Source organism: Balaenoptera physalus, assembly GCF_965194825.1.
Source record: "Balaenoptera physalus genome assembly, chromosome: 1".
Taxonomy (NCBI): Eukaryota; Metazoa; Chordata; class Mammalia; order Artiodactyla; family Balaenopteridae; genus Balaenoptera; species Balaenoptera physalus.
Genome location: NC_138882.1, coordinates 151,201,802 through 151,490,159, shown reverse-complemented (window position 1 = coordinate 151,490,159; position 288,358 = coordinate 151,201,802). Strand labels below are relative to the sequence as shown.

Genomic DNA, 288,358 nt, shown 5'->3' with positions numbered 1-288,358 from the left:
CACGCTGCAGCCTTAAACATGCTGTTCTTTCTGGGACACACCTCTCCTGCTCCTGTACCTGGCTAATTCCTACTCATCCTTTAGGCCTGAGCTCAGGAATCAGCCCCTCAAGGAAGTCTTCCTTGACTTCTTGATCCAGATTAGGACCCTCATATGGGCTCCCATAGCATCCTGGGTCTCCCCACTACTCCTCAGCTTTCATCTGGAATTGTTTGTTTACTGCCTGGTTTGCCAGCTAGGAAGTATACATAAAGGTAAGGATCCTATCTTTTTATTTACTTCTGTGTCCTTTATGCTTAGCACATAGTTGGCACTCAATGAATATTGGCTATGGGTAAAGAAAAGCAAGTAAGCAGGGCATCCTAGGAATTTTCACCAAGTTGCTACACCTTCATCCTCCTTTGCCCCAACTGTAATGGGGTATGTAACAAGACAAACATTTCTATTAATCACCAATGCTTTCTTGGGGAGAGCACTCTGTTGCTTAGAAGAAATATTGAGCTAGCAGATATATGGTTAAGAACATGGAGTTTGAGGATAAATTTCCTGGTTCTGAATCATGGCTCTGTCACTTAATGGCTGAAAACCTTGGGCAAGATACTTAACTTCTGTAGGCTTCAGTTTCATCATGTGTAAAGTGGGGCTGAAAATAATAGTACCTACCTTAGAGAGTTGTTTTGAGTATTATATGAATTAATACACATAAAGGACTTAATAATTACTGGCACATACAAACACTTAGTAAGCGCTAGTAGGTATTATTACTGTTATTAAACCATCAGGGATAAGGGGTAAGCTCAAGGAACCAAAGTTGATCCTCAGATTCTGCTTGTCGGGAGAGTAGTCCTGTTCACTCTGGGTTTTCTGTTTTGTATGATGTTTGGGAAAAGTTGGTGGATTCAAGTTGATTTACTGTGCCGGTGAGAAAGGAGATGACTTTGACATTGGCAGGAGAGGGAGGTAAGATTCATTTATACATTCAACAAATATTTACTGAATGTCTACATTGAACTAGACATAAAGAAAAGTAAGATAGTCACATCCATTACAGAACTCTAAAAAATCAAGGAGAGAAAAACTAGAGAGGCTGGGTACTGGGGTGGGGGTGGGAGGTGGTGGAGATTGGGGGGGGGACCAGACCAGTTCCTCTCCAGTGGGCGTGGCACAGCAGAGGAGGATCTTGAGAGAACAGAAATGCTAAGGCAGGATTTTAAAGCATCTGCTGTAGGATGTGTCATGTAAATCCTCCCCTCTATCCCCTACAAAATCTTCAATAAAGTTTTCATTGCTCACTAGAGAGAACCTGAAGAAGAAGATAGAAGATATCTAGGTTATAGCCGCTGAGGGAAAGATGCTGTAGGCAAAAAAGCCCTTCCTTACTCTTGTGTGCTACCAGTGAGGAAACATTATAGTGCATGCAATATTTAATGATTAAGTGATACCCCTGTGTACTGCATAATACAGGGCTCTTTAAAATGAATATGAATTAAACAGTACGAATAGCAATCGTATTAACCGAAGAGAAGAGGCATCATTCAAAGCAGGAAATTTGGGACTCCGAGGAAAAAGTAGCCGTATCTAAACCTGGAACTCAGATATGACCATCAACCAGCCCCTTTGTGGTTAACTAGTCAAACTGGTGATTCCCCAGCAACTATAACTTGTCATTTTATAAACTACTGCTTACGATGATGCAGACTTTCTTAAACATAACAGCCAAAGGTTTAGGTGTGGGGAAGGAAGGGGTCTACTATGTACTTACTTCTGTCATCCTTCTTTGACTTCCAGTTTTTCACTTTTACATCTTACCATCTTTTTAAATAATAATTTAAAGAAGTATGTCTGTATCTATTTCTATATAGCAGCAGCAGCCTAAGAAGTAATCAGTCATCAACCTAAATAAAACAAAACTATCAATTTGCCTGAATTTCCAAGAGTGAAATAAATAAAGCTCTGTTGGAATTTACCTACACAGATTGAGACTTTGCGGGGAAGAGAGAAATAAACTAGTATTTCTTTTTTTCTTATTTGTTTACTGTATAAACCCTGAGGTTTCTGCATCTTATAATGTGACTACTGATTAAAAAGATATATGGTTGTTTATTAATTCAAAGCACTATGCAAATTCACATCACCTTGGGTAAATTTTGCCCCTAAAGTTATGAAATAAATATGGAAGCATTTTGTCCTTAACAAGGCTAAAATAAGTTAATTCAAATAGTTGTCTTTGAATAGGATTTTCCTTTAAATCATTAATAGGAAAATGAAGAGAGCTTGGGTGGTCAAGCATGAAATGTAAATGAGAGTAGTTTTCTTGTTTAGGCCTTATCAGCTGATGTCACCTGATGTTAAAATTTAAATTTGAGGGGCTTCCCTGGTGGCGCAGTGGTTGAGAGTCTGCCTGCCAATGCAAGGGACACGGGTTCGAGCCCTGGTCTGGGAGGATCCCACATGCCGCGGAGCAACTGGGCCCGTGAGCCACAATTACTGAGCCTGCGTGTCTGGAGCCTGTGCTCCGCAACAAGAGAGGCCGCGATAGTGAGAGGCCCGCGCACCGCGATGAAGAGTGGCCCCCGCTCGCCGCAACTAGGGAAACCCCTCGCGCAGAGACGAAGACCCAACACAGCCAAAAAATAAATAAATTTATATAAAAAAAATTTAAATTTGATAATGCAGAAAATGACCTTATAATTTGCAGCATAATGAAACAATGCAGCTTATGCCCCAGATTTTTTGACAGTAGTATTGAAAATATGATTTTTAAGTAACATTTTCAATTGACAAGGTCGGTGAAAAAGGTAGACATACTGAATTGAGTAGAGTCAGAAAAAGAGCTTGCCTGTCCTTGTATCTATGGGACCATATTTTATTTTTTAAATCAAAAATTAAGATACAGGGTGTTAGAACAAAGCAGAGACAAACCTAGATCTCTTTAAATGGATTTAAATTACCAGTGAAATTCCTAAAGGGCCAAATAATACAGGAAGAATATACTTTTTGCCCTCTTATTAAGATGAGGAATATATTTCTTTAAAGCAGAAAAAGATTTTAGAAACCTCTTTCCAGCTTTCCAGTACATAATCAGCCTCAGATTGGCAACCACTTCCTACTGTCAGGCAGCTGGTGAGAAATGCAAAATACAGCTGCAACCAGAGGCTCAGGAAGATCAAGGTGGACACCAGGCCTTGGCTCTCAGCTTCTACCATTCTGCTACCCGAAAGAGAGAACTTCAGAGAAAGGGCAGTTAAAATTACACACGTTTTCGCCAGGTATTAACCATAACTACCTCCTTAAAGAAAATGATTGATCCTATGATCATAAGCTTTTTTCTTTCTTTTTTGGACCTAAGGGGGGAGGGGGAAGACCTCAGGGAGTCACAAATTTCTATAAAACAAAAAAATGAATTAGTTTAGTAGTCTTGGGAAACTATGAAGTTTGTGGCAGCTTTTTAGGTGTCCCGAGATTTGGGTTGTTTTACAGAGGTAACTAAATTCATGGCACAGTTAGGCAATGGTTCAAGCTCATGCTAAAATATCCTAAGTCTATTTTACTTTAAAGCATTCTAATTATGCTTGACTTTGGAAGGCATCAACAACAGCAATATGCCATCTTCCAAGAATGCATTCCTATACCAATAAGACTCTTAAAAAATGGGAATTACTATAGGGCACACCCTTGAGCAGCTATCACACTGCACTGAGCTCTTGAGAATATTCTGGAAGCATCACTGTGAACGGCTGCTTCCCTGCAGGGGAGATAAATTAAATTCAGCAGAAGCAGCAGCTTTTGGAAGGAGAAACACGGTTTGCCTCTTGGAATGCTTTTCTACCGGAATGGGTTTATATGTTCCTCTGGAGCTTTAAATCTGTGCACCGTTGAATATCACTCCGCCTTTTTTTGAAACTACGAAATAGCTTCTGTCTGTGGGATGGCGGGAATAAAGAGTTTGGAAATTAAATGCCTAAAACGTCAGATAATCCAGATGACATATATGCAATAGCATTCCATGAAGAACTTATTCAACCCAATCCCTTGCATCTTATTAACCAAGGGATAGAAACTCCAAATTTTGCACCCAAAAAAGGAAGGGAAAATGCAAGGGTCTTGCTGCAGTTCCTGGGACGCACTGAGAGCCGCTTTGTTACAAGTGTATCCAAAGTCCCCAGCACGAGCGACTCGTGGGGCGCTGCTCATCGCTGCTCCACTCGCTGTGCAGCTCCCAGAGGTAGCGGTTGTGCTATGCAGGCAGACCTTGCCAAGCTGGCCGACAAGATGCTGCGCGCCCCCAGGTGCTGCCGGTGCCGGAACCATGGCTTCCTGGTGCCCCTCAAGGGCCACGCGGGCAAGTGCCGCTGGAAGCAGTGCACCTGCGAGAAGTGCTACCTGATCACCCAGCGCCAGAAGATCATGGCCGCGCAGCAGGTGCTCACGAACCAGGCCTCCGAGGAGGAGCAGGAGGTGGCCCTGTGCGTGCAGGGGCCCCAGCTGGCCTCCGGGGCCGCGGCCGCGGCCGCTGTCCTGGGCTCAAGCTTCCGCACGCTGCCTCTGCCTGCCGCTTCGGGAGTCGCGCACCCGGGCCCCGAGGGCCGCGCGGCCGCCTTCTTCCCCGAGAGACGCCCGCGGGGCCCGAGCCCTGGCCCGGGTGCCTTCCAGCCAGTTCTGGGCGGCCGCGGCCACGTGGAGCCGAGAGAACGAGCCGCCGCGGCCATGCCCAGTTCTCTGAGGCCCCAGCTCGGGGCGAAGGCCGCAGGCCGGGGTTGCCCCGGACGCCTGGAGCTGCGCAGGTCGCTTCGGCCGGCGCTCAGCCCGCCGTTCGCCGACTTTGGTAAGATTCCCGGGCCCCGCGCGGCCTTGCCCTGCTGTTGGTTCCTCTCCGGGCTGCCGCCTCCCCGCTCCCCACGCCGGCGTCCCAGGCCTGCTCGGATCCCGCGGGGAAGGGGTGGGGGTGGGGAAGATGCTTTCTAGAGGTAACCTTGCTTTGGGATACCATTTTCAGAGTAGGCATTTGGGTTCGGTGCCTTTTTTGCAAGAAGGTAAAAGAGAGAAAGGAATGGATGGTTCTGAGGGCTTTTAACTTTTAGCTACAGCTTTTTGCCTTTCCATCCTGAAAGGAAAAAAATGGCCTCCAGTCGACCTAGCTGCCCCTCCCCCTCCACGGAGAGGCCCGAGGGAGCCTGACCATACTGCGCTTGCGCGCCTCTTCCCGCCCTTTTCTTGGGCTGGAGGCTCCTCCCCCAGGACGTCCCTGTGGGTGGGCTAGCGCAACAAGACTGCGCCTGCGCACCGTCCCCTCCGTTTCCGTGCCCTAGAGGCCCCGCCCCTCAGCCATGCCCTGCCCCAATGGGTCTATCTGTGCAGCCCTTCCAGCCCTTTCTCAGGCGTGGGTGGGAATGCCATCTCTGCTCCCTACAGGACAGTCTATTGAGATGATTGTTGTTGCCTATTTTTTCTCCCCTCCCTCCATATGCATAAATTACATTGTTCCCTAGGTCTTGTGGCTTTCACTATTACAATTTCAAGTCACATGTAGATTTGAAGCTTTTTTAAAGGGGCTCTTTTTGGGTGCAGACACGTATTTTCTTGGTTTTCTCTATGGCAGTGTGGTAGAAAGAGCACAAGTCTGAGTCAGGACGCTGGGGGCCTGCTCACTCTGTAACCCTAGGCAAGCTCCTTCCTTCTGTGGCAGTCTCTCCCCTCTGCATGCTAAAGGGATTGGCCTGATGCTCTCTGAAGCCCGTTTCTGCCTTCTGGGACATTCTAGGAAAATATAGGTCCCTAGAGAACTAGATGGGGCAGACAGATCTGAAACAGCAATTCTAGGAAAAGGATACCTTTCCATGGACACAGTGCCTTCCTTCCTTCCTTCCATTTATTTATTTTTGGCTGCATTGGGTCTTCGTTGCTGTGCCTGGGCTTTCTCTAGTTGCAGCGAGCGGGGGCTGCTCTTCGTTGCGGTGCGTGGGCTTATCATTGCGGTGGCTTCTCGTTGTGGAGCACGGGCTCAGTAGTTATGGCATGCGGGTTCTAGAGCACAGGCTCAGTAGTTGTGGCACACGGGCTTAGTTGCTCCGCACCATGTGAGATCTTCCCGGACCAGGGCTTGAACCCGTGTCCCCTGCGTTGGCAGGTGGATTCTTAACCACTGTTCCCCCGGGGAAGCCCCACAGTGCCTTTCTTTGTTTCATCCCTCAAAGAACAGGGACTGAGCCCTGAGCACTATGTGCCAGACACTAGTGATGAAAAGGATGAGTCAGATTCCTTGCCCTCAAGGATCTTGTCCTTGGGAGAGGGACACCACTGATCAAAGAGTCGCACAGATTGGTGTATAGAGCTCTAATAATCAATCGATGGTTTAGCTGTGGTCAGAAGGAAGATTAGGAGCTGAGTACTGAGGACTTCAAGAGGCAAAGTGGGGTCAGGAGAAAAAGCCTTCCAAGCTTAGGGAACAGCATCTGCAGAGGCCCTGAGGTGGAGGAGAAAGAAGGAGCTGCTAGATTTTCGGGAACGAGGAGGCTGGAGTGGAGGCAGGAACCAGCCCACATGGGGCTTCGTGGCTGTGCCAAAGGACTTTTCCTAAGAACAGTGAGTGGAACATGGGTGAAGGGTTTAAAAAGCAGGGAGGGTCAAAAGCATAATGGATGTGGGAGTTCTCCGTAAATGGATATGAGCGTTTATTGTACTGCTACCTTCAGACAGTAATGTGATGCCCTGTTTCCTAGCTCCGTGTGTTCTTAACACTTCCCTCTTTGTGTCCCTTTTCAGGGCCCCCTCTGAGTGTCAACTCAGATCATGTGGTGGGGTCTGAGTACCTGGAAAGAGAGCCTTCCAAGCTGTACCGCAGCTCCTCCAGCATGCAGCCCTACCACCCGTTCCTGCTGGGCTACCAGGATGCATCCCTTACCCCAGGGGTCCCCCTGCAGCAGGACTTCCGGCACGTGTCCTGCAGCCACTACCATGGAGCAGGCTTGGTGAGTCCCATCCCTGACTTTTCGAGGTTCCGCCTTATCCCAGTTACCCTGGCTGCTTTTACGGACCCTCAGTCCCAGGAAGCCAGCCGTTGTGCCCACTCTGTACCAGGTCCTGGGCACTGGTCGGAAGGATACAGCACTGACCTTGTACCGTGTGTGCCTCTGGGAATGCACGTGTGTAGCCAAGTCTGTACACATGTAGACAAGTCAGACTGGGCTGTGGAATGTGTTAAAAGGCTCCGGGAGCTCAGGCAAGAAGGAATACAGACACATTTCAGATGAGCCCAAGGAACCGCCACACAGTAACACTGAGTGACCACCAGCCTTGACCCATGGAATGCCAGTGCTAGAAGGGCCCTTCATTTTGCTGGGTACCAGAAAGGAAATATCACTTTCCTGGAGCCACACATTTGAGGGCAGAGCCAGGAGCAGACGTAGGTCCCCTGCCCCAAAGGTACATCCCACTGGAGACGGCAGAGGGCCTTCAGAAAGAAATGGCATTTAAGCTTAGTCATGAAAAATATGGAAACCTTCCCCAAACACCAGTCACCTTAGGAGATATTTGTTGAAAGAATGGATGAAATTTAATCCTTTTATAAGATCAGTGGTTGGCTACTAACTGGTGTGCTTTTGAGCCTGGAGTTTTGAGTGCTGGATGTGTAAAAGTCAGAGCTGTTGTGTGAGATACGGGTGGGGTGACCAGGTTTTGTGACCTTGGTTACCAGCTCCTTCCACCCTTCTCCCTTTTGGCAACCACTGAGGGCCATCAGGACTGCAGGACAGTGAGAGGCCTGGGTGACCAGTCCTGACTTTGACCCCATAAGGCTGGACCTGTGGGGGAGGTTGGCTCAGACGCAGTTCAAGTTCATGGAAATGTAGACCACTGTTACCTTTACTCTCTCCCTGAGAGCTACAAGCCTAACCCTGGGTGTTACAGAGATGTTTCCCTTGGGTGGAGGGTGGAGAAGAGTGAGTAGAGAGTAGGCTTCTTTGGTTTAATGTGGGAAGTAAGAGAAAGGATAAAAGCTTGGCATTTAATAATGAGGTCATTAGCCACAGGTCATTCGCCAGTTCAGTGGGGTTGCAGCTGTGACCAGGCAGGTCAGGCGCGCAGGGGCTGGATCCCCACTCTTGCTTCACCTCAGCAGCTTCTCCTCTGTCTGTTCCAGATCTTTTAAAGTTTTATTTAGAAATCATTTTCCATTCATTCAAGGGGGAAAAGTTTGAACACCCCTGGTCTTGATAATTTCCAGAGTGCCTACTGGCCCTTATGTCAGCCCTCGAGGTGAATGTTATTTCATTGTAGGGCAGAGGAAGAAGGCTCCATGAAGTTATGTATTTGTCCAGGGTCACAGGACTGGGGAGTGAGGGACTAGGATTCAGATTACACAGCTGGTCAGTGACAGAGCCAGGACAGAGGCAGGGCAAACATGGCCCTTGACTCTCACCACCACCCCTGCCCTGCCGGAAATTTGGGGGTGCCGGCCACCCCATTGCAGCCCAGGGAGAGCACGGCGTCTCTAGCCTCCACACAAAGAGAGGGACCTTGGCCAAATGGAGCACACACCCACCGTCTGCTCACACAGAAGCCGGGGGCCTGGCGTCCAGGGCAGGGCTCTGATTGACAGGCCTGCCAGACGGCCTTTGTTAGGAGTGTGATCTCAGTTGGCTTATCTGGGCCTGAGCTGCCACCACACGCCGCAGGCAGGAGCTGGGATCCAGGGAGAGACTCCGCTGAGCAGCTTGGAATTAAAGCACTAATAATCCCCCTTCGCACCCCCTTCACGTGTGGAGAGAGGATCAGGCGTTTATTTGTGAAGCTGCTTCGAACCCAAGAGCCTATGAATTGCCTTCATCCTTGTCCTGCTGCCCCCTGCCCAGCCTCCTAGATACGCCCCGAGCCACCTTCCACCTTCTCTTCCTGTCCTGCCCCACCTGCTACTTCTTTCTTCCTCTTTTCTCTTCCCACAAAAGAGCACAGGCCTGGAATCGCACAGACCTAAAGACCAATCCTACCTCTGCTGTTTACTGGCCACATGGCCTGGGGATGTCACGTAACCTCTGAGGACCTCGCTTGGGTTCTTAATCTGTAGGACGGGGGTAAGAGTCCTATCTCGTAGGGCCATTGATAGATTCCAGCAATAAGGTGTGAATGCGTACAAAGTGTCTGGCACAGGGTCTGGGACATGGCAGGTACTCAAAAGTGGGCTTATCTTCCCTTCCTTGTGGTCAAATTAAGTTAGGAAGTGCTGGGTTAACCTAAGGAGATTTTTGCAGACTGCCTTGAGGCCTTTAATATGCTTGTGTGCGACTCACCAGTGTGGAGGTGGTATGCAGGGTTTCTCAAACTCCCTGGACAAAGAACACTGTTGAGAGCACTTTTGGAAATACCTTGTAGGACACCAGAGTTCTCTGGAACACAGCTTAAGAAGGGCTGCTCTGAAGTATCTGGATGGAGAAGTAAATAATAGGACCCACACCTGAAATTCATACTTTTCTATTCCATTCATGTCTTTCCAGTTAAGTTTCTCTGAGTTTTTCTGTGTAGTCATCACCCCTCCACGTCCCCTCATTCCAGCCTTGGGGTCCTGTGGTGTGGGGTGAGCTTCCGTCTTCCAGAGAAGGAACAGAAATACAGAAGGGCTGATTGCTGAAGCCACTTTCCTGAGGTCACCCAGCTGCCCTTGCCTCAGTAACGGCTGCACTACACTGTGCGGTTAGAAGGGGGACACCCCCCAGGCCCAGCGACCCTGGAGTCTGAGTCATCACACGTGCGGAAGGTGGGACCACAAGTAGTCGGGATGCATGCAGATCCTTCTCCGTTGCAAAGCGGTGGGGTCAGGCCGACTTGGGATTCAGTGCTGCCTCTGCCACTCACCAGCTCTGTGGCCCTGGGCCTGTACCTTCATCTCACTGATGCAGTTTTTGGTCACCACAGTGAGGACAGTAGTAGAACCTCCCTCCTAGGGTCGTAAGGATGGAAGGAGGTTGTGGACCTGTGCAAGTGCGCCTGCTCCCGGGCTTATCTGAGGTGTGCCTGTGTTCCTTCTTGCCTCAGTCATCTATGGCAGGTGCTTGCTGAGCGCCCTGTGCCCCGGTGTCTGGGCCACGGAGGTGAATCTGTCCCATGGGGAGCCCCCCGTTCAGGAGAATGAACGTTGGGTCGGCCCTTCTGGCCAACCCTCTCCCCTCTGGCTCTCTGCTGTGTGTGCCCCACAGGTGGTGGAGCCAGTGGAAGACCTCCAGCCCGGCTACTACCTGCCGCCGCCGCCGCCCCAGTTCCCCCCGCGGTACCTCTCCGTGCTCCACTGCCTGCCCCCGCCGCCGTCCTTCTCGCTGTCCATCGTGTCTGACGTGGACACTGGTGAGTGAGCCCCCATCTTCCAGCTGCCGGGGTGCCAGGGAGACTTTCTGGAGGAAGGGGGCCCTATTGTGAAGTGGACATGCAGAGAAGGGAAATGGAGAACAGAATTTTAAATGTGCTGGGCCCTGGGTAAGCTCTTCCTTGCACCCCTCCCTAAATTCCATCCGTGAGCATCTAGGGGAGGTGGGTCCCCATTCCCAGGTGAGGAAACCGACAGAACCCTGAGAGCTTCTCCTATATGTCCATGGCGGAGCTCAGATTTCAACAGAATTCTCTGTCTGGCTCCAGGTCCAATGCTAATTTCCTCACCTTAGTAGTGCCCGTGGACAGAGACTTGGAGGATGGCACGCATGTGGTGTGTTCAGAAGACCAGAGGTGCCAGGCCTCTCTGGCTGGGGAAACAGCACGTGCTGAGCCTGGAGCAGCAGCTGGAGCCAGTTTGGGGGCTGGTGGGGATGATTCCTCTCCCCCAGGCCACTCTGGAGAGAACCTGCCCTTCACAGCTCTGCCACTGGTGTACTGGGTGATCTTGGGCACTCACACCCTCCTCTAGATCTCAGTCTTCTCACCTGTAAAACGGGCCCTGTCACAGGGTTACTGTGAGGGTCAACTGCAACTCTGGATGTGAAAATGCTTTGGGTTTTCTTTTGAGGGCCCTTGCAGCTTTAAAGGTTCTAGGATTTTTTTTTTTTTTTTCCCTTTCCATCCTCCCCTGAGGCTCCACAGGAAAAGAAACTGAGGCCTATTGTACACTTGCTGTGTGTGCAACACCTAGATCTGTTAGCTGGGGAGATGGTGCAGTGTGGCTTGAAGTACGCTGGCCCTGGTGCCGCACAGCCTGGGTATAAGTCCTGACTCCAGCACTTGCCAACGGTGTGACCTCGGGCCTGTTAATTCACTCCTTGGTGCCTCAGTTTCAATATCTGCACAAGCAGACTAATAAGGGTCCCTTACTTCATGAGGCCATCCTGAAGATGGCTGAAACGATGAAGGCAGTAGTAAAAGTTAGTTCTCATTTACTGTTTCACCTAATCCCCTGATGCTGCAAAGTATGGCCTCATCTCCTTTGACAGAAGGAGAAGCTGAGGAGAAGGAGAAACTGAGGTTCACAGCTGGGAGTAGCTTGCTTCCTCCCACCCAGCTTGTGACAAGCAGAGCTGGAGTTTGAACTTGAATCTGTATCATGTGGCCAGGGCTAGAATTCCAGTGTCCTGACTCCTAGCAAATTAAAGGTGGCAGTGGGAATAACTAATTCTCCGTAGGGACTGGGAATGATGAGAATGCCTTAGAGAAAACTTACATCTGAAAACAGGTAATTTTCCCTCTTGCTAAATCCAGCCCCTCTTCTCTGTCCTTCACAGATGACCAGTATGCGGAGGGGCCGTGTGAGCCCAGCCAGCCTTCGTCCCAGGAGCAGTCCGACTAGGCCCAGGCCCTCAGGCCAGCAGAGTGGGGCCTTGGGGGCGTTACAGCAATAATTTTCTTGTCTCTGTTCAGTGATGTGTAGGGAGGAAGGATAGTGATAGGCGTAAGATGGCAGTTAATTCCCGTTTCAAGATTGGAGGAAGGAAGGTGATTGCTTAAGTTCTGTCAATCCTGAGATAACAGGGGGTTGAAAAGGAGCTTGGAGGATGAAATCACCAGGGCAGAGCCAGGGCTGTAAGGAGTGGGGGACTGGCGGAAGCTCACGTTAAGGAATGAATTTAACCATCTCTGAGTTGTGCTGCTGTTATCAGACTCACCCCCAGAGGCAGCCTTTCATTCCTTAGGTCCCGCTCCAGGACAGGAGGCATCGTCTACTTCAGCCTTCTGGTTTTGCTGCCTCCACCTGGTCCCCAGCTGGGGGCCACACAGACATCAGGTGTCCAGCACATCCAGGTGGATGGCACAAGCAGCCAGGACTAGGGTGCTGACAGCAGGTTCTGCAGCATCCTTCCTTGCTGCTCTGTCCCCCAGGGTCAGCCTGGCCACTCCCCCTCGCCCCTTCTCCAGGGGCCTTTACTATAAGCATTCCGGCCGCTAGGGCTGCTTTACTTGTCCTCCATGAAGTTTAAGCCATTATAGGCATCATTTCTGGTTTTAAAAAATCTATTAAAGTTTGACTGTTTGGTGTTTTTATAGTGATTGCCAGCTTTAAAAAGTAGTCTGTTTATAAGCATTGATGCAGTTCTCAGAGAATAGGATGATTCTTCCACATCACCTGTGGCACCAGCAGTTTCTTCTCTGGGAACAGTTGACTATTGAAATAAAATTGGCAGTAGAAATCCTTGTGGAATGTTTATCCTCTCTTTAAATCTTTGTAGAAGGCAGCATTGGGTAGGGGAGTCGGGAGCTGGGGTTTGTGGCCTGTTGGCCTGCTCTTTCTATGTAGTTAGGCAAGGCCCTTCCTTTACTTCGGTTACCAAGTGAGAGCCTTGGACCAGGCTAGTAGGTTTTTTACTATCAGTATTGTTGTTATTATTTTAAGCAGTAGAGACCTTTTAAGGAAATTTGATGCAGACACATAAAATGTAAAGATTTCTTGTAGTTTCTCTTCCCTAGCTCCTTTCATGGTCCCTGCTGAGTGACATGGTTTTAAAAAACAGAACTTGATCCCATTTTTGTGTTTTAGGGTCCTGGTTCTGTTCCCTCGTTTTCGCTTCCTCTGTCATTTAAAAAGCATCCTGCATCTCTGCTGGATTCAGAACCTGGCAATCAGCTCTGCCCATGAGGAGCATGGAATCTAGTGGGACAAATAGACAGTCCAGTGGGATTGCTATGGGACAGAGAGAGGTAAAGGGGCTGTTGGCGGGGGCGGGGGGGGGGTGGTCAGAGAAAGCCTTCTGGAAAAATTGGGGCTTTGACTGCATCTTAAAGTGCAAGAATGAGTTAGGTGAGGGTAGGCACTCTCAGTAGGGAGATAGAAAGGGTAGGAGACCTGGAGTGACAGATTTGAGGGTGAGGGACAGTGTCCTGTTCTCTGTCTGGGAAGGATTGGCACCCAGGAAACTAGGCCGACCTGCCTCCTGTCTTGCCTGTGGGCCAGGCGTCTTAGGACAGGTGGCAGGAAGAACACTGAGAAGTGATATTCTAACTGTTCTCTCAACATCAGTGTGGTGGCTGGAGGTCAAGGGCCTGGGCCTGTTCTGTTGGAAGGTACTGGAGCAAGTACAGTCATAGGAATTTTTCAGTTACTGCTTTACAGACAGTGCTTTCAGCAGAGCAGAACCAGGCATACTGAGGCGTGCAGGTCACACTGGCTTCAGTCTGGACCTGATGATGCAGCGATTTTGGACTAGCCTGGCTTTGAGGCTAAAGCTATCAGCCACCCCAATGCTGGTGCTGCCCCTGGGTCCATAGGGCTGTAGGAACCCCAGGAGGGTGGGGGAAGACCCGGCGTCTGGTTCCACTTGGCGTAACTCTGCCCTCACTGGACCTGTGACCTTCTGACAGTATGGCCAGGTGGGGCTGGATAAGTGACCCTAATTTTTCATCACTTTGCTTTATCTTAGACCCCATGCTTTGAAAGATTTTTCAACCAAACTGCATTAATCCGTAAAGCTGTTTTTGCATTTCTGATCAACACACGCAAGTAAGAGGCAGTCTGTGACCACATGGACTCCACACCATTCCAGACCAATGTTTAATTAGCCTGCAGGGTTGAGATGGGAAGCTCTGTCCTATGGAGAAGAGCAATGTCCCCTTGTCCTCTAGGGACCCATGTCCATAGGACTCCTGGAAGGGGAGGATCGCTCAGTTGTCCTGCAGACCTGTGAACCGATGAGTCTCAGAGACTGGTCAGCATCTTTCCTGCAGCCTTGAGGGTGCCTGCTGGGGCTGAAAAGACCAGCTGTGGGGCAGGGTGGAACCCTGCCTAGCTCCCTTCCCCTTGATGTGAACCCCAAGTTCTGAGAGCCCCAGCCTGCCCTTTCCTGTGTGCCATCACCATGGTTACTTCCTGGTGGGCTCAGTTGACCCCTGCCGCCTGTAGCCTTTGCAGTCAATTTAATCTGTGCTCCCTGAATGCCCTGCTCCACAAGGCTGTCCTCCAGCAGCTTCAGCATGAGCATTGCAACACCAGATCCGCTCATGTTGCTGTCCAGCTCACACACCTTTCATGGCTCCCTACTGCTCTGAGACCAATGTTCTCAGCACAACCTGCCTGCCCCCCTCTCTGGCTGCTTCCCTCACTGGCTGGCCCAGCCCAGGTCCTGCAGGGGTGGAGTCAGCCAGGTCCAGGCAGAAAAAGATTGGAAGCAGAGAGACCGTCGGCGGGGGCAGCATTGCTCAACCCAAATAACCAAGGCTTGGCTATGAGTTGGGAGAACGTTCTGGAAGGCAGCAGGCGGCATTCCCTGACGCCGGATGCAGTGGCAAGGGGCCGCCAGGAGAGGGCGCGTGGAGGCGAGACAACTGCAGGGGCGGGGCCTGTTGCTCAGCGACTGGCCTCCGCAGAAGCGCACGGGTCCATTGCTGCGCCTCCGCAAGCACAGCTGGAGGAATAGGCGTGCAGCGCCCCCAGGAGACCTGGGATCTCCCTGGGAAATCAAAATGATGAGCCTCTAGCCCGGGCTGTATGATCACCAACCTCTCAGCAATCACCTTTGCTCTGCCCTGCTCTTGAAATAGATGCTCTACTATCTTTGTGTTCAGACACCAGCCACAATCCCCGTGTCCCATGACGTATCCCCCCACCCCTTTCTCTCCTTTCTGCACTTTGGCTCCCGCTAAGCCTTCTTCCTAGACTTTCCAACTTCAACTAACTCATCTTTTACTTATCCCTTTCCGACTTGGTCCAGGTGACCTCTCCTCCAGGGCTCCTCAGCCTGGGTTAGGAGGATCTCTGGGGCCTGCCCAGGCCCTCTATCACACTGATCCCACCGAGTAGATGTCCCTCCCACAAGCCCGTGAGCTTCCTGGGGGCAATGACAAGGTCTCATTTGTCTCTGTGTCCCCACTCCCTGGTGGGCTCAGCATTCGTTAGGACTACAGTTATCCAGCACCAGTTGCAGAATTTCAGGGTCATTTTGTGCATTATTGGGTGGAGGGTTGAGTTACCCTGCCTCTGGCCACTCACTCGGCGTTTCTGCCTTACACTTGTGCTCTGTCTGCTCGGGCGTCACACGGGGGCAGAGGAACAGGGAGTCAGCCTTTACCGAAACTCTACTGTGTGCCAAGCACTGCACCACTCCCTCATTTAATACTCACAGCAACCCAGGGAAGAGGTATGTTATCATCCCTGTTTTATGAAGGAAAGTGAGGCATAGAGAGGGATAGTGATTCGCCTAAAGTCACACAGCTTATAAGTGGCTAAGGGCATACAGAGGATGACATACATCCCTGGGCACCAGTTACAGAGTTGTTAATATCCATTTTGCCCTGACTTACCATCTTGAGATATTTTTGAACACAGACTACCTGAATGTACCCTCGTTTCTCGGCAGATTCTAGCATAGCACAGAGAGAGCAGCCTGAGGACTTTTGCCTCCTAAAACCACTGCTCACTCTATTCACTGACCCCAGCATGCAAAGCCTCCTGAGAGAATGCTAAAATAGGCATTGTTGTGACCAGTGTGGAAAGGGCCCTTGGGGTCTTTGGGCCAGAAGGCAGTCAACACCTCCTGTTGCTCGAGCCCCTGCTGTGGCCTCGGCTTCACCTCAAGCCCCATGGTGTGAGCTGGGACTGACAGAATGCTTGTTCTTGTGGCCAGAGTGGAGGACAGAGGTGTGTCTTCTAAGGCTGCACCTGTAGGTTTTGGCCCCCCAAACCCTACTGGAGAGAAGCCCTCCCTCCTTGACCTTCCCAATTTTCCTGGAGAGTGGGGTGGGGATCCTCTGCAGCCTAAACATGCCCTTCTGGGTCTAGGGCAGGAGACGAGGTCCTCTCCCTCGTCTCCTGCCGTCCTGGGGATTCTCACAGCTCCTTCCACTCCTGTACGCCGTGGTCTTGGTGGGCTTGGACCTAGCCCCTCTTACTAGAGAGCTGCTCAGAGGCCCTAGAATGAGCCATGGCTGCTTCTCCTTGGCCAAGACCCAAGGTCTTAGGGCCCCACTCTTCCTCCTTACCTCTTCCTAGCTGTGTGCACTTGGGCACATCACATAACCTCTCTGAGCCTCCTTTGCCCTCTTAGCACTGGCTCAGGGGTGTGCTGAGGATGCAGGGAGCTCTCATGAGAAATACGCCTTCGATGCCACCTCTCAGTATACGGTATATGGTACTCGTGGGGTCAGATGATTGAAGGCAGCATCCTCTTTGAGTCTGTGTTGGGAGGCTAAGAAACACAAAGGCTAACAGCTGTGGCTCTTTACTTCTTGATGCTCCCCATGTGCTAGGCACTGTATGAGTGCTTCCACAAATTCTCTCTGTGAATTGTCACGGCGACTCCTCCAGGCAGGCACTGTAATTCCTCCATCTTACAGATGGCAAAACTGAGGCCCACAGAGGTTAAGTTCCTGCTCTTGGTCATACAGTCTATAAGTGGCAGAGCCAGGATCAAATCTGAGTTCCATCTGAGTCCAGAGCTAAGTTCCCAACCACACTGGCCTCTCCTGCTTCTCAGCAAGGGAGAGTTGTGAGTCTTGGGGAAGTCATGGGCCCCCTGAGACTTGCTGCCCAATGGTAGTCCACCCAGCCTAGCTGCTTTTAAGGCATGTGGACAGGCTGAACACAAAGAACAACCTAGCTCAGGTCTTATACAAGGAATAAAATTATTTTAAAAATTAAAACCTTTTATTTTCATTTTGAAAATGAACAAAGAAGCATGAAGTTGATTTTTAAAAAATGAGGTATATTAAAATTTAAATATATACCCTTCCGCAAGGTAGATAGGAAAATTATCAGTAATGGTACTTTTAGTTCAAATGTAACCTAGGAAACAGTTTTGATTTTCATCGGGATGATTTCTCGTCATGCTCATTTCTTCATTTTTCTCCAAACTTTTTGTTTGTTTTTGTTTTAAAATAATTAATTAATTGTGAACATAAGAAAACGGTAAAAGTATAAGCCAGAAGCAGATATTTTTTTCACCACCTCTGTTACCCATTCTCGTTTCTTTCCTCAGAGACATCTCCTCTTTTTTCTGTCTCCTTCCAGAGATGATTTGTACAAGCTTTTTTGTTTGTTTGTTTAACTAAACTTTGATTTTGAGATAAGTATAGATTCACATGCAGTTCTAAGAAATAACACAGAGAAATCTCACATGCCCTTTACCCAGTTTCCCTCAATGATGCAGTATCATAACCAGAATATTGATATTGATACAGCCTACTCAGGTTTTTTTCAGATTCAGTGTTACATTTTACATCTGAGTTAATTTTTGTCTGAGGTGTGAGGTTGAGTTTCATTTTTTTTCCTGTGGATGTCCTATTGCTCCAGCACCAATTGCTCCAGCACCATGTGTTGAAAAGTCTGTCTTTCCTCCATCGAATTGTTTTTGCACCTTTGTCAAAGATCAATTGAGCATGTTTGTGTGGATCTATTTCTTAGTTCTCTAATCTGTTCCACTGATATGTTTTTTTAAAACACACGAATGGTAGTGTGTGATCCACACTGTTCTGCACATTTCTCTTTCCGTTAACACCAGATCAGATTTTCTGAGCTTTTTTTGAGCCATGGACCCCTTTGTCAGTCTGGAAAAGCCTATGACCCCTTCTCAGAGCAGTGCTTTAAATGGATAAAATAAAACACATAAGGTTACAGAGGAAACCAATTATGTTTAATATACTTGTCAAAATAGAGAAATACATTTGTGGTTTAGTAATACGTGTACTTCTTTACTAACACATTAAATAACAAAATCTATCGGTGGGTCTAATCACTATTAACCATTTTTAAGTAGTGATATAATTGATATTTTGAGTTATTTGCAACCACTGTAAAGTGATATGAGGAAATCTGTGATTTCTATTGGTGACCAAGTCACTGCTAATTCTACTGGGATTGGTGGCCTGAACTCATAATTGACAGAAACACTGAATTATAGTTAGAGGTTAGTGAAAATCAAGATGTAATTTTCCCCCAGCCAAGTTCACAGAGCCCCTAATTCTCTTCCGGACCCTGGTTATGAACTTCCGCATCAGAGCCTGGAGATCCTCCTGGCCTCATTCTTGATAGCAGCTGAGTAGTCCTTCACTGCATGGATGCACCTTACTTTATGTAACCAGTGCCCCGCTACGAAACTTTTAGGTTGTTTCCAATATTTTGCTCTTACTGCTAACTTAAAATTTTAAAGGTTTCTCCGGCTAAGATTTTCTTCTCAAGCAGGGCCACCAAACTGACCCCTCCGCCTTCAGAGAAACCCTTGGCTGGGCACACACACACAGCCGATCTGCAGAGGGCATCTGGGTGAGCAAGTTCAAGCCCACCTCTCACTCCTTCTGGGGCCGTCCAACCTCCAACCATAGAGTCCTTCACCCCCGCCCTCAAGCCCAGGCTGGGGAGTCCACGCCAGCCCCGGTGAGTGAGCGGGTAGGCGGGCCAGGAAGCGTTCCCCGAGCCACGCGGCATCCTGTGAGCAGATGTACGGCTCCTCTGCGCCTTTGTGCTACGTTTAATTAACAGCAGATCGTGAGATGCTAACATTCTATCATGTCAGCTCTTACATTCGAGCTAACACAGGCATTGGTCTGTCAGTAATTAGGTGCTGGGTGGTGTCTTCATCTTTTTTCTTCTTTTAATTGGAATCAGGACTTTCTTTCTTTCTTTTCTTTCTTTCTTTCTTTCTTTCTTTCTTTCTTTCTTTCTTTCTTTCTTCCTTCCTTCCTTCCTTCCTTCCTTCCTTCCTTCCTTCCTTCCTTCCTCCCTTCCTTCCCTCTTTCCTTCCTCCCTCCCTCCCTTCCTTCCTTTCTTCCTGGGAGCAGATGCTGTCCATGGAACTCTGTGTGGACTTGGCTGCGTTTCCGCATTCATGGACAATTAATTCCCAGCTATACTCCAGGTACCCAGCAAACACTGAGTTGCCTCCCAGTGTTGTCAGCCATTTGCTGGTAGAGTTTCTCCCCCCACCCCCCGACTTGGGGAAACAAGAGATAATAACACCTCGTTCCGAAATATGTGAAACACACCTGGTTTGGAAACCCTGGCCATTTCACTGTCGGTCTTTGTCAGTGTTTTTGAACATCTGGATTTTGGATTTTTTTTTTTCCGATTTGGAATGAATGTTTTGCTAACACAGTGTACCAACCTAGTCACAGGGTGATGCCAGCCACCATCTTTAACACCAGCAGCGGCCCGTATTCTGTCCGCAGTGCCAATGAGCATCTATTGCGTGCCTGCAATGGGCCAGGCCTTGTGCTGGGCTCCTAGGATAAGGTGGCTGTTTCCCTCCCACATCCTGGCCTGGGCACTCCCCAGCATGAAACCCTCCTCTTGCTCCCCACTGCTGCAAGGCCCAGTTCTTCAGGCTGACCTACAGGGCTTTCACAACCCACAGTCCAGCTGAGCATTTCAGAGTCTTCTATGCCTCCTTGCCCCCATTGCACGAGAATTTCCCAAAATGCCTTGCTCACACAGCATCCTCTGCCTGTGCCACCCTTCCCCTGGGCCTCATCAGCACCTCCATGGAGCCTGCTCTGAGCCTCCCAAGGAAGTCCAGGCTTGCTCTCCTTTGATGCCAGGTGTGTCCTGTACCTCTCCCTCCAAGACATTACTGCACTCACTTGCCTCTCCAGTGGGATCGTCACAGGTAAGGATGACATCTGACTCATCCATCCAGGTCACCAGTGATAGCCTCATGGCCAAATCCAGTGGTCAATCCTCTGTCCTCTGCTCCCTCAACCTCCTGATGCATTTTACACACATTTCTCTAGATTCTGGGACGCTATTCTCTCCTGATTCCTGCCTCACCGCTGCTCCTTCATGCATGGCTGCTCTGCCCCCTGCTCTGCCTGCTTTCTGGATGTTGGCACTCCTCAGGCAGGCCCTGGACCCTCCTTTTTTCCTGACAATGCTCTTTCTCTGCAGTTACTCGTCCAGATCCACGTCCTTACACTCAGTCTAGTGCGCTGTAAGGGCTGGCCCGGGCTCCACACTTGTGTCAGCTTTGTCTACGCACCTCTCTCCCTGCATGTCTAAAAGGTGTCCTGGCAGGAAACAGAAGTCAACTCGGAAGGTTCAGGATTAGACTAGAAAATAGTGTTCCCACAGTGAGCTGGAGCCTGTGGATGCGGGTCTGCCTGCAAGGGCTGCAGTCATGGAGGGATATAACTTTGGCCCCACAAAATAGCTTAGACCATGGAGGGAACTGGGTAGAAACAGCCCTACCTCACTCTCCTCCCACCCTCCTCTGATCTCCTGCTGGTGCTTTCCATTGGCCAAACCCAACTGGAAGCCACAGGGCAAAGGACCTGTGGGCAGCGGTGGGGTTGGTGGTGAGGGTGGGATGCAGTCCACAGTGCTCTGGCTTAGCCCCTTGGGCACAGAATAGGGCAAGAGGGCAGAGAATAGTTGGGGGGAGGCAAACAGAGAGTCACTGCCACAGTCCGCCCCGTGCCACTCAGTGTCCTTACCCTTCTCTCAGAGCAAGAAACTCTTATCTTCAAAATCAGAGGAGGGACACAAGCCATCAGCCTCTGCATCGTCCTGGTGTGATGTCACTTCAGTCACACTCCAGCCTGGAACCTAAACCAGAGCATCAGCTAGATGGCAGGAAAGGGGAAAGAAACTGACCAGTCAGCATAAGACGCGGATCGTGGCGGCAGTCGCCACGTCTGTAGCTGGTTGAGAGGCAGAGGCGAATCATCATTAGTGCTTCTTTCTAGCACCCGTTCTATGTTCCCCTCATGCTCTGCCAGCCCCTCGGCTGGTGGGAGCTCTGTGCCTGGGAGGGTGACCCAGCTCTTCCTCCTCATGTGGCCCGAGTCCTTGGTCAGCCCGTCATTGTCATTTGCTGCAGCTTTCTGCCTACTGTTTTAGAGGATATGGAAGCATCTGTCCCCGACCTCAGTAGCTCTGCAGGTTCCAGGCCCAGTTTTCTTTTCCCTGTGTGCAGCAGAGCCCGGTGGCCCCTTGGTAGTTGCGGTCACCCACTCAGGACAGCACGGCAACGCTTTGCCTGTCAGTTCAATAGCACAAGGAGCCCAAAGTGGCCAAGAGGCAGCCTCGCTTCTAATTTAGCGGAACCATGTCAGTGTTTTCTGGTGGAAGCCTTGAGAACTAGCACCCCCCAGCCTGCTGAGCCCAAGGCCGCTGTTGTAGTTTGGATTCCTCAAAGCAGACCCCAAGGTGAGGTTAGTGTAGAAGTGATTTATGAAGGAGGTGCTCTTGGGAGAGACCAGTTAGGGAGAGGGGAGAGCAGGACAGGGAAGGGGGAGAAGCCAGGAAGGATGCCATTTCAGGCAAGCTCTCAGCCTCAGCCCGGGAGCTGAGGCCAGAGAACTGGGCTGTCACACTCCTTCACCCTCAGTCACTGGTTAAGGACTGCCCTGGGGGTGATGTAAATGCCCAGGCACCTCCAGCTGTCTGAGCTTGTGGGCCAAGCAGGCTCTGGAAGCCCAAGGGATGTTCTCTGAAAAGGTCTCAGATGTGCCTGTTGGAAGCAAAAACACGCCGAACCCAGGAAGGGCCCAAACATGGACAGCAGGAATCGGAGGGAATTTGGGCAGAGCTCCAACATGGTCTGTTATGTTGCAGAGACGGGAAGCCAAAACTTCGCAAGTGGGTTATGAAGGGATAACCGTGAGTGGGCTGTGGTAATGGCTGCACTACTATGAATATACCAAAGCCCATTGAATTGTACACTTTAAATAAGTGAATAATATGGCATGTGCATTATATACAATAAAGCTGTTATTGTTTTTAAAAGTGAGTGGGGACGCTCCTGGTGGGAGACAGCACTGTACATCGGTCACTGATTAAGGCACACGCCCCATCCTAAGCGGTGGATCCCCTACGTCGTCACAGGGTGCTGACTCCCAGCTGGTGCTGTAACTGAGCCCTCAGCAGCCATTCCTCCATCCCCTCAGGCTAGCTGCTGGGTGCAAGCCCCCTGTGACACTTTTCTCCCTATTAATTGCGCTTCTGGGTTGAAGGCAACAGTGCGGCACACCATAGTGATGGAGAAAGCATTCTGTATGACCACAGATGGTGGTGCTGGCAGAAGTATCCAGCAGAGAAGGCAAATCTATACCCAGATTCCATGAGGATGAATTGATGCAGTCCTCATGGTGGAAGACATCCAAGGTAATCAACTTGCCATCATCGTGGTTTCCTGGACAGTGGTGCCATTTGGGCACCATTGGCCAGCACTGGCCTGTTCTTGGCAGACTTGGCACTCAACAACGGCCGCAGCCAGATCAGCTGTGGTAAGGGGGAGTTCATGTTGTTGAGCCTATGAAAAGCCTTCCTCCCCGCTGTTATGGGTTGAGTGTGTCTTCCCCAAATTCATATGTTGAAGCCCTAATTCCCAGTGTGGCTGTATTTGGAGATGGGACTTCTAAGGAGGTAATTAAGGTTAAATGAAGTCATAAGTCTGGGGCCCTGATCCCATAAGAATAGTCTTCATAAGAAGAGACGCCAGCGAGCTCCCTCTCTCTTTCTCTCCATGCATGCAAAGAAGAGGTCAGGTGAACACACAGCAAGATGGCACTGCCTACAAGCCAAGAGAAGAGCCCTCAGAATGAAACCTACCTTGACGGCACCTTGATCTTGGACTTCCCACCCTCCAGAACTGTGTGTAGTAGATTCTGTTGTTTAAGCCACCCAATCTGTTACGGCAACCCAAGCAGACGAATACACCTGCTGTCACACTCACTTTGTTCATGAGCCCACTGAGCTGGGGAGAGAGATTAACTGACACCTGCAAGATGGGTCCTCTTGTCCCTCTAGCTATTGAGAGCCTCACCTGCAGTGGTTACCCTCTGGTGCACATTTCCTGGGAGTGAATATCTTCACTCACTGCCTCTTTTGAGAGGTCCAGCCACATACCCACCAGTTTTCCAATCTTGTTCTTTCCAAAACCCTGAGCAGCCAGCTAACCCATACGCCTCTGCCCATGAATCAGTGTAGATCCACACCTCAGGCCGTCCCTCCTTCCTCTGACGTGGGCATCAGGTACAAGTTAAGCCCTGCGCATAGGAGGATCTCCTTTCACCACTCGCAGGGAAGCCCCTGAATGGGGTTGTAATGCAGCCTCCATCCACTCTGGCTGGTGGTGACACACCATGCACACCCATTTGTAAATCAGGCTCCTAGTGGCTTCTCTTCTGCTAACTGGTCACAGGGAATTCCCCAAAGGAGATGGCAGAGTCCAGCAGAAGTTTCCATGGGCGTGTAAGCCAAGTGTTCGCGTGATTTACTTCTGCCTTTGGACCTGCTGCAGCCCAGTGTTGTGCACATATTTGCTGCTCACGCTCAACCCTATGGTTTGGAGGAGCGGATAAAATCCAGCATGTTTGTTTTCTATGACTGCATAATAAATCACTACAAACTTAGTGGCTTAAAACAACACCCATTTATTGTCTCGTAGTTCCTGTACGTCAGAAGCTGGGTAACTGCATAACTGGATTCTCTGCTCAGAGTCTCATCAGGCTGAAATCAAGGTGTCGGCCAGGGTGGCAATGTCGTCTGAGGCTCAGGGTCCTCTTCCAAGCTCATTCAGGCAGAATTCGCTTCCTTGCAGGTGTTGGACTGGGGTCTTCTTGCAGGCTGTTGGTGGTGAATCACCCTCAGTTCCTAAAGGCCACCTTCAGCCCCAGGCATGTGGGCGTCTCACAACATGGCAGCCTACTTCTTCAAAGCCAGCGGGAGAATCTCTCTCTAGTCTGCTATGATAGGGTCTTATATAATGTAGTCACAGGAGTGACTATCCCATCATATTTAGACTCATGGGGAGGGGTTTCTACAGGACATGTACACCAGGGGGCGGACTCCTGGGGTCATTTTAGAATTCTGCCTACACACCTATCATACGGGGTCCCCGTAAGAAACAGCATGTTCAAATTAAGATAATTTAAGGGGGCCCAATAAAGGAATTAATAAAAAAGCTTGGTGAGGAGTGAGAAACCACAAGGATAGTGCAGTACCTAGAGAGCTTGGGTAGCATCCCTGGGGTGGCTGAGGGGCGAGGGGACAGAGCAGCTAGTGGGACATGGAAGGAGTCGTGTAGAGAAGTCTGCTATGACAGAGCAAGGACCTCTCCCAGGGACACTCCACTCTGACCCCTCTCCCCTCCCCCCTCCAATCTCCTGCTGGGGCTCCTCAATGCTGAGCTCAGCCAGAAGCCAGAGGACAAAGGAGCCCCTTGATACAGTCCACACAGGTCAGGCTCCGGGGCACAGAGCAGGGGAGAAGGCAGGGGCAGTGGAGGGTAGGCAGCAGGAGGACATCCAGCCGGCAGCTCAGGTCACCCAGCCCTTCAGTGTCCCGGCATGGGGTCCAGTCTCTCCTAGAGCCTGAAGAGCTGTCAGTGGAGGAGAGCAAGCTGGGCTCCCAAACCTCAGCGGTCTGCGCTGCGATTCTGTGGGGGCCATGCCAGGGACACCAGCCCACGCCATTCGGCCCCCATCACCCCAAGTCCCGTTGGATCTATTGGGTCATAAGGCCCGCGTGGCAGGACAGCTTGCACTACAGTCTGGACCAAATGCAGAGCCCGCTCTTACTATGGGCCCATCCAAAACTGGCAGGCGTACCAGTTCCCCAGTCAGTAGGTCAGAGCTGCACCCCCAGGTGTGGTGTATGCAACCTCCAAAACCCAGAGGCCCCTTTAGCACCGTGCCTCTTATTTAGTGGTCGTTGGTACCACACGGAGCCACATACCTTTCATTGTAGAGGACATATCCGAAGTTCTATCTCCTCCCATCCTCTGGTCTCCTACTGGAAGCCAGAGAGCAAAGGAGCCCAGGACATGCTGTCCACAGGGGTCGGCCCCTCTGGACACAGGGTGGAGAAGGGATCTGTGTGCGAGATGCAAAGGGAGAGTAACCAGCTCCACATCTCAAACTGGACATGGCAAAACAGAGCTCTCAGCTTTATCAGCCACCACTGACCCCTGCCCCCAGCATTACCTCCTGCCTGGTGGATGGCAGTGGCCTTCTAACTGGACGCCCTGCCTCCCCTCCCCACTCCATTCTCTGTAAGCAACTAGAGTGATCCTTATAAAATATGAATCAAATCAGGTCACTCCTGGCCCCAAACCCTGCAGTGGCTCCCATTGCTCTTCCAGTAAAACCCCAACTCCTTGGCCTGGTTTCTGAGGTTCTGAATCAAATGGTCACCACCCAGGCTGGTACATGAGATAAATTCATCATTGGTCCATGCACGGCCTACTTCCATTTGCTTGTTTGTTTTTAATAATGTGATAAGCACCCATCAGTCCATTGCTCCAGACAAAAGCCAGGCCCTTGACAGTATCCATCCAGCCATCTGGTCCCCAATTCTACCCTCACTTCCCCCACTCACTGTATCCAGCACCCTGAATCCCGGTGTCTCATTCACTAGCTTTCCTTTTTTTATTTCATCACATCCATATGTTTTCCTAAATGTTTTTTAAAAGTTATTTTAGGCTGTAGTCTTCGGGGTGAACTTTTTTCACCGAATATTACAATATATCGTTCACACTCATCCACATCATTGTGGGCTGCTGTGGCCCTTTTGTTTTACCTGCTATGTGATATTCCTGTGTGGTGTCCCAGGTTTCTCACATTGTCCCTCTTGCTGGCACTCGGTGTGCAGGTTTGGCTGTGGGGGGCAGTGCTGCTATGAACCTCACTGCCCAGGCCCCTGCCGGCCCACCTTCTAGCACTCTTTCCCTCACCCACCTCGTGCCAGCCACTCTGGCCCCTTAGTTCATACTCCCAGCTCATCCCTGCCCCAGGGCCTTTGCACCTGCTGTTTCCTCATCTCAGAATGCTTTTGCTGGTCTGGCTCTTCTTCATCATTCTGTTTTTGTTGCAATGTCACTGTCTCACATATCTGCCCTAGCCCACCTGGGTCTGCAGCCCTCCCCTCCCAGGAACTATCCCCATAAGACCAAAGTCTTCCTAGGGGGTTCAGGGAGGGGCTGCTGTGGGTGTGGCTGGAGCACGGAGTCAGTGGTGCCCTGAAAGAGGCCTAGTGCAGCCAGGGTGCTCCCCCAGGCCTCTGGGGAGGGGCAGCTACCGTACACGATCAAATATGAGGCAAGTGGGTGTTCCCCCAAATTTATCCCTCCGAAAAGAGAGGTTGCCTCATATTTGAATCTTTACGTAGTGTCACATTTTATGGGGCACTTGTTCAATCACTTTATTTTGAAAAACCAAGCTCTGTTTGGAGAATGCTTGTGAGACTAAAACAACCTCCGTTGTTTTGGACACTTCTGAAGGGTTACCTGTAAAATTGATAAAAAAGAGATAGGGAGAGTCTTTTCACTGACAGAGTCAGCATTCAGAGGGGTGGACCTGATGATTGTGAGGGCTGCCTGAGGTCACACGGCCAAGCTGTTTCCTTGGAAGTGTGGGGGTCTGCAGAGCTCTGTGGGCCCATCCCCCTTGTTCTTCAGAAGGAGAAACTGAGGCCTGAGGAGGTGAGTGACTTCCCAAGGTGCAGAGCCAGGCCTAGACTGCAGCGCCCCTGCTTCCTAGAGCTTCAGGCTTTTCCAGGACATCATGCGTGGAGTACAATGTGCCAGGTACAAGGGACACAAAACCTTTCGGCTAACCAGCTGTGTGACCTTGGGTAAGGCACCTCCCCTCTCTGTACCTCGGTTTCCTTCCCTGCTGAGTGGAGATGACAGCAGTGTTGTGAGGTTCCGGCTGCTGCAGAGTGGGGTTGGGGGGCATTCCTTGGAGTGTGGGAGCCATGGATGTGAAGGAGATGCTGGCGGGGGGTGGAGTCAGGGAGCTGCGGAGATGAAGCTGCGCCTCTCTCTCCAGTGGTCCAAGGGCCTGTAGGTGCTTGAGGGTGTCCACAGCTCTCGGAAGAGTAGGGACAGGAAGAGCAGGGCTGGGTGGCTGGGCCGTCTGCACTCACAGCCCTCTGCCCAGCAGGTCCAATGACTCTCACCACGGGAACATGTGTTTGCCACCACAGGCCTTGAATGTCTTATAAAACTCACAATTTGTTCAAAAGAATAAACAGCATGAAAGGGGATGCAGACCCTTCATCCAGGGCTGGTTTGGGGGTGGTGGTGGGGAGCTGCTCAGAGGCTGGTTTCCATTTAAACCAGATTTGGAGGCGTCGGTTCTCAGCTCTAGATCTGGGAAGCTCTGCCTGGTGCAGACTGTGTGCTTGGCTCTGGCCTTAATGAAGGACACAGGGCCTCACTTTCTCCACCTGTGAAACAGGGATAGCGATAGGATTATTCTATACAGTATAGGATTAATATATACAAAGTGCTTCGAACGGTGCCCAGGAATGACGAGCCATTAAGCTTACAGGAGGCAGACATATGCATTCCGTGACCCCAGAGGGGTCAATGCTGTGACAGAGGAAGCCTGGGACCTCAGGAACCCAGGGAGGCCTCTGAAGAGGCAGAGAGGGTTTCCTGGAAGAGGAGACACCAGTTTTCCAGATATAAGTGGGGGACAGGGTGGGCAGATATGGGTCCTGGCAGAAAAGTAGCACAGGTAAAGGTTCTGAGGTAGGAAAAAGGTTTTCATATTTGAGAAACTGAAAGAAATTCCCTGGGGCTGAGAGGACCAGGGGCCAGGTCACATGAATCATGGGCTGCCTTTAGAGGGTGTGCCAGACCAGGCTGGGGCATCAGAGAAGGCTTCCCAAAGGAAGTGACACTCAGGCTTGGTGCTGAAGAATAAGAAGGTATTAGTATTGTGAGGAAGGGAGGGAAGGGTGTTCCAGGCAGAGGGAACAGCATATGCAAAGGCCTGGAGACCCGAGAGGACAGACATAGTGGGTGAACCTGGGTCAGCTGGTTGAGCTGAATGGGTCAAGAGTGGACTAAAGAGTGTCAAATGGATTTCAGAACAAGAGGGCTTTGGAGTGATTGTGAAGTGGGAAGGGGGAGATAATGAGTGTAACTGCTCTTTTGAAGACTGGGCTCTGAAGAAATAGGAAGTAGCTGGTGAGGGAAGGGAGTCTGTGAGTGTGTGTGTTAAGATTAGCTGAGAACTTCTTTAAGTGCTGACGAGGAAAGAGCAAAGAGGCTACAGATGGAGGAGGCAGAGGATGGGGGGTAGTTTGTGGGGTTTTGGGCCAGCTGTCACAAGAGGGCCCTCTGATGGTCACAGAAGGCCATCAGCACTCCCGACTCTGGGGGAGGAGGAGGGGGGCCTGTGGGTGGGGTTCTGGGAGGGAGGAAGGAAGGGAGGTTTGCCTCTCCAGGAGAGTCTGCCGCTAGCACCTGGACAGGACTGGCCCGTGGGGTCCTCAGTGTGAGCACTGCATGGGTGGAGGGGCGTGGAGCTGGGAGGGGGCCCCAGGGGCAAGGCTGGGGTGGCACTGAGGCTGGACGTGAATTCCAGCTTGCCCCCAGCCTGCCCAGTGACCGTCCTGGCAGTGTTGAGGGTCTGGGGCAGGAGGAGCAGCCAGGAGTCAGGCTGTGGGGAGGGAGGACAGTGGAGACAGTGAGGGGGGAGGGGAGTGGCTGACCCAAAGACCCTGGGCCCTGGGCTGGGGGTGAGAGTGGGGAGGGCGCATTCTCCTGGTTCTGGAAGCCCCCCTCTCCAGAGCCAGCCAGTGCATGATGGTGCACCTTCCCCAGCACCCCTGTGTCCACTCCCGCATCACACCTGCCTGGCATCTCTAGGCCCGCTTGCTCCCCTGTAAGATGAGTCGGGGGAGGTTAGTAGTCTCCAGGGTGCCTTCTGCTCTAATCTCCCCTGACAATTTGGTTTGGCTGCGTTCAGGAGCTTGTCCAAGGTTGCACAGTGAATCCAAGAGGCATCCAGGCCTCTGACCCCTTCCTCCACCTGGGATAGCCCCCTGCAGCTGGTGGGGACCCCCGGGTCTCCTCCCATCAGCAATTCAGGCAGCTGGACTGCAAAGTGCCTTTGGGGAAAGCTGAAGGAACGGCCACGAGGGGGCGCCAGGACCCAAGCCAACCGGCTGTTCCAGCAGAGAGGGCTCCATAGTCTCTACTTAACTATATCTCGAAGGGGCTATTAGCTGCAATGAGAATTTGAAAGTTTGTCTTGGGGTAGGGCTTCTCCCGTCCTGGAGAGGAGGCAGGAGGCCCAGCTCGGTTCCCAGCTCTGCCAAAGACCTTGGGTAAAGTCCCCGCAAGCGCTGTCAGGCCTGTTTCCCGTTGGTCAATGGTGGTGCCTTCTTCACTTGGGTGGGTGTGGGAAGTGCAGGGAGGTGGGCCCAGAAGCGCCTGTGCCTCCCTAGCCCCCCACCCTGCAGTGATTTGTGCCTGGACCCACCTACCCACTGCCCACTGCGGCCTCCGCTAGTGTTCTCGGCCGGGAGGCTGCCTCCCGGCTCTGAAGGGCTTTGAAGTTTGCTGAGGATGTTTCCACACTGGCCCAATCCCCACACCCCTCTGGGAAGTCGGGGCCCTGACTCGGCTGGTGTGGAAACTGAGGCACAAGGAACTGAATGCTTTCGAGGCCACCTGCCCCCAAATGCCCCCACCAGGGGAGGGTCTTGGGCCTTCGGCTCTGTTCTCACCCTGCTCTGTGAGTAGCCAGGAGGCACAAATCCCTGGGACCAGGGTTGGGGGCTGCAAGTAGACCTCTCAGCCCAGTAGAAGGCTGCCACAGCTGGAGGAAGGGCGCTGAGCCCTGGGGCGCAGGCTGCAAAGCTCAGAGCGCCTGAGAGGGAGCCGGGAATCTGCATTTGTACCAGTGGCCCCCAGTGGCTCTGAACCAGGGGCCCCGCAGACAACCCTATGAGACACCACTTTGCAGGCGAAGGCAGCTTGTCCGGGGCACCAGGCTGGATGCACCTCCGAGCCCGGCACTCACATGTTCATTCCTTTCCTCCCTCCGTCAACATTAACTGGCTTCCAGTCCGGGCGAGGCCCGCTGTGCCCAGGGCGCTCACAGAGCAACCACACCCGGTCCAGCCCTGGCACCCCCAAACCCCACACCCTATATTTGAGCTGCCCCCATTTGGAGTGTAGGTTGAGAGGGGGCTGCTGGGAGCTGAGGCTGCAAAAGTAGGCAGTGGGGTGGGGTGGAGGGGGTGGGCATTGGGGAGGGGTAGGCGGGAAACAGCTGATTTGTTTTAGAGCAAGAGGCTCTCGGCTGCTTTCTAAACTCAGCTTCAAAGGCTGCTTGGAAGCGTACACAGAATAAGGTGGAATATTATGGAAATTGTCTCCTCTGCTTTGTGACCTGGGAATTCACGGTCACTGAGAAGAATTTCCCCTGGTCCCATATTTCCCCCTCTTTGAAAGTCAAGCTTTTGGATCAAATAAATACAAATTCTGGTCATACGTTTCTCCTGAACTCAACTGGCTTCACCAACCATAACATACATGGATTGAACTTTTTTCAAACTGTCCTTCCAGCGTTGGAAGGTTGAGGTTCAACATGGTAACGTTCCCGTTTTCATCTTTCCTGTGACCATGGCTTACAGTCATTGGTACCCGAGAGCCACCTGGCAGTGGGGGACCCAGCTCCTGTCCTAACTTGGCCATGCTGGGGTCTTGGGCACGCCCCTTAGACTTAGTGAGCATCAGTATCTTCACCTACCAAGAGGATTAATTATTCCTACTGCTCCTTCATTTTAATTTTTCTCAAAGTAATATAAACACATTGGTTTTTTTTAAAAAATCAAGTAGTGTACTATGGGCTGAGAACAAAAATCAACAGTCCCCAAATTATCCCAGTCTCAAGAAGCCTCAATTCCAGTTCCACTTCCCAGGGGCAGCTACAGTCAAATACTGAAGCTTTTTCCTCTGTATTCACTTTCACACTTCAATACAATATGTTAAGTGCTATTTCTTGCCTCTTTACTTTGAGATATTTTCTGCTGGTTTCCTGGGGGACAGTGATGGCCTGGTTTTCTTCTGATGTTCCCACCACTTCCCTCTTCCCCAAACTCCCAGTAGTTATAGCACATAAATTTTCATTAAATAGATATTCTGGAGTTTTGTTATCGTGACTGTGTAACTATTTACTAATCCAAGTACTGTACTCTGATTAGTTTCTTTTTCTCATACTTCTACTGTTTTCTGAAATTAATAATTGCCTTGTTTTCTCATTTGTCTAGTTTTCTATGTTCCTATTGCTCATCCCTCGCAAACCCTCTGATGGCCACGTATATCACCTCTCCATAGCACTGTCCACACTGCCGGATGCGTCAGAGGCTCCAGTTCAGCCCTCTGCTCCTCTAGCCCTGCTGCGCGGCTGTCCACTTAGCCTTGGCTTTGACCTCTCCTGCACTGGCTTCCTTGTTTGCAAGATCCAATTCCTTCCTCGTTCTTGCTTTATTTCCTTAGTTTAGTGGAGCTTGTCCTCTGGTAGCTTTTTGAAAAATGGTGCATAGAAAATACTTTTTTCTGTAGCTCACGTCTGAAAATATCTTTATTCCACACTCACCTTTGATTACTAGTTTAGCTGGGCATAGAATTTTATGGTGAAAATTGTTTCCATTCAGAAGTTTTAAGACTTGTCTCTACAGTTGTCTGTCTTCCAGTGTTACTCTGAGAAATTCGCTGACGTTCTGACCCTGTATCTTTGTATGGGGCTCTCTCGCTCCTTTTAGCCTCCACTTCCTCCTCCTCTTTTTAGGACCCCTCCTTCATCCCTGGTCTTCCGACGTTTTCAAATGACTTGTCTCGGTGAGGCTCTTTTGTTCATCCATTGTCCTGGCCTCCCAAGTTGGAGGCTCATATCCTTCCATTATGAAAATTTTTTCTTTTAATGCTTCTTTTGTAGCTTCCCTTCCTTCATTTTCTCTTTTCTCTCTGGAACTTTTATTAGTCAGATATTACTCCCAGGATTGATCTTCAAGCCTTCTTATTTATCTTTTCCTATTCTCTATTTCTATACTTTTTGCCTACTCTCTGAAGGGTTTCCATAATGTTACCTTTCAAACCTTCTGTCCAGGGTTTCATTTCAGTTCTCCTTTGTTTGTTGTTTCAGTTTTGCTCTGCTGCCTGCATTGTCTGTTTCCTCCAGGGTTTATTTTGTCCCTGTTTGTTCCTGGTGATTGTTACAGGCACTAAAAAAAAAAAAAAAAGAAGCTGTGTGCCTGATTTCAGGATGGCGGGGGGCACAACTTGTTGACTGTGGGCTCCATTGGGGTGCTCTGGTAGCAAGTCAGCTTTTCGAGGAGAGGGTTCTAGAGACCAATTACTGCGGAGAGGACTCTCCATCCTCCTGTCCTTCAGGATGTTTCTGGGTCAGGATCTGCCCTGGTTCTTTGTCTCTGGAGAATGAACCTTCATCTCCTGGTCTCCTGGGAGTGGGAGGTGAGTGGTAGGGAGAGGACTAGTTGCCTGGCTTTAGGGTTGGGAAAGGGGGTACCAGGAAGTCTAACATCTCCCACACTGACTTTCCACCACCCCCCTTCTTTTTAATCCACCCCTAGCCCCCACCTTCTTCAATATCTGGTGCCTCTGAGTCCTGGGCGTTTCTGGGGCTCCGTGGGAGACCCTGTTCATGTCCAGCAGTGCCCCCTCCGCAGACGTGGAGCTGCTTCTGCCCGGCTAGTGCAGTCTCCACGGCCCCATCAGCCCCGTCTTCCACTGGCTCTGCTCCTGTTCCCACGGTCTTTCTTATTTCTGTCCCATCACCTTAATGGGGTTTTAGGAGGAGATGAGATCAACGCTTATCAAGGCTCCCTCTCTTATTTCACTTAGACTTTCCCTGTGTCAGGCAATCTGGGGAAGCCAGAGAAACATCATCGTCCTTGTAACAGCTAATATTTACTCAGTGCTTGCTCCTTCCAAGAACCTTCTTAATCCTGTTACAATGTATTATCTCATGGGATTCTTACTACCACCCTCCGAGGACACTTATAGATGTGCAACTGGGCTCAGAGATGTCGATGACTTGCCCAAGGTCACCCAGCTAGACCATCCAAACTCATGAGCTGGAGTCAGAGCCCTGGGTGGTCCTGGTGCACTGACCTCTCCAGCCTCCCACCCTCCCCACCCCGCCCACTGCATCGGCCTGAACGACCTCAGTGCTCAGCTCACCCCACTGTCTCTCTCCCACTTCTACACCTTTGCACAGGCAGTTCCCCTGGAGAAAGAACAAAAGAAGTTGTGGGAAAACTTGCTTGTAAGAACAAAGACTACCCAGGCTCCCGGCACAGCTGTAAAAGCACCCAACTCACCTCCTATCAGCCCTTGTGCCTGTAAGAGCATGTTTTTCCATGGTGTTTCTTTGAGGTTTCTTTAGAGATCAACCCTTGACTTTAATTCTTTTAGTTTGTATAAAAGGTTTGCTGCAGAGACTTCCCTGGTGGTCTAGTGGTTAAGAATCTGCCTTCCAATGCAGGGGACGTGAGTTCGATCCCTGGTTGGGAAACTAAGATCCCACATGCCTCAGGACAACTAATCCCACAGGCTGCAACTACTGAGCCTGCAACGAAGAGTCCGTGAGCTACAGTGAAGGCCCAGCGCAGCCAGAAATTAAAAATAAAAATAAATAAATAATTAAAATTAAGTTCAAAAATAAAATATAAAAATATTTTTAAAAATAAAGTAATTTTTTGTTGTTGTTGTTGTTGTGGCTGTGTTGGGTCTTCGTTTCTGTGCGAGGGCTTTCTCTAGTTGCGGCAAGTGGGGGCCACTCTTTTTTTTTTTTAAACATGGGGCCACTCTTCATCGCGGTGCGCGGGCCTCTCACTATCGCGGCCTCTCTTGTGGCGGAGCGCAGGCTCCAGACATGCAGGCTCAGTAGTTGTGGCTCACGTGCCTAGTTGCTCCACAACATGTGAGATCTTCCCAGACCAGGGCTCGAACCCGTGTCCCCTGCATTAGCAGGCAGATTCTCAACCACTGCGCCACAAGGGAAACCCTAAAGTAATTTTTTAAAAATTAAAAAAAAAAATAAAAGGTTTGCTGCAGTATGTACCTGGGATGCACATGTTTCCCTGTTGTTCCTTTCTTCTGCTCAAGGAGAGTTTTTTTTATAATTAGTACCTGACCTGTTAGTTTTCTGTCTCTGAGGTGAGACAGCTGACCAAGCAAGGGACAGGGCTGCATACTGATGAGAAATGCAGTGCCAGTGGGAAAAATAACAGATTAGTCATTTGGTGCTGCTGCCAAGACGTCACTTAATTAGACTGCATGGGTTCTGCCATCATTTCTCTAGGTTTATAAGAACAAATTCCACACACAGACTCTCTTTTTCAAAAATAATGGGTTTATTGAGACATAATTTACATACCATACAATTCACCCATTTAAAGTGTACAATTCAATGGTTTTTAGAATTGTGCAACCATCATTATAATCAATTTTAGAACATTTTTACCACCCCCGCTAAGAAACCTTATAACCATTAACAGTTACTTCCCATTCCCCCCAAGCTCTCATTCCTGGACGAACACTCATCTATTTTCTGTCTGTATGAATTTGCCTATTCTACACACTTAATATAAATGGAATCATACAATATATGGTCTTTTGTGACTGGCTTTATTCACTTAGCATAATGTTTTCAAGGTTCGCCCATGTTGTGGCAGTATTAATATTTTATTCCTTTTTAGGGCTGAATAATATTCCATTGTATGTATATACCACATTTTGTTTATCCATTCATCAGTCGGTGGACATTTGGATTGTTTCCATTTTTTTGGCTATTATGAATAATGCTGCTGTAAACATTCATGTACAAGATTTTGTGTGAACATGTTTTTAATTTCTCTTGGGTATTTATTCTATGGAAGAGTAGAGTGGCTAGGTCATATGGTAACACTATGTTTAACTGTTCAAGGACTTGCCAAACTGTTTTCCACAGCAGCTGCCCTATTACATTCCTACCAGCACTGTATGAGGGTTCTGATTTGTTCATATCCTCACCAACACATGTTATTATCTGACTTTTGATGACAGCCATCCTAGTTGGTGTGAAGTGGTATTCCACTGTGGTTTTGATTTGCATTTCTCTGGGGCAAGTGATGTTGAGCATCTTTTCAGCCATTTGTAAATCTTCTTTGGAGCAATGTTGATTCAGATCTTTAGCCCATTTTAAAATTAGGTTGTCTTTTTATTATTGAGTTGTAGAAGTTCTTTATGTATTCTAGATATAAGTGTCTTATCAGATATATGATTTGCAAATATTTTCTCCCATTCTGTGGATTGTCCTTTCCCTTTCTTTTTTTTTTTTCACATCTTTATTGGAGTATAATTGCTTTACAATGTTGTGTTAGTTTCTGCTGTATAACAAAGTGGATCAGCTATATGTATACATATACTTCCATGTCCCCTCCCTCTTGAGCCTCCCTCCTACCCTCCCTATCCCATCCCTCTAGGTCATCACAAAGCATTGAGTTGATCTCCTTGTGCTATGCAGCAGCTTCCCACTAGCTATCTATTTTACATTTGGTAGTGTATATATATCAATGCTACTTTCTCACTTCATCCCAGCTTCCCCTTCCCCACTGTGCCCTCAAGTCCATTCTCTATGTCTGTGTATTTATTCCTGCCCTGACACTAAGTTCATCAGTACTGCTTTTTAAAATTCCATACGTATGTGTTAGCATATAGCATTTGTTTTTCTCTTTCTGACTTACTTCACTCTGTATGACAGATTCTAGGTCCATCCACCTCACTACAAATAATTCAATTTCATTCCTTTTTATGGCTGAGTAATATTCCATTGTATATATGTGCCACCTCTTCTTTATCCATTCATCTTTTGTTGGACATTTAGGTTGCTTCCATGTCCTGACTATTGTAAATAGTGCTGCAATGAACATTGTGGTACATGACTGTTTTTGAATTATGGTTTTCTCAGGGTATATGCCCAGTGGTGGAATTGCTGGGTCACATGGTAGTTCTATTTTTAGTTTTTTAAGGGACTTCCATACTGTTCTCCATAGTGGCTATATCAGTTTACATTCCCACCAACAGTGCAGGAGGGTTCCCTTTTCTCCACACCCTTCCCAGCATTTATTTTTTCTAGATTTTTTGATGATGGCCATTCTGACTGGTGTGAGGTGATACCTCATTGTGGTTTTGATTTGCACTTCTCTAATGATTAGTGATGTTGAGCATCTTTTCATGTATTTGCTGGCAATCTGTATGTCTTCTTTGGAGAAATGTCTATTTAGGTCTTCTGCCCACTTTTTGGATTGGATTGTTTGTTTTTGTGATATTGAGCTGCATGAGTTGCTTGTATATTTTGGAGATTAATCCTTTGTTAGTTGCTTCATTTGCAAATACTTTCTCCCATTCTGAGGGTTGTCTTTTCATCTTGTTTATGGTTTCCTTTACTATTCAAAAACTTTTAAGTTTCATTAGGTCCCATTTGTTTATTTTTGTTTTTATTCCCTTACTCTAGGAGGTGGGTCAAAAAAGATCTTGCTGTGATTTATGTCAGAGTGTTCTGCCCATGTTTTCCTCTAAGAGTTTTATAGTGTCTGGCCTTACATTTAGGTCATTAATCCATTTGGAGTTTATTTTTGTGTATGGTGTTAGGATGTGTTCTAATTTCATTCTTTTACATGTAGCTGTCCAGTTTTCCCAGCACCACTTATTGAAGAGGCTGTCTTTTCTCCATTGCATGTTCTTGACACCTTTGTCATAAATTAGGTGCCCATATGTGTGTGGGTTTATCTCTGGGCATTCTATCCTTGATCTATACCATTGATATATATTTCTGTTTTTGTGCCAGTACCATACTATCTTGATTACTGTAGCTTTGTGGTATAGTTTGAAGTCAGGAAACCTGATTCCTCCAACTCCATTTTTCTTTCTCAAGATTGCTTTGGCTATTCCGGGTCTTTTGTGTTTCCATATGAATTGTAAAATTTTTTGTTCTAGTTCTGTGAAGAATGCCATTGGTAGCTTGATCAGGATTGCATTGAATCTGTAGATTGCTTTGCGTAGTATAGTCATTTTCACAATATTGATTCTTCTAATCCATGAGCATGGTATATCTCTCCATCTGTTTACATTATCTTTGATTTCTTTCTTCAGTGTTTTATAGTTTTCTGAGTACAGGTCTTTTGCCTCCTTAGGTTTATTCCTAGGTATTTTATTCTTTTTGTTGCAATGGTAAATGGGATTGTTTCCTTAATTTCTCTTTCTGATCTTTCATTGTTAGTGTATAGAAATGCAAGAGATTTCTGTGCATTAATTTTGTATCCTGCAACTTTACCAAATTCACTGATTAGTTCTAGTAGTTTTCTGGTGACATCTTTAGGATTTTCTATGTATAGTATCATGTCATCGGCAAACAGTGACAGTTTTACTTCTTTTCCAATTTGTATTCCTTTTATTTATTTTTTCTTCTCTGGTTGCCATAGCTAGGACTTCAAATATTATGTTGAATAATAGTGATGAGAGTGGGCATCCTTGTCTTGTTCCTGATCTTAGAGGAAATGCTTTCAGTTTTTCACCATTGAGAATGATGTTTGCTATGTGTTTGTTTTATACGGCTTTTATTATGTTGAGGTAGTTTCCCTCTATGCCCACTTTCTGGAGAGTTTTTATCATAAATCGGTGTTGAATTTTGTCAAAAGGTTTTTCGGCATCTATTGAGATGATCATATGGTTTTTATTCTTTAATTTGTTAATATGGTGTATCACATTGATTGTTTTGCTTATAGTGAAGAATCTTTGCATCCCTAGGATAAATCCCTCTTGATCATGGTGTATGATCCTTTTAATGTGCTGTTGGATTCTGTTTGCTAGTATTTTGTTGAGGATTTTTCGTCTATGTTCATCAGTGATATTGGTCTATAATTTTTTTTTTGATATTTTTATCTGGTTTTTGTATCAGGGTGATGGTGGCCTTGTAGAATTAGTTTGGGAGTGTTCCTCCCTCTGCAATTTTTTGGAAGAGTTTGAGAAGGATAGGAATTAAGTCTTCTCTAAATGTCTGATAGAATTCACCTGTGAAGCCAGCTGGTCCTGGACTTTTGTTTGTTGGAAGATTTTAAATTCCTGTTTCAATTTAATTACCTGTGATTGGTCTGTTTATATTTTATAATTCTTCCTGGGTCAACCTTGGAAGGTTGTACTTTTCCAAGAATTTGTCTGTTTCTTCCAGGTTGTCCATTTTATTGGCATATAGTTGCTTGTAGTAGTCTCTTATGATCTTTTGTATTTCTGCAGTGTTATTTGTAATCTCTCCTTTTTCATTTCTAATTTTATTGATTTGAGTCCTCTCCTGTTTTTTCTTGATGAGTCTGGCTAAGGGTTTATCAATTTTGTTTATCTTCTCAAAGAACCAGCTTTTAGTTTTATTGATCTTTGCTATTGTTTCTTTCATTTCTTTTTCATTTATTTCTGCTCTGATCTTTATGATTTCTTTCCTTCTACTAACTTTGGGTTTTGTTTGTTCTTCTTTTTCTAGTTGCTTTAGGTGTAAGGTTAGATTGTTTATTTGAGATTTTTCTTGTTTCTTGAGGTGAGCATGAATTACTATGTATTTCCCTCTTAGAACGGCTTTTACTGCATCCCATAGGTTTTGGATCATCGTTTTCATTGTCATTTGTTTCTAGGTATTTTAAAAAAATTCTTCTTTGATTTCTTCAGTTATCTCTTGGTTATTTAGTAGTGCACTGTTTAGCCTTCATGTGTTTGTGTTTTTTACTGTTTTTTTTTTCCTGCAATTGATTTCTAATCTCATAGTGTTGTGGTTGGAAAAGATGCTTGATACGATTTCAATTTTCTTACATTTTCCAAGGCTTGATTTGTGACCCAAGATGCGATTTATTCTGGAGGACGTTCTGTGTGCACTTGAGAAGAAAGTGTATTCTTCCACTTTCAGGCGGAATGTCCTAAAAATATCAATTAAGTCTATCTGGTCTATTGTGTCATTTAAAGCGTGTGTTTCCTTATTTATCTGCTGTCTGGATGATCTGTCCATTGGTGTAAGTGAGGTGTTAAAGTCCCCCACTATTATTGTGCTACTGTCGATTTCTCCTTTTATGGCTATTAGCATTTGCCTTATGTATTGAGGTGCTCCTATGTTGGGTGCATAAATATTTATAATTGTTATGTTTTCTTCTTGGATTGATCCCTTGATCATTATGTAGTGCCGTTACTTATCTCTTGTAACAGTCTTTATTTTAAAGTCTATTTTATCTGATATGAGTATTGCTACTCCAGCTTTCTTGTGATTTCCGTTTGCATGGAATATCTTTTTCCATCCCCTCACTTTCAGTCTGTATGTGTCCCTACGTCTGAAGTGGGTTTCTTGTAGACAGCATATATAAGTGTCTTGTTTTTGTATTCATTCAGCCAGTCTGTGTCTTTTGGTTGGAGCATTTAATCCATTTACATTCAAGGTGATTATTGATATGTATGTTCCTATTACCATTTTCTTAATTGAATTGGGTTTGTTTTGTGGGTCTTTTTCTTCTCTTGTGTTTCCCACTTAGAGAAGTTCCTTTAGCATTTGTTGTAAAGCTGGTATGGTGGTGCTGAATTCTCGTAGCTGTTGCTTGTCTGTAAAGCTATTGATTTCTCTCAAATCTGACTGAGATCCTTGCCAGGTAGAGTAATCTTGGTTGTAGGTTTTTCTCTTTCATCATTTTAAATATGTCCTGCCATTCCCTTACAGCATGCAGAGTTTCTGCTGAAAGATCAGCTGTTAACCTTATGGGGATTCCCTTGTATGTTATTTGTTTCTTTTCCCTTGCTGCTTTTAATATTTTTTCTTTGTATTTAATTTTTGATAGTTTGATTAATATGTGTCTCTGTGTGTTTCTCTTTGGGTTTATCCTGTATGGGACTCTCTGTGCTTCCTGGACTTGGGTGACTATTTCCTTTCCCATGTTAGGGAAGTCTTCGACTATAATCTCTTCAAATATTTTCTCAGACCCTTTCTTTTTCTCTTCTTCTTCTGGGACCCTTATAATTCGAATGTTCGTGCATTTAATGTTGTCCCAGAGGTCTCTGAGACTGTCCTCAATTCTTTTCATTCTTTATTCTTTATTCTGCTCCCCAGCAGTTATTTCCACCATTTTATCTTCCAGCTCACTTATCCATTCTTCTGTCTCAGTTATTCTCTTATTGATTCCTTCTAGAGTATTTTTAATTTCAGTTATTGTGTTATTCATCACTGTTCATTTGCTCTTTAGTTCTTCTAGATCCTTGTTAAACGTTTCTTGTATTTTCTCCATTCTGTTTCTGAAATTTTGGATCATCTTCACTATCATTACTCTGAATTCTTTTTCAGGTACGTTGCCTATTTCATCTTCATTTACTTGATCTTGTAGGTTTTTACCTTGCTCCTTTGTCTGCAACATATTATTTTGTCATTTCTTTTTTTTTTTTTTTGATGGGTGCGGCTGTATTCCTGTCTTACTAATTGTTTGGCCTGAGGCATCCAATGCTGGAGTTTGCAGGCAGTTGGGTAGAGCCAGGTCTTGGTGCTGAGATGCGGCCCTCTGGGAGGCCTCACTCCGATTAATATTCCTTGGGTTCTGAGATTCTCCATTAGTACAGCGGTTTGGACTCTGTGCTTGCACCACAGGAGCTTGGGCCCAACCTCTGGTTTGGGAACCAAGATCCTGCAAGCTGCATGGCATGGCAAAAAAAACCACAAAAAAAACCAAAACCAAAAACCAAAAACAAACAAACAAAAAAACAGAAAGAAGAAAAGGAGTGTACAACAACAAAGAATAAAAAATAAAATAAAATTTGAATGATAAAAAATATATTAGGAAAAATAAAAATATAATTGAATCAACTGCAACAAGGTAAAACAAAACCACAACAGAAAAAGAAAAAAAAAAGGGGAACAAGCCAAAATGAGCAGAACAATAACAAAGTGTAAAGAATAAAATAAAATTAGAAAAATAAAAGATTTATTAGAAAAAATAACAATATAATTGAATCAACAACAACAAGGTAAAATAGAACTCCAACCTAAAAGAAGAAAGACGAAAAAGAAAAAAAAAAAAGGCCTTGTCTATGGGGGTGGAGTTTAGGCGGGTGGTAGAACTAAACTACCTTTAGGCAGGGGTGGGTTTAGGGTGGGGCGGGGCCTAGGCTCAAGACCCACGCAGCCGAAAAGGCCTTGGGGGTGGGGCCTAGACAGGGCAACACTGAAGCGTGGAGCGGAGCCTCTGCTTAGGACCTGTATGGAAGGGGAGAGGCAGCACATCCGAAGGGGGGGCCTCTGGAGTATGGAGTTCTGGAGTTTGGAGGTAAGGCCCTGGGTGAGGGTGTGTGGGTGGAGTTTAGGCCCAGCCTGGTTGGAGAGGGTCTCAGAGGGCTTTTCTCTTTCTTAATGGTATCCTTTGAAGCACAAAAAATTTCCATTTTAGTGGAGTTCAGTTTATCTTTGTTGTTTTTGCTGCTTGTGCTTTTAATGTCATATTTAAGAAAATATTGCCTAATTCAAGGTTTTGAAGATTTACTCCTATTTTTTTCTAGGTTTTATAGTTTTAACTCTTTCCTTTAGGTCTTTGATTCATTTTAAGTTAATTTTTGTATATGATGTGAGGTAGGGGTCTAACTTCATTCTTTTGCATGTTGTCCCAGCACCATTTGTTGAAGAGACTATTCTTTCCACATTTAATAAATGATGCCTATTGTAAATACTAGTTACAGAATGCTAGAACCCAAAAAGGGCTAAAGAAAACCTTAGCAACTATAAATCCCAATCCTCTCATTTTACAGGTAGGGAAACAGAATCTTGGAACTGTTGTCTGGGGGAGAAAGGAAAAAGGAGAGTGACAAGCTGACAAAGCCTGAGATGTGGCTCCTGTTTTCCTTCCCTGGGTTCTACACTCAGTGGCAAGTCCCTGCCCTTCCCTATCTGTAAAATAGGGGTTCAACTGATTTCCCTTCAAGCCCTTCTGAGAAGGCCTGGTGAAACTCTGGGTCTTTTTGACAGACCTGGAGGCCTTGGGATTCGAGAGTTGGGGCCATCTCCCTGAGTGGAGCCTGACAGCCACATGGGGGTCTCCAGCCAAACTGTGGGCATCCATGCTGTGTGACATACTGAACGTTTGTTGTGTGAAAGGAAGACTTGAATGACCTGGCCTCAAGGAACTCCCATCATTAGGAGATGAGATGCCCTGAGAAAAAGTTCATGGAAAGACTGACCAGCTTGGAGGGGCTGTGTGTATCCCAGAGCCCTGGCTGGGGGTTAGCAAGCTTGTGCATCCAGCCTCTGCCACTCTCCCACTTGCAGAGTGACCTGTGCAGGCCCCACTTCCCTTTGTCTCTCCTGGCTCTGAGCCCATGACCCTGTGAGCTCATCTAGAGCCTTTGCACGCTGTCATGTGGGCTGTTGAGCATTCACTCTGCTCTGGTGCTGGGAGCTGCATTGTGAACAAAACACAAAAGCCAACTTGAAGGAAGTGGGACTCAGAGGAAGAGGAGCGATCTTAGGGTCCAGCAGCCCTGGTCTGGTGCTCTGAGCTTGGATTGTTTCTCTCTAGGTTGTTTGAAGAGTGAATGAGTTAACGTATGTCATGTGCTTGACACACAGAGGGGGCTCAAAAAACTCCTGTTGTCATACACAAGGTCTGAAAGTTGGGGAGACGAAGGCAGGCTCTTTTTTGGCCAGTGGGAGGGAGTAAGCAGTCTGGATTGTAGAAGATGTCTTGACCTTGGAGTGATGGCCTTGCCTTTGGACAGCCCAGGCCCATCAGCTGGCAAGGTTGCATTCTATCTCTGTGTCTGGCAACAGCAAGATTTTCCCTCCTTAATTATCAACCTACTCAGGGAGATGCTAAAAGCAGTGCCTGTTCCTGTGCATATGTCCAGTGGCCATCAAGAGGGCTCCATGGAGGAAAGTCTATTTCAAGAGCACATTAAATGCACAGAGAGAAATTGAGAGGAGAGACTTATAAGCGATGGGAAGGTAGGTCACGTTGCGGGTGCTTCTGGGTGTGGGTCCCTGAAACACCTTTACAGAAGCCTACCTTGCTGGATGAGTGGAAGAATACTTGGAGCATCTTCAAATTCTTTTTAGAACAAATTGATGTATAGTGAATTACTCAGCTGCTGAATTGATAGATGGAGGCTGACGCCTCCTCACCCCTCACCACCACTGTGGCTTTCCACGGTCACCAAATACTGCCGCCTCTGATTTCTTATGTCTTCCTCAGCACAACCTTACGTGTAATCATGGTTTTCATTTTTCAGTTGAGGACACTAAGGCTCAGGGAGAGCATGTGACTTGTCTAAGGCTGCACACCCAGAATTTGAATAGAGGTCCCAAGCCCTGGGTAGAGAGACTGGCGTGTTCTGGCCAGTGAGGCTTCTGCCCAAGACAACATGGGGTGATGAGAGCGCTGCCCTGGAACCCTGAAAGCAGATCCACCACCAAGTTACCATGTGTCCCCAGCCAAGTCAGACCAATTCCTGGGCCTCAGTTTCCCACTTGTACCATGACCCTGAGTTTAGAGTTATGAGGAGAATGCTCAGGGCATTTATCTAAATGGGCAGCCCTCAAATGGAAGAAAATAGTTACATTTCTTAAGATCCTACTATGTGACAATATCACCCCATTTAATCTGCCTACTAGGGGAGGGCCATCGTCCCATTTTACAGAATAGAAGCCCAGACTCAGTGAGGAGACCTGCCCAGGGCCCCAGTCTGAGCAGATCTGAGGACACTAGAACCCCTGCTGTCAGTGCTCCGGGCCTCACCATCTTTTGGGAGCCACAGACTTCCTAAGCCTCAGTTTCTCCATCAATAAAAGTAGAGCTGCGGTGCCAGTCGCATTCCAGGCCTCTCTGGGGCACGCAGGCACCTTGTAAAGCCAGGCTCCATGGAGACGGCTGCACAACACGCAGCGCCTGCTGGGGAGGGGCCACGAGCCTGTGCTCCTGGCAGTCCGCCCCGCGCAGAACTTATGACTTCAACTTGGGGCGGCCCCCCACCTCCCCCTTTGCTTTCTAGCAGGAGACACCCACCACCTCCCCACCCCTCCCCTGGGCCCTGTCTCAGGTTGCTCACCGTCCGGGGTGGAGGCATGACTGAGCCGGAGGAAAGCTTGGGTGAGTGCAAAGTGCCAAACTTCTGTGAAAGCTCCAGCTCGCCCTGGCACAGGCCTTCCCAGTTTGCCAAGCAGATCTCCTGTTCCATTAGAGCCCTTGATTCTCCAGGAGCCAGGAGGGCTGCGAGTATCATTCCCATTCTACCGATGAGGAAACCGACGCCCCAAGTGTGAAACAAGTCAGTGGAAGAGGCAGGTGATAAACTGGTGTTGACTCCCGACCTTGGGATTTCATCTCAACTTGGCACGTGCCATTCACCCCAGGAGTTTGGGGGGAGCAAAGTCCTGGGGCTCGGAGGTTGACCAAGGGTGAGGGCTTTGCAGTCAGAGGACATGAGTCCAAAATCTGGCTTGGCCGTGTGTGATCCTGGGCAACTGACTTCATCTCTCTGGCTTTTAGATTTCTTATCTATAAAACAGGGATGAGAATAGACCTTCGCTGCAGGGCTGCGTGGAGATTAAACAGATTACACACGTAAAGCACTGACGGTGCGGCCCCTGCTAAGTGACGGCCGTTAGTGTAATCTCAGGACCAGCATCCCCAGCCCTCCCTCCCTGGGCACTGAAGCTGTCGGAGGCTCTCGGATGGTCCGGCCGTGCAGTCGGCGGAGGAGGCTGCGCGGCCTCAGGCATCAGGTAGGTGGGTCAGCTGGTCTCTGAGCAGCGTGGTGACCCACAGGTCGTCTGGGCTCCTGTTCCTGCTGCTCCCAGACTCGGCTGCCCTCAGATGGCTCGTTCCTGAGGGAGCTGCTGGGTGCCCAGGCGGGGAGGCTCTGGCCTCACTGCCAGGGACTTGCTGAGCTGCTTCAGGCAAAGCCTTTCCTTCTCCGGGACTTAATTTTCCTCTTTTCAATAATACCTCTCCCTCACCTCCCCACCTCAGGGCCAGTCTGACCTCTCGGAGCCTCGGTTTCCCCATCTGGCAAGTTAGGGCGTTGGTGAGATGCCGCCCCGACTGCGGCCTGCCTGCCCCCAAGGCTCCAAAGGCCGACAGACGCTCGTGTGCTCAGTGTGCAGCCCCTGGGTCAACACTGCTCTTCCCTGCAGCCTCCAGACCAGGTGTAGTCTCCTGATGTGGGGGAACGAGAGGCGGCTGAGAGCAGAGCCCCCGTCCTGGTCTCCCCTTGCTGCTGTCCTGGGCTTGAGGCCTGACAGCCCTGAACCTCTGAGAAATACTGAGGCAGTAACCCAAGCCTCGGCCACCTGCTTTCCCTGCAGGTGTGCAGTTAATCACCTGGACGCGCACTTCCCTCCGTCCAGCCTCAGGGACAGTGACGCTGGGTGGCTGGCCCTGCTGCGGCCTGTGTGGGTGTGAGACAGCGGCTGCCTCAGAGTCCTGAGTGAGCCTGAGAGGCCTTTCGAGATTGTGCAGTCCAGCCTTTGACCGAGTGACAGGACTGCTTCATGGCTTCCTGCACACTCTTGCTTGTACATCCCCAGGGATGGGGAGTTCACTTCATCCCAGAGTAGTCCGTTCTGCTTTCGAGGGCTTTGCCTTTTAGAAATCTGAGATCTGCCCCCAGCCCCACTGCCTGGCATCCCAGTCTTGCTTGCTTGAGCGTCTCCAGCAAGTCAGCTCCCTCTCTCCAGGGGTCCCTGCAGAGCTTTGGGGTTGGGGCCAAGGTCTCCTGAGCATGCCTCCAGCACGTGCGGCCACAGTCGGGTAGGAGGTGAGCAGACCTTTCCCTGTCCTGGCCCAAGTTCTGCACACACATGTATGTCACTGGCAAATTAACCCAAACAAAGAAGCGTTTATTAAATCCCAACTGTGGGCCAGGTCCTGCACTGGGCACTGGGAACACAGGGCCCCAACACGGTCCCTGCAGTGACAAGACAGTCATACAGTGAAGGTGAACTGAGGCTCCAGCCCCTCCCCCAGCAGGGGCCTAGCCTGGACTTGCCTCCTGGACCCATCCAGGCTGCCAAGCCAGCAAGAAAAATCCCAGCCTGGCCACACCAGGACCACATCAGTTCTTTTCTGGAAAATTTCAAGCATACCCAAAAGTACAGAGAAGTAAAACGAACCCCCAGAGAATAGTGGAGTGGACCCTCCTCCAGCTTCAGTGCTTTCAACTCAAGGTGAAGCCTGTTTCTATCCCCTCTGCACCTCCCCCCTCCCCAAATTACGTTGAAACCTGGCTGCTCCAGTTCTTCCTAGGCCCTAAAATCACCCACCAGACCCCAGTCCAAGCCCTGGCCCCGTGGGAGCTCAGGCAGCCCCCAGGCTCCTGCACAGATAGGACACATGTCCTTGGTGGAAGCCTGGCACAGGGGCTGTTTCGTTGGCCTCTTGGTGGCCCTTCTGCAGGGTCCGGCTGCACCACAGCCCCCGGGACCCCTGGGAATAAATCAAAGAAGAGCTCTGGCTCCACAGCCCTGGGGCTGATGAGGGCTGGCAACTCCTGCCCGGTTCACTTTCCATTTGCATTTTCCCCCAGAGGCACGATCACTTAGAAACTTATAAATCCCTGGCAGGGTTGATGACCCAGGAGAGTATATAAACTGGCACTTGTAAAAGCATAATGGTCCCCTCTGGATGGCGCAGAGGGGCATGTGCCAGAACTCCTCTGGTTGCCCCCCAGGACCCGCACTGGGATTCCAGCTCTGTCTGCCCTGACTCTCTTGGCAGCCTCAGGCAAGCCACCTCTCTGAGCCTCAGTTCTTTCCTCTGTAAAATGGGGCCATTGCACTTACCTAGCAGCATGTCACAGCAACGTCATGCAAGTGCCGTAGGAGCCGTAAAACGTGGGCTGCAGCAGCTTTTTTGGTGGGCCGGCAGGGTATGTGGACAGAGCACAGGCTGGGTCCAGGAGGCCAGGGTTCTCCCCTGATGGTCACTGACCTGCTCTGTCACTTTGGACACATCACATCTCCTCTGGGCCTGTCTCCTCATTTTGAAAATGAGGGGTTGGTCAGGCAGTGAATTAACAAGTATTTGCTGTGGCCATACTGTGCACAAGGTTCTGTGCAGACGGGCCCTTGTTTCCTTGCTCCCATCTCTCTGCTCCATCAATGTATGTAACAAACAGGTGTTGAGCACCTCTGTGTGCCTGGTGCTGTCCTAGAAGCTGGGCAGTCAGCAGTGAGGAGGACAGGTCAGGACCTGCCCTCACGGGGCAAACATTCTAGTGGGAGCTTCCCCAATCCTTTCCTCCATGGGCGCGGGCGGGAGGTGGCATCTCAGATATAAACCTGGCGCATCCTTCCTGACTGCTTCCTTGCCTGGAGCCCCATTCTCCACGCCCTTTAGGCTGGATTAGGGAGTGTGGGTGGAGGCTGGAAGCGGTTGCAGAAATGGAGTCTCTCTGGGTCTTTCCCCATCTGTGAAGTGAGGAGGGTGGGGCAGGTGGCCTCAGCAGGCCCTCTCAGCCCTGATGGTCTGGGTCACAGGGGACCAAAAGGACCACCAGGAACAGAGGATGGGAAGGCAGGGGAGTCCCTGGAGGGCAGATCCAGGTATGTGCCCAGCATCAAGGGGAACCCTGGGCCTGGCTATGAAGGCAAAAGGGGAGGTCCTAAAACCCATTCACCCCAGAGACCCCTGGCAGGTGGAATTCAGGCTGAGGAGGGCATCAATGTCATGGGTTCCGGTCCCGGCGGCAGAAATAGGGCAGCTGGGGCAGCAGTGGCACAGCAGGGGTCAGTGGTGGCTCAGGGAGCGAGAGGTGAAACAGCCTAGAAGCGCCGGGGGCCCGGGAACAGCCAGAGGGACCGGCCAAGGGATGCGGGCCGGGTTGCCGCCACCACCAGGGGGCGGTCCTTCCTGCCCACCCGAGTCCTGCTGCCTCCTGCTCAACCAAATGGGCTGCAACTCGCACTGCTCTGTGCCTGCTGCCGGCGGCGCCGGGATGGATGGACCAGGAATCATGGGCAGAGGCCTGAATGTGGGTGTGGGGGACTTGCAGGCAGAGGAATCCAGAAGCTTTGAAGTCACAAGAGAAGCCCTCACCATCACTGCCACTGTGGGGCATCTGCGTGGGTAGCGCGGCCGGGGACACGCGACTTGACAGGAGACTGAAACAACAACTGGCTGGGGGCTGGTTTTTAACCACAGAAGAAAACAAGTATCGAAGCACAAGGCTGGGAGATTCCACTTCCGACAGAGGATGATCTGAGTTGACACCATGCTCCTCTACCATCCCCACTCCAAACACATATAAATGCTGCATAAAATATTACTGGGGAAAAAACCCAACTGGCCACTGCCCCCAAAACCTCTCCCACCAACCTCCTCTAGGCTTGCCTCTCAGCCCTCCTCTGCCCCTTGGCCATCAAGGCTCAATGGGGCCTTGAGCAAGACCCCCTCGGCCCCTGGACCACAGAGACTCAGACGGGAGTGAGGAAGAAGGAAGCACACACGGGAGGGTCGGGAGAGAGAGAGAAGGAAGCCTCCTTATCTGGGATCAGACCTCGCAATTTAAAGAGAAAGGGAAAGAGAAAATGGAGGAAAAAGAGAAACAAAAGGAATAAACTGGGAGGAGCTGAGAAAGGGAGGAAGGAGAGAATTGGAGGAGGAGGGAGGGTAAAAGGGCACTGCAGAGAAATGGTGAGACAGGGAGAGGGAAACGGGAGGGAGGAGAGCCAGAGACAGACAGAGAACAGAGGGCCAGGGAGACAGAAGACAGACAGGGAGACGGAGGACAGAGGGACAGGGAGATGGAGACAGAGGACAGACAGGGAGATGGAGGACAGATGGACAGGGAGACAGAGGACAGACAGGGAGATGGAGGACAGAGGGCCCCGATGGAGACAGAGACCTGGCCTAGGGGAGGCAGGCCAGTCTCAGCCTGGCCTGGACAACAGCTAGGGCTGCGGTGCTGTCTGGAGCGGCTGCGCTGGAAGGGGAGCGTGGTCAGTCTCTGCAGGCCTGTGTGTCTGCACTCTGGGTCCTCCTTGAGGTTCCCCAGGCTGACTCAGCTCCACTGCCCTACAGATCCCGCAGGGCCCCCAGCCTTGGCCACCCTGGATGGGCTCCCCAAGTGAGAAACACCACGCCCTCCACCTGACCCGGGTCCTCCCTTGGGAGGGTGGGCAGCGGGCACGCCTCCTCATTAGGGGCGGTAACCCCCAAGCCCCCTGTGATGGCGTGACTCCTGCGGCGGAGTCCCTGGCACAGGGTCAGAGCTCAGGAGGGGCCACAGTTCTCCGTGTTTTCTAAATAAGGGATACAAACAGCACTGGCTGGGAAGGCGCTCAGGTCCGGTCTCCCAGAGGGCCCTGCCTGCTGCTGTGCTCCCCTAGACTTGGAGGCACCCTGCGGGCTTGGGGCATCAGGGCAGAGGATCCCCGAGGATGCCAAGAGGAGGAGCGGAGGCTCTGAGGAGACCCCAGCAGGGAGGGGAGCAATCACATTTCTAGCTCATGGTCGCTCACGAAAGCTATGACCTACCGAGCCCTACTGCGTGCCGGCTCTCAGCACCCGCCTGCTCCCCAGCTCACTTGTCTGTCTTTTCTCTTTCTTTGTCCTTTGCTTCTCCTGCCTTTGTCTCCTTTCCTCCCTTTCTCTGGCTCTCTGAAATTAAATAGAATCCAACTGCCAGCTCCCTGTGTGTTCTCCTGCTCACGACTCAGCCCTTTTCATTATTAATAGAAATATGTCCTCATTGTACAGCTTAATTCTGCTTATCTGGAGTGGATTAAGTGCTCACAATGACATGCAGTATTGATTCCTGAGCATCCCTGTTAAAGGAATTCTACCACGACCTAATTAGTTCCATAAAACCAGTGGGGGATGGGACCAGGGGACGAGGGGAGCCTGGGTGGGAGTCAAGAGCCCTGGATCCCCATCCCATAATGTCAATGTGCTGAGTGACATCGTGCCCGTTCCTCCCGATGTCACTGGGGAGGAACTGGCCTGCTCCGGGAGGCTGGAGCTGGGAGAGGAGGTGGGAGCCAGGTCACCCCGAGTCTTCAAGGGGTCAGAGGTGCACTGGGTGAGAGCATGCGTTGTGGAGCCCAAGGCCTAGGTTTGGATCCCAGCTCACCATCTGCTGGCTGTGCCGTGAGGGCAAGTGACTTAACTTCACCGTCCCTCAGTTTCTGCATCTGTAAAATGGGAGGAACTGTCAGTCCGGCTCTGGCAGGAAGCAAATGGCCCTCTCAGTCTTGGGCAGTTGAGGAAGTTTCAATGAAGGGACTACACACAAGGCTGTGAGCCGGGTGTCAGGCAAGCAAGAGACAGTGCACTGTACTGACTTCTCTAAGAGTGGGAGCAATTCCAGTGCCAGCCCCTGCCTGAACAGGTAGGCTGGCGGCCATATGAGAGGGCCCCTGACCTTCAGTGGAAGATATAGCCTGCCGGGGACCCTCCTTCTTGCCCTCACTTCCATGCTGGGATCCTCATTGGCTGCAGCCAGCTGGGAGCCAGCACGAAGGGAGCCCCAGAGATAGGTTGGCCCTGGACACAGGGCAGGCAGAGCGTCTACCTGGGGTGAACGGGCGTCGGCGAGCTGACCCAGGAAGCACACGCAGGCCAGCACAGAGCGGCACTCACAGACCCCCGTAGATTATGGTGGGGGCGGGGGAAGCCAGGCACGCGTCACAGGTTCTGTTGCCACTTGACTGGGTGGCCTCTCTGAATCCTAGTTTCCTCTCTTCTGTATAAAGAAGGGGTTGCTGGATCTTTCCATCTTGCTTTGCCTAACGCAGCCACGCAGTACGAAGAGGTCTCCCTTTGACCTGGCTTTGAATCCTGGTTGCTCGTCTCACCTAAATGGGGATAGAAGGACCCTCCACAGGGCTGTTTCCCAGAGCGGGGGTGGGGTGGGGTGGGAGGAGAGCCCTGCACAGAGTAGGTGCTCAGTAAACATGACCTCCATTGCTTCATTTCACTTCAGCAGTAATGAGGCAGGAATTTTCCCTGAGGATTTGTTTTTACAAGCTGACCTTCAGGATGACATGGTGAGACACAGGACACTGTTCAGGGCACCTGCATAGGCCTGGGCTGTGGGGAGGGCGGCCGCCTTGTGGGAGCCTTGGTGCCCTCCGAACTGGCCTCCTCTTCCCTCCCTCCTGGGCCACTCAGGGTGGGTGGGGCTGTATGTGAAAAGGATGTTCTCTGCACCCCCGCCCGCCTGTAGGGGCCCTGCCTCTGCCCCTTTGTCCGCTGGAGGCTGTTCGGGCTCTGTCCCTGGAAGGCCTGCTCTGCCCTCCCCTGGCTTCCCCTGTTTACCCAAAGCCAGTGCCAGAATTGAAGCACGTTTTCCCACCAGCTGAGGAGTCAGTGCAGAGAGCAAAGGTCTGGTTCATATAGGGATTCCAATTTCAGTCCCAGCCTTGGTCTGCTTGACTGCCAGTGGGGGTGAGCCTGCCTTTCATTGATGTCCGGGGACCAGTGCCGGTGTCTGTAAGGCCCACAGCACGTGGTGGCGGCCCTGTGATGCGGGCCCCCGTCCCTGCCGAGGGAACCCAGGGACTGAGCTGGGCTCCGCACCTCGGCTCTCTTACATACGCCTCCACTGCTCTCCTGGTCTCGGCCTCTAGGCTGAATCGCAAAGCAGAACCGGGCCCCCAAGTCTCATTTCCAGTTTTTAATGTTTTTCTTGTAAAACCAAAAATATAAAACTGGCAGGGGAATGGAAAACAAGTTCTGTACATTTTATATACACGAGGTCTGTGATTTCGAAACCATGGGGGAAACAAAAGGAAGACACAGTCAAGGGATGCCACAGGTCACGGATGCTGACGGGCACCTCTGAGCACCTGGCTCAGGCTCGGAGGCTCAGTCCCGGCCAGTGCTGTGCAGCTGCCGCAGACCAGGCACCCCGCGCTCTGCGGAGCGGTGGCCCGGCTGCTCGGGCTGCGTGCCCCGAAGGTGGGAACAGACGGCGGGGCGGGCAAGGGAGCGTCTGCGGTGGAGGTCAGGCAGGTGTGGGCGGCGTTCCTTCAGGTGTCTGTGTAGATGGAGGGGATGTGACTCAGGCAGTGGTCAAAGGCCCCGTTGGGGAAGAAGCCGCAGTCCTCGGGGCCGCTGGACACGACGTCTTCTGATGGCTGCGGTGGCAGCACTGTGGGGCATGGGGCCTCGGCCAGGGCCTCGTAGCCTGTGGGTGTAGGGGGACAGGGTCCAGACTGGAGAACTCAAGGGCCATGCCTTGTCATCTTTTCCCAGCTCCCAGACCCCACCCTCCTGCCCAGGCTCCCTCGTCACGGTGTCCCCTCAGCAAGGTGCTCTGAGCCCTCTGCTGTTCCAGATGGGGGAGCTGGTGGGCGGGGAGGGGGCTTGGGAGGAGGCTCCTTAGGCCTTGTACCTCCAAGGGGCCCAGGGCAGTTGGGGAGAGAGGCAAGGGCTGGCGTGGGGCAGTCCATCACCCAGTGCTGGACTGTGGGGCGGAATGTGGGGAGGAAGGGGAGGTCGAGGTGGGAACATCACAGCTCTAGCCCTCAAGGGCTGGTTTTCTCCTGGCAGAAGGACCCCAGCCCACCGCCACCCTTTCAGGTTCCTCTGACCCAGCAGACACAAGAAACCCAAAGAAGGGGGCCAGCACTCATTGGGCGTTTACCAAAAGCTCATTTAAATCTTGTCTCACTTAAGCTTCACAACAATCCTATGAGGTGGGATTCATTATCCCATTTTACAGGTGAGAAGACAGGCTCAGAGAAGGCAAGCTCCTTGCCCCAGGTCATAGTAAGCAGGGGAGCTGGGATTTGAACCCAGGTCCATCTGGCTCTGAGACACCTGGCTCTTCCATTGGACACACTGTCTCTGGGGTGGGGGCCTGAAACCTAGAAGGAGCCTAGAGAGGTTGTCTTATCCAGTCCCTGACTTAAGGACTCTGTCCCTGAGCTGCTGTCATGAATTTGTATAACCTGAGACAGATGGGTCTCAGTCTTCCTGTCTGTGCAATGGGATCTGACCAAACTAATCCTGAGGCCCCATGGCCCTACCTTGTTGGTCCGGATTCAATCCTGTGAGTCTGCTCTCAGCTTGGCAGAGGAGGTGTGGGCAAGGGCACTAGATGCTGGGCTGCCACCCAGACAGAAAGGGAGAGGGGAGGCCAAAAGAACCCCCTACCCAGGTGTGGGGGCATGGAAGCTGCCTCTCGCCCCCCCTCAGAGCTATTTATTTCAGGGCTTGCTGCTAAACCAAGAAAATCCCGCCTAGAGCTGGATGGGGCCGGGGGAGGATGGGGTGGTGAGAGCTGGCAGCGCTGGAGACGGCGGCGGGTGCCTAATCACGCACCAACCCATGTGCAAGCAAACACGGAACACGCCCCCCCGCCCCTCGCAGACCTGTGGTCAGGTTCACATCTGCCTCTCATGCATGCGTGTGACACATGTCCACTCACAGAAGTATGTACACCGTACCCGAACACACAGGCACACACCTGCACACAAGCATGCTCATATGAAATGGCCCAAACATGCTAATACACAACCATGCACACACACGTGTACACACACAGAGGGGAATCACAGGAGGAGGACACATGTGTGCACAGACACGGCATGAACATCAGCACAAGCACGATGTGGAGCACATGTCTGCAGACACAAACACACGTGCCACCGAGCTCCTTACACACATGGGGGGCTCACACTGCCGGGAACTCACCGTGCTGGCCCTGCATGCACATGCATGCACATGGCCACACAGACGTGCCCCACAAACACGTGTAGAAAGAAGACACGCACAGACCCGGAGCGTGTGTGTGAGCAGGAACACGGGTCCACACGCAGGTGACCCACAGGTTTGTGTGTGCTCGGCTGTGGCCTTGGTGCTTGTCCCTGGTCCTTATCCCTCCACCCCCAGCCGCACACACCCAGAGCTGCCCAAGGGGCCTCTGGGAAGGGTCTCAGGCTCCCCTTTGTCTGGGGCCCCACCATCCTGCCCAGGCCTTGCAGCTTCCAGCTAGATCTGAGCCCCGAGGCTGATCTGGGGTGGGCTTGGCTTGGGGACTTCCGGTACCACCCATCTGATGCCCCTGCTCTGACCAGGCCTGGCCCTGGGGTCTGAGACCTCCACTCGGGCCGTGCGCAGCCCTCCCCTCTCACTGGGTTCTCCACCCCGGCTGGGGGCATTACTCGAGGAAGGCCCAGGGCCCTGAGGGGGACACAGATGCAGCATAAGGAACAAGCACAGCCTCTAGGCTCTGTCTCTTCCTACAGTGTGGCCTCTGTGGGCCTCGGTTCCCTCATGTGTTAAATGGGGATCAGTATTTGTCTCATTCCCTGCTGTATTCTCAGGGTTTACAACTGTGCCTGGCACACAGTAGGTGCTCAATAAATATTTAAAGGGAAGCATCAATTAGACGGGGAGCTCCTAGTCTGATTCTTCTCTGTGTGAGAGTGTGGAAGGAACACTGAGGCTGGGGTCAGGCAGCGTGCAAATCCCCACTCTGTGGGGTCCTGGGACCTCCCTGCGCCTTTAGCTCCACCTCTGTAAAGTGGGGATGACCCTACCTCATAGGGCCGTCCCAAGGCTGTGGGACAATATGCACGAAGCACGCGGCACAGGAATGGAAAGGAGGCATGCAGGCGGGGCTTACCTGTGGCAGGTAAAGGTGCACTGAGGCCATGGTAGCCATTGGGCCGCAGGGGGTTGAAACCGTGGGCCTCCCCGGCCAGTCCGTCCCCACTGGCGGCCTGCTCGGCTGACCGGTAGCAGTCACCATAAGGGAAGCAATTCTGGATGGAGTGGAAACTGCCCTGGTAGCCTGCAGGGGGAGTCAGCGGGGGCTGCATTCAGAGGGAAAATGCCCAGGGAGGGAGGGGACGGTCCCCCACTGCAGTGCTCAGCCCCCCACACTGTCCTGTGGGCATGGGGGGTGTGAATGAGTGAAGAGAGCCCCAGGGTGGAAGAGGCGTGGGGGGTCCTGCCCTGCATGGGGTTGGGCAAGGTGGTCTCACGTGGCTGTGCCCGACAACAGTGCTTGGGGGGAAGGGACTGTGGGCCCTCCCCCGACTTCCGCTCCGAGATACCCCATCACTCACTGCTCCTCCAAGCAGCAGGCCAGTCCCACCCCCAGCCATCAAAGGGAACGCTGTTCCCTTTGATGTCTGGTCAATGGAACAAACTCTTACTCAGCCCTGCCTCCCGGCTTTTCCCAGTGTGGCCCTCAGTGCCCGCCATCATTCCGAGTACCCACCTGCCACCCCCAGGCCAGTGTCTCCTGCCTCTCGGGCAGCCTGAGTGGAATCGGTGGGTACATATGGAGAGGGCCCCCTGGCCAGAGCTTACCTTGTGGGCTGGGCAGAGGCTGGGGCGGAGGGCTCTGGAAGGGCGGGTAGGGTGGCTTGCTGGGGAGCGTGGGGAAGGACTGGCCCCCTGGAGAATGGCTCTGGGAGGATGGTGGCAGCGGCGGTGGCGCAAGCCCCTTCAGTGGGCTGACCATGGGCGAGAGGAGGCCGGGTCCCAACCTGGAGAGAAGAGACAGCCCTTAGCAGGATGGGCTCTGGGGCATGTGGGCGCCACACCAGCAACGGTGAGCTCACTCACTGACCTGCTCTAACTTACAACAGTGCAGTTAGAAGAGGAAGCTTTTATTTCTGATTATGTTCAAACCGGAATTAAAATTTTAAATCCTGTAAGCTTTAGAGTCCAAAGGAACCACTAAAGAAAAGCTTCTATTTGGTATTTAGGACTGATAGTCAAGACCACTGGTTATAACCACAACCTCTGGAGTCAACAAAACTGTTTAAAACCCCATCTGCTCTCACTGCCCATGTGACTTTGGGCAAAATGCTTAATGTCTCTGAGCCTTGGTTTCCTCACAGGGTTGCTGTGTTCTCCACCTCGCAACTCCACTGCAACTCTTTACCCAGGGCTAAATACCAGCCACCCCTGCTGGATCCCCACACCCTAACTCTGTGCAAGCCACTCTGGTCACCAGCAGGATGAGTCCAGGAACAGCCCCACTGAAAGCCGGGGCAGTTTCTCAGCAGGAAAACATCCCAAGGCACTAACAGTCACCATTCACCCATTGAACCTCTGCCTCGCTCCAGACCCTGTGAGAGATGTTCACAGATCAGAAAACCAAGGCTCAGAGAGGTTGCCCAAGTTAGTCCCAGCCACACAGCACTGACCCCATGGGTTATGGTGAGGATAAAATTAAAGCAGTGTAGACAAAGCACCCAGTATGATGTCAGATACATTCTTAGCCACACTGTGAATCATCAGCATTATCATCAAGGTGAAAGGAAGGAAAACTAGCACTTAGGTCTGATGTCCAAATTGGCCTCTAGTCCTCTGCATGGTGTACTTTTAGGGACCTTCTGTCTCCATCTCTGGCCATCTCTCCTCCACTTGCACACATCCTGTGATGGGGGACTCACCACCTCCCTTCGTATGCAGCCTGAAGGGGTGCGGGCCTCAGCCCGTACTCTCTGGAAGCTCACGTTCTGAAATGAGCCTGCAGCCGGCCTGAACCCAGCTGAGCCCCAGTGGGCTGTGTAACTAGGCTTCATGTCACTGTACACCAGGTTCCTTCCTCTTGCCGCCTTCCTAAGCCTCTGAGGTCTGCTCACAGGAACCCAAATGACCCTGGGGTCAGGGGGACTTGGCTGAAGGCTCACAGCCTATGAAGCATTTATGTGCACTGCAGAAAGAGGACGAGTGTGAGGGCTCAGAGTCTTTATTTTCTTGTTTGCATTAATGGTTATGTTGGACCATTCACGTTAGAATACTCTATGAACTCAATGTCACAGCTCCAGGTGAAGCTCCAGGTGACCTTTTCAGGCTAGGCATGTTACCCCTGCCCACCCTCCAACACATGAAGAGGTGTGAACAGACAGATCAGTGTCTCTCTCTGAGGGGAGCAGGACTGTCTCAAAACAAGGAAAGATTTGGGGAGAGGTTGGTGGGCTTCACGTCTGTAGCTCTGCAGGGTCCCCATGTGCTCTAACTTGAGCATCCTGCTGTCACTGCCCCTGTGATGACACTGCACTGTCATCATTCCCATGTCTGGGACCCCCACCACTGTGTGAGTACGCTGAAGACAGCAGAAAGGGGCTTCCACGCCAGGTCCCTGGTCCCCAGGCCCAGCATCTAAGGCCCTGGAGGTACACGTCAGCCTCCGTAAGCTGATGAGCTGATCCTCATCGTGACTCCATGAATTAATTGTCATTATCATCAACATGTATATTTTTAGACCTGTCTCACAGGGCCATCAAGCGGGTCTACAACTGTGCTCTATAAACTGTGCAGGGCTGTGCACAAGCCATGGGTCCCCATAACCAGTTCTCTCAGGTGAGGCTGGTCCAGGTGTGGCCAGGAGGGTGGGTCTTCCTCCTTCCAGCCTGCTGAGTGGTACCGTCCTGTCTTATGCCCACCCCATCCTGGCACCCACAGCCCAGTTCTTCCGCGACTTCCTGTCGGTCCCCTCCCCTGGGAGCCCCTGCGGGGAGGGCCAGGCCTGGTCCTCTCAGTCACTCCCTGCTCAGCACCGGGCCTGGCACATAGCAAACAGCTGATAAATACTAACAAATGGGCTTCTGAATCACTCAGCTACAAAATCCAGAGATTAACGGCACTGCAGACTTAAGGAGAACCAGATCCGAAGGGGAAAAAACATGCATTTTCAAAGTTTGTTTCTCCTGTCTCAAACCTGCCATAAATTCCCATTTGCCACCTTCACAGCCAGTGAAATTAAACAGAACACGACTCTCCCCTCAGCAGACGTGAAGGCTGAGGTTATACTGCTCTACCTGAACTCTTTAAAAGGAAAAAAGATCATCTGGAGCTCCTCTTCTGAGTCATGCAAATGATCCCTAAATCAAATATTTTTGCTTCAATTGGAACCTATAAAAATTAATATAAAACCTCACTGGCCTGGCAGACTAGGGCTTCATACCTCGTACAGGGCCGGGGAGAAAAAACCACCCTATTGAGAGTCTTCTCTTAGCCAGGGTAAACAAATTTGGTCATGAAGTCAGGCCCTCTTAGCATATTTTTGAGTGAATCAGATAATTCTGTCAAGCTATTTAACGTCCCAGCAAACCACCAGGGAGCTGCGAGTGGCCTTCCATGTTGACTTTGGCAGGAAGGGGAGGCTGAAGGCCTTCCCCCCTTCCTCGCCTCTTCTCAGGGGCTGAAAAAAGAAACCCATTCAAGCTGGGCCTGGGCCTGGTGTCAGGCGTGAGGGCCCTTCTCTCGGGCAGCCCATGGGAGCCTGGGCACCTGGCTGGTGGGGATGGCTTGCCCGTTGCTCCTGCAGGCACAGGTGGCCGAGAGGGCCTGGGGTCCTGTCTCCGTCCTGTCATCACTCTGCCTCTCGCTGCAGGAATTCTTGATGGGCACTTATGCAGGCGGCAGGGAGGTGATGAATGAGGCGGAGCAGAGTGCACAGGCCTGAGAGGGGAAAGGCCTCTGGTTTATTTTTCTTTGGTTGGCGATGTTTTGGGGCTGGCTGTGGGTGAACAGGTGGCCTGAGCCAGTGGGTGGGGGACAGGGGGGTAGTGTCCAAGGAACCTGTACCGGGTGACACATACATTGTCAGGCATGTGTAGCTGATCCTCACCACCTTCCTAGAGGAGGGTATTTTAATGCCCATTTTACAGAAGAGGAAACTGAGGCTTGGGGAGGGCTTGGTTTTCTGGGTCCCCCTTTGCACTCCATCATGCTGCCTCTTTGTGGCTCTTCCCCTACTCATAGCCAGTCTTCCCTGCTCACCCAGGGGTTCATCTCTGACCAGCCCTCCTCTCCCCACCCAGCCAGAGTGTCCTCAAGTCCTGCTCATTCCATGGCACTCATGCCTTCTGAGCGTTCCTCCTCCCTCCCACAGGTGCTGGCTCAGGCTGCCATCCACCCACCTTGGACGCTGCAGTCCAGCCCCACACTGCAGGCTGTGCCTTCTCATCCCCAAACCTGACCTGCTCACTGCTCAACACCCTTCAGACAGAGTCCTGTCACAGCTCCCGTGATCTGGCCCTGGTGACTGCTCTCCTGAGCCTATCACCCCACAAGAAGGTTCAGGCTTCTCAGAACACACCAAGCTCTCACCACACCTGCCCACCCTCTGGCTGCTCCTTCCTCCCAACCTCTCTACTCGGCCAGCTCCTACTTAACCTTGGAGGCCCGGCTTAACACCACCTCCAGGAAGCCTTCCCTGACATCCTCCCCCACCACACTGGGTTCTTCTCTGGGTTTCCACAGTCCCTTCTGCCTTCTTCCCTGAGGGCACTTGCCCCGCATCATCAATCCCTGTAGGTCTATCACAGGGAGTTTCACCAGGGCTGGCTGGGGGCATCAGTGGCCTCAGCACCAGGCCCAGGGCCCTGCCCTCATCAGGGGCTCAGTAGCTGGACACTGAATGAACGGATGAGTGAGTAGCAAGAGGAGCCCTGGACAGCGAATTTGGTAATGAACTCAGGCTGATGGCCCCACGCACAGGCAGGCCACGGCTGCAGCCTTGAGAAGGAAGGGCAGGGGAGGAGGAAGGTGATGGGACCAGGCCTTGGGGGACAAGTTTGATCAAGTCAAACTTGGGGGACAAGTTTTGATCAAGCAAAAGTGGCAGGGAGGGCAGGCGGTAGGGCTGTGAAGCTTCCCTCTGCCCATTTGCAAGGAAAACAGATTTCTGAAGCATTAGGGGCCAGCAATTAGCACATTCCTCGTTTCCAGCCAAGTAAATGGCCACAGTGGGAACCACCCTGGATGCAGAAAGAGGCCTCCTCCCTGCAGTGATTCTGCAGTAAGGGCTTCTGGACAGCCCTGGCGGGCCGGCCAATGGTCACAGCTGCATCGGCCGGAAGTGGGGACGAGACCAGGCGGGCCTCTCTGGAGTGGGCGGTGGGCAGTCTGCTCCCCAGATACACGGTGCCAGCCAAAGAGAAGTCAGGGTGAGGCTCCCAAGGAGGCCTGGCTGTGGAAACCCAGAATGCAGGGTCGGGTGGGGATGCAGCATCTTCCCAGGGTCGCCCCCCAGGGAGTGAAAGGGGCACGAGGTGAGGCACTGAGAAGCCCCAAACTGATATCGTCCACCTGGTAGGGTTACTGTGAGGCACTGATGAAATCGTGCACGGCTAGTATTTGGTACAGAGCGCAGTACATGTAGGTGCTGCATAAACGCTGGCTCTTTTCATTATTAGTAACAACCATTTAGTGTGTGGGACGCCTGCCCTCACCTGCTGCGTGTGCAGGTGCCCACCTGCTGTCCCGGAGGAGGACTGGCTTGCTGTACATACCCATCCCTGGTGCTCTCAGCCGTGGGCAGAGGGGACAGATGGTGGTGGGAACTGGTGGTGGCGTCCAGTGGGTGGTGCCTGGAAGGGACGTCGTGCATAGGGGGCAGGATGCTTGATGCGAGCCCATTATGGGGGGTGATGGAGCCGGGATACACGCCTGCAGGAAAGCAAACAAATATCACTGGGCTTCGGCCACTCCCCAGAGATGGCTGCGGATGCCCCAGAAGCCGTGAGCCTGCGGAGAGAGAAAGACAAGAAGGGAAACCAGCGAGGTTGTATTCATAGAAGGTTAGGGGCCCAAACGGGGGAGATGATGTACCCGCTCTGCTCTGTTCATGCTGTAGCTGAAGGGCTGTGTGCGGGGCTGAGGCCTGTGCTGAGAGCAGGGGTGGACTGACAGGGGCTGTCAGAGGCATGGGGTGGTTGGGCTGTGTGTGTGAGTGTGTGTTTACTGGGGCAGAGGGGTGTTGAATGGAGCAGGCTGCCTCAAACCTCTGGGGCTGTTCTGGGAAAGAAGGGGCTTGCTCTGTGTAGCCCCAGTAGACAGAGACCCTGGAATGAAGAGAAGTTTGAGAGAAGCAGACTCTAGCTCCAGGCCTGGCCGTTCCTTCTAATAGGCAGAGCTGCTGTAGGGTCACAGGCTGCCTTTGGAGAAAATTAACTACCCAACCCCAGAGATGTGCAAGCAGCGCCGGGATGTCTGCTGTGAGGGGTTCTAGAGAGAGGATGACTATGTAGCTGGATGGCAGGCTGGCCTGGGAGACTTGGGAGGAGGGATACCACAGATGGCTGTGTAGGCTGTACACTGCACAAGGGTCCCGACCGAGGAGAGGTGTCAGCCATGCTCTAGTCTCGGATTCTAAACCTCTAGCAGACACCTGCAGGCTGGTACCACCTTTTATCACCTTTTACTCTCAAGGGTCTTACCCTTGTTAAGAAGACAGGTGGGCTAATGAATCAAATGGGGGACACTAGTCAGTCCAGGGTCCCAACTGAGGGTCTGAGAGTAGTTACTGAGGCCACTGCTTCCCAAATGCCTTCACCAAGGAACCCCAATTAGAGGGGAGAATGAACCCCAACTCTGGGACTAGAGCCTGAGAAGGTCACAGCAAAGGCTGCAAGTTTTGACGTTCCCTATTTCATCTGAAAAAAAAAATGAGGCCAATTTTGCACCCCTTCTTTAATCTGGCCATGTTTATTTGAACGTTAATAGAAATTGACATCATTTTCCCAGAAATCAGTTCATCAAGTTGATGCCCTGGGAGGACTGTGCACCTGGGGGCTGTGCCCCGAGCTGCACTGATGCAGCGTCCACTCTGTCAGCTGCTACGTTTTGAACATCACTCTGGTCATCATGGATCCAGACCCGATGTTCTTAGCACCTCATGGGGACCATCTGAGAACACACCACACTCCTTTCATGGATGCAGTAAAGGAGGAACTTTTACCTTCTTAGGTGGTTCTAAGGCTAGCCCATCCCAGGCCTGCAAGTCAGGGAACTACTACCAGCAACTGAGCAGGGCTATGGCAGGGATTGCAAGCTCAACGCCTTAGGTGGCACGGCAGGGAGCAAAGTAAATGAACCGGCAGGGTTTACGGTAGGGGACTGTGGCACCACACAGGTTGTAGACCAAACAGTTTGCAACCCCTGGCCAGGAGTTGGAGCAACAGACATCCTATGGAAGGGTTACATTAGGTGAAATTCTAATCTATTATTAACAACAGTTAATTAAGAATATACTATACGTCAAGCTCTTTTTCCACACTATCAAGTTTAAGCATCTCAACAACTGTCAATCGGGCAGATAATATGATCTCATTTAAAGATGAAGAAACTAAGTCTTAAGAACTTCAGTGATTTGTCAAAAGTCATGCAATGGGCAGCTAATCAGGCCTCCCATTTCCCAAGGAAATGGCCTGGGGCTCCAGCTCAGGCTGCAGCCTGGATGTCTGGCTAGGGCCCTCTGGTCCAGGCTTCACTGTGGGCTGGCTGTGAGACCCAGGCTCTGAATGGGCTCCTGGGAGCCTCCGCCTCTCAGCCCCAGTCCCTCCCGCTCCGTCTCGGGGACCTCTGTTCCCACGGGCAACATCCATTGGCCGTCTCCTTCGGCCACACATCCCTCCCAGCTTGGTCAGGAAGGCGCAGGAGGGGGTTTCTGCGGATGGGGCCTGGCTCAGTGCTGCCCACGGCCTGCTCCGCTCACCGCTCTCTACGGCACCTCCTCACCTGCCATCTTGAACCAATCTGGGAGTCTGACAGCTGGGAAGGCCTAGAATCCTGATAAATCCTGCTCCCTCTCCCTCAGCCGTGCTGACCTCATGCTTCTCATGTCCTCACTGCCCATCACGTTACCAGGGTCAGCTGAGGGAGGCCTGCCGGGTAAGCTCCTGAGGGTTTCCTGTAAAGAGAGCTGGTCCTCCCTGATGAGAGACAAGCTAGAGGGAGCTTCCCATAGTCAGACAAATGAAGATTTGAGGCCGCCCTCACCAGCCCCTCCCTAACCTCACCCCTCTGTTCTGGACTCTTCTGTCCACACTCATCGAATCTGTCCCATTCCCCCTGCCTTTGCCCTGCCTGGTCCAGGTCCCTCTCTGTACAGCCCCCTGAGGATGAACACACGGTAGGCGGCTGAGTATGCGGACCAGGCGTGTTGAACATGTGGACAGACAGCGTGTGGGAAGGAGGGAACCACCGTATCGTGAGGAACAGCAGGAGCGGGGACACCATGGGGCCTGCCCGTTCTCTCCCCAGAACATACCACTTTAGGCTGTAAATCAGCATCATCAATCATCAGCCGTGAGCACTTAACCTCTGGCCCCAACATCTGTTCCCAACCGTGCCTCAGGCATCTGCTGTAGGGTCTGTAGAAGAACCTGACGGTCGAATCCCAGGGGGACCCAGGACTCCTGGGTTTGCCTGGCTGGTCCTTTTCTCCCCACTGTGCTGGAAGCAGCTCAAGGACAGGGACTAGAACAGAGCCTGGCACACAGTAGGTGCTCAGTATGGCGAGATGTAGCACTGGCAGCAGGGAGGCAGCAGATGGTTTGGTTAAGGGCACAGGCTGCAGCCAGATGGCCTGGGCTGAAATTGGCCTCTGCCATTTACTGGTTGTGGAACCTCAGCAAAAAGTTACTTAAGCTCTCAAGGCCTCAGTTGCCTCATCTGGAAAAGAAAGAGCATACTAGCATGTACTTTCTGAGGCTGATGTGAGGATTATGTTAGTTAACACACATATGTATAGGCCCTAGAATGGCTCCTGGCAGCACATATTCAATAAATGTTGGCTGTTGCATTATTAGGAGATGGATGAGTAAATAGTTACTCTTCTCCTTCACCACGAGACACAAAAAATAATGATAAAATTCTCAGTCACATGGGTTCATATAAGGGATCACATCCACAGTCCCATTTGTTGCCACGGCAGGTGTGGGACGGGGCGGGGAACTGAGGCTCAAGGCAGGGGAGACACCCCTCACTCACTGTCGGAGCAGGCCTGGGCAGGCTTGGTATTACCCCAGTGCCCTTCCCGTCCACGATGCTGCCTCAGTGACTTCACTTCTCATCTGCAGCATGGGCTCACTGGTGACTGGATGAGATGATGTTTGTAAAGTGACCAGCCCAAGCAGGTGCTCAAGAGATGGTTGTTGCTGGTTCCGACTGCTCTCGCTGGGACAAGCCCTGGGATAGCATCTGGGAGAACAGGCTTCCAAATTGGATCTGTTGCTGACTTTTCTGGATGACCTTGGGTCAGTCCTTTTCCTGCCCAGACCTGAGTCCTCCCAGGGTAAAAATGATGCAGCTGTAGGACCTCGGCCCCAGGGTAGCCATTATTAATCAGTCCCAGCCCTCTTTCCTGCTGAGCCTCAGAATCCTTCTCAACACACAGCTCCAGCCACAGGCAGCTGGCACTTGAGATGCAAACCTTTATCCTTAGACTAGGTCATCCCTAGGGTCTCTTCTCTACTAGGGTCCCTATTTTAGCAACTCTGACCCTATGAGAAACAGCCATGGCAGATGGGCCCCTAGCTGGAGGGAGGTGGGTGTGGTCCCTCCTCCATGGACCCATCCTCCTGGGGTGTCCTCACCTTTGCGGACCTGTATGAGCACAGACCCTGTGAAGGGCTACCTAGAGAAAGAGGAAACACCTTCTCTTCCCGAGGTTGTTTGGTGAAACGCTTTGACACAGTTTTAAATTTGCTGCAACTCTAAGGCTGAGGGGGGAGAATTTTTAAAAACTAGAAAATAAAAAATGTTTAAAATGGTTGGCGTAATTCAAGAAATCCCGAAGGGTGGGAAAAGCTTTTTGCTCTGATACTGTGGTTTCTTTGGGGGGTGGGGAGGGGGTAGAGCACAAGCATTATCAGCTGGAATCCACAGGCCACACTGCCCTTTTCTGGGCTGGATTCCCAAGCATCCAGGAATTCCTGCCAGGGCCTGAGACCTGCTCCATGGCCCGCGGCAGCTGGGAGGGACACACAGGCTGCCTCGGCTGGACCAGAGGCTCTGAGTGTCCGGATGGATAGGCTGCAGGGTTCCAGGGATTTGGCGGGCCCTATCTTATGATGAGCTGGAACTGATTATGGCCAAGCTGCCCACCCTCTCAGAGCCTCGGTTTTCTCCTCTGAAGCAAGGAGTCGTGGTGGGGAGTACATGGGACTTTAAGTTGGGGTCCAGGCCTGAGCCCTGAGGCAGGTCCTGAAGGAAGTGCAGGAGCTGCCTTCGTGAAGGGGAGGGGTGTGGAGGCTGGCAAGGTGTGTACAGTGGTTCAGAGGCAAGAGGGGTGTTCGGGAACTGCGTCCAACGTGCCAAGGTTGGGGCAGGAGGCGGCCAGGAGTGCCTAGGCCCCGTGAGGCCTGGGAGGCCCAGCTGGGAGGAGCCTGGGCTTCATCCCACGGGCAATGGGGAGCCACAGAGGAGTGTGAAGGAACATACGCCTGGTCAGATAAGCTGCAGAGTCAGTAAGCCCCAAGGAGTGGGTGCCCTCCAGCAGGTCATGCCCACGTGGCCCCCGCTGCCCACAGAGCCTGGCCGTCCTCCTGGAGGGCTGGGTACAGGAAGGGGCCCTTCCGGGCTGTGTGCCTAGCCCTGCCTCCCTGCTTGCGTACCTGGGAGCAGCTCCTGGCTCAGGGTGCGGCCACCCTTCCCGTTGCTGGCAGCCAGCTGTGTGGATGCGTGGAGCTGCTGTAGGGCCAGACACTCGGTCAGGACATCGGCCTCGGCATCAGGGCACATGTGCAGCTGGCGAGTGAGCAGAGAGAGAGAGGGTGTGAGCGCGAGACCACCTGTCCACCGGCAACCCTTGCTTTAGAGGACAGGGCAGGAAGGACAGTGGCCCCAGGGCACGACCCCTCCCTCACTGTACCTCAGTTTGCTCATCTGTCAAATGGAGCTAATTATGTACACAGCGAAGGTTGTGTTAGTTCAGGGCTGAGAAGCAGATGCTAAGGGAAGATTGAAGATGCAAGGGTTTTAATAGGGAGAGTGCCTGTGTGAGAGCAAACAGGGAGAGCTGGGCAGGCTGGGAGAGCCGTCAGACCAAGGGAAGGAGGGAGGCAGAGGAAGCTTCCTCGACTGGGAGCCTAGGGACCAGGGAGTCCTCAGGGAGCCAAAGTCCTCAGGGAGTCCTCAGGGAGCCAAAGTCTGCTGGGAGTCAGGGGGGTCCAAGTCTCCCAGGAAGGGGTCTGGCCTCACATTCCCGCAGGGCCTGCCGGGCTCAGTCTCTGGCTGGGAGCGCCCGCAGGAGGGGTGGCCTCGGCACAGACGCCGAGAGGGCATCAAAGTGCAGCAGCTGGGGCCTCCCAGGTAGCTGGAGCTCTGTGAGGCCCATTCTCCGGGCTGCTGCCGGGGTGACCAATGCCATGGAGTAAGGTACAGGGGGCGCGCAGTTAAGTGTCTCCTCTCTGGCTCTCCCCTCCCCTGCCCGTAATAAGCAGCAATACCCCTCAGGCCAGGCTGCTGTGAGGAGGATGAGAGGATGGGCATGAACGCTTGTTGAAGGTGCTGTGTCAAGGGCTGGCTGGCTCCACTGGCGGAGTCCCCCAGGCTCACATGACAGTGGGCTCGCTGGGTCGATACCTGGCCTTGAGGGTGTTGGCTAAGAGTACGCTTGGGCGGGCAAGTCTTTGGCCAACCGCCCTCAGCTGTCCCTAAAGACAGACTTGAGCTCGACACCTCAGACCATCTTCACGTCTCCAGATGGGGCCAGATGGGCACAGGGAGGGGCTGGTTGGGGCCCTTGGGCAATGGGGGGGGCTGGCATGCACCAGGATGGGAGGGCCCCTTCTCCCAGGGAAATCCCAAAGCTGACCATCAGAGTCCTGAAGATTGACTTGTCCAAACCCTCATTTTATCTGGGACAAAACCGACCCAGAGAAGGCAAGAGCCTTGTCGCATGTCACACAGCAGCTGGGAGTCAGCCCTGAGGGTTTTTCTACCCTCTCAGGCCAGCTGGGCCAGCACCCAGGCTTGGGGAAGGCGTGCCCAGCCTCCCGATGGGCTCTCGGCTCCCTGACCCAGCAGCTGTTTTCCATGTAAGTTAAGTTTCTGGCAAAAGAGGGCCAAGGCATGTTCTTACAGACCGCAATGTCGATCGGATTAGGAGCAGCGGGAGAGGAGAATTAAGGAAGAAAAGCATTTCTAATTCTCTCTGAAACGCAGCAGGGCTGCCAAAGAGCTGTCATAATACAAGGGTCGCTTTACCCAGAAAGATACATCATCCCCGATGGCTTTTAATGGATGCTTATTGTTGGGAAGTTTGCAGATCTGCGGCCCCAGGTCCCTGGGGCTCAATGCAAGCCAAGCACAGGGCCTGGGAAAACCAGGGCAGGATTCTGGTCCTCGGGCACCAGTCCGCTTGGGACAGAAGCCCCCCCTGGTGTGGAGCCTGGGCCATTCCCTGTCCCTGCCCAAGCCCCTGAACCTGAGAGCACTGGAGAGAGCTTGGCCCTGGAAGCAGATGGGTCTGGCACTGTCACTCCCACACTGAACAACTCTGGGCAGATTTGTTACCTCTCTGAGCCTCAGTTTCCACATCTCTAAAATGGGGGGAAAATTGCCCACTTCCTGGTTATAGTGAGGAGTAGATGAGATACAGTCTGTGAAGCACCAGGCTCGTCTCTCCTTTCTCAGGGTGAACGTGTGTTCACGGCGAGCTCGTGGCCCATGCTGTGAACATGTCCCTACTCTGCTCTACTGCTTCCAGGGGCTCCCAAGCCTGCCTGTTCCCTCCTCATTGTCTTTGCCACTGAGGCCTGCTTGCTTCTAGCACGCCATCTCTGTATACACCCATCCCACAGACTACAACAGTCTATTTCTCCAGCCTCTAGGCCTTTCTCTGCTTTATTCATGCCGTATCCACAGTTCTGAGAACAGTGCCTGGAGGACAGGAGCTGCTCCATAAATCTTGCCGAACAAATCAATGGTCTCTTCCCCCTCTGTCCTCCTCTGTCATGCTCATGTCCCCAGATTGGCCCCTGGTGTTTCTCTTCCCCCCCATACCCTCCCTGGCACTCAAGCACCCGTGGCCCCAGTGGTCCTCAGGAGATGTGGGTTAAACCCAGCGGCTCACACACCGCCTGTCCAAAACAGAACCTGCTGCTTTCTTCTGCAAACCTGCTTCTTTCTTAGATTCTCTTTCCTGGTGAAGGGGACCACCACCCATCCGTCCATCCTGCCCCCAAACGTCTGACACTGATGCTCCTTCTGCCAGCACCCCCACTGCCTAGCCAAGCAGTCGCCAAACCCAATCCCCTCCCACCTTGCCCCAGGTCAGCCCCCACTGTCTCCCCTGCTCCCCAGCAGTGGCCTCCCTGCCTTGAATTTCCCTCCAACCACCTCGACCCATTCATTCTCCACTAGGCCCCAGAGCCATCTTTCAGGGTGACAGGTCCCTTTTTTGCTTATAACCCCTCGATGGCACCCCCTCTCCTCAGCCCAGACTCCTCTGCAGGGCTTTGGGCTGTCCTGTCGCCCTGTCCCCACCGCCTCCCCTCCGTGTGGCTTGCTGCTCAGCTCCAAGACAAGTAGGGGGCCCACTGGTCCTCACATAGTGATTTCAGCTTCAGTTGCTCTCTTGCGCACCATCTTCACCGGCCCAATGCTTACTCCTTCTTCAAGACTTAACGACAACACCCACCGACTTGTGTTCTGAACTTTTACTTTGGCCAAGTACTGCTCAAAACCCTTGACATAATTTACTCATTTAATCCTCATGACAACACTTTAAAGCAAGCCCTCTTTGCCCCATCTGACAGCTGAGGACATGAAGAACAAAGGCGCTAAGACGCGTGCGTGCCCGAGGCCATGGGGCTAGTAGCGGTGAGCCCGCAGGCTGGCCAGAGCGCACACCACTGCCCCACCCCTGGCCCCATGTCACTTCTTCCACGACCCTCCCGTTCCCACCCTGACGGGCTAAAGCCCCTTCTCTGTGCCCTGTTCTCTGCACACGTCTATTGCAGTCTTTGTCATATCTCTTTATGTCTGTCTCTCACTGCCAGGTCCCCATTGAAGGTGGGGACCGTGGTTTTGTATTTTTGCATCCTTGATGCTTGACATCAAATATTTATAAACAAGCCATGGCCAGTGGGCAGATGGATGAGAGAGGAGCTGGTGGACAGTCTGTGGGTGGATAGATGCCCGCTGGCTGAGGGTGAGGAAGTACAGATCTTCCTCAACTTATAATGGGACTACGTCCCCAATAACCCATTGTAAGGTGAAAATATCACAAGTCAAAATGCATTTAATACACCTCACCCACCAAACACCATAGCTGAGCCTCACCTACCTTAAATGGCTCAGAACACTTACACGCACACAAAGCCTATCTTATAATAAAGTGTTGAATAGCTCATGTAGCATATTGGATACTGCCCTGAAAGTGAAAAACAGAACGGAGGTCTGGGAACAGAATGGCTGTTAGCGTATCAGCTGTTCACCCTCGTGATTGTGCAGCTGACTGGGAGCTGCGGCCACTGCCGCTGCCCAGCATCACGAGAGAGGATCTACTGCACATCGCAGGGCTGGAAAACGATCAAAATTCAAAATTTGAAGTATGGTTTTTACTGAATTTGTAAAAATACCATCGTACCGTCATAAAGTTGAACAATTGTAAGTTGAACCATCATAAGTCAAACCATCGTTAAGTCAGGGACTGTCTGGACACTTGGGCTGGTGGGAGGCAGATGGAGGGCAAGGGACAGCGGCACCCTTGGGTGTGGAAGGCTGAACGCACGCAAGCAGTGTGCCTTGTACCTGCCTTGATGCTGGACGGGAGGCCGGGAGGCCGGGTGGGGGCATCTGCAGAGACGGGCCTGGAACGGAGCCCTCTTACCTTCTTACGCACCTGCTGCTCTTTGGCTGAATGGGCCTTCACGTGCTTGCGGAGGGAGCTGGGGTCTGTGTAGCGCTTGGAGCAGCCAGGGATCTGGCAGGCGTACGGCTTCTGTAACATCAGAGGGCAGAGGTGGGGTGAGTGAGGGTCCACCTGCCAGGCCCAAGGTACCGCTGCGTGGCCTGCAGTGGGGAGGACGACTGGGCAAGGGGCGGCTGCAGGCTCACACCCTGTCCCTCCCTCCGTGTCCTGGGCCAGGAGGGGTCTGACTCAACCAGGTCTGCCGATGGGTGCGGGGAAGGTGCCTGGCCTGGCGGTGAAGGAGAGGGTTTGTGTCTCCATTCTACCCTCATGCTGGGACCTCAGGTAAGTTGCCTCCCCTCTCTGAGTCTCACTTTTCTCCTCTGCATAATGGGGCCAACTGAGTTCTAAGGATTCTTTCTTTCAGCTCTAACACTAACTCTGAGAAAATATACTCTTTGGGGCTTATGGCTGCAGAGAAGCAGCAAGTAGACAAAGAGTAAAGTGAGGTGGCTGCCTTGGAGAGGAGGAGGAGGAGTAGGGCAGGGAGATGGAGGAGAGCGGGACAGCACAGGGCAAGGTGGGCACAAACATGGAGCCAAGCTGCACAACGGCAGGGCCCGGGCTGGGAGCAACTGACCAAAACTTGCCGTGGGTCCAGAATCACAGGTCCTTGACCCAACAATCACGGGAGACCAGAGGGAACTGGATCTCAGACACAGCCCTGGGGAGGCTGTGCCTCCATCTGTGCCCTTTGCATACCTTCCCCTCAGAGCCCCATCCCTCCTCTAGAACGAATCGATGCCCACCACCTCCCCTCTTTCCTGTCCAGACCCCACCCTGCTCTCTGCGCCTCCAACCTCCCCTCACACTCACAGCCAGAGGGCCTTTCTCACAGGCCTGGCCATGCTCTCACCTTCTAACCCCCCTTGGCTCCCTGGTGCCCTTGGATACAGCCCACGTCCGGGCACTGAAGGCCCTTTGTGACTTGGGCCCTGCTTGAGTCCTCACCCCTCCTCCTGCCCCTGCACACCCACCGCCCAGCCCTCGTCACCTCCTCTCCAACCTCTCCTCGAGTCTTCTTCCCACTGCCACCTCCCGAGCTGCCACGGGCAGCGCTGTCCACCTGCGCTGCTGGGTCTGTTCAGTGGTGAGTTTTCCTCGGGGAGGCTCCCTTCTGATTCATCTCAGGCCCCAGGGTCTGACCCAGGGCAGGGACCCTGTGGCTCTAACTGAATTCTGAGCTCTCTGTAGGGGCCTCCACAAGACCTTGCTTGGGGACTCCAGCTGCTACCTGAAGTCCCTAAGGCGCCCTTTTTGAACACATCTAGTGGCTCCGATTTCTCGGGGCCTTCTGGCCTCCAGCGACTGCAGGGGATGTCATGGGGAGGGGACGTTTGGAGGTGATGCCTATGTCCCCGTCAGACACGCCCACGGGAACTGCCCCCCAAACCTCAAGGTGAGTCAGCCCTGCTGGACCTCGTGGGGAGGGGGAAGCAGAGAGAGACGGCCATACCTTGGTGCTGCCACGGAGAGTTGCCAGGTTAAAGAAACGGAGGAGAGCAAAAAGAGAGAGACAGAGCAGTGAGAGGCTTGCCTTGCTGAAAGGAAGGTATGGGCGGGAGGGTGGAAAGCAGCCCTCAGACCTGTCCCCACACAACCACACAGAGACACAGACACAGACCAACACGCTACAGGGTCCCTCTCACACAGGCCTGCTCCCTACCCCAACATATGCGCGCGTGCGTGCACGTGCACACACACACACACACACACAGACACACACTTTCTCTCATGGGCCCTACCCTGCCCTGCCCCAGGCCCGGTCCCCTGGGGACGCTGATACAAATCCACACGCTTTTGTCAAAAAGCAAACAAACAGAGCTCCGTGTGTGCAGGCACCCTCGCCTGGAAAGAGGGCACAAGGCCCATCTCTGTGTTTGTTTTTCCAGGGCCTGACGTGTGTAGAACATTCCTCTGGCCCAGCTCCCTCATGAGCCCTCAGGAAACCCTGTGGCTGTCCCAAGCAGAAGCCAAGGCCCGGGCCTGGAGTCCCCACAGCAGCTCCGAAGCCTCGTTAACAGCAGGACGCTCACGGCCGTGCTGTGAGCATGGAGCACCTCACAGCGCCCTCACCTACTGAGTCCCCAGCGTGCAGGCCCTGCGCGCGGGGCTGGCCACCCACGATCTCCTTTCAGTCTCACACCCACCCCGGGAGAAGCATCCCCGCTCTGCCGATGAGGATATCGAGGCTGATGCTTTGCCCAAGACCTCACAGTGAGTGGGGTGCCCATGACACTCTGCTAGGGTGCCCCCTCTCTTCTGCAGCCCTGAAGGGTCCAGGGAAGTGGGCAAAGGAGAGATTATCACCCCCTTCTTCCCCATAAGGAAATGGAGGCCAGGGCAGGATGGTCTGTGGCGGTTGGGACATGAACCCTACATGGAGTGCCTGGGACATGGCAGGATTTAGTCAGCATTCAGTCAGTGAGTCATAGGTCAGGAAAGGAGGGACTCAAGTTTGCTGTGCAGATCCTGTGTCTGGGCTCCACATCTGTCACCTCAGTTGATCCCCTACCCCTCTCATGTGAGGTAGGTGTTTGAGGAAACTGAGGCCAGAGAGGATGGGTGGCGGTCCTCGGACCTCCGGGACCAGGTGGAGGGCCAGGGTTAGAACCCAGGCTGGTTCTCTCCAGTCTGTCCCGCTGCTTTCCTGCCCATGGAGAGAATCCCATGTTCTCTGGTGTCAGAGGGGAGCTGGGGACACGACTGGGTCCTCTCTGGAAAACAAGGCCCAGCCTACATGGGGCTGACCCAATGGGCCTGAGCCTTGGGTGCTGGGAAAGCAAACTAGCCACGGGGGGTCCGCCTGCATGTCTCCATGGGGCTGGAGAACGCGGGGGCTGCGCTTGGTGGCTGCACCTCCCGGGCTTGACCAGGACCTTCTGGGGAGATGCAGGCCTGAGACAACCCTACGGGCTCATTCTGGGCCTGACCCAACCCAGCCCTTGGAGCTCTGTTCACACACCAAGTTGGGGCCAGAGGCGTGTTGCTTTGGGGCTGGGTCCAGGAAGTGCAGTAAGGGGAAGGGAGGAAGGGGGTGAGTCAGGGTAGGTGACCCCGAGATGCTGGAGGGACGTCGCCCAGGGTGAGGAGGGTACAGAGAGGCCTTGTGCTGTTGAGGCTGCCTTGTGGCCTCTGGGAGATGTAACCATGGTGCTGGGGCACAAGCCATGCCTCTCAGGGCCGGGACAGGTGCCAAGGGCCCCAAGGGCTGGGCATGTGAGGAGGTAATGAAGGCAGAGGGATTTGTTAGCATACCTCCTCACTTCATGTCCCCAACCCCCGTGACAGTGAGCCTGAGAGGGGAGGGGTGGGGACAGCGGTCGGGCTCAGGTTGGGGGGGAGGGCTCTCCCTTCCCATCCTCTCCCCTCGGCTCTTCTCCCCTTTTCCAGCAAGGGGCACCGGACTTGGGGTCAGGCAGACTGGGTGGCATCCCAGCTCTGCCACTTACCAGCTGTGTGACAGTCAATGACTTCATCTCTGACTTTGTTTCTTTGTTTGCAAGATGGGGATAGGCCCCTACACCTTGTGGTTTGTCACTAGGATTAAACTGGGGGACAGTGTGTGTGATATTAGGGGAGAGGGGAGATGTGTAGAATATTCTGCCCAGGGCCTGGCCTGGCCCCAAAACCTGACTTCCCTGCTATTTTCTGCTACCCACTTCCCCCATCTTTTTTGGGTCTTGGTTTTCCCAGCTATAAAACCCCAGAGGGCCTCTAGCTCTGACCTCTATTGTTATGTGGCTTCCAACTTACCCTGGAGGGGTCAGTCGCCCTCCTGGGCCTCTGTTTCCTCATGTGTATGTCTGTATACTGGACAGGCTGGGCTGGACAGCCACTCAGGTCTCCCAGTCCCCGACCAGCAGAGTTCCCCAAACATTTGCACAAAATGCAGAGACACAGGCCAGTGGCCCAGACGTGGAATCTGGCTACGGACCCGTCTCCTGCTGCACATGGGGGCTGGGGGCCTCCCAGGCTGGGTGCATCCCATCACATAGGCCCTATGAGACTGGGGTGAGGCCCAGTTCTGAGTCAGCTCTGCCACCTTCCAGCTGAGTAGTGAAATGCCCAGAGCCCCGCTTCCCTCATCTGTCAAATGGGCTAGTGACCCCCTGACTGGCAGGGTCACTGTGAGATCGTGGGAGACGATGTCCTAGGAAGTGCTCTGCTAACCGCTGAGGTCTGTATGCACAGGAGAGAATGCTTGGACCGATGTCATGATGGAGCTGCAGGTTATCACACTGGCACAAACAAGGGAAAGGAGGTGGACACACGGGCATCTGGGGCCCAGGCCACTATTCCAGGGGCCTGGAGTCTTAGGCCCTGCTCACCTCAACTCCTCACCCACCATGCCCGGGAGATACAGAATGGCCCTGGAGAGCCTCTGGCCTGTCTCCATGGAGGGAGGGGGTGGGAAGAGCAGGGAGGACCTGCTCTGGGGGTGACTGACAGGCCTGGGGATAGGATGCAGGATGTGAGCCCACCCTCTCAGTGCGGCCCACACTAGTGCCTGGGCCGGTACCCCTGGGCTAAAGCAGTGGTTCTCAACTAGGGGAGAGTTTAATTCCTCCTCCCCGGGATTTTTGGCAACGTTGAAGGACATTTTTGGTTGTCATAACTGGGAAGTGGGAGATCGCTCCTGTCTAATGGATAGAGGCCAGGGATACTGCTAAACATCCTATAATGACAGTACTTCCCTCTCCCCGCAAAGAATCATCCTGCTCAAAATGTCAACAGGGCTCAAGGATGAAGGCAGGGTTTCTGCCTGGAGCCGCCTGCTGCCCTGCATAGGCAAGTGGGGGCAGAGTGTGCGTCCTCCAACCCCACCCTCGGCCTCTGCCCTCGGGCCTACCGTGTCGAGGTGGGTGCGCTGGTGCTTGGCGCGGTCGCTGGAGTTGCTGAAGGCCTTCTGACAGCCCGGGTGCTGGCACAGGTATGGCTTCTCGCCCGTGTGGCTCCGCAGGTGGATCTTGAGGTTCTCCAGCCTCGAGAAGGCCTTGCTGCAGCCCTCAAACTGCAGGAAAGGCTGGTGAGGGGTGCTCTGCAGCCCCCCGAAGGCCCACCGCCCAGCCTGGAAGTGGGCCCCAGCATCCTCTGCCCCCCAACCCCCTGACCCTGCCCGAGGCCTCCAGCTGCCCCAGTTCAGCTCCCCATGAAGTGCTCAGGACCCAAACTCTATCTGGGAAGCCCTGGTGGGTCCAGAAAAAAATACACCCCTGACTTACAAATGGCCACTAGGGCTTGAGAAAAAAGTGGTCTTTCCAACTCTGGATCTGGACAGGTTTGCCCTCCATCGGCATCTGGAAATGACGTGCTGCTCTAATGGCAGCACTGCCCTGAATGGACAGGATGTAGGTACACATCTATTGCAGACAGCCCTGGATTTGGAACCCAAGGCCTGGATGTGAGTTGGGCTCTGTCCCAGTGAGGCTTTGGGCAGTGCCCTTGACCTCCCTGTGCCTTATTTCCTTGCCTACAAACTAAGACTGTGTGGCGACCACTCCAGGCTGATATGAAGGTCCCAAGGGGTAGGACACTGACTGTCAAAGGGCTTTGCCACCTGGAACACAGCATCAGTGCTGACTGCTGTCCGAACAATGACTACATTTGTAAACTCAGTGTCTCTGATTTACCATTTGGCCGTTTATCTGTTTAACATCCACCAAGTATGCACTAGGCCCCATGCCAGGCAGTGGGCATTCAGTAGGTACAGCACAGACATGTGATGCCCCTGGTCAGGGTGGGGATGAGCAGAGAGCAACAAATACAGTGCCGATCCCAGCAGCCTCTGCCCAGCTCCCATCTCTCTCCCCAGAATCCTCTAACTTCAAACTCCTCCCTCCCTACTCTCTACACAGCTACCCCAGGAGCCTCTGGTGTAGGAAAGGGACCCTGTTGCTTCCGCCTGAAGTCCTGCGGGCCTGGCATTCAAACACTCGGCCCGACACACGTTCCAGCCCCTCTTGACTCCCCACCAGAAGCTTGAAACAGCAGGGGTCCTCCAGGCAATTTCAAGCCTTTGTTCTAGAAAGGTACTCAGCAAAGAATGTCCTATCTCGTAACAGTGCATCCAACCCCCTTCAGCCTTCAAAATCCTTCAAACACTGCCCGCCGGAGCATGCCCTAGTCCTGGTGTGACTGGCTCCTTCTCCCCACTGTCTGGCCGCCATTCCCACAGTGCTCGCTGTGGGTGGGAGGAGGAGCTACACCGGCCCACCCCTGCTCCATCCATCCAGGTGTGGTGCCGGGTGTTTAACCACATGACAGCCGTGAAGTGTGCGGCCTCAATGTCCCCACCTCAGCGACAGAGGCTTCCAGGGGTGATCACAGTGTTGGGACAAGATGCAGGGCACATCTGGGCCAAAGCCCAGGTGGCTACTCTGTGCCCGCTGCCTTCCCAGGGCAGGGGGGCAGGGGGAGGTGACCCTTGGGGAAGAAGAGATCGGGGAGGCCAGGTTTCCTCTCATGAGCCATTGGTTCCATCCCTCGGGCCAGGGCAGACGTCAGAACAAGGACCCAGAGACAACGGTCTGGGGCGGGCTCTCCTGGAGCCTCTCCCTTGAAGACCCGGCCACAACTGCGGGCCGTGCTCTGCTGGGGCTGGTCCCAGGCAAGCTTCCCGCAGCTGGGTTTTAGAAGCTGTTCCGCTTCCTATTTCCAGATGTTATGGCTCTTCCGTGCATCGAAACCAGAAGGAAATCCTGTGTGGGGAGTAAACAGGCCACAAGCCACGCCCCCCTTGCTCTCCTGCAAGGCCGGTGCCAGGTTCGCCCACAGTGAGGTGGGGCAGCGGCTGAGGAGCAGGCTGCCTCTCGGCTCCCAGCCGGTCCCTCTGTTCCTCTCTGGCCCGAGCCGGGAAGGTGGACATGTGGGGCCGAGGGGCAATAACCCCTCACGTGCCGCGTGCCGCTCCTGACTTTGCAGGGTCCGCCCGACTCTGGAGATCCATATATCGTCTCCCCACCCGGTCTGTGCGCCTATCTGGCCAGCCGTCCGTCTCAGCACCGTTGCCCCCACCCCCATGCCTCTGTTCAGGCTGTGCCCCTCCTGGGACACCTTCCCTTCCAATTCGCTGACAATTCAATTCAGACACTTTTCACGATCTGCAGCTTGGTGTTCGCGGTCTTCCAACACGGCTGGACGCCTCTCCCATCTGCATACACCCCACACGTTATGCTGTAGCCACACAGGAGTGATCAGACCCCGAACGTGTCGGGAACTTGAATGCCCCCAGGCCTGCTGGAGCTGTTCCCTTGGAATGGAACGCCTTGCCTTCCTTCACTCACTTAGCAGACATCTACTCATGGTGCCCAAGCACCACCTCCTTGGAGAAGCCTCTGCCAACCTCCTGCTCCTCCTCGGTCACACCCTGAGCTGTGTTGAGGTTTTCACTGCACACCCTTTGCCCTTTCTCCATGCCTCCAGGCTAAGGGTTTGGGAGTTCCCTGCGGGCAGGGCTAGCATCTCACTTATGGGGCAAAGGGTGAGTTAGAAATGTGATCCAATGGTGGGTAAGAATAGGGGTTCTGGAGCCTAGGGGTGCACACGCCTCCCTCGTGTTCATCAAGGTACCCCACACCTGCGCATGTGCGCTGTGCCCATGCCATGCCTGTGTATGCCCAGCTTGTCCTGCCCACACCTACCCCATTGGAACTTCCCAGAGCTGAGTCCCAGGCTGGCCAGGGCATCATGATGGGGGACCCATTCCTCAAGGTAGAACCAGAGGTAGCAGCAGGTGGGGTAGCAACTGCCCCATCAGGACAGGTCTGGGACGAGGATGTTGCAGGTACACCTGGCAGAGCAACGCCCCCATCAGAGCCAGCATCCCAGGCATGCCAGGGCCTTGAGGGGAGATGGGCTCTGCCTGCAGCTGCTTGCCAAGGTCCCCGCGATCCTCCCCCTTTAACAACCCCAGAGATGGGCTAACAGAGGCAGAGAGAAGAGGACTGAATGCTCGTGGGTTCAGCACCTGTGCGCTCACTCTGCTAGGCCTGGTAATGTCCCTAGCGTGATCGAGTATCCTCTCCATAGCCCTCGGGGCAAATATCTCTCCCACTGTCAGGAGCCAAGGCTCGGGGGAATCAGCACAACAGTTACAGACATGGACCCTGGTGTGGGACGACCACGGCTTGTGTCTTGACTGCTTCACTTGTGAGTGATCCGAAGTGAGTCCCTTCAGTTCTTTGAGCCTGTTTCCTCATCGTAAAACTGGGTGAGTTCTACCAACCTCAGAGGGTGGCTGTGAGGACTGCACAGTAAGTGCTTATCTTGGAACCAGGTTCTTGCTCAATACCATCATTGTAGCTATTATTTAGGATCACAGAGCAGGTAAGTAGTGGAGTGGCATTCTGCCTGGGGTGGCAACTCCCGGGCCTGCTGGCCCTCTGCAGAGTTGGAAGGGTGCGTGTGTATGTGTGTGTGTGTGATGTCCCGCTGGGCATGGTGGGCTCTCAAGTCCCCCCAAAGTCCTGTTTCTACTTCTCACTCCTTAACCCCTCACCTCACTCCCCATCTTCCTCCTCTAGCCTGACATCCAGACTAACCTTCTCAACACAGCCTGGGCTCTCCATCCCGTGGGCTCAGGCATATCAAAGGGGTGTCAGCCTGCTCCTGGGGCCTGGAGCAGGCTGGGGACTGGGCAACAGTCTGGAGGGGCAGGTGCCCCAGCACCTCCTGTGATGGGGAGTTATCCCAGTGCTGTCCTGGCTCCACCTCCAAGGAACAGGTGCCCTGGACAGGTCTGCTCCCCCACCAAGCCCCCCATCTGTACCCTGGGGAGCCAGGACCTGGCAGGGCTCACACAGTGGTGGAAGGGCCTGGTCTGGAATCCTAGAGCTGGGGCACCTGAGTTTCTCATGAGCCCTCCTCTGCTGCCTTACAGCTGGCAGCTTCATCAGACAGCCCCCAAGACCCCTCCAGCTCTAATGCTTTATGAGTCTATTTTTAAATGGTAAATCTAACCAGGTCACCCCTGCTCAGGACCCTCCAGGGCTCGTCGTGCCTTCTGACATCCGGTCAACCCCCTCAGGCTGGCATTCAATGCCCTCCACGGTCTGGTGTGTCAGAGCCTGGGGTGAAGCGTTCAAACTTGGAAAGCAGACGGCTCTGTAATCTTGGCAAGTCAGTGCCCTCTCTGTGGCTCAGTTTCTTTCTCTGTAAAATGAAGATGCGAGGAAGCAGCTCACAGAGTTGTGGCAGTGGGGCAATGTGCATATCTGCATGTCACGCAGGACATCAATGTTGTCACTGTTATCATGGTGGTGGTGGTGGTGTCTTGCCCTGAGGGAGGACACCCCTGTGGGGCAGGTTTTACTGACCCCAGAAGTAAAGAACAGGAGGCCCTGGTTGACGTGTTTGCCATTGATTGGTGTGGCCCTAAAACTCTTTCCATGCCAAGCCCGTGGAGTACCCTTTGGGCACCTCCAAAGAGAGTGAGGTTGCCTTTTGGGAAGGGAGTGGCTTGAAGGGGCCCCATGCACTGAATGTGTGGGGTCTGGGGGGGCAGCAGGGAGAGGTGCCCCACCACTGCTGTGTCATGGGGGTACAGATGCTGCCAGAATGGAAACATGGGTCTTATTGGAACAGAAATGGAGTCGACGGGCACATCCAGGCTTTGGGTCTCAGTTTGCTTGAGGGGGGTGGAGGATGGGCCTTAAGGCAATGCTATGGTGACCCAAGGGTGTAATGATGCTTCCGCAGGGTCTGCACCCCACGGGGTACACGCTAGGGTGGGGCCTTCCTGACATTCCTCCCCCAACACTCCAGTCTCCGGAAGTTCTAGGGCAGATTTTGCCCTGCACAGGCCCCTCCTCTCTGTTGTCCATGTCCAGGTGTATAGCCTGCAGAGCACACCTCCTGGAACAGCCCTGCTCCCACTGCAAGGGGGCAAGGAGGTGTAATCGCCTCCACTGTGCCAGAGGGCACCAAGCCTGGGCTCGGCTGCAGTCAGAACTGCCGTCTCTTCTAGAAAGAAGTGACCCATCCATCTTCAACACAAGGTAGCAATGTCAGACAAGCCCTACAGCTCTGAAAGTCACTCGTGTGCCCCAAGTGTGGAGTCTTGGGATCAAAACATCCCCAAACTCACCTGCTCCAGAATGAATCACCACCCCATGGGTTTGAATGAAGGGACCCTCAGAAACTCCCATTTCTACTTCTAGATCTCCTTCCCTTCCTCCCCTTCATTACGGCTCAGCAGATTCTTAGCTGTTTCCAGAATATACACCACCCCTCCAAGTCTGCCTATGCCCTCCACTCTGTTTGTCCGCAGAAACTGCCCTGTGCAACCATTCACATGGCCCAGCCAACGGTGCAGCACAGGGCTATTCACTTGGGGAACTCTGGTGCCACTTCTGCCGGTTGGACTCCCCGGCCACTGACCTCCCACCTTCCACCTGGACGCTTGAGCCAGAAACCTGTTCCTTCCTCCCTGGCCCCTGCATCCAACCATCTGCTAAGCCAGGGAAATGAAACCTCTTAAACATCTTTCACATCCGCCCACTACTCTGGTCCACACCCCAGCACTGCTTACCAAGGTGACTGTACCAGCCATTCTGCCTCCACCCTCCCCTCCCAATTCATTCCCACATGATATCCAGTATCTAGAACAAAGACAGAAGCCTATAGGTGTGTCTGAGCCCCCTTTCCCCGCCACCCCCGCTCACACCCTGCATGGCTCCCCAGTGCCTCGGCAAGTACAAACCCTCACCCCAGCATTCTGGCTGGTACGACCTGGCCCTGGTAACGGCTTGGTGATGTCTGCCCTCTCCACCCCCCCACCACTGCGTTTCAGCATCAAATTGGCCTGGGTTCAAATCCATTCTTCAGAACTGGATGACCTGGGCAAGTTCATTTCACTTGTCAGAGCTCAGGTGCCTTATCTGTAAATGGGGGCATCCACTTGGGCACACCTGGGCACATGGTGGGTGGGTGCTCTCTGTGAACCACAGGGTATATGCAGCATCCTGTGGCCAGAGCCCTGATGCCACCTGTGTGAATCCAGAGGATTACCCAGGCACCTCTTATTCGGGATGAATTTGCAACACATCAGTTCACATAACCAAACACAACAGATTTATCTGGCCAGAAGCCAAGGCTCACATGCCATGGGCAACAGAGAGGTCACTACTGTGGGTAAGGCGTACACGAAGAGGGGAGAAGGAAGAGAAGAGATATCTAACAGTCTAGAAAAATGTAAGAGTGAGTGCTAGGTTTTTCTTATTTACTTAGAAGGCATAAACATTAAAATATGTACTAAGATGAACCTGGGGTGAATTCAGAATGACCTTAGTGACTGGGTGACACCCTCTCAGTCACCTATCAGGAGCCGGGAGCCATATGTGTTTTGCGTGGTACTTCGTTTAATTGTGACAACATGCTCTTCTGGTGAGGCTCCTTTCTAGCGCCACTCTGCAGAGGAGGAAACTGAGGGTCAGAAAAGTGACATCACTGGCCCTAAGCGATGTCACACAGCCAGTAAGTGGCAGAGCTGGGACTGGATCTGAGGTCTGGCTGATGTGCAAGTCTGTATATATGTGTCCCTAACTGCTCTGGCTACCGCCTCAGGGACCCCTACAGAAAACACCAAAAACAGGCTGGTACTCGGGAACTATGACCGTGATTTCCAACTGGGCTCACATCCCGGGTTCCTTTCCCAGGCAAAATCAGGCCCAGCCCTGGATGCAGAGCTGATGTTGGGCAAAGGGGACACCCTCCTTCCTCCAGGTGCCTCCGAGAGGAGAGGCCACCACACAAAGAGGAAAGCCGAGGCGACAGAGCAGAGAAGGGCGAGCCCGGCTGAGGCACAGAGTCTTGAAAGGCCCAGTTCCCACATGTGGGGCGTGTTACAAAAGAAGATTCAAATAACGGGGGAAAATACCCCGGGAACCATGAAGCCCTAGACCATCTGGAGTTTTATAGTAACAGGCAGGGGAAAATCAGAACCTAATTGAAAAAAGTCCACTGCAATCCATTACCACTGCATGCAGCTCACAGAACCAAGGGCAGGAGATGAAAGACTGAGAGGAGCCGTCCCGGGAGCTGGGGAGGGGACTCCCTCTTCCCTTCCAGACCAAGCCCAAGGACCCTTCAAACTCTGGCTGGGGGAAGGAGAGGGCACTGGGTCTGGCATCAGAATCTGCAGGGCTGGGCTCACGCCACTCAGCAAGCTGCCGTCTCTGAGCCTTTCTCGCACCTGTGAAAGGGCAGAGTGAGTTCATTCAGGGCAGCCCCGGCACGGAGCCAGCTGGTGCCGGGCATGCCTGTTCTCTCCCTCTGGGCCCTGGGGGATGATCAAGGGCCCTGTGTCACATGTGACGTGTGGGACATTGTGCCACAGGCCGAAGGCCGTGAGGTCTCGCAGACAGAAGTTTGTGCCAGGGCCTCGCCACCGACCGCCACGAGCTTGGGCAAGTCATGTCCCACCTCTGCCCTCATTTTTCTCCTCTCTAAAATGGGGCCACCACAAACGGCTGCTAGAAGTAAATAAAAGGACATGCCCAGCACGGGACCTGGCACACAGCGGTCCCTGAGGAATGTCAAGTTTCCTCCCTGTGGCTGACATGGGCCAAGGAGGAGGGAGGCCCTTTTCTCATGCTCTGGCTAAGGATCTGGACACAAAGGGCAAGGAGGAGGTTTGGGGGAACAGGGCACACGGGTGGGGGCAGGAGAGGAAATGCCTCCAGTTTTGGCCTTTGCCAGTGACTTGCTTCTAAACAAACACATTTCTGGTTTAAGGGTAAAATATATTGGGTTTCAACAGTCTGGCAGACCGTTCGGGGATCAACTTTTCATTTTCGTACAAACTTTTAACCTACTTTACAACAGTGATTTGGATGGGAGAACTGCACGGTGCCAGATCCTTCTCCAAGATGTCAAATAATTCTGTGTTTGGCCAGCTTGAAAGGCCAGCCAGCCGGGAGCTGAGGTCCATGCCTCACCCTGCACCCCGGGAGGTGCAGGGTGCACCCTGCACCCCTGCACTTACTGTCCTCTGAACCTCACGGGTTTTCCACGAGCGTCTTCTCAAGGCTTTGTGCTTCGAGGGTCCTCAGAGGTAGGTGGAGGCAATAAGGGGAGGGACACATGTGGAGAGTCCTGGGAGGTGAGGCTGGATGGCACTGGCCTGGACTGTGCCCTGTGAAGGCTGTGAGGGTCTGGTCCAGCCTTGGGTACCTAGTGCCGTCTGAGTGAATGAATGAACGGGCAGATGGGGGCAGGAGGGAGACCATGACTGTAACAGCAGCTATCACATTTACTAGGTGGGGGACTGGGCCAAACTCTCCCTAAACACGTCTCCTTAGTCCCATTAACCAGCATGACAGGTCCCCTTGTTACAGAGGCAGAAACTGAGGCCCAGGGAGTTTATGTGAGAGAGACCCCGAGCTCATGAGGGATGGAGCCTGGGTTTGCCTCCAGTGCCCTTCTGTGCCTGGGCCCACTCTTGTCCTAGGCAGCCAGGACCGAGGGGCGCCATGAGATCCAAGGCGAGCGTCTCTCAGCTCTCTAGGCCTTCGTGTCCACCTAGAGAAGCTGGAGGCACACAAAAGGCAGAGAGAGACTGGGCTAGGGGGCCACAGGCCTCCTTCCCAGAGCCGGTCAGACTGGGCCTGCCCTTGGGAGGAGATTTCTCAAGCTAGCGAGGTGCGGGCTGGAGATTCCCCAACTCTTCCTCACCAGGACTGCGCTGGAGGCTCTGGGCTGGGCCCTTTTCCAGCAGAAAGTCCCTGTCTGGGCAAGAAACAGGTTCCTGTGCCCAGCCAGAGAGAGCCAAGAGGGCTAGGCCACCTTTCCAGGGTATGCAGAGCCCCCCAGAGTAGGAGGTGCACAGGGAGGTTGAGTCTGCTCACCAGTAGACAGGTGGGATCCAGGGGGCTCCCTGTGCTGGCACATGGCTTGAGGTGTGGAGAGAGGCTCGGCTAGGGGCCAGGGCCCAGCAGAAGTCAGACTGCGCAGAATGGCTGACACACCCACACACACATAGCAAGCCACCAGCCGCAGACCCAGAAATGCAGACACACACACACTCTGACACCTCTTCTGCCAACCAAGCCACACATCAAAGACACAGAACCCCAGGACACCAACACACAGTGCGTGTGCACACACACACACACACACACACACACAATCATGACTCATGCCACACACACAGGCCAGCACACACATACACACACACACACACACACACACACACACACACACTCATACATATACCCAAGGACACCCAAGCCCAGACCCCACCACAGGCACAAACATACAAACTCCGCAGACTCTAGATGCACTGACACACAGCCCCACGTACAGCACAGCAGAAACTGGCTCACATATCAGAACACAGATGGCCTCATGGTGGTCTGTGTGTGCACAGGGAGAGACACCCAGAGACAAAATCCAGCAAAGGCTTCCTCCAAGAGCACAGTGGATAAAGACATGTCCTCACACCAACATCTCCACACCCAACACAGCCAGACCCATGGACAGTCACGCTCCCACACGCCTCTCCATGGCTCCAGGCTGCCCAGGAGAGGAGGCTGCAGGTGGGAAGAGCCAGCTGAGCCCGCTGTACCTCCTGATTTTCCCACGGCAGCTGGACTGGCTTGGCTTTGGGGAGGGAACATGTGGCCGTAGAGAACTCCAAGACAGGGCCACAGGCCACCCTTTGGTCCCCCTGACCTCTAGCCCAGTGCCCACTCCCCCTTCCTAAGCTCCAGCCGCAGGCCTTTGCCCATGCAGTGTCCACCGCCTGTCCAGTCCTCCCTGCCCTTCTGGGCTTGGCTCAAGCCTCAGCCCTTCCCTCCTCCTGTGCCAGGCCTTCCCTAATCGCCCCTGTTCCCACCCTGCCCTGCGCACCCGGACACCACCCTGATGCACTGAGGCCAGGACGGCCTGTCTCCCACTGCTCGTCCTCTCTGCAGACGCCGTATACCCCCTGGGCCTTGTCAGATGCTGCCCGGCCTCTAGAGCTCACCCCCAAGAGGGGAGGCAGGCACAGGCAGGAAAGCCACACGGCAGCCCATTCCATCTTCACAGCCAACTGAGAAGCAGAAGCACCTGGCCCATTTGCTGAGTAGACACCTTTCCAGGTGCGTCAACATCTGATCCTAAGAGCTGGGGGTAAGGCAGGTGAGCGCTGCTCCAGGAGGAGGAGGGGAGGGACCGTAATGAATGAAAGGGTTCTCTCCAGCCTCAACCCTCCCCCAAATAAGCCTGCGCCCACAGCCTGGGTCTCAGGTCCAATTCCTCCTCTTCCTGGCCCCTGCGAACCTCAGTGTGCTCCCTGCAAAGGGGGTGACACTCCTGGCCTCAGGTGGATGGAAGGAACGATGACAGCCCAGCTTTCAAACTCGAGCTAATGAAGGAAGGTCAATTGCCATTAGGAACCAAGTACACAAACAACAACAACAACAACAAAACAAATGAAATCCAACCTACGGAAGGACGAGAAGCTGGGAAGAGACAGGGCAGACCTTTCCAGTGACCAAGTGCCTCAGTCTGCAGGACACCTCTCTTCCCTGGTCTAACCAGTATCACGGCCACCCCGCCAGAGGCAGGACTGAGGCTCACAGGCTCGCTCTGGGGCTTCTCGGTGGTTGGGAGCCACTGCTCATGCCCCCCAACCCCCAGCTGGCCCACTGTGCAAGAGACATCCAGCTGTGAGCTGTGCACCTGGCTGGTTCAGCCACAGAGGACTCCCCTGGGCCAGGTGTCCTGGGGACGTCCCTTTCCCTGCTAGGCCTCAGTTCTCATCTGTCAAATGGGTATGTAGTAATAGCATTGTGCCTCCACCCAAGTGCTTCTGGAGGAGATAAGTTGCCAGAAAGCAGAGCAGATAGGAGTGAACTCGTGGCTTTTGGGTTTCAAAATCTCAGGTCTCGAGGCCGAATGGAAAGAACTCTGGAGACAGAGATGAGTCACGCACGGTAAATATTTCAAACGATTTTCTGCCATAAACCCATCTGAGAGTGCCCAGCACAGGCCTGGCACACAGTGAGCTTGTGTGAGAATATCTGTTAATGAATGAAAGAAGCAAGCAACAAACATACGAAACTTGAGGGACGTGTGGAGCAGGGCAGGGAGCCCCCCAAATTAGTGGAGCCCAGGAGAAGCCTAGGCGGGAGGAAGAGCAAAGCTTCCTGTGTTCCCACCCCTGGAAAATGTCTGGCTGGGAAAGGGATGCTGGAGGGAAAGCAAGACACGGGGAGATGGCAGGGCTCCCTCAGAGTGGGGAGGCTCAGAGCTCTGCCCTTTCACCCTGGGGCCAGGCTCTGGTGTGCTGATAGCACCCCCAGTTAGGCTTGTGGGACCTGAAGCAGGGCTCCTCCCAGGCGGGGCCGAGGCCCCCTGCGGGCAGGACTCTGGATCTCTCAGGAGGTCCCACACCCAGATGTTGAGTCCAAGCTGGCCCCAGGGCAGCCTTTCAGATGGATGGGAGACCGGTGGGCTCTGGCCAAAGACGAGGTGGGATGCTGGACGGCTCAGAAGATGCCAGCATGAGAAATGACTCTGAGGAACCCTCGGTTCAGTGCAAGCCCCCCCCCCCCACCCACAGAACTGGCACAGGGGTTTGTGAACTGCCTGAGATTTGCTACCCAGCTACGGGGACTCAGAACAGGATGGGAGTTCAAGGAAGACTTTCAAGTTACATTTCTTTTCTCTCACACTCAAGTCTGTGGACTTCAGGTTCAGACCTGACATAAATAAAATAGAGACCATTGTCTGCCCTGTCACCAGGATGTGGAAAAGGCAGAAGGGAGGAAAACTGCTCCTGAGGTGTGCACCTCTGAGTCGGCCTGTGCGGCCCCCTTTCTGTGCACCGCCATCTGTGCTCTTCGGGGCACCCTGGACAGAAGGTGCTCTATCACCCTCTTTCCCAGGGAGCCTGTGCTCAGGGCGCCCAGGGGTTAAGAGCAGCAGCCGGACTGAACCCAAGGCTGTCTGATGCCAAAGCCCTGTCCCTGTTCTCACATCGCATTCAACAAAAAGCAGACGGGTCTGCAGATTTAGGAAACATTAGGCCACGGGCAAGAAATGACTAGAAACAAAGAATTAAATGTTTCACGTCACCAGAAAATAACAATACTATTGATAATAGCCACCACACTGTTTTTCAGATCCCCTGAGAGTGTTTATTTCCCTTAAAACACAAATTCTCCAGATGTTCAGTCCAACACAGGTTGGAAAGCACTGGAAGGGTCTGGGGGAGGCATCCCACCCCTCACCTGCGCATGGTGCCTCAGGGGTCTGAAAAGGAAGCATGCCTTCTGCTGGGCCAGGGAAGCTGTCCGACTCTCATGGGAACCTTCCATCCCTCGAGCAAGGGAGAATCACCCTGTGGTCACCACACAAAAGAACGACCAAGTAAACTGAAAAAAATTACAACCATATGATAAAGCAGGAAGGGGTCCTTAAGGAGGAACACACTGCGAGGCACTTCTCTGAGAACCGAGAGGGTGGCAGGAGGGGCGTCCTGGGGAGCAGGGCCCCGCCCAGATGGCTGGCTGCACAGCCTGACTCAGGGGGACACCTGGAACTCATTAGCATTATGTCAGGAATAATGTAAAATTAAAACATTTAGCTTTGGATTCTAAAATTAAGGAGGACAAAAAGAGAAGGATGCCATTGTGCTGAGCCACTCAGCTATGACTTGGGCACCAATAATTTACAGAAAATAAAAAATCACTGCCTTGTACTGGGGCCCAGCCGGGGCACCCTGCTAGCGGGGGCTGAGGACAGAGAGCGGAGTCTCCAGCTCCATCCTGGGGGAATCAAGTTGGGAGCCTGGGTGGGGCCCAGGTGAGGTCTTCCGACCACTCACTCCCTCTGGCAGTGCCAGTTATATGCCAATCCTGCCACTCTCCTCACTGTCTCCACCCTGGCCACTGCCCCCAAATCCATCATCTGTCCTGCAGCCAGAGAGACTCCTAAATGGCAACCTGCCCCCAACATTGCTCAGAACGGCTCCCTACTGCCTTCAGGATACAACCCAAGGCCCTCAGCCTGGCATTTCCAGCTTCCCACCATCTGAATCTGCAGGCCTTCCAGCGGTGGCTGGCTCCCCAAGCTCCCTCCTCCCTCTCTAGTCTCCACTTACCCTGACTACTTGGGCTCTTGGACCTTTATACCTCTGTGCTCTCGCATATGCTGTTCCCTCAGCCTGGAATTCCCTCAGACGCCAGGGCTCAGCGTCAATGGTGACTCGTCTGCAGAGGCTCTGGGCTCTGGGGGCAGGTCCTGGGCCAGAATCCTCTCTGGGTCCTCCTAGGCTCAGGGGTAACAGCAAGGTGGCTGGGCTGGGCTGCGTGGGGACCTGAGACTCACACAATGTCAGGACTGGCCGGCCCTCGGGGGCCCCTGTGTTATAGGTGGGGACACCACGACAGCCCAGAGAGGACATGGCTACCCCTGCCCCCAGCTTTGGCCCCCCTGGATTCTCAGGGCGTGCTCATTCTGGGTTAAAGAGTGCTCTGAAGTCATCCAGGCTGAAGTTCAAATCCCAACTCCCCTTCCACTCTGTGAGAGGCACAAATCACCTAATCTCTCTGGGGTTCAGCATCTTTGTTGGCATTGCAAGGATGGAAATGATGGTATAGTGTTACCCACTCCCAGGGCTGTGGAGAATCGGCACCAGGCTCTGCTCTATCACCACCAGTCACTGCCAGTGACCCCCTGTGCAGACAGAGAAACTGAGGTCCAAGGCTACAGAGGACAGGGAATCAATGACAGGATGGAGACGAAGGCTCCCAGCTCTGGAAAGGTAGTCTGGGCAGAGTTCACAAAGCCTGACTTGTCCAGTGGCACAAGAGAGCAGACAAGTCATTCATTCATTTCCTCACTCATTCATTCACTCAGCTAAGTGCACATGGCTAGGTGTCCAAAATCCACTGCAGTGAAGAAAGCAAATTACCAAACAACATATCTAGTATGATTCCATTCCTGTAAAGAGTATAATTATCATATACACAGAGAAGTCTGGAAAAATACTCCAAAATGTTAAACAGTGGTTATTTCTGAGTACTATAGCTAGAGGTAACTTTTCCTTTTTTCTTTATACTTTACTCTCCACTTTCTACCTCTTGATACATTATACTTTTGCTTTATACTTTATACTACTCTGTTTTGTTGAAGTTTAAAAAAAAATTCACAGTGGCCAGTGTGATATTTTCATAGACAGATCTAGGTTGCAGAAGAACTAGACTTCCTTCTTAATTCTGCACGTGGCTTTGGGTGAGTTGTCCTGCATAACAGGACCTGGGGATGTTCCCACCCTCGATGTGGAGCCTGAAAGATCTGAGTCAGGTCTGGATCCGACACTTGCCCCTGTCCTATGTGATGTGGGCGAAGGACTTGCCTCTGATCTCAGTTTCCACACAAATACATGGGAACAACATGATGACCTCCAGAGGGGATCTGAGGATCAAGAAAGACATGGATGGTGACCAACTTTCATGGATGGTGACACAGCCCATGACGATGACAGCTGTGTGCCTGCATCAGGGAACCCAGGCCCACCCCATGGGATGCACTGAGGGATGCCTCCTCACAGAGTGACATCGCCAAGCTGTTTCACACATGGTGACCAGTGATGACTGAGGAGTCTCAGGAGACAGAGCGGCCAGCTTAAGTAAACAGTGGACACAAACAAGCTCACTCCTAGGGCAGAGGACACACAGGCAGGTCCGAGCCACAAGACTGCATGGGGGCGGGCAAGGCTGCATTTCACGCCGCAGCAGTAGCCATGAGCCGCAGAGCACCGTGGGGAGCAAAGGCTCCTTCAACATCCTTCTCTGCAGCCTCAGCTGAATGTCTGGGGACACGTCTCTGAGCCAGGTAGATGGGCTGCGGGCTTTAGAGCAGGAGGAGCTGGGTTCAAGTCCCAGCCCTGCTGCTGACTGGCCCCTGCCCTTAGGCGTGGTACTTAGCTGCTCTGGTCCAGAGCTGTCTTCTGGAAAACAGTTAACACTCCTTCCTTGTAGGTTTATTGTAAGGGCCAAATGAGATAAGAGACTGCATGGGATCTATCATTTCTTACTCCTACAAGTGAATCAGTAATAATAAGTTTAATTTTTTAAATCTATTAAATCATATAGAAAAAAACCCTAATACCCATCAAGTGATGAATAGATAAACAAAAATAGTATATCAATACAATTGAATATTATTTGGTCATAAAAAGAAGTAAAACACTGATACATTCTACAATATGGATAAACTTTGAAAACATTATAGCGAGTGAAAGAAGCCAGATACAAAACACCACATATTGTATGATTCTATCTATGTGAAATGCCAGAATAGGCAAATCCATAGAGACAGAAAGTAGATTGGTGGTTGTCAGAGGCTGGGTGGAGGGGAGAATGGGAGTGACTGCTAATAGGTATAGGGTTTCTTTTTGGGATGATGAAAATGTTCTGGAATTAAGATAGTAATAATGGTTTCACAACTTTGTGAATATGCTCAAAACACTGTATACTTTAGAAAGATGAATCTTGTGAGTTATATTTCAATAATACTTTAAAACATTAAAAAGAGAGAGGGAGATGGCAGGGCCTTCCACCTCTGGGCGTGGACAGGCCCTCGCCCCAGCACTACTGCATGCCAGGCATGGGTGTCATTCTCCATGCAGCCTGCACTGATGTACCTCTGCTCCCATCACCTGCCACTTCACCTGGCAAAATCCTGCTCATCCTCCAAGTTTCAGATCATATGCCACCTCTTCCAGGGAGCCTTCCTTGATTCCCCTACTGTTAGGGCAAGGCTCCCCTGGGGTCCCACAGCCCTGGCCTTCCCTCATCACAGACCCTAGGACTCAGGATCGTAACTGTCTGCCTCTGGGTCCCTTGCTCCCACCACCAGGGCTGTGACTCAGACATGGAATAGTGCTGCTCCCACCAGCTGGCCTCTCACCCAGGGCCCAGCAGTAAACTGTACTCACAGCAGGGGCTCAGGGCATGTCTGCTTACTGAAACAATCTGCTCAATTGGGGTTAGCCACCCATGTCCCATTCCCCCCTGGGTAAGGAGAAAAAAATCACAGGTCTCATTGGAACAGGTGTTAGAATAAGTCTGCCCGTTTTATACTGGGGAGACTGAGGCTGGGGAAGGAGAAGAGACCGGCTCAAGGCTGCCCAGAAAGTCAATGGTGACACCAAGACAGGGAGCCCAGACTCCAGGCTCCCAGCCCAGTGCTCCCTGACCTTTGGCCTCGGGGCACTCTCCTCCTCACACCCAGAAAAAAGGCAGCAGCTCCAGTTTCAACATGGGCTGAAGGTGGTAACAACAGTGGGTCCTCATCTGTGGCCCCTCCCTCTCCTCCTGCATCCGCAGAGAAGTAGCTCTTGACTCCTGGGTCCCGAGCTCTCCTCCACCTTTCACGCTCCTGCCTTTAATGGATGGAAGGTGTTGCTTATCTCTGTAAGGTCCCATTTCTCAGGCCCTAACCCAGGCAGTCCCGCCGACACATGTAGCTCCCAGAACTTCACCACCAGCGAGCCCTCCAGTGGACCCCGCAGGCCCACTCAAACGTATTTGCTAACTGCATGCTACACAATGGGTTTTCATCGTCTTTTGAATGACTGTGCATCTTGGAACACAAACTCGGTGAACCGGGCTCAGACTGGGTCTGGCAAATTCTATTTGTTGCTTCTCCCTTCGTGCGAGCCAAGCCGGGCTGCCGGGGATTACCGGAGCAGAATGACAGTAATTTCTCATTCGAAATATGTTTCATAAAGTCCATTTCCATTTTCCTCAAGGAGCCAGGAACAGCCCAAAGAGGTCCAACTTGAGAGTCTCTTTGTGAGGGAGCCACAGAGAGGACTTTTGTTTTCTTATAAATCTATGATTATTGTGTTTTCCATGTTTTCTGCAACAAGCATATAAAAACTTTTACAAATATTTATTTTTAAAAACTCAAGGATAGAATCCTCCTGCTTCTCCGACTTCTCCCTGCTGGCCTCTCATTGCTCCTTTGTACAGGGTTGGTTTCTGCTGAACACGGGCTGAATCTCTCCCCTCCAGCTGCCAAGCTCTAACTGGACCTTGTGTCTGCTGGCTTTACCTTCTCAGCAACTCCACCTTTTAAAGATGACTCCTGTCCAAGGCCGCCCCAGGAGTCCCTGGCTGACCGGGACCTGAATGCAAAAATGCACTTCCTCTTTTCCACTATACCACCTCGCCTCTCTGGGTCTCAGTTAACCATCTATAAAATAAAGGGGGACTTCCCTGGCACTTCCACTGCAAGGGGCACAGTTTTGGTCCTGGGTTGGGTAACTAAGATCTTGCATGATGCGTGTTTTGGCCAGAAAATAAAATAAAATAAAGGGGAAGGGACTGAAGATGGTCTCACAGACCCCTTCTGGCTCTGGCATGCCACACCTCGTGTGCACCGCCAGGCACCTGAAGGCGAGGCTCAGGGGTGAGTTCTGAGGGCCTCCCTACTCACACCAACACTGGACTTTGCCCTTTCCAGCAAAAGGCCCTATCTGTGCATGTCTCTAATTGGAGAACTGGGGTCTCTGTGCAGCACTGAGTAGGTGTTTATCTGCCAGACCTGTAGCATGCTGCCATTGGCACCGCCATGTCCATCGTGGATGGGGGTGTGGGGGGGGGGACTCGCATGGCAGTAAGGGGCAGGGGAGGAGGGCCACACATGATATGTGGACCCCTGCTCTGGGCCACATGCTTACACCTATGACTTCTGCTAATCCTATGACAATGGTGTCACGCTAACGTAATCCCAGCTCAGGGTCCCACCACTTGACCACACTGTCTTTCACTGCAACCACAACTCTGGGCCTGGGTTTTGGGGACAGGCTTGCATGAGTTCAGAAGTTGCTGACAAGATGAGGATTAGATGGCCTCTGCCCTATGAAAGCAGACCAGGAGGAATGCTGAGGGTGGGCCAGGTTCTTTGGGTGATGTTATTCTGTGTGTCTGCTTTCCTGTGGTCTTCCATGAGCCCTTCATAAAGTCTTTTTTTTTTCTTTTCTTTTTTTTTACAGCTCTGTTAAGATGTAATTCACATAACCATAAAATCGATCCATTTGAAGTACACAGTTCAGTGTTTTGAAGTATATTCACAGAGTTGTGCAACTATTACTACAATCAATTTTAGAACATTTTCATCATCCCTAAAAGGAACCCCATACCCATTAGCAGTCATTCCTCCCTCTCTGTAACCCCTGACAACCACTAATCTACTTTCTATTTCTATAGATTTGCCTATTTGGGAAATTTCATGTAACTAGAATCATCCAATATGTGGTCTTTTGTGGCTGGTTTCTTTTGCTTAGCATAATGTTTTCAAGGTTCATTCATGTTGTTGTGTGTATCAGTGCTTCATGCTTTTTGTGGCTAAATAATATTCCATTCTATGGATGCACCACATTTTATTCATCAGTTGATGGATATTTAGGTTGTTTCCACTTTTTAGTTATTGTGAATAATGCTGCTGTGAACATTCATGTACAAAATTTTGTGAAGACCCATGTTTTCATTTATTTTCGGTATATATATCCAGGAGCAGAATTGCTAGATCACATGGTAATTCTATGTTTAATTGTTTGAGGAACTGCCAGACTGTTTTCCAAAGCAGCTGCACCGTTCTACCTTCCCATCCTCACTGTATGAGGGTTCCAATTTGTCCATGTCCTTGTCAACACCCATTACTGCCCATCTTTTTCATTATAGCCATTCTAGTGGGTGTGAAGTAGTATCTCATTATGGTTCGGATTTGCATTTCCCTGACAGCTAATGATGTTGAGCATCTCTTCATATGGCCATCTGTATATCTTCTTTGGAGAAATGTCTATTCAAGCCTTTTGCCCATTTTTTACTTAGGTTATTTATCTTTTTCATTATTGAATTGTAAGAGTTCTTAATATATGCTGGGTACAAGCCCCTTATCAGAAAAGTGATTGCAAAAGTAAAGTCATTTTTGAGCTAAAACAACAACAGCTAACATTTACTGAGTGCTTACTATGTGCTGGGCCCTGTTTCAAGTGCTTTACATGCAGTAAGTGTTTTAATCCCTACAACAGCTCCACAAGGTAGGTTTTATTGTTGTTGTTATCCCCATATTACAGATGAGTAAAGAGAGTCACAGAGCAGCGCCCTTTTCAAGTCACCCATCTAGGAAGGGGCAAAGCGGAAGTTCTGGGGTACTAAGGGAAAGTCATGGCAAACCCTTGAGCCATGGGACAAACTGGGAAGTGATGCCTCCTTGGACTGATATGGGGCAGAGCCGCCAGGGACCCCTAAAAGGGGACTCAACTCTGGGACAGGAGACAGGGCCACAAGACTGAGCCCACCTCACAAGGTTTTCTGTCTCCTCTGCCAGCCTCAGGGACTCTGGGTTCAATTTTATTCAGGAAGGATTCAGTTTCCTTCAGCCATGCATGCTCAGATTGGGTGGAGATTGCAGACTGCCTCAGGAACTGACCCACTGCAAATCATGGGTGATGTTTTCAGCCATCAGCACCAGAGGGAGCCCAGCCCATTAACACATTAGCAAGCGAGCTTCCCTGGCCTTTCTCTGCAGTAGGCCTGGGCAGGAAGGAGGTGGTGCCGGTGGAACACAGGGCTCAGAGGAGGAAAGCCCTGCCCCAGGGGTTGGAGGGTTAGATGTGACAGTGGACAGAACGAACACTGGCTCACACAGAGCCAGGTTCCATTGCTCTTTAACATCTGGGTTCTGGGCGCCCACCCAGGCTAAAGATCAGACAAACTTTGTGCAAGAAGGTGGTTAATGAAACATTCTTGTTACCAAATATGAATAGTGGAAAATTAGGAACAACCTAAATATCCAACAGTGGGAGAAAAGCTGAGTAGACTGCACCACAGTCCTCATGATAGACTATAAGACGGCTATGAAAAACGATCGCGATGACGCACCTGGAATCAGGGGAAATTTCTTAGCCCCAGTGCTAAATTCATCAACGCTCATTATTGTTAATAATCTTCTCAACAACCCCATTGAGAACTTGAGGCACAGAGAAGTGAAGCACCTCATCTGAGATGAGGCCTGGACTGGTCCATAGCTTGGACCCTTCTCACTCTAAAATCCTGGCAATGAATCTGAAATCACCCCTGTTGAGCACTTACCATGCGCCAGACATTGTGCTAATAAGCACCATGTCATACATGGATGGGCTCATGACCAAAGAAAACATTCCACTCTGGTGGTTTGAGTCATCTGTTCTTTTTGGTTTTGCAAAATTTCTAGCAAATGATTATGTCACACTCAGAGAAATTCAGAACACCCGAAACACCCACCTCTTGGGGATGCAAGGAAGCCCTTGGGACGTCACAACGTAGCACTTTGGAAACTGTGGCAGCCCACCTACACTCAGCACCCAAACCCCAGGCCCCCAGGATGGAGGCCTCTCCCAGCTGGTGGGAGATGCTCAGGTTGGGAAGGAGGAGCCTCAGGCCGCTTCCTCCCTCCCCTCTGGTCCGGTGTCCTCATCCGCCAAACAGGGTAACAACCTCTGCCCTATTGCCTCCCTGAGTGCTGGGAGGAGGCCAGGTCAAGCAGTGATCTACTGCAGGCAGCTCAGAGCCCTGGGGGACCAAGGTGAAGCCTCAGGAAGGGGCTGCTTTTCTCAGGGACCCCATGAGTACCTGAGAGAGTGCTGTTGGCAATACCGCCCCTACTAGGGCCTCTTCCATTTGTGAGCTCTGCAGTCATGCCTGCTCCATCTCTTCCATCCTCTGCCCACAGGATCAAGTCTCCACTCCTGGGCTTGACATTCAGACTCACCATGCCATGGTCCAAGCCTCACTTCCTTCTGCCCTCCCTCCCCCTACACTCCACTGCTTTCCTGGATGCACTGGCTGACCTGCCTCCTGGTCCCTCTGCCTTGAAAGTCCTTGGACACCATGCTCTTTTCACCACTCCAGGCCCTGCTCAATCTCATTCCCTCCAAGATTCTCCCAGATGTCCCCTCCAGCACCTCACATGGTCCTCAACTTGAGGACGAAGTGGGGGCTACAGGCTCCTGGGTTCAAATCACAGCCTGGGCTGGGCAGGAGACTCTTCTCTCCCAGCCAGTGTGAGCCCTACTCCCTCACCCTACATCCGACACACACACACACCCCCAATGCACATCCAACATCCTACCACACACCTAAATACACACACACGAACCCCAGGTCAACACACATGCCCATACCCAATATCTATGCACGTACAGCAAACAGATTTTCAAATACACTCCTCCAAACACACGTGTGCCTTGACCACGTGCACACCCAAAACAGTCAACGCCCAATGCAACACCATACACCTGACACACACACACTGAATGTACAACACTCACCCAGACACTCAAACTACTCCCCTCAAAAAACAAGCACAGACCATGACCACCCACCCCCAAACTTAAACTCAAACTCACACCCCACACAAACATATGCACACTCACACTCACTTAACCTAACCACACACACACGCACGCACGTGTACTGGAGGAGGGTGTTTGAGAGTGTGCTCTGGGAGTGTGCTGGATGTGTGCATGGGCGTGGCATCGGGAGTGGCTGCGTATGCTGTGGGTGTTGACATACAGGGATACACGGGGTGTGCAGTGCGTATATGTCTATCTCAGCCACACACTCCGCAACCATAACCCCAGTACGTAGGTACTTAACTGCACAGACACCCCCATCCCACACCAAACCTCCCCCACACCCCAATCCCAATCCCAAACATGAGCTCTACAACCACACACATTTCAATCACACTGCGAACAACCCGCACACACACCACACAGACCTACTCATACCAACACGCATGCCCACTTGGTCTCCTAATCCCCCCCAGTGCTTAACACACACCCGGGTACAGGCAATCACACGCATACACACACACTCTCACAGAACCGCTGCCCACACCCAAAGATGGAACCCCTCGGACTCTCCCCTACCTGCTCTCCGGGCCTCACCATACACCCCAATCCTAAACTTCTATGGGTGGAGGGCAGACCCCATGGGAGTGGGACCAGGCAGGGACCCCATGCGCCCGCACACAAGCCCTGTGCGTGGGCTGGCTCTGTGCAGAGGGACCCAGGTGGCAGGGGGATGGGCAGCCCCACGGGGCCTGCCTTCTCAGGTCCCCTGGCCACATTCCTGCCTGCTCCAGGGGTTTACTCTTCCCTTGTTCATTGATGATTAAAATCCTTTTAAGCAGACCGCAAAGATTGTTGTCTTCGTCTTTTTTTTTTTTTTTTTTATAAAAACCAAAACCAACAGATGCGTATGGGGACCCTCTGATTTTCCTCCAGGGTGATTTACATGACCACAACCAGTTCTTGGAGAAAAAAGGAAAACATTCCAGCAGCCTAATAGAAACATTCCCCCTCTGCTCACCATCCTCTCAGCCGGCTCAGCTCATTCCCAAGGACGGCTCCTCCGGCCCCCTCCCTCCCGCCTGGAGGCCAAGGGGTGGAGGGAGGACCTAACTGGACCCTGGGCCACAGCCCCACGTGAGACTACCTCTATGAGAGTTTTCTATTTTTATGTTTATCATCAACCCTAGGGGAGGGAGCTGGGCAGGCAGAGACAAACTTCCTCAGCAACAGAACCGAAGACTCCTGTTCGCTTAATCGGTCCTCTTAAACAGTTAACAACCTGGGGGTTGGGTAGGTACTAGTGTTATTTCCATTTTACATATGAACAAACTGAGCGTAGAGGTAATAAGTAACTTGTTCCAGTCCTCAACTGGTGTCAGGCCCCAACCAAGGCAACACAAAGCTGGTATTCGAGCTGAGTCCACAGCCCGAGCAAGGGCACCACCGACCTTCTCTGCCTTTCTTAAGACATTTCCCCCACTGGCTGGTCTGGCAGCTGCAGCCAACCCCACCCCTGGAAGCCTTGGTGAAAACAGGTTGTCCTTCAGACCTGGGGTACACCAGGAGAGCACAGCCAAGGCTGGAGGGACTTGTGGGGTTACTTCATCCACTTTCCCCAAGAATAGGAATCCATTCCATGGCCCCCTGCCCGGGACCATTCCCCTTGGCTTACTACACACCTGCTGAGATGGTACACCGGATCTGAGGCAGCCTTTCCCTATCCAACCACCACCTCTCCATCCAACCGTGACCCTCCACACACTCACCCATCTAATCTAATGTTAAGTGCCTACAAGATGCTGGGTACCATTCCAGCTGATGGTGACATAGTGGTGAACAAGACACACATGACCTCTGCCCTTGTGCAGGTAACATGCTATTGGGGTGACACAGACACTAGCCAAGTAAGTAAATAAGATAATGTCCTGTGACTTATTATGATCTTATTGTGTCTCATCACAAGGCCAAGTGCTTTTTCCCATAGCACTCACATGGTGACCCACACCATGTGAGTGCTATGGGAAAAAGCACTTGGCCTTGTGATGAGACAGAAGTACTGTGAGGAGGTGGCATTTGACTTGAGACCTCAAGAATGAGAAGGAGCCAGGCACACTAAGCTTTAGGGACAGAGAATCCCAGGTAGGACGAAACACCAGTGCAAAGGCCCTGAGGTAGGAAAAGAGATAGAGCAAGGAGGCCAGTGTGAGTGGAGTAGGGAGGGCAAGGGGGAGGACGGCCAGAAGGGTCTAGAGAGGTGGATGGGCCTGCCTTATTGGCCAGATGAGGGTTTGGTCAGTGTTCCAGCAGATGGAGCGGCATCACCCTCCCTGGATGTCCCTAAAGAGAAACCAGTACACTGGGCCTCCCCCAAAGCCTGGCTCAGGGACCCCTGTCAGTGCAGAGAACGCCGTCGGGCACCCACAAGGCCAGAAGACCCTACCTTGAGTTCCTGGACATAACATCTCACCTTCCATTACCTGCCCTTGTGGGACTTTCACATTTGCAGTCCCATCTGAGCATCCTCAAAACAAGGAAGGGAGGGACAGTCATGACAACTTCTTTTTGACAGATGAGGAAACTGAAGCACAAAGAAGGCAGAACTGTCATCTGAGGTCAAACAGTGAGTGGGATTTGAATCCAAGCCCTTTTCTGGGGTATCCAGAGGATCCCACCAACCCAACCACAGCCCTCTGGGGTAACGTTTGGATAACCGAGGTAGGGGCAGGCAGTAGGGACCAGGCAAAGTGCCAGGTTATTTATACGTATTAGCTTATAAAACTAGAGAACCAAAGCTCAGGGAGGGTAAATGACTGCCTAAGGTCACACAGCAAATCTGAGGAGGAGCCAGGACTTGACTCAAGTCTGGCACCACGGGACTAATCAAGCAGCTCATTAGTTCAGGCAAGTTTCCTCTTCTGCTGTCGATCTGGACTCAGGTTTGAGTCTGTTGCAATAGGGACACTGGGGAAGGGAGTGGGTGGGGACGGGTCACATCAGGGAGGCAGTGACACAGGCCCCACCAGTCCTGACCTGTTACCAGGCCCTACTGGCCAGCTCTGAGAAGCTGGGGGACACTCCCAAGAGCCACTGTCTCACGGGGCTCAGGAGGGCTTCCCCACCCGACATCCCCTCTGATCCTGCTGAAGCCACCAGTGAAGGACACTCTGTCATCCTCCCAAGCTTTGTCAGGGCCTGTGAGGCTTGAAGGAGACATTCTCTGGGGTGCAGAATGGAAAAGGCCTCACAAGGAGGGCAGGGGACCTGGGAATCTGAAAGGGGCTGGCAGCTGTCTTTCTGGGCAGACTTGAGTGCCGTGCAGGGGTAGCTTCTCTAGGCGCAGACATAGGAAAGGTTGGCATGTTCTGGAAAGTTCCACGGGGACTCTCAGGTCTAAAGATTGGCCACCCCTCCCCCTGCCTCAGGTGACCAGGTCACTGTCTTCCCTACAAAGCAGTGTGTCAGTGGCCTCTTGGGCCACTCTCATTCTGAAAATCCTCTGCCTCAGACCTCATTTGTGGCTTGGCCTTGGCACAGAGCAGGACTGAAGGGGACCCGAAGAGGGTGTGCAGGTGAGTGCGTGCTTACATGAGGGCACCGGGTTACCCTGCCCCAGTGGGCTTGGGGCTGTGCCGTCCTGCTTTGGGAGAGCCTGAGCAACAAAATCCCCTCAACTCTGAAACAAGGCTCCTTGGGAAGCTGCAATCAGTCAAAACAAGAAGCATTTACTCCCAGGTGTGGGAGGAGAGCACTACGCTGCAGACCGTGTTCATCCATCACTCAGAGCCAGCCTGGAGCGCAGCGTGGTTTGTGCCCAGCACAGGAGCGGTGCGGGGCCAGCGCCCAGACCTGCTCACCTCCCTAAACCCCAGGCTGGGACTGGAAACAAAATGTATCTGTTCGGTCATGCTTGTGCCACCCTGGACACTGTACATTATATCATCAAGTCCCCAGAATGGCCCCAATGGTAGGTGATATCATCATGGTCCCTACTTTACAGATGGAGAAACTGAAGTACACAGCATTATGGAACTTGCCCCTGTTCCCTCAGATGGAAAATACACTCTGCTTCTGCATCCACCAGTTCGCACCTGTGGATTCAACCAACTTCGTATCCATGGTACCCACGGACACAGAAGGTCAACTGTACTAGGCCATTTTATATAAGGAACTTGAGCACCCGCAGATTTTGGTAACTGTGTGGGTTGGCTGGGGAGTCCCTACTACAGGGATGACTGTAGTAGCAGCTAGGGTTTGACTCAGGCAGTCTGGCTGGACAGAGAGGTTTAGGAGTCCGAGTCATCAGCACTTGGTAACCAGCGAAACATAGGGAGGTGAGAAAGCATCCAGAAAGCCTCTTGGGGTTGTGGAGGAAGGGGGTGGGGGCAGCATCAGGTATCCAGATGCAGAGCAACCACATGCCATGGCTGAGGCCAGCTGGGGAGGAACCGACCCTCTGAGCCCATCAGGTCTGCCCTGAAACAGACACGTGGCAGAGCACATGCTCACATGGTGCTGTCCAGCAGCTTCCATGAAATATCTTGTCACTCCAATAACATTTCTGAATACCTCTCCTAATTTACTTCCTGTATAATCAGACAGACGAGGTAAATATATATCTTTTTTTAAGTGAAGCACATTATAGTACCTAAATGGTTTTTATCAAGTTCTTTCCAGTCTCCTGCAAATTTCTGATTTCTAAATAATCCCTTATCCATTCCATATGCCCTTCTGAAGTCATTGTTAACAGAACAGCAGAAAACACATAAATAATCTGCCCTTTTGCATGAGCTTATGGTTGACTCCAGTTACTGCCAATCAAATGTCCTTAGGAGAGCCCCAAATCAAAGCAGGACGGAGCCGCTGATTAGATGGGGAACGGGGCTCTGGATAATATGGGATGAGGCCAGCAGGGGCTGGCAGCACCAGGCTTGCAGTGGGCACTGCTTGTCAGGCTGTAAGGGCTCACTGTCAAGCACACGAGGTGTGTAAGCAGTGTGATGGGAGCCTGGGCTTGGGAAGTGCAACAGCATGCAGGTGGGGCGGAAAGGCAGAGGGACACATTCAAAGGGTCCAGTTCAGCGGGGTAGCTTAATGACCCCTGGAGGCAGGCCCAGGGTCATACTGAGCGCCATCCCCTGGGGTTCAGTCCCTCACCTGTCACTATCAAAGTGATCTTTTGAAAGCAGCCGCTGATGATAGCAGCCCTCAGTGGATCTCCAGGAAAATGTCCCAGTTCCTCTGCATGCGTGGCTCTATGTGATCTAGCCCCAGTCAACCTTCCCATCTGCTGCTCTCCACCCCAGGCCCTCTACTCCAGCCCCGGCAAACCACCAGGCATTCCCAGAACATGACATTGTCCTCCACGTCTCCCCCTAATAAACTCCACCCTGCCTTGGGCCAACGCTTATGTCCACTCCCCTTGCTCCAGTGTTTGGCTTCCCCCAAAACTTGGGACAAGGGTTGAGAAGGGTGGCCCATTCGTGTCATGGTACCCAGCACCAGCCCGGGGCCTGGTCCAGAGGAGCTCTTGGTAAAGGCTGAGTCAATGAGTGAAGGAACACCCACTTCCCCTTGGGTGAGCCATTTACCTTGCTTGATTCAGGACCCTGTATGTGCAGGACACCCTTAGTGTGTATTTCTTTGCTCTTCTGGGCCACCTAGAACCTGTCATAGTGCCTTACGGCCTGAAGGTAAACGGAGCGTAGTCTTGGACTTGTCTGTGCCATCCTGGAAACCGAAAAGCAGGAACGATGCAAAGCCCAAACTGATGAGGGTTTGCTGTAGCAGAGAGAAGAATCAGACCCGGAGCTAGAAGGGCCTGAAAAATTTTCTAGGTCTTAGAAACCCGGGGCTTCTTAGAAAGAGTAACGCACAATGCAGTGGGCTTTGTTGGCCTCTGCCATTTTGTATAAACCTTGTCTTTTCAGACTTTGGCTTCTCTGAAGTCAGGGACCGAGTCTTTCTTGGCTGTGCCCACTCCCCTCAGAGACTGACCTGGCACCGAGTGGACAGGCACTGGGGCCTGCTGACTGGAGAGAGGACCTCAAGGCCCCAGAGCCCACAAGGCCACAACCCTACCTGTCAGGTGTTCAATCCCAGAACTGGCCCAGGACTTGAGACTTCCCAAGTTAGAAGGGCTCTGTCCTCTCCCTTGACTGCTTGTCAACCCCTCAGTCCTGGTAACTGTCCTTCTGAACATCCCTCCATCTGCTTGGCCCCTGTCCTGATCCTCCCGTGCCACTGAAGGTTGAGATGAAGGTTGAGATGACCAGCAGGCTTCTACTGGTACGCAGCTGCCAGGCCTACTCCTCCCGCCCAGTCCCACCCCACGGCTCCCCTTGTCCACAGGGTCAAGCCCGATCGCCTTAATGTGGCGTAAGGGCCTGGTCCTCTGCCCTGTGTCAGTCCCTCCTTTTGCTAATCTTCCCCGTGACTGAATCCCCTCACAGCACTCAGCCTACCCAGGATGAGAGCTCACTCCCTGCTTGAAGGGCAGGGTTTCTACCTGTGGACAGTTTTGATCAGGAGAAACTTGTCCACATGCTGACCTGACGTCAGCTTCCCTCCGACATCCATCGGACAGCACTCCCCCTCCCCACGAGAGCAGAAGCTGCAGTGAGGAGGATGGGGTGGGGCGCAGGGGAGACTGGAGACAGCGTATAGCTGGCCTAAGGACACATCAGCATAGCTGGCTTTACCATGCCTTCGGCAAGTACTGTTGATGGCCTGCTATGAGTCTAGCATGGGGCTAGGCGCTGGGGCAGTAGTGCACGCAGTAAGTGCTTTAAGAAGGCCTCGGCCACAGCCTGCCCAGTAGACTGCTCAGATGCAGCCTGTGATGGTGATGAGTCTTTGGACTCACTCCAGGGTGGACCACCCACCCTGCCCTCAGGACTCCAGGCCTCGCTGCCTGAAGGACCACAGGCAATAGATAACACTCTGCTGCCTGTCCCTGCTCCTGCTCCCGCCCCTGCCAGGCAGCTAGGCAGAGTACCAGAGAAGAGGCCAGCCCCATCTTGGACTGTTGTCCCTTTTAGGAACTCTAATGTACACGCCATCACTGAGCACCTACTATGTGCCAGAAACTGTGATGGGTTCTCTATAGCTGTTACCCAGTTTGTTTGATCCCCACAAAGCAGAGTGTCTACTACTCTTCCCAAGTCCCATCCTGCCACACTAGTCAAGTTATAGATGAAGAAATTCAGGATCAGAGAGACTAAACCACTTTCCAAGGTCACGCAGCAAGGAATAGAGAGCCAGGATTGAAACCAGGTCCCACTTTCCAATAATTTCCTAGGGTCACTTTAACAAGCAGCTAGGCCACGGGGGCCCCGGCCTTGCAGGTAAGGTGAGCAGCAGGGCAGTTAAGAATATACTGCATTTATAAATGGTGCATGAATTTACAAGCCTCCAGCTATAATTTCATCATAAGCCAGGCCCTGGAAAGTCTGCATAATCCTGAAAGGTGCTAGGTTTTGTCTAAAAGACGGCTATGACTGCTAATTGGAGCCTTGACCTATGCTGTAAATGAGATCAAAGTGTGGGCACCTAAATGCAATCTTTTGCAAACAGGCACTGTATATCTTTACATTACTGTTGGCCAACCAGGGCCTTAAATAGTTTCTGTGTGACCAACTTCATAAATCTGCCCTTGCTCCATGGCTGGCAAATGCTGCCGGAGAGGACACCATGTTACCAAGGTAAACAGTTGGCTGGCAGCTGCCTCCCGGCCAGCCAAGAACTAGAGCAATGGGCCTGGGGTTGGGGCCCAGACAGCTCCCAGGAAGCCACAGAACATGCTGGGCTTGGCAGAGGCCTAAGGGAGCCAGTGGGCCCAGCAGTTCTTGGCGTTGTCATCCTAAGGTGTGGAGTAAAGGGGCTTAGGCCCATGGGAGCCACAGCGCTCTGGTTGTGTGGAACACGCCAGCAAACGGGGTAGGTCCAGAGGCCGGCCAGGGAAGCTGGAGGGAACTCACCCTTACCATGAACCCACAGCACGCGAATCTCTCCACACCCCTGGGAGGCTGGCTTCCCCCTCCCCATTTTAGAGGTAGGGAGACTGACGCTCACGGGGTTACACTATTTGTCCACAGAGCCAGCAAGTGGAGAAGCCAGTTTGGATCCAGGGCTGCCGAGTTCCAAAGACTTTTTCCATGTCACACACGAGGAGAGGACTTGGAGCAGACAGGTAACAGAGATCATATTTGCCAAACCAAAAATCTGTCCACCAGGAATGACAAATACGAGTATGGTTATGAGGGCAACGCAACAGAGCATGTTAATGTGGGATGATGCCAGAACACAATACTGGGGAAAGGAGTGAGCGTCCCAGAGATGAATGAACAGAGGCTTACAAAGATTCTGTAGATGGGGTTTGTGCACAATGCGGTAGAGAAGATCCATTGTGAATTCCTGTCATCATCATTTGCTGAACACCTGCGGTGTGCCAGGCCCCTGCCAGGTCACAAAGAGCCAAGTAGAATCAGTGCCTGCCTTCAAGGAGTTCAGCCACTCAAGGAACTAAGTGGTGAACAGAAAACAGGGCACCAAGAATTCTACTGCACACAGAGATGAAACACAGAAGAAACCTGGGGACATCAGAGAAGTATAATCCTACCTGGGAAACAACTGGGGTTGCACCTCCATAGTGACTCACAATGTATGCAAACACTCCTGCACCCACAACGCACCCTTCTGCTCCCAGGAGACGAGCAGGCTGGGATTCTGCAGCCAGCACCCCAGACCATGAGCTGAGCTGGCTCAAGATCACCCAGCAAGAACCCACCCTTTCTCCTGAGTCCCAGCCCAGCACTCCCCATTGCACCACACGGCCCTTCAACCAATAGGCAGGCACCCCGCCCCACTCCCTTGGACCTGCTCTGCCCACAGGTATTCTCATTTCCCTCTCCTCCAACAACGTAACAATCACGATAATAGCAAGGGTGAGGCACATGAACCTTAACCCTTTGAAAGCAATTTTCTCACGGGGGTGATGACAGAACCAGATCTGTTGGAGGATTAAATAAAATAATGCATGTAAAGCACTCAGCACTGTAAAAGATCAACAACGTATCAATAGCTGATTCTTAAAATAACACATTTATGGTGCTTTGCCATATCTGAGTTCCTATGATTCTTGTAACAACTCGTGGGGGAGTTGTTGTTACTATTATTGTTATTATGACTGGTGACCATTTTACAGACGAGGAAACTGAGGTTTTGTTTCTGGGCCTTTCTGCTGCAAAATAACCAGATTATATATAAAACATGGTTTTTGTTGAGTTACTTGTATCCTAGAAGGTAAGGAAAATCTCAGTGGCTAGGGGAGACAAAAGGAGGAAATCATGAGCGAAAAATAGACTGCTGCCGCGTGGGGTTGCCCTGAAGCAGGTGTTGACACCACGACTGCAGCAAAGTGGGGGGGCTAGACCTTCAACTCCTACACTGGGCTTGGGGACCTGGCTGGGGTTTGGGGCAACCTGGTTCTGAGGGCTCCTGGCTTCTGGATTTCCTCCAGGGAGGCAAGCATGTTCATCTCAGGCCTCCGGGGTACCCAGAGATAAAGATCACCCACACGTCCTCACACTCAAAACTACCCGGCACACAAGGGGACAAGCAGAGGAAGAACCCGAAGAGACGAAGGATCACAAAAGTAGCCATCCCTTGCCCCAAGGATTTCAAATTTAAAACTATCAGATCTAGAATATAAACTAATATGGGTGAAATGTTTAAAGAAATAAAGGATGGAATCACAAAATATGAGCAAGTAGTAAGAGACTATCAAAAATAACCAGTGACGTTTGAAAAAGATCAAACAGAATTTCTAGCAATTAAAAATGTAATTGCTAAAATAAATTTTTAAAAACCAAAATGGAGGGTTTCCCTGGTGGTGCAGTGGTTGAGAGTCTGCCTGCTAGTGCAGGGGACACGGGTTCGAGCCCTGGTCTGGGAGGATCCCACATGCCGCGGAGCAACTAGGCCCATGAGCCACAACTACCGAGCCTGCGTATCTGGAGCCTGTGCTCCGCAACAAGAGAGGCCGCGATAGTGAGAGGCCCGCGCACCGCGATGAAGAGTGGCCCCCGCTTGCCACAACTAGAGAAAGCCCTCGCACAGAAACGAAGACCCAACACAGCCAAAAATAAATAAATAAATAAAGAACACTTTAAAAAAGTATTAAAAAAAAAAAACCAAAATGGATAAAACAGCAGGTTAGACACAGCTGAACTGGAAAAGCTGAAGAAATTTCACAGAATTCAGATCAGAGAGATAAGTAGCGGGAAAATAAGAGATTTGGAGGCCAGAGTAAAAAAGGCGTAATATACCTTTAATCAAAGTTTCAAAAGCAAAGAAAAAAATGGAAAACAAGCAATATTTGAAGAGATAATGGCTGAGAATTGTCAAGCGCTACAAGGAGGAAAAAAAAAATTAAAGAAATCCCCTTCTACTTACAGGGTAGTGAAAATTCAGAACACCAAAGTAGAAGATCTTTATATAGAAAATAACGGAGAGAAAACCTGTGTTGTGAGAAAACTCATAAAAGAATGCCAATTATATCAACAGGCTTTTCTACAACAAAATGGAAACAAGGGGCAATGAACTAGTATTTTCAAAGTGCTGACAGAAAATAACTGTCATGAGACACAGATGTAGAGAACAAACGTATGGACACCAAGGGGAGAAAGTGGCAGGGTTGGGGTGGTGGTGGTGGGATGAATTGGGAGATTGGAACTGACATATATACACTAATATGTATAAAATGGATACCTAATAAGAACCTGCTGTATAAGAAAATAAATAAAATAAAATTCCAAAAAAGAAAATAATTGTCAACATAGAATGGGTACTCCAAAAACTATCTTTCAAAATGAAGGTGAAAGAAAAGATATTTTCAGATAAACAAACGAGACAGACAAACTTACTCCCGGAACTTCTAAAGGATAAATTTCAGAAGAAGGAAAATGATCCCAGAAGGAAGGTATAAAATGTGCAAGAACTGATGAAGGGCAAATATATTTGTAAATATGTAAACATGGAGGTGGAGCTAAAAAAAACATTGTTTTATAAAATAACAATGCTCTCTAATTTGTGGAGTTGAAACAAGGACAGAACTAGAATACTGTCCAACAGTAGGAACAAGTTTGGATGGAGGAATTAGAGGTAGTGTTCTAAGGGTCTTGTACTGCTGGGGAAAGGCTTAAGGTATTAACATTAGACTTCTAGAGTGTATAACTTCCACACCAGCAGAGAGAGGGAAAAGTAATATGGAGAAAATAACCCCAAAACAAAAAAACCCAACCTCTTGTAATCAATCAAAAAAGCAAAATAAAGTGAACAACAAAAAAACTAAGGCAAAACAAACAAAAAAGCACAGAAAAAGCAGAAGTAGAAAGCAAAATGTAAGATATCAGAAACGTGTCCTAATACGTTGGTAATCATAACTGAAAATGGATTAAACTTGAGAGCACATCAGAATGAACTAAAGAAACAAAACAAATCACACCTCCCACTATGTGCTAATTTCAATAAATACACCTAAAGCATAAGGACATGAAAAAGTTGAAAGTTAAAGGATAGAAAAAGATATATCATACAAATGCTATCCAAAAGAAAGATGCTATAGCCTATTAATATTAGATAAAGTAGAATTTAAACCAACAAATTATTAGGTATGGAGTTATCTAATGATAAAAGTTTTAAACTTCTAGGAATCTAATGATGTTGCAAATACTGACAGAAATGCAAAGCCTACCATCTTGGTGGGAGATTTCAATACTTTTCTCTCAATTATTAATAGGTCAAACAGAGAAAAAATTAGTAAAGTTATAGAAATTTTGAATAATACAAGACTTTTGATCTATTGAACATAAAACAAACACATTCTCTTCAAGCACATGGAACATTTACAAAAAACTGTCATAATTACAGTCATAATGGGTGATATTATATAAATAAATGTTCTCCAATGACCGTAAAATTAAATTACAAGTTAATAACAAAAAGGGAAACATATTTCCCTATGTTTGGAAAATTAAAGACTTACTGAGTCAGTCAAAGCATCATAATGGATATTTAAAATATTTACTTAGAACTGAACAATAATGCCAATACTACATATAAGAAATTCTGAGATGCAGTAAAAGTAGCATTAAAAAATTATTTTGCAAATGATTATACTAGAAAAGGAGAAAGTCTGAAAATTAATGTGCTAGGCAATCCATTTTAGAAATTATAAAAGGGACAGTGAAATAAACTAAAAAATATAAAAAGAAGAAGATAATAAATATAAAAGCAGAAATGAATAAAGTTGAAAACAAAGATACAATAGAGAGAACCAACAAAGCCAGGAATTAGTTCTTGGAACAACTAATAACAGAGACAAACCTCTGGTGAAATGAATTAAGAAAAAAAGAGAAAAGGCATACAAGAAGAGTAATATTAGGATTTAAAAAGGGAGACATAACTACAGATCCACCAAAGATTTAAAAATTAAAGGGAACACTATAACCAATTTTATGACAATAAATTTGAAAACATCAGATAAACCCAAAATGGTGCACATCTTATAAAACAGCTGGCCTGTAATCTTCCAATGTATCAAAGACATGACAGTCAAGGAAAGTCTGAGGGCTGGGGGAAACAAAACAGATGAGACAAAAAGGAGCAATGAATGGTTCTGACCTGGATCCTTTTTTAATAAGGAACATTACTGGGACAGTTGGTGACATTTGAATGGGGCCTGAGGATTAGATGGTAGCAGTGTATCAGTATTAATTTCCTGATTTTGATGGTTAACTTTTATCCTTTTTTGTAAGAAACACATACTAAAATTCAAGACTGATAGGATATCATTTGGCAACTTATTATCAAATTATTCAGAAAAAAATTTTTATACTGTACTTTCAACTTTTCTGCAAGTTTCTATTGTTTTAAATTTTTTAAAAGAATGAGGGATAGGGGTAGGGGAACTGACTTCAGAAGAAAAAAAAAGCCTTAATAGTTCTATGCCAATTAAGATAATTGAAACAGTAGTTTTAAATCTTCCCACAAAGATAACACCAGACTCAGTTTTACAGGCAAGTTTTACCAAATATTCAAAGAACATATCATTCCAATCTTATACAAACTCGTCAAGGGATAGAAAAAAGAGAACTACTCCTCAACACATTCTATGAGGCCAATAAAACCCTGATACCAAAATCAAATGACAGAAGTATGTGAAAGGAGAACTACAGGCAAATATCACTCATTAACAAAGATGTAAAAATCCTGAGTTAAGTGATATAAAGAAAAGATAACACACCATAACCAAGTTGGGTGAATTCTAAGAATGTAAGAACAATTTAACATCAGAAAAATCTATAAACTTAACTTACCATATTTACAAGTTGAAGTAAACTATATATGGTAACCTCAACAGATTTAAAAAGACCCTTTGATTAAAATTCAGTGCTCATATATTCTAAAATTCTTAGCAAATTAGGAATAAAAAGGAATGCCTTAAAACAAAACAAGGATGTCCCCTATCACCACTCCTTTTCAACATCATACTGGAAATCCTAGCTAGTGAGATAAGAAAAGGAAATAAAAGGAATACAGATGAGGAAGGAAGAAATAAAACTGTCTTTTTTTGCAGACGACATGATTGTCTATGTAGAAAATACAAAATAATCAGCTAACTACCAAAATTAATAAGTGATTATAGCAGTATACAAGGTTTACATACAAAAGTCAACCACTTTCTTACATGTCAGCAATGAAAAATGGAATTGAAATAAAAAACACAATAGAATTTAGATTAGCACACCCCTGCCAAATAAAATACCTAGGTATAAATCTAACAAAATATGTACAAGATCTATATGAGGAAAACTATAAAACTGTGGTGAAAGAAATCAAAGAAGAGCTTAATTAATGGAGATATAGTCCATGTTTATGGATAAGAAGACTCAATACTGTCATGAATCCAGTTCTTCCCAATTTAGTTAATAGATTCAATACAATCTCAATCCAAATCCCAGCAAGTTATTTTGTGGATACTGATAAACTTATTCAAAAGTTTACATAAGAAAGGCAAAATACTCATAATAGCCAACACAATATTAAAGGAGAATAGCAAAGTTGGAGAACTGATGCTACCTGACTTCAAGACTTGCTCTAAGGATATGGTAATCAAGACAGTGTGGTACTGGTGAAAGAATAGACAAATGGATCAGTGGAACAGAACAGACAGTCCAGAAATAGACCCCCATAAATACAATCACCTGATCTTTGACAAAGGGGGAGAAGGTAATACAATGGCAAAAAGACAGTCTTTTCAAGAAATGGTGTTGGAACAACTAGACATCCACATGCAAAAAAAAAAAAAAGTCTAGACACAGACCTTACACACTTCACAAAAATTCACTCTAAATGGGTCATAGATCTAAATAAAAAATATAAAACTATAGAACTCCCAGAATCTAACATAGGAGAAAATCTTGGTGAACTTGGGTTTGGCAATGATTTTTAAGATATAATACCAAAGGCATGATCCATGAAAGAAATAATTTATTCTAATTGGAATAAATTGGACTTCATTAAAATTAAAAACTCCTGCTCTGCAAAAGACATTGTCAAGAGAATGAGAAGACAAGCCACAGACTGGGAGAAAATATTTGCAAAAGACATATCTGAAAAGCAAATATTATCCTTATTAAAAAATGGGCAAGGGACTCCCCTGGTGGCGCAGTGGTTGGGAATCTGCCTGCCAATGCAGGAGACACGGGTTCGATCCCTGGTCCAGGAAGATCTTACATGCCATGGAGCAACTAAGCCCATGCACCACAACTGCTGAGCCTGAACTCTACAGCCCGTGAGCCACAACTACTGAAGCCCCCGTGCCTAGAGCCCGTGCTCTGCAACAAGAGAAGCCACCGCAATGAGAAGCCCTTGCACAGCAATGAAGAGTAGCCCCCGCTTGCTGCAACTAGAGAAAGCCCACGCACAGCAACAAAGACCCAATGCAGCCAAAAATAAATAAATAAATAATAAATAAAATTTTTAAAAATGGGCAAAATATCTGAACAGAAACCTCACCAAAGAAGATATACAGATGGCAAATAAGCATATGAAAAGATGCTCCACATCCTATGTCATTAGGGAATTGCAAATTAAAACAATAATGGATACCACTACATATCTATTAGAATGGCTAAAATCCAAAACACTAACAACACCAAATGCTGGAGAGAATGTGGAGCAACAGGACTTCTCATTCATTGCTGATGGGAATGCAAAATGGTACAGTCACTTTGGAAGACAGTTTGACAGCTTCTTACAAAACTAATAAATATACTCTTACTGTATGATCCAGAAATTGTACTCCTGGTATTTATCCAAATGAGTTGAAAAGTTATGTCCACACAAAAACTTGCACATGGGTGTTTTTGGAAACCTTATTAATGATTCCCAAAACTTGGAGGCAACCAAGATGTCCTTCAGTAGATAAATGGATAGACTGTGGTACATCCAGACAATGGAATACTATTCAATTCCAAAAAGAAATGAGCTATCAAGCCATGAAAAGACATGGAAGAAACTTAAATGCATATTACTAAATGAAAGATGCCAATCTGAGAAGGATACGTATTGTATGATTCCAACTGTATGACATTCTGGAAAAAAGAAAATTATGAAGATCAGTGGTTGCCTGGGGTTAGGGGGAAGGGAGGGATGACTAGACACAGCAGAGAATTTTTAGGCCAGTGAAACTATTCTGTATGATACTACAATGGCAGATACATGTCATTATGCATTTGTCAAACTCATAAATGTACAACACCAAGCGTAAACCCTAATATAAACTATGGACTTTGAGTGATAATGATGTGTCAGTGTAGGTTCACTGATTGTAACAAATGTACCACTCTAGTCCAGGATGTTGACAGTGGGAGAAGCTGGGGCGGGGGGAGGGTGGTGCAGAAGATAGATGGAAACTCTCTGTACTTTCCACTTAATTTTTTTGTGAACCTAAAACTTCCCTCAAAAATAAAATCTATTTTTTAAAAAAGTAATGCCTTTTATCTGATAGAAGATATGTACAGAAATTCTATAGGAAGTTTTATACTTAACGGTAAAATGTTAGAAGTATTTTAAGTAAGAACAAGACAACAATATCCACTATCATTGTTTCTTTTCAAAGAGATAAAAGTATAAAGATTGAAAAGGAAGAAGTAAAATCATCATTATTCACATATATGAGAGTCTGTATAGAAATCCCCAAAGAATCTATTACATAAAAATTAATAGAAATAATAAGAGAATTTGTCAAGATAGCTGGGTATAAGATACATATAGTGAAAGCAATTGTATTTCTATTCACCAGGAACAAACAAAAAAGATAATTTAAAAAGAGATATAATTCACACTAGCAGCAAAAATCAAAAGAAGCCTATGAATAAATACTTAAAAGAAATACATGCAATACATGTATGAAGAAACATAAAATCTTGCAGAAAATCATTAACAAAGACCATGTTTATAGACAGAAAGAATAAATATCATAAAGAGGTCCATTTCCCCCAGATGATCTGTAAGCAGAATTGCAATAAAAAATGTTAAGTTTTTGAAATTTTAAAGTTGATTCTAAAATATATATGGAAGAGTAAAGTCCCAAGAATAGCCAAGGAATATCTAAAGAAGACTGGAGTGAGAGTAGGGCGATAGATTTTCCTAGTAGATATTAGCAAAAACTTCTTACAAAACTATGGTAATTAAGATAGTGTAATACTGGTACAGGGTTAAAAAAAAAACTGACTAATGGAACAGAAGCACCTAGAAACAGACTAATAAATACATAAAAACGTATATATGACAGGGCAGTATTGCAGATCTCTGGAGAAAGGATGGGCAATTCAGTGAATGGTTACCCAGATGGAAAAAAATTAAATTGGGTTCCTACCTCACACTATACCCTCTAACTCCAGTGGATTAAAACCTTAAATGAAAGTAAGACTTTAAAAACTTAAAAATAAATCCTCTCGTTATGATACAAGAGAATTTACTTGTGACATCAAGGTAGAGAAGGATTTCTTTTAAGAAAGAAAAGATTTAAGCAATTAAAGGAAAGATTGATAAATTCACTCATTAAAACTAAGACCTTCTGTTCAAGAAAAACACCATCAAGAAAGAAAATATGAGTCACCAACTGGTAGAAAATACCAAGAATTCCTATCAATCAATAAGAAAAAGACAAACCAATAGAAAAATGGGCAGAGGACATTAAAGGCATTTCACAGAAGAGGAAACATGAATGGCCTACAAACTATGACAAGGTACATAATCTCATTAGTAATCATCTATATGAGAATTAAGACCACCACCAGATACCATTTCACACCCGCCAGACTGACAGTTATGCAACGCTTTTGAGGCTGTGGAACAACAGAACTTCTACACTCCACGTGGGTGGGAGTGTAAACTGGTACAACCACTTTTGAAAACAATATGGCATCATCTTACATTCTCTGAGCCAGCAATTCCATTTCTAGGCTCACACTCTAGTGAAACTCTTCCATTCGTCCAAAAAGACACATGAAGAGGAATGTTCACAGCAGCATTGTGAGCTAGCACAAAACAGAAACAACCCAAATGTCCATCAACAAGAAAATGATTAAAGTTTACTCACACAATGTAGTATTACACAGTAGTAAGAATGAATGAATTATAGCTACACACAGTAATATGGGTACAATCAAATATAACATTAAGTGAAAATATGGCAAAGACCACATACAGTATGATACTATTTTTGTAAAGTTTTAAACCAAGCAAAACTAAACAATACATTGTTTATAGATATATATGTGTGATGCTAAACAGAAAATAAACAGTGGTTCCAGAAATTCAAGGATGTTCATTTTGCTATGCCTTATTATTTACACATATTTGCATGTATTATTTTCAAAGTATCAAATACGATATAATTTTTTTAAATGTAGTCTAAATCTTGGTTGTCTCTACTTCCTAATGTGTGACCCTGGCAAATCCTTCCCTTTCCAAAGCTTCTGTTTCCTCGTCTGTAAAATGGGGTTAGTGACACCCCTCTCCTGGGGTGTTGAGAGCCAATCCTAATTTAGCACAGTATCTGGCATGTATCAAGCACTAAGTAAGGGTTTGCTATTTTTATTATTACTATTAATAGTGATAAACATAGGCAGTGGCAGGGCAGGGACCCAGGCCACCCCCATCTCCCAATCTAGTGCTTTTTCTATGCTGTCCTTTCTGCCTGGTGCCCCCAGACCCCTGTGGGCTGCAGCAGGGTGACTCTTTCCCGCCTTGTCAGAGGGGCAACTGATTCAGACAGCACCATGGCCAACAGCCCCATGCAATCAGGGGACGTATACATTCCTGCTGGATTGAAATCCTCAGCCAGCACTGCGGTGGCCTCTGGGCCTTACTGATTAATAACCTGGCCTAGTGCTAAGAGCTCTCAGAGGATGGCTGGCAGGGAACAGGCAGGATGGCACAGGCACCTCCTGGATGCACATGAGCTCTGGGGGCAGAAATCAGCCTCTTCTAGGCCCTGGCCAGCACCATCGCCTAGAGCTGGGGCAAGGGAGGGGGGCCTGCAGCTCAAGTCCTCCTGACTCAGGGATGCGGGTTCCACTCCTAGCTGTGCCTCTGCTTGCTGCAGGGTCCCCAGGCAAGCTGCTTCATCACTCGGGCTTCTGTCTCTCATTTGTAAAACAGCACCTGGCCCAAATGTGTTAGCGAGCTTAGAGCGGTGCCCAGCAGTGTAAGGGCTCCATCACTTTAACTGCTATTATGCCTTTTGGGACCCAGTCTCAAGGGTTAATATCATTAGTCTGTGGGTCCCGGAACTCAACCTGAATTCCGTCTGTCCCAGGGCCCAGAGCAAGGCCTGATAAAGAATAAGACGCTTCAGGGAATGTTTGCTGAACGAAATTGCCAAATGGCAGGCCAGCCTCTGCTCCCACAGTTCCCTCCACTGGGGAAGGTCCTGTGTGCTATAAAGTCCTTCCTGGTACTGGGCTTAACCTGCTTCCTGGCAGCTTCCTCCCTCCAAGTTTTGGGAACAGGGGAAGAACAGTGGGGAGGAGAAGCGCCCGCACACCCCGTTTGTACACACTCGCCAGGGCCCAAATCCAGTCTGCACTTCTCAGTGGTGCTTGCCCTGACCACCCTGACCAGGAGGAATGACACCTTCCTCAGGCTTGTAGAACCCACATTCACAGACATATGCTGCACGGACACACAGAGATGTGCAGACACACACCCCAGATACACACTTACAAGTCAACCCACTCAGAGGAACACACACAACACCCTGGACCTTGGGGACACATTCAACAACACAAACGTGCCTACAGACACTAACACACAGGGCTGCGAGGGTGCACGCACGCGTGCATGCGCGCACACACACCCCACAAGCACATAGAGACCTGGCGACAGGCACCCAGAGACAGGCAAACACACATAAGCACGGGCTCTCAGAACTCCAGAAGCTGGGGAGCCAGGGTCAGAGCCCCTTGTGGGGGAGGGCTCTGTGCTCTCCTAGAAATGGACTTGATTTACCCTGGACACGTCCCTGGGGGGCAGCTCAGGCTGATGCCGGAGACCACAGGTCTCCCGTTGGTTGTTCAGCAAGCCTGGCATCTGAGGGGCATTTTTAGAGATGACATAAACAGACGTTCAGGGCATAATCTCTGCTCCATTCCATGCTGTACAAATTGTTGCACAAATTGCAGTACAATGACAATTAGAGCAGCAATTGCCGCAGGCCGGTTAGCTTGTGCAAACAGAGAACCCGCTGCTCCCCACACCGCCCCTGCAGCCCACTCCAGGCGCTCCAGACAGCAGGACGCTGTGACCCCAGCAGGGCCTCACCCAGCGAGCGAGACCATCTGCACTTCTGACATCCACTTCTGTGGTCCTGGCTCTGAGTTGCTCTGAGGTCACGCTGGGTGAGGCCCTGGTGGAGCACAGCTCTGAGCCTCAGTTTTCCCAGAGGTCACCGGGCCTTTGGTCAGCTTCCGCTGCAGCTTCTCCACCCAGCCTGCCTTTCTCCCAGGTCCCATTCACCTCTGTCCCCAGCACTTCACTCAATGCCGGGCATATTTCAAAGACTAAATAAGACTGTGGAATGAATGAATGAACCCCCTTCCCACCCTGGAAGACAGGCATCGTTACCCCCACTTGTGGCAGACCCTCACCCCCGGTCTCCCCTGGGAGATCACTTGTACACAAATCTTCCTCTCAGGGTCTGCTTCTGGGGCATCCACCTAAATGCCATTTTACAGATGAGGAAATGGAAGCTTCAGAAAGGTAAAGTAACTCTCCCAATGTCACACAGCACAGCTGCCCTTGGGGGTTAGTTCTGGGGAGGCAGCCCCCCACTCCTCCTCTGGTTGGGAGGCTGGTGAGGTCCTGATGTCTGCTGGTCCCTAATACGGGTAAAGGAAGCAGCCCTACTTTGCCCTTGTGTCCAAGCCACATTCGTGGTTCCAGCTGTACCATTAACAAGGGGCGCTGTGATCCCCGCCTAGCCATGGGGTCTAGATGTGAATATGTCTAAGAAGAGGAGGACCGAGTTCAGCCAGGGTTTGACCACAGGCCCGCTGGAGGGGGGACGTTCAGCCAGCCCAAACCTCGGGCTCCTTGAGAGGGAGCCTCTCCATAAACAGTGTGATCAGTCCAGGGGCAGAGTGGTGGCCCCCCTCGGGACCTGATATCTTGTCAGGGGCCCTCACTGGACACCCTGGCCCAGCACAGAGGATTCTTGGGCCAAGTTGGAAAACTGCTTGCAAGTGCAGTGCTCTCCAGCAGCCTATATAAATCTGGAGGAAAGGGGTTATTGAGCCCTGGGAAACTGCAACCAAAGGCACTAACTCCGTTCTTAGAAAAGCCTCTAGAATTAAGTCATTACCTGTTAATTAACACGAGCTGGGCAGAGATCTTAGTTGATGGCATGGCTGTGTGCATGCTGGCCCTTGAGAGGCAAAGGAAGCACACACACATCTATGTTCACACGTACCTCAGGCCCCTCCTGCTCTAACTCACCCTCGGGTCTCTGCAGCCCTGCGGACAGAGCCCGAGCTCCTCCATCTGACACACAAGGTCCTCTGTCACCAGCCCTGTTCACCTCTCCATCACTCCATCACTGAGCCATTTGAAACTCTCACCTCCAGGCTTTTCTTATGCTGTTCCCTCTCCTTGGGACACCCTTCCCATCCTTTTGCACCTGGATAACTCTTACCTACCTTCTCTCTGGAGGCCTCCCCACCCGGTATTAAATCCTCTCCTCTGAGTTCCCATTTATTTTCCTCCAGGGGATTCATCATGGCATTTTGTAACTCAGGTTCAAAGACTGGCCCCCCTCTAGATGGCGAGCTTCTCCAGGGCAGGACAGGCAGAGCACAGAGCAGGTGCGTGGTGGTAAATGAATGAACACACACAAGCACAGCTGCACACGCTCAGAGGCTGCTCTGAGCTGGCCCTTGCGCCAGCCTGGGCCCCTGGAGATGGTGCAGGAGCCACCGCACAGGAGGACTTTGTCAGGGCCCTCTGTTATCCCAGCAGGAGGAGGCATCCCAGCCTACTGGCCTGCTATCTCTTCTTGGAGACACGGGCAAGTGCAGTCAGGAGGGTGATGGCTCTCTCCAGCCCCCGCCCCCCATCCATCTCCCTGACCAGATCCTCCAGCCCCTTATGCTCTCAGGCCCACCTCTAGGCTGATGACACCCATCTCCTGTCTCAGGAGCCCCAGACTCCCACATCTCTAGCCCCCTGGGGCCCTCTGGCTGGCACCTCCCTACTCAGCACACCTGAAACCAGCTCACATCTTCCTCCCTCGTGCTGCCAGGGCTTGTACTCACATCCACACAATGAACGCAGGCGGGAGAGTGGAGCACCAACCTGAGCTCCTCCTCTAACCCCACGTTTAACAGGCTTCCCATCCCTTTCTGTCGACTGTCTCTCCGGAATATCTCTCAAATCCAATCATTTCTGTAGCTGCAGATGTGCCAGTTTGATTGGTTGCCCAGTTTCCCCATATTAAAGAATCCTTCAGTGTGGGAAGTGAAGGTGTGAATAGGGAGGACATTTATGCCTCCCACAAAGGAGGGGGGGCAACCCCTGTCAATCTGGGTGCGGGGGACCCAAGACAGGCCTGGTCAGTGGGATGCCCTGCTACAGCTTTAGCCCTGGAGTGAGAGCACAGAGGCTGAGGACCCCAGTGTGGTGTCTGGATAGTCTGGTATCTGGAGAAGCAGGTCTAGGTTCCCTGCTTCTAGGCCCCTGGGGTCCTGGGATCCTGCCTGTCCTCAAAGCCTGCTCCTCTTTCCTTAGACAAATGGTCTGTGGTCACAGGGCCTGCCCATAAATTCTAGGGGGTGGGGAGGGAGGGGATGCAGGGCTCATTATGGCCAGAGCTGGTTTCTGCTGCTTATAAGTAAGAAACTTAGCAGGCAGCTGCTTCTCTCCCTTCTGCCACCACCCAGATCCAGGCTTCATTGCCTTACCTCTCGGCCCACGCTAGTGCCCTTTCTCACCTCCTCCATGATGTTATTCTGATTCCCCCCCCCCAACCCTACGTCCTGGCTGACAGATGCTCCCTCTACTAGGCCCCGTCACCCCTGAGCACCCCTCAAGGCATGGATCACGTGCTGCCCTCTTCTTCTTTACAAGATCTGCAGAGTCCACTAGGCTATGAGCTCCTTGAGCAAGGGGCTGAGTCTGCCCCAAGGAACAGACTGACCCGTGAAGTCTGTAGAGAGAGGCCACTTGCTATAGAAGTCAGCTCCCACTGAGTGGTCGGGGTCAAGTCACTTAACTTCTCTGAGCCTCAGTTTCCTCATCTGTAAAGTGAGAATAATGACGGCTACCTCAGAGGGCTGCTGTACGGACAGACTAAGAATATAACATAGACTATAAGACACAGGTGAGGTTCCTTCATTGTCAGTATTTACTTGGCCCTGGCTTTTCTCAAAGAACATTAGCAAAGTTATTTGTGAAAGCAAGGTCTATGGCTTTGTTCAGTGACTCTGTATCATCATCAGTCATTCGTACAGCCTTCCTCCAGCAATCAACTTGTGTGACTCTCACCAGGCCTCATAAAGATTTGATATCCAGACAAAACTGGTCCCAACACACAAGCTGGCTGCTCTTCTTCCTTTCCCAGACAATAAGAATTCTACAATTCAACAACTTGCCTTCCTTGCCTTGGCTTCCAGGAAGCTCCAGTAAATACAGGGTTCAATCGCAGTAACTAAGTGAGCTTAGGTTTTTCACATATTTATGTCCTTTACTCTATGTCAGTTTAACTGCATATAGATCTTTTGTAGTAAATACCCATGAATTCTTAATGAAAGACAAGAACTCAATGATCAGGAATAAGATGGACTAGAACAGAATGGGACATAGTAGAACATCACAGCAGGATTTTCTGGTGTTTCCTCCACTCATTCCTCTTCACAGAGGATGAAACTGAAGTCTAGAGAAGGGGAGGGGGAGGCAAGGCCTGGACTGCACCTCAAGTGCTCCCAGCCTCTGCAGGCCTTGCTTTTGGGCTGCCTTGTCCACCAGGCACAGCACACACAGTACACAAGAGTCCACAATACTTTTAGGAGCCCTTGAAAATGTTTGAATTTAATTTATAATCAGAAGAAAAAAGGAACTTTTAGGTCAAAGAAAATGTTTTAATACATAAAATTAATATGTTGTCTTTAAACCAATGCTGTCATAAAATGTAATTTTTAGTATTTTTTACGGAGGAAGAGGCTGAAGCCAAAAGTGCTGGGGTCAGCAAACGTCATGACGAGGCCCTGCTCGCCTTACCCACCTCACTAATGAGTACGGGAAGCTTCTACTTCTCACCTGATGGCTCCCAGGGGACCCAGGCCTCCTCCACACTTCCCTCTCTGACGGGATCCAAAGGGAGCGTTTTCACGAAGATTCTAGTGGGAAGTGGGGCCTTGCCAGGTGAATCTAATTTATACCCGGTAGTAAGCACCTCAGAGAGCTCCTGAAAGCCCGAAACCACCTCCTGGCTGCGGGGTGGAGGCGCTTCCCCTGGCTGACTTTGCCAACCAGTTGTCAGGACAAATCTTCCTGGGTTCACAGTGTGGAGACAATGAAAGGGCTGGCGCTTGGAAGGCACGAGCCGCGAACTTCCTGACAGAGGTGTTGACTGCGGGCCGCAGACCCTCTGTTCTGCTTGGCTCAGGACCACCCCTCGTCTTCCCCAGCTCACGAGCTGGGCTCACTGCGGGGGCCACAGCAGGAGCAGAGCGGGCCTGACAAATACCACCATCCCACCTGGGGTACAAGCAGCAATGGAACTCAGAGGAGAGGGGAGGCAGGGGAATAGCCTGTTCTGGGCATCACCACTGACGCACCGTGTGACCCTGGGCACCCTTCACTGGTCACCCTGCCTCACCAGGTCCAAGTGTCCTCACTGGGAAGATGGGGCAATGGTTGTTGTGAGGATGACATGGGATGACGGGCAGTAAACAACCTCCAGCAGATGAAGCAGGATTATCATTCCCACTAAACAGAAGGAAATTGAGACCAGAACAAGGAAATAGTTTGTCTAGCCAACATCATGGTGAATAAGGGATCAGAACTGGATTCCAGAAGCCTTGAAGGTAGGGTTCAGCTCTTCCTGAGGAGCGGTTATGCCTTCAGGCTTCCCGGGATTCGAATCCCGATTCCAACTCTTACTGGCTGTGGGACGTCCCCACATTCTCTCTCCTGCCCCGTGTACATAGTCATGGGCCACAGAGGCCTCCATCCCGACCTGGTTCGCTCACCCAGTCTCAGGGATGGAGCCCCAGGTAGCTGCCCCTGAACCCCTCCCTTCCTCTGACCCCTGCACGCCTCCCCTAACCTGTGAGGTCGCTGTCTCCCTGCACAAGAAGCCAGGGAAGTGGGGCAAAGGATGCCTTGGGCTCGTGGTGCTAATTCTGGATAAAGCAAACCCCACCCCCGACCAGTGTAGGTTAAGTGCAAGGATCCATGCAAAGTCCAGATTATGTGGGATTGTTTCTGAGGAGTCACAGTAACTAATTAAGATGTCTTGACAGGCATTCTCTGGGCTGAGCTCAATGAAAACAGGGAGTGATCAGCTCATGATCAATTACAGAAAAACATGCTGACACAGAGGACAACCCGGAGCAGTGGGTGGCCGGGGATTGGAACCCCAGCACTTAACTTCTCTGAGCCTCAGTCTCCTCATCCATAAAATGGGACAGTAATGCCAACATCAAAAGATTCACTGAGAAAACAAAGGGCTTAATCTGCTATCTGGAGAAGAGCACATACCTAAAAAAATGCCACTTTCCCTCCTTCCTCACACTTTAAAGTAGCTGCTTTGGGGTAGTTTAATCATTTCCTCTGCTGCATTCTTGGCTATAATAGTCCTTTTGTTGTCAATTAATGCAAAATTGTACTCTTACTCTATCTCTGTGCCCATGGTCATAAAAACAGGATCTGTGGAAACCGAATTAATGATAAACAGCTGCAGCAGCAGCAGCAGCTAATTACAGAGCTTCTACTCTGTGGAGGGCTTGATTGTAAATTTCTCTCCAAGCGTGGGAATGTGGACAAGAACTCCTCCTCTCTAGGCCTCAGTTTCCAAATCCACAAACAGGATTGAGCCAGATGGTTTCCAAGCTGATGGTTTCTAAGCTCTTATCTGGGTCTGACATTCCTTGAGCTGGAGGACTTGGGGTGCAGACCCTCCTTTACCCTCATATTGCAGATTAAGGAGGGAGGGAAATCAAGGCGGGGATAGGGTAGGAGGAGTGAACTAACACTGTGCACCGGGTGCTTGGCTGGGCCCCCTGGGCACACTACCCATCTAGCCTAACCCAGAAATGCCCCTCAGACAGCAACCCATGCAGTCCTCACCATGGCCCTGTGAGTTTGCTGCAAAAACCTTCATTTTACAAGACTCCTGATTCTCAGCCTGGGCCCTTCCCAGCACACTCCATCACTTCTGCCCCACTGAGTCCAGCTCTTCCCCTTTTCACTCAATCACATTCATTCAGGAAACAGTTGTCAATCACATACTGTTCAAGAGCTTGGAAATGTAACAGGGAACAAAACATAAAAGGATCTAGACTTTATGGAGCTTATGGTTGAGTGGAGGGAACAGATCAGAGACAAACACACAGTGTTGGGTAGTATAAGGGGCAGAGAGTGGATGAAGATATTACATTAGACAGGTGGTCAGGGAAGGCCTCCTGGAGGAGGTGACATGGACCTCCATGAAAGCCCTCCATGGGCCTGAGTGAAGGGAGGTGGGGCTGGAGCAAGAGAATTTTGGATGGAGGGAAGAGCCATGCAGAGCCTGAGGTGGGAATGAAGCTGGCATGTGTAAGGAACAGACAGGAGCCAGTGTGGCTGGAGCAGAGCAAGAGAGGAGTGTGGAAGGAACTGAGGTCAGAGAGCTTAGCAGAGGCCCACACCTGCCCCTTCCTTGTCCTTCACCTCTTTCCTCCTCCCCTAGGGCCCTGCCAGGAATGTGGAAAGGTAACTGTCTGAGTTCAAAGGATCTTAGGGATTCTGGAGTCCTTTCATTTTATGGATGAGAAAACGGAGGCCCCATAGGGTCTGGTGACTCTCCCAAAGCCATAAGGCAGTCTGATGCAGAGCTGGGGAGGGAACCGAGCGCTGAGCCCTGGCCCACGCTGTCTCTACCCAGACTGCTGGAGTCAGGGTCAGGAGACCTAAGGGCTTGGGACTGATCAAAGTCCTTGTCACACTTGTGAAGAAACTGAGGCCCAAGGCCAGGTGGCTGCATGTGCATGAAGAAGGGGTGGGGGTGGGTAGAGGAACTGCAGACTCTTCTTGGTGCACACCCGTGTGGGCCTTTGCACAAGCCAGGCTTCCTCTGGGCCTAACACCCAAGGCAATCAATCATCGTGCTTTTCTAATGCACGTGAGGAGCTGTGATGTCTGAAACCCACAGCTGATTACAACCTCCCTGGAGCCTGCTGGACAGTGCTGCCTGAACCCGATCCTGCTGGGAGGGAAGGTGATTCTGACACGTGTGGACTGCACAAGCTGCCAGCCATCTCCTCTGCGTGACCTCCAGGGGGTTGTCTCCCAACCCTGGGCCTCGAGTCCTCATTTGTCAAAAGGTGCTGCAGGGCTTGGGAGCAGCATCAGATGAGATTCCCTGGAGGGTTCTTCCCCAGTGTGAACACAACACAAGCCAGTGTTCTCCAGAATTTGGGAGGCAGTGATGGTACAGGTGGAGGCAATGCAAGTCAGCTGTCAACACGGGGCCTGGCACATAGTAGGTACTCAACAGACTTTGCGGCTCTGCACAGCGGGACGAGCACTGCACTGGAAGGCAAGGGACCTGAGCTTTGGTTCTTTTGCTCCGTGATCTCAATGAGCCAAACCCTCTCTACGTGCCTCAGGTCCCACAGCAGCAAACAGCAAAAGTGCAAACAAACACAGGCATTCGGACTTGCGGCCTCCACGAGGCCACCTCCTCTGGTCCTGGATGCCTGGGGAGAAGCAATGGGAGCAGGCAGTGGGGGGTGGGATCTTGGGGAAGTATGGGAGGCACAGCAGACTCATTTTTCTTCCTGGGGCCAAACTCTCTTGACTTCCAATTGCTATCATGTTCCTTGGCAACTAAACCTGGTCAGAAATGACCCCATAGGCCAAACTGCCTCCCCAAATGAGGGATTCAGCAGATTCTGGGGAGCACAGACTTGTGGTTAAATAGGGGTGCAGAAGGCAGCTGTGGGCAGTGGGAAGATGACAGAGCATGGAGCCATGGACAGGAGGCGGGGTCCCAGATGTGACACCCAGCCAGGTAGCTTCCCCTCCGTGGATTTCAGCGAGCCCATTATAAAACAGGGATCCTGCCACTGCCCTGTGCATTCCCTGAGCACAGGAACTACACCCATCAAAACTGCACCCCAGGGCCTGGTCATGCCCTGGGAAGCTACAAATGTTACTTTCAGCTCGAAAACCCTACACTTTCTGGCTCAGTACAACAAAGAGGCTGGCTCATGGAACATCAGCTGAACACTCACAGGACACTTGCCTTCCTCCATGCCCAGCAGAGACCGATATCCCCAAGAAATGCACAGCCCAGGAGTACCACGCTCTCTGCTCTCCGAGGCTTATGCTCCCAATGTGGCAGACTTATCAAGGGAGGCTTGGGGGGTACGTGCAGGAGGCAAGAGCAGGCCGCCCTCCATCAGGCGGCCACCTCCCAGCTGTTTGGAAATGGCCATTTGCAAGGCCATGAGTCTCAGTGATGGACTCTCATTTTATCATTACCCACGTCAGAAGAATGCATCTTGAGGGGGCAGCACTGCACAAGTCAGCGCTGTAATCACTTACAGACCACGGAGGCCCCAGTCCTGGCAGTGGAGGAAGATTTATTGTGGGGATGGACGGAAAACAAAGAACAGTTGTGCAAACTTTACGGAGCCACATTATGGGAAATGCCTTTCCCATTTCCCACTGGTAAATGTGCTGGATGCTGTTTCCAAAGGGGGACTGAGCTCCGGTACCCAATCACTGCGCCCGGCACGGCTCGCTGGGCTGAGCTGGCCTGGCCCGTGGTGCCCAGGCCTTGGCTGGCAGCCAGGTGCTGCTGTCTGCTCTGGTGGACCCGGGAAGAAGGCTCCTTCCTGGGCCTCTGCGTCCTCATCTGCCTACTGCTGCTCCCCCTCGCACGCACCCACCACACGACCAACATTCTAAATGTTAATGCTGATCGTGTCACTCTCCTGCTCAGAACCCTTCCACCACTCTCTCCCTTGCCCTCAGGACAGAGTCCCAGCTCTTCATACTGGACTTCAAGGCCCTTTAAGGTTCAATTCCATCTGCCATTTCTACTCTCAGCCCCCATGCACGGAACACACTCCCAGCACAAGAGGCTACCTATGCTCCCCTCAAGGGCCAAGACTGTCACATCTTTTGCATATGCTGTTCCCTTTCCTTGAAATGCCCTTCCTCATGGTCTGCACCTGGAAAGCTCCTACCCTCCCTTCAAAGCCCAGCTCTCATGACATCCTGGGGGAAGCCTTCTCCCTCCTCTGTGTCTCTGCAGCATTTGGTTAATTCCTTCGGCACCAGACCATTCCTCATTTGATGCTGCGCCTCCTGCTTCTAGCATCAAACCTGGCACAGTATGGGTGTCAATAAAGCTGTGTTGAAAAGGTGGCAGAAGTGAGGGGGGAGACAGCACAGCTGAGCCCAGGGCACTCTCCCGAGGGAGGGGAACAGGTAAGCTGAGTGTCCCCTGGGTCTTGGAGAGGACTGAGGCCATAGCGCTGGTGTGGCCCATCACCCCTTTAACGGATGAGGTCGGTCACTGCAGCAGGCCAAGCGAGGCGCGTGAAGTCGGCTCAGATAACGCATCTGCCATCCTGTGGAGACAGAGCCTATTAATGCTCAATCACGAAGTTTACCATTTCCAGGATGTCCCTCTTAGAAAACATGTTCTGGACACTTTCTTCAAGTCACTGTTGATTTTATCTGACTTTCTCAGTCCAATAAGAGAATCATTTCAATTCCATTTACATTAAATTCAAAAGCTTTCTCTCCTTTTATTATTTTAAATTCAATTCAGAGGGCTGTGTTTTTTTATCCTTAATTTTTTTCATATTCCATAAAGCAGTGTGGAGTTCACAAAACTTGGCCAGTGTTCCTGTACCCTCAAGTTTGGTGCTCCCAGGAATTCTCATCTCTATGAGAGCTTGGGTTTGATGACTCAAAAAAAAAAAAAAAAAAGGAACAAGGGCTCCTGTTTTCAAGCATGGAGTATTTTGCCAGGCATGAGATAAGTGCTCCATATACATGATCTCATTTAATTCTCACAACACTCTCCCTTTTACACAGACAGGAAACTGAGGCTCAAAGAGGCCACGTGACTTGTTTGAGGTCTCACGGCTGGTTAAGGGTCAGAGCAGAAATTTGAACCCCAACAGTTATCCTATACCTTTAGCCATTGGTCCACCCTGGCTCACCAATTTCTGGCTCAGAATTCAAATAAGATGGAGGGCGGGGAGTCAGGGATGGAGATGAGGTAGGGCTGGGGATGGGGAAGTGAATGGGAGTAGGAGGGATGGGGGATAGAGGTGGAAGGGAGAGGGGGGAGGTATGGGGGTACTGTGGAGCAGAGAAGGAGGAAGCTGGAAGAGCTGCAGACAGAGGCCTAAAGGCCAAGCACTGCATTTGGGGAGCATGTGGCTAAAAGATTCTGTGCCGGATGGGAAACCCATCTGGGAGGGACACGCCTATGAGGGTGATTGTGTACTCTGGGGCCGGGTTACGGGCAGGAGCACTGGACCGGGAGTTGGGGACTCAACTTGATCCCCTCTGCAGAGCCCTCTACAGTTTGTGGACCACAGGTGTCCACCCCTCACAGAGACTCTTCTGGGGTGAGCATCAGAAGCCCTATTTTACAGATACGTTAACGGAGGCTCAGGAGTGAAGTGACTTGTCCAAGGTGGCACAGTCAGTGAGCAGCAAAGCTGGGATGAGTCTCCAGCTCCACCTGTCTCCTTCCTCTCCTCTTTCCCAGGCAAGTCTTTTCCATCTGCGGCCTCAGTTTCCCGCTCTGTACAGTGATGAGAGGGGGCCCTCAGGGCTCTGAGTTGAATGCAAAGCTGGAGTTTCCAGAAAGCCTCTCCTTATGAAGGTCCCTGAGTTTGATTTTTAAAAACTGGGGGAGATAGGAAGGCATCCAGTGTAAGCCAAGATCTGTGGAGCTGGAACCTTGGCTTCAAGAGGGGAAAGGGCATTAGCATCTGCTGGGCACCCAAGGAACACAGAGTGCTAGGCATTAATCCCATTTCACAGTTCAGGAAACTGAGGCTCAGCATAGCCAAGGGACCCATCCAAGGTCACATCCATGGCAGAGCTGGGACTTACAACAGCCTTTTCTGTTCCTTTAGGGACACTCATGACTGCATGGCTCCTATGCTTTTTAGACCCTCCCTCTTCTCCTTTCCTAATGCAAACTGCCCAGAGCAGTCAGACCATTTGTTGTGCACTCACTGTGTGCCAGGCAGTACGCAACAGCTCATGTATAGTACCTCATCGAAGCCTCACAACAGTTCTACTCCCTCCACTTTACAGGTAAGAAAACAGAGGCTTACAGAAACCAAGTTACTTGCACACAATCATAGGCTGCTAGGTAGCAAAGCCAGGTTTCAAATGAAGGCTTTCTTGCAGGAAAACTTCAAGCACCAGATTAGGGATGGATGTGACCATCTTTAAGGTCCCTCCATTCTTGTGACTTTATGGGAAATTGCTCTGGAGGGCAGTGTCTGGGCAACCTCACACAGTGTCGGAGCAGAGAGGGCAGATGGCCACTAGGGCAGAGCCTCTGTACTAGGGAGCAGACTCAACTCCTCTGCCTCCAAGGCTAGGCCAGGTGCCAAAGAGCATGTGGTCCCCAAGACACTCAGCCATACCAGGAGCACTGTTATAAATGGGGCAACATGTGCTGGGAGGGCAGGACACACGGAGAAAAGGGGTGCCGAGGAGGGGACACTGGACTGGGTTGTGCAGGATGGTTAGGAGTTTGCTGGGTTGGGAAAGGCATTCCAGGCAGAAGTATCAGCAAAAGCCAAGGCCCAGAGGAGGGACTTCAGTAAGGGTTGTTAACGAGGGCGTATCTGGATGCAACCTAGATGGCTGCCTTTGCTCAAAAAGGTTTTCCTACCCAGACCCTCCCGCCCCCCACCCCCAGAACGAGGTGAGGCTCAGGCCGGTTTCCAAAGTGGGTGGGCTTGACCTGGTTGGAACAGCTTGGCCTCTATGGGCTCATGTACAGCAGGCTCCTCCAGGGCAAGGGGTTTAAAACCATATTCAATTTTGCAGCCTTTTAATCTTACCAGAAGCCCCAGCCTCCAGAAAGGGAGACTGTTTTCAGGTGACTTGTTTATTTTTAAAAAGGTAAAATGTCTTATTCTTCATCCCATGAGTTCTCTCTCCTCTCATATAGGACAAAAGACCCATCATGTCAGCAGGGCAGGGACCTGCAGGCTCTCAAGATGATGGGGCGCTGGCTTGGGGAAAGTAGTTAAATGCAGACGTCTATCTGCTTCCCTGCTCCATCAGGGCTCCACAGGGCCAGGCTGGCTTTGATTCCCTTCTGTGACCCCACGGCCCACCAGGGCCTGGCACACAGGAGGCGCTCGGTGTCAGCTTGCCGAATAAGTTTCAGATCTGGATATTCTCTCGACATTTGCAAGCAGACTGATGATTCTCTGCCCGGGAGGTGGCTTGGGGTCATGGCTAGCACACAGTCTTTGGAGTCAGGCTGAGACCTGGGTTCAAATTTGACCCCATGATGCACTTGGGGCCTGAACTTGGGCATGAACTGGACTATCCTTTCCCCATCTGTAAAATGGGGATAATTTCAGTCTCCAGCAATGTTCTGAGTGCTGAGATCACACATGTGTGGAAGCCCTCAATACTGAAAAACACCCAATGAGTATTTCAATAACGTTCCTGTCCCCCTTGACTGACTCAAACAAGCTTAAGCAGCCAGGCTCAAATCCTCAGCTCCTGGCTTCCCTCCCTCCCTCCATCATCCAGCAATAAGATCGCAAGATTCAAGGGCAGAATCCTTCCCACGGCGCTAGAAGTCTCACATCACATCATCTTCGTCTCTGGACCCCCGACTCCTGGCACACAGGAGAGGCTGCTGCCCCTCCAGTGAGGCAAGTGTCTCAAGGGGAGGATTCTTCCCTCAGTTGAGGGTCACTTTCCCACAGTCTAACTTCCCGGTTTGGTTACCGGCCCCTTCAGGAAACCCCCTGCCCACTGAAGCTGCCCCATTTGCTGTGCCATCCTGGACCCCCATCCTCTCAGGGCCTGTCTTCCCCATGCCCTGTCCCTACGTGATGAGGATGGACTGGTAAAGCTCAGACACCTCGAACTCCCGGATAATTCCCTGGGATGAGCTTGAGATGTTGAGATGAGTCAGGGTGTCAGCTGCCTGGGAACGTGCCCAACCCACTAGGCTGCTCTCAGGACATGGGGGCCGGAAGGAGCAGATGCCCTGGGACCCCACACACTGTGATGTGAGACACACAGAGGACTCTACTCTGCTGAATAGAGAAGCTGGGCAAAGGCAGGTGGTAGAGGGCAGTGTGGCCTGTGGAATGGTCCAGGCAGCTGTGCCCGGTGATACAGAGCAGGCCATTGCGTCTCTGAATGTCAGTTTCTTCTTCTGTAAAATGGGCATGGTAATCCCTGGCTGGAGAGAGACTGTCTCAGAATATATTAGGTCTCTTCTCCCTCAGGACTTCCCATAAGATGCCATCCCGGACCCCCTGTCAAGCCTCTCTCTGAGGTATATCCCTGGTCCCAGGTCCAGTGGCACCTAGGACAGACTGAGCGGGGTAAGGGATGGGAACCAATGGTCAGTGCGGCTGCAGCTGCCAGAGGAACCCGGGCAGGATGTTAAGTCCAGCCTCAAGGCTCCAGCTGTGCATCAGAACTTGGAGGGCAGGGACTAGAGCCTCCTCCCTGTGCCTCTGCCCTGGCTCCCCCTTCTTACCCCGAACAGCCATTGTCTGGCACCGAGCAGGGGCTCTGCATCGCTGGCAGACACCTGACCACAAGGCCACCAGCACATGTGATAGCCCTGCCCACCTCACCAACAGCAGAGGCTGCAGCAGTTAGCTGACCTCAAGTCCAGGTTCCACTCCTGACTGGCTCTTTTGAGCCTCAGGTTCCTCATTTGTAAAATAGCTGTCAAAGATCCTGTCCTAACTCCTAGGGCTAATGTATGAATCTCCTAAGACCATCAGTGTGAAGAGTGTGATTGGGGAAGATGAGAATTAACTAAGCAGTTCCCTATGTCATCTCTTTTAATCCTAATAACGACAGTCCTAAAAGGTAGGTACTATTATCACCCCGTTTTACAATTGAGTATGCTATAGTTCAGAAAGGTTAAGTCACCTGCCTGAGGTCACACAGCTGGTAAGTGGCAGGGCCCGAGGTCGGTGTGACTCCAGACTTGGGCTTTCACCTGCCTTTTACACCTTCATGCTGCGCTCACAGCTTTGGTCAAGCTCTTCACAAAAGTCAGAGGTTGTTGTCATGATTATTTCATAAAACCCAAGGTTATGAGAAGTTTTCCTCTTTCTCCTCTGCCTATCTTTTTCTCGATGTGGAGAAATGCAAACTCAGAGTCTGCTAATTTCTGCAGTCTCAGACAATCAGAATTCCAACCGTCTGAGAGAGCCAACCTAAGAAAGCAAGAAAGTAATCTTTTCAAAGTTAACGTCTTCGAGGCGTCGCGTCAGTATTTGGGTTGGACGTAACCTTGCTATCGTAACACAGATGAAACCCCAAATATAATAAGGCTAAGACAACTCCGACAACGTAAGAAACATAACAGGATATTGCAAAGAGATTAAGGAGCTTCCGCTGGACAGCGTGGAAGGGCCGTGGAAAGGGCAGGGTGGGGGGCGGGCAGTGCACCCTGGGGGCCAGTGAGGCGAGTCCTGAGTCCCTGGCTGAGCCTGAGGATGAACGGCCTGGGCAGAGGGGAGCTGGGCTCCTCCAGGCACCTCTAGGCCCGCCCGGTGCGGGAGCAGAGGCTCCGCAGGCTAAATGTGAACCAGCTGCAAGGATGGGAGTGTTACAGTTGGACGGGGCGGGGAAGGCTTACCTCATGAAAGAACTGTGGAAACGGCTGCTGGAAAGATAATAAAAGGATTAACTGCTATTTTAGTGGGCCATTTACTCTGCAATCAAAGTGTCTCATCTATTTCCTGTTCTCCAGAGGCTCCGGGTCCAAAATTCCTTTGTCTATTACAGCACATGGTAGCAGAGGCCTGTCATGAGAAATTAATAATTTTACAGGGAAGGGAGATTGTATTTATCTGGGGTGCGGGTTAGGGCCCGCCCCTTCCCCTGGGTTACCTACTGCACCAGCCTCGCAGGAAGCGGGAGCACTCCCACTGAGGGCAGGGCGGAGCTCAGAGATCTCTGCTACTATCTCCAGAGAATGGCACCCGGCAGGGCTGGTACCTGGACCCCAGAGAATAATCAGTTTAACAGGAGAAGATATACACAAACAAGAGCATCACGGCTTAGAAAGATGTGAGTTCAACTTCCACTCCAATGGTTACTAGCCGTGTAACCCTGGGCAAGTTACTTTTATCGTTGTTATCAATACTATTATTACTATCATGATTATTGGCCTCTCTTATTATTGTTACTATGGTTTGTCTCTAACTAGCTGTGTGGCCTGGGGTAAATTATGCAGTCTCTCTGAGCCTCAGTTTCCTCATCTGTAAAATGGGGATTAATAGTATCTGCCCCATAGGGTTGTTGTGAGGACCACATGGAGTATGAGGACCATGGGCTTAGAATAGCCCCCGCACACAGTCAGCACTCAGGAGCTGCTTGCTGGTGTTATTACCATAATCCTAAACACCCTAAGAGGCAAGATGAAGTGTTCTCACAGCAGCAGGTGGAAGGCCAGCTGGACCCTACTGAACCTTTGTTTCTTCATCTGTATAAACCCTTGGTTTTACAGGACTCTTGTAAAGATTAAACGCAACCATAGGTAAGTATAGACATGGCTTGAACATCATCTCCTACATGAAGCCCTTCTAGATCTCTCCTCCCTGGGCCGATGCAAACTCCATCCCAGACCCCGTCACTCATCTCCACACCCATCTCCCACGCATCTCTGACTGTGAGTGCCCTCAGGCAAAGATCTTGGCAGGTCCAGGTCTGTCTCCAGAGCCAGGTGTAAGCCAGTGTTCTGTGGAATCTGCTGAACCAAAAGAGATTCTGGCAGGCTGGCCCCAGAGAAGAAACCCTACAGAGAGATCCTGAGACTGAGCTCTGAGTGATTTGAGCCTCTGTGACCCACTCACTGGGCATCAATTTCCCAACCTGGAAAATGGACAGGGAAGGCCTAGATCATCTCCAAGGTCCCTCATGTCTAACACAGAAACTCCTGGATGCTGTGATTCTACACGGGAGCCGGAGTGCGAGAAGGCCACTGACCACGCCACACGAGGGTTCAGGCCAGGCAGCCTCTTCGAGGACCCTGCGTACACCACTGGGATCACCCCAGGAGAGAAGACACGAAGGAGAACTGTAGCCCGGCAGCTGTCAACTGCAGGATCTCAGAGAGAGACAGGACTGTCTGCGGTCCAGGAGCCTTACCCTGCGATGTCCGCTGGGCATCTCTTTCCAGGCAGGGGCGTGCCCTCTCACAAGACACATGTCACAACACCCTAAAGGAACAGGGGCGTCGCCAGGAACCGGCCCAGCCACCAGTTCTCCCTCCAGCACACTCTCGGCCCAAAGACACACGATACAGTCAGCTTCTCAGCCTGCTCACTCCAGCCTCTCCCCCTGACCCCAGCACGCCAACCCTGACCCTCACTTGTCTGCAAAGTGAATTCCTTCTCATACTCAAGACCCAGCCTCCTCAAAGCTGAATAAGTTGGTCCAGTGGGTGCCCAGCTCACAGCTCCACAAGCAGATGCACCCCAAGGGCGAACAGCTAGTCCCAGGAGGATGGAGTTTATGCTGCTGGTTGCCCCTCCCTGGTCCTGCAAATGCTGCCCTGCACTTTGAGCAGGGACAGAGGTGCACCTCTCCCCGAGCTGCACCCCTTCCCAGACTGAGTTCTCCATGAGGCAGGGCCCAGTGACAGCACACAAGTTTTGGAAGAACTCAACTTTGGCTACAACACTGGCCCTGAAGACCAGACACACTGCTTCCTTCCTCTGCCTTACCCAAGCCCCAGCAGCTGGGAAGACAGAGCTGGGCCTTGGTGGCTCCATCAGCCCTTCCAATCCCAGGCAGGCGCCTGTCCTGGTGGGCTGGCTGGGCCTTGTGGGTAGGCACAGTGGCTTGGCTAAAGATATCAGGGACTAAGACTACATTTCTAACCTCTGATACGGATTTCCACCACAGTGAGAGCAGAACATGCAAATGACCACTTAGAAGGGCTGGAGGCCTGGGTGCCTATATTTTGTGTGTGTGCGTGTGTGCATGTGTGTGTGTGTGTGTGTCTCCCTGGAAAGCTTAGTTTCAACCCCAGCCAGAACACTGCAGGTGCTATCCAGGGCCTTATCTGCTAACCCTTGGCCTTACCCCAAAGCCTGCCCTGGGTGCCCACAGCTCTGAAGCCGGACGCCTGTGAGGACCCGGTGCTCTCTGGAGGAAATCAAGCCTGTGGCTGCTCCAGGAGGCCCCAGAGCCTCCCTGAGAAGGGCTCCGGGTGAAGAGCCAGTGCTGGGGGAGAGCGTACTCTCCATGACTCACCTGGCCATCGGCAGGTGTGACACTGAGCATTTGTACGTAAGAGAGAAGGCTGGCCGAGCCGCTTTGACCTCAGAGCACGTGTGTCACCACCTGAACGAGTGTGTGTGACACCAGGCCGTGGAGGGTGGAGGATGGGGTACCTGGCCCTCCACCAAGGTTCCCAGTGACAGGGCACTGACCACTGTGACCAGTGGCCACAGCCCAGCCAGCCCCCAGGGTGAGGAGCCTAGGCAGGGCTCTCCCAGGGCAGTGAGGTGGGTGCTGCCCTGCTGGGGGCGGCGGGGGCACAGCCCGGCGGCCGTGGGAACTCACCATGCACTTGTTGGGCTTCTCGCCCGAGTGCACCCTCATGTGGATGAGCAGCTTGTAGCGGGCATTGAAGGGCTTGTAGCGGCGCACGCACCCCGCCCAGAAGCAGGTGAAGTCCTCGCCCTTGCGCTGGTCAATGTGGCTCTTCTCAATGTGCCGCACCAGCTCCTCCTGCTGCTCGTAGGCTGCACAGCAGTCCACCCAACGGCACGCCTGCCGCCCAGCCACGCCCCTGCCCGCCAGGCCCAGCCCCAGGCCTCCAAGGCCCGGGCCAGGCGGCAGCTGAGACAGTGGGTAGGGGGGCGGCAGGCCCTGCTGGTGAGGCCCGAAGAGCTCTGAGAACTCGTCCGCGGGCTCCTGCTTCAGGAAGCCGGCCTTCCGGCAGGCTTCCAGTTGCAAACTGCCCTCGTGGCTCTCGGTGGACGCAGGGCTGGGCCGGGCCCTCTTGGGAGGGCCCCCCGGGTCTCCCGGCAGAAGGGGGCTCCGGAGTCCATTTACGCAGGTGACCAGAGCTGTCTGGGAGGAGCGGATGATGGAGGTGATGTCGGAGGAGGCGCAGGGTGAGGCGGAGGCTGAGGAGGCAGGGGGCAGGCCCAAGAGGCAGCAGCGCTTCAGGCCACCCTCGGGCGGGTGGGCCTCAGGTGGGGGGCCCAGGCCAGAGCTGGGTTCACTGCCCAGAAGGTAGCAGGAAGGTGCGGGGTTGGCGAGGCCTCGGCCCGAGAGGTCCAGGTCTGTGTGCAGGCCCGTGGCTGGCGGGGCCCGGCAGTGGGCAGACAGGGGTGCGCGAGCTTCCGTCATGGCCCGGTAGTCAGGCAGGGACTCCTGCTTGATGTGCTGTGTGGCCGGGAGGCCTCCGTTCACATAGGTGGCCTGGGGCCTGGGCGACCTGGAAGACAGTGCACAGGGGTCATGAGAGGGTGGGCACTCCACAGTGGGGAGGTCCGGGCAGGGGACAGTGGCGAGCCTGACGACTGAGGGGCGGAGAAGCCCAGAGCAAGAGAGGGAGGCTGAGGGCTGGCAGCAGACAGACCAGGACTGGTTGCCCGGTCAGCAGGGAAGAATGTGGAGGGAGAAGGGGAGAGAGAGGAAGAGGAGGGGGCTGGGGAGAGGTTCAAGAGAGGCAGGAGGTCTGAAGGCATGAATGTGCCGAGGAGGATGCCCAAAAGGAGCGCATTTCATCCTTTTATTAACTCCAGACCACCGTCTCCAGCCCAAGTGCTATCCGTCCTGCCACTGAGGCCTCCCTGGGTCTGCCCTGTCCCCCTCCCCGTGACCTTCTAGTGACTTCTGGAGGAAGAAGGCTGAGGATGGCTCTTTGAGGGACACCAGGTCCAGTTTGTTTTAAACTCTGCTTACTTGTCCCTTAAATCTCTCTTGATTCTTGTAATCTTTCTTAATTTCTCAAAATGTGATGTTTTGCCCCAAGTAATCTGTTCTTTCCACTGTGAACATCAGCGGGTGGGGTTTGAATCACAGTCACAGTGAGGGGTCATCCTAGGAAAAACTGAGGAAAAGTTTCTTGGGGGGAATGTCCAGAATTTCAAGGTCATGAATGTACAAAATGAAGCTGTAGGCAGGCAGGCCAGGTGCGGCAGCAAGAGACCTGGGTTAACATCTCTTAACCCTCAGGTCTCAGCCACTCGCAACTCAGCGAACCTTACTTAGCAAGGTGCTCTGGGCCTCTCCCTGTAGCCCAGCGTCGAATGGTTCTCCTGAGGGTGAGGACGGTGATGGGCAGGGCCCAGCTGGCCAAGATGCTCTCATCATCACACATGCGGTACATGCATTCCTGGAGGGGGCCTCTCCCAAATGTGGGACAAGTAAGTGCAGGAAGAGATATCAGGGCCTGCCGGTCATCAGAGGGCTCTGAGAAGGAGAGAGACCAGCAAGGTGACACTGGGCTCAGGGTCCGAGAAGCCCCAGGAGCTGGCTGGGCAGAGCAGGAGGCCTGCTTATGTGCCCAAAGTCTGACTAGGATACCCCATGCACCCTCATACCTGTCCCCATCCAAGCCTCAGTCTTCTCACCTGTGAAATAAGGACTAACCCTCCCTACCTCAGAGGGAGGCTGCCAGGATCAAGGGAGGAAACAGATGCTGTGACAGCCCTCTGGGAAGAGGACAGCAGGGTGAATGGTGCAATCAGCACTGCCATCATTAACACTGCCCCGTCCTGGGGCTCTTTGCAGCCGGGGGTTGTGGCGCCATCACCTGTCCCTCTGCTTCCCAGCGTGGCCCTGTAGCCCCAGCCCCTCCCTCTCGGGCTCCCTGCAGCTGTGGCATCCTCCGCTCCAGCCCTGAGGTGGAAGGGAGGGGACAGGACAGGGGAGAAGGAAAGTCAGAGCCCGAAGCCCTCCGAGAGCACCGGCTCCAACCCCATCGCTACCAAGAGGGCACAGGGCTCACTGCAGTCACAAGCAGCAAACCAGCAGCAGGGCTGGGACCAGAACCCAGGCTCCGCTTCTTCCTCCCGGGTGTAGAGTTCTCCTGTGTAGACCTAACCTGAAGTGCTCCCTGGATAGGAGGTTGGGGGAGGGGCTCTTCTTCTGTTTGGTTCTCAACTACACTTGAACAATTCTCTGCCTCACTCACCAGAGACCTCTCTTCCCTCCCAGGAACTCTGCTGTCCAGAGCATGGTCACCAGGTGGAATCAGAAGGAGCAAACACATACCCCTCCATCTCTAGGGCTGGGGATCCTGGGCCCACCACTGCCAGCAGAAAGCTCCGAGTGGCTTAAAGATCGGATTTGAAGTTGTGACTTTGTGGAGCTTAAAAAAAAATAAGTGCACAGCTGTTCCTTGCGTGGTCATGATCCTGGGCCTGGCAGAGGTGGGCACGGGTGGGGAAGGGCAGCCAGGTAAGCATCTGTTTGAAGCAACTGCTTTAACAACAGCGCCAGCTTAAAGCAACCAACACCAGAAGAGAACAGCTGTGGTGTTCTGTGACTGAAGTTACCCGAATAATCAACAGCAAAACCTCGAATGGCATCAGGCAGGGAGGGGGCAGCTCAGGCCTTAGGGTTTCCTGGCTCCGGATGCCAGCTAAGGCAGCCCCTCCCCTTGCCCTCAGTGTCCCTGTGAGGCCGGGCAGTGGTTCTGGCCCTGCTCTGCCGCTGAGCCCTGTACACCCCAGGCAAATCCCATCACATCTTTCTAGGGAATGTGGTCCCTAGAAAAAGTGGACAACTTCAGGCGCTTTCCCAGGGGCCGTCTCATGAATCCTAACAGTGTAACGGTGCACGGTAGCTGAAGGCATGGCCAAGTTCTTCAAGGGAGAGACTACTATCTGTTTGACACTTTTGAAAACTGAAGCAACTTGCCCAAGCCCTCAGAGGCAGGCAGTGATAGAGCAGGAATGTGAACCTGGATCTGTTTGAATCAGAGGGAGCCGCATGAACGGAGAGACCCCAAACACAAGGCAATCTGGTGGGAGGGAGAAGGCACAGGATCCAACTGGGTATGGGATAGGGGCTGGGGCCCTCTTTTTCTTTAGGAAAATGAGGGAGTTTGGGAGAGCCAGATCAGCAGCAGAGGTGGCAGCAACTCAGACTGAGGCTGGCATAGGGTTCTGGGTACAGACTCTCCTGTGCCCTGTCAAATGACATTCAAAAGACAAATGATGTTTCTGATCATCTCTACCAAAAGAGAAAAGAAAACAAAAATCCACTTCCTTAGCTTTCACTAGGTTAGTGTAGCTTCTGCCATGAGATAGAAAGAATTTCACTGGAGAAACTGGATGCTTCCAGGGGGGCCTCAGTGAATAATCAAGCAGATAAATGCATTTGACTGTCACCAAACAATGCACAGCTCCAAGTCTAAAAGATGCTTGCTTAACTCCTCATCATGTACTTAATCGTGTCCCCCTAAAATTCACAGATTGAAGTCCTAAACCCCATTGTGACTGGATTTGGAGGTAGGGCCTTCAGGGAGGTAATTAAGGTTAAATGAGGTCATAGGGTGGGGCCCTGATCCAACCAGACTGGAGTCCTTGTAAGAAGAAAAGACACCAGGGGTGTGCACATCGAGAAAAGACCATGTGAGGACACAGCGAGTGAGAAGGTGGCCATCTGCAAGCCAAGGAGAGAGCTCTCAGGAGAAACCAAACCTGCAGACACCTTGATCTTGGACTTCCAACTTCCCTAACTGTGAGGAAATAAATGTCTGTTGTTTAAGCCACCCAACCTGAGGTGTTTTGTTATGGCAGCCCAAGCAGACTAACACACTCCTGTAAATCAGAAGTCTCACTAATACCAAAGAAAGCCACAGGGAATCTACATTCTCAAAGAAAAATGGTTCCATGTGGGAAGAATAAGCATCCTGCTAATTAGTAATATCTCCCACCATGGAGCTCCCACTGTAAAGTAAACTCTGTCGGGGAGATCTCTGCTTCCTTCACCAAGGCACCCACCCCTGATAAATGACTGGTGAAGGAAGCAATTGCAAGCAACCAGTTGCAGGCAACTGGGCCAGTTTTTAGACTCTGTGATCTGTGAGACAGGCCCCAGGCCAGCAGCCCCAGGCACTGGCTCAGGGCCCTAGGGCTGAGCAGGTGGGTGCAGAGGCCTGTCTGTCTGCCTGTCAGCAAACCAGAGGGCACAGAGGCATGGCTTGGATCCTGGGAGAAGCCTCAGGAGGCAGAGTTCAGCCCCATATGCAGTCTGGCAGAACATCTGTCCAGAGGTGAACATCACTGGTAATATGCCAGCACTGAATGATGGTTACCTGGCAGAGTTCTATGGGGTGATGGCTTCCTGGGGCAGGAGACGCCTGGGTGGAGGAACCCCTCTCGGCTCTCGGAGCAGTCCAGGGTTCATCACTACAGCATGCGTGAACCCTGAGCTGGGTCTTCCCTCCCCAGCCTCTCCCCCCATCCTCTGAATCTTTTTCTTCTTCTGAAATGACTGATTCTCTGTAAAGTCAGCTCAGCTTCTGCAACAGGGAAACACACCTCAATAAAGCCACTCCTGTCTCTCATGGGGCCTTGCAATGCTGAGGTCCAGAGCCTAGACCAGGCGGCCATCCATGTGCTACTGGGCTCCGGCTGGTCTCTGGCCCTCCTGTGCCTCAGTTTCCCTGTGTGTCCCACGAACCAGGCAGACCAGGTGAGGTCTGGAGGCCCTAGGTCTGTGGCTTCCAGCTACCGTCCACAGAAGGCAGCTGATGCATGGGGTCGGAGCACATACCTGCTGGGGTGGGGGAAATGCAGCAGCCTCTCGCAGGCTGAGGGGTGGCCCCGGGGTGGTGGGCTTCCTGCAGGGAGAAACAGGCCCTGGCGGCAGGGGGGGCCAGGGCCTTCAGCAAGGTCCAGGTCCAGTAGACTCTTCTCCGAGCCTGGAGTGCAGTGTCCGTAGCTCCCGTTCACTATGCAGAGAGAGACAGGAAAAGGAGACAAAGTGAGTGGGGATGGCCTGCAGAGGGCAGTCACTGGGGTACCGGGTGGGACAGAGTGCCCTTGAGAAACACTAACTGAACCCTTGCTGCATTCCAGGCACTGGGGACACCTATTAATTCCCATAATCACCAGCAGGATCAATAATAAAATCCCCAGTTCTCAGATGCAGATGCTGAGCTCCAGTGGGTAATTGATCTTTACACAAACACAGAGCACTTACAACGTACCAGACACTATCGTGGGTGCAGGAAACATGGTGAGCTAGACACACACGCCTGCCTCTTGGAGCTTACGATCTATGATCCTGGCGCTCATTTGACAAGATGCAAGGCCATGGCTGGGGCTGGCTGCCCAGCAGGCCGGGTGAGCATCACTAACATCTGGAGGTCAAGGAGGAGGTGCTCACTAAACAGCATGTGCCCTTCTTATCACCGAAGCTGAAACCACATTGTTTTCCAAATTGCATTACCCCATAGAAGCACAGTATACAGTTATTCACGCCTCTGTATCCTCCACGGTTCTTTGATAGCCTAACTATCATATGCCCTGCCGTGCCCCACTCCTGGGATTTTTAGGAAGACAAACTGAGGCAGATGTGCCTCAATTAGTCTTGAAATCTAAAGAAAGCCCTTGAAAGCCCTTAAAAACTATATAAAGTATAACAAAAATGTTAGCCATGGTTGTTATAAGCCACTTGCCCTCTCTGGGCCTCAGTTTTCTCACCTATAGTGTGAGGAGGGTTAATCTGAAGACTATCTTCTTGGGTTTTCTGCCCAGTCACTTGGCAGGGCTATGCTAAGGAGGAAAGGGCTTTGGGGCCTGATGTGCCCAATGTGAGCCTCTACTGCCCCCAACCAAGTCTGTGACTCGGACAGGTCCCTTCCGGAGGCTGAGTCCCCCTGTGTCAAATGGGGACAGCCACACCAGTTCTCCAGAGATGCTGTGAGGTGTGGAGAGCTGAGGTGCAGAGCCCCTAGCCAAGCGCGGGTGCCTAGTAGGTGGTGCATCTGGAGTGGAAAGCAGTCGTATTGTCAAAGAGCACTTTGAAAAGTAAAAAGTGTCTGACAGATGCAATAAAACATTAGTAACAGGCCCAAGGATTTTCCAGGGACTGTCAACACTGAGCGAGATAAACCATTAAGATGAGAAAAGAGCTGACACCAGCACACGATCAGCCCTGAAGCTAAGCAGGATGTGCAGGCCCTGACTCCACCGCCTCACTGGGGCCTCCTGCAGCCCTCGTAGGGAGAGATCAGTATTATGCTCATTGTACAGAGGAGAGAGCAGAGGTTCACGAAGGCTAAACTACTCACCCAAGATCACACAGCTAGTAAGAGTCTGGGCTGGATCTCTGGCTCAGGTCCATCAGACCCAAACCCATGTCTTAATCACTATGTAATAAAAAGTGGCCTCTTAGGAAGACAGAAGTCCAACCTCATCCTCAAGGATCCAGCTCCCCCAGCCCTAATTCTATCTTTACCCCACCCCCAGGCAGCCCCTTCACAGAAGGCCAGACCCTCAGTGCTTACTCGCCACGTGCCCAAAGCTCCGAACAGGCACTAGGCATTCACCTGCCGAGCACTTTACAGTTTGCAGATGAGAATACCATGCTCTCAAGGTCCCAGGGCAGGTGACAAGTCTCCAGACAAGTATTTCCTCAGAAGTGGACCTCTGGTCACCTTCCCAGGCCAAGCACTGGGCCAATGTCCTGCTGTGAGGAACGCTCACTCCTGCTGGCTTTGGCTGCTGCTTGGCCAGCCCCTCACAAGCTTATTTTTTAATAACTTGGTTGTTTTTTAATTAAAAAGAAATCCCTGGTAACAAATGTGAATAGCCTGAGTTAATGAGAGCCGGCTGCCGCTCATTTAAGTCCTCCTCTGCAAGGCGGTCTCTGCCTTTTCCAAATTGTTTCTGCTTGTGATTTTATTGCCCCATTGAGGCAAACCCTGGGACTGGGCCTGAGAAAACTGTGGATGATTTTATGACCATTAATAGCATTTGGCGCAAAGAGAGCTTCATCAACCACACGGGGCTGTTCTGCCAGTGTCTTTCTTCCAGCGTCTTTGGGTCAGGGACGTGGTTCCAAGCTTCTTTCAAGGACCCACGAGGCCCGTTGGGGACCTCTGGGTTACCTACCCCTCCTTCCCACAGGAGGATGTATGGAGAGATGCAAGGCAGGGCCCCAGAAAGGCGCCAGGGAGCCCAGCATGTATCAAGCCCTATTCATCAGCCCTTCCTATTTGATCAACAGGAACATTTGATTCTTTTAAGTGTCCATCCCTGTGAGGTGGGCTCATTACAGCCACTTTCCAGATGAGAAAAGTTGAAGTTTGGAGAGATTAGGTGCCTTCCACCAGGCTCTGGGGTCTGTAAGATGCGGGGCCACAATTCAAGCCCATATCTCTCACACACTTCAAAGCTCAAGTCCTGTCCTGCTGCCTCTTAGCCAACTGATGAACGACTGGGGACCCCCAAATAAGCATCCCCACCTTTGACTCCAATAAGATCATGTTGGGGAGCCTTTGGGGAAGTCAAAGTGCAACCGTTACAATGACTGCTAAACTTCAATCTTTGCAACAACTCTGCCAGGCGGTAAGACCACTCCATCTCAGATGAGCATACGAAGGCTCAGAGAAATTTAGTGGGTTACCCAAGGTCACACAGGGAGTAAGGGGCTCAGTTGGGATGCAAACCCATCACCTCTGGGGGAAGAAACAGTCATTACCAGACAAACAATTGGGGACTATTGGCTTCTTTTCCACTGGATACAGTAAGAAGTTTTCCTACAATAAATAAACACACAGCTTTGGGAGGGAGGGAGGAAGGAGCCCCTCAGGTCACAGTTTGGCACTGCTCGGGGATCCAAGCCCATTCAAGCCCTTGTCTTATGTGACTCTCACAGCACCCTGATGAAAGCATTGCCCTCCCCGCCTCACAGAGGGAAGGACATGAGCACCAGAGCTGGCAAGTGGCTACCCAAGGTCACATGGCAATTGCTGGCATAGCTGAGTCCAAACCCAGGTCTCCCCAAACCCATGCTGGACCCTGCTCCAGGCCACCTGCTTTCTCAAAGCCTGGAAATTAAACCAGAGGCTTTGTCCCAGCGGTGCTGTCACCACTGGAAAGATGTGGCTACAGTCACTCTTCAACCCTGGGCCCTCCCACTGCCTTCCTGCCTATTGACATCTTGCCTCTCTGTCCCCAAGGGCATCACAGGACCCACCCTGGCTTACTCTCTATCTCCAGGGAGCAGGGAGGGAGTCTTTCTCTGGGAAGGCAGGGGAATGAGAGGGGCATGTCAGCCCCGCTGCCCTAAGGCAGGCTGGGGGTGCCTTGAAAAGCGACTGGCACCCAGCAGCCATGCCTCCCTCTGTGCCACAGGGGGGCAAAAGCAGACCCTGGACCTGGCTCTCCCCACATACATCAAGCTTCTTTGGAGGCTTGGAGGGTGAGAAGGTCCTCTGTACATTTTTACAGATTGATGAGAAAACCTAGAATGTCAGGGCTGGGACTGAGTGACTATTTCGTTAATAGATGAAGAAACTGAGGCTCAGAGAGGGAAAGACTCTGCTTTAATCACACAGCAAATCCATAGCAGAACCTGGACTGGCACCCCCAGGGCTGGGTAAGAGTTTGGTTTAGTTTCCTCTTCAAGCCTCAGTTTTCTCACTTGTAAAATGGTGCTAACACTTACCTCACAAGGTTGTGGTGGCAATTAAGTGAAATTACAAACACAATGCATTTGGCATGGTGCCTATCTCACAGCAAGCACTCGAAAAGTTATGATGATCATGATAATTACTTCTTCTGTTTATCCTTGAATTCAGGATGGGGCTGGGAGGCAGGGCCTTGTATGAGAAGTATTCTATCCCCAAGAAGGTCAGGTCTGGATGACCCTGAGGCCAGGCTCAGAAGGACAAGCCCCCAAGTCTCAGGGGTCACCAAATGCAGAACTGGGCAGCCTGAATGAGGTCACAGCCAGCAAATCCAAAGCAAATGGCTCCAGTTACACACCACAGAGCTTTGCAAATTACCGTAATGACTTGGCTATAAAGTGGTACCACATATAAGGTGACTCCCCACAGGAATTTTAATTTACACTGAAAACTGCCAAGTCTGCACGAGAGGGACAATGATGCATTCAGCATCTCGGGCCCAGATGCTGCCTCCTTGCTGTCCCAGAAGCAGCCATTGGCTGGGTCTAGGAAGGCCCACACGATGACTGCTCCTCATTCATGGACAAGCAGACCTTTAGTGCTCGCCAGGTGCCAGGCTGGTGACAGGGTACTGCACTTTACAGTCCACGAAACATTTCAGAGCCATCACCTATGAGCTTTGCTACAACCATCAGAAATTGGCCAGACAGGCTCAGAGGGGGCAAGCAATTTACCCAAGCTCACACGGCAAGTGTAGGGCTCAGAGAGCAAACTTTCTCTGTAACAGGCAAGATAGCACATACTTTAAGCTTTGCAGGCCATACATTCTCTGCCACTACTCATCTCTGTTGTTGTACCATGAAAGGCAGCCACAGACAGCATGTAAACAGAAGATTAAGCTGTGTTCTAATAAAACTTTATTGAGAAAAAGAGCTCACCGGCTCTTGGGCTGTAACATGCTGACCCCAATCTAGTGCAGCAGTTAGAGGTGGGCTTTGCAGTTAGAAAGACTTTCCTGCATCTGTAAAACGAGGAGCATTTTACAGGTGTTGATGACATGAAAACCACTGTCGACTCTGACTGCAGGGCCAGCCCCTGGTGGCACCTGATAAATGGAGGTGCTATCAGCCTGGCTCAGGGGTCCCCACAGCCTGGGCTCACCTCCTATCTGGGCATTACCTCCCACTCCCACAGTGCTTTGCTGCTGCACTGTATACACCCCAGCCCTCCAGTCAGGGTGCCTGACACCTCCCAAATCTCTCTGGGCCCTCAGAGCTCAGCAGAAGTGCATTTCCGTCTGGAACGTTCCTTGGTCTCTCCCGCCCTCCCCCAAGCTTCCCCACCTCTGCACACAGCAGCCCCTGCAAATAGCTGCCTGTTAGGGTGCACCTAACCCAGCATCTGACATGTGGTTTCTTTCTTTCTTTCCTTCTTTCTTTCTTCCTTTCTTCCTTTCTTTCTTTCTTCCTTCCTTCCTTTCTTCCTTCCTTCCTTTCTTTTCTTTCTCTCTCCCTCCCTCCCTCCCCCTCCCTCCCTCTTTTTCTCTTTCTTTCTTTCTTTCTTTCTTTTCTTTCTTTCTTTCTTCCTTCCTTCCTTCCTTTCTTTTCTTTCTGTCTCTCCCTCCCTCCCTCCCCCCACTCCCCCCCCTTTCTCTCTTTCTTCCTTTCTTTTCTTTCTCTCTTTCTTTCTCTCTCTCTCCCTCCCTCCCCCTTCCTCCCTCCCTCGTCCTTCCTTCCTTCCTTCCTTCTTTCCTTCCTTCCTTCCTTCCTTTCTTCCTTTCTTTCCTTCTTGCTGCGTTGGGTCTTCGTTGCTGTGCACAGGCTATCTCTAGTTGTGGCGAGCAGGGGCTACTCTTTGTTGCAGTGCACAGCCTTCTCATTGCGGTGGCTTCTCTTGTTGTGGAGCACAGGCTCTAGGCGCACGGGCTTCAGTAGTTGTGGCACGCAGGCTCAGTAGTTGTGGCTCCTGGGCTCTAGAGCGCAGGCTCAGTAGTTGTGTCGCACGGGCTTAGTTGCTCTGTGGCATGTGGGATCTTCCCAGAACAGGGATCGAATCTGTGTCTCCTGCCTTGGCAGGCGGATTCTTAACTTGCCACTGCGCCACCAGGGAAGTCCCAAATACTCGACATGTTTGATCTCTAAATCTCCACAACATCACCACAAGGTGGGGACTATAATACTCTGTATGGCCACATTGACGCTTGTAAGTGCGGTTAAAGTCCCGCCTCATCTAGAGTCTGTGAAATCCTTCAGGACAAGGTCTTGGAGCTCCAGAGCTGCTGAATGTCAGTGCATTCTGACACATGATTTTGTTCAACTTACTCCACATACAGAAGAGAAAACAGGGGCCTGGATGGGGGAGAGGCTGGTCCTAGTCACACAGCAAGCAGTATCTCTCAACACCTGGGCCCCACTGGGGATATTCCCCTCACTCCTAGCACACGGTTAGAACTACAGTAGGTGCTTGGAAACACTGGGAAGGGGGCGGGGTGGCTGGGAGGATTGTCCAAAGTTCACTTTCGTGCTTCCTCTACATCAGACACCGTGACTCTGGGAAACAGAACAAGCTTTTGCAAACACACACCTAGGTTGAAGCCCTAGCTCCACCATTAACTTTCTGGCTGCTTCATCCTAGATGAGCTACCTTACTCTTCTGAGCCTCAGTTCCTTCATCTGTAAAACAGAGATAAGAATCTCAGCTCCAAGGGGTGGCTGTGAGGGGTAAATGAGATAATACATGTAGCAGTCTGGTGCCTGGTGCAGTCAGCACTTTAGTAAAAGTCCCTCTATTGCCTTTTTGACAGGCAGGGGACACACGGTCACAGCACCCTGAGGTGGTGTTTCTCCAGCAACAGTGGCCCACTTTCCCAGGCAGTGAGCCCCAGTGGCCACAGAGGGCAGCCTCAGGCCAACAGGGTCTTGAGTCTGAGCCTGGGCTCTGCAGGCCCCCTCTCTGAGCCTTAGCTTTCCCCTCTGAGTAGTGGGAGTGCCAGGCCCGAGCAGGAGGGGCACTAGAGACCTCAAACAGCAGGGAATATCAGGCTCCATTCTCAGGCCCAGGGAGGTGAGTGCTGGCTCTCTAAGGATGCTCATCAGATGCCAAGCCTGTGCTGCATCCACACTCCAGGGCCCCCTCCGCCTCCGTGCTGCCTCTTCATCCTCTCTCTTCCCTCTCCTCATCAAACCCAAAGGCCTGGCAATCAGCAGGAAGCGGGGGCTTCTGAAAGAGTAGAAGCAGGAAGGTGGACATCCGAGCTTTTTCTCCAGTCTCCACAGCCCAGCGAGATGGGCTGCTCGATGCAGAGCTGTCTTGGGGTGTCCCAGGCCCCATCAGGGGGCCTGTAACCTTGGCAGGGCCTCTGGAGCTATAGAGCCTGATGCTCGAGGCCTCACGCCGGGCTTATGGCCGCCCGGCGTCTCTTATCCCAGGTCACAAAAAACTCCATAAATTCCCCTTTAAAGCTAAGCTAGATTTACGGGGACTCAGGCCAGTAAAACCTGAGCAGGCTCACCTCAGGCTCACTAAAACCTGAGCAGCATGGAGGGGCCACAGAGAAACCAGAGTGAGCCTGCAACTCTGTCCTATCCAGGGCCAGGAAATGAGCAGCCCAAGGCTGGCTGCACGTGGAGATGCAGGTATGTATATAAACACATATATGGGCGAAGTTTTCCCTCAGACTCTCTTATTGCTCTCAAATTAGCTCACATTTGCTATAGAAAAAACTAGAAAATGTATTGAGGCAACAATTAGAAAATAGACATCATGTATAAGACCACAAACCAGAGAGCCACAGCAGACATGATGACACATAAACCTCTATGGTATTTCCCTAAGCATCCATATAATTTTTTGACAAAAAGAAGGACGATATACTTATTTTCTTGTATTCTGCTTCTTTCACTTAGTAATATATCATGAATATTAAAGTTTATAGAGTGCCCATTATGTGCCATGCACAGTACTAGGCTCTTTCCATGCCAGAATTACTAATGCCATTTCCCAGAGGAAGAGTAAGTGACTTGCCCAAGGTCATGCATCTGTTGAATGGTGGAATCAAAATGCAAGTCCAGCTCTCTCAGACTTGGAAGGCAGTGGTGACCCAGACATTGCTCCACATCATTACGAAATTTAGGGTCAACGCAGCTGATTGCTTGTATATGTCTGCTTGGACTGACATTACACAATGCCATAGACTGGGTGGTTTAAACAACAGAAATGTATTTTCTCACAGATCTGGACACTAGAAGTCAATGATCAAGGTTCCTGATGATTTGGTTTCTGGTGAGGGCTCTCTTCCTGGCTTGCAGACAGCCACCTTCTCACTATGTCCCTAATATGCCCTTTCCCAGTGCATGCATGGAGGTGGGGGGTAGGAGAGGGAGAGCACACATGTGCTGTATCTCTTCTTATAAGGACATTAATCCTATTGGATCAGGGCCCCACCATTATGACCTCATTTAACCTTCATCACTTCCTTAGAGGTCCCATCTCCAAATACAGCCACACTATAGGTTAGGGCTTCAACATATGAATTTGGGGAGGGACACAAACATCCAGTCCATAACACCTAATATTCATTCCCTCCTTTCCTAGCCTTAATAGGGTCCCGTATTTCCATATCTATCTATGAGGCTTGAGAAGAAGAGACAGTATAGCACAGCAGATAAGAGTGCAGATTCTGGGGCCTAACTGACTAGGATTGAATCCTGGTTTTGCCATTTACCAGCTGTGATCTTGTCTAAGTCAAATGACTTAACTTCTCTGTGCCACAGTTTATGAAGTTAAAATGGGTTTATATACCAAATGTAAAGTACATAGAACAGTACACCTGGCACACAGTAGGCACTATATAAATGTCTGCTCTCACTGTTGTTCTTATTCATTTTCCAGGGTAGGTTAGACCATCAGCATAGTCTCATCTCCCCAGCCACAGTGCCACAGTGACAGGCTCAGAGATAGGCACGTAATGCAAGTTGGGTTAATTAGACAGAGGCCTGGAACTTCTCTAACACTAAGGAAAGAGCAGCCTCCACTCCCCTACATGCAAAACTGTCTGCTTTGAAAAATTACTAGCCATCATCACTTCAGACATTACTTTTGCCCGTTATCTATCTTTCTGGGGCAACAATGTATGTTAGACCTTTTCACCATGTTCTATATCTCTCTTATGCTCTTTTCTGAATTTTTCATCTTTTTTTAACTTTCATGCTTCTGTCTAGATATTGTCTACTAACTTATTTTCCAATTTATCAATCTTCTCTTTAACTGCATCTAATCTATTAAGTCGCTATGATAAAAATTCTCCAGGAAGTGGGTATAGAGGGACCCTACCTCAACATAATAAGGGCCATATACAACAAACCCACAGCAAACATCATTCTCGATGGTGGAAAACTGAAAGCATTTCCTCTAAGATTAGGAACAAGACAAGGATGTCCACTCTCACTTTTATTCAACATAGTTTTGGAAGTCCTAGCCATGGCAATCGGAGAAGAAAAAGAAATAAAAGGAATCTAAATTGGAAAATAAGAAGTAAAACTGTCACTGTTTGCAGATGACATGATACTATACTTAGAAAATCCTAAAGATGCTACCAGGAAACTACTGGAGCTCATCAGTGAATTCGGTAAAGTTGCAGGATACAAAATTAATACACAGAAATCTCTTGCATTCCTATACACTAGCAACAAAAGATCAGAAAGAGACATTAAGGAAGTAATCCCATTTACCACTGCATCCAAAAGAATAAAATACCTAGAAATAAACCTACCTAGGGAGGCAAAACACCTGTACCCAGAAAACTATAAGATACTGATTAAAAATCAAAGATGACATAAACAGATGGAGAGATATACCATGTTCTTGGAATGGACGAATCAATATTGTGAAAATGACTATACTACCCAAAGCAATCTACAGATTCAATGCAATCCCTATCAAATTACCAATGGCATTTTTCACAGAATTAGAACAAAAAATTTTACAATTTGTATGGAAACACAACAGACCCTGAATAGCCAAAGCAATCTTGAGAAAGAAAAATGGAGCAGGAGGAATCAGGCTCCTTGGCTTCAGACTATACTACAAAGCTACAGTAATCAAAACAGCATGGTGCTAGCACAAAAACAGAAATATAGTTCAGTGGAATAGGATGGACAGTCCAGAGATAAACCCACACATCCATAGTTTAATTTATGACAAAGGAGGCAAGAATATACAACAGAGAAAAGATAGTCTCTTCAATAAGTGGTGCTGGGAAAACTGGACAGCTACATGTAAAAGAATGAAATTGGAACACTTCCTAATACGATACACAAAAATAAACTCAAAATGGATTAAAGATCTAAATGTAAGGCCAGATACTATTAAACTCTTAGAGGAAAACATAGGCAGAACACTCTCTGACATAAATCGAAGCAAGATCTTTTTTGATCCACCTCTTAGAGTAATGAAAATAAAAATAAACAAATAGGACTTAATTAAATTTAAAAGCTTTTGCACAGCAAAGGAAACCATAAACAAAACAAAAAGACAACCCATAGAAAGGGAGAAAATATTTGCAAACGAAGCGACTGACAAGGGATTAATCTCCAAAATACACAAACAGCTAATGCAGCTCAATAACAAAAATAAACAACCCAATCAAAAAAATAGGCAGATCTAAATAAACATTTCTCAGGACTTCCCTGGTGGTGCGGTGGTTAAGAATCCGCCTGCCAATGCAGGGGACACAGGTTCGAGCCCTGGTCCGGGAAGATCCCACATGCCGTGGAGCAACTCATCCCGTGCACCACAACTACTGAGCCTGCACTCTAGAGCCCGCGAACCACAACTACTGAAGCCCACGCACCTAGAGCCTGTGCTCCTCAACCAGAGAAGCCACTGCAATGAGAAGCCCGTGCACCACAATGAGGAGTAGCCCCGCTCGTCACAACTAGAGAAAGCCTGTGTGCAGCAACGAAGACCCAATGTAGCCAAAAATAAATAAATAAATAAATAAATAAATAAATTTTTTAAAAAATAGACATTTCTGCAAAGAAGACATACAGATGGCTAAAAAGTACATGAAAAGATGTTCAACATCACTAATTATTAGAGAAATGCAAATCAAAACTACAATGAGGTATCACCTCACACCAGTCAGAATGGTGATCATCAAAAAACAAACAATAAATGCTGGAGAGGGTGTGGAGACAAGGGAACCCTCCTACACTGTTGGTGGGAATGTAAATTGATACAGCCACTATGGAGAACAGTATGGTGCTTCCTTAAAAAACTAAAAATAGAGTTGCCATATGATCCAGCAATCCCACTCCTGGGCATATATCCAGAGAAAACCATAATTCAAAAAGATACATGCACCCCAATGTTCATTGCAGTACTATTTACAATATCCAGGACATGGAAACAACCTAAATGTCCATCAACAGAGGAATTGATAAAGAGGACATGGTACACATATACAATGGAATATTACTTGGCCATAAAAAAGAATGAAATAATGTCATTTGCAGCAACATGGATGGACTTAGAGACCGTCATACTGAGTGAAGTAAGTCAGACAGAGAAGGACAAATATCATATGATATTGCTTATATGTGGAATCTTTGAAAAATGGTACAAATGAACTTATTTACAAAGCAGAGATAGAGTCACAGATGTAGAAAACAATCTTATGGTTACCAGGGGGAAAGGGGCAGGGATAAATTGGGAGATTGGGATTGACATATATACACTACTATATATAAAATAGATAACTAATAAGGACCTACTGTATAGCACAGGGAACTCTACTCAATACTCTGTAATGACCTATATGGGAAAAGAATCTGAAAAAGAGTGGATATATGTATATGTATAACTGATTCACTTTGCTGTACACCTAAAACTAGCACAATGTTGTAAATCAGCTATGCTCCAATAAAAATTTTTTAAAAATCTATTAAATCCATCTTTTGAGTTCTTAAATTTTTCTATTTTTTAGTTTAAAATTTTCCATTTGATTAATTTTTATAGCTTTCAGATATCCATTGAAATTCTCCATTTGGTAATCTATTTTCTTGAACACATTAATCACAGTTATTTTAAATCTTGTACCCGATAAATCCAACACGTGGACCACCTGTGAGTCTGTTTTTGTATGTTTCCCCCCGCCCACTGGTCCTGCCTCCTCGTATCCCTGGTACTTTCTCCCAACAATGTTGAATGCCCGACATTGTGTATGAAATCTGTACAGGCTCCAGATGATATCTTCCTCCAGAGAGAATTTTCTTTTGCTTCTCAAAGGCAGTTAAAAGAAGGGAAGATGATCTTTATCCACTCTAGGATTTCAGCTTTAGGCTTTGTAAAGGTTGCTCTCTTTCTGGTTCATCCTTTCTCCTAGGATGCTGCCCTTCAGGGTCCCCAGCTGAAAGCTTGGGATGCCCGGACTCCTCCTCCCTGGTTGACACTGAACTTCAATATAAGTTCCCAGAACCTGAGGCTGTTGAAAGCTTTGCTTAGTTCCTCAACCTCTTAACTGCCACACTGTTGATTTCTCAGCCATATAGCCTATGCCACTTAAGAATCAACAAATATCTTGGAAGGAAACGCAACATTTAAGGTTCAGCTCACTTTTCGGCACTTCTTATCTCCAAGGAATCTTGGCCCCTCAAAATCTGCCTATTTTGGTGGCCCTAAACTCCAGTTTTTGTATCTCTAGCATAGTAAGGCCGCAGAAAGCTCTGTTCATTTCTCCAGTTCTTGGTCCTATACAGCTTGGTCCTATACAACTTGCAATCTGGCAAATGCCTGAAAGGAAGAAGTTGCGCAGTGTCAGATACATGTCAGTGTATTTCCTTTCTCTTCAGGGTGTTGGTGCCTCAAGTCTTCGTTGTCTTGGTAGTTCATGATGCTTTCAAACAGCTGGGTTTTATATTTTATTCAGAGGGAAGGTTAGTCTGATATAAGCTTATCTGCTATAAACAGATGCAAAAAGCCCCTTCCAACATATAATTTTAATGACTGCATAGTATTCCATAATATGCTTGTACATACTTTATTTAATCCATCCTCCATAGTTAGGATTTATATTGTTTAAAAAGATTAAAACTAGAAACTATCATGTAATGAATGTCCTTACAGACCTGTCTTCATGTCCACCCATATTTATAGTCTTAGAATAAATTCCTAGATGTGAGATGGCTGAGTCAAAGGACATGCAAAATTTTAAAGAATTTTGCTACCTGCTATTCAAACTGCTCTCCAAAAGGAGTATATCAATTTATACCATCATCAGTGCAGGAAAGCCCCTGTTTCCTTGCACTCTCACCACTCTAGGTATTCTCATTTTTTAAAAAATCTGTTAATTTAACAGTTCAGGGTGATTTATAATAGAAAAGAATAGGATATAGCCTGTATATCAAATAATAGAAAAATGATTACATAAAGTTACTCAACAGAAATTTTATGTAGCCATTAAATATAGTAGAATTCCATCATAATGCAATTAACTGTGGTCCAAAATCTTCAATTACTCTAAAATGCAGAGCTTAAAATGGTATTTTTGGTGGTTTTTCCAGTTAATATATGGGAAAAAGATGTTTTCATTTATTAGATATGTCAGAAACAGCCCACTTATCACAAAGTACACACTACACAAGGAACTAAGAAAACCTCAAATGGTTATGAGGCAGTCACTTCCTAACCCATAATCCCCTGCAATCTCCAGAGAAAAGAAGAACTCTTTTGTGAAGAGGCTGGACAGGGGACAGGAGCTACTGCCATGTTTTATATGAAGGCATCTTATCACAAGGTATCTTATCATGAGTTTTATTGGATTTACTAAAGGTTTTAATTACAAGGGAAAATATTTATAAGAATTAAATAAAAATAAGATTCAAAATTCCACATGCATGAAACTAACTTGAATAGAAAAAAAAAGGAAAATCAATACATCAAATATTAATCACGGACTTCCCTGGTGGCGCAGTGGTTAAGAATCTGCCTGCCAATGCAGACACGGGTTCAATCCCTGGTCTGGGAAGATCTCACATGCCACGGAGCAACTAAGCCCGTGCGCCACAACTACTGAGCCCACGTGCCACAACTACTGAAGCCTGTGCGCCCTAAAGCCTGTGCGTTGCAACTACTGAAGCCCGTGCGCCTAGAGCCCGTGCTCCGCAACAAGAGAAGCCACTACAATGAGAAGTCCACGCACCACACAAAGAGTAGCCCCTGTTCGCCACAACTAGAGAAAGCCTACACACAGCAACAAAGACCCAACACAGCCAAAAATAAAATATAATAAAATAAATTTAAAAAAACATTAATCACTCATTCATTCATTTAACGTACGTCTATTGCATACCTACTTTGTGCAAGGACCAGGCACCAGGCACAGGAATGCAATGATGAACAAGAAAGGAAAATCTCTATTCTCACTGTGTTGGCATTCTGATCAGAGAGAAGACAATTTCAAAAGTAAACACATAAATATATACTATAATATCAAGTAGGGATAAATGTGAATTAAACTAAAGGTAAGAAGCTAGAAAGTGCAGGGAGATGGGGACAGTCGGGGCAGGTCTCTCCGAGGGGCAGACATCTACACAAAGGCCCTAGTGAAGGGAAGAAGTGAGCCATGTGGACACCTGGGGAAAGAGCTTTCACACAGAGCGAGCAGCAGGTACAAAGACCCTGAGGTAGAAGTGTTAGCCAGGGTAGGAACACAAGCAGGCCAGGTGTGGCTGGAGCCTAGTGAGCAAGGATGAGAGAGGCAGGTGATGAGACCCAGCTGGGTCTGACCAGCAGGGTCTTGAGAGTCCTGTTGAGGCTTCAGGTTTTTTTTTTTCACTATGCTTTTTGTTATTGTTGTTTTGTTGTTTTTTTGTTTGTTTGTTTTGGCCATGCCACGCGTGCCATGCGGGATCTTAGTTCCCCTACCAGGAATCAAACCTGTGTCCCCTGCATGGAAGCACAGAGTCCTAACCATTGGACTGCCAGGGAATTCCCGAAGTTCCGGGTTTTGTACCGACATAGCAGAAAGCCATGGAAGGGTGAGAGACCAGACTTGACTTATGGTGTGGAAAGATGTCTGAGTTTGTGTTGAAAAAAGACTTTAGAAGAAAAACAGTAGCTGCGGAGAGAGTGGTGGCTTTATTATCAGAGTGCTTCCTAAAACCTCCATTCCTTTTTGGATTGAGTGCATTATTCTGATTCCTGATTGTAATGGTGATAACATGACAGCATTTATCAAAACTCACAGAACTGTTCATACACACACTGTTTTAGTGATTTTTACTGTACATAAATTTTGAAAGATTTAAAAATCTCTGTATTACATATTTCAAACTATTTCATATTGTTTCAATAATTTAAAAAACTGTGCCAATATCCGTCCTTGAGAATAGACCAAAGATAGAGCTGGGATAGACTGCTGCCCCTAACTCGGCACGGACCATCGTCCAGCACGGGGATCTGTGAACAGGCCCCGTCCTTCCCAGCCCACCACCAGCAATTCCAGGCAGGGGGAGTGTGGGTACTCCCCACACTGGACCAGAGGACCCCTGGGTACCCTTCCTCTTGAAGGCTTACAGAAGAGGACAGCCTAAGGAGACAGGCGCCTTCACATGAGATAAGACGGCGGACAGGAGAGACGCACAGCCCAGTGAGTCTCAGGACCCAGGGCTTCCCCTCCTCAGGCTGCTCTGCCGAAGCCTCTGTCCTCTCTCTGTTCCTACTGCAGTCTCCCAGCCTCCCACCTCCTCCTCCTCCTCCTCTTCGTCTTCCTCCTCCCCCCCTCCTCCCCCTCCTCTCAGATCCTTCCCTGGAAAGGCTGCACCTACACTAGGTGTAAATGACTGCTAGAGTGCCCAGGAAGATACACACACACACACACACTCACACACACACACACCAGATTCCAGGTTGAGTGAGTGAGTGAGTGAGGAGGGAGCAACACAAAGCAGGGGCCCCAGGGGTGCCAGAAGAAAGCACTGCACATATTCAGCATATTTATGTATTTCCCAGGGGTAAGGGAAGCGGGGTCTAGTAAATAAACTGATAGCCCTTAAAACTCTCAGATTCTACATTTCATCATAGTGAGCCATCATGGTTCCAAAATTTAAGATTAGAGATTTCCATGCATCTGGGATTCTAAAATTCCATGACTCTCTCATTCTGAGATGATGTAATTTTATAAAGCTAAGCATTTAAATTACTATGGTTCTAAGAGTCTATGATGTTATGGATCAGACATAAGGAAATTCTCTGATTCCAAGGGTGTAAAAACCCATGCTTCTCGGATCGGAAAGCCTGCCACTTCCTAGGGTGCCCTGAACCCCACATTAGTCCCTGCATGGCCTAAATCATCAGGGAGCAATAGTTATGGTCACCAAAACCCCTTTGTTTTTGTCCAAGATGAAAACAAGAGAGTAATGGGATGACAAGAAATCCAGAGGAAATGGCTGTTAAAATCTATAAAACTTCTCAAAGACAAACATATTCCATCTGTGTTTTTTCAGTAAATACAGGACCATAAATATTTATGTCAGGCATATATTTAACATTTCATGTTTGGCCTTTTTTTTAACTCCCTCCCCTTAAATCAAGCTAATTAGTTAACTCCTATGCCCATGTCAGTTTTTTACCCCCTAACCAATGAAACATCCCCTCAAACTGCTAAAAATATCTATAAAGCAAGAAGGAAGACATACAGGCAATGAGGAGAAATGCCCAGCTCCAGGCAGCTGCAGGCAGGTCTGGGCACGCAAGATGTCAGCACCTTAAAATCCCCTCCCTCCATCTCGCATCCTTGGGGAAGGATCAGTTGTTATGACTGAAAAAATACCACCATCCCAAGGAAGATGTCCCAACCTTCAGAAAAGATTACATCCAGAGATGCAGCACGGAGCAGGCAGTGAGAATGGTTCCTTGTACGTCAGAGAGGCTCAGAGTTTCTAGACTCTTGGAAAAGATCATTTGTTCCACAGTGTGGCCAGAAAGGCTGGCAAAGCTTACTGAGGAAGTCATAGATGTTGATTTGGCTTATGAAAAATCCCCTCTCCTGGGCCCCAGAGCTGAAATCACTCAGCTCCCAGGGCCCCTCCTCCAGGAAGCCCTCCCTGATCAGCCACATCCCACAGGGCTTTCTGCTCTCCTCCTCTGCCCTCCTCGAGGACCCACAGCCAGTGCTCCAGTCTGCACCCTTACCCACAGGGCACAAGGCGCCCTCCCTCAGCCATCACTGCAACAGGGATTCCCCAGAGTGGAGGTTCCGCCCCAGGGGGCACACTGAATAGCCCTGGGGGGGATATCTGGCGTCACAATGACTGAGAGTCACTGTCTTTTAGTGGGGAAGAGCCAGGGATGGCCAACTCACTGCCCAGGGTGGGTCAGCCCCACACTAACTTTTGAATATGTTGCCAGATATTCAAAATATCTGTAAGCAAGCAACCTGGTCATCTAAGTCTAGAACATAGCCCCATTTTACACATAAACACAAAGTATTTTTTTCATTGTTTTAATATACATTGAATTTTCCAGGAATGGAACTATGTACGATGTACATGGAGGAAAGATGGTACTGTGGTTTTTTTTGTTTGTTTGCTTTTTAAATTTATTTATTTATTTTTATTTTTGGCTGTGTTGGGTCTTCGTTTCTGTGCTAGGGCTTTCTCTAGTTGCGGCAAGCGGGGGCCACCCTTCATCGCGGTGCAGGGGCCTCTCACTATCGTGGCCTCTCCTGTTGCAGAGCACAGGCTCCAGACGCGCAGGCTCAGTAGTTGTGGCTCACGGGCCTAGTTGCTCCGCGGCATGTGGGATCTTCCCAGACCAGGGCTCGAACCCGTGTCCCCTGCATTGGCAGGCAGATTCTCAACCACTGCGCCACCAGGGAAGCCCGGTACTGTGTTTTGTTTGGAACTTGACCAGTTGTTCACCATTTCAGAAAATGAGGTCACCCTCAGTCCCTCCGTTTGTGACGTCTATGCATCTGTAGCTGGCAGGTTTGGTCAGGGATGCCGGGCACAGGTGTGAGCAACTGGCGACTTCTCTGGGCGCTTATATGGGGGAGCACACATGACTTAAGGGTTTCTTCCCTTTCATTTCTTCTCTATAATACAGTTGAAATATTATATGGAATTTTTAAGAACTATGGTGCCGACGGGTATCATTATCTACCAGTTTCATTTCAAGAGCGTAAAGGAGGCAGTACAAGAGGGTCCTGTTAGAAAAAGGAAGTGCTGAGAACCACTGACCAGGCCAACTCCTCGTTTTCCAGATGGGGAAAGGGAGGTGTCCTCCAAAGTCACATAGTGAGGTGAGCATGGGGAGGTTGGGATTCAGCCAGGTGTGTCTGACTCTGCAGCTCTGAGACACTCCGAGGATAGGCCTGGTATGATGTCTTTGACTCCCAGGACCTGTTTCTGGATTCAGTGACACACAGAGAGCCCTGGGCCCATAAGGACCCCCAGGAAGACAGGCACACGGTTCCCATGCGGGCTCTCCAGAGAAGGCGAGTGGGCAGCCCAGGCCCCGTGCCAGGGACAGGAGGTGTGGGTGTGCCAGGCTGACTCTGGAAGCCCTGGGAGAGGCAGGCCAGACAGAGGGCCTCAGGCAGGTGAGTCTCCCAGGCCTGGGAGCAGAGTCTGAGGCTTGAGACTTTGGGACCAAGCTCACCTCCCCACTCCCTTTCCCCCCACCCTACACCTTCCCCTTCTCCTGCTGTGCCCCCTGACCCAGCTCTCTCCTCACCCTCAGCCCCCGTGCCCCACACTTGACAGCTCTCAATCCATCCCTTCCTCCCCATCCTCACCATCTTTGCCTCAGTTCAAACCACCACTATCTTTCACCTAGACGTGACATAGTCACTCCACTGCAGCCAGGGTGATCTTTCCAAAGCACAAAAATCTGTCTGGTTTTCCCCCTGTTCCTAACCCTCCATGGCTCCCACTACCCACAAGATACCCTCTGAATGCCAAAGCCAGGCAAATAAAACCCTGTACCTTCTATTTGTTCCCACCGTCCAGTCCCTTTCCTGCAGGTTCCCAACACCGCCAGCCTAGAGCTGCACCCGGCTGCTCACAGCCCCCCAGACCTGCCCTGTAAGTACTGCCCTTGCCCTTGCCATCTCCCTGTGGAGCAGCCTTCACTACTCCCTCTGCGCTACGCCAGCCCCATGTGGCCCCCGTCACAGCTCCCTTTGCACTGCGTGTGTGGCCCATGTATAAGTGCATTAAATGACAATCTGAAGGACAAATGCAGAGAACAATACATCAGGGGAGAGCTGAGCAAGGCCTTGAATGACACTCGAACCTCTGCTACCAGGAAAGAGAGACCTAGAAACACAAGACAGACAGAAGCCTTTTCTCAAAGACATAGGCCCCTGGTGGGGGCAGGGAGGGGGAGGGGGTGTCGGTCAGGCTGTAGACTCCACTCCAGCCATTACAGCTCTACTGGCTGAAACTCACTGATTTCCCTGGAAAGGTGGGGGATGGAAACATAAGGAACATTTCCAAAAACATGATTGAGGGAACTTGAAGCAGCACCTAGAAGTGTTTTCATTCCAAACAGGAGCAGGCCTCGGTGAGGAGTGGGGAGACTGCAGGTCCAGCCCTGGCCCAGCCTGGGCTCTACTCTGGACTGCCCGGCCCACACAGGACCACACTGCCCCGACTTCTGAGGCTGCAAGGGAGGGTGTCTAGGAAGATACAGCTGATGGGGCAGCCTATTCAGGCACATACCATCGACATACGTCACAGAGGAGAAAGGTCCACGAGGTCACACTTCACTCCACGAGGAGGGAGCTGGGTTCTCAATCCAAAATAAATGAATCAGTGCTCGTGTGTTTGGTGCAGTAGCCCCTGAGTTCAGTCCCAAGCCCCTTTTTCACACTTCAGGTTAAGAGTCCGGGGAAAGGCCCCCTGGGCAGGGAAGCTGAGCCCAGTGTTCTGGGCTTCCCAGAAGACTCACTACATATCTTGGGCAGCCCCCAGCTCCTGGGTCTCAGTTTCCTTTGCTGTAAAACAAGGGGAGTGGACTGGAGGTGTCTCTAAATGTTCCTGTTCTCTTCTCACCCCAAAGAGCATCATGAATGCCCTGTCAAGAGGCCTCATGACCCAGAGTGGGGGCCGGTCTTGAACAAGACCCTGACTTCTCCTTCCCGCCAGCTCTAGCATTTGGGACTCCTTACTACCTGACAGGCCTGCCACTTCCCACGGCTTTCTCTGGAATGGGCTGAAGTCAGCACCCATCCACCCCCCGACTCTGAGCACCTATGTGTGCCAGGCCTGTGCACTGGGACACAGAGGTGAGCCAGACACTGGTGCTTCCCTCAGGAGCCCATAGTCTCGTGAGTGACATGACCCTTAAACAGAAAAAGACTCTGGGATGGATCAGTGCCAGAACTGAAGTTCTCTTCCCTCTACAAGGATGAAGGAGCATACCTGCCTCCTCTTATCCTTCCTCTAGCATGGCCACTGCCTCCATGAAGCCTTCCCTGATTCTGCCACCCTCTCCCCACGTGGTTGGCTGCTCCCAGGCACTCTGGGAATCACTCCCCCACAGTCCTTACCATACGATGTAAGTGATGTGTCCATACCTTGGAGGGCAGAGCTAAATGTTTCATCCAAGCCTCTCCACAGTCTTGCTAGATAGATCTATTAGCCCATTTTACAGATGAGGAAACTGAGGCCCAGGAAGGCAAAATGACTTCTGCTGAGTAACACACTTAGAAACGGACCTGGGATTCGATCGCAGGGCTGCTGATTCCAGACTACAGTCTTCAGCCAGGGCTGCAGTGATCATCCCACACCCCACCCACAGGGTTGCCCAGAGGCCCAGAGAGGCCATTCCTAGGGGGAAGGAAGTGCACACTCCCTGAGGAGCATCCCTCAGTTACTCTATTGTAAGATGTCAGGGCTAAAATGGCCCTGAAAGATAATCTAATCTCAGCCTCCTATTTTACAGAAAAGGGATACTGAGACCCACAGAGAGCAAGGGGCTTGTCCACATTTATACAGCCAGTGGCCAAGTCAGGATCAGACCCAATTCTCCAAAGTCTCCATCAGGCATTCACTCCATGGCACCTCACTGCTACCTCTTAAAGTCAGCTGGAGAGGGTAACACTCTCCCTAGTGTTCTGGCAGAAATGGGACATTCACGGGACAACTTGGTTTATGAATGTATCTTAAAGCTTCTCCCATGAGCTCTGCCAGGCAGGGATCATCGAGAGATAAGGAAACTGAGTCTGGGAGGTGATGAGAGCCATGCCCGGATTCAAGCCAGGTCTGTCTGGGGTAAAGCCCCGGCCGTCTCCAGGGTGCTGGGCTGCTGGCCTCCACAACGTGGCACTTCGCGTGTACACAGATGATCTCATCTGTCCTCACCGAGGCCTGTGGCTAGCACTGACCTGCATTCCTGATGCCAGCTCAGTGCCCAGCATCTTTTCTTCAGACCAACCCTGACATCACAGTGTACCATCCTGACGGATGAATCTGGTTAAAGGATGAGGTGAATAGAAAATGGGCCAGAGGGCCTCCTGGGGCTCAGGGCGTGATTTCCCCAAAGCCCTCCTGCTTTCTTCTCACCATCGCACTGCCAGGTTTTGCCTGGTGAGCCGCGGCAGCTCACTGCCAAGCATGGGGACCCCGTCAGCGGACAGGCCGTGAATGAGTGCAGTGTTTGGGACCAGTCAACAAGATGGATGTTGTTTCGGTTCGGCTCCGTGCACCGTAAACATTCTGTGGCAGACGCAGCTCCAGGTGGCTCGCTGGCTCGCGCTCGGCAGCTGGGCCAGCCTGCAAAGGCCCATTAACATGGACATAAACAAGGAGGGCTGGGGGATGGAAGGCAGGAGGCCGCTGGGGTCTGTCCCACTTTTGGAGACAAGAACACAAAGACAGAAATCCAGGAGCCAGGCTGGAGGTGGTGGCAGCCGGGTGGGGAGGAACGAGGCCCCGCCTGGTTCCAATCTTCGCTCTGACGCACATACTGGGTGACTTTTGTTTTGACAAAACTCACACCTTGTCCAGTCCTCAGCCTCCTCATCTGGAGAAACAGGAAAGGGCTCCACTGTCGGCTGCAAGGAGGCCCTCAGAAATGCTTGATGAAGGAGCTGACTGCACCAGCAGCTGCTTGAGGACAAGAACTACATCCGATCCATTTTGGCCCAGTGATTAACAGCACGGGCTTCAGAGACAGACAACTTACCTGGTCTGGAATTCGAACTCTGCCATTCACGCCCTGATGTGTTCTTGGCCAGGTAACCCAACCTCTCTGAACCTCCCTTATCTGTAAGATACAAATGATCATACCTGTTGCACCAGCAGTGGTGAGGGGCAAATGAGACAATGCTTACAGGCGTTTTATAATGCAGTAATAAAAGGTCACTCTCATTCTGTTAGGATTTGTATGCCCCAAATCTCACAGAGCCTTGCCCGGAGCAGGCTCTCAGGATGAAGCGGGTGGCCAAGGCTGGGAAGTGGCCAGGTCTTCTGGATTCTCCCCTCCCGGTCCAAGATGATCTCTGGATCCCTGACCAAGCGCTCAGCCTGCCAGGCGCCCATGTGGGCCTCACAGCCTGGCCCCAGACATCAAGCCCCAGGCCCGTGTGGGAGGCTGTCCAACTTGACGAACATCAATTCTCAAGTGCCAGCTGGCCGAAAATCAATGTGTCAAATGACCAATTCATCAAAAGCCAATTAGCCACAAATTACTTCGCCAAGTGGCTACATTCCCAAATTACCTCAACAGTTACCCAAAACTTATTTATTTTAGCCATTTATAAAGATGACAACCATTTGTGTTGGAGGAGATGGTTTTAGTTTTAGTTAATAAGTTTTGATTTTGTGTTCAGAGCAGCATTTTAAAGAATATTGGGCTTCCCTGGTGGCGCAGTGGTTGAGAATCTGCCTGCCAATGCAGGGGACACGGGTTCGAGCCCTGGTCTGGGAAGATCCCACATGCCGCGGAGCAACTGGGCCCGTGAGCCACAACTACTGAGCCTGAGCGTCTGGAGCCTGTGCTCCGCAACAAGAGAGGCCGCGACAGTGAGAGGCCCGCGCACCGCTATGAAGAGTGGCCCCCACTCGCCGCAACTGGAGAAAGCCCTCACACAGAAACGAAGACCCAACACAGGCAAAAATAAAAATAATAAATAAATAATAAATTAAAGAATATTAAGCTGGTCAAAATCAAGGATCATGGGTTGGTTTAGTCCTCTTATTTAGTATTTACTATTCAGTGTATTTCATTATCAGTTATCAAATGTCAATGTTTCATACAGGAAATCCTGAAGTTATATTGTGCAGTAGGTTGAATGGTGGCTCCTGAAAAGACATGTCCATTTCAAATTTCTGGAACCTGGGAATGTGATCTTATTTGGAAAAAGGGTCTTTTTAGATGTAATGAAGTTAAAGATTTTGAGCTGAAGAGATTATCCTGGTGGGTCCTAAATCCAGTGAAAAGGATCCATATGAGGAGAGACACAGGAGACGACATGACCACAGGGGCAGAGACGGGAGCAACACAGCCACAAGTCATGGAATGCCAACAGCCACCAGAAGCTGGAACAGGCAAAGAATGCATGCTCCCCGCAAGCCTCCAGAGCCAGCACCTTGATGCCAGAATCTTCCACAGCTGTGAGAATAAACTTCCGTTGTTTTTTAAGCACCAAGTTTGTGCTAATTTGTTATGGCAGCCTCAGGAAACTAATACACATTTCTTTCATCATTATTTAATGTCATTTTCTGTTTTGCCTATTACTTTTTTTGGAGGGGGGGATTCTTTTGCTAATTTCTCAAAAAACTTGTTAACTTTAGTTCGTCTGTTTCTAGCAATTAACACACAATGGTGATAGGGCTGCTTACACCACGTCTTAGTTTATTTATTACTTTAAGTATCTTTTAGTACTTTTTATGGTTTACAACCAACTTCTTTTACTCTTTACAATTTCGCATTTATGGTTAAAGTATCAAATTTGATACCAACTCTTTTAAAAAAACTAATGAATCAAATCCAGCAATATATGAAAAGGATGATTCATCATGACCAAGTGAGGTTTATCCTCAGAATGTAAGGTTCTAGATTAATCAGCATAATTCACTAAATCAAAAGAATGAAGGAGAAGAGACTTATGATCAGCTCAACTGATGCAGAAAAAAAATTCACGATAAAAATTCTCAGCACACTAGGAAAAGAAAAGAATGTCCTCAATATAATAAAGTACATCAATGATAAACTACAGCTAACATCAAGCTTAACAGTGAAACACTGAATGCTTTCTCCTAAGATTGGGAAAAAATAAGGATGTCGATACTCACCACTTCTATTCAACATATTAGAGGTCCCACAGCTAGTACAATTAGGGAAGGAAAGAAGATGGCATGAAAATAGAAAAAGAAGCATAACTCTTTACTCTCAGATGACATGATTACTTACATGGAAATTCCTAAGAAATCTCCAAAAAGAAAAACATGGAAAGAATAAATTAATTTAGCAGTGTCACAGGATACAAGGTCAACATGTAAAAACAATTATAATTCTACATACTAGAGGAATTAATGGGGAAATAGAATTTAAAAAGCAATCTCGGGCTTCCCTGGTGGCGCAGTGGTTGAGAATCTGCCTGCCAATGCAGGGGACACGGGTTCGAGCCCTGGTCTGGGAGGATCCCACATGCCGCGGAGCAACTGGGCCCGTGAGCCACAACTACTGAGCCTGCGCGTCTGGAGCCTGTGCTCCACAACAAGAGAGGCTGCGATAGTGAGAGGCCCGTGCACCGTGATGAAGAGTAGCCCCCACTTGCTGCAACTGGAGAAGGCCCTTGCACAGGAACGAAGACCCAACACAGCCAAAGATAAATAAATAAATAAATAAATAAAAATTAAAAAAAAAAAAGCAATCTCACATATAATAACATCAAAAAAACATAAAATTGTTGGGAACAAAGTTAAAGTTTTGTAAGACCTTTACACTGAAAACTATTAACACTGTTGAGAGAAAGTAATCAACACCTAAATAAACAAGGAGAGATACTATGTTCATGGATGGAAGATTCAATATTGTTAAGATGTCAATTCTATCCAAGTTAATCTATACATTTAATGTCATCCCAATCAAAGTTCTAGCTGGTTTTTTGGTAAAGCTTGACTAGTTAATTCTAAAATATATATGAAAATATTAAGGACCTAGAATAGCCAAAACAATATTGAAAATGAAGTACAAAGTTGGGGGCTCACACTATCTGATTCAAGACATTCTATAAAGCTACAGTCATCAAGACAGCGTGGTACTGGCATAAGAATAGATGAATACACATAGATCAGTGGAAAAAACAGAAAGCCCACAAATAAACTCACATTAATATGGTCAACTGATTTTTCCCTAAAGTGCCAAGACAAACCAATAAGGGAAAGAAGTCTCTTCAACACATGTTGCTAGAATAACTGGATACCTATATGGAAAAGATGAACATTGACCCTTATCTCTCACTGTACCCAAAAATTAATTCATAATGCATCATCAACCTGAATTTAAAGCTAAAACCATAAAACTTCTAGAATAGAGTATACCTCAAGACAGGCAAAAGTTTCTTTAAAAAAGCAGGAAACAAAAGAAAAAGTTGATAAACTAGACTGATTCAAAATTTAAAATCTTTGTTCTTTAAGAAACACCATTTAGAAAATGAAAAGGCAAGGCAGATAATGGGAGAAAATATTCCCTACACATATACCTAACAAGACTTGTATCCTGAATATATAAAGAACTCTCACAACTCAATAATAAAAGGATAAATAACCCAATTGAAAAATGGACAAAGGACTTGAATAGATTTCTCAAAAGAAGATATGCACATAGGAAGATCCAAAGATGCTTTGCATCTCTAATCATCAGGGAAATTAAAGTAAAACCAGGGGACAATAGCAACACTGGCTTATTGGAATGTGGGTAACTGGACACTCACTGAAGGGCTAATGATTGCTGCTATAATGAAGGACTGTCTTCCTGCTGGCCAGTTCTGAAGAGAAAACAAAATGCAAGTCCAGCTTCCTGCAGCTCCGGGTCTGGATGACACACCTGGCTTCATTTGTATGGACCTCCTTTTCCTCCTAGCAGGAAAAAGTCAGAAAAACCTCCTAGAGGAGATGACTCGAGCTAAATACTGAAAGATTACTTGCCAGGAAGGCAGGGCATGAACAGCATCAAAAATGCAAGGACCAGACATGCAAGAGCAGGAGGTATCGGGAGCTTTGAGTATTTCAGAGCTGGGATTAGGAAGCCCAGGAATTAAGATGAGCAGGGGCTGGAGCAGGTGGGGCCCGGTGGGCCACCTCAGTAACCTTGGACTTTATCCTCTATCATGATGGAGTCACAGATTCTATCACTTGGTCCAGTTCTGGACCAAGTCCCAACATGCAAACTGTATTATCCATTCGTTCTTCATTGACTCAAGTATTCATTCAACAAACATTTACTGGGCACCTGCTGTTGACATTCTTGTCTCCCCAGCCTAGAGAGAACCCTGCATTCCCAGCCCTGGCTCTTTCTCTGGGATATACAGCCACTATAGAGTGAACTCCTATTAGGTGCCAGGTGCTGGGCCCAATACTATATAAGCAAAATCTTATTTAATTTTCATGTATTCTCCATTTTGCAGATGAAGAAATGAGAGGCTCAGAGAAGAAACTGATTCAAACCTTGGCCTAACTGATTCCCAAACCCCCATTCAGATTGATCCACCCATCTGTGCAGAAACAATACCCAAGTACAGGCTGCAGGCCAGACCCTGTAACCAGCACAGGGGCACAGGTGTTCACAGTGCTGCCCTTGAGTGCTCACACCTGTCTGCCCGTGACTTGCCTCTCCCATCAGAGGGGGAGCCACCTTCCCTCACAGAGGTCCAGGCCAGCCCCCACATGCCCAGGCTGAGTGACGGTGGAGCTGTAGGGAGGGCACCAGCTCGGTCTTATGGACTCCCCTCTCTAGCCGCTCATGACAACAGATGCTCTGTCCCTTTGCCTCCTGGTGGAAACACCAGGCCCAGAGTGCAAACGAGGCATGGTGCCAAGGTCCAGCCTCTTCCACACCAAGCCCACATCTCCCTTTGGTGTAACCAGACCCTGGCCAAATACTGAAGTTCCCAGTACTGCAGCTAGTTGTTAATCCATCTAGAAGTAAGTCAAACAAACAGCAGACACAACCCATAGCTTCCCCAGGAGACAGCTCCCCACACCTCTCTCTGGAGCTCCTGCCAAGTCTGTCCTCCACAGCTAGGCGGCCACAGGCTCTACACACTGCCACCTCACCCCAGGGACCCCCATTTCTGCTCCAAACCCTTTTCAGTGACCCTCATTCCCCAGGCCTGATGGTCACCAGCCTGTGTCCAGAGGATCCCCGAGCTAGCTGGGCTAACTTCTCTGCCTATCAGCCCCTCACTCCTCTGCTCCTGCCACACCCACTGTGACGGACTGAATGTTTGTGTCCCCCAAAATTCACATGTTGAAACCATACCTGCTGTGTGATGGTGTTAGAGGTGGGGCCTTTGGAAAGTGATTAGGATTAGATGAGGTCACAAGGGTGGAGCCCTCATGAATGGGATTAGTGCCCTTCTAAGAGTCAGAAGAGAGCATACTTCCCTCTACTTTCCCCCATATGAGAGCACAGAGAGAAGATGGCCACCCACAAACCAGGAATCGGGTCCTCGCCAGTCACTCAATCTGCCAGTACCTTGACCTCAGAATTCCTAGCCTCCAGAACTGAGAATTAAATGTTTGTTGTATTTTTGTTACAGCAGCCTGAATGGCTAAGACACATGCCCTGTCCCCAAACATACCTCAGGGGCTTTGCTTTCCTAGTCTCTCTGGCCTCTCTTCTCTCATATCTGTGCAGCTCCTTGTCCCCATTCATATCTTGGAGCAAAAGCCACCTCATCTGGGAGGGCTTCCCTGATGCTCTGGGAACCTCACCCTCACACCATCCAGTTTGACCATCTTTATAGCACTCATCATTATTTAAAAGCATCTTGTTTCTTTACTCACCTATTTATTTTCTGCTCTCATGAACTTGGTCTATTTTGATCACCACCTAGATCTGAGAGCACTGCCTCAGAATAATAGGAATTCAACAATTCAACTGTCACGTGCATGAATCCCACAAGGCCCAGCTGAAGTGACGCCGCCTCAGTGCAACCTTCCTGGACACCTCTGCTCAGATCTCTCAGAGGTGCAGACCTCACCAACCCCTCCCAAATCTTTCCCACTGGTGCCCAAAGGCCGGGCTGTGGCTGATTCATCTCTGTGTTCAGCACCTAATATAGGGACCGGTACGCCTCAGGGGTTGAATGAACACATTTTCTCTGAATAAATAAATGAATGCAATTCAGCTTCCCCACCTGTGATAAATGTAAAAGGGCTTTGTCAACTGTAGAGTGCAGAGGGCACTCACGTACACGCGCGCACGCGCGCGCACACACACACACACACACACACACACATACTCCAGGGCCTGACAGTCACAGGGCCTTACCGCACGGTCTGTTGAACTGAATTCTGGGCAGTTCTGCCTGTGCCCCAACTCCAAGGCCAATAGTCACAGCCACACATGGGCCCTGTGCAGCCCCTACCTCAGTTGGCGTGAGTCAGACAACTCATTATCTGAGTGGCCAGGAGGCAGAGGTTAAGAAAACCACAGAGCTGAGTGCTCCGCAGTCCTGGAGGGGGTGTGGAGAGCTGCCTGCACATGTGAGCAGCAGATGGTCAGCCTGGCCAATCGGGAGGGTTCCATTTCAGTGACAATTCATTTTCAGTAATTATCCCTCTCTCCTTTAAAGTCACCTAAGGTAGCCCTCGTGGGCACAGCGGACTTCTTCCCTGGGAGAACTTTCAAGTTACTTGCACTTTTGGAGATGCATAGAATTAAAAGCAGATGTGCCAAATTGAGCCTCCTGCTTGCTGCTCCATCTCTGATTTTTTTTCCTGCCGGCCCACTGTAAATGTTTTTAAAATGGGACCCCGGTACTAGACATGTCAAACAGCTGAATTCAAGGTAGAGGAGGCTGCCAGCAGGGAAGACGGATGAAATTTAAAATCCCTTTCGACAGATTAACTAGAGACACTTTGAAGTCATAAATCATGCAGACAGTCTAGAAGAAGCTAATAATGGATTTCGGTTTTATTCGTATATTTATTATCTCGAAGAGATAGCAGAATGCCGGGCCAACACGCCTGGCTGGGAAATCCACCGGGACTTCCTATGGCTGATTATCAACCAGAGAAGAGGTGGGACAGGAAGGGAGGAGGGACATAAGAACCGACATTAATTATGTACCTGCTGTGTGCCAGGCACTGGGCTTGGCGTGACTTGTTTTGTTTAAGCCAACCATGTGAAGAAGACAATATTGTTCCCATTTTATGGATGAAGACTCTAAGATACTCCAAGATAACTTGTTCCAGGCCACACAGCCTGGCCTCCCTGACGCCAAAGCTCTACTCCTTCCACCCAAAAGAATGCAGGAAAACAGATGGCCCAACGTGACAGCAGAGAGCACCTGAGAGACAGACAGACAGACAGACAGCAAGTGTATGAGCTTCTGCACCCCAAGGGGCCAGTGCCCCAAGGATTGGTGCCCTTTTCCACTGCTGGTCCTTCAGTCTTGCTGTGCCCTCTGCCTGGGGTGCCTTCAGTGGTCACGTCCTGAGCTCACGATCATGTCAGGACCCAGCCTGGGTCTCTGCCCTCAAGAGAGTGCCCTGAATTACAGCATTTTTATATTTGTGTTATATATCCCTAGAAGGCTTCCCTCAAATAAATATGACCGTATCCATTCCTGTATCCTTCCATGGCCACCCAGGAGATGCTCAATGCTGTTTTTATCATTCCCTGATGCCCCAGCACCTTGAATACGAGCATCACATCTACCAAGAGCAGGGGGATGGCCAAGGCAAGACGCTAATATTCATGAAGCACCTCACACATTTTTGGTGCCCGCTCTGTACCAGCACCAGGGATAGAATCGTGAACCAGACATAGTGCCCACATGGACCTTACATCTGAGTACCAGGCACCTTATAAACTAATTTAACCCTATCGACCTAGGGGGACAAGCAACACCCTGAGAGGTCAGAAGGGACGGCCATCAGGGAAGGCTCCCAGGGCAGAGAACAGGGTCCCGGATCTCTCTTTTACAATTCAATGACTCTTCGTCCAGAGCGGTGAGCCCCACACTCTGTGGCACATCGGAATCACGTGGGGGACTTATGAAAAATATATCTGGGCCCTGCCCTAGATGTAGCAAATGAGAATCTCGTGGGATACGGCCAGGGAAGCTGCCTTTTATGAGTGATCCAGAGGGTCCTGCTGAGCTGATCCTGCTGCTAGCCTAGTGTTTGGCCACCACCAAACTTTAAAAGAAAGTCTCCCTCTTTGGCCTGGCACACTCACGGCCCTTCACAGCCAGGCTCCAAACCACCCCTCTGGTTTGAGCTTCCAAGACTACACACACACACACACACACACACACACACCCCATATAGTCATATAGTCCAGGCCTAACAGCTATTTACCGTTCCCCTGATAAGCCCTGAATGTGCAAGCCCAGCCCACCCCATGCTTCATGCCGTTCCCTCTCCCGAAATGCCTTTCACCCACTTCCACCTGGGGAATTCATTCCTACTTATCTTTCAAGGTCCAGCTCAAACATTTCCTCCCTGAAGCCCTCCCGGATCTCCTCCGTGCTTCATAGCCCCATGAATTAGCCCCCGCTGGGCCCCCGCTATCCCCATCACTGGACAGTTGGCTCCTCAGGGCCTCTCCCCAGTTCTCCCGCCAGCCTGACTCCCTGGCCCAGCACCTGGCTCAGAACGGTGTCCTAGAAATGAACAAGGCATGAGATGGTCTCGGAGAACAGGCCATGACCCAAAGATACAGAGAAGGGGAGGCATCACTGGGCTCCTTGTTCCACTGTCCCAGCCCCACTGCAGACACGCTGGCCTCGTCCCACTCGGGGAGGTTGCTCCTCCTTCTGGGCCTTTGCACTAGCTGTCTCCTCTGCCCCGGGTTCAAGGATGCCTGCTTCCTGTCATTCAGACCTCCCTTCCTACAAGAGGCCTTCCCTGACCGCCCCCAGGCCCCACCACTCACTAACCCCTCATCTGCTTCATCTCCCTTCTTAGCACATACCGTTGCCTACATAGTATTCTGGCTGCTCACGTCTGTCTGCCCCACTTGAACACAAGCTCCATGACGGCAGGGACTAATATTTACTAAATCAAGTGGTTTCTGGAAAGCCTGGAGAGCCTTCCTGATTATTCCTGCACACACGTACAGGCCTTGAGAAAGCCATCCTAGACCATTCCATATGTGAGTCTTGGGTTTTCCTCTCCTGACTCACCATGTTCATGTGTCGTCAGTTTTAAGGGACAAAATATTTTCAAAAATTGTTTTAAATTCCATAACCCTATCTCTCAGACAGCTTAGATTTCTTTCTTTTTTAAAAAATTGTGTTAAAATACACAGAACATAAAATTTACCATCTTAACCATTTTTAAGTGTGCAGTTCATGGTATTAAATACATTCCCATTGTTGTGCAGCCATCACTACCATCCATCACCCTAACTCTTTTCATCTTATAAATCTGAAACTCTGTACCCATTAAACAAGAACTCCCTATTCTCCCCTCCCCACCAGACCCTGGCAACCACCGTTCTGCTTTCTGGCTCTATGGTTTTGACCACTCTAAGCACCTCATATAAGTAGAATCATACAGTATTTGTCTTTTTGTGACTGGCTTATTTTGTTTAGTATAATGTCCTCAAGGTTCATTCACCTCGTAGAATATTACAGAATTTCCTTCCTATTTAAGGCTGAATTATATTCCATTGTATGTATATACCACATTTTGGTAATCCATTCATTGGTCGATGGACACTTGAGTTGCTTCCTCAGACTGCTTAGGTTTTAAAACGTTCATTTTTTTCCACTACACCTATGTGTGTGATTGTATCTGTGCATATACACATACACACACATATTTAACATTTTACTACATATTGACACTTGTTTAGTATTTGTAACACTAACTATCAAATCATGAGCATTTTTTCCCTCGTCACTAAGGATTCTTCAAAAGCCCCCTTTGAACAGCTGCATAGTATTCCATCATGGAATTCATTGTAACTTATTTAGTTATTCCTCATTGTTAGACATTTAGGTAGGGTGTTTCCAATTTTTTGCTATTATAAATAATGCTGTTATGAGCACCCTTGAACATAAATCACTGTCTGCATCTCTGAACGCTTCCTCGGGACAACTTCCGAGAAGAGGAATTCCTGGGTCAAAGGGATTGAATATTTTCCAGGCTCACAGAACGTATCGTCAAATTGCCATCCAGAAAGACTGTCCCCATTTACATTCCCACCAGTGACTGGTGAGGGGGCCAACTTCACTGCACGTTGCAACAATAAGCAACAGGATTTCCTTTAGCTTTGCTAATTTGTGAGACTGAAATCAGACTTCATTTTTATTTGGATTTTATTACTAGTGGAGGCAAATATTTGAAAATATCTTTGGCTATCCATATTTCTTCTTCTGTCAAATGCCTGTTCCCATCCTTTCTGCATTTTTCTTATCATTTTGGGGAGCTTTTCTTAGGTATTAAATACATCAGGCTTACATACTTTTCTCATTTTGCTTATTGCCTTTCATTATTGTTTATAAATTTTTACACATAAAAATGTTCTAAATTTTCAAGTAGTCTAATCCAACAGTCTTTAGTTGAGATCACTTCCATGGGCTTTAAGTAAAGCTAGTTCTTTTCCAACCAGACATAAGATAAATATTTCCCTATAATACCTTCTAATTTTTTGTGTGGTTTCATTTTTCACACTTAACTCCTTAATCCATCTGGAATGTATTTTGCAGGATAATGTAGGTGAGGATTTAACTTTATTTTTTTCCCCAAATAGTTAACCAATTGTCCCCATCTGTGTTATTTTTTTCAAGACCCTTATGGCACGGTTTCTACCATCTCCCTTAGTAGCACCACAGTGTAATAATAATCACAAATATCACATATATCACTTACACTTTACAAAGCATTATTCATTTATCATTCATTCATCACGTTTTTGTTGAGTGCCTGTTATGCACTAGGGACTATTCTAAGTGCTAGGAATCCAGCAGTGAATAAACCAGATAATAATCTCTGCTCTCATGGAGCACACCTTCTAATGGGGGAAGTAAAATAAGTAAGTAAATTATACAGGATGTTCGCGATAATGAGAAAAATAAAAAGGAAGGGGGATTGAAAGTATTTGAGGGGAGGACGCACTTCTACATAGGATGCTCAGGGAAGGCCTCACTGAGAAGTGTCACTTGGATAAAGACCTGGGTGGGGGGCTGAGCCATATGGATGTCTGGCTGTAGGGGGAGGACATCCAGGCAAAGGAAACAGCCAGTGCCAAGGCGCTGAGGCAGCAGGAGACCTAACGTGTTCCAGGATCAGCAAGAAGCCAGCGTGGCTGAGGTGGAGCAGGCCTGAGGGCATGAAGGAAGAGCTGAGGCCAGAGGAATAAGGGTGCGTGTGTGTGCATCATGTAGGACCTCCCAGGCCTTTGTGCTTTACCTCCACATCTGGATGAGATGAGAGTTCTGGTGAATTTTAAACAGAAGAGCAACATCACTGATATTTTAACACAGGGTTTGTCAACCTCAGCACTGCTGACATTCGAGGCCGGATAATTTTTTGCTCTGGGAGGCTGTCTTGTGCATTGCAGGATGTTTAGCAGCATCCCCAGTAGCTCACATGTGTACATGTATGTGCACACACACACACACACACACTCTGCTGACAATTAAAAATGTCACTGTCAAATTGTTCCTCGGGGGGGGCAAAATGCCCCCAGTTGAGAACCACTGCTTTAACAAGATCACTCTGACTACTGTGCTGATGAGGGCAAAGGCAGAGACAGAGAACCCAGCTGAGCAGCTACTGCAATCGATCAGTGAGAGATGATGGTAGTAGCTTCAGCCAGGGTGGTGAGGGGTGGCTGGACTGGATATACTGTGAGTGTAGAGGCACCAGGATTTATTGACAGATCAGCTATAGGGAGTGAAAGAGAAGAGTCAAGGATGACACCAGGGCTTGATCCTGAAGATATGTAAGGACGGAGTTGCCATTTACCAAGATGACGACAGGAGAAGAACCAGGTCTGGGGAGACTCCCAGGAGCTATTTTGGTCACGTATGTTTGAGACATGCCAATGGAGACCCTGAAGAGCAACAAGATTGACAAGTCTGGAGTTCAGAGCCCAGGTCAGAGCCCAAGACATGACTCTGGATCAGCAGCAAGTCGATGGTGTTTGAAACGAAGTGATACAAGATGAGCCCACCAAGGGAGACAGCATAAACAGAAAAGCAAGCGGTCCAAGGACTAAGCCCAGGGCCGCCAATGCTAGAAGTCAGGGAGCTGAGGAGCAGTGGCCCGAGTAGTAGAAGAGCAAGAGCCGTGTCCTGAAGCTGTGAGAGGGCGGTGTTGCAGGGAGTAGAGAGCGGTCAACTGCATCCAAGGCTGAGCGTTGTCCATTGGGCCGCATGAAAGGCACTAGAAACCTTGGCTAGAGGCAAGAGCTGTTTGGAGGTGAGGATGGAGTGAGGGCTTGACTGGAGGAGAGCAGTGTAAGACGCTGAGCCAAGGCAGCTCTTTCATTTTGCTGAAATGGGTTCCCAGACCCCTCTCGGCCACGCGTCTTACTGCTGTCACTGCCACAGCAGCCAGGCGCAGGCATCCTTCCCGGCTTCAGGCAGGGGCAGCCTGACAGCGTCTCCTACAAAACACACACATGCCAGGCAACCTCAGACAACGACCCTAAAGTGGGTGGCGGGTTAATGCTTCTGCTGTGCCCCTGACCAGTGAGTATGGACGCCCATGAATAAATACTTTCCCCTAGACAGTGCTCTGAGAGGAATTTTATTTTTTTATTTTTATTTTTTTTAATATTTATTTACTTATTTGGTTGTGCGGGGTCTCAGTTGCGGCACGCGGGCTCCTCAGCTGAGGTGTACATGTGGGATCTAGTTACAAGACCAGGGATCAAACCCAGGCCCCCCGCACTGGGAGCGTGGAGTTTATCCACTGTGCCACCAGGGAAGTCCTTGAGAGGAATTTTAAAGACCCCTTGGAAGGTGAGGCAGCTCAGGAATGCACTCTTTTTTTTTTTTTTATTGGAGTATGGTTGATTTACAATGTTGTATTAGTTTTAGGTGTACAGCAAAGTGATTCAGTTATATTGATACATACACATACATCCACTCTTTTTTAGATTCTTTTCCCCTATAGGCCATTACAGAGTATTGAGTAGAGTTCCCTGTGCTATACAGCAGCGGTCCCCCGGGCCGCTGACCAGTAACGGTCCACGGCCTGCGAGGAACCGGGCGCACAGCAGGAGGTGAGCGGCAGGCGAGCAAGCAAAGCTTCATCTACCGCTCCCCATCGCTCGCATTACCCCCGAACCATCCCCCCCCCCACCCCTCACACCCCCCAGCCCCGTCCGTGGAAAAATTGTCTTCCACGAAACCAGTCCCTGGTGCCAAAAAGGTTGGGGACCGCTACTATACAGTAGATCCTTATTAGTTACCTATTTTATATATAGTAGTGTGTATATGTCAATCCCAATTTTCCAATTTATCCCTCCCCCCTCCTTACCCCCCAGTAACCATAAGATTGCTTTCTACATCTGTAACTCTATTTCTGTTTTGTAGATACGTTCATTTGTACCCTTTTTTTAGGTTCTACATATAAGCGATATCATACGATATTTGTCTTTCTCTGTCTGACTTATTTCACTCAGTATGACAATCTCTAGGTCCATCCATGTTGCTGCAAATGGCATTATTTTGTTCTTTTTATGGCTGAATAATATTCCACTGTATACATGTACCACATCTTTTCTTTTTTTAACATCTTTATTGGAGTATAATTGCATTACAATGGTGTCTTAGTTTCTGCTGTATAACAAAGTGAGTCAGCTATATGTATACATATATCCCTATATCTCCTCCCTCTTGCATCTCCCTCCCACCCTCCCTATCCCACCCCTCTATGTGGTCACAAAGCACCGAGCTGATCTCCCTGTGCTATGCGGCTGCTTCCCACTAGCTAGCTATTTTACATTTGGTAGTGTATATATGTCCATGCCAATCTCTCACTTTGTCCCAGCTTACCCTTCCCCCTCCCCATGTCCTCAAGTCCATTCTCTACGTCTGAGTCTTTATTCCTGTCCTGCCCCTAGGTTCTTCAGAACCTTTTTTTTTTTTTTTAGATTCCATATATATGTGTTAGCATACGGTATTTGTTTTTCTCTTTCTGACTTACTTCACTCTGTATGACAGACTCTAGGTCCATCCACCTCACTACAAATAACTCAATTTCGTTTCTTTTTACAGCTGAGTAATATTCCATTGTATATATGTGCCACATCCTCTTTATCCATTCCTCTCTTGATGGACATTTAGGTTGCTTCCATGTCCTGGCTATTGTAAACAGTGCTGTAATGAACACTGGGGTGCATGTATCTTTTCGAATTATGATTTTCTCTGGATATATGACCAGGAGTGGGATTGCTGGATCATATGGCAGCTCTATTTTTAGTTTTTTAAGGAACCTCCATACTGTTCTCCATAGTGGCTGTACCAGTTTGCAGGAATGCACTCTTGCACTGGCTCTCCCCACGTCCCCACCCCGCTCTGTTTCATTCCCTCAGCTCTCATACCTGCTCCCTGGGATCACCTCCCAAGGAAACTACCTGCCCCAGAGCATGAAACTCTCTGCTGTCGGGGGAAACCAGGCTAAGACAAATGGGAAGGAGAGAGAGGAGAAGGAGGCTGGAGGTGGATATGGAGTCACAAGAGGGTTTGGGTTTTGTTTTTTTTTAAGACGTTAGAAATAACAGCAGGCATGTATGCTGATGGGAATGACCCAGGGGGAAAGCAAAAATTGATGCAGGAAAGAGCGGAGAATCATTGGAGCAGTGCTGTCCCTGAGTAAGTGAGAGGAGGGTCCACAGTCGTATGTACAAAACTGGGCCACAAAGCGAGTCTGAATACATTTCAAAGGACTGAAATGAATAGAACATATTCTCTAACCACAATGTAAAAGATAACTCGAAATCTCACATGTTTGCAAATTAAAAAGATGCCCCGTAACTGTGGGTCAAAAAATAGAATGAAAATTAGAAAGTATTTTGAAGTAATTGATAATGAGAAATCTACATATCAAAACTGTGGGATACTGCTAAAGCAGTACTTAAGAAAACTTTATGGTTTTTAATGTCTTAAACACATTTATCAGAAAATAAATGTTGAGATTTAATGAGTTAAATGTTCATTTCAAGATTTTTGTTTTTAAAAGAGCAAAATAAAGCAGGACGAGAGAAATAATAAAGATATGGGCAGAAATCAATAATACAGAAAATATACACAGATGTGCACATACACAATAGAGAGGATCAATAAATTAGCCTAAAGTTGGTTCTTTGAAAACAAAAATAAGACTGACAAACAACAGACAAGACAGATCACAAGAAAAAAGTAGGAGGAACAAATAAGTAGTACCAGGAATGAAAAACAAGACAACACTTGATGCTACAGGTAATATAAAGATACTTAGACAATATTTTAAATGTCTTTATGCCAATAACTTTGAAACGTAGTCAAAATGGACAAATTCCTAGGAAAATATAATTTAACAAAACTTTAAAGAAGGAATAGAAAACCTGAATAGTCCTATAGGCATTAAAGTAATTAAATAAATGGTCTAAAATCTTCCCACAAAGAAAACTCCAGGCCCAGATCCCTTTTCCAGTGATTTCTACCAAACGTTCAAGGAAGAAATACTTCTAATCTTATACTCACTCTTCCAGAAACTAGAAGAGGGAATACTCCACAATTCACTGTATAAGGCTAGGAAAACCCTGATATCAAGCCTCAAAAAAAGACAGTATGAAGAAGGAAAACTACAAGTTAATTTCATTCATGAACATAGATGGGAAAATTCTAAATAACATATTAATAAACTGAATCCAACAGTATATAAATAGGAAAACTACATGATGACCAGGTTGGGTATATTCAAGGAATTCAAAGTTGGTTTATCATTTAATGTTATTCATCACATTAACAGATTTAAAAACAAAACGAGCATCTCAATAATTGCAGAAAAAGCATTTGATAAAATTCTACACCCATTCATGATTTTAAAAGAAAACTGTTAGTCAATTTGGACAAGAAAGGAACTTCCTTACTATGGTAAAGAGTATTTAGAAAAAGCTAACAGTCAATTTCACAGTTAGTGATAAGTTATTGAAAGATCTCCCGTTGACACTGGAAGCAGAAAGGGTGCCCTCCATCCTTGACTTCCATCCTCCAGTCCTACTATATTACATAGTATGTGCTATATAAAAATTTTACATATTATATTCTGGAGGTCCTAGCCAGAATGGAAAGGCAAGAAAAAAGAAATAAAAAGATTTAGGATGTATGAATACAGCTGAAATCCACACCCAGGTTTCTCTGATTCCAGCTCATACAGAGGACTCCCACCTCTGATTCCAACCTGTGCTTTACCTGTCTTTTTTTTTTTTTTTTTTCCATTTCACCGGTCTTCAATCCTCCCCCTACTCCCTCAGCGAATGCCTGCTGGGCCTTCTGTGAACCCACTGGTCACCTGACATTTTCTGCCTCTCCCTGCTCTGCCCTGTGGTGTGTTTTTGAAGATGCTTCCTCACAGACTGCATGCAGGGGGCCGGGACCACTCTCAGATTCTTCTGTGAGCTGCACTGTCCTGACCTCAGGTTCTTCAGCTCCTTGTGGGCAGGACCAGGTCTGATTCACCTGGGCTCCTAGCCCCTCACACACAGCATGTCCCAGCCCACTTATTAAACGACGAGTGAGTAGATGGAAGGTGACAGCAGCAGCAAGACAGTCTCCCAGGCAGGGCTTCCTGCTTCACCAACATATATCAGCTGCTTCCTTTCTTCCTTCCTTCCCGCTGCCCTGCACTGAGCAGCTACTCTGTACTGGCCCTCTGCTGGGGGCACTGGGGACATAAAGGGGCACGCTGAGACCCAGCCCCTCCCTGGTGTGCTGACAATGGCCACACAGAGCACTGGGAGCAAGAAGGTGCCTGACCCAGCCTGTAAGCTCAGGAGAGGCTTCCAGGAGGAGGGGGCTTCTAAACTAAGCTACAGAATATGAGAGGTGTTAGTTATTGTCTAAAGGAGGTTGGAGGTGGGAGGATGTTTGGGGCTGAAGAGCTACAAGTGGGTCCCTGCGGGTAGAGCACTGTGAGAGTCAGCAGGGAACAATGAGACCAGAGACGTCGCTCCTATAATGTGTGGAACTGTGAACCCTCCTGCTAGAGAAATGCATGAATGCATCATAAGATTGTGCACATACATTGAAGCCCACCCTGGACCCCGGGGTTCTAAGACTCTGGGCTATATCCTGAGGATGGCAAAATCGAACTGTTCCAGATTTAGGGGAAGAAAGATACAAGTGAGCTTCAACTGCTGTCCACTTTCACCCATGACCTTGGCCAAGATCCAAAATAATCCCCCCAGGGCCAAGCTTGACCTCCTGGCTGGAACAGACACTCAATCCAATATGCGAGGGTCTCGCCGGCACTGGGCAGAGCACGCCAGACAGAGGCCTTGCAGTGACCCCATCACTGGGAAGGAAATGTCACCATCCCCCTCGTGAGCGGCACCATAACCACCAAGATTGCTGAGCACTCAAGCAGGGATGGACAGACATGTGCCAAGCAGACAGGAAAGAGAAGAAAGTTCCTAAAACAGGACACGTGTGAGCAGAGGACATGGGCATGAAAGAACCTCGTGCTTCAGGGGGCCTGGCTGGAGGATCCAATGCCAGGACACTGACTGGATATGTGTGAGAGAAGCTGGCCCCTGTGGGCCAGACCCCAGAGCTTAGATGCTGTCCTGAGGGCAGGAGAGAGCCAGCATCCAGTTTAGGCTTAGAGAGTGCACTCTGGCTGGGTGTGAAGAAGGATCCGTAACCGTGGTGGTAACCGCCATGCTATGTCCAAGGGAGTGCCCGACCTGCGAGAGGCAGTGTACACGGCCGGGGAACCAGGGAGAGCATCTCTGAGGAAAGGGGGGTTTCTGTGTTTCTTTTCATTTTGACAGATAACAACTACAGGCCTGCTTGGTGATGAACACCAAAGATCCAAAGGAAAGAGTGCCTGCCAGCTCGTTAACCATCACAGCAACTATACTGGGCATTGGCTGCAGGAAGGAACGACTGAGCGAAACAGATATTGGCCGAAAAGGACAGGTTTCCTCTATGTCAGCAAAGGCCCAGCTGGTCAGGAGTCCAGGTCCCTCCCTCAGCAGACACATAAGGCCAAGACCCACACAGGGTTAACCAGGGGCCACTGCAGAGTCACAGAGTCTATAAGTGACCACAGCAGTCCTGAATCTGGTCTGTCCTCCCTCTTTCCCCAGCCTGGCTGCCTCCCAACCCCAGTGGGCCACTGAAGCAGCACAGAGCCTGGGAGCAGGGAGTCCCGTGTCCACGTCCCAACTGCCACCATCATGTGGACCTAGCCAGCTCCTCTCACTGCAGCCTCAGGCCAGATGGCAGTCAGTAAGTTCCTTTCCACCCCTAAAATTTCACACACCCAGAAGCCAACAGGCAGAAGGAGCCAATGGACATAAAACCAGAAGTGACTGTGGAGGAACCGGTCAGGAAGGCCACTGGAAGAGGCAGGGCTGGTCCAGGCAGCTAGAAAACAGAGGCAGCAATGGGAAGGGGGATGCTGGGGTTTAGGGGCTGCCTTGACTCACCAGAAGAGCTCAGGCAAGTCACGCCCCACCTTGGTGCCTGGACTTCCTCATCCACAAACTGGGGTCAGGGGGAGTGAGCTGGACCGGTTGCGTCCAGGGTCTTTCAGCTTCACACTGACAGCACAAGCCTGAATAACAAAGGACTGAAACCAGGATCTGCCACTGGGAACTATGTGACTTCAAGCAAGTCCTTATTCTCTCTAAGCCTCAGTTTCCTCATCTATAAAATGGGGATAATACCACACACACCCCCCACCATAGGGTTGTTCTAGAGATTGAACTACACCAGGTGACGCAGAGTAGCTACCTGACAATGACCACACTCTCCAGCATGACCCCAGGGGAGGCTAAGGGAGGATGTGGTCTGTGGGCTCTGCCAGGCCCCCGCTGCCTCTCTGAGCTGCACTAGGTCTGCGGCCATCCGGCCAGGCTTCTGGGGAAGCCTCTCCAGCCCACAGCTGGGCTTTCTCACCACATTCGGAGGCATTTTCCTTGGTCCCGGTGGGCTTCTCTCCTTCCCTCTCCCCTTGGCCCACAAGGTGGCAACTCTGAGAAGGCCTGTCCATCTCCTCAGGGCTGGCAGGAGGCGCCCTATAAATCAATCAATAAATTCCAAGCAGATGCACACACGTTGTTTTGCTTGGAACCTTGGCTCTTTCCTACGGTTGCCATGAAACCAGACTCTCTCAGGTGATTCACAATTTGACGGGGCCGGGCCTGGATCCACCGGAGGGTGACGATAATATTTTCTTTCCTGTCTTACCTCGGAGACAGGGTGCGGTTTTTTTTCCAGCCCTCTATCCTGGGCTGACAGCAAACCCAGGTTTACTCAGTGCATATTTATAGACCCCTCAGGCTTGGGGAAGCCAGTAGCAAGGATGACCAGCATTGCCGTGGGGTTTCCCAGTGTGCAGACTCCCTCCCCCATAGGACTCCATTTTCCTCAAGCTCCCTACCAGGCTCTGCCTGAGGAAACCAGCAGAGGGTAGCTGTGGCTAAAAGCTGAGGCTTTGCTCCTGATAGTCCCGGATTCGAACTCCAGGACTGACACTTCACCAAGCCTCAGTTTACGTTTTTATTTTGTAAATAGGGATAATACATTTGACAAATCATAGAAAGCTGAGGTTTAAATTAAAATAATATACGTTAATAACTTACCCAGGACCAGCACATTTTAGATACTCAGTAGACTGTCACTATTAGTGTTAATAATATTCTGAGTGCTCAGAGAAGGGATAGCTAGCCCTATGACAACGTCATACTGTAGACCCTGTCATTCTATGTCATACACCATGTCGTCGTCGTGTGGAGGAGGTCAGCCGCCTGCTCCAGCTGGTTCCACGGCTTTCTCTGCAGCCCACTGGACTGGCTGGCCCCTCCCCCTGTACAGGGGGCACCAAGGCAGCCAGTCAAGGAGAAGAAAGGAAAAGAAGATACACCACAATGGGTGTGCCTTTGTGCTGGGCCCCATCCCATGAGGCAGGGATGTGATACCCGGAAGTTGGAGTTGAGGTGCCTACCCAGCACAACTCAGCCCGTTCCTCGGGCGGCCAGGCTTCAGGACAGGCAAACACCAACTCCCTTCATGAAGAATGTCCAGCAAGTAGGGAAAATATCTGAGTCTGCATCCAGAACAAGTTAATGACTCAACTACTTTTTGTTGTAACCGAAGAGAAGGAATATAAAAAAGCTACGCGTCTGGTTTAAAAACAGGCCAGTCCCCACACACTTTTTCTGGCTAAAATCCCGACCTGCCCCTCCCTGGATCTCAGCTGTTCATCCGATGGCAGGTTTCTGAGATCCCCAGCGCTCTGCCCATCTGTCTGAGGGGCCTGGATCTGAGCCTGCCTGTCGGATGGGTATGTGGAGTCAAACCACCACAGAGTTTACTGAGCACTCGCTACGTGTGGGCATCATGCTGTCTCTCTCCCTTCTCCCCACAGCCTGATAAGGTGGGGAGCACCAGCACTGTGCCCACTACACAGAGGAGGAACGTTATCAGGCAGAAAAGTTAAGTAACTGACCCAAAGTCATCTAATGGCAGGATTTGAAACCCAGGCAGTCTGGGCCCTCAGCCACTCTGCTGCCCCTAGCCTTACCCTGTTCCGTTATACAACAGACATACACACACACACACACACACACACACACACACACACACACACACCCCGCCTATGCTGAGGCAGCTCCCACAGTCTAGGCTCAGCTGAGATTCATAGCAGGACTGTGACCTTATTATCTCTGAGCCTCAGTTTCCTCATCTGTGAAACGGGGATAACACCTACCTCACAGGGCTGTCCTATAGATTAAACTACACCAGATGACACACGGTTTCAGAGGTGAACCTGACACAGCCTCCCTGCCCTTAGGAGTTAATGGGAAAGTCAAGCATAGAGAATTACAACAAGATGCAGACAGCACAGGCCTCAGCCTGGCCCTCAAGGCCCTCTACAGCCTGGCCTCTGCCCACCTCTCACCATGACCTGCTCTCAGGGTACAGCTACCCCCAACCTCCCACAGAGCAGTCTGGCTCTTTACTGACTCTGGGCCTCTGCTCTCTGAACCTATCTGCCCGGAATGTCCTTCCTCACCCTTTTCCTTGGCAAACTCCTAACTCATCCTTCAGGACTCAGTTCATCAGCCACCTCCTCCAGGAAGCCTTTTCTGACTACTACAGGTTAGGCTGGTGCCTCTTCTAGCTCTGGCTGCTCCTCTCTCCATCCCAGCCCTGCTCACCCTGGGTGGACGCAGCTGTTACATACTCTCCTCCAGCAGGCTCTGGGCTCATCTAGGGCTAATGCTCTGTCTGTTCACCTGGGGTCCCCAGCACAGGGGCTGGCCCAGAGCAGTGGATGTTCAGTGGATGTTTGTGGCATGAATGAGTCAGTAACTCAGCAGATGGATGAGGCAGTGATGGGTGGCCAGAACACCTCCCTGAAGACCCAGCTCTGTGCCTCTCCCACTGTGAAGTCCTCTCTGCTCCCTGATGGCATTCTGTCCCTCCACCTCCCTCCCACTGCTCCTTTAGGACACCCGTACTGACCCTTTCTCTGGACTGGGCCCAGGGAACATGGAGATGCACCAGAGGGGCTCAGGAGGGACTGCAGCTCACAGGTAAAAGTGTCGCACTGGGTCCTCCCAGCAACCACCAGCACTGGGAGGGAGGGGGCTGTGCCACCCCAATGGCCACCTGCTTGACCACCATGGTGTGGCCAAGGCAGGCAGGCGGGCTGAGCTGCCAGAGCTGACTCTGCAAAGAGATAAAAGCCTGGGAAACAAGAACATGCAAAGGAGGGTAGGGAAAAGGGGAGACGGAAAAAAATAATCAAAAAAAGGGTTCTTTCAGTATTTGTTTTCAAAGCCACTGACGAAAACCAGATTTGAAGTTTGGGGGAAAAAAGGGATTTGGGCCTTTCAAATTCCACTCTCCACTAATTGACTGCAGTTTCCTTTGAAAGAGCCCCCAGCTCTTCTGAACAATCAACGGCCCAGCTGGGACTCGACAACCAGCGGCATCAAGGCCTCCTGGCTCCAGAGGGTCGCTGTGGTTGTGTGAGCTCTGGACAAACAGATGGACCCTCAAAATGAACACTCTGAGCCAGTTCCTGTGTGAAGTGCTTTCCATGTAAAGAGGCCAGGCCAGGACTCAAACCCAGGTCTGTCTGACCCCAGAGCCTGTCATTTTGCCGTTTTGCTGCCTGACTCTCAAGGTGCTTATGGCTTATCAGCGGCAATAGGGAGGCACAGCAGGTTCAAGCACAAAACTCCTGGAGGGTAGGTTTTCTGACAGGAGAAGCAAACTGCCCGATCCAACATCCTCAGGGCTCTGAGAATGAAAATCCTCGTGGGGTCAGGTGCCCACTCCATCACACACACACCCAGCACTCCCTCCCCACTCAACCAGAGAAACTGTTGTGTTCTCTATTCTTCTCCTCCCGACAAAGTCAGAAATGCCTCCCAACTCAAGCCCTGTTAACCCTCCTGCCTGTTCCCTTGCCTGACCTGGGAGCATCTGGCCAACCATTTCCCTTTGGAGCAGCTCAGAAACACTTTGTACTTGGAGAAATCTAAAACCAAAGGCCCAAGAATCCCAGCAACCCAGCCCTGGGAAAATCCAGGAGCCTCACCTGATGGCAGCTCAGACCGTAACTCCCTCCCACATGAGACTCTTCGACCTCGTGTCTCACAGAGAGGTCCAGAGGGGCAGGAAGACTTGCCCAAAGACACAGGTCAGTCGTGGAGTTGGCACAGTCTGAACCCAGACCTGGTAGGAACCCTGTTGCCTTTCCCCTGGTCCATCCCATCCATCTGGACAAAGAGCCTTACTTGCCTTCCTAAGCCATTACCCCAAAGGGATCTATGAGCAGCAAAACCAGAATGTCCTGAAAATGTCAGTTTTCCTCCCATGAATGAAAAGGGCCAAGGTCCTTCAGCAAAAGCTGGCCTCCTGCTTTTGTACATGCTGTTTCCTCTGCCAGGAAAGCCCTTCCCCTCAGAGAAGTCCCTCTCTTACTAGGAGGCTTGCTCCAGTGTGCACGTCCTCCAAGACACGCTCCTTGACCCCTCTCCCGTGCTCCTGTGTGTCCTCTCTCTCATGCCCTGCGTGGCACAGTGTGAAACAACTCTGCCCACCTGTTGACGCCCATGCATTAGCTCCTCTAAGGCAGGAATGTCCCAGCTCCCACAGTAGGTGCTCCAGCGGTGTCTGGGGAAGGAGGAGGGCAGAGAAGGCCAGAGGAGGGCAGAGAAGGCCAGAGGAGCCCAAGCACTCTGGGAAAGGTCCTGGGGGTGAGTCCTGACTCCATCACTTGCCAACTGTGTGACCTTGGGAAACTTAATTCCCCTCTCTGGGGCCTTGGGCTCCTCACCTGAAAAAAACATGAGTGACAAATTCTGCCCTGTGGAGTTGTCATACAGATCAAATGAGATTGAGAGTACAGAGGCACTTTGTGAATTATGGCGCTTTAAATAGATAAGGACATTGGGGGTGGCTAGTAATGATGATGGGGCAATGGGGACAGGCACCACCTCAGTGGTGGAGTGAAGGTGATGTTCCTAACACGCCCTCCTGACACACGTCCACCTCACCTCCAGCTTCTCAGGATGGAATAGTCAGTCTGCTCACCTGTGCTAGAAAAAAGTAGGGGAATGAATGATCACTGAGCACTTGTTCTGTGCTGGGAACTGCCACAGATAGCACCTCAGCTAATCCCCCAGCCCCAGGAAGCATCAGCCACTGATGCCAAGAGGTGAGATGCTTGGCCCAGGTCTCACGCTCAGGGCACTCCCACCCCAGAGCCTGTCTTTTCTGCGTCTCCCACTCTAGGCTGCGTCCAAAGCTCTCCTTGACCACGTGTCTAGCCTCCCCTTAGGCACTGCCAGGCATGTGGACTCACAGGCTGCTCCTGGGGCCACCTGGCCAGGGCCAGGTACACCTCAGGGGCCCAGCGGAGCCCCTTGGGCCAGGCCACACCCACCCTGATGAATCCCCAGGCAGCGTGCCGCCCTGCTTCTGTTCCCCATTATAAGCGAGGACCAGTGCCCGTCAAACAAATCAGGCTCATGAAGCCTGATGAACAAAGATTCTGACGGTGGGATGCTGTAATTATGAACAGCAGCAGCTCAGCAATCTGGGATCAGGGGAGCCGCCTTGCTTTGATGGGGGGCAGGCAGCAGCGCAGCTCAGTTTAGATTGTTCTGGACATTGGAGGCAGGAGGAGCCAGGGTCCTCTGCTCCGACTTCCCAGCACACTGCTAGGGAGTTTCAAGCTGCTTCATGGCACACGAGGCCTTTCACCACGGGATCCCACCGACTTCTTCACCTCCGCCTTCACTTCCGCCTTCGCAACACCCCGCTGGAACTAGAACTGCTCATTGCTATCCACACTCACCACGTCACTTCACAGTTCCAGGCCTTTGTGAAGGTTATCTGCGTGCCGAAGAAGTCCTTTCCATCCTCTAACACCCAGCTCAAATGCCACCTCTTCCTGGAAGCCTTCTGAGCACTCCATACAGTAAAGTACTCCCTCCCCTTGCTGTAAGACCTGCCTCTCCAGCCTCACCTGAACTAAACTCCATCTTTTCTCTTGTCTTTGCGTATGCCGATCCCTCTGCCTTCCCCCTGCAGCTGTAACTCCAGCTCACCTCTCTTGCCTCAGATTAGACATCATCTCCTCTGGAAGCCCTCCCTGATCTGCTGCCAGGCTGCCTTGGGTGCTGCCCCACCCTCCCCCCCAGCTCCCTGCACTTGCCTACTGTGCTGTAATTGTCAGTTTGCATATTTGTGTCCCATCCTAACCTAGAAGCTCTCTGTCCCCAGTGCCCAGCACAGACCTGGAACCCAGCAGGAGCTCAGAGAATGTGTGCTGAAGACGTGCATTCACTCGCTATCAAACAGTCAAGGGGCAGGACAATTTGAGGCCCACAGACTGTGGTCTGAATCCCCTGAATCCTGTCTTCTCAGACTGACAAGCCCCGGCTCCTAATAACTGACAAATGAAACCACCGAGGGCTGCCATGACCCAAGCGCAGAAGGCTTCATATGGAAGGAATCAAGAGGACTGAGGAATAAAGTATCAGTTGGAATAGACACTTTATTATCCAGGCCATAAACCTGATTTACACTCAGGTTTCTTCTTTCCAGAAGCTCTGTAAAGTTTTACCTTTGCCCCAGCAAGCCCTTGGAACAACCCTTCAGAGCAACAGGAAATGGCCCATTATGACTCAGGAGGAGAAGGGGCTCCCAGATGCTTCTGCCCTCCCAGTAACCCTGTAGGTCAAGTCACCTGAACCAGGTGCAGTGGATGAGGCCCGGAGAGGGCTGGGGGCCCAGAGACCCAGATTCTAGTACAGACTCTGCTATGCCCATGGGTGTGGCTTTACAGGCTACTCCCCAGTCTGGATCTCAGTCTCCCCATCTGTACAATGGCCTTAGGGAAGGAGGAAGTTAGGCCAGATCTACCACTAATGTTCAAGGGTGCAGCATAACAGCAGCCGTAGGTTCGAATCTCACTAGCTATGTGATTTGGACAAGCTATTGAGGCTCTCTGCCTCACTCTGCACATCTCTAATATGGGGGAACGGTGTCAGGACGGCACCAGGAACTGTGTCAAGAGCTGCCATGAGCACTACGGGGGTTTGTGCTGGAGAAGGGTGCAGACCAGCGCTCTGCACACAGTGAGCCCCCCATTCTGCTCCCGTGGGTCTTCTCCCACCGTCCTCAGCCGACAGATGCTGACAAGTGGACGCGAGGCCCTTCCAAATCTATTGTCCAAGTGTATCCCGCAAGCAAGCTAGGAGGTACATGATGTTATCTCCGTGTTAAGAGATGAGAGAAACAAGGCCTGAGAGGGGTCTTAACTTGCCTGTAATTCAGTGAGCTGGGGGCCCGGCCTTGGACTCCCAATGCCAAGCCCCGTGTTCTTCCCCTGACACAGAATGTTCCAGGCCAACGTGTTTTGAAAAAAGAGGCAAAGTGGAGGAGGGGGCAAGGATCCATATTAAGGTCGACTCAAATATACTGGAAGATGTGCCTAAAAGACACCACTTAGGGTCAGCTAACCTGCCTCTGTTTCTTTCTGTCCCACCCCAGTCACTAGCTCCCACTGCGGTCAGGCTGCCTGTTCCTTGCAGAGCGCTGGGCCCCTCCCTCACTCTACTGAGGCCTGTGCTCAGATGCCACCGCCCCAGAGAGTCCATCCCCACCCAGCTAAAATAGCACCTCCACCCCGTCAGTCCCCAGGCTCTCACCCTGCCTTTTCTATAAATCACCATATATCATACTACCAGACACAACATCAATTTTTTTCTCATTCAATACTTACTAAGTACCTATTATGTACAAGAAGCTGTAGTAGATGTTTGGGAAATGAACAAAACAAACAAAAACCCCTCCCCTCCTGGAGCTTACATACCAGAAGGGGAGACAAATAATACATCATAAACAGGATAAATAAGTTACCTGTATAGGCTGTTAGAATGTGAAAAGTTATTTGAAAAATAACTGAGCAGAGTAATGAGATTAGGCATGACAGGGTGGGTCAAGGGGGGCATTTTTAAATAGGGTGTTGAGGTGAAGAGAAGAGGAGAGGAGAGGAGGAGTTGGTCCCGCAGATATCTGGGGGAAGGGCATGCCCCACCAAGGGAACAGACAGTGCGAGGGCACACTCCAGTGTGCTTGGCTGGAGTGGAGGAAGTAAGAAGGAGAGAAGTAAACGATGCTGTGGTCAGAGGGCTCCAGAATCGTACTGCAGGCCACCGTGAGGACTCGGGCTCCTGCTCTGAGTGAAACGGGGAGTCATCTCACAATAGCAAGGGTCAATGACAGAGGAGAGACAGATTTGACTCACAGAATAAAAGCATCACTCGGGCTGCTGTGTTGAGAGCAGACTGTCTCGCCTGTTTGTTGGTTTACTGTTCGTCTCCTCCACAAAAATATGAGATCGTTGAGGGCAGCACTTGACCTGAGTTGGTCACCATTATCTCCTCAGTGTCGAGAACAAAGCTTGGCACATACAGGTACTCATTAAATGTCTGTGAGATGACTGACCAAACAAGCAAACAAGTGCTCCAGCCACACCTGCCTCCCAGCTAGCCCTCACACATGCCAAACACGATCTAGCCTCAGGGCCTTTGCATTTACTGCGCACTTTTACTGGAATGCTCTTCCCCAGATATCTTCATGGCTTATTCCCACAATTCAGACCTTTGCTCAAACATCACATGGACCCTGAGGCCTTTCCTGGAGGGGTATGCCAAATACCCACCTCCAGCAGTTCTATCTCTCTTCCCTGCTCATTTTTTTCTCTGTTGCACTTGTTACCAAATGACATACACTCTATTTTCCTTTCTTACTATCTGTCTCCACCCACTAGAAAATAGGCTCCTGGAAGTTAGAGACTTTTGTCTATGTTACTCACTGATCGAGCCGCAGCATTTAGGACAGTTGCTAACACATAGTAGGAGCCCAGGAAATGTTTGCTGAATGAGTGAGTGACTCCTCCTGCCTGCTCCCTCGTCCAACCTCAGTGAGCAGGATGGTAGGCAAGGGCAGCAAGCGATGGTGAGGAACACCTGTCCAACAGCAAGACCCCCTGTTAACCATAAGCCTGGAGACAGAGGCCAGAGCAGAAGGAAGGGCCATGCCATCCCGTGGTAAGTGGTTTCATAAAGTTATCTCATGAACCACACAAACTAAGTATCATCATCTCTGTTCTACTCAAGAGGAAAAACTGAAGTTCAGAGAAGCTAAGTAATTTTCCCACAACCACAGAATTTAGGAGATGGCAGAGCTGGGATTTGAACCCGAGACTATTTAATCCTTCCAGTTTTTATTCAGTCCAAGTCTTATTGACCTGCCAGGCCATGCGTGACCCTGTGCTTGGTCCTGAGGAATGCAGCAGTGAACAAGGGGATTGGGGGAGAGAGCGAGGTGAAGAGGAGTATTTCATGCATGGAACAGCAGGTGCAAAGGCCCGGAGGTGAATGCTTCAGTCTGGATGGACACCTGTAAGAGGAGGCTAAAACAGGAGATAGGAGTTGAATGACATAAGGTCTTCTTCGTGAGTTAGGAAGCTGGGACTACAAGGAAACTCAAGTCAAGACTGGAAAACAGCCTAAATACTGGAAACCATCCAAACACTCATCAACTGGAGTGGATAATAACAATGGTATATTCATACAATGAAACATTATACAGCAGAGAAAATGAGTGAACTAGAGGCACCTGCCATGACCAGTAACATAATACTGGATTTAAAAAAATGAGTCCCAGAATATAGAATAAAGTTCAAATTCAACTAAAACTAAACAATATGTTGTTTAGGTACACATATGTATGTGATGAAAATTATTTTTTGGATAAAACTATTTTAAGGAAATAGAATGACAAACATAAAATTACATTAGATAGGGATAAAAGAAATAAAATATGTAAGAATTAAAAAGAAAGAAAGAAAACTGTTAGCATTCACAGGTGACAAAAAGAATCTAGAAACAAATGATCAACATTAATAAGTGAATTTGACAAGGTCAGTACACATAGGTTGAATCCTCAAAAATCAATTGGGTGTCAATCTGCAATAAACAGAAAAAGAAATTTTTAAGATAGCATTTACAATAACATCAAAAAACATCAAACAGCTATGGATAAATCTAACGTAATACATGCAAGACCGCCACATAGAAAATTACAAAACATTATTGAGAGAAATTAAGACTTAAGAGGGATATATCATATTCATGCACCAAAAGATCCCAAACATGAATTTGCAAATTCTACATTTATCTTCTCAAATTTATCTAGAGAGTCAATGCAATCTAAATCAAAATCCCAACAGGGCCTTTTCATGTGTGGAAATCACCAAGCTAATTCTAAAATTTATATTAAAATCCAAACATCCAAGAACAGCCAGGGTAATCTTGAAGAAAAATGAAGTGGCATCCACTATTAGATATGAAGCCTCATTGGAAAACTGCAGTAAATAAGACTGTGAAATTGGCAAAAAAAGAAACAGACCAATGGAACAGAACAGAGAATGCAGAAATAGACCCACTCGCTGAATTGATTTAAGGGAGAGTGGAGAAAGGACATGGTATTTGATAAAAGCTGCTGGCTCCCTCAATTTCTATACTTAAAAAAATGAAACTTCAAAGCAATCTACAGATTCAATGCAATCCCTATCAAACTACCAATGGCATTCTTCACAGAATTAGAACAAAAAATCTTACAATTCGTATGGAAACACAAAAGACCCCAAGTAGCCAAAGCAATCTTGAGAAAGAAAAACGGAGTTGGAGGAATCAGGCTCCTCAACTTCAAACTATACCACAAAGCTACATTAATCAAGACAGTATAGTACTGGCACAAAAACAGAAATATAGATCAATGGTATAGATCAAGGATAGAATGCCCAAAGATAAACCCACACACATTCGGGCACCTAATTTATATGACAAAGGAGGCAAGAACATACAATGGAGAAAAGACAGCCTCTTCAATAAGTGGTGCTGGGAAAACTGGACAGCTACATGTGAAAGAATGAAATTAGAACACTACCTAACACCATACACAAAAATAAACTCCAAAAGGATTAAAGACTTAAATGTAAGACCAGACACTATAAAACTCTTAGAGGAAAACACAGGAAAAACACTCTTTGACATAAACCACAGCAAGATCTTTTTTGGTCCACCTCCTAGAGTAACGGAAAGAGAAACAAAAATAAATAAATGGGACTTAATTAACTTAAAAGCTTTTGCACAGCAAAGGAAACCATAAACAAGACAAAAAGACAACCCTCAGAATGTGAGAAAATATTTGCAAATGAAACAACAAAGGATTAATCTCCAAAATACACAAACAGCTCATGCAGCTTAATATCAAAAAAACAGGGGCTTCCCTGGTGGCGCAGTGATTAAGAATCCACCTGCCAATGCAGGGGACACGGGTTCGAGCCCTGGTCCGGGAAGATACCACATGCCGCGGAGCAACTAACCCCATGCGCCACAACTACTGAGCCTGCACTCTAGAGTCTGCAAGCCACAACTACTGAGCCCGCGCCTAGAGCCCGTGCTCTGCCACAAGAGAAGCCACCGCAATGAGAAGCCCGCGCACAGCAACAAAGAGTAGTCCCCGCGCGCCGCAACTAGAGAAAGCCTGCACGCAGCAACGAAGACACAACACAGCCAAAGATAAAAATAAATAAAATAAATAAATTTTTTTAAAAAAATCAAAAACACAAACAATCCAGTTAAAAAATGGGCGGAAAACCTAAATAGACATTTCACCAAGGAAGACATACAGATGGCCAGGAGGCACATGAAAAGATGCTCAACATCCTAATTATTAGAGAAATGCAAATCAAAACTACAATGAGGTATCACCTCTCGCAGGTCAGAATGGCCATCATCAAAAAAGCTAGAAACAATAAATGCTGGAAAGGGTGTAGTGAAAAGGGAACCCTCCTACACTGTTGGTGGGAATGTAAATTGATACAACCACTATGGAGAACAGTATGGAGGTTCCTTAAAAAACTAAAAATAGAACTACCATATGACCCAGCAATCCCACTACAGGGCATATACCCTGAGAAAACCATAATTCAAAAAGAGACATGCACCACAATGTTCATTGCAGCACTATTTACAATAGCCAGGACCTAGAACCAACCTAAATGTCCATCGACAGATGAACGGATAAAGAAGATGTGGCATATATATACAATGGAATATTACTCAGCCATAAAAAGAAATGAAATTGAGTTATTTGTAGTGAGGTGGATGGACCTAGAGTCTGTCATACAGAGTGAAGTAAGTCAGAAAGAGAAAAACAAATACCATATGCTAATACCATATATTTCATATATGGAATCTAAAAAAAAAAAGGATGGTACTGATGAACCTAGTTGCAGGGCAGGAATAAAGCGGTAGACATAGAGAATGGACTTGATGACGCAGGGTGGGAGGGTGAAGCTGGGGCGAAGTGAGAGTAGCATCGACATATATACACTACCGAATGTAAAATAGTTGGCTGGTGGGAAGCAGCAGCATAGCACAGGGAGATCAGCTCAGTGCTTTGTGATGACCTGGAGGGGTGGGATAGGGAGAACGGGAGGGAGGCTCAAGAGGGAGGGGATATGGGGACGTGTGTATGCATATGGCTGATGTTTTGTTGTGCAACAGAAACTAACACGGTATTGTGAAGCAATTATACTCCAATAATTATATAATTGTGAAGCAATTATACTCCAATTATACTCCATATTTTTAAAAAAACGAAACTTGGCCCCTACCACACCACCGTACACAAAAATAAAATCCAGATTGATTATAGATCTAAATATGAGGTGTAAAACAGCCAAGCTTCAAGAAGAAAATACAGGAGACTATTTTCACAATTTGAGGTAGGCAAAGATTTCTTAACTGGGCCTCAAGCACTAACCATAAAAATAACAACCGATAAAGAAGACTGTTTTAAAATTAAGAGCTTCTACTCTTCAAAAGGCATCATGAAGAGAGGAAAAGGACAAGCCAGAGTGGGAAAAGATATTTGTAGCCCACTTGACTAACAGAAGGCTTAGATTTAGAATGAAGATCTTCTACATAGAAAAAGGTAAATTATGCCCCCTGAAAAAAATTTTTAAGGACTTGGATAGACGCTTCACAAAAGAGAATATTCAATGGTCAAAAAACATATGAAACAGTGCTGAGTATAATTTGTCATCAGGAAAATGCAAATCAAAACCACAGTAAGATACCACCACACACCCATCAGAATGGCTACAACTTAAGATAGGCAACACCAAGTGTTAGCAAGGATGATGAGCTATGGGAACTCTGTTTCGCCGCTAACGGGAGAGTTAAAATGGTGTGGTCACTATGGAAAACCATATGGCATTACACATTAAAAGTGAACACATCTGAACCCTATAGCTCAGCAATTCCATTCCTAGGTATATACCCAACAGAAGCACAAGTGTATGTGCATCATAACACATGTACACCTGTGTTCATAGTAATGTTACTCAGTCACAAACCAGACACAACCCAAATGTTCACCAGCAGATTAAAAGATCGACTGTAATTCGAAAAGATACATGCACCCCAATGTTCACTGCAGCACTATTTATAACAGCCAGGACATGGAAGCAACCTAAATGTCCATCGACAGAGGAATGGATAAAGAGGATGTATACATATATACCATGGAATATTACTCAGCCATAAAAAGGACAAAATAATGCCATTTGCAGCAACACGAATGGACCTAGAGATTGCCATACTAAGTAAAGTAAGTCAGACAGAGAAAGACAAACATCACATGGTATCGTTTATATGTGGAATCTTAAAAAAAGGGTACAAATGAACTTATCCACAAAACAGAAAGAGAGTTACAGATGTAGAAAACAAACTTATGGTTACCAGGGGTAAGGAGTGGGGGGGGGGATAAATTGGAAGATTGGGATTGACATATACACCCTACTATTTATGAAATAGATAACTAACAAGGATCTACTGTATAGCACAGGGAACTCTACTCAATACTCTGTAATGGCCTATATGGGAAAAGAATCTAAAAAAGAGTGGATAGATGTATATGTATAACTGATTCACTTTGCTGTACACCTGAAACTAACCCAACATTGTAAATCAACTATATTCCAATAAAATTTTTTTAAAAAAAGAAAAGATCAATAAACTATAATACAACTATAAAACTAAAATACATCTATAAAAACAAGTAAACCGTAGCTACACAATAACATGAACAGATTTCAGAAACATGTCGTTGGGTGAAAGAAGCTAAACAAGAGAATGTACCATATGACCCTAGCTATAGGAAGTTCAGAAGCAAGGAAAACCAGGCTGTGGTGTTGGAAAGCAGGCCTGTATTCACCTGGGGGAGGAAGCAGGGAGTAGACACTGGGAGGAGCCAAGCTCTCTGGGGTGATGGTGATATTCCATTTCTTGACCTAAGTAAGTACTGGTCTCACAGTTATGTCCGCATTGTGATATTGATCAAACTGTACACATGATTTGCGCACTTTTCTACAGATAAGATTTACTTCAATGAAAACACAATTAAAATGGAATAACAGGAACAGAATTCAGTAGAGTGATTGAGAGCACATAGGTAAATGTATTTTCTTATTAGTGGTTGAATGAGGGGGGAGGAGAAAGGACAGGGAGGAGGAGGGAGAGGGGAAGAGAGAGAGGTGAGCACATTAACGGACCAAAGAAGACAGTGACACAAACTAATAATGGGCTTTAATCCAATTCTATGCATTTAAGATTAAAAACATAAATACCTAAAAAGGACCACATTCCAAGAGGAAATCATTGGAATCAGAACACCACCACCTACCTCATGGGGTCATGAGACAAGTAAGTGATGTCATGCTCTGTTAAAGCTGGAATAAATATTATTTTTTAAATTTGTATTCAGCATGTAGAACAAGACAGATCTCCAAAAAATAATTTCTGCATGAAGAGATGGATGTTCTCTTAAGATAAATAAGTCCTAGGCATGTAATGTACAGCATGGTGACTATAGTTAACAATACCACATTGTATACTTGAAAGTCGCTAAGAGAGCAGACCTTAAAAATTCTCATCACAGGAAAAATAAGTCTGTAACTATGTGAGGTGATGATTTTAACTAAGCTTATTGTGGTAATCATTTTGTAATGTATACATATATCAAATCATCATGTTGCACACAAACTTACACAGGGTTATATGTCCACAGTATCTCAATAAAACTGGAAAAAAGAAAGACAGATGGACAAACCAACAGGTGAAGCAGGACATGACCCTCAAAGAGCGTCTCACCCCATCCATCCACCAGCATCCTCTCCCCATGCTTATGTTTCATTTCAGCTAGCACTGGCCAAATTAGTGCAGCCTCTATTCAAACCCCCTCGCCACCCTCTCTCCAGCATCACACACGGGCCCAGGGAGCCCTGGACGTTGGGCCAAATGAGTTAACAATTTCCTTTCAACCCTATGGCATTTCTCAAATGTTAGTCCATTTATTCACAGCCTGAAAGAGCCAGAGTCTTTTTTAACGGTCCAGTTCTGGGCTAGATCTGTCACCACGACAGTAAAAAATAAAAATCAAAAAAAAAAGTTTAAGTGCATCGTGTGCTTATAATAAATAGTTTGCACAAAATTATTCATTCCACATATGGGCAGAGTGATGCCTTTAATGTGCATATTGTTTGTGGAGAGCCCGTAACCCAGGCTGTTACTGGGCAGAATGTGGAAGTCGTTTTCCACTATTAAATAAGGAAAACAAGGTTCTCATTTTAAAATTAATTCAGTGAAAACTATTAAGCAGTTGGCCGTGAACGCCTCAGTATTTTTTCCAAACTTATACTAATAAGGGCTCCCACTCCCAGCCCTGCCTAAACAAAAACACGAAATTAACCACGTAATTTCCAAGAACATTTTCCCAGCGTTGCTGTTGTTGTTCTGAAACATGTAACCCAGAGGAGCAGCAGATCCACTCAAAACCGAGACCCAAGTCCCCATGATGATGCCTTCAGGTGGTTTGGGCAGGGCAGCGGCCTCGTGGGTGCCATGGACTGGTGAATGGCATGCTGTTCTCTTTGTTCAACCATCTGTGAATGAGCGAGGCACACGAGGTCCCGGGCCCCACCAGAGTAGCGAGGAGTGGATGAGACAAACACAAGTCCCCAAGGCCTCTCCAGGGACATGCAGTCAGCAAGCGTTGACGGTGCACCCGCTGTGGGGCAGCTGGTCAAGGGGAAAGACTGCAGGACCAGGAGTCAGACAGATGGACTAAATCTCAGCTATGCCACGTCCTAGCTCCATGGTCTCAATGTCTTCATCTGTAAAATGGGGCTGTTCTATGAACTTGATGTGTCCTTGTCAATACAGAATCCAGCACACACTTGGCATGCAGCAGGGTGTCATCGGATGTTGGGCCCTTTCTCGCCTTCTGAGCCAACTCTGTGCTGAGGATGCAGAGACAAGAATCGGTCACTGCTCCCGGTGGACAGCCAGCTCGCTGGAGCAGGAGGCATGGCATGCCATGGGAGCTCAGGGGCAGAGGAGGCTGGGATCTGAGGCTCAGGGGTGAGTCCCACGTGTGCCATTCCTGAAGGGGTGTCCTCAGCTGCTGGCCACTCAGACCAGTGCTGACCAGGAATGCGGGTGGCAGCACAGTTGAGGAAGCCAGGCCAGGAAGACACAACCAAGGACCCTCCAGGAACCCCAGGCCATCCTGAGATGGACGGTTTATATGTCCATGTCCCTCAGGCCCTGTGACCATCAGCCCCCTGAGGGCGAACATAGTGTCTGACTCATCTCTGAGTCCTCGGTGCCCAGCCAGGCCGGGAACAGACAGAAACTCAGTGACGGTTCTTGATAAACAAATGAGCCCCCAACGACATCTTCCCTATGTTTCCTGTGGTTCAGGATGGAGGGCATCCTGGGTGGAAGCATTTATCCCCGTGCGATACGAGCCTCCCAGGCCTCTTAAAACTGAGGTGTCGCAGAAGAACCTGGACTCTGGGGCCAGTCCTAGGAGACACAAGGACCGGCTAAGGCCACCGAAAATGAGGAGGGGGCTGAGCCTCCACTTCCTCATCCGTAAGTGGGAATGATGAAGCAGCCATTCTGCCTGCCAGGGCTGCCGAGAGGACCAAGTGACCTAGCAGAAGGGAACGAGGAGTGCTGGGCACACAGGAGGCTCCCATGTCTCTCCAGCTCTCTCTGTCTCTATCTCGCAACCGATTTCGACTGCGCACCTACTGTGGGCAAGACTCTGTGGCCTGGGGGATGAGCCCAGGCTGGAGGCTAGCCTAGAGGCCAGTGGGGGTCCTGAGCATCACCAAGCCTGGAAAAGGCGGAGGGAAAGAAAAGGCGGCAGTGGACACAGTGCCTGGCTCGAATGGGAGCTTAGTAAATGGTGGACTGATAAATAGACGGAGGAATGGACATATGGCTGGGGACGAAGGAATGGACGAAGGAATGAACCAAGGAGTGGGCAAGACTCAAACCTCTAGTTTTCGGTCCCTCCTGCTCCCATGGAGGCAGTCTGCTATGCCCTGTCCTCAAAAACCCACACCCAGATCCACATTCTTCTGGTGACCCCATGGTAAGGCCTGTGAACAGCGTGCATCACAGCCCAAAGACCCAGCCCACGTGTCTGCCTCCCACTCTGTCCCTATTTGTCTCTTCCTGGACATCTCTCGGTTCCTTCACTCTCTGACTTTCTGTCTCATTCTGTTTTTCTCAGTAGGTGGGTATCCTTATCCATCTTTCTTGGTGTCTGCCTCTCTTTTCGGCCTCTCTCTGTCTTCTCTTTTCTTTTCTTCTCTCCTTCCCTCCAACCCATCGCCCATCTGTCTTCCCAGTCCCCCATGAAAGCCTAGCTTCCAGCCGGCACAGGTGTGTCTGCAGATGTTTTATCCAGGGAGACACTGCTTGTAAGCAGTGAGAGAGGATGAGGGCAAGGCAGACATCCCTGTTGGAAGGGGGCATGACCTGAAGCCCAGCTGTGATCCAGGTCAAAGCAGGGGGAGACCAGCGTCCCTGTCATGCCCCACCCTACCCGTGCATCACACCTCCTCCCCACCCCTGACACTCCCTTGGCCCAGCCCTCCTGGCTGCCAGCAGTGGGTAAGGAGGAAGGGGGGCACCCAAAGGAGAGGGTGCCACCTGGACCAGACCCTAATGAATGGGTACCATGGGACCACTGGGCTTAGTTTTCACTAAGGGGCTTCCAGACAAAGTACCACCACCCTGGCCAGAAGCAGGGGGATCCTTCTGTGCGGGACAGCACCAAACCCACCTGGCTTGGGGCTGAGAACCCCTCAGCACAACAGCGATGTTGGTCACCTGCACACATAGGCCAGCACTTCATAATTTCCAAGGTCCTGACACTCCACCCATCCATTCAACAGATACTTACTACGCACTCCTCTGTGCCAGGCATGGTTCTGGGTCCTGAACCTAGATAGAGTGGGAACAAGACGGACAAAAGCCCCTGCCCATGTGGAACTGACAGTCTAGTGGAAGAAATGGACAACATGCAACATACATAATCAACCACTGGCAACCACATGGAGATGCAGGGACGGCGGCCAGAGGTACACGTCTGAGCTCCAGGGGAAGGTCTGGGCTGGGCATATACAATGGGGAGTCATCAACAGATGGATATTCTTCAGAGCCACAGCCTGGATGAGGTCACTGAGAGAGGGAGAGAGGTCAGTGAGATGAGGAGGACCCAGGGAAGGGGGCCAGAAGCAGCAGAGAGGAGGGGAGGTCAGGAGAGCGCGGGGTCGGTGAGGAGGGGAGTGAGCACAGGCAAACGCTGCTGATGGGCAGAGGGACTGAGGGATGATGGTGGCCTGGGCAACACGGAGGCCACAGGGACCTGGACAGGAGCAGCAGCAGTACAGCTGCGGATGGGAAAGCCTAGCACAGGCCCAGAGAGAAGAGAAGAGGAACGGGACAAAGAGCACAGCCGACTCTTTCAAAGAGCTTTGCTCTGAAGGAAAGAATTGAGGCGGTATCTGAAGAGAGAAGTGGGTCCAGAGGTTTGTTTTGTTTGTAATATGGTAGAGAAAACAGCTTGCTTACGTGGGGTTGGGAATGACTCAGCAGAAAGGAAGAGCTGACACGGCAGGAGCAGGGGGCCTGCTGGGGCCGCGTCCTTGAGCAGGTGAAGGGCATAGAGTGCACGGTCTGTCTGACGCCCACACATCCCACAGGCTGGTGGGCAGGGGGGCCTGTCCTCATTTTTCAGATGAGGACACTGAGGGGAAATGGCTATCCTGCAGCTCCAGAACAGTCACCCAGGAGTTTCCTTCCTTCCTCACCTGCGCCCTGCTCAAAACCCTCCTCTACCCACTGAAGTGGGGCAGGAATCTGCATTTGAGCCTGCCCCTTAGATGTTTCTCACCCACACAGAAGTATGACAATCACTGCTGTAGGCCAGCAGGCATCAGACTTTTTTTTATCTCATATCCCTATCAGGAGAAAATGTATTCATTTCTAAATCATAGACATGAACTACTATTCTTATATGTATTATCAAAAACACTCTACCACATGCTAGGTGTGCAGCCTTGGGCACGTGGCCCAAGTAACCTCTCTGTGCCTCAGTTTCCGCACCCATAAAATGGGAGATTATAAGAGACCCACCTCATATGGTTGTTGTGAAGACCACATGAGTTAAAAACACAAGCAGTGCTCAGAACAGCGCCTGACACATAAGATCATCGACATCGCTATACCAAAAATGAGCTATGTCATAAACATAAATCACTCTCTAATATTTCTCCCCCACCCCATAGATGGTCTTGGTGTCCCACCTTAGTGATCACTGGGCCACACCATGAGGTCCCCAAGGACCAGGACCATGCGTCTCGTCAATGCCTTGCAGAGGGCCTGGCACACAGCAAGTGGGCAACAAACTGTTGCTGGAATTAAGACTCGCCATTGTTGAGGCCCAACCGTGAGCCGCACATCACTTAATCCCTGCACCAACCACTGAGGTGGGGATTGATATTCCATTTACAATGGGAGGGACTGAGGCTCTGAGGGGTAAGGTGATTGGTCTAAGGTCGCAGAGCAAGTTAGAGCAGAGCTGGGGCCACGCTGGGGCAGCCGGATGCCTAGTGCCCTGGCTAGTAGTGGCCTCTCCCCATCACAGAGGTGCAGCCAGAATATACTGCCTGAATTCTGGCTCCTTGGGGGGCAAGGGTTGGCTCTTAGCTTGATTGTCCCCCAGCCCCCCAGCAGAAGAGGAAGGATTAGCTGGGCAAATGCACACACCCCTCATAATTAGCAGAAGCGCAGAGGAAAATGGAGCCTGGCTGTAGGCAGGAAAGGCTGGAGGAGACAGAGACCCTAACCTGGCCGTCCCACCCCACTCCACCCAGTCTCCTGGCCTGAGCCAGAGACGCATCGCTGCCATTAGGGAATCTGCACCTTCCCTTCATCTCACGCCTCCCTCCCGGCCGAGCTACAGATCAGCTGGCAAGCCTGCATTAACGGATTTCTGAAATGTCACCAAGAACAAAGCTCCCCTTTCTGCCAGCCCCTAGTATTTACAAGCAAGCACAAATCTGTGAGAAAATTCAATTGAACGCAGATGGCAGGAAATTCCTCTAAAATGACAGTGGCCAAATTCAAACCACAAGACATGAAAATAACCCAACATACTAGACATGAAGAACATATCTTATAGACTTCTCCTCGTGCGATTTGCAATCTGTGATTGATTACCAGGAAGACAGACTGCAGATTTATTGGACTTCTGTAGAACACGGATTCCATTTGCAACAATTAAACCTTCCGTGGTTGAGAAAGGGGTCGGAGGGGGCTAGAGGGAGATGGTGAAGTTAAGGAATGTGGTGTGAGGCTGATAAAGGCTGGTGTTAGCAACTGTCAAGCTGGGCGTCTGCCCTGTTCAGGTACCAGCTGGCAGGGGAGGGTCTAGGTGTGCTGGTGCATCCGAAACCCAGGCACGTGCCATCGGTTTGGAGGCCCAGGTTGTGGTGATGGGTTGGGGGCAGAGGGGTGCTGACAGGCTTTTGAAGGGACAGGTATTTGCAAATCTGCTGACCCTCTGGGTATACTTGGCTAGGCTAGAGGGATCCTTACAATGGCAGTGGTCCTGGAGGTGCTAAGGGGAAAGAGGCCACCAGAATCAGTGAGCTGAGGGACAGTGGTACTGCTTCTCCCCTTGTCTTGCACAAAGCAGACGTCACTAATTCACACCATCTCTTTCCTGCTAAGTTCAGAATCCTGCTCAACACAGTTCTCCAGGCAGCACCAGCAAGTGACTGAAGCTGAGCTAAGAGTGGAAACCCGTTTGCCAGCCCTGGGCTCAAGCACTGGGGGGCCTCATGGTGTGTGCTGAGGCTGGAGCACCAGTGGTGTGTTGCTCGGGCATTGAAGGAAACAGGTGTGCTTTAAACTCCTAATGATCTTGATATATGCTAATAAGCTCCAGGTTCAAGTGTGTGGAATGGTTCAGGAGTTGAGGTGTGTGCTAACAGGTCAGAGATTCAAATCTGTGCTACAGAGTTAAGCTTCTTTACCAAGTGCCTGACAGCATCTGGAAGATTTCACCTCCCAGTCCTCAGAGGGACTCAAATCTCTCTGATGGAGATGGAGGAGAGGGGTTGCATGTGGATTAAAGATGGCCGAAATTCTTTGCTAGTCCTCCCACTAAGAGTTGGGCTGTGTCCCCTCTCTGAATGTGGGCTGGCCTGTGACTGCCTTGACCAATGGAGCATGGTGGAAGTGAGCCTGTTCCTGAGCTTGCCTTTCTAAGGACTAGTGGCTTCCCTTTTGGTCTCCCGGAGCCCTGAGCTGCCACATAAGAAGTCTGACTACCCTGCTGGAGGCACCCCATGGAGACTGCAGAGAGAGACAGAAGAGCCCAGCTGAGCCCAGCCTCCCAGCCACCCTCATCCATGCGTCAGCGCACAACCAATCTGTCCTGGACTCTCCAGTCAGACCAGATGCCAACTGAATACCACCAAAGTGACCCCAGTCGATGTCATGTGGGAAGGTTCACCCAGAAGAGCCTTGCCCCAAATTCCTGACCCACAGAACTGTGAGACACAGTGAAATGTGTGGTGATTTAAACCGCTACATCTTGGGGTGGCTCGTTATGTGGGCCATCCACCCTTGCCCCCTTCCTCCCCAGACTCACTGTTCCCTCCCTTTCATCCTCATCATCTCAGCCTGGAGAGCTGCCCTGGCCTGGCTTCCCAGCCTCCCATCTGGTTTCCTACTAGTCAGATCCCTCTGGCTCCAGTGACCTTGCTAAATAAGCTGAGGCTCTGATCACATCCACCCTCTTCACTGGTGCTCAAAGCCCTGTGGGGTCCTGACCACCTCTCCAACACCCTGCCCACCACTCCCCTTCCCACCTGTAGGCCCATCACTCCGCAGAGGGAGCTCACTCTTGAAAGCCCCTCTTGCTGCTGCACATGCTGTTCCCTCTGCCTCATGCCCTGCTCCCTGCTGTCTCTTGGCAAACTCTTACTCATCCCTCAATGCCCAGCTCAAATCCAGGGCATTTGTTAGCTCCCTCCCCTGGGAATTTTTAGCCTTCACCATCCTGTAGTGTCATTATACGCTTGACTCTCATTATAAAAGCAACTTGAGAAAAGGAAGACACTCTTGGGTTTCTCTCTGCCCAGTGTTTAACATGGCACCTGACATAGAATCTAACAGAGTTTTATTGAATAAGTTAATAAAATAAATGCATGATGCAGGAAGTTCAGTACACATCCTGGCCCAACCTGTCTAGAGGAAAGGAAAACATGACAAGTTGAATTCCAACAAGCAGCACAGCAGAGATTAAGGGTTCAAGTCAGAGAAGGCAGAGGCCACTGGGGCCCAAGTAGCCAGAGAGGACTTCCTGGAAGAGGAAGACCATGCTGATGTCACAGTCTCCTCCTCCAGAAGCTCCTCCAGAGAGTCCTCCTCCGTGCTGAGGCTGCCCCCTGCACTCCCACTAGCTGCACTCGCCTGACTGCATCATGGGTGCTGCTCACGCACCCCGCTCCCCACTCACTGCTGCATCCACAGCACCCAGCCCGGGGGATTAGGGACAAGCTGACTTCCACCAGGGCATCATAACTCGGTTGCTTGTCTCTCCTCCCTCTCAGAGACAGGGACCAGCAGGGGGACCCACCCAGAGCAAGCAGGAAGAGGCTAGTTGCTGAATGAATGAGGGGGAGGTTAGGGAGGCACTGTGGGAGGAGGAGGGCCAGAGAGGCCTGAAGAACACACCAAGGAGCCACAGGGCACTGACCTGCAAGCCCACAGCTACCCCTCTGGGACCAGGGATGGTGGCAGGTTAGTGCATAAGTGCCTGGCAGAGAGTAGTGCGCACTGATGCCCACTAGACACAAGTCTGAGCTTCTGGGGTTGCTAGGGGATGAGCCTGGGCCCTGAAGGCCCCTTGGAGAAGGCAAGGAAGGCCCAGGAAAGGGATGGAAATGTTTCCAAAGCAGCAGCCAAGGGCCAGGCCCCAGGCTTGGCTGCCACACTCAGGGAGAGATGAGGGGAACCAGGAGGGCAACAGGCAGCAGAGAAACTCTGGAGCACTCAGAGAGTTTGCTTCCACATGGAGGAGAGCTGTCCAGCACTGGGGTGGGCTGACTGGACAGGTAGTGAGCTGCCCATCACAAGACATTTAGCAATCGGGTAACCTCAGAATCTCAGGTCTGGAGAGTCTTTGAATTTTCCTCATTATGCACATGGAGACACTGAGGCCCAGAGAAGCAAAAGACCTCGCTCAAGGTTACACAGTGAGTTAATGACAGAGCAAGACTTGCACCCTGTCCTCCCTACTCCCAGTCAAGACAGCACTCCCCACAGACCCTCCTCAGCTGACCCAGAGAGCCAGGGATGCTTATGAGGGGGCCTATAGGCAAACTCCACCCCCAGACACCCCCAGGCCCCTTCCCACTGATGCCAAATCCGAACCCCAAGGCTCTGTAGCACCAAGAGGGTTGTACCGCCCTGGGAAAGCTGTTCAGTGACTTTGAGTCTCAGTTTGTTCGCTCACCTGTAAAATGGAAATAATAATAGGTCCCACCTCAAAGGGTTTGTGTGAGGACTAACAAAATAAAAGATAAAAAGCACTCAGAACAGGCCCAGGATGTTGCAAAGTCTCAATAAATGTCAGTTGTTGCCTTTTTTTTTTTAAACCATTTGAGGCACTGGAATGGAAAGGACCCAGCTCTGCTCCCTTCTGGCTGGGTGGCCTTAGGAAGGCCTCTTTCCCTCTCTGAGTCCCTTTGCCTCATCTAAAGTGAGCAATTTGTGTAAGTGATCACAAAGTTCCTAGCCAGCTCAAAAATTCTTCACATCTACTTCAGGTTTTCCCAGACATTCTCTGAGTTGGGGAGCCATCTCACTAGCATAGGAGAAGCCTGGCCCCTTTTCCAGACACCTCAGGTTGCGGGAACATCCGAAAAGCATTACGGCCTTCCTTAGGAGGCCAGGGAGCCACTGCCTCGTTCCCACCTTCCAGACCTCTGGCAAGGTTTTTCTTGGCTCACTTCACATGCACCCCGCCCCCATGCCTCTCTCACCCCGCCGTCCCCCATTCTCAGCAAGAAAGAGGCTGGTTTCTAATGAACGCAGTAAAAAGAGCTAACATTTATTCAGCATCTACTATGTTGCACTTTGGGCACCAGGCCCTTCACCTATGTAATTTCACCTAACTGTCACAGCCACTCCTGGATGGGGATAGCATACCCCATCTGACCCTGAGAAAGCCAGCTCAGAGAGGGGAACTGACTGGCCCCTGGTCACATTGACCCTGGCCACCCTGGTAAGGTGGCAGGAAAGAGACTGGACCTCAAGCACACACTCCACCCTCAGGTACCTTCCTGGGACCCCAGGCTGAGTAAGGACCCCAGGAAGAGGGAGAGAGCTTAGACCACAGTCCCCTTGAACCTGACCGCTGGCCAGGAATGGGGAAAAGGGGCCAGCCTGGGCCAGCCTGGAGTGGGGCAGGGAGAGGGGAAAGCGGGGCCCCAGGGGATGCATGCAGATTTGGACCCCTGAGCTGAGCCCAGCCTGGACATTTCAACCTCTCATCTTCTTATCTGGCTGGTTGGGGGAGGTGGGGGCTCCCTGTGATGCTCAAGTTTACAGGAATGCGTCCCCCCAGGGCTCAGTGGGGAGGATCAACTACAAAGAGAGCAGTGGGTCACTGCAAGTCAAAGCTCAGTCCACCAGCGAGCCTGCTCTCCCAGCCGGGCAGAGTGGACCCCACTCAGCAGCCACAGTGCCACTCCCCGGGGAGGTGGCCGGGCTGGGTGGGACATGCACTGGCAGAGCCACGTTTGAATGTGGCTCTGTGACCTGCCCACTGAGGGGCCGTGGGCAATACCCACTCCACAGGTTGTAGGATTGAGAAAGGAGATAAATGCCTATGTGGGCGAACACGTATACATATTTCAGTGCTGCCTGGCTCATAGGATATAATTGGGAGAGGCACCAAGTGAGAAATACTAACACTTTTTGGGAGTCAGGGACAAGGCTGGGGTCCCTGACTGTTGAGAAGATAGGAAAGCAAATGGTTGGTGACAGAGAGATGCCTGAGGACTGCAGGAGCCCAAAAGAGGCCCCTCACCCAGTCAAGGAAGTCAGAGAAGGCTTCCTGGAGGAGGCGGTATTTGAGCTGCACAGGAGCATGGAGGTGGGGAGACTGAGGGCAGCGAACTGGGGCAGAGAGACAAAGGAAGGGTTGAAAAGGCAGGCCAGGCCCACCACGATGGCTTGTATGCTTGGCTACACATTTGAGCTCTCTCCTGAAACAAAATTCCCAAAAAAGCCTAATTTGCTCTTATCAAAAACAATCCCTCAACACTGAACCCCCCTCCAAATGCCTGGTCTTCTAAGCTCCCCTAGACTATTCCACACAGGCCCACACAGGTGGAAGGCCCTTAAAGGGGAGGGGCTAGAAAGGACACGACTGAGTTTTTGGACTCCGGAGGGACCTTAAAGACCTTCTGATTCAAGGAGGACTAGGAAGATACTGACGTGCCAGGATCAAGCAGAGCTCAGATCCCCTGATGCCCAGCCCAAGGCTCCTTTGCACACCACTCCCCACGTGGTCTCTATTCTGCCCCCTTTCTGGGACAGCCCCAGGATGTGTCCTAATAGGGGGCAAGATAGGCAGGGATAGTGGCACAGGGCGGGGGGTGGGGGGTGGGCGCCTGGATAACATCTGGTCATTTGAAAGGTCATTCAGCCCAGGGCTGCACATCAGGAGAGACAAACCTCCTGTCCTGATGTCTCAGCCAGGCTGTGCATCGCCAGGCCAGCTAGGACCAGTGGGAGGGACGGAGAATCATGGATTGGGCGACAGACCTCTGCTTGACTCAGGTAGTGAGCTTCCCATCCCTAGAGGTATGCAATCAAGTGGCTGAGCTGCTGCTACAGAAGGGAGGCCTGCCCCGTATGGAAGGCTAAATTGAAAATGAAGACCCCACAAATCCCTCATTTTACCACTTAAGTCCCAGCCTCATAAGCTGGGTCACCTCAAGCAAGTCACTGGAACTCTCAGGGCCTCACATTTGCTTGTCAAACAGGATGTTCATTCCTGGTTGATGGGCCTTGTGAGGAGCCATAGTGAGAGCCAAATGTGAGCATGGACGTGAGGGCACTTGGCAAAGTACAAAGCACTATAAAAATGCACGGCATTATTATCATTTGAAACAGACTTTCAGAGGAGTGGGCCCCACAGGACCCAAGAGAAATGCATCCTTGCCTTCTATTGGAACCATGTGTTCCCAATGAGGTAATGGAGGAGAAAGCACTTTGTAAAATGTAAATCCCCACACAAATGGTAGTTGTTATCATTGCCATTATCATGATGATGGTGGTGGTGATGGTGATGATGATCACTGTTCTCCCAGCTCCAGCCGCAGGGACCCCAAGCGGCCAAAAATAATCAACCCATAGGTTCTGAAAGCAGACCTGTCACCTATGGGGCCATCAGCCTCCTGGTTTGGAGGTGGCTGACAAGCACTTTTCAACAGCCCTGGCCAAGCCCAGAAGGGCCTGCGCATCTCCATGGGATGCCCCACAGGTACCCCGGATTCAGCCAAGCTCCCTCCGACCCCACCCCCAACCTGCTCCTCCTTTCCCACCTCCAGATACCCAAGGCCTCATCCTAGATGCCTCCCTCTGCCCCAGTCCCCCATCTGATCCGCCACCAATAATAATGACAGCTAACGTGAGCACCACATATGTGGGGATCCTCTAAGCCCTTTTGAAGGCCACCTCCCCTAGCTCATAAAGAAAGGACTGTTAACACCCCCATTTTATAGCTGAGGAAACAGAGTCACAAAAAGGGTAAGTAACCTGCCCAAGGTCACACAGCTGGTAAATAATGGAGCCAGGGTTTGAACTGAGGCAATATGCAGCCAACAAACTGCCTCTCCCATCTCCTAAATGCATTTCACATCTCCACTCTGTGACCACAGCCATCACCCTAGTCCAGGCCACCAGCACCTCTCACCTCAGCCTGTATGACCACCTGTCTGCCACACCCAGGGTGAGTAACTCAAGGGCCTGGACCTGTCTGGCCTCTTTTCTAGGCTTTCAAATTCTGGCCCAAGGCTGGGCCCAAAGCAGGCTGGCATCAATGAGCACCAAGTACACTGAACCAAGCCAAACCCACTCGGGCAGCCTGGGGGCTGCTAAGGCTGGGGAGGGGGCCACAGGCAGCAAATGGATTCCTGGTTTGTGGGTGCCAGGAATGGACTGAGTGCTTTCCACGCCTCACCCCATTTCATTCACGTGAGGGCCCCTCCGGGTACAACTGTGCCACTGGGCAGATCCAGGCTCCTTCTTTTCCACCAGCTGGAGAGTTCTCTTCTGGACTGCAGAGGTGAGCAACGAGCATGATTTCAGATGGGAGATGAGGCTGACCTCTGAGCCCCACCTCATGGCCCTTCGCTGTGCTGTGCCTCAGTTTCCTCGTCTGTCCGGCGGGGCGAGCCATGCCTTCCTGAAGGGTGGTCGGGGCAGCTGGAGGAGTGCACGTCAATGGGCGGCCGGCGCAGCTCTGGCATGGAGCTAGAGCTGGAGCAACGCTGGCTGCCCATACTCCACAGAGGTCTCTCTTGGGGAAGGGTGCCGGAGCCAGGGGTCAGGAGGACAGAATGTCCCGAGGCAGAGCTGTGGCCCCCTCTGGGCCAGCGGCCGGGCAGCCCCAGGCACTGGCCTTTACAAGGAGTCGTGATTTACGGGCTCAGGTCGTAAGGAAAGCCTCCTCTGATGTGGCTCCAGACACCTATTAAAGCAGCCGGGAGAGCAGCACAAGACTAGCCCGGGTGGCCCCATCCCAAGCCTGCCCTCCCATCCCCCTCCCTTCCCTTTTGCCTTCCCCTAGCCCATTGATTGGGAGGGGGCAGGAAAGCCAGCTCAGAAAAAGAGGGGCAACCGGAATGTGCTCTTCACCCAGTCAAGCCCCAGCCAGAGTCTGAAATATCCTGACAGTGTCCACCCAGTAGCCATTCCAGGGAGAGCCCAGCTCACTGGAGATTCTGGTGTGCAGTCACTGCGGGGTTCTGAGCAGAGAAGTGACATCACTGGGCCCCTGTCAGAACAGGACCCTGGCCACAAGGGGGCCAGGGTGGAAGCAAGGAAGCCAGAGAGGAGGCAACTACAATAATCCAGGTGAGAACAATGGTGGTGTGGGCCAGGATGACAGCAGGGAAAGGACAGGATGCAAAGGGTCAGAGTCTGCCTGCGTGCTGAAGGCAGAACCAACGAGATAGACAGAGGAATTTGATGTAGGATGTTGGAGAGAGAAGGGACTCCAAGGCTTTGGGCCTGAGCAACTAGCAGGAAAATGCGGGAGGCTGGGGTGTTATCAGGAGTTCAGCTCTGGATGTGCTAAGTTTGAGATATCGATTAGACACACCCAGTTGAAACGCAGGGCAGTCTGGAGTTCGGAGGTGAGATCCAAGCTGGAAGTATAAATGTGGAATTCACCCAATGATATTTAAAGCCATGAGCGTGGAGGAGATTACCAAGGGTGAATGCAGAGATGAGAAGCTTGGGGCACAGGGACATTCAGATATCAGGAGGAGGAACCAGCAGAGGTGAGTGAGGAGCTGCCAGGGAGGGAGGAGGAGGGAGAGCCAAGAGGTGTCCCGGAAGCAGACAAAGAAAGTGTTTCAAGGAGCAGGGAGTGAGCAACTGTGTCGGATGCTGCAGAAAGGTCAACTACGATGAACCACTCCCAGATCCAGCAACACAGAGGGCACTGCTGACTCTGACTGGGTGACTCCTGTGATGGCGGCAAGAGCCTGAGTGGAGAGGATTCAAAGAGAATGGGAAGAGAGAAAGCTGGTATTAACTCATTTGATACAACAATCCCAGGAGGTCAGTACGATTTTTCTCATCGTTATAAATTAAAAACAACAAAAACAAAAGAGACTCAGGGAGGGCTAACCAGAGTGCCCAAGGTCACACAGCCAGGCTTTGAAGCCGGGCAAGGTGGCCCGAGGGCCTCTGGTCTCACCCACTCTGCTTTGCTATCCTTCACTCCTATGAACATACAGCCGCCTGTTTATTGAGCACCTGCCATGTGCCAGGGCTAGCTCTTCACTACACCGCTCAGGCAGCATTGCACCTCCCTCCACCAGCTGAAGGTCAGTTGTGATTTCCCACCTCGCGAATGAGGAAACCTGGGCTCAGAGTTAGCAAGAGGTGAGGCCGGCGTTCGAACCCAGGTCAGGGTGACTCCAGTGCCTGTGCCCTTAATTGATAGCTTCCAGGATGGCATCCCGGGTCCCACTGGATTGGACACTCCGTTCAGGCAGGGAGAGGGCCAACCCCTGACTTGGGGCCCCCAAATCCCACTGGTTGAAAGAGTCCAAGCACTGTGGGCGGTTCTTGGGGTCCCTGCAGAGTCTGGCCTGCTTCCTCTCCAGCTTCATCTTTTGCCCCACCTCCCACCCATCTGCTGTCATTCCTGGGGATCCACACCCTGGTCCGGCAGACTTAAAGCCCAGCACAGAGAGGCGCGGAGCCCAGGCAAACCCCTGGACGGTGGCAATAATCATGTACACCCACCCCCATGCCCTCGAGAGCACTTTCCCAAATCCCTTCTCCACTGCTGGTCCTGGGCGCAAGCCCTTGCCCATCCTGGAGGAGCTCGAGGTGGGAGGCATGGACACACAGAAGTACACTGAAGTGTCGTGGGGGCTATGATGGACGACCCACAGAAATGGGGTGGGGTGAGAGCAGGGCTCCATGTTCCCCTCCCTGGGGGCCCCCTCTGTATACCCAGTTACCAGCACAGGGCCTGGATCCCAGCAGGAGCTCAGTAAGGGACAGATGGAAGAAAGGGAGAAAGGAAAGACAAAGAGAGGGAGGGAAGATTGTTTCCTACCAGGTAAGACTGGGTGATGACTGATTCCCCCCTAACAAGCATACCTGGGCTGGGTTAGACGCTACCTAGTTCCTCATTTCACAGATATCTACTGGGCATCTACTCTGTGCCAGGCAGCATGGAGGGCTGAAGGTACTGTGGAGAACAAGCCAGGCACCACCCAGCCCTCATGAACCCTCCGGGCTGGCAGGATGTCCAGCTCCACAGCCCCCGTACTTCCCTCCGTCCCAGCTCCTCCCACCACCTGGTCACTGCCTGGTAAGTATCTGCCCCACATGAACCGAGAGCTCCCTGAAAGCAGAGGTGGGGCCTACCTCTTCCCTGTGTGCCCACACCCAGCACCCAGCACCAGCCTGGCCCTGAGGGACCACTTGCTGGTTGAAATGAACAAACAGTGCATCCTAGGATTGGGGTGAGGGGCGTTGTCTGCTCCAGAGAGGACTTCCTGACCAGGGCAGCCTGCAGCCCAGCGCTGCTTTGTCAGACCAGCAGCAGAGCAGGCACTTGAAGCTTTTTACCTGCTTTTTTTTTTTTTTTTGCTGTGCCACACAATAGGCGGGATCTTAGTACCCTGACCAGGGATCAAACCTGTGCCCCCTGCAGTGGAAGCACAGAGTCTTAACCACTGGACGACCAGGGACGTCCCTACCTGCTTTTATCTAAGTGACCCAAAGCATAAAACCAAAGCGGCTCAACAGCCACAGCCCAGGCGGGAATCTTGGTTCTGGACTGGATCTCTCTCTGGATTCAATACTCAACCAGCTCTGGCCAAGAATGGCTCAGCTGACAAGAATTGAGTTCTCTCCTAGCCCAAACCCACATCTCCAGTGAGGGCAGATGGCTTCCCAAGTCACACAGCACACGGCCAAACAGACGGAATAACTTGGGCAGCATGAGGTATATCAAACAAGGCAACAAACCTTTGGACTATAAATCCCCCCAAAGTGAGACTGCTCCCCCAAGCCGCAATCTGCTGCCTCCTTCTCCCTCCCACCTCCTCCCTATCTCAAACCAAAAGGACTAACACTAGGAAGTTAATGTAACTTATCCCCACCAGGAACACTTCTGACAGTGAAAGGGGACTCTTTTAATAATTACACGAGGATGAGAAGAGTAATTCTGGGCAAACTCTAGAAGTGCCTTGGGCTCAGATGTAAATGGGAGAATGCATCTCATTTGGAATTAGTTATTGCTATAGTGCTATCAGTGAAGAATTTTTTTTTAAAAATCACTTACAGAAGAACAAGAAGGTGGAAACCTGTCTTAATAGCAGAGGATGTCTTTAAAGGATAGAGGGTTTTGAGGGATGGAGATGCTTGTATATACTGAATTTACAAGTTGAGATCTCAAGCTGCATTTGCTGCAAATGTTCAGGTGTAAAACTCTACTCCCAGGCCCAGCTAGGTTACCTGGGGAACCAGGCTCAGCTTCTGGCAACAAATTCTAAAAGCAGCGTGGGTACCCTGCCTTCTGAGAAGGATGCCCAGAGCTGATGGCCCCAAGGATATGGCTCCTGGATAAGGGAAGGCTCACTGGCCTCTAGTGCCTGAGGCCTCACAGAGCAGAACCAGGATCAGTGGGGGAAGCTACAGGGGTCAGATTTTGCTCAATACTGTCTTGAAAGTAGAAAGCTCCCCCATCACTAGGGGTATTCAGGGCAGACTGGAGAATATTTTCCAGTCTGGGAATATTTTAGGGAGATAAGCAGATGAATTTCATGCATGCTGTGGGAAATAGAACTTATATTTATTCAGCACCTGTATAAATTGGAATACACTTTAAATACATACTATTCCATGGGATCTTCACAGATTTTTACAGATGAGGAAACTGAGGTTTTGGAAGGTGAAATGGTTTGCTCAAGCTTTCAAAGCCAGCCAAGGCAGAGCAGAAATTAGAACCCAGATCCGCCCAACTCCAAAGCTCCTTCCCTTCACTCCGACCTTTAACTTCTTAAATATTTCCTTCATTATCAAGAATACACTCTAGTCTTCATTCAGACTTCCTCTTCCTGTAGGATGAGGCAATTCTCAACTTCTCCATCTATGAGCTGTGGTGGCAGGAACACAGCAAGCCCTGGCCAAGCTGGCAGCGGCCCACCTGCAGAGTAGGAGGGCCAAGGCCAATGGGGTCAGGCCCTGCCTCCAAGCAGCCCTGAAGCCACCCTGCCCAGCCGTTCCCCCTAGTCCAGGAGTTAAAGTGGAACAGAGGCCCAGGGCACATCCTAAGCCTTCCCAGGGCTCCTGCGGTGCCTGAGAGTGGACCTAGGAAACAGTGTGGGGAAGTGGGCAGAACATCGGATGAGGAATCGGGAGGAGGTCTGGCCTCCATCACCCTAGGCAAGCCACTCCATCTTCCTGAGCCCTGCTTTCCTTTGTGCAAAATGGAACCATTCCATCCACCTGGCCCAACTCAAAGCTGCACGCAGTTCTGCCCGAACGTCCTCTCACTATCCTGTCTGTGAACTGCTACACATCCTTTAAGGCCCAGCCCCAAAGTCACCTACTCTGTGAAGCCTTCCCTGATCACTTCCTATCCCTGGGCCCAGAGTAACTCTGTTCTTCTCTAGTACTCAGAACATCCCTTATCCCTGGATTATTTATGTGACTGTGGGCCTTGGAGCAGGTGCTGTGTGTCTCCAGCTGCACAGACTGGTAAGCTGGATTGACAACAAGGCCTCTCTGCCAACCCAGAACCAGCATGGCATTTACAGATCTCTGTGGAAACTCCCTGCAGCCTCTGAGAGCAGCTTTTCCTCCTGCTCCTTTCACCCCACCTCCCCCACACAAACGCTGTTTTCTCTCTCCTTTCTATGCCCCCCAGTACCTAGCTCAGGGATGGGCACGTAATAGGACCACACTTCCCCAAATCTATCTGTGCACAGCAGAGAGAGTGCCCTGGAGCTGCTGTGGCCCTACCCTTCCTCTCAACTGGGACTGGCCGCCTGGCTCTTGGCCAATCTTTACCCCACCCACCAGGCTGCAGCAGTGCAGGGCCCTCCCCCAGGCCCAGCCGGGCCAGACTGTCCCCAGGTCTTTGCCCAGCCAGGTCACTCCAGTTTGGGTGCATTATTCCCTGAGCTGGCAAGCACGCCATGTTCCCCACAATCTCAAGCCTATAAAGGCCAGAGAGGCGCCAGTGGTCATGGAAGCCTCGTTCCAGTCTGGGTCCCCAGACTGAGGTCCAGCTCCCTGAGCCCACGTTCAGTTTAGGACTGTAAGTGTTATGTCTTTAACCTCCTGTCCACACCATCCCTATAGAATTTTTTTTATTAGTGGAACACTGGAGTAGTCTCGAGAGATAGTGGTGATAAAATTACTCTGAAAGGGCCTGGATTAACACTGGAGCCACTTGCCCAGGGAAAAAAACCCAGCCCCAGACACAGAGGAAAAACAAAATAAATCCATGCCTCCAGTTAGACCGTGTTGAGAAAATGAGCCAAAAGGGTTTTATAGAGAGGCAGCACAGTGCAGGGGAGACCTGGCTTCAAGCCTTGACTCAATGCTTATCAATCATGTGGTCTTAGGCAAGTCACCTCCTCCAGGGAGCCTTCCCTGATCCACCCCCTGTCCCTGACCAGCCCCTATCTATGGGCACCAACTATTCCTTGAGCTTCCCATGCATCTCCTACTTCACTGGGATTTCCTTCCCAGTCAGGGACACTCAGCTCAGGGCCTGGGGCAGAGGAGCTACCGGTGGGCTTTGGTTGGATGGGTAGATGAATAGATGGATAGAAAAACAAAGAACAAACAAAGTTCAACTCTTTGGGCCTATTTTTCATCTTTAGAAAAAGAATTAAGCCTCCCTCCACTATACCCTTAGTGCCAAGCACAATGCTTGGTGCAAGGTAGATGCTAATGGCTGAATGAAGGCAGGAATGAATGGAAACCTGAGTGGCCTGGCTCCTACGGTGGTAAAGATCAGCAGAGATGCGAGTGAGAACACTGCAAATACCAGTGTGAGGGTGGTTTGGACTGGGGCCACCCAAAGTGTGGGCCAAAGTCCAGCAGCATCAGCATCACCTGGGAACTTGCTAGAAATGCAAATTCCCAGGCCCCACCCCAGACCTACTGAAACAGATTCTCTGGAATCTGGATCTTAACAAGCCTGTCAGCTGATTTTACTGCATAGGAAAGTTTGAGAAACACTAGTTTCGATCATAGGTCTACGTTACTGAAGTTCTCTGTTGCCGTTTCGACCTCTGCAATGCGGGTACAATACATGGAAATGTGCTCAGGAGAGTCGCAGGCAGGCTGTTGTTACTAATTGGCGACAGCCTGCGGGAGGCCCTGGGAGGGATACAGCCCAGCCTGCTCTCCAGAGTTCTGTGTGCCAGAGCTCAGCCTCGGGAGAAAGGCACGTAACACCGAGGCGGGTGTAATGACGTGCTTGGCGGTGTGGCTTGGGTCACGTGAGTGAAACCTCACAGCTGACCCAGATGTCCCCGGGACTGAGCTGAAGCTGTCCCCATAAAGGATACTAGGAACCTACAGGAACCTGCAAGTTCCATTTTGTACAGGAGGAAACTGAGGTCAGAGAGGGACAAGACTGGTCTGAGGTCACCCAGCCTGGGATGCAGGCTTCTATTTGCAGCAGATTTCAAGCAGAAGTGCCCACTGCAGGACCCCCTCACTCACCTCAGCCCAAGAGCAGTGGGGACAGGCTACCTGCATACAGTAGGGGCCAACTCGCTCTTGGCCAGGAGCCTCACGTGAGCTGACATTCAAGGTGAGGAGCCACAGCATCCCAGCTGGTGACGGCTGGTTTCCTTGGGCCCCCTGCTTTGCTGGATTGGGGTTAAAAGTGGGGGTCCAGATAACTCCAGCAACCTGGAATTCCTCCTCAAAGCAGCCTCTTTTCCCAACTCTGACTCTTAAACTCACATTCATTCATTTAGTCATTTGACAATTACTTTCTGAGCACCTCCTATGCCAGGCTCTGTGCAGGTGGCTCTAATCCCAGCGAGGGCAAGAAAATCATTCATGTGGGATTATCACTGTGCTTTTAGAGATGAGGCTCAGAGAGGTTACATGACCTGCCTGTGGTCACACAGCTCAAGAGAGGCAGAGTAGGGTGGTCTGACACCAAAGCTCGTGCTCCACCCGTGCTCTTGCTGCTTCCCTGAATTAGAAGCTTGGGTTTGTGCCTGGCTTAGCCCCACATTAGGTTCCAGATTAGGCAAGTCACAGCTCCATCTGAGTGAGCCCAGATGCCCCAAAGCCAGGGGGGAAAATATCATCTATCTCCCGGGCCTGTCTGGAGAAATATAACGAGAAGACGGAAACAAGGAGATGTGAAAACATGCAGAGTCCTTGCCTGGTCACCTCTCACCCTGGCTGCAAGGACAGACACCTAAAGGGGATCTCTCCTCACCACCCTGCAAGGGATAGTTCCCCCATTCCAACAGAGGCTTTGAGACTCACTGCTCTCAAAGAGGCGTACCGCAGCAAAGCCGGCACTTGACCTCCTGGGTCAGGGCGCCTTCCTTCCACCGGGGCTCTCACTGTCCTGCCGCCTCTTTCACCAAACCTCCTCCCATAACCACTGCTGGCACAGGGCCCTCCCACCCTACCCATTCCACCTCCTCTCCCTACCTGGCCCAAGGAATCCAGCCTGGAGCCAGCAGCTACCAAGACCCTGGCCAAGGAACCCTAGACAAAAGCAGAAGGGCAAAAAGAGGCACAGTCAAGAGGCAAAACTTCTTGAACAGAGCCTTCTTTTATTGCGAGGAAGAAACTGGAGACTTGGTTCACAGTTCAAGGGAAAAAAATTCATCTTGGCTTTGGTGTGGGATCCAGCACATTAGCACCGTTTGCTCCAGTTTGGGATTTGAAGTTTTGGTCAAGTCTGTGGGAAGCAACAATTGGGGATACCTCATTCCACAGGCCCCAAAGGCATCGGCCTCAATGGCTCTATTTGAGGGACAGGGAATAAAAAAAAAAGACCATTCAGGCAGGAGTCCCGGTTCTCCTTAAAGTTCTAAGAGCAGGCAGTCCAGGCCTGGACTGAGAAGCACCCCTCCTCGCCCAGCTCCATCTCCTCCTCCAGCCAAGGAGAGTGCTGGACCAGCCTCCTGGCCGCTCGCAGGAGAGCCCAGCGTCGCCCCTGACAACGCTGGTACGGCCACCCGATATGGAACCTCTGAGCCTAAGGGTTCCAACTACGTCCCACTCTCGGCCTGCCCGGGTCTTCCCAACGATCCTTCCACCTCCCACCTGCACTGGGGGCCCGTGCGAGCAGGTCCCCGTGCCAGGCCCAGGCCTGGCCACATCAGGCTCTCAGTCAGAAATCACCTACCCATTGGGTCTGTCACAGACACATTCCTTAAGAAAACTCAGGCTGAAACAAGCAAGGCGCCCAGTCCTTCTCCAACCCTCAGGCTGAGACTTCCAGGGCTGTAACCCCTTCCTTGGCCTCACTGAGGAGCTTGAAGTTATTAAAATTTCTCTCTCCCTCCTGCCTTACACCAGAAGGGGTATGGGCTTTGGACAAACATGCCTCGAAATCCCACTTACCAGTCATGCAACCTTGAGCAGGCCCTCTGGCCTCTCTGAGCCTTGTCTGCAAAATTTGAATGTCAATAATACCGATTTTGCAGGGTCTCAATATCAATAATACCTAGTTTGCTCCTGGAGTGGTGAGTGCCCCCATCATTCCCAACTGTGCTCCCCACCAGACCAGGCCCAGGAGACACTCTGCACCCCTTCCTGGGAATCCACACCGCGCACCAGCACTACACCCCCGAGGGAGCCTATCTGTCGTCAGGAACCTTGCTGTGGAGTTGTCTCCAAAACACTTAATGATTGGGAATTCCGTGGCGGTCCAGTGGTTAAGACTTGCGCTTCGGGCTTTCACTGCCCAGGGTTCGATTCCTGGCCAGGGAACTAAGGCCCCACAAGCTGCACGGTGCAGCCAAAACAAAAACAAACAAACAAACAAAAAAACACTTAATGATTACACCCAGCAGAGCAACTGGCACATAGTAGGTACCCAGGAAACCCCAGTTCTCCTTCCTCCCCTCCTCCCTCCCAGGGCGCAGTCCCTTGTTTCTGCATATGAGGACAGGGCACGCGGCTATCCACAGCTCATAATTACAAACGCCCATGGGGGTATAGCAGGCTTCACTCTGGGGCTGACGGTTCCATTAGCAGGGTGCGGAGCGTGGATTAGTTGTAATGGGAGTTAATGATTGCTGAAACGGCTTTTCACCAATGAACCAGATTGGTGGTACCAGAGTCCCCTTCTGCGCAGGACATGCAGTCGTCCCCGTCTCCCAGGTGAGAAAATGAGGGCACAAAGCAGCCGAGCAACTTGCCAAAGTCTCACAGCCAGCGGCGACCAAGCTGGGGCTGGAATCTGGGTGCTGGCTCCGGGGTCAACCGTGGAGAAACACCCCGCAAATGACAGCCTGGCCTCACCAACACCTCAGCATGTTCCCAAAAGTTCTGCTCCCCAGCTCGGCCACTCAATGTGCGACAGCCAACCGGAGGAAAAACAGCCCAGTTTAGAAGGCAATAAAAATGTGTTTTTTCTTGCTAAACAAATTAGTTTACATCTGGTGATGTACAAATAAATAGAGGGCACTCGGCCAGGCCCAGACCAGACGTCTCCCAGGGCCTGGGCCCCGCTCTGATTGGCTCTGGCACGGGGCGCCACGCGGAGTACCCTCACTTCTCACTTGTTCTCGTGCCATCCCTGGGGTCTGCTGCACCCCTCCCCTCCCCACCCCCTTCTCTGCTGTCACCTCAAGAACTGCGCAGTCCCTCTCCCCCTGCCCCAGGGGAGAAGCAAGGTCTCTGGTGGTTGCCTCCCACCTCCCTGCTCTGAGGTTCAGGGGGGCCTCAGTCTCCTCATGTGTAAAATGGAGGAAATGATGTCTTCCTGCCAGAGGTGTTACAAGAACAAAAGCACCTGAAGTCCCTGCTCATAGAGCCTGGCACTTAGGAGACGGCCCCACTGTTCCCCAGCACCCTCAGGTCCTTGGGAAACATACTGGCTGTGGCTCACCGGAAGCTCAGCCAAGCTCCTGGGGCAGCGAACACCCCCATCACTCCTGACTGTGCTCCCCACCAGACCAGGCCCTGGAGACAGTCTGCGCCCCTTCCTGGGGATCCACACCGCGCACCCCGCGCTACACCCCCGGGGGAGCCGGCCTTGTCGTCAGGAACCTTGCTGTGGAGTTGTCGTCAAACACAAAGACTGCCCATCAGGTCCGGCAGCTCGGGCTGTTCCCCACCACACGGAAGAAGAAGAAGAGGCCCAGAGAGGTGAGGTCATTTGCCTGGCATCACACAGAAAGCCAGGTCTCTAGACTCCCAGTCCCAATATTTTCCAGTTCACACCAATGAGAAAGAGCTGGTACCTGCCACCCCAAGTCGTGATGGGGAGGTAAATGCAGGACGCGCTGATGGCACATTGGCTCACAGCCTGTCCAAGTACTAACATCCACCCTGAGTGCCCAGTTCCCTTGGGACTTAAAGGCTCTGGCTTCCAGAGCCACTCGTTTGAATGGAACATCGCTGAGGGTGTGCATGGGGTCAGTCATTCCTGGTGCTATCAGCCAGGACACAGACAGAATTAGCTGGGAGCAGAGTAAGAGTGAAACCTCTGGGCGTGGGGAAGTGAGCCCCTCACTCTCTGAACCTCAGTCTCCTGAACTGTAAAAGGAAAGCACTGGACAAGATAACCCCCAGGGCCCTACCCTAGCCAGAAACTGACTTATTTAGACCCAACTCTCCAGCCCATTTCTGCTATAAAGTGGGGTGTGACTGTGGTCCTGGTAACCAGAGTGTAAGCCTACAACCGGGCCGGACTGCTCCTTCCCTAGCGACCCCTCCTCAGCCTGGGAGGTCATCCCCGCTCCGCTGTGTCTTCCTCCCACAGGCCCAGGTCCAAAGCTGCCCTCTTGGCCACTGCAGCCCCTCGAGTTCTTAGATGCATCAGCGACCTGGGAGGGAGCGGCCTGACACCTCATTTTATCTCCCACTACTACCTCCAGGCCACCCTGGGCCCCTGGTGGGAAGGTGATGGAGTCCACAAGGAGAGGGGAGGGAGGTGGCAGCCATGAATGCCCCCAGCAGCAGCTGGATGGCTGTGGGAGCTGGGCCTGCAATTAAAATAAACCCCCAAACAGCCTTAAAATAACTACAAGGCATTTCAAGAAGACTGTACTGTTGAATTTACTGTTTGTTTACTGAGACAATCTGAGTTGGGTTTCAGATGAAAGTAGGAGGGAGACCAGATGTGAGGCTGAACGTCTGACCTGCAGCATCTGCTGCTCCGGCAGGAGCCCTGGCATGCCTGGGGAGCAGGGGCCGCCCAGAACAAGACAGTGAAGACCCAGAGACCCAGACCCCTGCCCCAAACCACAGGCCGTCCAGGGCCCAGAAAGTCAGCGTTCCAGCTCCGTTTGTCAGCTTCCTCCACTGATGCAGAGGCTTTCTCAGAGGCAAGGTGTCCCAGAAAGAAGTCTGGCCTTCAGAATCTCAGAGATGAAAGTTCAAATGCCAGCTGTGCAGCCCTCGACAAGTCACTGTGCTGCTCTGAGCCTACCTCCTCAGCTGGAAAGCACACGCCCACTTCCTGCATGTCGGGGAGATCTAGAAAGGCCCTGGCCCAGGGCTGGCCACAGGGGGCTCCAGGACAGCAACACAAGCCCACTTCCCTACTTCTCCCTCCAGCCTGTCGGTCTTTTCCTGTAAAGAGCGACCCCCAGGCTGCCCACCTGAGGCAGCCTGGCCTGAGAAGGGCCACTGCCACGTTCTATGAACTCCTCAAGGTCAGGTACAGGTCGGATTCTCTTGGTCCCCAGTCCCAGCCCAGAGCTGGACACAGAGCAGTGGTCCCCAGACATTCTGTTGAATGAAGGAGGGAGACGGCAGGAAGGGAGGGAGCCTCCACTCACTCCAGGAAGGGTCTGACTGTCCATCAAGTGTCAGCTAATAGCTTTAAACCTTTTCCTGTCAATTACAACATTTGCCCTTAATGTCCTCATAAGGAAAGGCAAGGAGAGAGATTTCCATCACACAGATATCATCATGGGAACACTGAGGCCCAAACAGATTAGGAACTTACTTCCCTGTCCACAAATCCCTGTTTTTTGGCAGGAAGTGGATGCTATCTGTGTCGTGAGCATGGGAACTGCTCACCCAGTGGCACCAGTACCAGACAGGGACAGTGCAGAGAGAGGGGACAGCCACAGAGCTCTGCTACTGACCGAGCTACATAACCCTGGGCAAGACACTTAACCTCTCTGAGCCTCGGTTGCCTTCTCTTACAAAATAGAGACAATAAATCCCCCTCTCCTCATGAACATTAAATGAAATAATGGAAGGGAAGATGTTCCATGAAATGTAAACAGCATGGAAACGTGAGGGGCCACCATCCTGTTATGATCGGAGAAGGTTTTAAAACTCACATGATCAGAAAACAAATCAATCTTATTCGGGGAAGGGTTAGATATAGGCAAGTGTGTGTGATGCTTCCTCATACAGGCTGAGTGAATGAACAAATAAGTGACATTCCAAAAGCAAAGCTCCTCAGGCCATCTGAATGTGTGCCAAGACTAACTCACCCTAATAGCAGTAGGAATAAAATATCCAATCCCACTGCCTTTTTTTTTTTTTTTGGCCGCACTGCACAGCTTGTGGGATCTTAGCTCGCCGATCAGGGATTGAACCCAGGCCCTCAGCAGTGAAAGCTCGGAGTTCTAACCACTGGACCACCAGGAAATCCCCCCACCACACGCACACACACACACACACACACACACACACACACACACACACACACACACTGCATTTAAAGAGCAGGGTGAGATGCCTGAGGACTTGGATTTGACTGTGGGCAAGAGCCTCACCCCTTCCATACCCAAGGTGAACTTCTCCAAAAGTTGGCACACACATCGCCACCATCTGACACTTTCACCCTGCAGCGGACACTGGCCCAATCATCTCAAGACTGGACACAGCTGGGTAAATGATTCCTGGGCCTGGGGCCTGACTGCACTGATAACATCTGCCGGTGTCAGAGGGAGGCGTGCACACCCCTCTTTCCCGGCCTTGGGTCCACCCAAGCCCCAGGTCTCCTAAATTAAGTCAAAGAAGAAAACTAAAGCACTCTTGCAGCTGCCCTGGGATCTACAGTTGCACCAGGAGAGCAGGGCTCTCTTCCAAGTTCATGGCTGCATGATGTGTTCTGGCTGTGAATGGACTAAGATGGGCACACGGCACAAACTGCATCAGAACCAGGAATGCAGCCGTGGGGCAAAGACCACTGAGGCAGAGCTGCACAGCCTCGCTGCCTCTTGTCTGGGCTGTTGAGACGGTCCCCTCACTGCTCCAGGGATGATGCCAAGTGGGGTGGAATATGCTGATCAGAGCCGGGGCGGGAGGAGGGACTGGGACCCGAAAAGAGACTTGGAAGAATTCTTGTAAAACCATGAGCAAAATGAGAGAAATGGATGCCGCCCGCCTGGACCAACGTCTCCAATCAAAGGCGGCCAAGAAAGAGAACATTCACATTGTCTCTGCTGACCAAGTGAGAGGCTGAACTTCCCAAAACCTCCAGAGCTCTGGGAGGCTGACTGCTTTTCAAGGACTACCAAGGAGGAGCAGGTAGAAGGGCCTGGGCCCACTGCCGTCTCACAGACACGTGTGGAGTGCCCGCTCTGCCCCGGACACGGCCCTACCCTCAGGGGACTTACACGACAGACGTCCCACCTCCTCGCAAACAGCTCAGAGGTAAGAGAAGTGCCCCAGGTCACATGGCTGGTAAGTGGTGGAGCTGGGACTCAAAACCCTGTTTTCTGATCTCCCATCATCTCTTTCCATAGAACCACAGCACCCAGTCAGCCATTTGTTCCTTCTCTCGGGGTCCTTCCCTGACTGTGACTGTCACCCCCCTCCACACACACACACACAAACACACACACACACACACATTCCTGTGCCGCGTTTATTCTACACTAACTTAAACCACTTTGTCGGCTACTTTGCAAGTGTTCTTAATCTTTCAACTAATTCATCAGCTCTTGAAGAATAAAGGAAATTTGAAATTGCTAGGCTGCCTGCAATAAACTCTTGGCATCTGGCCGGCGGGGGCCATTCCAGGCAGTTTCGGCACCAACTCTGCACAGATGCTTCCTGTTGTAAAGGTGGGGAGCCTCTCTCCTTCTCTGCAACCCCCTCAACAAGCCCGACGGCGGGACCCACTCTGCAACCATTCATTCTCTCCTTGAGCCACGCAGCTAACAGTCGTCCGTAGAGCTGACACCTGGTGGCAGGCCCTGGGCTAGGCCAGGGATGCAAGGTGAATCGGGCACGGTCCCCAAGTCCCTGCACAAGGAGCTCAGAGTGTGCTCTGGGGGGGATGGCCTAGGGCTATGCACCTCTCACCCTGTAGATGTGGCTAAAATAAACTGCACGTTATCAGAACAGGGCCTTCCTCTGTGGGTTACCTTTCCACATGTGTCCCCATAAGGAATGTTGGGGCACAAGCTGATGCCAAGGGCCCTAGTGGTGACCCCAAGTGCTGGTGCTGCAGCTTGGTAACTTTTCACCAGGGTGGATATGGCATCACTTATTAGAATACATCTACCTCCTGTGAACTGATTCTTCATAAGCAATAACCACAGAGCCAAGGAAGAGAGGCAAGGAGGACAAGAATTAGGAGAGGCCTTTTTACCAACAGTTAATCTATGAGGATCTGTCTTCTACCCCGAAAAAAGTGCAGGAATAATGCACTAAATCATACGACGAAAGAGTAGGAAGGGACCTCAAAGATTGTCTCAGACAACCCTGCCATTTTACAGATGGTGAGACTGAGGCCCAGAAAAGAAGAGGGGCTACCCCAGGCCTCACAGAGAGGCAGGGACAGGACCTGGACAGGAGGCCAGGTGTGGTGTCCAGCAAAAAGGCTGAAGCCAGCTTCATTAGTCCAGACTGCCCCTGCCCGCCACAGAAAGGTCCCAGCGGCTGGAGGAGGATGTTGGCCCACAGCCCACGAGCTCCCCAGCAAGGTGCCAAGAAGAAGTGGAGTTGTCACAGGGAGGGTCCCTGGAAACGCTGACCAACTTGAGACCCGGGCCAGCTTCACTGGAGCCTCTTCCTCTCCTCCCAAAGGTCCCAGGTACTCTGATTTCTTTTCTTTGAACTTATATTCAACAAGTATTGGTTGCGGGCCTACTATGTATGGGACACTATGGACAAAATGATGGGCCAAACAGATGTCCCTGCCTTGAGCTTAGCACCTAGGGAGGATGCTAAAGTAACCAAGAATCGCACAAACAGATGCAGAATAAACTCTGTTAGTGGCATGAAGTGCGTGGACAGGGCAATGAGAACACAGGAGAAAAATCAGGGAAGGCTTCCCTGCAGAAGTGGCATTTGAACCAAGACATGAATTATGAGTAAATATTAAGTGAGCAAAGGTTTCAGAAGAGGAAGGAAGAGCATTCCAGGCCATGGGAATAGCCTGTGCAAAGACCCCAAGGCAGTGATAACAGTGCTTTGGGAGGGAAGGAAAGAGAACTAGTGTGGCTGGAGTACAGACAGTAAGGGGGCAGCGAGGGAGGAATGAAGCCACGGGGGTAGTCGGGCCAGATTGCGCAGGACCCTGTGGGTCAAGGTGCAAAACGTGGATGCTGTTCTGAAAACAGCAGCAAACTAGTGAAGTCTTAAGCAGGTTGAGGGTATGTGACAGGATCACATTTGTGTCATAAAATAAAAGGTCACCCTAACTACAGGGAGGGAAACAACCTAGAGGGGAGACAGGGAGCCCAGCTGGGAGGCTTGGACTGGGGTGGTGACAGTGGGGATGGAGACAAGTGGACACACTCAAGAGACATCCAGGAGGTTACAGGATAGAGCCTGCAGAGGAACTGGGAATAGGGAGTAGGGAGCTGCCCTCAAGAACAATTCTGAGGTATTGGTGGCAGCACCCTCCACTGAGCCAGAAACACCAGGCAAAGATCAGACGAGCTCAGTCCTGGCACGTGGAGTCTGGGGTCCCACTTCCTCGCTCCTCTACCTGCACTAACACCTGCAAGCATCTACCAAGTACGGGACCTCTTCTGAGCACTGACACCCATAACTCCCTTTCTATAGTCCTCGAATCTGGTGGATGTGACTGTAACCCAGACAGAAAGTCTCCGGAGCCTGAGCCCCTCACCAAAGGCCCCCCTCTCAACAAGCCATGGTACACAGTGACCGAGAGCAGAGACCGTGGGTCAGAATCCTGGGCTCAAGCTCCATCTCTCCTTCTCATTTCCTGCATGACCTGAGGTGAGTTACTCTACCTCTGTGGACCCCATCTGTGAAATGGGGATACGATGGTACCACCTACCACAGAGGGTCCCCACATAGATCAAACGAGAGCATCGCAAAAGTCAGTCAGCACCATGTCTGGCTCACAGGGCACAAAGGATATAAGCCAGTCCTGGCCAGAGCAAATCTGTGTTTCCAACACTGGGAAGGCCTGGCACAGGGCAGGTATGTGGAACAAAGGAACGGCCCAGGTGCCCAGTAAATGCTTGTCCAGTAATGAGTGTTACAGTCCTGAAGTGGGCACACCATGTGGGGGTGGGTGGAGATACTCAAGCACACACGGGTGGTCACTTGCTGGGGCTGCTGCAGAAGGGATTCGGGCGCTGGTAGGGCCTGAATTAGAAGGGGGAAGGCTTTGTACCGTCCTTTCCAGGCCTGAGCTCCAGTGACTCTCCCCGCCCACCAGCCTGCCAGAGCAAGGACAATTTTATGGAGCTCAGTTTCTTAATCAACCTTATTCTACCAGGGCTTAGAGTTGAATCCTTTCCCCAAATTGGACGTTTATGGGGCTGGAGGAGGGACAGAAGAGCAGGATGGATGAAGTGTCCACATTCCAGCTGGGAGGTTAAGGGCTTTTGTGTTCCTTCCTTCTAAACCCCAAACGTTTCCAGCCAGGCCTGGGGGCATCCGTGTCTCCCTCAGATGGGCGTCCCCCTCCCAGACCTCTGTAGTCCAGCTCCTCCTCCCGTCTCCGGAGGGAGCCAGGCTGCCAGAACCTCAGAGCATCCCCAGGGCTCACACAGTAGGTGTGGCACACAGTAGGTGAGTGTTTCTGGAGTGCGTAAACCAAGCTCAGCCTGATTTTAGGCTAGTCCAGCCCTGCTCCCTCTCACTCCTGGGCTGAAGTGGCCTCTCTGTGATCAGGACCAGGCCAGGCCCCTTGAGGCCACGCATGGAGACCAGTGCAGGTGTGCCTCAGTTTGCACTGCGAGGTGAAGCAGCTAGTGGAGGTCAGATCCACCAGGGCAGCTGGGTGTGCAGAGGGATCCCATCTGACAGCAGAAGAAACAGGCTTCTCCTGAAGCTCAGTTTCTGTCACTGCCCCAAATCAAGCATTTCAATGGCTCCCCAGTGTCCAGAGGGTCAAGTCCATGCTCTTCAGCCTGGCACCCACATTCCCATCATCCCTTCCAGCGCGTCTCCTTCATGCACTTCAGCCTGGCGGAGCCACCTGCCTCTCGGCTGGGCAGCAGGTGAGGGAGATCCAGGGGACACCTTCCCCGGCCCGCACCCCATCCCCACCTCACAAGCACCTCTCGACAGAAGTCCTGGGACTACTCCCATGACAGGCAGGTGGAGCCTGACCTTGCTTTGCTCTTGCCCAGCTGTGCAGTTTCACAGACTTGGCTCTGACCACATCAGTGAACACAGCCTGACATCTGCTCTGTGCCTGGCACTGAGCTGGACACATAGGACATGGAGAGGCATGCTGCCATCGAGGGATTCACAGTCAGGAGGGGACTTGGGGACACATGTGGACACAGATGATGACAACCCTGAGTGATGGGGGCTGTGGGGACCCAGAGGAGACACCTGACCTGGCTGGGGGTCAGGGAAGGCTTCCTGGAGGAGGTGCAAGCAAGCGGCGTCCTGGAGGGAAACAGAAGACAGGAAAGGGTGAGGGAGGCATTCGACACAGCAGGAGGGGCATGAGCAAGCTCACAGAGGTGGAAAACAGCAAGGCGAGTGCTCTGGCTGACCTGTGCCGATGGAGCAGTCCCCACGCAGAGGCTGCGGAAAGAGACAGGCCACAGAGAGGGAACGAGGCTTGCACAGGCGCCCCCTGTCACCTTCATTCCCCTTGGAGCCTGAGGACACACCATTCCTTGTGGCCGCCCCGCCACGGAGCGCTGCGTCCCCAGAGCGCCGTGGTGTCTGCGCTGCCGGGTGCGATCTGTTATTATTCCCCGTCAGCGCTGCCGGCCTGTGTACATTCCTCCGTAATGAGTCTGACCCTCCTCAGCCATGTTTAATCAGAGCCTAATCGACCCTGGCTTTGATCTGCTTCATTTTCTGCAAAAACCCCGGTACCTGATTTTTACAATCTGATTAGCAGGGCTGGCTCTCCAAAGCCAAAATTACCCTGAGTTGCAGAGATTCCTGCTGAGTTCTTTGTGTTTTTCCCCTCTCTTCCAACGAGTTATTTCCTGAGACAACTGTCACTTCCCCACTTGCCCGTGACTGTCTCCCTCACCCTCATCTTTCACATCCAGTCAGTCACCAAGTCTCAAATAGCGGGCCCTGGCCCATCCCCTTCTCTCCGGTGGCCTTGGCCTTGGCCATGGTTAACCAGGTTATCCCAGTCTGCACCTCCTGCCCTGCCTCGCCCCTCCTGCCCACACCACAGCCACACCAGAGGCACCCCCATCCCCAACCGTCTGGCCTCAGGAACGGCTCCCTGCTGACCCCTCCAGCCTGACCTGTGACCTCCCACCAACTCTCATGTCCACAGGTTCTGTCGGAAACACACCCTCCCCTCCACCGGACCCTTGGTCTAGTCCACGTCTCCCCATCATTCACACGCCTGGCTCTGCCTCACTCTCACACCAGGCTGCCGGCTGGCTCCTCTCAGCTTCCAGGTCCTGGGGGCTTCCCTCCACCTCCCAGTCGCCCCACCTATGGTCACTGTTTCCTCCATCTCTCCCACCAGATTGTGAGCTCCTCTAGGCAGGGTCTCTCCTGTTCTCCACTGTTTCCCTGGGAACTAGAGCAATGCTGGACATGAAGTCGGGTACTCACAAAATGCTCACTGAATGAATGAATGGAGATCTCTTGCAGCCCACTATGGAGGCAGCACACTGGTGGTCAAAGCCTGGCCCCTTCTCACCTTTCAGTTCCACAAAGCATACTTCTCCCCTGCCTGGCTCAGCCCCATTCCACTTTCCACCAGCTCCTATGCCTCCCAGACAGAGGACACTGCTCTCGCCTACAGTGCTATTTCCTCCAAAGGGAAAAAGAAGAGCAGGTGGGAATGGAGCAAAACTCCTCATGAGCAGAGGAAAATGGTCCTGCTTGGTCTGTGCCAGACCCTGAGCTGGGTGCAGAAGGGGTCTGGACCTGGCCCTCTTCCTCTCCCTGGGAAGCTCAAAGCCTACTGAGGGAACCAGAGAGAGGAGCAGATAAACTAGAACACGGGGAAAATACTGCTTGTACCTAGTCAGGGTAACTGACTGCCTGAAAGAGATGGGAAGGATTCAAAGAGGGAACATCAGATCTGGGTTTTGAGCAATAAATAGGAGCTCTCTAGCCAAGGAAAGAGCGACCGTGCAAAGGCCCAGAAGTATGAGAGCACATGGTATGTTCAGAGAATGGAAAAAGTTCAGGGTGGCCTGAATGGAGCAGGGGCGGAGCGGTAAGTTTACTGGGGCCAGATCATGAAGGGCCTGCGGGAGCTTGCACCACGTCCTGCAGGATCACCATGTCTGCCACGAACTGAACTTCCTGACAGTGTGGAGCCTTTCCCTTGCCTTTATATGCAAAGGATTCCAGAGCTGTGTATACAAGGCTCCTGAGAGCTATCCCAATGCCAGGATCCTTCCTGTGAGGATACAGGCTCAGAGAAGCCGAGTGACTTAGCCCAGGTCACACAGCCTGCAAGGGGCAGAGCCTAGGCTGCAACCCAGCATTTCCAGAGTTAAGGGCAGAAGTTCCCAGGATGGAGGCAGATGAGCAAGGGGAGGTGGAAGCCAGAACCAGAGCCAGGCAGGAGAGCTGGACTTGCAAGGCGGCCTCTTCGACAGACGTCGGAGGGGGTGGGCCCAGCTCGAATCACCTCTCACACCCTCCAAAGCCCACCCGCCTCGTCTCTCAGACACTCTCTCAGGCAGGAGGAAAGAAAGTGAGGATCTCCTGAGGCCTTCCCTTGGGGTTCTTTCACTAATTACTCATCCCCAGCCATTCCAAGGAGACTTGGAGGCAACATCTACCACCTGGTCCAACCATCCAACCCTGCTTTTACCAAAATTCAAGGCCCCTGTGTCAGCCCTTGTATGGTTTAATCCCCACAGGAACGCCTCGTGGGAGATACCACTATATCCCTGTTGCCCGTACCCCAATGACAAGCCAAGGTCGCCCAGCTAGAGAATGTGTTTGTTTATTCTCTTCCTCAATCCACAAGGTTTGCTCAACAAATGATGGATCCACCCAGAGAAGAAGTGACGGCGCTGGACCAAAGCCCCCACCTCCCGCCACCAGCCCAGGGGTCTTTTCTACACCATCTGGTCACCTCCTCTGCATGGCGACGACGGTGACGCAGGGATGCTGGCTGATGGGGGTTCCAGTTAACCGGGTGGGCAGCCTCAGGCCCTGATGGCAGCCCCACATCACCAGGTGATGGTGATCACTGTCTCCACTGGCAGGAGACGCTGACAGCCTCCCAGGTGCAGGCTCTGGGCCAGGGGCTTACCTCGCTGTATCTAACTCTCACCCTGACTCGGGGAGGCCAGCGCATCCATCAAGTTACAGGTGAGGAAACAGTCGCAGAGGTAAACTAGACCATCTGGGGCCACACAGCCCCATCTCAAGCCTAGAGAACCCCAGCCTCCCTGCCCTCCCTCGTGCCATTAGGACACTGTCAAGGCTGCGGAACTGTGGGCCGCCCCACCGGAGGCCAGAGTGGCCCTACCGCCAGATAAGCAGAGTTTCCTGCACAGCCAGCTAGGCCCTGTGTGTGGCAGGAGATGCCTGCCCCACCCCTGGTTCACGGCGAGCCCCCTCATCAGACTCTCATTAGGCTCTGTTTTCTCTGCAAACATCTCCACGGGCCCGCCGCCCCTCCTGTGCCCAGGAATGCAACCATGGGCTCACGGGGGATAAGTCCGTCTGAGTCTGTATTTTGACTAGTCCCTACAACACGTGCTCTGAGCTCTTAGCAAGGGAAGTGTGGGGAAGAGGGGAAGAGGTGGGAGGAGAGAAGGTGCTCCTGCTGGGGCTGCCAAGCGGCCCCCAGTCCTCCTCCCACCTTTGTGCCTGCCTCCCCTCCACCCTCTGCTCTCCCTCCCATCACCACCCCTAAAACCCTTCCCATTCTTTAACGCCATGGGCACATGCCCCCTCCTCCACGAAGTCTTCCCGGGTTCACCCCCACTGGGAATGACGCCCTTCTGCCCTGAGCTTCCTCCTTTCTCTGACGCTTGCTTTCCCCACGAGACCACAAGCTCCTCAACAGCAGGCCCACAGCTCCCATAAAGCATCACGTACCACAGTAAGGAAAACCCTGCTCACGAGTAAGTCAATAAATAAATGTTCTCACTCTGACAGTTTTCCCGTTGTTACTGAATGGTAGAGAATTCACTCGGTGAGCACCCGGAGGACTCTGGAAGGGCACCTGCTGGCAGAGCCCTCAAAGGCCCAGGAGTCGGGTCCACGTGGCACCATCCACACCCCCAGGTCAGGGGCCAACTCGATGCCAGGCACGGAGGGGGCATAAAACACGAATGTCAGGAACAGTAGCACTGCCTCTGGCTCTAACAGCACTCTGTGTGACAGAGTGCTCTCTCTCGGGTTATTTCATTGTCTCCATAAGTCGCCACCCTTGTGAGATGAGGGAGGTTAAGAGACCAGCCCAAAGTCACAGTTTATCCATTTGTCTAATTCAAGAGAGTGAATTAGACAGACAGACACCGAGAAAGGAGGGGGGTGGTGGGAGCACCGGGGGGCCACCGGCCCAGTTAGAGGGAAGGCGGTCTCAGGGAAGGCCCCACCGAGGTGACATCTAAGCTGGATATTGAAAAGCAGGTAGGAAATAGGCAACAACATAAAGAAGGGCAGCCCAGGCAGAGGGAACAGCATAGGCAAAGGTGCAGCCATGTGAGGGAAGAGCACACGGTTCAGTGTGACTGAAGTAAAGGCAGCAAGACAGACGAGGCAGAGTGCAGCAGGCACTGCGTGCCAGGCCGGGTCCTCGCCCCCGCGGAAGGGGGCAGAAGGAGCCACCTGCAGAGGCAGGCCAGGCCGGGAGGTGCAGACATTAGCGGGAGCAAGGGAGGGAAGACAGAGGGCTCCTGGCTCTCCAGGCAGCACACCTCTTCTGGAACAAAGCTTTCTCGTGTCCTGCACTGGGCCTGGCTCCCTCTGGGCTCCCCGACCCTGAGTCACTCTGTGTGGTCATCATTTCACATCCGGCTGTCTGACCCCTCAGCTGTGAGCTCCCCGAGACAGGCCTGGATCTGATTTGTCTCTGAGTCCCCAGCATCCAGCAGTAGCCAGAAGGGACAGAGAACAGGCATCAAAATGAGGCAGGTCCAGCTGAGGCCTGAGTCATGTGCTGTTAATAAAGGCATCGGGCAAGTGAGCCTCACCCACTCGGCACCATCCGGAGCATCTCCAGGGCCACAGGCAGGGATAGGCTGTGTCTGTCATCTCACACCCCTGACTCCAGTCCCCCCGACAGCACCACGATTGGGAAGGTGTGATGTCCAAGGCCCACCGAAGGTCTGTGATGCAGGACGCAGCTGGGACAGCTTCAGCAGGTCTCGTAGGGACACGGCAGGGTCTCCTCCCAGAACCAAATACCAAAGTGCCCTCTGCCTGAACTGACCTGCCAAACCCCAGGATGGAGGGGACTCTAACACAGTAAGCACCTCTCAGGCTCAACTTCTCACCTTGAAAGGACGTGGGAAAACAAGTCAGAGACTGCAGAGTGGCTTCCATTGTACAGCACCGTGCAGTGTGCCAAGGCTGTCTCTTTTCCCTTTGTCACCCGCTGAGGCAGCAGGACAGGGATGATCAGCCCCTTTTTACAGCTAAGGAAATGAGTCAGAAGGCAGCACACTCGACCTGGGCCTTAACAGGCAGAGATGGGAAGAGAGGGCACTGCGGCAGAGGGACTGACGTCAGCAAGAAGAGACACTGGTGGCGATGCCTGGGCTGTCCCAGGGCGCGCCTGGAGCAAGAACAATCAAAACCGGGTGCCACTCTAGCCACCCTGCATGGCTTTAGACCTTTAGCCCTCATGACAGCCCCTTGAGGTGGAGACAATTATTTCCCCCTTTCTACAGATGAAACACAAAGATCAAGTACCTTTCCCAAGGCAGCTGGCAGGGGAAGGAGCAAGAACGATGCAAACCCAGGCTCCAGAAGCCTCCTGAAAAGTACAGGAGCATGTGAAAGCACTCTGTTCAGCGCCTGGCCCTTAATTCATATTTGATGAGCAAACACGTGGATGAATGAATGGAGAGGCTCGGCATCTCCCCCTATCTGTAACATTAGCTCCCCGCCGGCAGCCCTCACCACTGGCTGGGACTACTTACCGCCCCAGCCCAGCACACTCATCCCCGCCCAGGCTCTGGGATCCAACCAGTTTCTGGTGACGGTTTTAAGGGATCCAGAGTGAGGAGCCCAGGGCGACCTACTGGTCTCGCTCTGACCTCAGCCCATCTCTCTGGGAAAGACCACTGTGTCCTCACCATCCACACCATCGTCAGGCTGGCTCTGGTCCTGCCTCTGTCTCCCTAACTGTGCACCCCTGCTCCTCGACAACCCCCGAAGTCTGATTCCCTGGTCTGGCCCCCCTCCAGTCCCCATCCAACTCATGGATCCACACACACACACCCGTTTTACCATCTCTCACGACCAGCTTCTAATCAAAGCCCTCTAAAGGCTCACTCCCACCCACCCAGGCCAGGGTCCCTCTCCTCCACCCAGGCTAGGTCCACCCCTTCCATCCCTCCACTGGGAGCCCCTCATGCCCAGACTCAGCCCCTCATGCCCAGACTCAGCCCCTCTCAACATCTGCTGCCTGCCACATCATCCCTCTACCCACCATGGGGGCTGAAGGTGGACCTAAATCAGCGTTCCTCAGAGTCTGGTCTTTGCCTCTGTCTACAGAATCATGTTGAAAATGCAGATTTCTGGGTCCACCCTGGACTCCCTGAGTCAGAACCACCAAGAAAGGAGCCTGGGAAGACCCCTAGGCCCAGGGTCCCAAATGCACACACATTCAGAGGATCTGAGTGCCCTGCTCACCCACACTCCCACCTCCCAAACCTCCCTCCCTCCCTCTTCAGCTCCTCCTCCCTCAACCCTCCACCCACACCCCTCCAGCCTCCCCTCTGCCTTTTCCAAAGCCCACCCCTGCAGCCTGCTCAGCCAGCATCAAATCATACACTAGCCCGGCTCCAGGGTTGCTTAAAAAAAAAAAAAGGTTCGTCATTTCCGCACAGCCCCACCTTATCGAACTTCCAGTTTCTCTAAATGGCCTCTATATTCCTTTCATGGTCAATCCCAACCTCCGTCCTCCTCCCACCCCAATCCAGAGTCACACCCACGAGCAATACCAGGTTCCGAGTTCAAAGCAACCCCACCCCAGGTTTCTGCATCCCTGAAGGCACAGAAATGATTTACATTCTGATTATTCTCAAGTCCCACATGTGTGGGGGCGATGGGGTGGGGAGATTCCATACCACAGTCTGACCTGAGGGCACTGGCAACCCCAGGCCCAGTCTTGCAGCCCACTCGACAGGTCTTCCCATCTCTGCTAAATACCTGACCTCCTCCGACTGTTTTCTTTTTTCTTAACACAAACCTTCTTTTCCTTTTCCTCCAACCTCTCTTTTCCCCTCAACTAAATAAGAAAGGATTTGAAAAGTCAATTTTTAAAATACCATAAAACAACAAGTCCCTTTTTGAGCTAACCACACCTCGTAATGCGGCTTAAACCCACTGCCAGGTTAATCATCCTGGAGCCCAGCTCTATGTCACAGCCTTGCTCAAACGCCCTCCATGGCTCTCCATTGCCTGAAGGATAAAAGTACTCAGCCCAACCATAAAACAGCAAGTGGTATCCAATGTACTTGGGATGTGTGTGGAAAGAATGGTGTAATAATGTGAAGAATGTAACAATAACAAAAAATATATAATCTAACAATTATTGAGCACTTACTGTGTGCTCCACACATATTACTTCCATGACCTCACAGGGTTATAGTAACTGGCACAACAACCCTGCCAGGTGGGTGCTATTATTGTCCTTGTTTTAGGGTTAGAGGCTGCAGTCAGGAGCAGGGTTGAGAGGGGAAGTTAGAGAAATCCAGGCCACCTCAGCTGCAGGCTCCTTTCTCCCTAGTGGGCTGGAAGCACACTCTGGCCCGGGAATCCCTGCAGGCCCAGTTCTCTGGACGGACGGACATTGCCACCCTGAGAAACACCCCAGCTCTTCCCGGAACCCACCAACTGCCTGCCTGCACTCTGGCCAGAGATGCCCAGGCTTTGCTGGCTGGACTGGCCCATTTGTCAGCCTGGGCCTGGGTTGGCTCCCAGGGGTCTGTCCTCCACATCCACCCTGCTTCTTTCTAAAAAAAGACAGGTGCACAGCAGTTCACAGTGTACAGACCGCTTCATGTGGACCTCACATCAACCCAGGGAGATGACCAGAGTAGGGTAAAAGGCCATTACCCAGAAAAGGAAATAACTGTGCCACTCAGTATGCTCCAGGCACTGTTTAATAATTTAATCCTCCCTCTGAGATTACTACTATCCCCGTTATACATAAGAAAACTGAGGCACAGAGAAGGGAAGTGACTTGCATAGCCTCAGGTCAAGTGAGTAGCATTACCGACCAGGTAGAACTTGAACCAGGTCTCCCTGGTGCAGTTAGTGCCTGAAGGCCACCACCATAGCCAACCTAACCTCAAAAGGCCAGAGGAGTCTGATCCATCTCCCTGCTGCTGTTGACCATCCAAAACCTTCTGGATACCCAGATGCATGCAGCAGGCCTCTGGCCAACCACTTAGGATGGTTTTCACCAGCCCCCAGGGCCAAAGGCCAGAACCACTAAGTCTGGTTCTGGTGTGTTCACCCAGACCCCCCACCCATCCTGGTCCCCCAGCACCTGAGCCAAAGCCACCCCCACCACCCCGCCCGCTGGTGCAAATTTCCATTCCCTCAGCAGCATGAGCTCAGTGGGGAGGAAGGCAATCTGATTACAAGCAGTCGCGGCCTCAGGGTCGCCAAGGGTGTGGGCGCCATCGGGGCACACGCACGCGGTGGGGGGAGACAGCGCAGCGAGCCTTGGACGTGGAGGCCAGGCTCTACCACCATCAACGTGGGCAGCTTCCTGAGCTTCTGCTTCCAAACCTTATGACCGCTGCCTTACCTAACTCTCCAACAGTTGTGTGGCTCAAAGGGACCATGGACGTGAACATGCTTTGGAAAATAGACAATACAGTCCAAACACGAGGGGACTATCGTTACTAATCAAATTGGACAAGCCTTCCCCCAGCATGCCAGGCCTGATGAAGGGCACTGGGGGGCCCAGAGAGGAATAAACACAGTCCTAGCCCCCAAGATCTGCTGCCTGTTGTGGGAGACGGACCGTGAACAAGCGATTACCACACAGGTGAGTCAGTGCTTTGCGAAAGGATGCACCGGGGACTGCGGGCGCCCCGAGAAAGAGCTCCAACCCAGCCTGGGGGTCAGGGCAGGTCTCCTCGGGTCTTGTAATGCATCGTAAAAGACCAGCAGGAGTTAGCCAAATCAAGAAGGAGGGGAGGGCCCTCCAGGCAGAGCAGGGTGTGGGGAAAAGCATGGAGATGGAGGCAGTGTGGTGGTTTCAGAGTAAGGAGAGCTGGGGTGCTGGGGAGGTGACAAGGAGCGATGACGCAGCAAAGGGCAAGGCACACAGTAGGCTCCTATCCCCGCACGCCCCCATGGACTCAGGTCCAAGCGCAGGGCTCCGCACTCCCTCTCCACAAGCTGGCTCCCTGTGGCCTGGACCCCATCTGCCTTCTCTGCTCCCTGGGCTGGGACCCAGTGTTCCAGGAGAGCCCTGCTGACACGGTCTTCTGGGCTCCAAACTGGGACCCACCCATTAATTAAGATGATGCCAAAGGGAGACCGATGAGGCAGGAATGCCACCCAGGGAGAAAGCCCAGGCTGGACAGATGCTGTGGGGACCCCGGCTCTGCCTCGTAGCGGCTGTGTGACCTCGGGCAAGTCGCTCCTGGACTCAGACCCCGGACTTGCGGTAAAGGGAGTTGCTGTGGACAAGGTTACACAAGGCTCCAGCATAGTCCTGCACGCACCATAAGTGTTTGGGAGTGGGAGGTAAATTCTCACTATCTGAGTAAATTGAGGATCTCTCCAAAACTCCAGGCCATAGGGTCATTCGATAAGCATGAAATGCTGTGCGGGCAGCAGCTCTAATGCAGAGGGCAGCCACAGTCGTGGGACAGGGACAGGGGAGAGGGCAACCACAGTGGAAGGCTGCTCAAGGCCACTCTGCAAAAAAACGCTGGCTCTCTCCCACCCCCTACGGGAGGGACCAAGGCCAGGGAGCAAGTGGTTCCTAATAAATGGGGAAGGTAAGTCAGTGAAAAACGTGACAATCCACAGTAGGCCCATATCTGTTAAAAAGCCCGCTGAGTGGTCTGCTAGGGTCGCTGGGGCCTAGGAAAGCCCCAGGCTCTGCTGCCCTCTGCCAGACTGCGGCCGGATGCCCATCTAGGTGACCCCCCGCCTGTAAAGGGTGGGTGAGAAGCCTCCAAGGTCGAGGTGAAAGTCCATAGAGAAGATGTGTGTAAATGCGGAGGAGGTGTAGGTGAAGAGTGAAGGAGCCGGGTGAGCGAGGAAGTGGAGGTCAGGGAGAGGCCTTCAGGGCTGGGTGAGCAGACACCTTTCAGCCAGAAGGTGGCCGCCACAGGGCTGTGACAGCCAAGAAGGCAGTCTCCCGCAGCGAGCTCATTCCCCCTGGTCCCTCAGAACAGGAAACCTTCCACCGTCCCTCAGGCAGGATGAGGTCCCGCCTGGCCACTCCGCATATCACGGTGGTTCACTCACCTGTCTTCATCCATCCAGCTGGGGGCTCCCTGAGGGCAGGGACCTGTCTAGGGCAGGGGCCTGTCTAAGGCAGACATCAGGGAGTGAACTGCCCAGCACGGTGGAGGGGTCAAACTGAGCCAGGGTCTCTCCCCTCTGCCCTGTGCATGGGGAGTGGGGTGGGAACTGGCCCTTGGAGCAGGGCTCCGGTAGGCAAGAGCTTGGAGCCTGGAGTCAGAACAAAGGAGGGGAAACAGCCTGGAGAAGTGTGCCATACTAGGACCCATTAACTGGCATTTATAGAGCACCACTGAATACTAGAGTATTCTGTTTACATATAGTGTCTCATTTATCCCTATCAATTACCCCTAGAAATGAAAACTCCCCATTTGTAAAATGTGAGATTAAGCAACGCAGCCAAGTTCACCCATCTTAGGAGAGACTCAGACCCGACCCAGGCACCAGGATCCTTTTCTCAGCCCTCCTCGACCTCTGTTCCCGGTATCGGGGGACAGAACGAGGGCTGAACCCACCATCAGGAGGCTGCACTCCAAGTACAGAGATGCCTGAAATGCAAGAATCCCCGGGGCCTCTTGGATCCCAGCAGTAACACTTGCTTTACAAGGTGGGACCATTCTGAGGGTTTTCCTCCCAGCAAGCTCCAAATGGCTAATGCTGTGCTCGGCAGAGGGTTGAATTTAATAAAACTAGAAGCAGCTAATGGCTAACAATAAAAAATAATATTTTTCCTCCAAGCAATTAAATTGTAATATAGAGCTCACTAATTCCTTCCTATTCTTTCCCATGGGATCTCAGATAAAGCACCAGGAGAAATAAATTATGTATCGCTACTCCCCCCTTGAAACCAAAGTTTTAAAGAATCTGTGGGAGAAGACCTGCCTCCTTCATTAAGGCAGAAATCTCTGAGGATTTTTATAATGGTTTCATTACAAGTTACCTTTCTACCCACCCCCATCTTAAAGACTGATAAATTCACTCCTTACCCCTTCTCCAAAGAATCATAGTCTATAAAAATTAAGGGTACCAGAGCAAAAAGCTCTCCAAACAAACAAAACTCCCCTTACCCCTCGCCCCTCCTCTTGCCCTGGCACACAAGGCCCTCCAATCTTACTTCTCTCTGTTCCCTCCATAGACTGCTCTCCAGCCAAGCAGAACCCATGGCTGCTCCTCACGCACGCCCTCTGCTTTCCCACCGCTGTGCCTTTGCCCATACCAACGGCGCTGACTGGAATTCCCTTCCCACCAATGTCCGATTCCTGAGCTGGAGCAGGTCGTCCACTCATGTAACTCCCGCAGCATTCTCTGTCTCATGAAGACCTTCTCCTTTTGGCCTCGGGTGATAGCCTCCTGCGAGAGCCACCTTGACTAGAACCGAACACCTTCAACATGGTATCACCCTGCAACTGACTCATCTTTGCACACCCCTCCACTGTGCCTGGCATGGTGTCCAGGATTTTCCAGGAGTTGCATCCAATTCCACTGCATGAACTAAGAGATGGACTCCATAACCACTGAGGCCTATTTCCCTCAAGGCCAGGAAGGGAGGAGGCAGGACAAGGACCCTCGGGACACTAACCAGGTAGTGGGGGAGACAGCCATACGCATACAACCCTGAGAATGATGCAATGGTTCACTAAGCAAAATGAGGGGAAGACAACACCAGAAATCCCCCAATGGCTCCCCTGCCTATTGGGCAGAGTTTGGATTTCCTTACCTTGGCATTCAAGGCCCTTTGTGAACAGATTACCAGCCTCGTCACCCAATTCTCCGCTTGCACTTCCGAACCTAGTCGCCTTACATGTGCAATTGCTCCCCTCCACTCTGCCTAGGAAACTCCTATCCATCCTTCAAAACAGAGCCCACTGTCACCTCCCTAATCCTTCCCTCCCCTGGGGGGCCACTGTCTGTTCTTGAGCCTCCCTTCACCCAAGCTGTGAGCATTCCCAGATAGGCTCATCAGAGGATTGAATCCACTCCCAGCAGAGCGCTTACCCCTGCAAAGGGCTCAATGACCATCAGTGGAGCTGAACTAAACAGGAACTCAGAGGAAGAAGGAGAAACAGTTTTTCTGGAAGGACTGCCCTGTCCTGCATGCCTCTTGCACAGTCCAGTGAAGGTTTACTTAGCATTACTCTGTGCCAGACACTGTTCTAAATGCTTTGCCTGTATCACCTCACTTCATCTTAACAAAAATCTATGAGATAGGTGCTACTATTGTTATTTTACAGATGAGGGAAAGGAGGCACAGAGAGGTTAAGAAACTTGCCAAGGTCACAGAGCCCATCAGCGGTGGAACTGGGTTCAGCGCCAGTGGTTCTAACCACTACAGCCAACGCCTCTCTGAAATACAAGGACCTATGGGGTGTGGCTAGACCAGAGCTATTCTAGCAACCAAACCCCCTACCCCTTATGTCTGAAAACCTCCCTGTCTCCACATCCGTTTTCTGACGTCTGCCCTCCTCTGCCCCAGAGAGGCCTTCTGTGCTGCCCAGGCCAACATTCCGAGGACTCCCCACCCCACAGCCCCAGACCAGACAGCAAACAAACAGGACATGATTAAAGAACCAACCAGAAAATCCCATAAACTCTCCCGGGAACATGCCCCTCCCGCCGCCCGGTGTGGGACGTCTGAGCTGGGGAACGACCTCAGCCCACAGCTCTGAAGACAAATGCAATGGTCTAGGGCCCCTCGGGACGCGCTCCAGAGGATGACGCAGAAGGAGTTCCAGACAGTGCTTTTCCATCCGAAGACTTCCGAGTTCCTGATGTCACAGAGCAGGATCAGGAGCCAGCTCGGCTGGTGCTTCTAGGTCTCCTCAGCTCCCCAAAGGCAGCTTTTGCACTCAGCCTGTGAGGTTTCCCTGTTATCCAGGGTGCTCCCCTACTCAGGGTCCGACACTGCCAAGCGGCAAGGTCACGAGCTGTTTGCAGGTCTTCCTCCACCCCGAGTCCTGAGCACACACCACTGCCTCTGGGCACGCGCCCCTCTTCCCTTCCACCTGGCTCCCCATTCAGTGACGAGACACTGAGCCCAGAACACCACGCCTAGGGACTTCTGCTCAGCCACCTGGGTACAGGTAGAGACAGATGCTGCTGCCAAAACAGAGACTTCCTGAAAGGACCACACGGAGAGCCTCCCAGCCAGGAGTGCCCGCCAGACCCACTGCATCACGGTGCCGCTCACACTCCATCCCACGTTTGTCTGCCAAGCTCCATTCCATAAACACCCAGCCCCTTTGACAGGCATGCCATCTCACAGTTTACGAGCCCCTCGACCTAGATTATCTTATCTGACCCTGCCGCAGCCCTGAGTGGGCGGCGTCTTGACCTCCTAATACAGAGGAGGAAGTGACGACACTTCAGAGAGTCAAGTGACTCGCCCAAGGCCCCACAGCTACTAGTGACCATCACAGTCATAAATGGAGACACCTGGGAGTAATAGCAGGCATGCCTGCCACATGCCAAGCACTGCACTCCGCACTGTACATCCGCACTACTGTTTCTAATGTCTTCTTGTAGTCTGTTCGGGCTGCCATAACAAGATACCATAGGCTGGGGGGGTTAAACAACAGACATTTATTTCTCACAGTCTGGAGGCTGGAAGTCTGAGATCAGGATGGCACATGGTCAATTTCTAGTGCGAGCTCTCCTCCTGGTTTGTAGATGGGCACCTCCTGGATGGGTCCTCACATGGCAGAGAAAGATGAACGAGAGAGAAGGAGAGAAAGCTCTCTGGTGTCTCTTCTTATAAGGGCACTAATCCCATCATGAAGACCCCATCCTCATGACCTCATCTAAACCTGATTTAGATGAGGCCCTATCTCTAAATATCATCACATTGGCGGGTTAGGGCTTCAACATATGAATTGGAGAGGAGACACAATTCAGTCCAAAGCATGCCTACCACAACCCGTGTCTACTACAGAGGACACTGAAGCACAGAAAGCTGAGCCATCTCAAAGGGTCACTCAACTAGGAAGAGAAGAGCTGGGATTCAAATCTAGGCCTTCCTGACCCCTAGCTGGGACTCAGAGCTGGTGCTGCCTCTATCAGGTGATGGCAGAGCCCAGCTCTCTGCTCACCCAGGGCCTCGGCCACTGTCCTACACTACACCAAACATTCTGGAACACTTACCGTGCACAAGGCACTTGACCTGGAGGAACTGACGCACGATGGAGAATGCAGATGCTCCTGCTCTCGATACCTATACCAAGCCGCTGCCTGCCCTCATTTCCCCCCTCACAAGAGTCCTACGCCAGAGATTCTATCCTCCTCGCTTTCAGGTAAGGAAACTGAGACTCAGAAGAAGGGGCACGAATGGGAAAATGCAAGGCTCGGTGGCTCCAAAGCCGTGGGTTTCTTCCCAAGATATCATCTATGAAGTGTTTACTTCTTGGCCCAGACAGCCTGCCAAGGGGGAATGGGATGGAGAACCAGATGAGCACAGGCCTGGCTGCACCAGATCTTACTGCCTGGAGCGCAGAGCGAGATGTGTCCCCAGAGCGAGTGAAGGGGTCAGGTCAGGGAGCGGTTTTGTTTTACTTATTTGTTTTTCAAAAACTGAGATATCTTTTATTTTTAAAGTGTTATTATTAACACTATTAACGTGTACTATTGGTGGTTTCAGTATATTTGCAGAACTGTACACCCATCACCTCTGTCTAATTCCAAAACATTTCCATCAGCCCAAAAAGAAACTCATACCTGTTAAGAGTCACTCCCTATTTTCCCCTCCAGCCCCTGGCAACCACTAATCTACTTTCTATCTCTATAGATTGGCCTACTGTGGGCATTTCCTATAAATAGAATCATATAATATGGGGCCTTCTGCATCTGACTTCTTTCACTTATCAGAACGTTTTCAAGGTTCATCCATGTTGTAGCATAATCAGTACTTCAATCCTTTTTATGGTTGAATAGCATTCCTTTGTATGGATAGATGACATTTTGTTTGTCCATCCATCAGCCGATGGACATTTTGGGTTGTTTCCACTTTTGTGCTATGATGACTAATATTGCTATTAACATTCATGTACAAGTTTTGTGTAGATGCATGTTTTCAATTCCGCTGGGTCATATGGTCTCTCTATGTTTAAATTCTGGAGGAACTGCAGACTGTTTTCTGCAGCACCATTTTCCATTCCCACCACCAGGGTACAGGGATTCTGGTTTCTCCACGTCCTGCCTGACACTTGCTGGCATCTTTTTTACCAGAGCCATCCTAGTGGGTATGCCACGGCACCTCTTTGTGGTTAGGCAGGGCTGTGAACTCCTGACTCAGGGATAGTCCTCTTCCCCCATAAAGAATAACTTTGGGGTTTAGAGGCTCCCAGAATCTGCTCCACCTCCTCTCCCTCCTATTCCACACCCTCCTCTCCTGCAAAAAGGCACACTTACCGAGAGTGCTCACAATGTGCCAGGTACTGTCCTAAGCCCTGCTGTTATCCCCATTGTACAGATACAGAAACTGAGGCACAGAAAGAAGTGATTACCCAAGCTGGTAAGTGGTAGAATCGGGGTTTAAAGCTAGGAGTCTGGCTCCAGAGACCTGGCTGGCTCTTAACCACTAGGATCTTCTGCCTCCTGAGTCAAAAAAGACAATGCTGGGAACACACTTGGTTTGGAAACTAAAGGACTGCACCACCACTTGCAGTCACTGCTACCATAAAGCCCAGCTTCCTCTGCAGTCAGCCCAGTGCCCCAGCCACCGACACAATGCCCAACAAACAGTAGGCATTTAGTAAATGTTTATAGGAGACAGGCAGGCTTCACGCATTTCTCCCTCCCTGCATTTGCTCCCGGAGCTTTGCTTCTACCTCCAATTCCTTCCCACTCCTTCCCATCAAGGGCTACAGGGTCAAGACAGGACGTGCGCTAGGCCTCCGTCCTGGCTCTGAGGTCAGTACTCCTTCCCCTCGCGAGGCTGCCTCTCCAGGAGGATGCCAGGCCTCTCTCCTCACCTGTAAAATGCGGTAACAATAGCAGCTACTTCACAGGGTTACGGTGAAGATTAAGTGAGTTAACACAGAGAAAGAGCTTAGAAAAGGGCCAGGCTCAGGACAAATGTACAGTAACCATCGGCTCCCACAAGGGAGGCTTCCCTTGCATCTGCCCCCTCGCCAAAGTGTGGGGAGCACAGATCTTCAGCCCGGGGGATTGGGTGGCAGGGCCTCCTGGCTGTGGTAGGAACAGAGAGAGAGATGCCGACCCTGAGCCACCCGGCCATGGGCCAGCTTTCTTCTCACCAACCCCCAATCCGAGTCACACTCACAGCCCAGACCAGGGCACCCCTGCTGGCAATCCCAGGTAGCAGAAGTGCAAGGGTGCGGGGCTGCTCTCCACTTGGCAGTCTGCCCTGAACAAGTAATGAGGAACAATTGTCAGCAAGGGACCATCTGCCTTGGGACTTCAGCCACAGAAGATTCTGGCCGCATTCTCTGCGTGGCCATAAAACCCTAAGCAAAGCGCCAGCCCTGACCGGTCTGCTAAAGCCCTCCCACACGCTCGGGATCCTGTCCTCAGAAGCCCAGCCTGCCCACAGGGCTCGTGGGGGAAGTAGCACTGGAGACAGCACGTCCCTTGTGGGGATGCTCCTGCAGCCGGAGACGCATCGTGGCGTCAAAGCTCTAGTCTGCCAACAGACCTTCTCTGGCTTCGAAATCGACCAGACCCAGGCTCGAACTCCTGCTCTGCCACTCACCAGCGTGGGCAAATGACTTCACCTCTGTCAGCTTCATCCACATTCAACGTAAAAAGTAATTCCATGTAAAAGTAATTCCATGTAAGTGTAAGTGACACTTACACTTCCATGTAAGTGTCAGTAATTCCATAGTGCAGCCACTATGGAAAACAGTATGGAGTTTCCTTAAAAAACCTAAAAGTAGATCCAGCAATCCCACTCCTGGGCATATATCCGGAGAAAACTATAATTCGAAAAGATACGTGCACCCCAATGTTCACAGCAGCACTATTTACAATAGCTAAGACACAGAAGCAACCTAAATGTCCATCATAAGATGAATGGATAAAGAAGATGTGACATATATATATATATATATATATATATATATATATATATATATATGATGGAATATTACTCAGCCATTAAAAAGAATGAAATAATGTCATTTGCAGCAACATGGATGGACCTGGAGATTATCATACTAAGTGAAGTAGGTCAGAAAGAGAAAGACAAATGCCATCTGATACCACTTGTATGTGGAATCTAAGATATGACACAAATGAACTTATTTATGAAACAGAAACAGACTCACTGACATAGAAAACAAACTTACAGTTACCAAAGGGGAAAGGGGATGGGGGAGGGATAAATTAGGAGTTTGGGATTAGCAGATGCAAACTACTATATATAAAATAGATAAACAACAAGGTCCTACTGTATAACACAGGAAACTACATTTAATATCTTGAAATAAACCATAATGCAAGAGAAAAAAAAGTCATTTCATCCCTCCTGGCAGGGTCCTCAAGGGAGCTGACGTTACTGTGCATTTACCCTGTGCCCTGCCCTGCTCTAAGCTCTTTCTATGTATTAACTCACTTTACCTTCACCACCACCCTATGAAGTAGACACTGTCAGGATCCCCACTTTACAGAGGAAGGAACAAGACAGAGAGAGGTGTACAGGGGACACGTATGCAGGGCGCCTGGCACAAGCCCTGGCATCTAGAGCTGCTCAAAGCATGAGTCCTCTCTCCTTGATTGGATGGGGGCAGGGCTTGGGGTCCCTGAGAGTAACAGGACTGCCCTTGTTCCAAAGAGTCCACAGAGCAAACTGGTTGCCATGCAGCCCTCAACACAAACCTCCCAACCCGAGGCATCCAGAGCCAGGGGAGGTGCTGTGGATTCTGCATGCCCAGGGGGAAGGCTTTCCAGTTCCCCACTGTGGTGCTGGATGGGCTGATCACTGCCACAGACCCTCTGCGGCCTCCTGATCCTATAACCACGGCCAGGGAGACGCAGGGCAGGGAAAGCACTCCGGATCGCTCCAAACCGCACACGTTTAAGCCTCTTAGATTTTCTGATTCTAATCAAGCCTAGCCTCGAGCAACATTCTTCAGTAAGGGGGGATTCATTTAGCTTGTTCTGAGAATCAGCGTTACCTACTAAAGAAATAAAACCCTTCTCCCCCCCGGTCCCACTTGCACATTTAAGACCATACGTGGGGGGCTTCCCTGGTGGCACAGTGGTTAAGAATCCACTTGCCAACGCAGGGGACACGGGTTCGAGCCCTGGTCCAGGAAGATCCCACATGCCGCAGAGCAACTAAGCCCGTGCGCCACAACTACTGAGCCTGCACTCTAGAGACTGCAAGCCACAACTACTGAGCCCGTATGCCACAACTACTGAAGCCCACGCGCCCTAGTGTCCGTGCTCCGCAACAAGAGAAGCCACCTCAATGAGAAGCCCGCACACCGCAACGAAGAGGAGTCCCTGCTCGCCGCAACTAGAGAAAGCCCACGTGCGGCAATGAAGACCCAATGCAGCCAAAAATAAATTAATTAAATAAAAAAAAAAAAAGACCATACGTGGCCTTTAAAAATCCTTCTGTCTCCACTTAGAAATGTCTGGTCACAGCCGAGGCTGCAGACACAGGGTCTTCTCCCAGGATCAACGTGCCATAAGGGCACCTTGTGCGACAACTCCTTTAACTGGGTCCCACCTGCTCACGTTGTGGGCACTACTTTTAATCCATTGTAACAAATTTGTGGCGGGAATAAAGCAGATGTTATCAATCCTATTTCACTATTGGAGAAATCAAGGCACAGAGAGAGACAGTAACTTGCCCAAGGACACATAGATTTAGCGGCAGGGTCATTCACCTGTTCGTACACAGAGCTTTTAATTCAGTGGACTCCCCGTCTTGCACCACTCAGACACACCACCCTAAGCCTGGGTCAGTAGATGGACTGTGGAGAAGAAGGGGGAGGGGAAAGGATGAGAGAAGAGGGGGAGGGGGAAGAGGAGAGCTCATTTAGGATAAAGGGAACTAGAGGAACCTCCTGCTTAATGAGCCCTTCCAACTCCAGGAATCCAGGGTCTCTGCAAGAGTGGGGCTTCAGGGCGGGGACGAAGCAGGCCTGACCTGCAGTGGGACAGACCTCAGGTTAGCTCCTGGCTCTGTAGGACCTCGTAGTCCCCAAATCACTTCCCTTCCCAGCACTGCCTCATAGTGAGAGATGACAGCCACCCCAGGGGAGTGCTGGGAAGTTAAAGGAGGATGTTCTTTATAACCTTCCATGGGAAGCATGATCATTGCTATCATTATTTTATTTGTAGGGTCTGCAGTTTTCCAAGTACTTTCATAAGAGCTACCTCTTGGGAGGCAGAAGAGGGATTCTCATCCCCATTTTGCAGATGAGTAAAGGGAGGCCAGGGGAGGGGAAATGAGCAGGGGAGCTTGCACTCACACCAGCTCCCTGCACACACCTACGGCACTGAGCAGTGAATGAAGGAGGCTTTGGCTCCTTAGGGCTTTTCCTAGATCCCTGCTGCTTCCCGGGAAGATCTGGCAAATTCTAACGTGGTGTCAGCCCCAGTCCAGAACCTTCACATCTACTATGGCATCTGACTCCCATAACAACTATTTATCATATGAGGACACCAAGGCCCAAAGGGAGAAAGCAACCTGCCCAAGATGCCCAGTTGGCAAGTGGCAAGGCCAGGGGGTAAATCCAAGCTGGCAGATTCCAGAGCCAGCCTCCCCACTACTCCACAGATCCCTGCCTTACCCCTGCATCGCGATGAAAATCAGATGTCTAATCTCCAGGGAAATGGCCAATGACGGTCCATAAAGGCTCTTACACAGAAAGGAAATCAATGTTTCCAAAAGCAAGCTTTTCTATTATGGGAAGTGGAGGGGGGTTGGCATCTTTCCTTCTCTTCTCTTTGTCAGTCTCTGCTCCTATAAAGCAGCTAAGCTAGTTTGAGGTCCTAAAAAGAAATTTTAAATATGAAAAATATCCAATCCTGTTCTCATTAGTTCTCAGGTCACCTGCCACCAGGTGTCCAGAAAAGGAAAACAAGGTGAGTCTTCTGGCTGTGCTCAGTCCCACGGGTCAGCAGCCACCCCCCCACCCCCACCCCATCCCTTCTGAGGCAGAAGTAGGGAGGAAGTGGAAGGGAGGGAGAAAGAGGGAGGGAGATGGGGGCAGGGAAAGCCTCCCATCCCAAGCTGTTTCCACTTTTTATATTTACCCAAATCCTTTAATTGACCTCCATGGAAAGACTCCCGATTAGGCTAATCCTGCCTACCAAGCTTTCCCATTAATGCTCCTGGGAAGTCTCAGGAAGGCCAAGGGAATACCCCACATCCCAGTGCAGGAGTCAGCAGGCAGGCCCTTGCTGGCCATCTGCTGCCCAGCACAGCCCCATCAGAGCAGCCTGGACAGCATCGGGAAAGGCTGTGGAACCTGAAGGCCTGGGTTCTGGCTGTAATCTCCTACTGGCAGTGACCTTGACAAGTTAGCCTCTCGGTGCCTCCATTTGATAACACTGGCTCATGTACCATGGAGCACAGACAATAATGGTATTACTGTCCCCACTTTACAGGTAAAGCAACCAAGGCTTAGTGACAGTGAATTGGCAGAGCCAAGACCTGAAAGCAGTCCCTGCGGGCTGCAGTCAACATTCTCAACCCCATGCCTTTCGGATTCCCCTTCAGGAAGGTAACAACCTCAGAGTTGTCGCGAGGTTCAGCTAGACTCTGCAGGAAAGCACTTCTGCAAGAGAGCCTGGCAGCACACAGTAAGCGCTCCAAAAAGGAGCACTCTTTCCCTTCCTTCTTCCTCAGGCGGTTGAGACTAAGAGGGGCTCTTTGTGTCCATTTTTTTCAGACCTCTATGCAGCCTAGATCCCTAGGTGGGAAATCGCGACAAATGGGTCCCACCCTAGCAAAGGGACTGCCTGCCACCTTCCGCATTTCCTGCAGCCAGCTGAGGGGCGACTCCACCATCCAGGCCCCATCAGGGACTGCCTCCTTCTCTCTGAACCTGGCCTTTCAAAGGGGCTTTCATTTATCGGGCTTTAATGTCTCACATGATTTAATCGGAAACACGTGCCTTGTAAATATCATCTGTCATGTTTCATTAGGTTCACAGGGAAAAGTACAAGTCAATAAACAAAGGTTGCAGCATAAATCTACCTTGAACACATAATACCTCAAATAAGAAAATCAAAACATGTGTGGCCTCTGACCTGTGTGGAGTTTCACAAGCGGGAACTCTGGGTATAGTGAGGAACATTTCTAAATGTTCATAATTAATAGAGAGACTGGAGCTGGTCCCGTGCATAATGAAAGTGCACGCAGAGCCCTTCAACAAAAGATTCTGCGTCAGCAGCACCTGTTAAATCATTCCAAAGCATTCCTAGCTGGACCAAAAACTGGCTATCTCCACTGCAAAAAGGCTCTGAGGGCCCAAGAAGCTTCTTTTGTAAAAGAAGGCGTGTTACTCCCCATTTTCCTCATAGGGAAAATACAGGAGAGGGTGATAGGATAAAAACCTTCCCTCTTCCCTTTCAATCCCCTTCCTCCCTGGCACTCTCCCAGGCTCTTCAGAAAGCCCTGAAATGGAGACAGGGAAAGAGGATGAGGCTTGGGGAGTCAAACAGTCTTGGGTTTGAGTCCCAGTTCTGCCACTTAGGACCAAGTGACCACTGCCAGCCTCTTGTCTGACCCTCATCTAATAGGAAAGCAGTTAATTACAATATGTTCTTTTCCAGTGTCCCTGCTATTAAAGACATCGAAACCATTTATTGACTTCTTCCCTCAAAAAGAAATGAAAAAGCATTTGCCATCTTCAAAGATGATACCTACTAGGTGAAGGCAGAGCTCTTGTACCCCTAACACGTGCCCTGCTCAGGGCAGGTGCTTCCAGACACACACGTCCATCCACCCAGCAGTGAAGCTTTCCCTGAAGCTTTGAAAGGAAATCAAAGGCTAAAAGGCAGCTTGATAGAGGGGGAAGACTCAGGTTTCTCATATGCAAAATGGGGGTAGCACCTCCTCCCTCACAAGACTGTTACAAGGATTATTACTCGAAATGGTATGTTCAAGAATGCCACCATAAAACATGACATAACTATGTCTCCCCTACTAATTAGATTCATAGATCTCAGAGTCATGGTCCAGAAGACTTTATAGTTCATCTCATCCCACCCCTTCATTTTGTGGTTCTGGACCAGGGGCTCAGAGTGGGCAAGGCTCTGGCTTCATCCAGCAAGTTTAGTGAACTGAACACTGGATCCGGGAATCGGACGGCACTGAGGGACCTCATCTGCGTGTTTTGGCAGGTCCCCGGGTACTGTAATGTCCTAGGCTAAACTCTGGCTTCCCTTCCCCAGGAGGTCCTCCTCAGCTACCCCTCTGACCACCTGGAGTCCCTGCTGTACAGGTGCACTCTACTTTGGAACACAGCACACACAGACAGAGTCTGGGAGTTTTATCTTTGACCAAACTTGTCTCACTGCCAACTAGACTAGAAGCTCCCCGAGGGAGCCTCACCCACAGCTGGCACACAGAGGCACTTACTGCAATTTATTTACTCCTTTACTGTCTGTCTCCCCCACTAGAATATAAACTCAGCAAGGTTGAGGACTATCTGTCTTGTTCACCACAGTATCCCAAGTGTCTAGAAAAGTATCAGGTACACAGTAGGCATTCAACAACTGCTGAATATGTGGATTTGTTGAATAAATGGGAGTAGGATCCCTGCCTTGTGCTTCTATGTATTTCAGAATGTCAGAGCTGGAAGGGACTTTAAAAGTAAATCCCAGTAACTCAACTGACCCAGGGCATATATCAGGCTAGTATTCCAGAATCTAATACAGTACCTCATACATACCTATTGGGATCTTGAAAGTAAGGTGTAAAGGTGAATGAGTTGATAGGTAGCTGGGTGGGTGAATGGGTCGCAGGATAGTTGGGTGGTTCGTGGCAGTTAGATAGCTTCATGGTGGGTTATATAGATGGGTGGGTGAGTGGGTAGGTGGGTGGATAGATGGCAAGATGGATGGACACGTGAATGAGTAAATGGACAAGTAGGTGGAAGGGAAAGGAAAGGTGGAAGGGAAAGACTTATTCAGATTTACTGTCTGATCTGATTCATCTTTAAAGGAAGGTCAAGGAGTTTATGGTCTTCTTTGATGTCAAAGACAGAAAGCCACAAGCACCTCCAATGATTCCTCACAGAGGCAAATCTGATTCATCTCATGTAATCTAGTACAGAGCAAGAGCAGGGCTCATGATGGGGCTTGGTGAATGTTGGCTGATGGGTGACTAGCTAGATGGATACAAATACTGATGGGTGTTCACACAAAGAGGCATGAAGATGGATATGGAGCTGGGTGGGCAAAAGAACAGTGGGTATCTGGAAGCCTTATTGTTGGGGGGAATGGTGGGTGGACAGATGCGGAGGCACATGGGAGTACCCACAGATGTACAGAAGGATGGGAGGGGAATCCTTGGACAGAAGAACAGGGAGGTTGGGCGGGGAAGCGCAAGGCACAAGAAACCTTTATCTATGTCATCATTTTTCATGCTGCCCACACCCCTTCATCCAATCCTACAGGAGTAGGGAAACACTGACAGCCCACTAGCTGCAAACCCCCGCTGGGACCACCCATTCATCTCGGAGGGGGGCTCCTTCTTCCTGAAGCTCCAAAGAGTCCTGGGTGCGGCTCTCTGCTCACCCAAGGCCCCCAAACGCCATGCCTCTCCGCCTCCAGGGGGCGCTCTGAAGCATACTCCGCCGGAAGGTGTCTTGTCTCCCCGACCAGGCTGTAAATGAAATAAACAGCCCCACGGCCTTTTACACGTCACATGCAGGAGCTGTGTGTGGGCGCAGAGGCTGTGCACTCTCACTGCAAGTGGAGCCCGGGGAAGCTGTGAGCTACGGCAGCCCCGGTCAGACAACAGTTCAAGTCCTCTCACGTGCTTCAGCTCATCTTCACAACAAGCCTGAAAGACAGGCGCTCTTAGACAAACCAAGAAACCGAGATTCAAAGAGGTGAGGGCACTTGCCCAAGGTCGTACAGTGAGAGGGCTGTCTCGCTGACTCCGAGTCCCGTGCTCTGTCGCGATACCTTCCTCCGAGGCTGTCTCTCACTCCTCACGGGGACAACACCACCTATTTCACGGGAGGATGAGAGATTCTAAACAAGCTCTCCTCTACAAGCGCCTGCCTAGACCAGTCACTCCACCCTTCCGCCTGCCAGGGCCCGGGAGGAACTCCCTGAGCCGGTCCTGCAGGGTCCCTGTGCCCGGGCAGCTACGGAGCTCCGACACAGCGCCCTCATGCTCGTGCAGACGTGGTGCCTCCTCGCAGGCCCCCAGCACATGTGGGAAGCCAGGGCCAGGAACCCTCCCACGCATGCGAATGTTCCTAAACAGAGTAATTAGAGTGGTGTTTAGGTAACTTTTACACAGGCCCCCTAATCAGAATCACATGTGGGACGGAGTTGGCGATGGTGGCTGAGCTGGAGGGGAGGCTGGTCAGTCTCCCCCCCCACAACCACCACCCCTTCTGCGTTTCTCTGACTACACACCCCCCCACCTCCCACCCCAGGACTGAAACGACCCACACGCTGGTAGGTCCAGGGCCACGCCACCCACCAGCAGCTCTGCAGTCACAGCATGACACACCCGAAGCCAGACTCAGGATGGACCTTCGAGAGCCTCTACTAGAACCCAAACAGGTGAGGAAACTAAGAAGGGACTTGCTCACCCAAGGCCATCCAAAGAGCTCAGGGACTGCCACACTGGTGTGAGCTTCCCAGAAACCAGGTCTGACCAGCTCCTTCCCCTGCTCAAAAGCCTCTATGACTTCCCATCCCCTCTAGGATAAAGCTCACATTTCTCTGCCTGTCCTCCAGGTGGGTAGAGCAGCGGGCCCTGGAATCAGCCACACATCAATTCAGAGCCCAGCTCTGTCTCTTAAGTCACTTGTCGTTAGGCAAATGACTTTACCTCTCAGAGCCTTAGTTTCTTGCGTGTTAAATGTAGATCACAATAGGGAAATGAACTATTTCATTAACCCAATGGGAAGCACTTAGTTCCACGCCTGGCCCATAGCATGACCTTAATAAGCAGTAGTCATTCTTTTTTTTTTTTTAATTGTATTTATGCATTTATTTATTTTTTTAATACTTATTTATTTATTATTTATTTTGGTTGCACTGGGTCTTAGTTGCGGCAGGCGGGCTCCTTAGTTGTGGCATGTGGGCTCTTAGTTGCGGCATGCATATGGGATCTAATTCCCTGACCAGGGATCAAACCTGGTCCGCCTGCATTGGGAGTGCAGAGTCTTAACCACTGTGACACCAGGGAAGTCCCAGCAGTAGTCATTCTTATTACAAGCAAACACATTCCCAAAAGAGTCAGAGAACTGTGGAGTCTGAGAGCCATGATTTTTCATCCCATCCCTCATCTTATTTGCTGTGTGATCTTAAGCTAGTCACTTGGTATCTCTGGGCTTCAGTCTCCCCATTCATCTCGTGAGAAGACAGGACCTGATGATCCCTAAAGCAGTGGTCCCCAACCTTTTTGGCACCAGGGACCAATTTCATGGAAGACAATTTTTCCATGGACCGAGGTGGAGGAGGAGGGGATGGTTCAGGCAGTAATGCAAGCGATGGGGTGCAGCAGATGAATTTTCGCTCGCTCACCCTCCGCTCACCTCCTACTGTGCGGTCCTGTTCCTAGCAGCCCAGAGACCAGCACCAGTCCTCGGCCCGGTGGTTGGGGACCCCTGCCCTAAAGGGCTTCACTGAAATGGTGGCGCCTGGGGGGGTCTGGCAGGTACTGTGAAGCAGCAAGCATGGCTCCAGCTCTGTCCTCATCTTGAGTGGATTATTTAAGGCCCAGCACAACCTGAGTCCATCTTCTGTTTCTAGCTTCATTCTGGCCACTTTCAGCCAATCTCCTGCAACACCAAATTCCTCCCCATTGCCCAACACACGGGCTCTCTCCCACCAGACCTTTGCACAGTCTTGGCTGGTGCAGTGCTTCTCCAGCTTTTGCGCACATGAATCACCTGGGAATCTTGTTAGAAAGCAGATTCTGGTTCAGCAGGTCTGAGGTAGGGCTGAGATTCTGCGTTTCTAAGAAGCTCCTAGTGGTGCCCATGCTGCTGGTCTGCAAATCACACTCTGAGTAGCGAGGGCCTAGAATGCCTTCTCCCTGCTCACCACCTAGTAAAGGGCCTCCTCACCATTCAAAGCCTGGCTCAAGCAACCCTTCTGTTGAGACACCTGCACCCGAAGCAGGATTCATAAAGCCCCAGCAGTACTCCTGTGTGTGGAACTGATGATCACCGCCCAGCGATGCTCACGACAAGCAGCTTCTGTCTGTGTCCCCAGCAAGGGCCCCTTGAGGGTGGGGCATGTCCCGGTGTCCAGCACAGGACTTGCACAGAGGGAGGGGCAGGAGCGTCCCCCAGCTGAATATGGTCATGGGCAGCAGGGTCGTTCTCAGACCTGCCCACTGGGGCCGGTTTCCAGGCAGTTCAGGTGCAGAGAAGAGCTGCCATGGCCGTGGGCCACCACATGGATTCTTTGTAAACACAACTCCAAAGGGGGACCTTTCCGCAATAGCAGGTAGCACGAGCCTAAATGTTAATATGGACCCAGAAAGGCAGCACCAGAGAGAAGGAAGGAAAAAGCACAGAAAGTGAGGCAGAAAGAAGCCTGGATAAAAGGACATAGAAGGATGCAGAAGGGAAAAAAGGGAAAGTCAGAAATAGAGAGAGTATAAAGAGAGACACCAAAAAGGAGGGAAATAGGGACCACAGAAAGAAGAGGGGACCAAGTACATAGAGAGACAGAGAGCCCATGCTCAGGAGCAGGAGAGAAGAGAAACGGGGGAAAGAGAATTTTGAAAAGGGAGCGGGAGGGGACAGCCCCTAAGATTATAGCTAATTCATCCCGAAAAGACATGAATCCAGAGGGTGTATGACAGCTTCCTCACAAAAGGATGTCTGGTCCCCTGAGGGCCTTAGCCTCTTCATGCTGGGATGGGATTTAGGGTATGTGGCTGGACAGGGAAAGTCCTGAGATCTCCCCATTTCCCTCTACCTTCCCTAATCCTCCCCCTTCCCCGTAAAGTTACTAAATGAAGAAAGAAACTGGAAACAGCAATTAGAATTTTTTTTTTTTTTTGGTCTAAAGACAAAGTCCAAAACTAGTAGGAAACTGAGCTGAGCCTAAGAAAACACAGGTATCACAAGCTCTGCAAATTATCAGCAAGTCATTCATCTTCTCAGAGTCTCGGCTTCTTCAGGTGCAAAATCACCAGGAGCCTCACAAGAGTGTTTAAAGATTAAATGAATTATGTAAACATGAGAACAGCCCCTTAGTACAGCACACAGTAGGTGCTTCATAAATGGTCACTGCATTTGAACTGCAGAATGGGTTACACAAACACCCTCTTTTTAGGTTTGTTTTTTTCTTAAGTCCTTTCCTATCCTGTTTCTCCCCTGAGCCTCACGGGAGCCCAGGCATGGATTATTGCCCCATTTCACAGAAGAGAAAACTGAGAGATCTTCTATGGCAGCCCCCAGTGCTCAAGACAGTATGGATGTTCAGGTCCACAATGGCCCCCACCTTTTCTACTCTACCAGCTGCAGGCAGCATCAAAACTAAGGCCCACACAGGATTAACAAGAAATGCATTTTTGGGGCTTCCCTGGTGGCGCAGTGGTTGAGAATCTGCCTGCCAATGCAGGGGACACGGGTTCGAGCCCTGGGCTGGGAAGATCCCACATGCCGCGGAGCAACTAGGCCCGTGAGCCACAACTACTGAGCCTGCGCATCTGGAGCTGTGCTCCGCAACGAGAGGCCGCGACAGTGAGAGGCCCGCGCACTGCGATGAAGAGTGGCCCCCGCTCACCGCAACTAGAGAAAGCCCTCGCACAGAAACGAAGACCCAACACAGCCAAAAAAATAATAATAATAATAATTAATTAATTAATTTTAAAAAAAAAAGAAACGCATTTTTTTCCTACAAAAAGTGGCCACGCCTCTGCGAAAGCTGCAGGCCCCGTGCAAAGATGGGCCCAGAGGTGGATGAAGCGTGGCCCTGCCTCCCTGGGAGACGGACATCACAGTGTGACCACTGCCGAGACAGACAGGAGCGGTGGGAGGGCACTCTGCCCACCTGTTCTAGGCCCTGCGGGGTCCTTGTGTCTCGTGAAGTTTTCCTTCTTGGGAGTGAAGGATGACCATGAACAAGAAAACAGGGAGTAGGGGCTTCCCTGGTGGCGCAGTGGTTAAGAATCTACCTGCCAATGCCGGCAACATAGGTTCGACCCCTGGTCCGGGAAGATCCCACATGCCGTGGAGCAACTAAGCCCGTGTGCCACAACTACTGAGCCTGTGAGTCACAACTACTGAGCCCGAGTGCCACAACTGCTGAAGCCCACACACCTAGAGCCCGTGCTCCGCAACAAGAGAAGCCACCGCAATGAGAAGCCCGTGCACCACAACAAAGAGTAGCCCCCGCTCGCCACAACTACAGAAAGCCTGCGCACAGCAACAAAGACCCAACACTGCCCAAAAAAAAAAAAAAAAGAAAACATGGAGTAATAACAAGTGCTCTGACGAAAACCCACTAGTAAAATAACACAAAGAAACTGGGTGGTCAGGGAAGGCCTCTCTGGGAGGTGACCCTTAAGCAGACACCTGGGTCTGCCGTGTGAAGATGAGCTAGAAAAGCGAGTCAGGTAGCGGGAACAGGCCGTGCTAAGGCCCTCACGAGAGGACAAGCTTACCGTGCTCACAGGACAGAAAGGTCAGTGTGGCTAGAGTGCAGTGAGGGAGGCAGAGAGGATGTAGAGGATATGGGCAGACATCGCGTCAGCCTCATGGGCCTGGACAGAACAGAAAACTGATGGGGGGCTTTACACAGAGAAGTGTCGTGGCGTGACTTGCATTTTAGCTCATACCTGCACTGGACTCCAGAGAGGTGAGGGTGGCAGCAGGGGGCCAGTGAGGTGACTGCTGCAACTCCCAGGAGAGGGGTGCCAGGGAGCGGCACGGACCAGGTGGCAGAGACGCAGGGCTGAGCCCGGAGCCCAGAGACTCTAGAACTTGGGCACTGCAGGTGGAGAAGCCAGCAAAGGCAGTGAGAAGGGGCAGCCAGAGCAGGGGGGCAGCCAGGGAGAACCGGGAGCGATCACTGCACTGATGCTGCTGCATGGGCAGTGAGATGGAGACGGGCACAGTGGTTAGCTCCAGCCACGCGGAGGCCACGGGCACCTTGACATGAGCAGTCTGCAGACAGGGGAGGACAGAAACTGGGACGTGACCGAAGGAGGGCTGTAAACTGAGGTGACTCCTTCTGGAAGTTTCAGCCTCAGCAGAAGCAGAGAAAGGGAGCTGTAGCAGGAGGGAGTGTGAGCTCAAGGAAGCAATGTTGGTTCTGCTTTTCAGGCGGAAGGTTCTGGAGCAGGTTGTATGCTGATGGGAAGGACCTCTAGAGAGGGCGAAATTCACACTGCAGGAAAGGGAAGTGCAGAAGCAAAGTCTGTGAGGAAAAATGAGAGAGAACAGGATGAGAAGAACAAGTAAGGACAGTTTGGCCTTGACCAAAGCAGGGTCCCTGCGGGCACACAGCGAGGAGGAGCGGGTGGCCGGGCTGCGGAGAGGCCTGCTGGAGCTGAGCTCACGGATGCAGACCCGACCGCTCAGCACGGCTGTCTCCACCAGCACCCGTCAACAGGCAGGCTCAGGCGGTCCAGTCTGAACCAGGGTTGGGGCCTGACGTGAGAAGAGCTGCTTGGAAAGGAGTAAGTATAGGGATGGACTCTAAGCTGGTCAAGGAGAGCAGACGCAAGGGGCATTGGGCAGCCAAAAAGAGATAGGGTTAGTAGACGAGATGTCTTCATAAGGTCAGGTCATTGTCACCAGCATGGGAGGAAAGCCCCAACCTGAAAGAATGAGACCAAACAATAACAAATGGAAATCCACAAACAGAAAACAGGAACACAGGGGATAGGAGAAAAGATGGTTTAAAATCCTAAAATCTCCTTAGAGAGGTATAAGATATTGCATCCATAACCAGAGACAAAATGCATGAAAAGGAACTGTTGGAGACCAAGAAAGTACTTCTGCAAACCAAAAATAACTAAAATTTTTAAATAAAATGGGAGAGAAAGTCAAGGAAATTCTCAGAAAGCAGGTCAAAAAGACAAAGAGCTACATATTAAAGAAAGATAAGAAAACGAGAGGATCGATACAGAAAGCAAAACATGCAACTAGTGGGATTTCCAGGAAAAGAAATAGACAAATGGCATGGAAAACAACATCTAAGACCTGCTACATAAAAACATCTAGAACTGAAGGTCATGGATCTTCAGAAACAAAGGGCACAACACGTACTCCGTCCAATTAATGGAAAAAAACCCACACCAAGGCACATCACTAGAAAACTTCAGAGCATCAGGGATGAAAAGAATAACCCGAAAGCTAGAAAATAGATTGGAGGGGAAGGGGACCTACGTGGAGTTTCAGGAATCACATGGCATTGACTTCTCAACAGCAATGAGAGAAGCTGGGAGACAATGGGACACTATCGTCAAAATTCTTAACAGGATCAGCTCTGAAGCCAGACAGGCTGAGTTCAAATCCTGGCCCTGACACTTACTAGCTGTGTGACCATGGCCAAGTTACTTAACCTCACTGGATCTGTTTCCTCATCTGTAAAATGGGCATAACAGTCAATGGACTGTTGTGAGTATGAATTAACTGATGTAAGGCACTCAGAACTACGCCTGGCACATGGTAATAAGCATTTAAAGATTAGTTCTTCTTATAATTAAAGTTCCCCAGCCAAACTATTAATCAGGAATGAGACACTTTTCAGACAAACACCCTTACTTACCTTTCTTACAAAGTCATTGGAGGATGGGCTCCAGCAAATTATGGGGTTAAACTAAGAAAAAGGAAAATACAGTGCGAAGGACATTTGTCTTTCTTTTGGGTGCTCAGCATCTGAACACCTTTCTACTGGTAAAATCACTCACCTTACAAGGCAAAAAACCCCCACTCTACCCCAACACACACACACACACGCGCGCGCGCACACACACACATATGCGCGCACACTGACAATGCACACAGAAGCTGAAAGTGTCAGATCCCTCACGTACTTTGTCTTTGCTCAGCAGAAGTCCCCAGCCCTCTTCCCTGCTTTTTCTCCAAAGTATGTACCATCATTTGGTAAACATTATATTTGATTGTTTATTTGATCATTGTATCTTCCCCCTCTAAAATGTAAGTGCAGAGATTCTTGCCTGTTTGCTTGTTTTCCCAGCATCTAGAAGGGTGCCTAGCAGGTGCTCAGTAAAAATATGTTGCGTGAAAAGATTGTGTTTCCCCAGCCTCCCTTGGAGATGAGGCGTGGGCACACGGCCCAGGCTCTGCCAATTAGAAGCATAAACCTAGGGGAATGGCTCAAATCCGTCTACACAAGCAAAACCAAGGAGTCAGCGACAGCCAGTGACCAGGGATGGGGCTCTGCTGCCAATGTCTGGCACCCACTGTTTTTGCTGCACAGCCCTGTAGCGGACTTTGGGGTACAGTTCTCAGCTACGTAGCTTCCAAACCTTAGTAAGTAATTCTGAGAGCCACCCAGCATCCTTTTAATAAAATCTCTTTTCTGCTTAAATCAGCCAAATAATGTGATACACGTGTGAGGCAAGAATTAGGGAATCTTACATAGGACGGCATCAGTGACAATCCCAGGAGGTGCAATAGAAGTGCTCCCCACTTCTTTGGGGTGCATGAGAAATGGAACTAAGATAACCTGATGCATTTGAGCATTTAAGAAAGTATGACTGACAGATGTTTGACAAAAATGATGGAGTATTTAGGGGAAAATGGTAATAGATACATAAATATAAAACTAAGCAAATGAAAAAAAGAGACCCTATTTAACCCCAGGAAAACAAAATGCTATACCCCAAAGGGAGAGTTCCCACAGTGCATGACTTAATTCAACATCCTGTTTCAAATGTAACCAATCCTATGCTGAAAAAGTGGACCCCAGAGGGTGCTCCAGAAACAATGTCATTACCCCGTGCCACCCGACCCCACCGGCCCTTATTTAAAACCCAATCTGCAGACTTGTTCCCCGTCCCCACTCCCCACCCCTGTGAAGTCTCTAGAAGTTCCCTTAACTCTTTGAACCACTCTTAGATCATAAAACATCTTCCAGACACTTTCAGTCCTAAGAATAGTCTCATCTTAGCGATTAAGATGTCCCGTCCAGATTAATAATCTCAACTCTGAGCTTCATTTACAGCCAAATTCCTCCCCTCCCCCAGCTGGGGCCTGCCTCCTGCTGGGGCCCCTGAGCAGGGGTGGAGGGGCAATGTCTCCAGTGCCCTTACTCTGTCTACTGGAGTGGCAAGAAGGGACTCACTTGCCAGGTACCAGGGGAGCTCTCTGGACTTGTGTGTTCAGTGCCCACTTCCGTGGGTTCCCAGGAAAGAACCCCACTGTGTCCCATGGGACACCTCCAGTTTCTCTCCCCTCTGCCTGGCAAGAAGTCCTCTCTGGCAGGGTGGGTCAGTCTGAAAATGACCACCAGGCAGGACCCGTGGAACAGAAGCCTCTGTCCATCACAACAACAGTGCAGCCACCCCCTTCACTCTGCTACCAGGCAGGGGCTCCAACCACAGCTTTCATCTTCAATACCTTCAGGCATGGAAAAACACGTCGTTCCTCTGAGTGGGGCTCTCAGAGCCCCTCTCACTTGAGTCCTGCGTGAGGAGAAAGCAACCCCCTCCCCGCCCACCTGGCACGGGGGAGGAAGTGTCACAGCTTTCTCAACAGCTCTCTCTAAGGAAATGCCCTCCCTCGTCTCCTCCATCTCAACCCTTTGACACCCTCAAAGTGTGTGCCAGTTAAGGATCTCAAAACCAGAGTTAAGTTTAGGCACCTGAAATCCTGCTCTAGAAGGTAGCAGCCAATGCCTATTATCAATACCCATCGTCTTGGGGCTCAGCCAGAACCAAGCAAGCAAAGTCCCCACACTGGCATCCTGCTACCCACCGTCCCACCTGTGCACAGGCTGAACGGCTACAACCAGAGCAGGAGGGAGGAGAGGGCCAGCACAAGCGGGATAAGAACTGGGTGCGGGGGGAGTGGTTCAAGAGAACTAAATCCTCACCCATCACACAAGAAGCCAGCAGCCAGTGAATACAGCTGATCCAGAAACAGCAGCCTAAGTCTTACTTAGAGGCTGTGGAGCCTAGCAGTTCAGGCTTCACCACTCACCAGCTGTGCAACCTTGGACACACGGCTCCCTCCTCTGGGTCTGTTTCTTCATCTGCAAATCAGGGATAATAACAGCAACTCCTTCACAGGGTTGTTGGGAGAATCAAAGGCATTACGTTCGGAATGCTCTTAGAGCATGACTGGACCATGGTAATAAGCACCATGTTTAGCTATTATGGCTTTTATTTTTGTAACTGAGACAAATGGAAGCAAACACTAGAAAATGACAACTAAATGAGTTGAAGGCAGGACCCCTGTGTTGCGCAAGTCCAGGGAGCACCATGCACGTAGATGGGGGTAAGCGATGCCCGCTGGAAGTGAGCGTCCCAGCAGCCCTGGCTGAAGGCAGCTGCCTCTCAGCAGTGTGACAGTGAAGGCAAGGGACTGACTCCCTGTAAAGTCTTACAGTATTAGATGATTTTAAAACTATGTTTAGCATTATTTTGCTGAAAATAAAAATATTTTTAGAATGTTAATAAAACAAGCTCCCCAAAATAGTAATAATAGCAAACAATAGGACTTGGCCAATGACAAAAGGAAAAGCAATGGAGGAAATGACAAAAGAAAATCTTGGAATTAAGACTATATAAAAATTTTGAATTTTTGTTTCAAAATCATCATAAAAAACATTGAAACAGCAGACTCATAAAAATATTAGCAACAAATATGAACAAAATATTAACATTCCTAACTTACTGAACACTTTAAAATATGTAAAGTTTTACATTTTATACGTAAAATGTTCAGACCCCAACACAGACACCAACTTGCAAAAGAGGAGCTATGAACTGTGAATCAATACACAGTATATATTCCACTACACTAACGATCAAATAAACGTAAGGTGAAACAATAACCAGTTGTTACTTCCACCTTCCAATTAGGAAATTACTTTGGAAACACTGGTGAAGATTCAGGGAAGTAAGTTCTTTAAGACACTGCTTGCAGTTGTGAAAATTCGTGCAACCTTCTAAAGAGCTATTTGGTAATATGTGTGTCAAATGCCACTAGCCTTTGGCCCAGTAATTTTCAATTCTGGTAATCTAGCCTAAGAAAACAATCATAGATGCAAATGATGATTACTGCAGAAAGACAGTCACTGCAGCATTATCTATACTAAGGGAAAAGATGAAAAACTCTAAGCATCATGCACACGCAAGTAATATATATACATATTTGTTTGTACTCACATCAACTATCTGAGAGGCTAAATAAAAATGGGGGAAGAGGGGGTGTTACTAGTTGCCTCCAGCAAGAGGAACTGGGGGTTGGGGGGAGAAAAGGAAGGCTCTTCCTAAGAACCCTTTTTTGGGTCTTCTGAATTTTGAACCATTTTAAATGTATCACCTATTCAAAATAATTTAACAAATGTAGTAAAATGCAATACATTTTTGAATGTTCACAAAAAAATTTAACAGCATGGAAAAGATTTATTATGTTAGAATGTTAAGTTTAAGTACACAAGGCTTTATATTCAGAATGATACCAATGATAATGAAAACTATTAATATACAGATAAGCACAGAAAAAAGACTAAAAAGAAATATACTAAAATGTAAACGGTAATCACTTCTGGGGGTGAGATTATTTCCATCTTTAAATGTTTTTATAGTTTCCAAATTTTCTACAATAAGTATATACTACTGATATAAGTGGGAAAAATAACGATTATTAAATTATCTTTAAAGGGTCAGCCACTTCCCAGAGAAGGATTAGGAGTAAGATCAAGTAATTTGTTGGAGGGCAGGAACCCATTCCTATCTAAGTGGCTATGCGGGATGCCGTCAGGAGACCCTGTGAGTGATTCCAGCTTCAGAGATGTACTTGCATGAACCATTTGCCCTCTCTGGACTGCTTCCTGGGGAATCAGCAGAACACACCCACTAGGGCCCAGCCATTCAAATGCTACCTTTCCAGGAAGGCTGCTCTGATCTCTGTCTTGTCAGTGGTAGCCGGTGAGCTCTCTGAGAGCAGGCAGACCCTAAGATTCACGTCTGCATCCCCAGCAGGAGCCCAGTAACCAGCACGCTGGCCCCACCTCCAAGCTGGTATGTCCATCTGCCTGCCCTCTAGACTGGATGCTCCCCAAAGCAGAGGCCGCGCTTGGGTTACACCTACTTCTCTAGAGCCTAACAGAGAGTCTAGTATATGATAGGGCTCCAGGAAATGTTTGCCGAACAAATGAATAAATTAAAGAAAGATACTCTAGACTAGCACCGTCCAACTGAACTTTCTCTGGTGATGGAAATGTTCTATATTTGCTGCCCAATATTGTAGCCACTAGCCACATGGGTCTACTGAGCACTAAAATGTGGCTAGTAGACTCAGGGACTGAATTTTTGATTTTATTTAATTGTAATTAATTTAAATGTAAATCGCCATAAGTTCTTCCATAAGAACACTTACATCACAGGATAATTATAAGATGATCCATTTAAAAAAAAAAGAGATGATCCAATGTCTTGCCGTAGTCAAAAGATGATCACGGCAGGATATTGAAAATGAGGAGGAGGAGGGGGAAGCGAAGGAAGGTCCCCAACAGCCCCCAAGCCCCCACCTACCTGGCCAATATCACACAATGGGAATTTACTTGTCTCCATGACTCCTTAGCAAGTAGCTCTGCTGTATTCTGAGTACCCAACAGCCAGAGCCATTGAGAGAATGAAAGACTGGGATGAGTGAGAAGAAGGGAGGGGTGTGAGGCTGAGACAGGAGAGACTCTAAACATGTTGCAAAAGGAAAACTCTGGCCTTTTTTTATTGCCACAGGTAAGGAGAAAGGATATTCCCTCCAAGAGGAAGGCTTACGCAAGCAGGAAGTGGCAACAGGTGCAGGAAAAGGGCTGGCAAAGGTGTCCCCACCCCCGGGACTGGGTAACCTGTGCGGCTCCACAACCAGTGTCCTGCAGAGAGCTGCTCTACACACCCCTGTTCCCGCCCGCCCTCAGAGGCCCCGCAGTCAGCCCTTTCCCTGCCGACATCACTGATTCTCACGCTGGCCTCACAAGGGGAGCTAGCTAGTAAATATTTCCATTTTATAAGCTGGCAAACCAAGGCTCCGTGAGACTGGCTGAGGTCATGGGTCTCAGACTGTCTGGAGCTCAGGAGTCTGCTTAGGACAGCAAGCCAGGTGATGAGGTGGTGAAGCTGCACAGGTGAGGACTGGGGACCCGGCCGGGCTGGGAGGGAACCTGCACACACTTGCCCACTGTCCCCCAGCCCTCCTGACTGACAGCCCCATGCAGGCACGGGCTCTATCTGTTAGCCCACCACAGTGTCCCAGGGCCCAACCCAATACCTGGGACATAGCAGCCATTCAAAACACTGATGAACGAACCAAGCAACAACCAAACCCGGATGCAGCCCTTCCATTTTCAAGATACTTCCCCACACTTCATCCCATATGCTCCTGACAATTGGCCAGGCAGAGATCACTATCTGAGGCTCAGACATAGAGAGCCACTCTGGGTTCCTGTCCTGAAAATCTGCTTGGGGAACTCCCCAGGAAGCCACACCTGGACTGCAGAGGGACAGATTAATTCTGCTGGGATCCTGCATTCATTCTCTTCTCTGGTCCACACTCCTTCTGCAAGTCAGAGATGCAGTCATTACAGACGACCCTGCTCCATGGAGCTCACAGTCTCGTCAGGGAGGAAGCATCTATAATACCCAACTGTTCAACGGGAGAAAAGTGACAAAGGGCAGTGGAAGATGAAGGAGGGCAACGGTAATTCTGGCTGGAGGAGGCAGTTTCTCGACCGTGACGAATGGGGAAGATCGGACCCAAGGCAGCAGAGTTCAGAGGGCCTGGGGAAAGGCCCAGAGCAGTGGCAAGGTGTGAGAAAGGGCGGGGTCTTGGAGTCAGGCCTGCAGCTACCACCTACCAGCTCTAGAACCTTGGGCAAGTCATTTGGTCTCTCTGGGCCTCAGTATTTCTCATCTGTAAAATGGGGGTGATGATACTCACCTCACGAGGAGTGAATGGCTTCAGGGGATATCTGCTCACAGCAGGGCCCAACAAATGGAAGCCTCCACAGTGCTGCAGAGACCCGAAAGCACAGGGATGTGGGAGCAGAACAGGAACAGCATCATGAGTTTGGGAGGCAGAAGCAAGGTAATTCACCTGGATATTAGAGTCCGAAGGCAACTCCCAACCCAATAAACCAGGAACAGGGGGAGGGAGGTCTGTACCTCCTGACCCACCCCAGAAACAGCCCCCTCCTGCCAGACACCAGAGCCACCACAGGTTGAGTGAATGTCTTGGACTGACCCCAGGGCCAGGACCTGTCAGACAGTTGTGCTGAGGTAGCCCATGCCCACCTGGGCAAGGGACATAGACAGCTCCTAACCTTCCCCTAACCCTAAGTGAAGCCAAGGGGCTTCAGATCTGTGTCCTCCAGTGCTGGGGTTAGGACCTCAGTCTCTGAAACCCCAAAGTCCGTATTCTTCTAATTTCTCCAAAAAAAAAAGAAAGAACAAAACAAAACAAAACACCAGAGTAAGGGGATGGGACACCGCAGTGTAGAGGAGAAACAGCATCAGACCAAGTCAGGCTTGGGGACCTAGGCCCAGCTCTGCCACTCAGTAAGAGCAGTAACAGCAGCTTACCTGTGTTACATACCTACTGTGTGCCAGCCCCTGAGCTAGGTGCTCTACAGACGCCTCACCTTAAGCCCCTCATCAACTCTATGAGATAGGCATTATCTCCATTCTACAAATGAGAAAGATTGGGACTCAGAGTCCAATGAACTTGCCCAAGCAAGTTCCAGCAAATGGTATAATCAGGATCTGAACTCAGTTCTGACTCCAAAAGCCATGTGGCCACCTTTGCACAGTAACATGACCTCTCTGAACCTTAGTTTTCCCATCTGTTCATGGGGGATTGAATGAATAATAGTGATTTGGGCAGAGCTCTACAGTTCACAAAGCTCAAACCACAACAGTACCCAGAGAGCGGCCAGGAGGCCAACACAATCCCCCCGGGGTCTGTCTAAGCCTGTCCTGAAGTGGGGATCCAGGGTGTATACATCAATCTCCACCCCAGCAGGGTGACCAAGAGCTGGCTCCTCGCTCTCATTTCCAAGGTTCTTCTTCATCGTAGAGAAATCTGGGTCAGATGTGTTGCAACCACCAATACCTGCTCTTTAAACCATAAGATGAGACACACTTTAAAGCACCTGGGACTTTGCCTAGAAGGGGGGCAGGTGTGTGGCAAAGTGTGCCTACGATCCAGGCCAGTCACTCGGGACAGCCGTCAGGCCCCTAGCTCCTCCACCTGGCCCATGGCCTGGCAGCCACCAAGAAAGATCTGTGATCACTGAAGCCAACTCTTCCCAGAAAGGAGAGGAAAGGGAGGCCCAGACAGGTGAGAAGACTTGCCCAATGTCACCTAGAAAAGTAGGACAGACCTCGTTGTGAAGTGCCCCAAGACGATGTGGGAAGGAGAATAGGGCTGTGTCTGTACTTGAGAACTCCTTGTGCATTCACTGGAGTCTCACATGTGCTGAGACCTTACCATGTGATTAACCTTGTAGGAAAAACAAAGACATAAAACTCAGCTTCTCCTTTCTAGGCTACAAGCTCCTTGAGGGCAGAGATTGGGTTGGAGTCCATTCCCAACCTTCCTTGACACCCACCTTGAGCCAGGCCCTGTGCTGGGCACTGGGATGCAGGAATAATGAGACTCTGCCCCTGTCCTCAAGGACACATAAGTAAATGGAAAATCGCCACAGAGTATGACCTGTGTTACCGCAGAAGGAAGGATAAAGGTGTGGGTGCCAGAGCTCTAGCATAACCAGGCCAAGGGAGAAAGGGAAGGCTTCCAGGAAGAGGTGTCACCTGAGCTGGGTCTTAAAGAATAAGTAGGAGTCAGACTGGTGAAAAGGAAGGGAAGAAAGGCCCTTCTAAGAGATTCTGTTTACCAAACATTTACATGGTAGCAATAACAATAACAATAATAACCTCAACATTAATTGAGCATCTTACCATGTGCCAATCTCTGTATTTAAGCACTTATACATGTATTAACTCGTTTCATCCTCGTAACAGTCTTTTGAGACTGTTACTATTGTTATCCCCATTTTACAGGTAAGAATATTGAGGCCCAAAGAGCTTAATAACTTGCCCAAGATCCCGAAGTTTGTACCTGGAACCAGAGTTCAAACATAGTGGTTTGGTCCCACACCTACAGCCCCAACCAGCACACTATTTGCTTCTCAGATATGTACTTTGCCAGACCTGGTACTGGACGTAAGGCTACAAAGATGAATATTTGAATATGAACTATTTTATGTTCCAAAAATGATTTAAAGAGGCACAAAAATGAATAAAAAGAAGCTCAAAGTGTGTAAGGACAGAAGGACAAGAGAAAATTCCAGGTCTGAAGCTGCACAAGGAAAAGTCCGATGCTGGGACTTCCCTGGTAGCTCAGTGGTTAAGAATCCTCCTGTCAATGCAGGGGACACGGGTTCAAGCCCCGGTCCGGGAAGATCCCACATGCCGTGCAGCAACTAGGCCCGTGCTCCACAACAAGAGAAGCCACCGCAATAAGAAGCCCGCACACCGCGACTAAGAGTAGCCCCCACTCACCGCAACTAAAGAAAGCCCGCGCACAGCAACGAAGACCCAACGCAGCCAAAGATAAAAATAAATAAATAAATTTATAAGAAAAAGAAAAATCCGACGCTGCTGGAGGACAAGCAAAGCAGACATTAGGAAGAGGTGGAACTGGATTGGCGGGAAGGCCTTGAACACCAGACCAAGGGGCTCAGATTTCTTCTATCAGTCAACTGGTTGCGAATCTACATGCCAAGTTGTAATTTCAGGGGAGAGCTTGAAGGCAAAGACTGTCTATAGAACAAATCGATGTCTCTACAGATATGTGAGTGGTTGATAAAATACAAATCTATTTAAAAGAGCCCTTAAAACTAGTAACCTCCAGGTATTTTCTCCATCAACAGATAACTAAAAATATAACAGCTATCTGGACAGGGGATCGATTTTTGTCCTTGTATTTAGAAAACTTGGATACCCCTGCTGTCAGGGATGGGAAGTAACAAAAAGGTTTTAAGCAAGGAATTCTTTGGATTGAAGGATTTTTGCCCTCCACCTACCCCTATACCTCCACCTCTCCAGGCTGGAAATCAACCATCTGAAGTCCCAAAGATGAGCCGAGCCCGGCAAAAAGCTCCGATGCAGAGATATTCTCACAAAGAGAGCTACGTAAGTACAAATGACTGTTTGATCAATCATTTGGCCTCAGCGTGGGATTTGGTTAGAATTAAAGCCATCTGGTTGGGGGGGGGGGGGGGGTGGCTGGGGGAGGAGACAAGCAGGCGGGAAAATGACCCACCCCCTCCCCCAAAAAGCATTGTTAAAATGTAACGGGGAAAAACAGTAAAGTCTCTGCTGTTATTTCAGCCTAAGCCACTTAATACTTCAGCACATAAAGCAACTTATTTTATGACCTTTTCCCTTTAAAAAGTAAATCAGAAGACGCTGCCTTGAATTCAGATATCTCTGAAACACACTACTCATCCCTCCCAGTGAAATATCCTGTTTCATAAACCTTCTTCAAGATACTTGAAACTGCAGATCACTAAATGCCTAGCTTTAGGCATCTGACATTCCAGAGAATTAATATTTAAACTTATTATAGGAAAAAAGAATTGAGTTTGGTTGAAGCATGAAATATTTAATAGTGTCTCCAAATTAGAAACCCGATTTTGTTTCGCACTGGAAATGCCAACGTTATTACCTGGGCTTTGCACTCAAATAAGATAAAATGCACAGGCGGTCTTGAGATTAAACACACAATTACGGCTGTTTTCTCCAGAGAGAAGGGGAGCGAGACAGGTTTGCGGAGTGGAAGCTATTGAGTTTCATTTTTACGATACACTTAAAATTATATTATCATTCTCTGCCTTGGGGGTTGGACTTGAGAGGGCTGAAGCTACTTAACCACTGAAAACTGTGTCAAGATCGGTGAATCCACGGAGGCCTGTTCGTGGGCTCATGAAACCGTCTACATCTCAGAATGGGCCCGCTGCTGGGCGAAACCCGGGAATTTTCTCTACTCACTAGGACAAAAGTATTAAGTGGTTTGGGATAAAAATTAAGCTTCAATTGACACAGTGGATCCTGGCAGCCTCTGCCGGCACGTGTAATTTATTTACAGGGTTGGAAAGTCGGCAAAATACATCATCAACTCTTATACAAACTTCTATTAGGTATTAAATACCCAAGCCTCAGAGAAGTAATTCATATAGTCCACCAACGTTCCAAAATAAACCCAATCTCCAGGCCCTCCGGAGAGCTTAAAACAGCAAATGGGATCTGTATTTTTAAAGCTGGGTTTATAACACGCCCTGGTTTCTTGCTAAAGCCTTCTTTGCCATCAAACCTGTTATTTAAAAACAAAAGCAACAACATCTAAAAGAGTAATCTGGCTGCTAGAAAAGACACAAATAGGAAGAGACTGGGCCACAGTTCAAGCAGGCCATCCCTGATACCCCTTCATACTCTCCCTTTCAGACCCAGGGTCAACATCCAAAGGCAAAGAAGCTTTGGGCAATAAAGCCTCCTGCAATTTCCACTTCAGAAGAAGTATGATCCCTTGAGAATGTCCACACTCACATACATTCTCATGAATGCACACACCCCCATGCAAGACCACAGACACAACCCAGCCGTGGGACCTCTTCCTTCCATAGAGGGTCATTTGACTCATTCATCATTTGACACAAAAGACCCATTTCCCACAAACGCTCAAGTTCACTCTGATCCCTGGCCTGTTCTCCCCACAAGCCTTTCTTCATCCCACCAAGCGTTTAATAAGAAATAATTATTTAATAGATCTCAAGCCATCATGCCCAGTGAAGCATGCATTCTACACACGACGTGTGGTGCCATCATGAGGAATTCTCTTCAAACAGATGTCTTCAGAACCGGTGGAAGGGCGACTGCAGCCAGGGCTCGGGCAACGAAGCTCCCCAAACTGCATGACAGGCTCAAAGAGAGACCTGAAGCTGCAGTAACCGGCGGGATGCGTGTATGCGCTGCTTCTGAGAAGGGGCTGCTTCTAGAGGCCCTCCAGTCTCGGACTCCTTGCCTGAGGACCCCATGTCACAACCGGGAACCACTGTCCTTAAGCCACTTCTGCAGCAGAGCGGTGGGCAGAGTCCAATGGAGGCAGAGCCCCCCCTAAAATCACACCTCGGCCTGTTAGCTGAGACTCAGAAGTCTGCTCCGGGGACTGGTCATCCGGACCGGCCTGTGGCCTTCTGCTGCCTTCCCCCAGGGTTTGGGGCACACTCTGCAGCCACAGCGACTCCTTGCCACTACTTGGGTTTTAAGGGCTGTCCGTGAGAGCTCTGTGCTTTAGGGGGAAAGCACAGGCTTTGCAGTCAGACAGAGCTGGGTTCAAATTCCAGCCTCTACTACCTGCTACCTATACAGTGAGTCACTGTGAATTAAATCGTAAGCTCATTATTTGGACAAATCAATTAACCTTTCCAAGCCTCATTTCCCCCATCTGTAAATTTAGAATAATGCCTCCTTTCCTCATAGGGTTGTTGGGCTTTATTAAGTGCAATGACAGCTATAAACTGCTCGGCCTGGCAATGAATAGGTGCTCAGTAAAGATTAGTTGACCTCCCTCCCTCTTCCGGTTCCTTCTGTGCTCTACTTCAGGAGTCAAGAGTTCCAAGGAGAGATCAAATCTAGAACCTGACCTCTTTCCATACCCTAGATCCTTCCCAACTGCCCCAGCGAAGTTCATGTGGAATCCCGGAGCAACAGAGTAGGAAGAGACTATGGGTCATCCTATGGAATTGCTTCCCATTTTACAGATGGGGAAACCGAGACTCAAAGCCAAGGGCATGGCCCACATGCATTGAGGCTGTACAATGGCGCGTGTGTTTGCTCCAGACAGGCCCAACCATAACCACCAAAAAAATTCAGGCCATGCAGGAAATGCATTATTCAGTGAGCGGACTGAAGGGCTCCTCTCAGTGCATCTGACTCAAATGCTGACTTTAAAAACACAGCTCGTAATGCTAACACAATCCGCCTCAATCCACCGGAAACCTTCTGAAGGAATAACCCTTTGGAGTTTAGGGAAAGACGGGGAAAAGAAGAAAACAGATGCTTCAAGTGACTTTAAACTAAAAGACACTGGGTTAGGGTTGTATTTTCTCCACCCCACCCCACCCCAGGTCTCTGTTTTCTTTCAGTTTCTTATAAATAAGGCTTTAGGAGACCAAAGCAGCCACAAAACTTTTCCCCCCTCTTTTCTGCTTCCCTTAACTCAGTAACTCAGCTATCAGTCCCGGACTTTGCTTCTAACGCCAAAGCATTTTTTTTTTCATTGTAAACTATTAATTCAGGCAGCGGCTGTTGATAAACAAGAAGTCCGTTTTTAAACTGCTAGAATCATTAGCACAGGGAAGGCGAGCAGCACAAATATTTCAGGAGGTTGCTCTTTTTTCCTGGCCCTGGTATCGCAGCTGGGCTTTCTGCATGTTGCAGCTGAATTTTTCAAAGCCCAGGGTAGAGTTTGTTTCATTTCTTCTCCCCCTTGAACTGAATGTCTTTGTTTCTTTAAACACAAAAATAGACTACCCCCTACCAGAAGAAACAACTGTGTCTCCAGGTCTAAACTAATTGCAACTAAAATCTGTATTAGGAAAAAAAAATTAGCAAACCACACCCTGTAATTTAACTTTGAATGTAATCACAGATACAAGGTGAGGTTGTTGAAATACTACCATATCAGCTTCAAAACAAGGAATTGCTTTTCTAAGAAAATTGAGAGAAAGAAGGGAGATTATCCTCTCTATGCAAAAGTCACAGTTAGCGACAGTCACTGGTCAATTTACAAATAAAGTTGGTATTTATTTGTTTGTTGTTTTTTTTTCCCTATTCCTATCCAAAAAAGGGTTGAAAACCCCATTCCAAACTTTAGTTTCTCCCCTTTTCTAGGATGCTGGCCAAACTCCACAAAATAAAACCAAAGAAAATGATGATAATTATGCAACATTCAGAACAAAGAACATAAGAATATATTTTTTTAAATGATTCATTGTGCACTTATGCCTGTAATGGGATTTTAACACACTGTAAAAATAAGTGTGCTGGCTCACTTCACTTCTCATGCAACTGTAACGCAGGGAGATGAAGAACTCAAAGATGGGGTGAGGTTTTTGTTTTTTTTTTTCAGAAGGAGGAGAAGTGTGAAGGAAAACCACGGCGTATAACCACGGCGTATAAAGAAACGTGTATTTTCATCACAGATGGAGCAACACAGCCTATGGATATGATTCCGCAGCCAAGACAGTCCTGAGACCTCAGCCCAGCTGAGCACTTCAGGTAAACGACTCAGAAACAACTAAGCCTAAATTAAGTTACGATCTCATGTGCTGGTCCCCTTTCCATTTTGCACGCCAAGTCTTAGCAGCTTCTAAAGAGCTTAGGAGGCAGGAAGGGAAGAGGAATTCTAGCCACACAAGATTCTTAGGGAATCTTTGGGAATTATATTTCCGCTACATGTCTATAAAAGATTTGTCGGGTACATAATTCTTAAGAGTGTAGACGCAACATGTTCCTATCTTATTTGTGTACCCACACACATACATGTTTCTCTTTGTCTCACTGAGCCTGACATTTGGCCAGCAGGTTTTTCTCCCCCTTATTTGAAACCTCAAGCACTGAAAAAATTTGGATCTGATTATTTCCGGATCACAGGACCAGCACTTTAAAATGGATGAAATGCAAGCAAATTGCCCACTAGAGCCGGAGGGGGTAAATGCTTTCAAAATAACTCATACCTTTCTATTATGGATGTGCTGGCCCCTCAAAAGCCTCCCCAGAACATCACAGTGGCTTCTGATTCAGATGAAGAAACTCTACCAGGTAATGCCAACCAAAACTGTCATGTCTTACTTTCCACCACCAGCCCCTAATGCCCCTAATGCAATCTACAACTGCTTTCCTTTTTTGTTTTCATTTTTAAAGAAAAATATATATACTAACTTTTTTTTAAGTTACAAGATTAACTACTTTTTGGAATTTCCAGCCACGTTATGATGGCCTTTTACTAATGGCAGAGTCCACATTTGTCATGATCGTCAGCCTCCTTTTTATTGCTAGGACGTGTCTAGTCTCAGAGCACAATGAAAACGGCCCAGTGAGTCGCTGAGAATTAAATAGTGAGCTCATTATCTGGTTTGGTCTGAGAGCAGCAATTCTGGTCAAACAGAATCTTCTGGTAAACTACGAAGTTATCTAATGATGGCATAGATACTAGTTACCAACTTCCAAAGATTCGAGACAGAAGAAATACCAAAAGCAAAAATATTTTAAATTCTCTGGGAACATTCGGGAGGCCGTCATGAACACCCAGCTCTCGGCCCCCAACACACACACATAGAAGGTACAAGTTGTGGAACCAGAATCAAACTTTGGAACAGGAAGCCTTAGAAACTGCCACTTACTGTCTGTAGCCTTGAGCACATCCTTGAACCTTAATGTCTTCATCTATAAAATGGGAATCACAGTAATAAGAAGCCAGCGCTTCTACATCTGTCCCCTCGGAACAGCCCACAAGGTAGGCAGAGCTCAGCTGGCATGAGGGCAGATGAGGGAACGTGTGGGGGACACATGCTGAAAACTGTAAAGCACTGTGCACAGGGAGCGAGCATCATCGGGCCATCGCCACAAAGCTGACCGCCTCCATAAAGTCCAGATGTTTACTTTCTTTCCTTGTCAGGACTTCCAAAAGCAGAGTGTCGGGTATTTAATAATAAGAAAGAAAAAACGTAGCATCTGGTAATTTGGCCTTTTCAGCTGTTTGGAACCTGGATAAACAGGACTCTGTCATAAACAGATCGTGATTCTTATTGTAAATGATGACAATGTTAGTCCATGACGACGCACCATCCCCAGTGCCTCCTAACTCCAGATCTGGAAACGCAGAGGACCCCAACATTTACGGATAAGCTGCTGGATTCAAGAGCTCACTCCCTTCCTCGGCTTAGGGTCTGTCCGAAACGGAAGGCAGATCATTTGAAACCTGATTCCAAACCAAGCAATACTGTCTTCTCTCCGGTCACCAGGCAGCAGTGGCCACAAAAGACCTGCAGCTTGGCTCCTCTCAGCTTCCTCTGGCTAGGGCACCAGAGGTAAAGTCGTTAAAGTCAACATTTAAAAAATCAAACCTCTCTCCCTCCTCACCCTACCCTCTTTATCTCAAGTATCGCTGACCATAACACGGTGCCCTACATGAATTAATAAAAGTGACCCCTTTTTCCTTCTTAGTTTATAAAGTATTCTTACAACAACTGTTTCATTTTCCCTTGGGAGGAAGCATTATTACCTCTCGTGCAAATGGAAAACCAGAAGTTGAGAACGTTAGACACATTACAAGAGTAATCTCCAAAATAATCAGGCACTGAGGCAGCCCTTTCACACTCTATCACTAATGCTCTCTTCAGTCTATCCAAGTAAGTCTCACGGTAGATTTACAAATGAGGAAACTAAGACTCAGAGAGGGGAAATAACTTCCCCCGGTCCCACAGATCCTGGATGGCAGAGTCTTACAATTTCCAGCACGGTCAATAAATATTTTTCAGTTGGTATTCTTACCTGTCTGTTTCCAATAAGCCTGAGACTTGGAGCTAGACACCAAATATTCAAAGGGTTGCGATGTCTAGGGAATATTTGGGTGGGAATGGGGGCAGTAAGAGGTTTCCTTTACGGCATTTTCAAGAGGGCTGCCCAGCTCTGGTTTTGTGTCAGGCCACTGCCTGCCTTGACTATGGGAAAAAATTCGCATAGAGGGACAGAGGCCAGGTCGGAAACCTCTTCAAGCCCAGGTCCATAAGCAATGGGCTGGCCAGAAACCCCGCACCCAGTAGGCCTCAGTTTCCTCATCTTTTAAATGGGTGGGACAAATCCTACCCCACCAGCCTTGCTGGGGGCTATGAAGAAAACAGAAGCATCTTAAAAAAGTTTAATCAGTACAACCATCTTAAGGTACAAAGAAAGAGGTGCTTCCTCGCATTCTTTTATCCTCCTCTGCCCCTTTCAAATATAATCCTGATTTAAAGATCTCATGTTTTAGACATTGGGCGGGTGTGGATAAAAATAATTGGGATTTGGGGGAATGGAAGTCAGAAGGTGTACACAATGCATCCAGACAAAAGGTCTCTAACTATGGCTTGGAACAAAGGCTATGTTTGGGAGAGCTTAGGTCTGCAGAGAACTCGATCTTCAATTGACAGCTATTTTTTTAAACACAAAATGTTGCAGGAGGGTATCTATTCAAGGGAGGGTTGTGTAAGGAGGGGGCAAGCGAGGGAGCTCAGGGCAGCAAATATTACTCATGTCTTGCTGCACAGCCCTCTCTCTCCCTAGTAAAAGAGAACCTCGTGTGTATTCCAGTAATAATACGCTAAAGGCGTTTTTTTCTATATCTACCCTTTAAAAAATGACCTCTGTCTCTTGGAGAAGAGACTGACATTTAAAACAACGAGACAAGAAATAGTGCTCTCCTACAAGGTCAGGTGTTTTCATTAAAAAGAAAAAAAGTGTTTATATTTATTTCATTTTACCAGTCCTTGCATTGGGGAGTTGGGGTTTTTTTTGTTTTTTTTTTTTAACCTAAAAGGAGCTCTCATCTCTAAAAGCAAGCCACCCTACCTTTTCTAAGTTGCTGGGGCTCATTGATGCTAAAGTAGTGATGCTTACAGAGCCATAAAACACACTTTTTGTCTTTCCTTAAGAATCAGCTGGAAATAGAACCAAGAGGTCCCAAACACTGAAATAATGAAACCCCAAAGCTTTGGTTTCTCCCAGGGAAAAAAAGGTGGGGGCAGGGGGGAGGACACAGTGCCTCAACAATTTCCCCAATTTCTGGTTAATTATCTGTCAGCATGAAACTTATAAATAATGGCTCAATAATAATTAACTGTGATGAGAAGAACATGTTCATGAGAATCCAGCCTCATCGCTGACTTTGACCCATTAATTATACTGGAGCCTGCACCTTATACCCACCAGCCTCACTGGGTAGAGGAAGGGTATGGCAAACTAACTTTTGACCCAAAACTATGCTTCTGAAGCATCAAATACAGAACAGCCATTGTTAAAGTCAGGACTTGACTCAGGCTAGATTATAGATTCATAAAATTTTCCATCAGGAATCCAGAAATCATCTGGTATAATTAATTCCTTACTTGACAGATGGGGAAACTGAGGTCCCAACAGGCGAGGGGTCTTGCTGAAGGCTTCTGGTTTTTGTTATTGAGGGAGACTGGAATACTTCAAAGGATGCCTTTAGCAGCCTCAGAGATAGACATACTCGAGTTGCTACTCATCCTAATTTATAATAAGATTTTGACAAGTTTCACACAACTTTTATCAGAAACATACAGAAGCAAAATTATGTAATCTGAGCTGTCTATACACCCATCTCCCCCAATATAGGCTACTGAGTTTAAATTAGATGCTTCCTAAACAATCATCGTTTCAGAATGACAACGGAGTCCCAAACAACTTGAGAGAAACTGATGAACTCCGGAGAAGGTTCTACCAAGTTTTCTCCGGAGGATTCCTACAAAGGCCTGCGGTGGAAACGTCAGAGAGCCCAAATCTCTCCACACCCACGGCCAGGCACGTCGGCGGGGCCAGACTTACCCTTCCCGGCGGCAGAGGCCTTGGACGGACCATAGTCTCGGGGGCTCCGGGGCTCGAGGAGGTCGTGGGCGCGCGGTGGCGCGGGCAGCAAGTCACGCGGACCCCCATCCCCGCAGCCCCCGCTGCTCACCGTGACCCTGAAGGCCATGTGCGGGCCGAGGCCAGCGGGCCCCCGGCCGGGACCCGGAGCGCCGGGGGCCTCCTTCGGCCTCTTGTCTGAGTGCGCCTCGGCCACCTCGCAGTGCATGGCGCCGGGGCGGGGCGCACCGCTGGAGGTCGCGCCGGGCTCCTGCGGAGGGGAGAAAGCACAGGCGCGTTAGAATGAGCGGAGCGGTCCCCTTCTCGTCCGGAGGCCGAGGTTTGGGCAGGTCACCATCCCTCCGTTTATTCCTCCTTTTTGAAACGGGTTCGCGCCACCACACTCACCCTAACGTGACACTCACCCTAACGTGACACTCACCCTAACCTACCTGATCCGCGTAAAAGCCCCTTCCAGGGCGCAGGAGCGGCTGGCCGTCCTTCCCTGGCTTGTGGAGGGCCCGGCCACCCAATACGCCCCCACCAAGCCCTCTTTGGACGAATGGGGAAACTGAGGCCTGGAAAAGGGACAGCGCCTGTGCGCGTCACCCAGTGAGATACAGAGCGGGAGGCAACCAGAGATTCCCGGAGCAGGGCTCTGGAGAAGCCGCGGAGACTGCTCGGGGTGGGTCACCCGCTGCACTCCTCGCCTCGTGGGCGCTCTGGGAGCCGGCTGCGCGCAGGGACCACGGACTGAGCACCCACGGGCCGGGGGACAGACCCTCTGAGATCCCACCACCACCACCCAAGCTGCGAAAATGGGAGTCGGAGGATGGGCGCTCACTCCCGCGACGCGAACCCATCACACGCACCGAGACACGCACACTCCCACGCGCAGCTGAGAAAACGAACCTATCGCGCGTGCAAACCTGCACAAAGTCGGTAGCCCATGCACGCCCGCTCCCACACACACCAAACACCCCGCAAATGCACACTCGGGGACACGACGTGCCATACACACTACCCTCATTCACCCGCTCAGACTCTCAGCAACACTAGCAGCCGCACAGTCTCACACTCCCCGCGCGCGCGCGCTGCGTGCCCCTCCACAGAGCCTTGGGCCTTCCATCGTCCCTCCTGGAAAAGGGCCCCGGGCCCCCAAACTCTCCTTTCCCCTCGCGCTCCCCGCGCCATCCCAAAGCTCCCCAATTCCACCTTCCCTGGGACGCCAGCCTCGGATGTCTGGCCGGACGCCCGCCCGCTTCCCGGGCCGCGGGCCGCGCCCCCTCTCACCTCGACCCGCTCACCTCGCGGCGGCCGCAGCAGCTTGCTCCCGGGGCGCGAGGCTAGGCGCGCCTCCACTGGCGCCGCAGCCCCAGCAGCAGCAGAGTCCAGCGGGGCGGCACCCCGGGGCGGGGGCGGGACCGCGGCCTGCCTGACAGCCTCTACAGCCACTGGCTCGCTGCGGCCGCCCCGCCAAGGCCAATCGCGGCGCGAGGGCGGAGCCTCCGTCCTCGGGCCCGGGCCAGCCGGGCACAAGGCTGGGCGGAGGGTTTGACAGGCGGCGGCCGGCGGCGCCCGGTGCTGCGCGGCCCCCCTCCTCCGGCTGCCGATGAGGGCAGGCCCGCGGGGCGGCGCCGCGGGCTGCAGGGCCTGGGCTCTGTCGTCGGGGCTGGGCTGGCCAGGGCGGCGGAACGCCTTGGGTATCAGGAAAGCCGGGCTCAACCTGGCTCTTCTCCGCCTTTCCCAGTGGCTGAGACAAGACCCTTCTTGCCCTGTCCAGCATCAGTTTTCTCCTGGTCAAATGGGAACGGCCAACCCTGCTACCGCGGAGACAATGGATGTGAAAGTGCTTTCAAAGTTTTCCTGCAGAATCCAACCCCTCACTCCAGAGCTCCCACAGCTTTCACAGCGGGTCAGCAGCGAGGTTAGGACCGAACCCACGGCTCTCAGACCACTTGTCTTAAGTTTTTGTTTCTGTGGTGTTTTTCACCAAAAAGGAACCAGACTAGAGGGTCTCATTCCGAAGTTAAACAAAAATAGATACCCGGATCCCAACTAGAAAACAGCCCAAGTGAATCTGTGAATCTGTCTGGGAGCAGGGTCCCAGCACCTCGAATTTTAGCGAGCCCCCAGGAGGTGCTTACAGCCCTGGGGGTTGAGACCCACTCCTCTAAGTTCCTCCAGGACCTGCAACCTGGTTCCCGTGCATTCTGGCTCCCCTCACAGACAGCAGTGTCCCAGCGAGTCCTGCCCAATGTGTACAAAGAACACTGGACCAAGAACAAGACCTCAGGGTGACTGGAAGCGGTAGCTCAGTTCCCTTTTCTGAGCCTCAGTTTCCTCCTGTGTAAAATGGGGTTATTCACCCAGGCCAGGTCTATTTGCCAAGACTACTGGAGTTTCCACCCAAGTCCTTGAGACGGTCTCTGCATTTCATGTCGGCCTGCCCTGCTCCGCACTGTTTACTTGTGATCTGGGCCCACTCCAAAGACCCTGCCTGGCTCCGCACTCTTTGAAGAGAGGGGTCTGGTCTCTTTGGCCTTGGTCTCAAATTGAAAAATGTATATGGAGCCCCTCCCTACTACTCAACAGGTCAGGCCTCACAACATAGGAGTCCACACGGAGTAAGAGACCTCAAGCAGCATCCCCGGATTCTTGGAAAACCAGGATTTCAGACTCACAGAATCCTAAAATCTGATTTCCTATCATTGGTTAAATATAGCATCTTACAATTAGAGAGCAATAAAGGTAGGAAGGACCTTGGAGATTTCGTTAGACCCACCCCCACGTTCAGAGGAGAGAGGATGTGACCTGCCCACAACAATATGGTGGGGTGAGGCAGAGCTGGCACTGGAATCCAGGCTTCCTGACTCCTAGTCCAGCACTCTTCCTCTCTACCAGCCATGATGCCTCTAATAGGTACAGGATGTCAGCCAATCCCACCCATTGCACACAGGCCAAGGGCCATGGGCTACATAAGACAGCACAAAGGTCTTGCCTCTACCCGAGGATCTGGAGTTGGGGATTACTGCTACTTATATGGCAGGAGGGGAAGGGATGGAAGGAGTAAGAGTAGCTCACGAACGCCTCCAACGCACCACCAGGTGCTCCTCCCCCACCCCCTCACTCTTCTGAAGCTCTAGGGCTGGTTCTGGCACAAATAAGCCTTGCGGCTTTAGGTAAATCAGGACCTCATTCTGCACCTAAGTTTCCCCCTCAAAAAGCAAGAGGACTGGGAGATCACTGACCTTTCCAGTTCTGCTCTTTGGTGAGGCCAGGAACCAAGTCCTCTGCCTTCCCCCCCCACCACACGTACACACACATACCCACACACACAGCACTGCACACTTAGTCAGAACTCAGGAAACATTTGCTGAAGAAGTCACTTAATGAACTGGAACTGCAGGCAAAGATTCTCCAAATTTCCAAGTTGCAGCAACAGCTCATTTAGTTATTCTTTGCTGAGCACCTACCCTGATGCAAGTCCCATGCCTGAGCTAGGGACGTGGAGATCCTGCCTTTCCCTCAGAGAATTCACAGCTCCACCCTACCAGGACGGATGGGTTTGTGAAGCCTGGCAAATCAATGAGAAAGTTAATCTACTCAATAGAACAGACCTCTTAAACGTGGTATGTGGCAGGACCTCTTTGCGGATATACAGAATCCAGTGGGTATATACATTTTTTTTTCCTAGAAGGAAACACAAGAAGTGTTAACAGTGGTTAAGGGAATGGAGGACTGGGAGGAAGCCTGTACTTTTCATTTTACATTTCTCTGAACTGTTTGTATTTTCTAGCAATATATATTTTCCTCTCTCCCTTTCAACAAGGGTTATTTAAGAGTAGTAGGATTACAGACTGTAATTTTTTTCTTTATACTTTTAGTATGAAAATAAAATTCATTAATATTTTAATTGTCAAGAACAAAACAAAGCAAAACAAATAAAATCCACTTCTCCCTTTAGCAAGCCAGGCAATAATGTGTGCTTTTTTACACTAACCAATGTGCCTGCTCAACACAGTCTGTCTTGTTTTGGGGTTTTTTTTTGTTTTTATTTTTGCCCTCTGGTCCCACATATGGTCTGTCTACTAGGTAACTCCATCTGTATCCATCTGCCAAAACAAACATCATTATTTCTTCTCTGACTTTTTGTTCCTCCTCCTCTCCCATACTCCCGTATCTGATCTGCCATGAATACACCTAACAGTCCTCCTCCTCTCCATCTTCACTCCTCACTGCTACATCTCTTCCCAACTCTTCTTCCTGCCTCCAGCTTCATCTTCTTCCCAATCATTCATTTTCCATACTGGTCTCCCTATAAATCTCTAAAATATAGATCTGACCATGTCACTTCCCTGTTTAAGCCTCATTAACAACTTCCAATGGCCATCTAAATAAAGTCAAACCATTTTCTCACTGCACCTCTTAGCTCTATCCTATGTTCCAAGTACCTCAGAATATTTTTCATCTCCTAGAACCTGGAACATATATTCATGCCTTCATAGCTTTGTATATGATGTTTCCTATGCTAACACTTTCCTTTTGGTTCACTCCTTCCTAAGAATCATTTAATACCCAGCTCAAGCATCACTTTTTCCCAGAAGACTTCCCTGAATCCTCTGGCTAGAATTATTTTCTTCCTGCATATTCTCACAGCAATCTCTGCTTCATTCTATCTCAGAACTTGTTACACTGCTTTATAATGACCTATCTGTCTCTCCCTCTAGACTGAGAGCTCTCTGAGAGCAGGAGGACCTTTTGCCTTTGTACCTCCAGAGCCTAGAAATGATTCAGGCACAAAGTCAGCACTAGGTAATTGTTTATTGAATGTCGATTGAATTATTAAAGAATGACCACTACTTCCTTTGCTTGCCTGAATTTCTGGCTAAGTGCTTCTTCATCCTATTGTGACCTCCCCCCTCACCACCTTTATAAACATATACTCAGAAAAAATAGACATTTCTATGTCTAGGGTCTCCTGTGTCCTGGAGACATGAGGAAGGAGAAGGAATAGAGGTGATAGATGTTACGCTGCTTATCCTGCCTCTATTTCTTGCAGCAAGGGAAGAATTAACATTCACTGGGGAAACTACTATGTGCCGGGTACTATGGCTGATAGTCTCCATATGTAATCTCATTTAATTCTGACAACTCTGAGAAAAAGAGGATATCTTTCCTATCTTATAGATGAAAAAAATAAAAGCTCAAAATTGATTTGCCAAAGTTCTCATAGTCAAAAGTGTCTCCTCCCATACATCTATGGCCAACTGATCTTTGATATGAGTGCCAAGATCGCTCATTGAGGAAAGAATAATCTTTTCAACAAACGGTGCTAGGACAACTGGATATCTACATGCAAAAGAACGAAGTTGGATCCCTATCTCAAACCATATACAAAAAGTGACTCAAAATGGATCAACATCCTAAATATAAGAGCTAAAACCATAAAACACTTAGAAGAAAACATAGGGGAAATCTATGTGACCTTGGATTTGGCAATGGATTCTTAGATGTGACACCAAAAACACAAGCACAAAAGAAAAAAATAGATAAATTGACTTCATCAAAATTAAAAACCTTTGTGCATCAAAGAACATTATGAAGATAGTGAAAAAACAACTTAGAGAATGGGAGAAAAATATTTGCAAATCATGCAACTGATAAGAGTCTAGTATCCAGAATATATAAAGAACTCTTACAACTCAACAACAAAAACAACCCAATCAAAAAAATGAGCAAAAGACATAGAGAATGGACTTGAGGACACGGGGAGGGGGGAAGGGTAAGCTGGGATAAAGTGAGAGAGTAGCACTGACATATATACACTACCAAATGTAAAACAGATAGCTAGTGGGAAGCAGCTGCACAGCACAGGGATGTCAGCTCGGTGCTTTGTGACCACCTAGAGGGGTGGGATAGGGAGGGTGGGAGGGAGGCGCAAGAGAGAGGGGATATGGAGATATATGTATACATATAGCTGATTCACTTTGTCATACAGCAGAAACTAACACAACATTGTAAAGCAATTATACTCCAATAAAGATGTTAAAAAAAAAATGGGCAAAGGACTTGAATAGACATCTCTCCAAAGAAGATACACAAATGGCCAATAAGTATGTACATGAAAAGATGTTCAACATTATTAGTAATTAGGGAAATGCAAATCAAAACCACAATGAGATATCACTTCACACCTATTAGGATGGCTATAATTTTAAAAATTAAAAATCAAAAGAACAGGGACTTCCCTGGTGGCACAGTGGTTAAGAATCCACCTGCCAATGCAGGGGACACGGGTTCAAGCCCTGGTTGGGGAAGATCCCACATGCCGCAGGACAACTAAGCCCATGTGCCACAACTACTGAGCCTACACTCTAGAGCCCAGGAACCACAACTAATGAGGCTGCGTGCCACAACTACTGAAGCCCATGCTCCTAGAGACCGTGCTCCACAACAAGAGAAGCCACTGCAATGAGAAGCCCGTGCACCACAACAAAGAGTAGCCCCCGCTTGCCGCAACTAGAGAAAGTCCACGCGCAGCAACAAAGACCCAACACAACCATAAATAAATAAATAAATAAATTTATTTATTTATTTTTAAAAATCGAAAGAACAGAAAATAACAAATATTGGCAAGGATGTGGAGAAAGTTGAGCCCTCATACATTGCTGGTGGGGATGTAAAATCGTTTAGCCACAACTGGAAAACAGTTTGACAATTCCTCAAAAAGTTAAACATGGAATTACCATATGACCCAGCAATTCTACATGTAGGTATATGCCCAAAAGAACATTGTTGCGAAAACAATCCAAATGTTCATCAAAGAATGAATGGATGAATGGATAAACAAATTGTGAAAAAATATATGTAAAGGAATAAAGTACTGACACATGCTACAACATGGATAAACCTCAAAAACATTACGCTAAGTGAAAGAAGCCAGACACAAAAGGCCATGCATTGTATGAGTCCACTTATATGAAATATCCAGAATAGGTAAATTCATAGGAGATAGAAAGCAGATTAGTGGTTGACAGGGGCTTGGGGGAGGGACCAATAGGAAGTATCTGCTTAATGGGTATAGGTTTCCTTTTGAGATAATGAAAAAATGCTGGCACTAGGTAGAGGTGGTGGTTACACAACATTGTGAATGTACTAAATGACACTGAATTGTTCACTTTTAAATGGCTACTTTTATGTTATATGAATTTCACTGCAATAAAAAATTTTAATTCAATTAAAATTTAAAAGATTATCTACCTGAGTCCAAAGCCTGGACTTTTCACTGCATTTCAGGGCTCTCTCACTGGGGGCAGTCCATAGAAGAGCTTCTATAATGGTTGTGGCTCTGGCGCTATCAAGCTGAGGGACACGAGCAAGTCACCATCCCTGGTTCCTCGATACTACACCTGTCAAATAAAGCTGATAGTGCCTGACCCACCAGGCTACTGTGGAGACTCAATGAGAAGGTGGAAAAAGGTAAAATCAATTGGAAAATGAGAGGTAATGATGATGATTAATGAAATACCCAACTTACTTCTCCTACCATTTCTAGAATTCATCTTATAAGTTGAAGATGCTCTTTTAAAAAACAAATCAGGGACTTCCCTGGTGGTGCAGTGGTTGAGAACCCGCCTGCCGGTGCAGGGGACACAGGTTTGATCCCTGGTCCAGGAAGATCCCGTCTGCCACGGAGCCACTAAACCTTTGCATCACAACTACAGAGCCTGAGCTCTAGAGCCCACGAGCCACAACTACTGAGCCTGAGTGCCACGACTACTGAGTCCACATGCTACAACTACTGAAGCCCATGTGCCGAGAGCCTGTGCTCCACAGCAAGAGAAGCCACTGCAATGAGAAGCCCATGCACAGCAATGAAGACCCAACGCAGCCAAAAAATTTTTTTTAGTTTTTTACTTAAAAAATAAAATAAATAAAAACCAGATCAAACAAACAAACAAAAACCTGGAGAATCCCAATATGGAACACAGTCACAAGAAGCCAAAGATGATGTTTTATATGTAAACTCATATATGACTAGAGAATAAGAAACAATTTAGGAATAGAAAGAAACTTTCTTAACTAGATAAGGGCAGCAACAAAAACAAAACAAAACCTACAGCTAACATCACACACTTACACTACACTTAGTGGTAGAGACTGAATGCTTTCCCCCTGAGATCCAGAACATGGTAAGGATATCTACCTTCACTATTCCTATTCGACATCATACTGGAAGTCCTAGCAAGTGCAGTAAGGCAAGAAAATAAATAAATAAAAAGGCATACAGCAGAAAACTATAAGACACTGATGAAAGAAATTAAAGATGATAAAAACAGATGGAGAGATATACCATGCTCTTGGACTGGAAGAATCAACATTACGAAAATGACTCTACTACCCAAAGCAATCTACAGATTCAATGCAATCCCTATCAAATTACCAATGGCATTTTTTACAGAACTAGAAAAAGAAATTTCACACTTTGTATGGAAACACAAAAGACACTGAATAGCCAAAGCAATCTTGAGAAAGAAAAACGGAGCTGAAGGAATCAGGCTCCTGGAATTCAGACTATACTACAAAGCTACAGTAGTCAAGACAGCATGGTACAGGCACAAAAACAGAAATATAGATCAATGGAACAAGATAGAAAGCCCAGAGATAAACCCACGCACATATGGTCACCTTATCTTTGATAAAGGATGCAGGAATATACGATGGAGAAAAGACAGTCTCTTCAATAAGTGGTGCTGGGAAAACTGGACAGCTACAGGTAAAAGAATGAAATTAGAACACTCCCTAACACCAAACACAAAAATAAACTCAAAATGGATTAAAGACCTAAATGTAAGGCCAGACACTATAAAACTCTTAGAGGAAAACATAGGCAGAACATTCTATGACATAAATCACAGCAAGATCCTTTTTGACGCACCTCGTAGAGTAAGAGAAATAAAAACAAAAATAAACAAATGGAACCTAATGAAACTTAAAAGCTTTTGTACAGCAGAGGAACCATAAACAAGACAAAAAGACAACCCTCAGAATGGGAGAAAATATTTGCAAACAAAGTAACTGACAAAGGATTAATCTCCAAAATATGCAAGCAGCTCATGCAGCTCAATATCAAAAACACAAACAACCCAATCCAAAAATGGGCAGAAGACCTAAATAAATGTTTCTCCAAAGAACATATACAGATTGTCAACAAACACATGAATGGATGCTCAACATCACTAATCATTAGAGAAATGCAAATCAAAATTACAATGAGGGGACTTCCCTGGTGGTGCAGTGGTTGAAAGTCCACCTGCCAATGCAGGGGGACATGGGTTTGAGCTCTGGTCCGGGAAGATCCCACATGCCACAGAGCAACTAAGCCTGGGTGCCACAACTACTGAGACTGCGTGTCACAACTACTGAAGCCCACATGGCTAGAGCCCATGCTCCACAACAAGAGAAGCCACCGCAATGAGAAGCCCACACACCGCAACAAAGAGTAGCCCCCCACTCGCCGCAACTAGAGAAAACCCGCATGCAGCAACGAAGACCAAACGCGGCCATAAATAAATAAATAAGTAAATAACTACAATGAGGTATCACCTCACCCCGGTCAGAATGGCCATCATAGAAAATCTACAAACAATAAATGCTGAAGAGGGTGTGGAGAAAAGGGAACCCTCTTGCACTGTCGGTGGGAATGTAAATTGATACAGCCACTATGGAGAACAGTATGGAGGTTCCTTAAAAAACTAAAAATAGAACTACCATATGACCCAGCAATCCCACTACTGGGCATATACCCTGAGAAAACCATAATTCAGAAAGAGTCATGTACCACAATGTTCATTGCAGCTCTATTTACAATGGCCAGGACATGGAAGCAATCTAAGTGTCCATCGACAGATGAATGGATAAAGAAGATGTGGCACATATATACAATGCAATATTACTCAGCCATAAAAAGAAACGAAATTGAGTTATTGTAGTGAGGTGGATGGAGTTAGAGTCTGTCATACAGAGTGAAGTAAGTCAGAAAGAGAAAGACAAATACCGTATGCTAACACATATATATGGAATCTAAAAAACAAAAAAAGGTTCTGAAGAACCTAGGGGCAGGACAGGAATAAAGACGCAGACTTGAGGACACGGGGAGGGGGAAGGGTAAGCTGGGACAAAGTGAGAGAGTGGCATGGACATATATACACTACCAAATGTAAAATAGATAGCTAGTGGGAAGCAGCCGCATAGCACAGGAGATCAGCTCGGTGCTTTGTGACCACCTAGAGGGGTGGGATAGGGAGGGTGGGAAGGAGATGCAAGAGGGAGGGGATATGGGGATATATGTGTACATATAGCTGATTCACTTTGTTATACAGCAGAAACTAACACAACATTGTAAAGCAATTATACTCCAATAAAGATTTTTTTTTAAAAAAGAAGGCATACAGGTTGGAAAGGAAAAAATAAAACTGTTGGCAGGCAACCTAATCATCTATGTAGAAAATTCCATGGGATCTACGAAAACAGGTTCCTCCTAGAACTAATAAATGAGTTTATTGAGGTTGCAGGATATAAGATTAATATACAAAAATCCATTGTATTTACATATACTAGCAATAAACAATTAGAAATGAAATTTTAAAAATACCATTTATAATAGCACTGAAAATTATATACTTAGATATTAATCTAACAAAACATGCAAAATTCGTATGGTGAAAGCCATGAAACTGATGAAAGAAATCACAGAAAATATGTAAATGAATGAAGAGGTGTATTGTGTTCATGGTTTGAAAGATTCAATATTGTTAAGATGTCAACTCTCCCCAAATTAATCTGTAGATTCAACATAACTTCAACCAAGATCCTAGCTGGATTTTTTAAATAGAAATCAACAAACTAATCCTAAAATTTATTTGGAAAGGAGCTAGAATAGCCAACACAATTTTGAAAAAGAAGAACAAAATTGGAGGACTCACTATTTGATTCTAAAACTCACTATAAGGCTACAGTAATCAAGACTGTGATAGTGGCAAAAAAACTATACACATAGATCAATGGAACAGAATATTCCTATTCTATGGAACCCACATATGGTCATATGCTTTTGTCAAAGGTACGAAAGCAATTCAGTGGAGAAATAATAGTCCTTTAACAAACAGTGCTGGAAAGGCTGCACATACATATGTAAAAAAACGAACCTCAACCTATACTTCACACATTATGCAAAAATTAACCCCAAATGGACCAAAATGCAAAGCTATCACTCCTAGAAGAACACATAGAGAAAATCTTTGTGATCTCAGGTTAGGTTAAAAAATAGTTAGATAATGATGCCCAAAGCACAATCCAGAAAATAAAAAATTATTAAATGGGACTCCATCAAAAATCTAAAATTTTTGCTCTGTAAAAGATACTGGCTGTTAAGAGACTGAAAAGACAAGCCACAGACTGGGAGAAAATATTTGTAAATCATTTATCCAACAAATGACTTGTATTCAGAATATATAAAGACCTCTTACAACTTAATAAAAAGAGAACAAACAAATTTTCTAAATGTGCAAAAGATTTAAACAAACATTTCACCAAAAAAATATGAAGATGGAAAGATGAAAAGATGCTCAGCATTAGGGAATGCAAAGTATAAGCATATTGAGATACCACTACACACCTTCAGAATGATTAAAATTTAAAAATAAAACAAAAAACTAACAATATCAAATGCTGGCAAGGGTATGGAACAACTGGAACTCTCATACCTTGCTGGTAGAAATGCAAAAGGCACAACCACTCTGGAAAACAGTTTGATATTTTCTTATAAAGTTAAACTTAATACTTATCATATAACTCAGAAAATCCAGCAATTCCGTTCCCAATATTTACCCAAGTGAAATGAAAACCTATGTTTACACGAAAACCTGTACATGAAGATTTTTAGCAGCTTTATTTGTAATCCTCAAAAATGGGAAACCAAATGTCCTCAACTGCAGAAAGAACAAACTGTGGTAAATCCACAGAATGGAATACTACTCAGCAATAATATGGAATTAACTATTGGTATTCATAACAATGTGGATGAATCTCAAATGCATTATGCTAAGTAAAAGAAGCCAGGATCAAAAGACTACAGACTGTATGGATTCCATTTCTGTGACATTCTGGAAAAGGCAAAATTACAGAGAACAGATCAATGGTTGCTAGGAATTAAGAATTGAGATAAATTTGACTGCAAAGGAATAAGGAAATTTGGGGGAGGTAGGGTCAGTGAGAAAATTGTTCTGTATCTTGGTGTTTACATGATTCTATGCTTTTGTCAAAACTTGTAGATATATACATTGAATTTTACTGTATGTAAATTTAAAACAAAAGATTCAAGTTGATTATTCCTAAAAGTAGTCTCTTCTGAATGAAGCTTCAGTTTAATCAGACTGTCTCTAGAAATAGAAACTGTTAAACGGCTTGAGAAGCCAAGTTCTACTAAACTCATTTTCTCCCTGTCTCGCTCTCCTTTCTCCCCTCCTCATCCTGTGTTTTCTCTTACGTGAATGATGACACCACCAAGCTGGGACCCTGGGAGTTATCCTAGGCTCCTTTCTCTCTCTTCACCTATGTTCAGACTCCAAGGCCTGTGATTCCTACCTCCAATGTACCTTCTGTAAGTGCTCCTTCTCTCCATCTCCACATGTGTGGCCCTTGCAAGCTTCATCATCTCTAGCCTGAACCACTGGACCGGCTTCTCATCTGGGTCTCCCTGCTTCCAGCCTGGCCCTTCCAATCCATCCTCCTCCCTGCAACCAGACTGGTCTTTCTAAATCACTGATCCAACCATGTTGCTGGCCTAGCTTAAAGCCTTCTGAGTGCCCCTGGCTCTTTGGGGGCAGGAATTGTTTCATTTGCCTCTGCAGCTCTAGTACGAAGCACAGGGACTACCATCCATGCACATTCAGTGAATGATGGTTGAATAAATGCATAAGTTAATGAAGGAGTTATTAAAGGATGTGCAGGCCCTCAAGAAACCCATTCAGAGAAGTCAGAAGACAATGGCTAAGAGTGCAAGGAGGAAGCACCAAGGTTTGTATCCCAATCTCTTTCCTTGTCCAACAATATTGATTGAGTACCTACCATGTCCCAGGCACTGTCCTAGATGCCAGAGATTCATGGAGGTTCCGACTGGTGGAGGA

At 50.1% G+C, this 288,358-nt stretch overlaps 2 protein-coding genes and 1 long non-coding RNA gene across 8 annotated transcripts; 2 read left to right on the top strand and 1 right to left on the bottom strand.

Moving 5' to 3' along the window:
- Positions 1–1,090: 1,090 nt before the first annotated feature.
- Positions 1,091–17,091, top strand: DMRTB1 (DMRT like family B with proline rich C-terminal 1). The gene is made up of 4 exons (XM_082430252.1): positions 1,091–4,825; positions 6,763–6,968; positions 10,188–10,332; positions 11,694–17,091. Exons 1-4 carry the CDS (start codon positions 3,958–3,960, stop codon positions 11,756–11,758), a joined length of 1,284 nt encoding a protein of 427 aa, XP_082286378.1. The 5' UTR covers positions 1,091–3,957; the 3' UTR covers positions 11,759–17,091.
- A 34,219-nt stretch (positions 17,092–51,310) lies between these two features.
- Positions 51,311–276,555, bottom strand: GLIS1 (GLIS family zinc finger 1). Of its 6 annotated transcripts, none has more exons than XM_082429442.1 (12): positions 276,476–276,555; positions 275,151–275,439; positions 160,994–161,074; positions 138,940–139,117; positions 133,762–134,644; positions 74,662–74,823; positions 69,741–69,839; positions 65,506–65,638; positions 60,400–60,556; positions 55,457–55,635; positions 54,765–54,932; positions 51,311–52,319 (listed from the first exon to the last, which is right to left on the bottom strand). In XM_082429442.1, the coding sequence occupies exons 2-12, from the start codon at positions 275,395–275,397 to the stop codon at positions 52,162–52,164; spliced, it is 2,445 nt and encodes an 814-aa protein (XP_082285568.1). In that variant the 5' UTR covers positions 275,398–275,439; positions 276,476–276,555; the 3' UTR covers positions 51,311–52,161. The 6 variants fall into 6 exon arrangements, with proteins under 6 accessions (XP_082285568.1, XP_082285566.1, XP_082285567.1 ...); XM_082429440.1 differs by having other exon boundaries at positions 51,312–52,319; positions 69,729–69,839; XM_082429441.1 differs by having other exon boundaries at positions 51,312–52,319; positions 69,729–69,839; positions 276,462–276,542.
- LOC309645786 lies at positions 134,211–138,892 on the top strand. Its single transcript, XR_014255062.1, has 3 exons — positions 134,211–134,318; positions 136,372–136,614; positions 137,633–138,892. It is a non-coding gene; the product is annotated as an uncharacterized lncRNA (long non-coding RNA).
- Positions 276,556–288,358: the final 11,803 nt, after the last annotated feature.

Excerpts from the sequence above, each read along its gene's own strand:
- GLIS1 (XM_082429440.1), bottom strand. The coding sequence starts at position 275,397 with ATGCACTGCGAGGTGGCCGAGGCGCACTCAGACAAGAGGCCGAAGGAG. Across the intron at positions 161,075-275,150 it reads GGCCTCTGCCGCCGGGAAGG|ATAAGGGAGGTTCAGAGAGG; the intron begins GTAAGTCTGGCC and ends TGTATCTTACAG. Across the intron at positions 52,320-54,764 it reads TGCACCTTTACCTGCCACAG|GCTACGAGGCCCTGGCCGAG; the intron begins GTAAGCCCCGCC and ends CTACACCCACAG.
- DMRTB1 (XM_082430252.1), top strand. The coding sequence starts at position 3,958 with ATGCCTAAAACGTCAGATAATCCAGATGACATATATGCAATAGCATTC. Across the intron at positions 6,969-10,187 it reads ACTACCATGGAGCAGGCTTG|GTGGTGGAGCCAGTGGAAGA; the intron begins GTGAGTCCCATC and ends TGTGCCCCACAG. Across the intron at positions 10,333-11,693 it reads CGTGTCTGACGTGGACACTG|ATGACCAGTATGCGGAGGGG; the intron begins GTGAGTGAGCCC and ends TGTCCTTCACAG.